This window comes from Carcharhinus amblyrhynchos, chromosome 15 (genome assembly GCF_965287045.1).
Source record: "Carcharhinus amblyrhynchos chromosome 15, sCarAmb.v2.hapA, whole genome shotgun sequence".
NCBI lineage: Eukaryota > Metazoa > Chordata > Chondrichthyes > Carcharhiniformes > Carcharhinidae > Carcharhinus > Carcharhinus amblyrhynchos.
Window position 1 is genome coordinate 67,360,924 of NC_137338.1, and position 237,523 is coordinate 67,598,446.

A 237,523-nucleotide genomic window follows, 5' to 3' on the forward strand; every position below is an offset into this window, starting at 1 on the left:
TATAAACAACAGCAATGCGTGGACTTCTAAAAGTCGTTGCACTGTTCTGAGTGAAGTCTAGCCACTGGAGTTTAGAAGAATGAGAGGTGATCTTATTGAAACATATACAATCCTGTGGGAGCTTAGTAGCGTGAATAGAGGGAGGATATTTCCACTTGTGGGAGAGACTAGAAATAAGTGGCACTAAGTGACACAGTTTAAAAATAAAGGTTTTTTAGACAGGGATGAGGAGATTTTTCTTTTCTTTCCGAGAGTCATTAGTCTGGAATTCCCATCGCAGCGAGCAATGGAGGCTGGGCCATTGAAGGTATTAAAGGCTGAGACAGATTTCTGATGGACAAGTGAGTCGAGGGTTTTGGGAGAAGATTGGAAAGTGGAGTTGAGACAAGAACCAGATAGCCTTGACCTTATTGGATGGCGGGGCTGACTTGAAGGGCGGAACGGCCTGCTCCTGCTATAAAGTGAGATGTTCCTAAAATGCTGGAAATACTCAGCAGGTCAGATAGCGTCAGTGGAGAAAGAAGAACAGAGTTAATGTTTCGGGTCGACTGCCTTGCATAGAAATTTGATTCATGTGTCATCCATCATTCAGAATTAGAATAATCAAATTCATCCTGAACTTGAGATTAAAGATAAAATGTGAAAAAGGCTTCATGAAAGGCCAGCAAACAAGGACAGGTTCACAACAAGAAGTGAAAATGATGTAAAAACAAATAGCCTCACCCATCGCATTTTACAATGGAATTTTCCACTCGATATGTCTGATGAGAAATGGGTTACCAAGGTAACAGCAAGCAAGTTTAAATCAAATTCTACACAGCCTTTAATGAAAGCCAATTCAGGCCTCGTAGCTCTTAAATAGGAAGGTATTCTGAACTGGGTTTGTTCACAATCTACTGCAGCTTGAAAGGGAATGCTTTGAACTGCTCCGACCTTTCAATTTTACAAAGCACTTTTATGAATAAATATGGTTCGTCATGCAATAGAATATGGATAAACCCAAGTTTAATTATACCAATTACTTCGATAGAAATCAAACCTATACCTTCAAACCAGAAAACCAAGGCAATCTAATTCAAGCTTTTTTTTAATTGATGATAAAATAAGATAAAATAATAAGCATTGTGGCTGGAACTCTCCAAGCTCACCCGTGGCTGGGATTCTCCGATTGCGAATGGAGATTTGGCTTAATGTTGATATTCTTGTCTGTTCTCAATGGCAGTGGTGGTGGGGCAAACATCGGATAATCCTGCCCAATGATTCTGCAGAGTTAGGACAAAAGCATTTCTTTGTAGGTGCAGTGACCCACAATAAATCTGCAGATATATTCCACTCTGTGTGCAGGTGTGTAGTAAAATCAAAATCCTGTTAGCATCCGCATTTTAATCCTCAGCTGGTCAACGGGTTTCCGTCACACACTTCCAGGAAACTCAGGACCCTTACAATGCAGAAGGGCTCATTGCATCTGCACCGATTCTCCAAAACAGCATCCAATCCAGACGCCCACCCTATCCCCAAAACTCGGTGTATTTACTGTGGCTAATCCACCCAACCTATACAGCTTTGCACACTAAGGGGTAATTTAGCCAATCCACCTAACTTGCACTTCTTTGAACTGGAGCACCCAGAGGAAACCCATGCAAACTCCACACAGACAGACAGTCACCCTAGGCCGGAATCAGGTCCCTGGTGTGCCTGTGAGGCCTGATGTGGAGATGCCAGCGTTGGACTGGGGTAAACACAGTAAGAAGTCTCACAACACCAGGGAGGCAGCAGTGCTAACTACTGTACCACCACATTGCCCAATTTGCAGCTTCCGTCCACTGGGAAAGATTCAGAAAGAACGAATGTTTGAATCTAATCGCTAGAACAGATGCAATTTATTCCAGAAAGGAGATCTTTAAGATATTGGTTAGAAACAAGAGGCAGTGTAGACATGGTCAGGAATGTGGCAGAGAATGGGAAGGTCTCAAAATAATCGATGTGATAATGACTAGGCAATCTACGTGATGACTGAGGAAAAAACATTGGCCCAATGCTGTAGTAAAAAGTCTGACAACACCAAGTTTAAGTCCAATCGATTTATTTGATAGTAAACTCACAAGCTTTCGGGTTTGTCCCTTCTTCACCTGACAAAGGGACAAACCCGAAAGCTAGTGAGTTTACTATCAAATAAATCAGTTGGACTTAAACCTGGTGTGGTCAGACTTTTTACTGTGTTTACCCCAGTCCAATGCCGGCATATCCACACCAATGCTATAGATCAGTGCAATCACTACATCAAAAACTGTGAACATGACAATATGAGCCTCTCTTACAAATATTATCTATAAGTGACTATCTATAAATGCTTTAACCTACTCAAGATGTCAAGAATGACAAGCCCAATGGCAGCAACATGCAAGATGGATGCTGCTGAGATTTTAGAGGACAGTTCAGATGTCCTCCTACAATACTCTCAAGAGGATGTGTGCAATGATGGCCCGAGTTGAGACTGCACCATCTCAGCATGGGTCACTCAGCTGATATGCGAGGGCAATGGGCTGGAGGGAACAGCAATGCTGGCATCAGGAGAGATCCTCACAGCCCTCGTCAACAGAGCGGGGCCAGCGGTGGCATTACTGAACACTGGAAGTGTTCGGCCTGCTTGCCTGCGTTCTCTTCGTTCTCTTTGGTTTCCAACTTGGGAACAGTGTGAACTGTGAGGAAGATAGTGTAGAACTTCAAAAGAACATTCACGGTTGTTGCAATGGGTGCCGACAGGGGCTGGGTAAAGTTCAGAACAAAGAAATGTCTGTAATTTTGGTAGGACAACCATGGGTGGGATTCTCCGATCTTGTGCACCCCGCACCGCTGTCAGTGAGAACAGAGAATTTGGCGCTCAGCCAAAACTCCATTCATGGCAGCGGGACTGGAGAATCCCAGGCAATATAAAATAAAGGATACAATTCTAAAGAAGGTGCAGGAGCAGAAAGCCCTGGATTTATATGTGCATAAATCACTGAAGGTGCCAAATCAGGTTAAGAAAATGATTAATAAAGCTTATGGTATTATTATTAACAATAATGGTTATATTAAAGTCACCATAGTCCCAGATGACTGTAGGTGGTGACTGGCAGAGAATTAACCTGAGCATCACCACACCTCAGGCAAGGGACAAGGGTGAGAAGGTTGGCATTCATGAAAAACCTTCATAGATAACTATATTATCTCAATAATAAAGCCGTTAACAACTTAACAAAGTAATGTATTCTGAACCTTTAGGAAACATTGGTTTGATCTCAGCTTGAGGTCTGAGCCCAGTACTGGGTGCTGCATTTTACGAAAGATGTGAAGGCATTAGAGAGAGTACAGAAAAGATTCACGGGAACAGTTCCAGGAATAAAGAACTCCAGTTATGTGGGCAGATTGGAAGTGCTGGAATTATTCTCCTTAGGGAAAAGAATATTATGGGGAGGTTTGATAAGAGATATTCAAAATCATAAGTAAAATTATTTTCACACTGTGAGTGCTTTAGGATTGTTCCGCTTGGGAGAGTGGTGGAGGCAGAATCAATTGAGGTTTTCGAAAGGGAATTAGGTAAGCAAGCGGGAAAGAAAACTCCTTTACAACTATGGTGAAAGGGTGGGGCAGGAATGGGACTAGCTGAGTTGTCTTGCTAAGAGCCATCACTGACAGAACAGGCCTTCGTCTATGCTGTAATTATATTTCTGGGACATTCCTTACACTGGAATTGAAACTGTCTCAGTCAGTTGATTAGCTGGCACTAATCAGTCAGGAATCCTGGAAATAATATATTAATTGTGTGGCTATAGTTTAAAAGGCTGTGCACATACTGGGAGGCAGTGGCGCAGGGTGACTTGGACAGGTTGCAGAGCTGGGCCGCGAGGTGGCGGATGGAGTTTAATGCGGAGAAGTGTGAGGTAATCCATTTCGGTAGGAATAACAGATGTGTTGAGTATAGGGCTAACGGGAGGACTTTGAATAGAGTGGAGGAGCAGAGGGATCTAGGTGTATGTGTACATAGATCCCTGAAAGTTGGGAATCAAGTAGATAAGGTTGTTAAGAAGGCATACGGTGTCTTGGCGTTTATTGGTAGGGGGATTGAATTTAGGAGTCGCAGCGTCATGTTGCAACTGTACACAACTCTGGTGCGGCCGCACTTGGAGTACTGTGTGCAGTTCTGGTCCCCACATTACAGGAAGGATGTGGAGGCTTTGGAGAGGGTGCAGAGGAGGTTTACCAGGATGTTGCCTGGTATGCAGGGGAGGTCCTATGAGGAGAGACTGAGGGATTTGGGGTTGTTTTCACTGGAAAGAAGGCGGCTAAGAGGGGATCTTATAGAAACATATAAGATGATTAGAGGTTTAGATAGGGTGGATGGTGATAGCCTGTTTCCTCGGATGGAGAAATCTAGCACGAGGGGGCATGGCTTTAAATTAAGGGGGGGTAGTTATAGGACGGATGTCAGGGGCAGGTTCTTTACCCAGAGGGTGGTGAGGGACTGGAATGCCCTGCCTGCTGCAGTTGTAAATGCGCCTAGTTTGGGGGCGTTTAAGAGATTGGTGGATAGGTTTATGGACGAAAAAGGAGTGGTTTAGATTAGTGGGTCAATGTTTTTTTTTAAAAATAAGACTGGTCGGCGCAACATTGTGGGCCGAAGGGCCTGTTCCGCGCTGTAATGTTCTATGTTCTATGTTCTAATGTCACTACACCAGTGTGACCAATCTCTTTGGCCAACCGAATAAACCAAATCAAATTAACAAAGGGACAAATTAAAAGCTCCCAAAAGAAGGGGAACCACCCGAAACAAAGGACAAAGTGGAAAGGAAATTAAAAACATCAAATCAAAATGTGATTAAAGGGGTCAATAACAGGATTAAAGGGGTCAGTAACAGGAGTACAGAATATAGGGCTAATGGAAGGACTCTTAGTAGTGTTGACGGGCAGAGAGATCTCGGGATACATGTGCATAGCTCCCTGAAAGTTGGCACCCAGGTTGATAAGGTTGTTAAGAAGGCTTACGGTGTGTTAGCTTTTATTGGTAGAGGGATTGAATTTCGGAGCCGTGAGGTCATGTTACAACTGTTCAAAACTCTGGTGCGGCCGCACTTGGAGTATTGTGTACAGTTCTGGTCGCCGCATTATAAGAAAGATGTGGAGGCATTGGAAAGGGTCCAGAGGAGGTTTACCAGGATGTTGCCTGGTATGGTGGGAAGGTCTTATGAGGAAAGGCTGAGGGACTTGAGGTTATTTTCATTGGAGAGAAGAAGGTCACAAGGTGACCTAATTGAGGCATACAGGATGATCAAAGGATTGGATAGGGTGGACAGTGAGAGCCTTTGACCTCGGATGGTGATGGCTAACATGAGGGGACATAGCTTTAAATTAAGGGGTGGTAATTATAGGACGGATGTCAGAGGTGGGTTCTTTACTCAGAGGGTAGTAAGGTCGTGGAATGCCCTGCCTGCAGCAGTTGTGGACTCGCCAACTTTAAGGGCGTTCAAATGGTCAGTGAATAGGCATATGGATAACATTGGAATAGTTTAGGTTAGAGGGTCATTAGATTGGTTCCACTGGTCGGCGCAACATCGAGGGCCGAAGGGCCTGTACTGCGCTGTAATGTTCTATGGTCTATAATGCACACCAGTCCCTGTTGTGTCCAGTGAGCATGGAAGGCATTAATGGTGCCCTTGGACACCGCATGCTCCCTCTCCAGGGTTACCCGGCTGCGAATATAGTTGCGGACGAGGGGCAGACAGTCAGGTCGGATGACCCCCTTGGTTGCCCGCTGCACCAGGCCATGAAGCAGGCTCACGAGGAGGTCCTCCTCCTTTCCCGCCCCCTTCTGCATCTGGTGGTACCAGTGTGACCTGGGATCCACGGTTCAAATTCCCCCATATTAATTAATCAATAAAATTCAGCAACGAATGAGATCGAATCCAGTAATGGTCAAACTTTTGCTGAATATCATTAAAAACCCCATCTGGTTCACTAATGTCCCTTCAGGGTGACTCCAGACCCCACACCACTGTGGCTGACTCTTAACTGCCTCTAAAATGGTCTAGAGTGCTAATTTGTGAAAATGAATCCCAACTCAAAAGTGAGCCATCAGTGACAACAGGATTGTATCCAACTACAACCTGTAACCTCGAAGTCATAGTCTTAAAGACACTCAATGACCTGGCCTTCACAGCCTTCTGCAGCGAAGAATTCCACAGATTCACCACTCTCTGGCTGAAGAAATTCCTCCTCATCTCTGTTTTAAAGGATTGTCTCTTTAGCCTGTTACTGTGCCCTGTGGTTCTAGTTTTTCCTACTAGTGAAAACATCCTCTCCATGTCCACTCTATCCAGGCCTCGCAATATCCTGTAAGTTTCAATAAGATTCCCCCTCATCCTTCTAAACTCTGAGTACAGACCTAGTCCTCAACCATTCCTCATAAGACAAACCCTTCATTCCAGTGATCATTCTTGCGAACCTCCTCTGGACCCTTTCCAAGGCCAGCACATCCTTCCACAGATATAGGGCCCAAAATTGCTCACAACACTCCAAATGGGGGCTGACCAGAGCCTCATACAGCCTCAGAAGTACATCCCTGCTCTTGTATTCTAGCCCTCTTGACAGGAATGCTAATATTGCATTTGCCTTCCCAACTGCCAACTGAACAGCACGGTAACCCTAAGAGAATCTTGAACAAGGGCTCCCAAGTCCTTTTGTGTTTCTGACTTCCTAAGCATTTAGAAAACAGTCATTGCCTCCATTCCTCCTTCTAAAGTGCATAACCTCACACTTTTCCACATTATATTCCATCTGCCACTTCTTTGCCCACTCTCCTAACCTGTCCAAACCCTTCTGCATCCCACCACCCCTCCCCCCACTTCCTCAATACTACCTCTCCCTCTACATATATTTGTATCATCTGCAAACTTAGCAACAGTACCTTCAGTTCCTTCCTCCAAATCATTAATGTATATTGTGAAAAGTTGTGATCCCAGCACTGACCCCTGAGACATGCCACTAGTCACCGGCTGCCATCCTGAAAAAGCCCCCTTTATCCCCACTCTCTGCCTTCTGCCAGTCAGCCAATCCTCTATCCATGCCGGGATCTTACCCTTAACGCCATGGGACTTAACTTATTTAACAGTCTCCTTTGTCAAAGGCCTTCTGTACATCTAAATAAATCACGTCCACTGGTTCTGCTTTATCTAACTAACTTCCTTGTTACCTCCTCAAAGAACTCTAAGAGGTTTGTCAGACATGACCTCCCCTTGACAAAGCTGTGCTGACTCAGTCCTACTTTATCATGCACTTCCAAGTACTCTGCAATCTCATCTTTAATAATGGACTCTAAAATCTTGCCAATAACTGAAATCAGGTTAACCAGCCTATAATTTCCTGCCTGCTGCCTCCCTGCCTTCTTAACCAGCAATGTTACATTAGCTACTTTCCAGTCCTCTGGTACCCTCCCTGCTCCAGTGATTCCTGAAAGATCACCACCAATGCCTCAGCTATCTCTTTTAGAACCCTGGGTAGTAGTCCAGCCAGTACAGGTGATTTACCCACCTTCAGACCTTACAGTCTCCCCAGAACCTTCTCCTTAGTGATGGTCACTACACTCACCTGCGCCCCTGACTCCCCTGCAGCTTTGACTCCCCACTGGTGTCTTCCACTCTGAAAACTGATACAAAGTAACTACTCAGTTCCTCTGCCATTGCTTTGTTTCCTATTGTTACTTCTACTTTACCGACAATATCCCAGACAAAACCATCATCATTCCTATGATGACACAGTCGTATACAGCCAGGACAGAGCTGCCCTGGGAGTCCCCAACATTGACTCTAGGCCCCATGAGGTCTCATGGCACCAGGTCAAACATGGGCAACGAAACCTCCTGCTGATTACCACATACCATCTTTAATGCCAACTTTAAGGGCATTCAAATGGTCATTGGATAGGCATGTCGATAATATTGGGATAGTTTAGGTTACAGGGTCATTAGATTGGTTCCACTGGTCGGTGCAACATCGAGGGCCGAAGGGCCTGTACTGCGCTGTAATGTTCTATGTTCTATCTCTCCTCAGCTGATGAATCCGTACTCCTCCATGTTGAACACCACTTGGATGAAGAACTGAGGGTGGCAAAGGCACAGAATGTACTCTGGGTTGAGACTTCAGTGTCCATAACCAAGAGTGGTTCAGTAGTACCTAAAGGATATAGTTGCTAGATGGTAGCAGATGACGAGGGAACCAACAACAGCAAAATACATACTTAACCACCTCCTCTAATTCTACCTTTTGCAATGCATTTATCTTTGACTGTATCAATGGCAGTGATCACCACACGAGCTTGTGAAGACAAAGTCCCATTTTAATACTGACCATACCTTCCATTGCTGTTGTGTTAAATGCTAAATGGAATAGATTCATAATATAATGGATGATCCATCTCACCCTTCTCCAGGAGGCTCCAGCGTCGCACATATCAGGCTTCAGCCAATTTGGTTCACTCCACAATATCAAGAAATGGCTGAAGGCATTGGATACTGCAAAGGCTATGGGCACAGATAATATCCTGGCAATAGTGCTGAAGACTTGTGCTGCAGAACTTGCTGCGCCCTGATACAGTTCCAGTACAGCTACAACACTGGCATCTACCCAGCAATATGGAAAATTGCCCAGTGTCCTCTGAAACTCACTTTCTTCCATTCGGACACTCCATAAAAGCTACCCCCTTGAAAAGCATTTGTTCATCTGCTCAACAACATTTGTATTTATACAGCACCTTTAATATAATTAAACATCCCAAGGTGTTTCAAAGGAAAGTTTTAGAACAAAGTGAGAAACACACTCACATAAGGAGTTATAAGTTGCAAGTAGAGACAGAGAAATGGGCGTCGGTGATGCATTTATTTTTGGTGGCACAGTGGTTCGCACTGTGCCTCACAGCACCAGGCTCAGGTTCAATTCCAGGATTGGTCATTGTCTATTTGCACTCTCTCCATGTCTGCAGGATACTCCAGTTTTCTCCCGCAGTCCAAAGATGTGCATGTTAGGTGGATTGGCTGTGCTAAACTGACCCTAGTGTCAGGGCTTTTAACAGGGTAAATGTGTGGGATTATGGGAGTAGGACCTGGGTGCCATTGTGGTCAGTACAGACTTGATGGGCTGAATGGCCTCTTTCTGTAATGTAGAGATTCTATGAGTTGGGAAAAGATGACATATGAAACACCACCATCTCCTCCACGTCACTCACCAACCCAATTTGGAAATATATCACCGTTCCTTCATTGTCGCTGGGTCAAAATCCTGGAACTCCCTAACAGCACTGTAGCTGTACCTACACCACATGGACAGCAGCGGTTCAAGAAGGCAGCTCACCACCACCTTCTTAGCACTGCTGCCTCACAGCTCCAGGGACCTATATTCAATTCTGCCCTCGGGTGACAGTCTATTTGGATTTTCCATGTTCTTCCGCATCTGCACGGGTTTCCACCATGTGCTCCGGTTTCCTCCCACAGTCCAAAGATGTGCAGGTTAGGTTGATTGGTCATGCTAAAATTGCCCCTTAGTGTCGGGGGATCAGCAGGGTAAATACAAGGGGTTTTGGAGACAGGGCATGAGTGGGATTGTGGTCGATGGAGGCTCGATGGGCCAACGGTCTCCTTCTATACTATAAAAATTCTACGATTCTCAAGGGCAATAAGGGATGGGCATTAATGCTGCCCTCGCCAATGATATCCGCATCCCATGAATAAATGTTTAAAAGGTGGAATTCAAAGCAAGAGTGTGAAATGATGGAAGGAAAGCATAACAAGACTCGCATCTACATTCACTGGTGTCTAATTCTGCTTCCAAAAGCTATATAAATATAAAGGTAAACTCAGCCTCAGGAGCTGCCAACCTCAGCCCTGAACTTGCAGTGTTGTCATACTCCTCCGGACCTGCAGGGGGCGTTTGGCGGGAGGACCGGCGGCCATGTTGAATCGGGAAGCGCAGACTGCGCATGCTTGTTAAACGCTATGTGCCGTGTTGTCCTCCCCTCGCTCGCCTCTGGTTCCATAGTGTAGTGGTTATCACGTCTGCTTTACACGCAGAAGGTCCTGGGTTCGAGCCCCAGTGGAACCAGGTTTTTTTTTCCTACTCTCATTTTAAACACTTCCTTGTCATTATCCCAAACTGGTTACACAGTTAACGTCAATCTGACACCTTTAAATGTTAGCAGTGAATTTTTTTTAATGCTGCAAGTCTCAGCTGCAGCAGATGGAAGGAAAATATGGAGAGAGAGAGTTTCATTATTCCTAGATGAGATTGTAATGGTTATCAGTCATTGAGGAGGGGCTGGTGACTGAGAGAAACTTATTTGTCAGCGTTACTTTAATCAACTTAATACGCTGCCCCCAACCTTCAGAAATTCCTCACGTGCAGAGGTTACATTTACTCAACTACAATCCAGTGATTACTGACAGAGGGAGCAGGTTTTGGGGGACAAACCCTGTTCTTGGTTATTTCTTGTCAGGTTCTCCCTCAAATCTCAACCCCCACACCCCCAAAACCCCGGTTAGCCAGTACCTGGTCACACTTCTGTCGACAAAAGGATGCGACACCTGGCCCCGAGGAATCCTTACTCCAAATAGTCCCCAAGAAGCTTTTAAGATGAGCACTTGAAACACCGTAGCATACATAGCTATGGCCCAAGTGGTGGAAAACGGGGTTGGATAGATAGGTAGCTGTTGACCAGAACAGATACAGTGGGCCATATGGCCTAAAATTCTATGCCTGCATACTGCTGGGGCCTCAGCTATTTACCATTTATATAGATGATCTGGAGGAGGGAACCGAGTGTAGGGTGTCGAAATTTGCTGATGACACCAAGATTGGTGGAAAGGCAAATTGTGCGGAGGGTGGGGAGAGCCTACAGAAGGATCTAGATAGGCTGGGCGAATGGGCCAGGAAATGGCAAATGGAATTTAATGTTGGCAAGTGCGAGGTGGTCCACTTTGGTAGGAAGAATGGTAGGAAGGATTATTACTTACGTGGAGAAAAACTGCAGCAGGCGACGGTGCAGAGGGACCTCGGGGTCCTTGTGCATGAGTCGCAAAAACCCAGCTTGCAGGTGCAGCAGGTGGTCAGGAAGGCGAATGGGATGCTGGCCTTCACAGCGAGGGGGATTGAATATAAAAGTAGGGAGGTCTTGCTGCAGCTGTATAGGGCATTGGTGAGGCCGCAGCTGGAGTACTGTGTGCAGTTTTGGGCGCCGTACTTACGCAAGGATATTTTGGTCTTGGAGGGAGTGCAGAGGAGGTTTACTAGGCTGATGCCGGAGTTGAGGGGGTTGAGCTATGAGGAGAGGCTGAATAAATTAGGCTTGTACTCGTTAGAGTTTAGAAGAATGAGGGGGGATCTCATTGAGACGTATAAGATGATGAATGGGCTGGATAGGATAGAGGTGGAGAGACTCTTCCCGCTCAGAAAGGACAGTAGGACTAGGGGGCACAGCCTCAAGATAAAGGGGGTGCGGTTTAGAACGGAGTTGAGGAGGAACTTCTTCACTCAAAGGGTGGTGAATCTCTGGAATTCTCTGCCCGTTGAAGTGGTGGAGGCTGCCTCGCTAAATATTTTTAAGACGCGGGTTGATGGGTTTTTGATAAGAGAGGGGATTAAGGGTTATGGGGGAGAGGGCGGGAATGTGGAACTGAGCCACGACAGATCAGCCATGATCTTATTGAATGGCGGGGCAGGCTCGAAGGGCTAGTTGGCCTACTCCTGCTCCTATTTCTTATGTTCTTATGTTCATACACCTGACTCTGTGGTTGGGAAGCTACTTGTCTAATCTGGACAAGGGATAATATTTCTACGATGGCATTGCTAAAGATGAAGTAGATTGAAAAGGTAGCAGAGGGTTAAACCACGTGCATCTTTAAAGTCATCCATACTGCCCTTATTTTTATGTTACGTGTATATTTCATTATTATTTATATTTTGCCACACTACTTGTGAAGCAGACGTGCAGGCCTCAATACACAGGAAAGGCTGCGGGCCAAGGAGCAAGGCCAGAGATGTGGATAGATTCTTGGTAATTGAGGGGGTGATAGGTTATCAGGGTTAGGTGGGATGCAGATTTGAGGTGACAATCAGATCAGCCATGATCTTATTAAATGGCAGAGCAGGCACGACGAGCTGAATAGGCTACCTCTGCACCTTGTTGGTCTGTAACTCAATGGCAAGAACTCATTCTACCCAGCAACCAGACTAATGGACAGTCTGGCCTGGGATTAGGTGAATACAGGAGGACACCAGCCCCTCAAGCCTGTCTTTCCATTATAAGAACATAAGAAATAGGAGCAGGAGTAGGCCATCTAGCCCTTCGAGCCTGCCCCGCCATTCAATAAGATCATGGCTGATCTGTTGTGGCTCAGTTCCACTTTCCCGCCCTCTCCCCATAACCCTTAATCCCCTCTCTTATCAAGAACCCATCAACCCGCTTCTTAAAAATATTTAGCGAGGCAGCTTCCACCACTTCAACGGGCAGAGAATTCCAGAGATTCACCACCCTTTGAGTGAAGAAGTTCCTCCTCAACTCCGTTCTAAACCGCTCCCCCCCCTTATCTTGAGGCTGTGCCCCCTAGTCCTACTGTCCTTTCTGAGTGGGAAGAACCTCTCCACCTCTACCCTATCCATCCCTTTCATCATCTTACACGTCTCAATGAGATCCCCCCTCATCCTTCTAAACTCTAACGAGTACAAGCCCAGTCTATTCAGCCTCCCCTCATAGCTTAACCCCCTCAACTCCGGTATCGTTCAATTAAAGCATTAATTATTTCTTAGCTCTATCGCACCCTCCTGAATTAGCTTGTGCTAAAACATCACAGGGCTATGGGGAAAAGTAGGACAGTGAGGTGAATTGGATAGACCTTTAAACAGTCAGTACATGCATAATGGGCTGAATAGACTCCTTCTGCGTTGGTTCATTCTATTAATCGTACGGTTATGGTACAAGTTAAATGTCTCATTCAGAACTTAAATTCTTTTAGATAAGAATTAAAGCTGTCTGGTGCAATTACAGGTGAAGATACAGGTACAGGTGAAGATACAGTTACAAGTGCAACACAGGTGAAGTTACAGGTACAGGTGAAGATACAGTTACAAGTGTTATACAGGTGAAGTTATAGGTACAAGTGCAGGTACAGGTGAAGACAGAAACATAGAAACTAGAAGCAGGAGTAGGCCATTTGGCCCTTTGAGCCTGCTCCACAGTTCTTCTTGGTCATGACTGATCATCAAATTCAATAGGTTGATCCCCTATCTCCCATATCCCTTAATCTCTTTAGCCCCAAGAGCTATATCTAATTTCTTTTTGAAATCACACAACATTTTGGCCCCAACTACTTTCTGTGGTAGTGAATTCCGCACATTCACCTTACCTCAGTCCTAAAAGGTTTACCCTTTATCCTCAAATCTATGACCCCTAGTTTTGGACTGCACTGGAAACGTTCTTTCTGAATCTACCCTGTCTAATCCTCTTAGAATGTTATAAGTTTCGATGAGACTCCTTTTCACTCTTCTAAACCCCAGTAAATATAATCCTAACTGATTTAGTCTCCCCTCATATGACAGGCCTGCCATCCCAGGAATCAGCCTGGTAAACCTTCGCTAACTCCCTATACAATTGCAGCAAAATATCCCTATCCCTATACTCAAATCCTCTCGCTATGAACACCAACATACCATTTGCCTTCTTTACTGCCTGCTGTACCTGCACGCTTACTTTTAGCAACTGATTCACGAGGACATCAAGGTCTCTCTAAGTATTCCCCGCTCTCAATTTACACTCAATTAAATAATAATCCGCTTTCCTATTATTGCTACAAAAATGGATAACTTCACATTTATCTACATTGTATCTGCCATGCATATGCCCACTCACTCAGCCTGACCAAATTCCGCTGCTTTCTCCTCATAGCTCACCTTCCCACCCAACTTCATATCATCTGAAAATTTGGAGATAATAGTTCCCTCTTCCAAATCAATATAACGTGAACAGTTGGGTCCTTGCACCGATCCCTGTGGTATCCCACTACTAACGACCTGCCAATCAGAAGACTCATTTATGCCAACTCTTCGCTTCCTGTCTGCTAACCAGCTTTCTATCCCTCTCAAGACACAACCCGCAATCCCATACGCTTTAACTTTACATAGTAGTCCCCGATGTGAGACTTTGTCAAAAGTCTTCTGAAAGTCTAAATAAACCACATCCACTTGTTCTCCTTGGTCAACTCTACTAGTTACTTTCTCAAAGAATTGCAGTAGATTCATCAAGCATGAATTCCTCTTTGTAAATCCATGCTGACTGTCTGATTATAGCAGTGCTTTCCAAATGCTATGAAATCCTTGATAATGGCCTCTAGCAATTTCCCCAGTTCTAACAGTAGGCTCACTGGTCTATAGCTCCCTGTTTCCTCTCTACCTGTCTTTTTGAATAGCGGGCTTATATTAGCTACCCTCCAATCTGTAGGAACTAGCCCAGAGTCCAAAGAATTTTGGAAAATAACCACTAAAGAATCTATTTCCAGGGCTATTTCTTTAAATACTCTAAGGTGGAGATTATCAGAGCCAAAGATTTATCCACCTTCAATCCCATTGACGATTTCTCTACTAATATTGATTTCCTTCAGCTCCTCACTAAAACTTGCTCTCAGAACTTCATGTCTTTCTTTGTGGAGACTGAGGCAACGTACAAATTTAATTCCTCAGCCATTTCTTTATTTCCCATTATGAATTCACCCGTTTCTGACTAAGGGCCGCATTTGTCTTTGTCAGTCTTTTTCTCTGTAGAAACTTTTACGGTCGTTTTTTTGGTGTGTTCCCTGCTCGCTTACTTTCCTGCTCTATTTTCCCCTTCTTAATTAACCCCTTGGTCCTCTGCTGAATTGAGTTCACAATCCTCAGGTCGATTGCTTTTTTAAAATGTGTATGCTTCTTCTTTGAATTAATTAGCAAGTTTGCGGATGATACTAAGTATTGTGGATAATGACGAAGATTGTCAGAGACCTCTACAGCAGGAAATTGCTAGGCTGCAAAATTGGGCAGGGAAATGGCAGATGGAATTTAATCCGGACAAGGTGATAATATTTTGGTAGATCCAATTCAGGTGGGAGCTATAAAATAAATGGCAGAACCATCGGGAGCATAGACACAACGAGATCTGAGAGTACAGGTCCACAGATCTGTAAAAGTGGCAGCACAGGAGGAAGGTGCTTGCCTTCATTGGAGGGGGCACTGAGTATAAAACTTGACAAATTATGTTACAGTTGTATAAAACGTTAGTTAGGCCAGTTCTGGTCACCGCACTACTGGAAGGACGTGGAGGCTTTGGAGAGAGTACAGAAAAGGTTTACCAGGATGTTGCGTGATATTAGCTTTGAGAGGAGATTGAATAAACTGAGATTGTTCTCTCTGGGAAGAAGGATGCTGAGGTGCAACCTGATAGAAGTTTATTAAATTATGAGTGGTATGGATAGGGTGAACAGTTGGAAGCTTTTTCCCAGGGCAGAAATGACAATTACAAGGGGGCGCAAGTTCAAGATAAGGGGGAAAAGGTTCAGTGGAGATGTGTGGGGGAAATCTTTTTACAAAGAGAGTGTTGGGGGTCTGGAATGCATTGCCAAGTGAGACAGTTACATTAGCCACAATTAAGATATTGATAGACATGTGAACAAATGGGGGGCGGCACGGTAGCACAGTGGTTAGCACTGCTGCTTCACAGCTTCCAGGGTCCTGGGTTCGATGCCCGGCTCGGGTCACTGTCTGTGTGGAGTTTGCACATTCTCCTCATGTCTGTGTGGGTTTCCACCGGGTACTGTGGTTTCCTCCCACAGTCCAAAGATGTGCAGGTTAGGTTGATTGGCTGTGCTAAGAAATTGCCCCTTAGTATCCAGGGATTAGTGGGTATAATATGTAGAGATATGGGAGTAGGGCCTGGGTGGGATTGTGTTTGGTGCAGACTCGATGGGCCGAAGGGTCTCTTTCTGCACTGTAGGGTTCTATGATCTACGAATAGAGGGATATAAGTAGTTGGTCTAGATAGGACAATGTGATCAGTGCAGGCTTGGAGGGTCGAAGGGCCTGTTCCTGTGCTGTCCTGTTCTTTGAATCTAGTACTAATTATCTTTGTAAGCCATGATTTGATCACAGTTCCCTTACTTCTCTTGCGCCAAACAGGAATAAACAACTTCTGGAGCTTAGCTGTTCATTCCTTAAATGTCTACCATTGCCTGTCCACTTCAAAGAACAAAGAACAGAAAATTACAGCACAGGAACAAACCCTTCAGTCCTCCAAGCTGCACTGACCATGCTGCCTGACTGTCCAGACACCTGTTAAATGTCACTATCATATCTGCTTCCACTACTTCCCCTGGCAGCTAGTTCCAGGCACCCACCACCCTGTGTGGGAAACTTGCCTCATATCTCCTTTAAACTTTGCTCCTCGCACTTTAAACCTACGTCTCCTAGTAATTAACTCTTCCACCCTAGAGAAAAAGCTTCTGACTATCCACTCTGTCCATGCCTCTCATAATCTTTGTAGGCTTCTATCAGGTCTCCCCTCAACCTCTGTCGCTCCAGTGAGAACAAACCAAGTTTCTCCAACCTCTCCTCATAGCTAACGCCCAGGCAACACCCTGGTAAATCTTTTCTGTACCCTCTCCAAAGCCTTCATATCTTTCTGACCGAAATCGGACACTATATTCCAAAAGTGGATAAGAAGGCATGTGGTATATTTGCCTTTATTAGCTGAGGCATAGAGTTTAAGGTCAGGGTGGATATACTGGAACCATATGAAATGTTGGTTAGACTACAGCTAGAGTATTGTGTACACTTCTGGAATCCATATTATTAGAGGAATGCACTGGAAAGGGTCCAGGGGAGATTACCAGCATGTTGCCAAGGCTGGAGATTTCAGTTCTGAAGAGAGATTGGACAGACTGGGATTGTTTTCCTTGGTACAGAGGAGAATGATGGGGGGAACGTGATTGAGATGTATAAAATTATGAAGGACATAGACAGAGTAGACAGAAAGAAACGTTTCCTCTTGATGGAGGAATCAATGATGGGGGAGCCAAGATTTAAGGTAAGGGCCAGGAGATTTAGAGGGGATGTGAGGAAATGTTGGCCAGTGCGAGGTGGTCCACTTTGGTAGGAATAATGGTACGAAGGATTATTACTTACGTGGCGAAAAACTGCAGCAGGCGACGGTGCAGAGGGACCTCGGGGTCCTTGTGCATGAGTCGCAAAAACCCAGCTTGCAGGTGCAGCAGGTGGTCAGGAAGGCGAATGGGATGCTGGCCTTCATAGCGAGGGGGATTGAATATAAAAGTAGGGAGGTCTTGCTGCGGCTGTATAGGGCATTGGTGAAGCCGCAGCTGGAGTACTGTGTGCAGTTTTGGTCGCCGCACTTACGCAAGGATATTTTGGCCTTGGAGGGAGTGCAGAGGAGGTTTACTAGGCTGATGCCGGAGTTGAGGGGGTTGAGCTATGAGGAGAGGCTGAATAAACTAGGCTTGTACTCATTAGAGTTTAGAAGAATGAGGGGAGATCTCATTGAGACATATAAGATGATGAATGGGATGGATAGGATAGAGGTGGAGAGGCTCTTCCCGCTCAGAAAGGACAGTAGGACTAGAGGGCACAGCCGCAAGATAAAGGGGGGGCGGTTTAGAACGGAGTTGAGGAGGAACTTCTTCACTCAAAGGGTGGTGAATCTCTGGAATTCTCTGCCCGTTGAAGTGGTGGAGGCTGCCTCACTAAATATTTTTAAGGCGCGGGTTGATGGGTTTTTGATAAGAGAGGGGATTAAGGGTTATGGGGAGAGGGCAGGAATGTGGAACTGAGCCACGACAGATCAGCCATGATCTTATTGAATGGCGTGGCAGGCTCGAAGGTCTAGATGGCCTACTCCTGCTCCTATTTCTTATGTTCTTATGTTCTTAAAAACTTTTACAGTTAAAGGGTGGTGGAAATCTGGAAGGGTGCCAGAAAGGATGGTGAAGACAGAGAACCTCGTAACATTTTAGAAGTATTTAGATGAGTAAAGTTAGTTTATTTATTAGTGTCACAAATAGGCTTACATAAACATGGCAATAAAGTTACTGTGTACTTGCTATGCAAGGCTGTGGGCCAAGTGCTGGAAAAGGGGATTGGATTAGTGGGTGGTTTGTCTTTGACCGGCGCAGACACAATGGGTCTACAGTGCTGTTTTTACTTTAATAACAATCTTAAATCTCAGAGCATTTCTCACATTACCAAGAAGTAATCCAAATGTTCACACTCTGTGGAATGGACAAATAACCACGTTAGATTAGGGTGATCTGATATTATGGCTGCACATTGATATGTGAACTCCATACACTCAATACATGTGGAGAGTCAGTAGCTAAGACACCTCAGTAGTTTGAAGCAGGAGGTGGGAAGATTAAAACACTGAGTGGTTTTGAAATTGCTACTCACAGGAATACATTTTGGGAGAGTTGCTGCAAGTTCATTCAGCCAGTATTGTAAGCTACATGATTTAGAAGAGCCACATCTCTCCCTCAGGAACTTTAAGAATACTTTTTCCTAGAATTGGAATGGGAGTCGGGATGATTTTCTCCTCCCCTCCCTTCCCCAACTCCATTTTCTGCCCCTGAAACAGTAAAATAATTCTCAAATTCCTGCTGTCACCTCAGCACAGAACAAGGTCTGAAACATTCTTTCTTTAAAGATGCTCACTCACGTTCAGAGAAAATCATTTGGAGCGTACACAATAAAGCAGCGAGTACAGGAAAGGGATCTTTAATGAAAATGTGTGCATAGTACCATAGGATCCTCAAGGTGCAAAAAAATTACCGTTTGATCCATCCAGTTTGCACCCACTCTCTGAAAGGATAACCCACATAGGTTTTGGGGACTGGACGGTGGGGAAGTCCTATTTACGATGGCTAATCCACCTAACCTGCATGTTGTTGGACACTAAGTGGCAATTTAACATGTCTAATCCACGTAACCTGGACATCTTTAGACAGTGGGAGGAAACAGTCACGGAGAGTCAGCATGGATTCATGAAAGGGAAATTATGCTTGACAGATCTACTGGAATTCTTTGAGGATGTAACTGGTAAAGTTCATGAGGGGGAGCCAGTGGTTTATTTAGACTTTCAACAAAAGTTCCATATAAGAGGTTACATGAAATTAAAGCACATGGGATTGGGGATAGTGTATTGAGATAGATAGAAAACTGGTTGACAGGCAGGAAACAGAGTAGGAAAAAACAGGTCTTTTTCTGAGTGGCAGATAGTGTTGAGTGGGAAACTGCAGGGATGTGTGCTGGGACCTCAACTATTCACAAAGTGTATTAATGATTTAGATGAGGGAACTAAATTTAAATCTCTAAATTGCAAATGACACAAAAGCTGATTGGGGGGAGGAGGTGAGCTGTGATTCAGTGTGATTTGGACAAGCTGAGTGAGTGGGCAAATGCATGGCAGATGCAGTACAATGTGGCTAAATGTGAGGTTATCTACTTTTGTAGCAAAAACAAAGGCAGATTATTACTTGAATGGCTATAGATTGGAAGAGGAGAATGTGCAACAAGACCTGGGTGTCCTCATACACCAGTTGTTGAAGGTAAGCATGCAGGTGTAGTAAGGAGCAAAAAAAGAAAGGCAAATGGTATGTTGACTTACCATTTATATAGATGATCTGGAGGAGGGAACCGAGTGCAGGGTGTCGAAATTTGCTGATGACACCAAGATTGGGGGAAAGGCAAATTGTGCGGAGGGTGTGGAGAGTCTGCAGAAGGATCTAGATAGGCTGGGCGAATGGGCCAGGAAATGGCAAATGGAATTTAATGTTGGCAAGTGTGAGGTGGTCCACTTTGGTAGGAAGAATGGTAGGAAGGACTATTACTTACGTGGCGAAAAACTGCAGCAGGCGACGGTGCAGAGGGACCTCGGGGTCCTTGTGCATGAGTCGCAAAAACCCAGCTTGCAGGTGCAGCAGGTGGTCAGGAAGGCGAATGGGATGCTGGCCTTCATAGCGAGGGGGATTGAATATAAAAGTAGGGAGGTCTTGCTGCAGCTGTATAGGGCATTGGTGAGGCCGCAGCTGGAGTACTGTGTGCAGTTTTGGGCGCCGCACCTGCGCAAGGATATTTTGGCCCTGGAGGGAGTGCAGAGGAGGTTTACTAGGCTGATACCGGAGTTGAGGGGATTGAGCTATGAGGAGAGGCTGAATAAACTAGGCTTGTACTCGTTAGAGTTTAGAAGAATGAGGGGAGATCTCATTGAGACGTATAAGATGATGAATGGGATGGATAGGATAGAGGTGGAGAGACTCTTCCCGCTCAAAAAAGACAGTAGGACTAGGGGGCACAGCCTCAAGATAAAGGGGAGGCGGTTTAGAACGGAGTTGAGGAGGAACTTCTTCACTCAAAGGGTGGTGAATCTCTGGAATTCTCTGCCCGTTGAAGTGGTGGAGGCTGCCTCGCTAAATATTTTTAAGAAGCGGGTTGATGGGTTCTTGATAAGAGAGGGGATTAAGGGTTATGGGGAGAGGGCGGGAAAGTGGAACTGAGCCACAACAGATCAGCCATGATCTTATTGAATGGCGGGGCAGGCTCAAAGGGCTAGATGGCCTACTCCTGCTCCTCTTTCTTATGTTCTTATGTTCTTATGTCTTTCATAGTGAGAAGGGTGAAAGGAGTCAGAAGATATGGAAGGTAGGATCAGCCATGATCATAACGGATGCAGCCTCAAAGGCCTACTCCTGCTTCTTTTTGCAATGTTTCTGTCATCTGCCACAATTTACACCTAAAAGCTCCCCACCTATTGTATCCTCAACAATCCCTTTCTCAGATTCATGGCCATTTTGTTTCCTTCTTGAACAGTTGCAGCCATATGGTGTAAGTTCACACAGTGCTGATAGGGAGGGAGTTCCAGGATTTTGACCCAGTGACAGCAAAGGAATGGTAATATACTTCCAAGTCAGGATGGTAAGTGACTTGGAGGGTGTTCCAGGCATCAGCTGCTCTTTCTTTCTAGATGGTAGTGGTCATGGGTTTGGAAAGTGCTGCCTAAGGAACCTTGGTGACATCCTGCAGTGCATCCTAGATAGTGTTGAGCTACACTTACCCAGACAAATGGAAAATACTCCATCAAACTTCTCACTTGTGCTGTGGACAGCCAACTCACCACAGAAAACCCAACTTCTAAGCTGAATCGTAGAACCATAGAATCCCTACAGTGCAGAAAGTGGCCATTCAGCCCATCAAGTGTGCACTGACTCTTCAAAACAGTGTCTTACCCAGGTCCCTGCAACCCTGCGCATTGGCTAATCCACTTAACCTATACATCTCTGGACACTAAGGGACAATTAAGCATGTCAAGCCACCTAATCTGCACATCTTTGGATTGTGGGATGAAACCGGAGCCCCTGGAGAAAACTCACGCAGACACGGGATGTACAAATTCCATATTCACCTAAGGCCGGAACTGAACCCAGGTCCCTGGTGTTGTGAAGCAGCAGTTCTAACCACTGTCACTATAACACCCTAGCAGACACAGTATTTCTGTGGCTGGTCCAATCAAATCTTTGGTAAACGGCATTTCCCAGAATGTTGATAGTGGAAGATTCAACAATGGGAATACCATTGAACATCAAGGGGAAATGGTTGGATTCTCTCTTGGACATGTTCGTTCTCTGGCAATGTATGGCGTAAATGTTACTTACCATTTCTCAACCCAAACTCAAATGTTGTCAAAACCTTGCTATATGCAGGTGCAGACTGCTTCAGTACGAGGAGTTTGAAGTGGGACTAAACTATGCCATCTCCAGTGAACATTTCCATTTCTGACCTGATGAAAGCCAGAAGCAGCAGATAAGCCAGATATAAAATGCGCAATACCCAGTTTCACGACCGCACCCGCTTTGCCACTCCTCTACTGTCTTCGTGCTGTCAGACCACTTATTCAACATTCAGTCTTGGAAGAGCATCGACCTTCAGGATGACTGAAACCAACAGTTTTGGCCTTCACTATAAACTTGCCTCCCTCACCACTTTTCCCTTGTTGCCACTGCCAAATGGCCACAATCCCATCAAGCTGTTCAACTTCCCAAATCCTTCACCATTACTTTCTCTTATATAGCACGACACAGGAGGCCATTCAGCTTCCAATGAGCCCACACTAGCTCCCTTGCACAGCAATAGTTAATCACCCTTTCCCCATATCCCTTTACTTTTTTTTTCTCTCCATTTATTTAGCCAGTTTATTTTTAGGCTCTTATTGAATCTGCAGCTACCACCATTTTGTGAACTAGATTGTCAATCTTAACCAGTCATTGCTTGAAAACATTTTTCAAGTTGCCTCTGGTTAATTTACCACCTCAAATCTGCACCATTTAATGGCTATTGAGTTTGTCACAGCACATTCTCAGCAATTTTCAATACCTGTTACCTTCAGACTACATGACTCCAATGATCTCCTGGCTGTCATCTCAGTGCATCCAAAACATTTTCACAACTTCATTCAAGTGATCAAGGTGCTACGCTTGTGTGTGGAGTGTTGCTGTACTGTATATCTACCTGATACCAGCCAGATCAGAACACTTACCTGTTGTGTATTCCTTTGATCTTTCCAGGTTGACTCGATGACATGAGGTATGGCTTGAAATGTTAGTGTTTTATTTTTAATAAATGAGCTTAGTATCATAGTTACAAGATTTGTTAAATTGATATCTATAATCACGGCATCTGCCATTCTGCTCGATCTCCTGACCAGTCAGAATCTCAGCAGTGCCTTTGTGTACATTGCATTTTCTGGGTGGCACGGTAGCACAGTGGTTAGCACTGCTGCCTCACAGCACCAGGGACCCAAGTTCAATTTCAGCATCGGGTCACTATCTGTGTGGAGTTTGCTAATTCTCCTCGCGTCGGCATGGGTTTCCTCCGGCAGTCCAAAGGTGTGCGGGTTAGGTTGATTGGCAATGCTAATGACATGGGTCACACTAGTGTCAGGGGATTAATAGGGTAAATATGCAAGGTTATGGAAATAGGACCTGGGCAGGATTGTGGTTAGTGGTCCACATGGTCTCCTTCTGCACTGTAGATATTCTAAAAGAAAGACAAGAAATGTGGCATGGTGGTAGTGTTCAGCACTGCTGCTTCACAGCACCAGGGACCCAGGTTCAAGTCTGGTCTCAGGTGATTGTCTACGTAGAGTTTTCACATTCTGTGTGAGTTTCCTCTGGTTAGGGTGACACAGTGGTTAGCACTGCTGCTTCAGCGCTTGGGACCCAGATTTGATTCCTTGCTTGAGTGAGTCTGCATGTTCTCCCCATGTCTGCATGTGTTTCTTCCAGGGGCTCCAATTTCCTCCCAGTCTGAAAGACATGCTGGTTAGGTACTTCAGCCATGCTTAATTCTCCCTTGGCGTACCCAAATGGGCACCAAATTGTGGCTACTAGGGGATTTCCACAGTAATTTCATTAGTGTTAATGTAAGGCTACTTGTGACACTAATAAATAAACTTTCCTCCTACATGCCAAAGATGTGTTAGGGGCAATTTAGCATTGCCAATCAACCTTAGCGTCAGGGGACCAGCAGGGCAAATGTATGGATGGGACTTGGGTGGGATTGTTATCAGTGCAGTTTCAATGGGCCAAATGACTTCCTTCTGCACTGTAGGGATTCTATGATTTAAAGATGATGGGTGTGTTGTGATGAACTGCTTCATAGACATTGCGACAATGTCAAGTGGAGCGAAGCATATTCAGTACTTATCACACCAGGCAGTCTTTTTCTTTTTGAATTGTAAGGGTACAATAGAGTTGTGGTTATATTGAACTAGCAGCAGGTCAATTCCTACCACAGCAGCTTGACAATTACAAAAAAAACAAAGAAAATTATAGCACAGGAACAGGCCCTTCAGCCCTCTAAGCCTGCACCCGACCATGCTGCCCGACTTAACTAAAACCCCGTACCCTTTCGGGGACCATATCCCTCTAATCCTATCCTATTCATGTACTTGTCAAGGCACCCCTTAAAAGTCACTATTGTATCCACTTCCACTACCTCCCCCAGCAACGAGTCCCAGGCACCCACTACGCTGTGTAAAAAAATCTGCCTCATACATTTCCTTTAAACCTTGCCCCTCGCACCTTAAACCAATGCCCCCTAGTAATTGACTGTTCCACCCTGGGAAAAGCTTCTGACTATCCACTCTGTCCATGCCTCTCAATCGTGTAGACTTCTATCAGGTCTCCCCTCAACCTCTGTTGCTCCAGTGAGAACAAACCAAGTTTTTCCACCTCTCCTCATAGCTGATGCCCTCTATACCAGGCAACATCCTGGTAAATCTTTTCTGTACTCTCTTTAAAGCCTGCACATCCTTCTGGTAGTGTGGCAACCAGAATTGAACTGTATATTCCAAGTGCGGCCTAAGTTTCTATGAAGCTGCAACGTGACTTGCCAATTTTTAAATACCCCGGCTGATGAAGGTGAGCATGCCGTATGCCTTCTTGACTACCTTCTCCACCTGCATTGCCACTTTCAGTGACCTGTGTATCTGTACACCCAGATCCCTTTGCCTATCAATACCCTTAAGGCTTCTGCCATTTATTGTATACTTCCTACCTGCATTAGACCTTCCAAAATGCATTACCTCACATTTGTTATGTTATCTTGCCACCCAAGTCTCCAATTGATCTACATCCTGCTGTACCTTCTGATGGTCCTCATCGCTATCCGCGAATCCACCAATCTTTGTGTCGTCTGCAAACTTACTAATCAATCCAGTAACATTTTCCTCCAAATTATTTTTATATGTTACGAACAGCAAAGGTCCCAGCACTGATCCCTGAGGAACACCACTTGTCACAGCCCTCCAATCAGAGATGCACCCTTCTTCTTTGACCGAGCCAGTTTTATGTCCACCCTGCTAGCTCACCTCTGATCCCATGCAACTCCATCTTCTGCAGCCGTGAGGGACCTTAGCAAAGGCCTGACTGAAGTCCATGTAGACAACATCCACTGCCTTACCTGTGAATTGTTCGGTCACATGGAACATTTTATTACTCTACCAACGTATAAAAATATAAAATGTGCCATTAGAATGCATGAATATGAGCACCTTAGAATCTAATAGCTGAAATCAGTCAAAGGAAATATTTAGGTCAGATAATCAAAACATTGGCTTTAAGGGCCACCTGCAAAGATGGGGAGACACAGTTAGAGAGACAGATAGGCAGACTTGAGGGAATTCCAAATTTTAAGTTCAGTCATCAATGGTGAAGCAAAGTAAGAAGGTAGGGTCATGGTGATTGAGTCGATATAGGGTCAGAATCGCAATTCAGGTTCAAATACAATACCAAGGTTGGAGGTATTAAGTTAATACGTAACACTTGGCAAGGATGAGGGATGCAGCTCCTGGCTTTAACTGAAAAGTGATTTGATGTGGAATGAGAGTTCTAATTACTTTCCACAGATTCAGCCAGTCCATCGATTATTTCTAGTTTTTTTTTATCTTAAAAGGCATGGTGGCTTGGAAATGATTCATGTGTCCAGAATCAAAGACAATGGTTTCAGTCTTCCCGGTATTTAAAGAGGTAATCTGTCTAATCCTGGATTGTATACATGCATCGACAAACCAGAGGTAGAAGGATGTATGGAGCAAGGTGGTCGTGAGGTAGAGCTGTGTGCCAACAGTATAAATGTGGAGTTTGAAATGTTTTCAGATGCTGCTGCTGAAGGGCAGCCAGGAATGGATGAACGGGAGACAGTCGAGGGAACAGGGCAGAAGCAGAAAAGGCGAATGCAAGAAGTTTACTGCTTTTAACTGAATATAGAGAAATGGATCCAGATTAGGATAGTGCCATCCAGCTGGACAGCAGAGGAAAGACACAATGGATACCAGAAAATTCATGGACATTAGAGGCAGCACAGGGATCATCAATCATCCATAAGGAAAAATAAATACAAAGGCTGCTGGTTACTTTGAAAGCAGGAAATTAATTTCTTTGTCAAGAGTTTGATTTTGTTCTTTTTAAACCTATGGGTGCTCCTCATCATTCACTGCATTCCTGTCTTTCCTGCTGGCTGCTTCTAATTGTTCAGATTTCTGCCCACTCCATAACCCCACTTGCTGCAGCTCCCCCATGGAGACTACCACCACCCTACTTTATTTATCTCTTTTTGTAATAACCTCACTGCATTCCCATTCACAACCTCCCCACGCCATCCTCTCCCCAAGGTTAACAATTCTGCACATCCCCACTGACCTGAATTCTCCTTTCTCAGCTTGGTCTCCCAGTCCCTTGCATTAAGGGTCTCCAGGTCAAACCCGTCTCTTCTCACTTTCCCACACTGGTTCAATTATCTTTAACCCCGTTTGACTCTAAAGAAATTCAGATCATTTCATGCTGATTTAAAGGAGTAAAGATCAGCTAATTTAACTAGAGGAACTGTAGCATTCCTCCTATAAAGTGTTTCATGGGACTTCAATTAGTAGCGGGAAGACCATTGGGTAGGATTAGAAAGAATGATACGTGGAAAGTCAAATATACAGTTGGACAGTCAGGTTCTTAGAGAAAACTTCATGGAAGTTTAGAGGTATTTAATAAAAGTGTAATAAAAAGAAGAAAATTCCAAACAGCTCAGGTGAAACAAGTATATGTTAAATTATATATTTTTAAAATTCACATTTGATATTAATCCTTAAATGTGTTTGTTATTTGTTGTGAACGTACAAGATGTCTCACTTATAGGTTGCAAGGTTCCACTAGAATGAAATTATTAGTCAAACTACACAACACAAATACACAAGGCTTAAAGCAACAGGAATTTTAATGCAATAAACAAGTGGTTTAAGTTACAGCAGTTTGAAGTATGCTTTTGTTAAAGATATCAGAACTAAAAAGAGAATAAATGTGTGTGGCTACAGCAGTAAAAGTACATGGTTTCATAAAATACTTAATGAATTTCAACCAGCTCCTGCCACCTACTGAATTTCATACCTTTGGATACTTAAACAGTTTAAAATGAAGCATGACTACATATGGTCAACTATTAGAAAGCTATTAACAAACTGTTGCATGTAGTCACATCACTGCACAGATACGCAACAGTAATGCTACCAAAACAATCCACAGAGAAAGGATTCACGGAATGATTCCCCATTTCAGTTTTGTGGAGTTGTTTACTGGGCAATTGGACAGCATATTGAGAAGGATCACATGCTTGATATCTCACTGGGATCAAATAAGTCATTGCAGATCAGTCACTAATATATTTATATAATTCACTTGAGATTTGAAGTAACTTAGGTAATTCAATTTGTTATCTACCTCTCTCAACATTCTAGTCCTTGGACAAACTCATTCAATAAATGTTTTAAAGCCATTTAATCTGTCCCATAAAAAGGTAGAAATGTTTGCTGGAACTTTAGAGCTCAAAGTTCTGAAATGACTCAGTGACACCCAATAAACAGTCCTGATGTTAGCACCACACCACCCATTCATGGTTTAAAGAGTGCAACTATGAGTGAAGTACTGAAAAAAAAACCACTGGAAACAGCACAGGTTGTTCCAGTAAACATACAACCGGTTACAATTGTCAACAACAACATTTGACATTTAAAGGTAATCACTAACCAACCCAAATAAAGATGTAAAAACAGGTGGACTAATCAGAGGTTAGTCTGCATTCAAAACACGAAATACATCAATATAATTGTGCTTCATCCAAGTGACAGATGCTAAATTCAGAAATTTCAAATAATGTAAAAATTAAACTTCAGCTAGATTCTGAATGGAATTCATTCAACACTTTTGGGAACAGTGTATAAAAAGATTGTTAATAATCAGTCATTTACAAATGTTGATGTTTTAGTTTGGAGAGGACTTAATTTTAACATGAAAAAGCACTTCCTTCTGACCCTGGTTCCCAAGTTTGCTTTCTGAGGAAAAATAAATCAGTGGGCACAACTTCAGCTGTACAGTACTCGTGACAAGATGTAACAGGTCTTTCCGAACCAACAGGAGAGTAGAGCAATTGATGAATGGAAACAGTTTCACATGTACTCTCAATATGGAAGTGTAATAACATGGGAGGCACTCGGTTAAATAACGTAAGTGAAATCAAAGGGACAGAAACTCAAGCACATTAAGAAAACAAGTAAATAACTTGGACATTCTTATCTCACATTTTTGCTGCTTGTTAGATTTTCAATGCTTTGCCCTTTAACGCTATTTGCTGGATCAGTTTGTTTTGCCTTATAGCTAGTTTTCTCCTTGTTTCTATCCCTGTCTTCCTGTTTTACCACACTTCTCAACTTAAATCATCTACACTGCTAACTCTACAGACAATGGTACCATTTGATAATACCCACCGCAATAAAACAGAAAAGAGCTACAAAATTCCAAACAACTAATCTCACACCAAAACATTAACATACCATTTATTTGCACACACACAATTGCATATTCCAATCAAAAGCACAACAGTAGTCTGGGATGCAATGCTTCCCCTCCCTTAAGGCAAATGAACTCAGCCATAATGTCCACAATACAAGTAACTTTACAAGTATTCCAAGTAGCACCACCTCCTTGGTCTCCTACAGCCATGGGCAAAAAAAAAATCAGAAAAATCCACAAGTTTAATTTTTAAACAATCCCTCTACTTTCAATCGCCAGTCAATACCTCTAGTTTTGAAAAACAGTGTACTACTTTTCAACTCAATGCATCATCGTTTTGGTTATGCTTAAATGGAACGGTGTTTAATCTCATATTTGTTTTTGCACTGTGCAGCTCTCAAAGAAATATTACTCAAAGACCTTGTATGAAGACTGGAGAGAAGGGATGAAGTGTAGGATACATTTGAAATTAATTGGGAGGACAGTGGAGAACTTTAAATCAATTCCCAGGTTGTCAAGAGTATTTTTTTTAAATCTGTAGTGTGTCACTAACTACAGACAGCAAGGTGAACAAACAATAGCATTCATAGCAGTCAGCAAAGGACAAACTGATTTATTTAAACTGAAATGTAATCCTCTGGAGATTTACATTGAAATATATGTCGGTCCAAACTCTTCCACATTTTGATAGATCGAGCATCTACTTGTCCGTAGTACTGCTGGGTACTTCCTGATCAAGAAAGAAAATTAATGTTACATAGTTACAATCTTTTAAAGTTCCACAATTTCATCATGATTCAAGTCAGGAATGAAGGAACAAGGGGTTTAATCCTGCACATTGCTACAGAATTCAAATCCAGGCAATGTTTGGACTTATACTGTTACTCCTGCGGCTTCTATGCGAAATGATGCCAGTGAAGAAATACTAAATTGAATTTGTAACTGATAGGAACAATATATTTTTCAAAAGCAGACACCAAAAGGGCACAAAACTGACCAGTCATCTGGAGTTATACAACCTTGGAAGTCACTTAGTTGACAACTTTAAATACAAAATTATAAATTAATTTCTGAACGTTCACGCAAATAAAGCAGGTCAAGGAACATGTTAACATTAGACTCAATATCCCTAAATTTGATGGGCATCAGTGCCCTTAAAAGGACAAACATATCTATTTCAAATGCACTTAATGTTGGGTGATACTCTGAACTGATCACTGCAAAATATTCTCAGTGTAATTAACGACAGACTTGTAACCAGAAACACATTATATTGTTCAACTTGTTGTCTTCTGACACAAATAACATTCAGAAATGCTGCACTGCTCGCTGTACTTTCTCCATTAAGCCATAGTGATACTTCAGAGATGATCACAAAAAGCACTTGGAAATGAAAGCAGCTGAGGACGGCAATAAACTAACAGCAGTGCAGTCAAGTCAGTGAGAACTCTTACATGACAAAGGACTAGATACAATTTTCTGTTGCTTTATAATGTAAGCTAAAGAAACTGAAGCTTTGAAGTACACGGGCAGACATTAGCATCACAAGTTTTGTTTCCAAATATTGGGATCATGTGTCACAATATTTGAGCAAAATATAATTAATTGTAACAGCTTTGTGGCTAGTGCCTTCCTCCTCCTCCCTCTGCGAGAAGTCAAAGAACATGGAGTTGAAATTCAAAAGAGAAATAAATCAATCTGGATGCTGCTTTGAGCAACCCTAATAACCTCGTTAAGAATGAAACCTAAATAACTGGGAACAGATGAGCCTTCAATACTTTGTCTAGGGAATCATATATAGTAAGACAGAGGGAAAGCAAGAGGAAATAAAAAATAATGAAAAGATGGAAGAATAAAAACGCAGCACACGTTAAATCAATAGCATGGAAATTCAGTTTCCAACTAAATGTCACCAAACCAGATCAAAAATGAATTTCTGAACGTACAAATCCTTACCCTTTCAGCTCTCCGCTTCCTTATTATCTCTTCCCTGAAGTGTTTGGTGAATATCTTGTGATTGGTACGTCCAAAACCAAGTCCATATATACGCCGGTACTTGGATTCAAATGTATAACCTCTCTTTCGCCCAGATGATGAATAGTCTTTCACAAAATGCTGCAAAAAAACAGAATCAATGTTGGCTTAGCTATAAAAATATTTCTATGCCAATGCAGGAAAAACAATCAGTAATTGTGGAAACTTGCATCAGACAGGGGAATTTAAAAACTGGAAAGTTTCAAGTTATTTTAGTTAGTTCTCAAATGCCAATTCCAAGTTGGTATTCCCAACACGCTGAATGTAATCATCTCAGAGTCACCTACACAGTAAAACAAAACAGCACTCAATTTGGTCTTAGAAGGCAAAAGAAGAAAAAAAGCCCGACTGAAAGGTTATTTAGTCTTTTAAGCCCAATGGTTTCAAAAAAAATCTTATGTTTTGTCCTCTCAATGAACAATTCGATTTATTTAATTGTCCCAGGAGAAAATTCTGTAAATTGTCCCAAAAATAGTCTTCTGAAGATTTTACTAGATTGATTTCAGAGTTTACTAGATTCACTAGATTGATTCTGGAGTTGAGAGGGTTGACTTATGAGGAGAGACTGAGTACACCAAGACTAAACTCATTGGAATTCAGAAGAATGAGAGAGATCTTATAGAAACATAAGATTATGAAAGGAATAGATAAGATAGAAGCAGGGAGGTTGTTTCCACTGGCAGGTGAAACTAGAACTCATGGGCATAGCTTCAAAATAAGGGACAGCAAATTTAGGACTCAGTTGAGGAGGATTTTCTTCATCCAAAGGATTGTGAACCTGTGGACTTCTGTGCCCAGTAAAGCAGTTGAGGCTACCTCATTGAGTGTTTTTAAAGCAAGGATAGATAAATTTTTAAGGATTATGGTGAGCAGGCAGGTAGGTGGAGCTGAGTCCACAAAAAGATCAACCATGATCTTATTGAATAGTAGAGCAGGCTCAAGGAGCCAGATGGCCTACTCCTGCACCTAGTTCTTATGTTCTTACTTTCAATCAATACTAGATAAAATATTGAAACAGATCAAAATTTAACCTCCACACTAAGTATCGAGGGAAGGATGAAATTTCAGAGAGTTGAAGGGACTTGCTAAGAAGACACTGAGGGAGGACAATGCTGGGCCTTCGGTCCAGGCCTGATTAGACAACAGCATCCTGTGGAGCAGTACCCTCAACGGTAGGTCAAGACTGTTCCGACAAATTGTTTCATAGGATTACCATTCAACAAGGTTAAAAAAACCTCAGATACAAGTATTTTCACCAAAAGTATTAAAATTAATTTAGCATCTTTTAAAACAAAACACTGGTTGGTTCTTTGAATATATTGCAATTAGCACGCAAGTGCTTTTCTTTATTGAAGACTTATTGACATTGTTACTGTTTGAGCTCAGATAAAAGGTTCATCTCCAGGAATCAGATTGAGAGAAAAAAATTAATATGGTAGCAAGTTTTGACGACATCTGTAAAAAAAAATGCCATGGGTTACAAGGGTTCAGTAACATTTAAGTAGACTTTGGAAATCTATGGCTGCAAAACAAATAATGGAGCTTCTAATTTAGATCACTAATTCCTCATCAGGTATCTGCTTGATTATAACATTTTGTGCAGGGGCATTCAAGATGCTAGGTGGTTGCAACAAAAGTGACTAAGTGTGGATAAAGTGAATATATGCAGTTGAATATGTGGCACTTGTTTGTAAAGTATCGTCTCCAAATCAGTTCCGACACATCTACCGTAGTATTGCGTTTACTTGAATAACCTCATGTATAATCTGCAGACCTAAATAAAGGTCACATTCAGATCTCCATCCATTGATCAATTAACTTCTAATGTATCACCTATAGTATTTATACTTCTGAACTATGGTCCTAATGCTCATCCAAAGTGAAAATCCTATATATTTAAAGAAACACAAATAAGTCCCAAAAATACATTCGAGCCACTTGCAGCACACTATGCACAAAATATCAGTTCATGTTTATTTTGCCAATCCCAGTTATGCGTAGATAGTAAATTTTACAGCATTGTTTCTTAGACATACACTTTCAATTGTGCCTCGGCACAATTAAATACCTTGATGGGTCTTTGAAAATGTCTAGGCTCCAAGGTCTCTCCTACTTTTCTCTTTGTTGATTCAAACGCCTTTCTAGCAGTCGCCTCCCTGTGCAGCTTTTCCTAGAGGAACATTTTGAAAAATTCTTTCACTTGTCAGAAACTAGATCCATGGAGAGCAGAATGTTACTTCAAATTCCACATACAAACTTTTTCTAATCTCAAACGGATCATTTCTACTATAAAGGAAAACATTTAAGCTTATAAAAGTGATACAACAGTTTTAAAATTGAAAGCACACAAGAGGGTATGTCAGATGCATCAGTTGAAGGTATGTAAACATGAGTGGAAAATGTGGTATTTAGATGCACTCAGACATGCCAGTCCAGCATTTCAGTGACAGAATTGGAATTTGGGAGAAGGGAGTGAGGGTCTTCAAACCCACCATTTTGGACACCAGAAATCAGTTAGTGAAATAATGGTGAATGAACAATTCTTTGTAAATATTTTTTCATGATTAAACCTGCTTAAAGTGTGCTGGTCGACCATTAAAAAGTTTTTTTCCTATCATAATCATTCACAGTGTGCCCTTGTAGACATTATCCACATGCCAAATTACACTGTCATGTGTGTTATAGGTAAAATTTCATACATATGCATTAGTGGATCTCACACCATTGCTTACAATGAACGGAGGTTTCTTTCCCTGGCTTCTGCCTTGATATGCCCTTTATACCTCCTCAGCCATCTAGTCAGCTAATCTCTCTAAATTCACCCAGCAGACAAGTTCTTCACTTGAGATTATGGAAATATTGGGGTGAAAAATAAATAAGTGGAGTTTCCCATATAGATCACTAATCCCTTATCAGGTACTTGCTTGATTATATGATTTTTGTGCCGATGCATACACAAGATGCTCGGTAGAGGCAATATTTTGATCGCTTCTTAAAGATTGCAGGCCCAGTGTGGCATGTTAAAATGAACAAATCTAGTTGAGGGTGTGACATCTGTTTACATTGTCTCCAAATTGGTTGTGATACATCTGCCACAGTAATTGCAAAAGTTAGGCAGTAACAGCAAATAATAATGCCCATATTGTGATGATTCACTTCACCAGCTTTTAATTTTTATAATTCAAAATAAGAGGGTGTGACTACAAGCTGGTTATTTATTTGAACTATTCAAATCTCAAACTTGAACAAATTCTGAACTGCTTAAATCTTTCATAACCCAAAGATCCGATTACTGCCTTGAACCAGCGCTCTAGATACGCTACTTCTCCAATGTCATAAAGTGGGCAAGACCAAAGAGTGAAACATGGCAACAAGAGAATGAATGAATCACACACCTTACTCCCAAACTGAATCAAAACCCCAAAAGATCAAGGGCATTTTATGGGATGAAAACATATCAAATGAATAAATGTTGTAGAAGTGTCCAAAATCTGAAGTTCAATTTTATGATGAGGTGATGCAGCACACATCACGGTGCACGATAATGGGTTCAGATATACTCAAATCTTCCCCTCATGTAAAGCATACAAACTGCTAACTGATAAATCCATTGTAAAGAATCAGCTAACTGTAATTGGCTTTCCTGCTATTCTTACCCGACGCTCCAGAGGTCCAATCGATGGTTCTTTAAGACGTGGATTTCTTGTTGCCTTCACTTGACTAAGTGAATGAGGCTTCATAGGCCTCTCTGACCTGTAACAAAATATCGAATTCTGGGGAGCCAAACCTCATATTAAAGCCTTAGATTCAAGGGCAAGGAATGTGTATAAAGCATGCAGAATATAGAATTACTCATTTAAACTAACAACAGCAGGCTCAGTTTTGAATTATTTACTGAATACTGCATTGGTGGAAAAAATAATATTCAACTCAGATTTTAAATAATTTTAAATGAAATAGTCTTCTTCCCCCATGAGGCTTTTGAGGACGGTCTCAACAGGGATCTTGGGTTCATGTCGCACTATCTGTAACCCCCGTGACTTGCCTGGGTTTGCAAAACCTCACTTACTGTACTGTCTGGAGACAATTCACATCTCTGTAAACTGTGATCAGTGCTCCTTCCACTCACATTGTCAGCCACTTCAGGTCTTTAACAGCAGGTTAGGTGTAAGGATTCGCATTCTAATCAGTAATCTCTAAACTGTCTGTGCTTTATATGCTCTGTCTGAGGCCAGAACTCTCCGTTCACCTGACGAAGAGGGAAGCCTCGAAAGCTTGTGAGTCTATTATCAAATAAATCGGTTGGACTAAAACCTGGTGTTGTCAGACTTTTTACTGTGTTTACGCCAGTCCAACGCCGGCGTACCCACATCATGCTTTTGTATTTGCCAGAGTTTCCTGGCTGAGTGAATACATACCACATACATGGTAAGTGTTAATTTGGAGTTGGGAAAAGAATTCCAACACAGAATCACCTATGTCACACAAGCAAAACATGCATGAATTGTCAAATCTACCTAGATAACAGCAATGCTTAATATTGCTCGCCTGGGGTGAGAAAGAAACAGCTCAAGTTTTTCAATAACAACAGCTCAGTTTAATGAAGATGCATAGTAAGGCAGTGACATGTAGACGCTCTAATTCTTTGTGCACAGTCCCAAATCTCAATTCTATCATCAGGGAGGCACAGAGACCCAAACCACCCAGACACGGCTTTTGTCTATCTCATAGATGTAATTCTAGGGAGCTTTTCCTACAGAAAATTTGTAAATGTTCCCCCTTATGCGAAGGCATGAAGAAAAAAATTCTTACACTGTTTCTCTTCCATACTTGTGTAAATTCTGTTTTTATAAGTGGACAAAGGTTAATTCATCATCCTCCTGGAACATAACACCCTTGAACATTCCAGCCAAGCCAACAGAGAACTAACACCAAACAGCTCTGGGCAAACTCAAAGCTATTGTGACTCATCTCCAATGGTTCTACAATTACCGGCTCACCATATATTTGGTTTTAATAAGGGTCCTTAAACCATCCTAGCACATGGCCGAGACTTGAGCTATTTTTAACTACACAATTTTTAAGATTCTGTCTTAAGTTGCGGTTGAACCTCAGAAAAGAAAACCGGACTCCACATAAGCAGCTTGCCTCTGACCTCCATCTCTTTTAAAGTCAGATATCCAGGAAGAACTCGTATTTTGTCTCCAGATTAAACTAATTCCTGGAAAACAATAATACTTTGCTGCATCTTCAACTGCCTCAATTGAGTTCCTAGGGCAAAGACCAGGAATTCTGCCAGACAAAGCCAGCCGACGCTACCGCATAAACTAATGTTAACACTTTTTCTTCGAAATAACTCAATTTGTGACTTATTTTCCTTTCTTTCTCTGCCTTGAATGCGGGAGTGTGAGTGTGTTATCATCCATCTCTCAGACTTTGAAATGCATCCATAAATCCTGGTTTTATTTCACCTTAAAATAACTTGCTGTTGGTTTATTTTTAATGTTGGACCTCATAAACCAGGGTTTGAGAGGCACACCATGGCGCATTTTAACATGGAAAAGAATACAAAGGGAAACAAACTGAATTAAAAATTAAAACTACCACTGTCATGGGCTGGAGAGGGGAATAGCAATAATAATTCAATTGACATCACCCTCATGTCTGCAACACCTGCTTAAAGTTTTACCACAGGAAACATATTTTAGTTAGTGAAGTGGACTTGCATGTCAGAACTAGCATGAAATCTTAAGCATGGAAGGAATCTAGTATGGATTTTTGATATTCTGAGTGTGGTTAATCTAAGTTACCTGTGAGAAAGAAACCTAGGCTCCACAGTTTGATGGGCATTCTCATACTTGTCCTGTAATCGCTCCTTCCTCCTCCTCTCTATGTCATGACGAAGATCATCTGGATTTACAGCAACCCACGTGCTTGTCTAAGTATTGAGAGAATATTTATAGGTAAAACAAAATCAGCTATTGCAGACTCAAGAAAAACGTAAGCCTTCATTTTACCAAAAGATATTCTGCAAGCTGACCCACACATCCCAATACATTGCTTTTCTTCAAAATCAAGTTAAACTGCACCACAACAGCTTACCTCAACGAATAATAGCTTTTTTGGTGAAACTGCTTCTAACATTTGCATAAATATATAAAAATGTCAAAAGGATACAAGAATATCAGTTCAAGCCTTCTTTACAGATTTGAGAACACAGTACAAGGTAGAGAGAGGGTGTTTTTTGTACCTACTTGCCAATGCTTTACTGTAAGGCTCTGTACCCAGTTGTACTTTGTATCCAATCAGGTACACTGATGACACAGACCTTGCACTTGCCCGAAATGATGGATGCATACACAGATTTCAATTTCTATTTTCACAGCCTAATCTTTCTAACGATAAGGAAGTATTTTATCCGAGTGCAATGGAATTGGAAATTAAATGCTAACACCATTAAGTGAGGTACGTACCTTTCTGCTAATGGGTTTTCTTTCTCGGCTGTGCAAGTCTGCCAATGACATGTCAATCCGTCTTTTTCAGAAGTAAAAAGGAACAAATAAATCATATTCTCAGGGGGTAAAAGGTTTGTTTTATAAATTTGTACTGTTAAAAATGTATATTGCGCAATTACAATACCTGTGTATCTCTGGACCCAATTTTTGCTCTTCTCTTTCTGGACTCTGTGCATTTTGCAACTTTGAAAAGCGATCATGCAATGTTAGATCTGAAGACTTAAAATGGTCTTCTGTAACAAAAATTATGACCACTTATTACCATAGGTCACCTCTCAGTAGGAAAGCAGAAATGTTAATTTTTAAACAAAATTAAGTCAATCAGGCATTTAGACAAATTACTGAGGGGAGATGGTGGCATATTGGTAATGTCACTGGACTAGTTATTGAGACCCCCAGGCTATTCTATGGTGTTCAAATCTACAGATTTTAAGTTAAATTAATAATATAACTAGTAATGACTATGAAGCTCGTCTCATGATCATAGAATCTCAGTGCAGAAAGAGGCCATTCGGTCCATCGAGCCTGCACCAACAACAATCCCACCCAGGCCTTATCCCCATAATCGCATGCATTTACATTTCTAATCTTCCTGATACCAAAGGGAAATTAAGCATGGCCAAATCAACATAACCCACACATCTTCAGACTACAGAAGGAAACTGCAGCATCTGGAGGAAATCCCCACACGGGGAGAAAGTGCAAACTCCACACCTTAGGCCGGAACTGAACCCGAGCCCTGGCGCTGAGAGATGGCAGTGCTAACCACTGTTCCACTATGCCACCGAATAATGGTGATCATGTAACTATCATTATTTGTTGTAAAAACCCATCTGGTCCAGGGAAAGAAACCTGCTGTCCTTACCCGGTCTGGCCTATGTGATTCCAGATCCACAACAATGTGGTTAAGTCATAACTACTCTCTGAAATGGTTAAGGGAAACACTCAGTTCAAGGGCAATTAGGGATGGGCAACAAATGCTGGCCTTGCCAACAGTGCCCACAAGGAAAGAATTTAAAAAAGTTCAAACTTAAATTTCATGATATTATACAATATACTAACATCTCACAATACAATACTTAATTTGCATTATTTTTAATTCTAAGTTTTGCTCTAATATCTAAACCAATACTCTGAATTCATCTATATCAATTAGTTAGGGTCTCAGGGGGAAGTTATTTCAGTGGTCAGACGGCTAGTGTGTGGATTAGCACAGGGCTCTTTCCCCATTCCGGTGGAGGCAGTCTTGGTGCCTTTCTTTTTGTCCCACCCTATTAAAAGCATGGCACTTGCCTTTTGTGTTCTAGCAAATAACTACATATGACTTACCTTTGGTTAGAGAACTCAAAGAGAAGGAGAGAAATATGAGGGCTGAGTGTAACATATCTTGGTTTTCTGGCAATGCAAAGTTATTTGGCAAAATAAGCTACAAGGAGGACACAAGATTCTGCAAGGAAGTTAGACAGGTTAAGTGAGTGGGCATGGTGATAGATGGAATATATTGTTGGGAAATGCCAAATTATCCACTTTGGCAGAAAAAATGGAAGAACAAAGCTTTGTTTTAAAAGGTGAGAAATGTTTAAATATTGCTATGCAATACGATATGAATACACTTGAACACAAATCAGAAAGTTAACATGCATTTGAAGTGAGCAATTAGGAAGGCAAATACTGTGTTTTAAGAAGAAGAAAGTCTTGCTGCTATACAAGGCTTTGGTAGAATAACAACTGGAGTATAGTATACAGTTTTTGTCCCTGCACCTAAGGAAGGTTATATCTGTTTTAAAGAAAGGTTCACAGGATTGATTCCTGGGATGACAGCTTTGTCCTATGAGGAAAGAGTAGGATGGGTCTGTTTTCCCTCAACTCTAAGAATGAGAGATGATTAAAACACAGAAAATTCTTAGTGCTTTACACAGCAAGGCATTATTTCCCCTACTGGGGGCCATCTAAAACTAGGAGGTTACAGCCTCAGATTAAAGGGTCTGCCATTTAAAACTATGATGAGGATGCTTTTCCCCACCCAATGCGTTGCAAAGCTTTGGCATTCTCTACCTTGAGAGCAAATGTTTAATTCTAAAAGAATCAAGGGATGTGGTGCAGCATCATGGCACAGTGGTTAGCACTGTTGTTCATAGTGCCTGGGTTCGATTCCAACCTTGGGTGCCTGCCTGTGGGGTAGAGCTTGCACATTCTCCCCGTGTCTGCATGGGTTTCCTCCTGGTGCTCCAGTTTCCTCCCAGAGTCTTCATGCCTGAAAGGGTGTGTAGGTTAGGGGGATCAACAGGGTAAATATGTTGGGTTATAGGGATAGGGTCTGGGTAAGATGCTCTGTCGGAATTCATGCAGACCCAGTGGCCCTGATGACCTCCTTCTGCAGGGATTCTATGATAGTTTAGAAAAGTGGAATTGAACTGTGACGTTACTGAATGAATAAAATGATTTGGAGCTGTATAACCTACTCTTGTTCAGACTACAGAAGTTTTTATTTAAGACAGCAAAGTGGTAATTGTAAAGTGAAGACACGTACTTCAGACTGTCTGAATTAAGCAACATAACTATCCACCTAATTGCTCATGATAGATAAGAAATATTGAATCATAGAAGTTACTTTTAGATTGCAAACAAACTGCACACATCTACTAGATTACTAAGTTTAGAATTGGGACAAGGGCTATGGGAGAAAAATGGTTAGAGTATTCAGATAGAAATAAACTTCACCAACTGGCTTAGGTGAGGTAGTAACAGCATCAGGTGCAAACATCAGAAATAATGTGGGTTAGATCCACTCACTAACCCAATAAAATAAAGGAAGTCTATCCTCAAAAGTATCACCACTGGCTAACCAGTGAAGACAGAATGGTATATATTACTGAGAATGTACGGCACAGAAACAGATTGTTTGGCCCACCTAGTCCATGCTATCGTTTATGTTCCGTAAGAGCCTCCTTTCTCTCTATTTTGACCTCCCCAAGCATAGTATGCAATTTTAAGGTCAAACAGACTGGGCTTTATTAGGAGCTGGATTAATGCTACAACCCAAACTAATTTCATTTAAGATATTCAACAACCAGAAAAGAAAGTGGTTAGATTTTAAGCCAGATTTCACAATGTATAAATACAAGAAATGCACGTGTTACAATTAACATGGTTTTAAGATAATACTTAAAAATCAGCTATGTCACTGGTAAACGAGCAATACTTTAAATGCAATCATCTCACTACCAGCAGTGCTTCTTGCAACTAAATAAAAAGGATGCCATAATGCATGTCCAACCTTTAATCTGGTGCATCAAAGTGATTATCTCCTGGGCAAATTCTCCTGATGAGATGTTCGGGTTAGCCTTGAATGATGAACCCATATGCTCAAACACATGATGGAACTCATCCCGTTTCTTGCCAACACTAACCAAATCCCGAGACATTAGTCTCTCTGAAGCATGGCTTGATGTAGGCCTGGAGAAATCCCCACATACATTCAAAGAATTCACAACTAGGAATCAGGCATTATGAGCTTTTATCAACAGAATCCATATTATATGTAAATATACATAAATACAAAGCTAACAAACCTTCTAGCTACTGGATATGGTAATTCTAAAGATAAAAAATATTTCACAGACACTTTCTTTTCGGGGATGGGGGCGGGGGGGGCTTTTCTGCTTAAAATACTCATCTCAGTATCTATTAAAGTTTATAATTTCATTTAATTTTAAATGTCATAGCCAAATTGATTTCTTAATTATGGATCCCAACATTAATATTACCCACCAAGAGAAGCTATCTGCATGCCAGAGAGGCTTGCTTCATTTTTGTATCAGTCACTAATTCAGAATTACCTGGACATGGCACAGCTGTAGGAAAACTAATCAGCTATAGTATTCCAGGATGGTTCTGGTCTGGATTAACTCCCAGGGTTGTCTAAAGTTGCCATCTAATTTAAATTGGGTTAGGTTAGAGGGATTAGCGGGTAAATGTGTAGTGATATGGGGTAGGGCCTGGATGGGATTGTGGTCGGTGCAGACTTGATGGGCCGAAGGGCCTTTTTCTGCACTATAGGGTTCTATGATTCTATGATAAATGATGCGAGAGCGGCACCCAGAGGCAGACAGAGTGCTGTCAGGGGAGCAGCCATGAGGTGTTGAAACAAATCTCCATTGGGGTTGAAAATTTGATTTTAAAATATGCTGAGCTATCACTCTGCACTCCTACAATGTAAAACTTCCAGAAAATTAGATCAAACAAAGCTGACATTAGGTTGTGCCAAATATAGAAAGTTATGTAGCTAAAACACATGCCATCCACCCTAAGTGATGCTATCCCTTTTGTCAGATGTATGATAACAAGAACTGCACAAAACACCTGGAAAATACTGAATACCACAATTTTCATTTCTCAACACATCCTCAGCCAAGTATTTTATAAAAAGAATTGTAATTATTGAATTTAAGTCTCTCATTATAGAGAATCAGTTTCAAACTAATTCCCATATCCATTTTTGCCAAAGACTAGTTGTCATTCACATTATATTCTATGGAAGTGGAATGTTCATACCTTAATGACCTGGCTTTGGTTTCCATAAATTCTTCTTGTAAAATAACTCCTGCACCTACTACAGAATTCAATATGACTACACATATATCAAAAGTAATTTGTTAAACATGGAGTTCATGCTTAAAAATAGATTTAGTTGTCAAGTGGTTATCAAAAGGGAAAATCAATTACATTAATTTTAATCAGCTAAGCCATGTGTCAGAAAATAGCACTAATGGTTGAATATTTGAGGCTGAGTAGAAAGAAATTTCACACGAAAAGCCACTTCATGGCTAGAAATCCAAACTCAGGGCCATGAATAAGTTGTGTTGTCCTTTGGGGCAATTTTCAGTAAGTGCAAGCTGGCAATTCTGAAAATGCCTTCATAGGCCTGTAACGTAGTTAACGGCTCAGGAAAATAGAGTTAACAAGTTTGGGGTTATCCATTAATTGCAGTCCATGTAGGTGCCAGCCAACTGGGTACATTGGCAAGATTATCAGACCTTGAACTAATTTTGATTCACGTTGCATCAACATCGTGACGAGCTTGAGATGCAATTTGTGCATGATAGCAGTAGAATTCTTCGAGATTGTCCACTTTATATTTAAGTAATGACTCAATTCGGCAAGCATTAGATAAAACTGAGGGCAGTGTTTTCACCTTGTCCAGAATAGCGCAGAAGACACATCTCATGCTTGCAAGGGTGGCCGATGGAGAGCTGTAAACTAAAACACCTTTTAATGAGCGAGTGACCAATGTCAAGAACTGGCTCGCTAGGGTGGCCACGGATGCAGTGGGCACTAAATTGTTCAAATATTCTGAGATACATCAGTATACAAAGTAATTTCAGAAACGAGGTGTGGCAAGTGTAGCAGATTTGGAAAGCAAAGTTCTCTACTGCTGGGAGTTTCCCCATTTCAAACCTAAGGCTGTTGTAGATCAATTCCGAGAGATTGATTGCCATAATTAGTCTTCAACTCTATTGTTGTTCATTGCGACTCACAGGAAAATAGGTGAACAAAGACAACGTTGAGCTGTTTTGCTTAGCTGTTGATGTATCAACTCATCTTTAATCTTCATCTGAAGAATGTTTTTCTCCATGGGACGTGGGCATTGTTGACAAGCCAGCATTTATTGCCCATCCCTAATTGCCTCTGAAGTGACAGTGAATCGCTTCTTGAATCGCTGCGGTACACCCACAGTGCCGTTAGGCAAGGATTTCCAGAATTTTGACCCAGTGATAGTGAAGGAACAGTGATATATTTCCAAGTCAGGATGCTGTGTATTTGGAGGGGAATTAGGAGGTGGTGGTGTTCCCATGCAGCTGTAGCCCTAATCCTTCTAAGTGACAGAGGTCACCTAGGTTTGGAAGGTGTTGTTGAAAGAGCCTTTGGTGAATTGCTCCAAGACATCTTGTAGATGGTACATACTGTTGCTATGGTGCACCAATATGAACAGAATGAACATTTAGGTTCGTAGATGAGGTCCAACAAGTGGGCAGCTTTATCCTGGATGGTGTTAGTTTGAGGATTGTTCGAGCTGCACTCATCAAGGCAAGTGAAGAGCATACATTCAGATTCCTGACTTGTACTATGTCGAAGTTGGACAGGTTTAGAGAGTTAGCTTAGTTACATGTTGTAGAATTCCCGGCCTCTGGCCTGCTCTTGTAGCCACAGTATTTATACATTGGGTCCAGTTAAGTTTCTGACCACAGAGAGCTCAAGGTGCTGGGAGTTCCATAGTAGCAATGCTGTTGAAAACGCATATGAAGATGTCAAGGAGCGATGCTTTAATTCCCTTGTTTCAATATTCCTTGAAAGATATTCAGTTATACAGGGAATTCTGAAACCTTATTAGACCCAGGGTATTAATCCAGCAGAGCCTAAATGAAACAACAGTCTAACTTCAATTGAAATTTAGCAAAAATAAGCAGTTCAATAATTTTCAAGTCAAAACCAACTTGCATTGTGAAGTACAGAAGTTCATTAATTTATGGCGGTATTACACCATTTTCCATTGACAAATTTCCCTTTCCTCTGGAAACTACATCACGATCAGATGCTCCTTTTTGAAATTTAGCACCTTAGCTTGAAATGGCAGAAGTCAACGTTCTCTGGGCTAACATGTCACTCATAACTTGAAACCTAAGCAAAGAAGGCAACCATCAAGGCAGCATACTGAATGTTGTGATCCGCCATGCGAGCTGTTTACTTCAAATCAGAAGCCTTCTGAACTCTTGAACAGTACTATTCCAGAATGAATCAATTTCATTTAACGAGCACAATGTATTATAAGGCTGCAGCATGAATTCTCAGCTTGATCTTAGATAAAAATTATACAGATTTGCTGAATCCAGGATCCACTGGATATGTTGATATGTTCCAGATGTGATGAAAGTGATAAAATTTATTTTCAAGTTCCATTCTGTGTCCTACTTTTGCTAAAACATTTTTTACGTAGCAAGATGATGCCATTTGTCAAACAGGTTTGCAGACAGATATTGCCCATGCACAGCAAACAAATTCCTGAATAAAACACATGGCAGTAATCCCTTTTAACGGAGGTGTAGTTCATTCATTTTTCTACATCATTTTCATCACGCACAAATCATGTGAAAGTAGGCTGATTGAAGAATAGACCCTTGTATAAAGATTTTCATTGCATGTTTTTTTTTGTAGTCTTCACCTGGACCAGGAATGAGATCCACAATTTATCCAGGACTAGTATATAGCTTTATGTATGTAGCTTGTCCAATTGTTACAGGACAACTGAAAAATTAATTCAGTCAAAATGGTATGGACACGAAGAAAATCAGACCGTAGAACACAATTCAGGCAGTATTCTCCCTCTTTCTTGATTGTAGTTGTACACAATTTCCACTTCTCATACATGATATTCAAATGTCAACAAATTAGTTTTCTGCTTTAAAGAGATTTGCAATAAGAACATTGACAGCGGGTCATCCAGACTCGAAACACTGGCTCTATTCTCGCATCCATAGATGCTGTCAGACCTGCTGACAGTATTTTATGTTTTTGTTGTGTTTAACACTGCCAGCTACAAGTTCGGCACAAGGTCGAAGCAGCTGCCACTTTTCTAAAATAATTTTCCACTTCAGCTTTTCACAATAAAGTTAGTCTTCAATCAACTTTGAAAACCACAAAAAACATCTTGATGCACAAGGCTCTTCATTTAGAATTCATAGTGATTTACGCTCCTTTCTCTAACAGCTTCTGGTATATGGGACTGATCCATCCTCTCTTTCTTCCTTGCCTTTTGATTGTATCATGTAATATACAGAATGGCTAGTATTTAAGAATGCAATTCCTTTGTCAAGTTTCAGAACACGCAGGCTAAGTAGTTAGTATATTTCAAAGTGAGGAATTCTCTCCTTGCTGCTCATTTCCTTCCATCAGGAATGAAAGCATTTTTAGAACTAGGATTAACAGAAGTAAAACATGTGGAGTAAAATCTGGAAATCAAAGTGCCCCTATTATAGAAAGTACTTAAAGTTTCTGGTGCGTCAGAGGAGAGGCTAAAGATCATTTAAGCTGTATGACAATTCAGAACAGGCTGCTTTCTGTAAGGGAAGGGTACTATAACTTAAATCTTTAGATGAATACTAAAAATATGCATGAAATTTCTTTACCCAGCCTCATAGCAAAGAATTAAGGACAATACCTGCACTTGTTCACAGATTTCTTCATATCTAGTTTGATTGTTAGAGACTCCGTTTTCCTTTCGGGTTTACTTTTAGCATCACGTCGCGAAGTTTCCACATGACAAGATCTGTGGCTTGATCGCTTATGAGCATCGTCACGTCGGTCTTTGGAAAACTCAGAGCGCTTTCTTACTTCCTTTCCTCTTTCTGTACGTCCTCTTGTTACTGAAGTTGCAGATCTTGGGCTTACTTCTTTCTTGCTTACATGCTGAAACCTGCTAGGGTAATGCTCAGGAACAGAATATTTTGCTGACCCAACGTGGCGCCCCTCTGTTCTGTCCACATCAGCACCTGACCTCCTACTGTTACCATGAAAACAACTCACCTCTTTATTACTTGAGCTGCTGGTGGTAAACTCTTTCTCTTTGCTTGAATAGCCTTGCTGTCTTCCACTGGAAAATATCTGGTGATGCTCAGAAGAGGCCTGCACCTCAGGATACTTTTGTGGATGTGCAAACCCACTCTTTACCTGCACATACTCTTCATAGCGGTCACTGTTACTATACCGTTCTCTTGGTATATCTTTAACACGCATGCTTTCAGAATCACCGTATGATGCCGTGGGGTAGCTTTTCCTATTATGAGGGAATTTCTCCCCTCTCCATTTTAAATCCCGATCATGTTCTATCACCTCATGCTTTCCGGGTACCCAGCCTCTTCCAGATGCTTCTCTGTACCCTCTGACTTCATCATCCTCAGGATACCTGTGTTGACATAAAGCAGTTTACACTTGCAGCAGAGAGAAGACAGTGAGAATTAAGTTTTGGTAATACTTGAAGTAAGTTTGGGAGCAATGCCTCGAAAGCAGTGTATTTCCCAGGTTACTAGTCTAACCCTTTATCCTTCTGAAAGCCATTCAGTAGGACGCTGAGGAAAAAAAAGTGGTCCTCAGCTTTCAAGCCATCCAATCTGCTCTGAAAATAACATAAGAGCTCATTATTTAAACAGAATGCTCACACTTTCAGATTAGGACAAAGGGCTTTCAACTTTTAAATCCTCAATTCACAAATATGACCATTTTATTTCAGTTGAGGTTTTACATCAAAACACAGCCATTATGGTTCTATTCCAATACCTCTTCTGGTAGGAGCTCCTATCCGGAAGCTCTTCAGCCCGTCTTCCAGGAGAACGCGAAGAACCTGAGCGCCTTTCCTCATGTAAACCGTGACTTCTAAAACCTTCTGAGTCATGCCACTTCTCTGTGGAGCCATAAGTAGTTACCACTGGTTCGTCATAGGAATCCATTTGTGGATCACTTGCGAAGCTCTTGGGCTTTTCACTGTACACTCTACTGTAGGTTGGAACGTCCACATTCTGATGGTAATGCCGATCATCAAGGTCATTGTGCCACTGATCATGCTCATGGTGCCGTTCGCTGTGAGAATGGTGCCGTTGTTCATGCCATTCACTGCTGTCAGATGGCCGTTCATCATGATCATTGTATGGATTATCTTCAAGAAATCTTGAAGGAAGTGGGTAGGTTTCATTTCCTTCTCTTTCTTGTAGGTACAAGTTTCTTCCAGTTGTAGTTGTATATTCTGATTCCACTCTTGCATTTGGGGAAGGATGCCCGTACTCAAAAACCTTATGATGAACGGCGCCATATTGGGCATCCCCCGATCTTGATTCTACATTTACTGTTTCAGTCCATTTCTCTCGTTGATTCCTCCACTGTACAGGTCTTCCTGAGCTTTGACCAAATTCTCTCAGCTCGCCACTATAGGACTGATGCAATGGCCTCTCAACATAGTACTCTTGGCTTCTTCCATAGGTTGGCGAGATTGACCTACAATGTATTTGAAGGAGAAGATGGGACATTTTGGTACAACTGAAATAAAACACAATGTAGCAGCTCATTCCAGTTATAACCTCACTGCTGAAAGATTCATTCTCATTTTTGGATTACACTTTTAATGTAATCAGCATTACAAAATGACAATGATGAGACTGAGGATCAACAATATTAAAGCAAGGCTGCAGTGTTTTATTGGAAACAGGACCATTTGTTCAACAAAATCGATATAATAATTTTAAATAACAGGATCCTGCCCATAGCTGTGCCTGGGCTTGAAGTTCTGGAATTCCCACCATCTCTACACTTCTCTCCTGTTTTAAAACGTACTTTAAAATCTCTCTCTGACCAAGCTTTAGGTCATCTGCCTTACTATTTCTGGTTGTGTCAAATATTGTTTGATAATGCCGTCATGAAATGGCTTGAAACATTTTACTAAATCAAAGACACTATACAAATACAATTTGCAACTTAAGCAAGCGTTTACTAGGAATTAAATTTAATTTAGATATATTAACATGCAATTTGAAATTCTAAATTCAGGTGGCTTTTAGCCATTGATGTTGCACTTGTATTATTTAACTGGAAGACATCACATAAAAATCACTGGAAAAATGTTTAAACACATTCCAATAAATACATTATACGTTGAAGTGCAAATTTACAAAGGAAAGCTGCCCAAACTGGTAATCCTTAGGAACTCTCAGTACGTACAAAGAGAAGTTGTCATGTACTCAAGACAATAGTGACTAGACATTTATAAAATTAATTTGACAAGAAATCGATAAGTCAAGAACAAAGTTGTAAGCAGATATCAAACTCCAAGACTGATGCTTTTGATTGACACCATTCTGACAGATTAAATCCAAGAACATCTCAGCACCACTTTAGGAACAATCAAGAATTTTCCATTGTATTTTAACAATTTCAACACTGAACGACCACGAATAGCATGCAGAGAAACAAGGATACACATAGCTCCTTCTGTAATCGCAATGATTTTCAAGTTTGAGGTTGAACTGAAGATTTTATTTCAGCATCACAATGAGGGGAAGAAACAGCTTCTTTATCATCTCCATAATACGTTTGCTTCACAATGATTTTTGCAGAGTTCCACAGATGCCGACCATGACATCCAAATATTCATTATATAAAGCTGACCTATATTAATGTGTTCAGAAAGTATTCAGGTACAGGAAAGCTTCAAAGCTGAAACACACTGTTCTTTTTCAATTCGTTTTCAGAACATGGACATCACTGGCAAAGCCAGCATTTATTGCCCATCCCTAGTTGATCTCGAGTTGGCCCTCTTGAATAGTTGAAGTACATTTACTGAAGGTGCTCCCACAGTGCTGCGAGATGGGATTATAAGGATATTAGTTCAGTGATGATGAAGGAATGGTAATACACGCATCCAAGTATGGCTAGTTTGTGATTTGAAGACAATACACCTGATGTGCTTGCCCTTCTAAGTAGCTGAGGACAGGGATTCAGGTCTGGTGAATAAACCTTGGCAAGTTACTCCAGTACATTCTGCATCATGCACACACAGTACGTGGTGGTAGGTGGGTTTGGGTGTTTTAGCTTATGAGGTACCGATTAAAGGGACTGCTTTGTCCTGGATGGTGGTGAGTATCTTGTATTATTTTGTTGCAGCTGCACACATCCGAGTGACTGCAGAGTATTCCATTCAGGCCGATAATTCCCTTGATGATGGTGAAGAGGCTTTGAAAAGATAGAGACAAGTCGCTTGGTGTAGAATATCCCAACTTCTTACCTGCTTTGGTAACATGCTATTTGTATGGCCAATTCACAGTTTCTGATGAGGGTGACTCTCAAAATGTTGATGGTGAGGGATTTAGCAACAGCAATATCACAAAGTCATATTTTTAGGCATCCACCAGAGATGGTCATTGCTCATACATCAACCCAAATCGAAATGCTGCATAGGTTTTGCTGTATGTCGATATCTATGGCTTCAACACCAGAGGAATCAATCACTTCATTACCTGAGGAATTTTCAGCTTACAGTCTCGCTGACCTTGTGATAGATGGAAGGTCATTAATGAAGGTGTTCAAGACTGTTGGTCTTAAGATGTGTCTTGAAGAATTCCTGCAGTGATTCTAAGAGGTGTGAAATTACTGATTTTCAACCACCATCATCCTCCTTTCTCGCCTGACATTCACACAAACAGTTCTGCCATGACTTCCTCATTCAATCAGAATGACACACCAATGGCATGCCAGCCAGGATTCTCTCTAACTTGGCATAAAATGGGGATTGAATCTAGGGCCATCCTCATCTGCCTGATTCAGCTCCCTCACTGAGCTAATTCCATTATAAGAAATGGAAACTCAGCTAAGCCATTCAGCACATCAAGCCTGCTCTACCATTCAAAAAGATTACGATTGATCTCATTGTGGACTATCTCCACTTTTCTGCCTGTCCCCCACAACCCCCCTCTGCAGATCAAAAAATCCGTCGAACTCAGCCTTGAATAAATTCAATGAGCTAGCCTCCACTGGTCACTGGGAAGAGAAGTCCAAAGAATAAGAATGTTACAGATGCAATTCTTCCTCATTTCTGACTTATTTTAAAACCATGATCCCCCATTGTGGATGCCCCATGAGGCAAAAACATTCTTATAGAAATCATAGAAACCCTACAGTGCAGAAGGAAGCCATTCGGCCCATCGAGTCTGCACCGACCACAATCCCACTCAGGCCCTACCCCCTTATCCCTACATATTTACCCGCTAGTACCTCTAACCTATGCATCTCAGGACTCTAAGGGGCAATTTTTTTAGCATGGCCAATCAACCTAACCTGCACATCTTTGGGTTGTGGGAGGAAACCAGAGCACCCAGAGAAAACCCACGCAGACACGAAGAGAATGTGCAAGCTCTACACAGAGAGTGATCCAAGCCAGGAATCGAACCCAGGTGCCTGGTACTGTGAAGCAACAGTGCTAACCACTGTGCTATCGTGCCATCCCTGTGGGGGGTGGGGAAAGGTGCAAGAGAAGAGGTTTCTGTTGAACCCTTGCAATTTTAATGCTGCACATTGTACACACGCTGGTACACACACTTCAGGAGGTCTGTGGTTCAGATAAGATAGGGTGTATCCAGGACTGCCACGCCAGCAGATACTCCTCCATCTGCAAACTCCATGCTCTTTGTGCGAAGCAGGTGGCCAGGACTTTCATTCATGACCAATTTCCGTCACTTCCTGATGTAGACTTCAAACACTCCCAACTCAACTACACATTCTGACAATTTCAGAGCTGATCTGGGTGCCGTAAGTAATTCTGCACTGCCAGTGGTTTGATCCTGTCCATCAGGACACACTCTCTCAACATCTAGTCTGTCAAGCTCTCTCATATTCGTATATGTTTCAATAAAACCACCTCAGTCTTCTAAACTCAATGAGCTTAATCTGCTCAATCTTTCCTCATTAGGCAAGTCCTTCATCCCAGGACATGTAGGGTGACATGGAGCACAGTGACTAGTACTGCTGCTTCACAGCTCCAGGGATCTGGGTTTGATTCCCAGCTTGGGTCACTGTCTGTGTGGAGTTTGCATATTCTCCCCGTGTCTGCGTGGGTTTCCTCCCACAGTGCAAAGATAAGCTGGTTAGGTTGATTGGCCATGCTAAAATTGCCCCTTAGTGTCTTGTGATGCGTAGATTAGAGGGATTAACAGGCAAATGTGTAAGGATATAGAGGTAGGGCTGGGTGGGATTGTGGTCGGTGCAGAATTGATGGGCCAAATGACCTCTGTGCACTGTAGGGTTTCTATGATTCTATGACAGTCAAGTGAACCTTCTCTCAAATGCTTCGTGTGCAAGTTTATCCTATCTTGAAAAAGAAGAACAACTGTACAGAGCACTCCAAATACAGTTGCAACAAAACATCCCTATTTTTGCAGTCCAACCCCAATGCAAATAAAGGCCATTTGCGGTCCTAATTAATTGCTATAACTGTACAGTAACTTTGTGACTCATACACGGATCTAGATCTCTCTGTACCAAATTCTACAGTCCACCTCTTTAAATATTCTGCTTTTCCATTCTTCTGGCCAAAGTGGACCATCTGATTTTTCCACATTAACTCTGTTTACACTTACCACTACTTCAGAAGAGCGGAGAGCATAATCAAGGATCCCACGCAATCCAGACATGCTTCCTTCCACCGTGAAAAAGATACAAAAGTCTGAGATCCAACCGACAAGAACAGCTTCTTCCCTGCTGCCACCAGAAATTTGAACAGACCTACCATATATTAAGCTGGGCTTTATCTACATGTGACTGCAACACTATATTCTGAACCCTCTGTTTTCCTTCTACCCTATCCTGTCTAAGAATGATATGTTTTGTCTTATAGTGCACAAGAAATAATATTTTTCGCTGTTTCCCAATACATGTGACAATAATAAATAAAATCATCAACTAACCTTTGGCATATTCATTATACCTTTCCATTGTATCCTCTGAACAACTTGTTTTCCTGCCTAGCTTTGGATGCTCTGGCTACAATACATACAGTCAGCCTCTTTATCCATGTCATTAACATGGATCGTAAACTTATGAGGACCCTGTGACTTTTCACTAGCTAGTTTGTCGACTTGAAAATGATGGCTCATTTATCTTGACTTCATTTCCTGTTAGTTGACTCCGTTTCCTGTTAGTTGCGACCAATCAGGCTCCAGCTACCTTAGATCCTGAACCTTCATAACATTGTAGATATTCGGGAATACATATTTTTCTTCTGCAAATAAACAAATTTATTTAGTGACTTTGATTCAAAAATCTAAGGGGTGCCATTTGTGATTCTGTGAAGTCCAATGGAAATTCATTGTGCACAGTTCCATTTTAATACATTTATTAAATGTCAATGTAATCTTAGTTGTGATTGCGTAAATTTGTCTTTTCTGTTCATTTTTATTTCATTCCCATCGTTCTTTGTAAGCCCACTTTTAAACTGTGCTGACTGTAAGTTGTCAGCTTCTATAGTCCATTTTATTTATCTCATCTAACCAAGTCTGATCCAGTTTGTTTCTTTCAATGTGGCATTGACTAATTAATTTCCCGAATTCCATACCACAGTTCATTATATTTCTTTCAATCCATAATTTGTTAAATCCAATTCACTCCGAGCTTACAGAATTATGTATAAAGTCCATGTGAAGGTCATTCTTACTGGTCTCTCATAATAATGGACAGTTTTATGATTTTAAACCTTAAACACACCACTACAAATTCTGTACCCTCGTCACAAACACAGAACTTCCAGTGCTTGGCAGCATGAATCAATGGCTGTAACAGTACATTGAACATTACGTATGAAACATTTGTATTGTTCTTGCATGAAGCACCTTCTGGCTCACCACAAGACAAACCAGAGATTTACTACATTGCATAAGAATTCTACAGTTAATGCACTAGCATGATGCAAACCAAATAGTACTGATGTATTACATATACTACCATATTCCTAAGCACGAGGTTAAGTTTGATCTCCAATGAGAGGATGACTATTTTCATCATGGGGTAGACAATTTTTTTCCCCATATTGTCAGGAGCATAGAAAACAATGAAAAGTTACCGTAACGATCAAACTGTTTGACTGAAACATAGATCATCAGGTGGAAGTGATTTGTGTGCAGCACATGCTTGGAGATGTGAAGATAAGCAATTAAAATATTGTCTCAGAACTTCATTATGGAAACCCTATAAACCAATGCATAAAATGGCTCCAGCTTACTTATTTCAGTCAAAGCATTTGGGAGTGGAAACCAATTAGAAACAAGTCACTGAATGTGAAATACATCTGGATGGACTTCCTCACATTTCTGCAAGTTGCCACCATTACCACTCTCTATTGCAGCTGTGATGTGGAGTTCCGGTGTTGGACTGAGGTAGGCACAGTAAGTAGCCTCAGAACACCAGGTTAAAGTCCAACAGGTTTATTTGGTAGCACAAGCTTTTGGAACATTGCCACTTCATCAGGTGAGTGAAGAGTTCAGTTCACAACAGGGCATATATAGACACAAACTCAATTACAAGATAATGGTTGGAGTGTGAGTCTTAACAGGTAATCAAGTCTTTACAGTTGCAGACAATATGAGGGGAGAGGGTTAAGCACAGGTAAAAGTTGTGAATTGTCTCCAGCTAGGACAGTTAGTGAGATTTTGCAAAACCAGGCAAGTCGTGGGGGTTACAGACAGCGTGTGTGACGTGAACTCAAGATCCCAGTTGAGGGTACCCTCACGTGTGCGGAACTTGGTTATCAGTTTCCGCTCAGCGATTCTGCGTTGTCGTGTGTCGTGAAGGCCGCCTTGGAGAATGCTTATCCAAAGATCAGAGCCTAAATGCCCTTGACTGCTGAAGTGTTCCCTGACAGGAAGAGAGCACTCCTGCTGGTGATTGTTAAACAGTGTCCATTCACCCACTATCGTAGCGTATGCATGGTCTCGCCAATGTACCAATGCTCAGGACATCCTTTTCTGCAGCGTATCAAGTAGACAATGTTGGCCCAGTCACAAGTGTATGTACCGTGCACCTGGTGGATGGTACGTGAGATGATGGCATCCGTGTCGATGATCCGACATGTCTTGCAGAAGCTGCTGTGGCAGCATGTGCGGGTCATGGTCACTGTTCTCCTGAAGGCTGGGTAGTTCGCTGCGTACAACGGTCTGTTTGAAGTTGCGCGGTTGTTTGAAGGCAAGTAATGGATATGTGGGGATGGCTTCAGCAAGATGTTCATCTTCATCGATGACATGACATCTTCTTCTCCGGAGCCTTCAACGTGTCATCAATGAAGACGAACATCTCGCCAAAGCCATCCCCACACATCCACTACTTGCCTTCAAACAACCACACAATCTCAGACCACTATATGCAGCAAACTACTCAGCCTTCAGGAGAACAGTGACTACGACACCACACAACCCTGCCAGAGCAACCTCTAAGACGTGCTGGATCATCAACATGGATGCCATCATCTCACATATCATCCACCAGGTACACAGCACATACCCTTGTGACTCGGCCAACACTGTCTACCTGATGCACTGTAGGAAAGAATGTCCTGAGGCATGGTACCTTGGCAAGACCATGTATACGACAACAGATGAATGGGCACCATTCAGCAATCACCAGGTAGGACTGTTCCTTTCCTGTCAGGGTACACTTCAGCAGTCAAGGGTGCGCGGTGTGCCTCAGGGATCTGTGCTGAGTCCACTGTTATTTGTCATTTATATTAATGATTTGGGTGAGAATATAGGAGGCATGGTTAGTAAGTTTGCAAATGACACTAGCTTTCTCCATCCGAGGAAAAAGGCTATCACTATCCACCCTATCTAAACCTCTAATCATCTTTTATGTTTCAATAAGATCCCCTCTTAGCCACCTTCTTTCTAGCGAAAACAACCCCAAATCCCTCAGTCTCTCCTCATAGGACCTCCCCTCCATACCAGGCAACATCCTGGTAAACCTCCTCTGCACCCTCTCCAAAGCCTCCACATCCTTCCTGTAATGTGGGGACCAGAACTGCACACAGTACTCCAAGTGTTCATTGCTCCTTGAAAGTGGAGTCACAGATGGACAGAGTGGTGAAGAAGGCATTCGGCATGCTTGGTTTCATCGGTCAGAACATTGAATACAGGAGTTGCAATGTCTTGTTGAAGTTGTACAAGACATTGGTAAGGCCACATTTGGAATACTGTGTGCATTTCTGGTCACCCTATTATAGAACAGACATTATTAAAGTAGAAAGCGTGCAGAAAAGATTTACTAGGATGTTACCGGGACTTGAAGGTTTGAGTTATAAGGAGAGGCTGGATAGACTGGGGGTTCTTTCTCTGGAGCGTGGAAGGCTGAGGGATGATCTTATAGAGGTCTATAAAATAATGAGGGGCATAGATCAGCTAGATAGTCAATATCTTTTCCCAAAGGTACGGAAGTCTAACGCTGGAGGGCCTAGGTTTAAAGTAAGAGGGGAGAGATATGAAAGTGTCCAGAAGGGGCCATTTTTTTCACACAGAGGATGGTGAGTGTCTGGAACAAGCTGCCAGGTAGTAGTAGTAGAGGCAGGTAGAATTTTGTCTTTTAAAAAGCATTTCAATAGTTACATGGATATGATAGGTATAGAGGGATATGGGCCAAATGTGGGCAATTGGGATTAGCTTAGGAGTTTTAAAAAGGGCAGCATGGTCAAGTTAGGCCAAAGGGCCTGTTTCCATGCAGTAAACCTCTATGACTCAATGGGCATTCAGCCTCTGATCTTCGGGTAAGCATTCTCCAAGGCAGCCTTCACGACACACAACAACGCAGAATCGCTGAGCAGAAACTGATAGCCAAGTTCCGCATACATGGGGACAGCTTCAACCGGAACCTTGGATTCATGTCATACTATCTGTGATCCCCACAACTTGCCTGGGTTTGCAAAATCTCACGAACTGTCCTGGCTGGAGACAATTCACACCTCTTTAACCTGTGCTTAACCCTCTCTCCACTCACACTGTCTGCATGTGTAAAGACTTGATTACCTGTTAAGACTTGCATTCCAACCATTATCTTGTAATTGAGTTTGTGTCTATTGTGTCTGGTCGCCTCATTACAGGAAGGATGTGGAAGCCATTGAAAGGGTGCACAGGAGATTTCCAAGGACGTTGCTAGGATTGGGTGGTATGCCTTACAAGGACAGGTTGAGAGAGCTTGGTCTTTTCTCCTTGGAGAGACGAAGGATGAGAGGTGACCTGACAAAGGTGTATAAGATGTTGAGAGGTATTGATCGGGTGGATTCTCAGAGGCTTTTTCCCAGGGCTGAAACGGCTGCCACAAGAGGACACACGTTTAGGGTGCTGGGGAGTAGGTACAGAGGAGATGTCAGGGGTAAGTTTTTCACTCAGAGGGTGGTGGGTGCGTGGAACTGGCTGCCGGCAGTCGTGGTGGAGGCAGTGGATTCAATAGGGTCTTTTAAGAGGCTTCTGGATGAGTACATGGGACCTAGTAGGATTGAGGGTTATAAGTAAGCCTAGTAGGTGGGGTATGTTCGGCATAACTTGTGAGCCGAAGGGCCTGTTTGTCTGTAGTTTTTCTATGTTCTATATACCCTGTTTGTGAACCGAACTCTTCACTCACCTGATGAAGGGGCAACGCTCCAAAAGCTCATGCTACCAAATAAACCTGTTGGACTTTAACCTGGTGATATGAGATGATTTACTGTACTTTCTATTGTACGGCAGTTGCATGCTCCAACAATCTGTGTGAAGACATTTTTTTCTTCAGTGTTAATTTTTAGCTGAAAAGTCAAAGTTATTGCTTTTATAACTCCTCAAGCAACCCATAACCTAATAAATCTCCTCTTGGGTTTCCCTGCTCGAATGGATGCAGCTCCATTATCTCAAGTCCCTCCTCCACAGTATTAACTTAGGACTTTACATTTTAACATTTTGCAATGAAGGACCACTGCTGTGCACACCACCTTGGCCCATACTTTGTACAAATGATCACTGCTTAACTTTTAATATCTATAAATTTATAAAACTCAAATCATTACAAAAGCAGGATCCTGGAAATCTAAGAACAGAAATGTGGAAAGTGGGTCAAATTCAATTAAGGGTACTGTGAACCATAATTAGGAAAATGGAAGATATATCGGAAGCACTCATTTGGAAAGTTGCATCATCTAAACAGAAGCAATAGCGAAGGAGAAAGTGGGATGGTGTTCTTATATAGGAATCACAGTGCAAGGAAGTCTAGTCTGAATAGCTGTATCAGACTATAAGACAGGAGCAGAATTAGGCCACTCGGCCCATCAAGTCTGCTCTGACATTCAATCATGGCTGATATTTTTCTCATCCTTATCCTGCCTTTTCCCCATAACCCCAGATCCCCTTAATAATCAAGAACTATCTATCTCTATCTTAAAGACACTCAATGACCTGGCCTCCACAGCCTTCTGTGGCAAAGAGTTCCACAGATTCAACACTCTCTGGCTGAAGAAATCCCTCCTCATCTGTTTTAAAGGGTTATCCCTTTAGCCTGAGGTTGTGCCCTCTGGTTCTAGTTTTTCCTAACAGTGGAAACCACCTCTCCACATCCACTCTACCCAGGCCTCGTAGTATCCTGTAAGTTTGAATAAGATCCCCCCCTCGTCCTTCTAAACCCCAATGAGTGCAGAGTCCTCAACCATTTCTCGTACAAACATACAGGTATCATTCTTGTGAACCTTCTCTGAACCCTTTCCAAGGCCTGCACATCTTTCCTTAGATGTGGGGCCCAAAACTGCTCACAATACTCCAAATGGGGTCTGAACAGAGCCTTATACAGCCTCAGAAGTACATCCCTGCTCTTGTAGTCTAGCCTCTCGACATGACTGTTAACATTGCATTTGCCTTCCTAACTGCCAACTGAACCGGCACGTTAACCTTCAGGGTATCTTGAACAAGAATTCCTAAGTCCCTTTGTGTTTCTGATTTCGTAGGCATTCTCCCATTTAGAAAATAGTCATTGCCTCCATTCCTTCTTCCAAAATGCAAAATCTCACACTTTTCCACATTGTATTCCATCTGCCACTTCTTTGCCCACTCTCCTAATTTGTCCAAGTCCTTCTGCAGCCCCCGCTACCTCAATACTACCTGTCCCTCTACAGATAGTCTTACAAAGATTATCATTTGATCGCCTAGCCCCATAGAGAAAGAGAAGTCAGTGATGGCAAGAGTTAGAGACAGACCATGAAAAGATGAGAAAGGGCAGAAATTAGAAGTGAAGTTGATAGAAGTTTTCCAATTCAAGGTGAGAGCAGGAAACAGCATTCAATAATAATCTACCCATAAAGAAAAACAGAGGAAAGAGCCAACTAGGACTGGAAAAAAAAATCATGTATCTCACAAAAAGAGGCAGGCATTGCCAGGATCCATAGAAACACCTTTCATTTGGAGGGAGTGAAGTGATTGAAAGAGGAAGTAGTTCAAAGAAAGAATAAATTCAGCCAGGTGGAGGGTGGTGGCAAATAGGACCAAGGAAGAAATTAGACAATTCTTGTTGGAGATGGAGCTGTAGAGAGATTGGAAAGCCATGCTGAAGAGATGATTAGGACCAGGAAACTGAAAACAGTGGGCATAAAACAACCATGGATGCAGCCTGAGAAAGAATGGACAAGGGAAAAACAATTGAGTAGAAATAGGAAGAAATCAGTTCAATGGGGTAAGGACAAGCTAAAACAACGGGTCAACCATGACAGTCCTGCGTGTGGATCTTGGGATGGAAGTAGAAGCGGTTAACTGGGGTTGGGGAACTAGGAGGTCAGAAGATCTCCAGATGAGGAAATCACTGATGATCCAGGAAACAACTTGATGGTAGAGTCGTAATTCAGGAGAGGTAGGAAGAAGCACTGGAGAGCTGGCATTCAGCGTCAGCTAGGTTGGAAGTCAATTTGCCAGAAAATAATGGTATCACCCTTGTCAGTTGCATTGATAACTAGGTTAGTGTTGAACCTGAGACAGCAAGTTCAGAGACTGAGGGAAGCAGTGAAATTGAATCACAGCTCAACCCAGACTTATCAAATATAGACTCATGGCATTACCCGCGCTTGAAGGCGGCTGCATGTAATTAAACTTACCACTTTTATTTCAATAATTCTTTTCTTCTGGCCAACGAAATGGGGTGGGTATGCCGGCGTTGGACTGGCGTAAACACAGTAAAAAGTCTGACAACACCAGGTTTTAGTCCAACCTATTTATTTGATAATATACTCACAAGCTTGTGAGTATATTATCAAATAAATAGGTTGGACTAAAACCTGGTGTTGTCAGACTTTTTACAACGAAATGGGTGCAGAGATCAAGGACGACCAATGTCATACCAAGGTTTAAATTAATTGAGGTGTTTGTATTAAGGGGATAAAGCTGAGTCCTTTGCTAAAGTCAGATCATTCAGGGTCAGAAAGAGGAAGGTTGGAGGGTATCAAGAATACAGAGGCACACTTGAGAAGGGATGGGGTCAGTGGGAACTGTAGGGGGAAGAAAGATCTGGAGGAGCACTACTAGAGCAGTTGCAGCATATGATCCTTAATGCCTGAAAGGAAAAGAAAATGATATTTTGTTAAGCTGTCAGACGAGAAAGGGAGAAGTGTAACTGTGGAGCAGGGCAAATGTGAAATAGAATGAATTGATGCCACTGAATAGAGATCAAGTACGTTCACACGGCAGTGCATGGCGTTCAGTGTGGATCTCAGGATGCAGCAGTTCAAGGAACTTTGAATGCTTGGGAGATATTTGTAATTGTGGGCAGGATTTTAATGGAAAATTACTTTATGGTTTTTTTATGCCTACACGCAGACTAAGAGGCAATTACCTCTAAAGCTTTCTAATCATCCACACTTTTCACCGTCTTTCCAATGGATGCACACTTCACTTTTTCCTTCCAAAATGATTTAGCGCACATTTTAGTCAGCCATCTGTTTCATTAGCCTATTCCTTTTACAAGCTTCAATGCTACTTGCCATGCCTCTTCTCTTTGCATCATCAGCAAAGTTTGAAGCTGGACACTGGAAACACAAGTCCAAACCATCCATACTCATCAAGAGAACTACATCTTGCCCTAAGCCTTGGATATCACACTTCTTCCATTACCTCAAGACCATCTTCCCTATGATTACCAACCTTATTTTTCACATTGTGAAATTTTCCTTTATACTTGAACGCTTGCAACAAGAATATCTTACAGAATGCCATCTAAAGATCCACATAGATCACATCAACCTCATTTCTATCTGGATTCTTCTAAAAGCTCCTCAATTTTTCGACCAGGAATTGCCTTTTAATAAATCTGGGCTGTCTATCCTTGAATAATCTACACATCCATTTGATTTTGAAGATGAATTCTAAGACTTTGCTGAGTCAATGACATCACTGCCCTGTTAACCAGTATTAAGATTCTTCAAAAAGTTAATACTGAATGCAAGCATATGAACATACAAATTAGGAATAGGTCATTTGGTTCCTCGAGCCTGCACTGCCAACCAATAAGGTAATGGTCCAACTGACAATCTATTATACACAGCTAGCTAGCGAAGACAAGACTGTAAATCCTAGATCAAACTAGGGTTCTACTGATGTGATGAAAAGCCATTTTCTTTCCAGGAGTTGTGACAAGAATTATGACAGTCTCAGTCCATGTTTGAGTGGGTCATAAACTACCCAGAATTGAGGAAATGTCGTATTCATACAGCCAGTGCCTGTAATGCACTGCTCTCTAACAAGCAATTTTCTATTGAAACACATTGTTGGGGTAGAGTTATTATCACTGAAACCAATTTGAGCTGGAGGCTGAGAAGAGCGGTGTGGGCTTGGAATGTTAATTCTATTTGCTCTCCACAGATGCCCCCAGGCCTGCTGAGTTTATCAGCATTTTCTGTTTTTATAAGAGCTATGGACGCTTAGCGTTGACACCAAGCCCAAAACCACTCCTGTTCCCAGCAATGATAACATTCACACCAGAGATGAGGATGAAAGGGCCAAGTGTAATGCAGCCAGAAAGGAAGTTGTGAGGGGGACATAAACACTCTGCAAAGGGATGTGCACAGGTTAACTAAGTGGACAAAACTACGTAGGAAATTGAGATATTACCCACTTTGGCAAGTAGGAAGCAGATTATTTAAAATAGAAGAGATTGCAGTATGTGGCAACATAGGAGTCCATTTGGTCCATTGAGTCTGCATCTGATAGAGCATCCTACCCAGGCCCTAACCCTGCGACACTGCTAATCCACCCAACCTACACGCTGGGCAGGCTTGGGTTGGTTTTCATTGCAGCAGCGACTGAGGGGCGACCTGATTGAGGTGTACAAGATTATGAGGGACATGGACAGAATGGATAAGGAACAACTGCTCTCCTTAGTTAAGGGGACAAGGTAAGGCCAGGAGGTTTAGGGGAAAGTGAGAAAAAAAACTTTATTTACCCAGAGGGTAGTGACAGCCTGGAATGCACTGCCTAGGAGGATGGTAGAGGTGCGTTACCTCACATCCTTTAAAAAGTACTTGATGAGCACTTGGCACATCACAACAATCAGGGCTTTGGGCCAAGTGCTGGCAGGTGGGAATCAAATGCGTCAGTGCAGGCTTGATAGGACGAAGGGCCTCTTCTGCACTGTATAATCCTATCTTTGGACACTAAGAGGCAATTTAGCATGGCTAATCCACTAAATCTACACATCTTTGGACTGTGGGATGAAACCAGAGCACAAGGAGGAAATCCATAGACACAGGAACATGCAAACTCCATACAGTCAAAGTCGAAATCAAACCCGGGTAGAGAATCTGGTGAATTGGTGCAATTAAACGTAATCTCTCCCTCAATGTCAACAAAACGAAAGAGATAGTCATTAACTTCAAGAAGCCTAGTGGATAACATTCCCCTGTCTATATCAATGGGGACAAAGTAGAAATGGCCGCAAGCTTCAAGTTTTTAGGCGTCCAGATCACCAACAACTTGTCCTGGTCTCCCACTATAGTTAAGAAAGCCCACGAACCTACTTTCTCAGAAGACTAAAGAAATTTGGTATGTCTGCTATGACTGTCAACAACTTTTACAGATGCACCATAGAAAGTATCCTTTCTGGTTGTATCACAGCTTGGTATGGCTCCTGCTCTGCCCAAGACCACAAGAAACTACAAAGGGTCTGAATGAAGCCAGTCCATCATGCAAACCAGCCATTGACTCTGTCTACACTTCCTGCTGCCTCAGAAAAGCAGCCAACATAATTAAGGACCCTCCGCACCCAGGACGTACACTCTTCCACTGCTTCCATCGGGAAAAAGATACAAAAGTCTGAGTCACGTATCAACCGACTCAAGAACAGCTTCTTCCCTGCTGCCAGACTTTTGAACAGACCTACTTCACATTAAGTTGATCTTTCTCTATACTCTAGCTATGACTGTAACACTACATTCTGCATTCTCCCTTTTCATTCTCTATGAACAGTATGCATTGTTTGTATAGCTTGCAAAAAACAATACTTTTCACTGCATACTTGTGACAATAATAAATCAAAAAACCTTTGGGTCTCTGGTGCTGTGAGGCAGCAATGCTAACCACGGTGTACATGAGAAGTTAGCACACAGCAAGTAATTACAAAGGCAAATGGAATGTTGCAAGGGGCAGGCGTGAAACACAAAAGTTGGGGAAGTCTTGTTACAACTGGACAAGTGAAACCAACCCTAGAGCACAGCGTACAGTTTTGCTCTTTGGAGAGGTATACTTGGATTGAAAGCAACTGGCAGGAGGTTCACTGAGCTGATTCCCAAGATGAAAGGTTGTCCTATGGGAAAGGTTTGAGCAGATTATGCCTATACTCATTGGAGTTAGGAAGGCAGAGAGGTGATCTGATTAAAATACAAAGGATTCTGAGGGAGCTTGATGTGGTAGATGCTGACAGCATTCTCTCAGATTTCCCCTTGTGGGGAAATCTAGAATTAGGGTGAACAGTTTAAAAATAAGCTGGTCCCCATTTAAGACAGAGGAGGAGGAGGAGGAATTTCTACTCAGAATTATTACATCCTTTGGAATTCTCTTCTCCAGAGAGCAGTGGAGGCGGGGTCACTGAATATGGCAAATGGAATTTAATGTTGGCAAGTGTGAGGTGGTCCACTTTGGTAGGAAGAATGGTAGGAAGGACTATTACTTACATGGCGAAAAACTGCAGCAGGCGACGGTGCAGAGGGACCTCGGGGTCCTTGTGCATGAGTCGCAAAAACCCAGCCTGCAGGTGCAGCAGGTGGTCAGGAAGGCGAATGGGATGCTGGCCTTCATAGCGAGGGGGATTGAATATAAAAGTAGGGAGGTCTTGCTGCAGCTGTATAGGGCATTGGTGAGGCCGCAGCTGGAGTACTGTGTGCAGTTTTGGGCGCCGCACCTGCGCAAGGATATTTTGGCCTTGGAGGGAGTGCAGAGGAGGTTTACTAGGCTGATACCGGAGTTGAGGGGGTTGAGCTATGAGGAGAGGCTGAATAAACTAGGCTTGTACTCGTTAGAGTTTAGAAGAATGAGGGGAGATCTCATTGAGACGTATAAGATGATGAATGGGATGGATAGGATAGAGGTGGAGAGACTCTTCCCGCTCAAAAAAGACAGTAGGACTAGGGGGCACAGCCTCAAGATAAAGGGGAAGCGGTTTAGAACGGAGTTGAGGAGGAACTTCTTCACTCAAAGGGTGGTGAATCTCTGGAATTCTCTGCCCGTTGAAGTGGTGGAAGCTGCCTCGCTAAATATTTTTAAGAAGCGGGTTGATGGGTTCTTGATAAGAGAGGGGATTAAGGGTTATGGGGAGAGGGCGGGAAAGTGGAACTGAGCCACGACAGATCAGCCATGATCTTATTGAATGGTGGGGCAGGCTCGAAGGGATAGATGGCCTACTCCTGCTCCTATTTCTTATGTTCTTACATTGAGTCAGGCAGATTTATGATCTACTAGGGAATCAAGGGTTATGGGGATGGGACAGGACATGCACACACATGCAGAAAAGTGGAGTTAAGACAACAATCAGACCAGTCCAATGATTGAACAGGCTTGATGTGTGGAAATTAAGTTATGACAAACAACTCTGTTAAGTAGTGGAAAATGATTATTAGCCTACTAGGCCTTCACTGAGGCAGCGCTTACGTACTCAGGATAAGAGACTAACCTAAACTTGTGTCAATTTCATAAACACTGCATTCCAGGTTAGGACATAGGATGAAAATAAAGACAAGTTACTACTACAATTACCAAATAACAAGATATGTTGACATAATTACATTATTGAAGGAGACGGTTTTCTATTGGCTAAGAGCAAAAGGCGATGCTATGATTGGTGGACTAAGTATGCAAATGATGAATTTAATAGTTGCTCGTTTCTCATTTGCTGTAATTAACTATAACTGCGAAGTATGTGTCTGTTCTTGTTAGCAATTTAATAAAAAGCTTAAAAGATTTAATACTCATTATTTGGGTTAATCATAAGAACATAAGAAATAAGAGCAGGAGTAGGCCATCTAGCCCTTCGAGCCTGCCCCGCCATTCAACAAGATCATGGCTGATCTGTCGCGGCTCAGTTCCACCTTCCCGCCCTCTCCCCATAACCCTTAATCCCCTCTCTTATCAAAAACCCATCAACCCGCGTCTTAAAAATATTTAGCGAGGCAGCCTCCACCACTTCAACGGGCAGAGAATTCCAGAGATTCACCACCCTTTGAGTGAAGAAGTTCCTCCTCAACTCCGTTCTAAACCGCCCCCTAGTTTATTTTTATTATTATTATTATTATTAGGAGGCTGTGCCCCCTAGTCCTACTGTCTTTTTTGAGCGGGAAGAGTCTCTCCACCTCTATCCTATCCATCCCATTCATCATCTTATACGTTTATAATTTATAATCCACAACGGATAGGCTAAATGGACTACTCCTGCTCCTATTCCTTGAGATCCTCACCCTGATACGTTGGGCAGCAAATATCTTAGTTGTACCAATTGAAATCTGTTGTTTGAATATAGCTTCACGTGGCTACATTGAGGGAGATTACTAGATCAGGGCTTCCCAAACTGTGGGTCATGACAATTAATGTGGTGCAAGATGTGCATCTGGGGTCTCAAGCGTGCTGCATGAAGCTCAGACTGAGTGCTAACAGCTGCAAGGTCCCTCCAAATCCTTAGTCTTGTTTTCCTATTGTGGGCATAAGACAGATCTACGAAGTCTAATTCCTGCAGCAAAAAGATGCTATACCCTGTTGTTTAAACATTTTCCACCACATAGCCCCACCAACACTGCAATGGAATCAGCCAAGCCTCTCAGAGAAACTAGACTTTACTGAAAGCATATCATTCCCACATCACTAGGGAAACAATCGCCCTCAGTAGGATTCCATGACGATAAATTTGCACAATGCTTAAATTATGAAGGTGGCCAGCAACCAGGGTAAAAACTTGCGTCCAAACAATGAAAGATGATTCACCAACACATAGCAAGCACAGTCAGATCAAATGCTCGTTAGATGGGTCACATAACTCGATTGAGAGTTCACTAGCTTCAAATAATGAACCTCATCCATATATTTGCAAGGTACAGTACCAAGTGCCAACCAGTTTGTTCTTCTCAAGAATAGTAACCTGGAGAAGTAGCTTTGTAGAAGTCGGATCAAAACAAAAATCAATTCCTCCTGATTAGCCAATAAAAATAACATGTTAAGACAAAAACATGTGATACACCATATCATCCCACAGCTTCACTCTAGACAGCAAACAGCTCCGTTTGCAGGTTCACCTATTTCCAGAGTTCAGAAGTATTCTACACAAATTATAATTCTTCAGAGATCCAAAATGACACATGGTGATGTTAAGGAACAGCCTCTGGATCTAGCAAAAATCCTACAGAAATTCAATCAAGTGGCAGAAGAAACACAAGGTGCTGTTTAAGATTTTTATTTATGATAAACAAGAAACATGAAATATAGCTAAAGGATCTACCCTTGGAATCTTCCTCTTTTAGAAACTGTCCCTTGGTAATATCATCCAGGCGTGAAATCAGCTTTCACATATGCTTACAATACCTAGTTATACCTATCCCAGTTTACATCTCATGACCTGCATCCCCAGTGTCTCCAGCTTGCAACACTGATGTTCATAAAAAGTGGGAAGTTGGACAAAATTTGTTCAATTCAAAAGTTAAATGACTGAAGTCATAACTTGGCAGGTGAAACTTAGAGGCATAAAGTATTTTATCTTGGTAGAAAGAATAAGAGATTATATACTGAAAGCATATATAATTGAAGGTGGCAGGACAGGTTGACAGATCGGTTGAAGCTACAGTATCCCGAGCTTTAATAATGGGGGTACAGAGTACAAAAACAAGGACGTTAAATGTGTACAGAACACTGATTTCGCCTCAATTGGAGTTCACATGCAGTTCTGGTCATCACACTTCAGGTAAGAGATGAAGACATTGGAGAGGGGTGCAAAAGCAATTCTCAAGAATGGTTCCAGGGATGAGAAGTCTGGGCAGGGGAGATAGAAAGTAACTGTTCGCACCATTGAAAGAATTGAGAATCAGAAAACAGATTTAAGAAAATTGGTAAAAGAAGCAATGTAGACATGAGAAGAAACTTTTTCACACAGCGATTGGTTAGGATCTGTACTACCTGACAATGCGGTACAGGAAAATTCAAGACAGGCATTCAAGAGAGAATTGGATTATTATCTGAAAAGGTTGAATGTGCAGGGTTATGGAGAAAAGGCAAGGGAGAGGCACAAGTTGAATTGCTCCTTCACAAAGCCAGCACTGACAAAACAGGCTGAATGACCTCTATCTATGCTATAACCACCTGTGATTGTTATCTTCGGCCCTTCACAGACTTCATTCCGTTCGCCACAGATTCCAAATACTGCCTCAAATTAAACTAGGCAGAGTGCCTATAACGTCACTGCCCGACTCAATCTGAAGCTAAGCTTCCAACTGCATCATCTGGACTTATTTATATCTTTGTAACTTTATCCACCTGTCCTTCCTATTGCTGAAGCTCATCAGGTTCTGTCATTCCAATACTCTGACAGCCTTCTACGATCTATCATCCCACATCAATTCCCTGTGATCCATCATCCCACACCCTGTTGACAACATTTGGTGCCTTAAATTTCAGTTTAAATCACAAGGTTTAAAACTTTTTCAAACAACTCCATCCTTAAACTCTTCCATGAACTATATTTCTCTTACTCTGGTTAATTTTGCACCATATTTCCCTCACCATGCTGTTGGCTGAACACTTCAATTCCAACCTTGCTCGTTTCCATTAAGACCAGCTTTAAGTCCTGCCTCTTCCCATCAGGCTTTGCCATATCATTCCTCAGACCAGCAATTGCTTTGATTCTGCCTCTGGGAACCATGCTGCTGTAGCGAAGAAACTAGGTTTACCTTTAACTATTCTGAAAAACAACTATTTGAATACACAATACAAAATAAAGTGATTGAGAATTACAAGATGAGTTTCTTCACAAGTTTTTCATCTGAATCTAACATGTGCAATATCACAAATTTCTACTCATGAATGTAGATGGGTGGCATGGTAGCACAGTGGTTAGCACTGCTGATTCTCAGCACCAGGGACCCGAGCTCAATTCCCAGTTTAGGTCACTGTCTGTGTGGAGTTTGCATGTTCTTCCTGTATCTGCTTGGGTTTCCTCCCACATTCTGAAAGACATGCTGGTTAAGTGCACTGACCTGAACAGGTGCTGGACTGTGGCGACTAGGGGAATTTCACAGTAATTTCACAGCAGTGTTAATGGAAGCCTTACTTATAACTAAAACTTTTACTTGAAAAGCAAAATACACGCAAATCTCATGGTATAAGCATTAAAATAAAACAGAGATCACCTGTATCAAAACCGTGTGTAACTGGTATATTTAGCAATCAGATTGGCTGTTGGTTAGCCAGATGACTAGACAGCTGGTTTGTGATGCAAAGCGACACCAGTGGGTTCAGTCCCTGTACTGGCTGAGATTACTCATGAAGGCCCCGCCTTCTCAACCTTGCTCCTCACCTGAAGTGTGGTGATCCTCAGGTTAAATCAACACCAGTCAGCTCTCCCCCTCAAAAGGGGAGAGCAGTCTATGGTCACCTGGCCTCTTTTAGGTCAAACCAAATAAACAAACTCAAGTTAAACCAGGTCTAAGTAAAAAGGGGCAGCTCCCCAAAAGGAGGGGGAACAGCCTGAACAAAATCAAAGTAGAAAGGAAACTTGAAACATCAAATTATAATGTGATTATTAGGGTCAATAATGCATCCCAGCCCCTGCCCGATGGGCATCAACTGCGCCCGTGGACATCGCATGCTCCCTCTCCAGGGACACCTGGCTGTGAACGAAACCGCGGCAGAGAGGCAGATAGCCAGCCCTCCCGATTGCCTGCTGCCTGGACATGTAAATGGTCACTATTGTGACTTTGGAACAGTTTCTACAGAACTGCAAGGTGAACAGTGTTACACAGATGTAAGTCAACTGTTCAATCTACATTCACAAACTGTTGCCTCAGACTGGCTTATTTACGAGTTATCTGAGCTACTGAATTAGAGGCAATTGCAATCAAACTGTGCTACAATAAAGTACAAATACTCAAGAGCTAATATTCTTCACAACCCTTCTCTCAATGAGTATCCTTTACACAACCTCAAAATATTTTATCCACAATTTCAGACATCTCACCAAACCATCCAATCATTACAGGCATGTAAAATTGTCACTTTTCATACAACAACACGATGCCTCAAAGCAGAACTGTAAACGTAATCTCTTTCAAAAAAGATCTACTCTCATTTGGAAGTAGCTTCACACCAGATACTAGCTCCAAAATAACCAAAATTCTTCATATATTCATCAAATTTTCAGACATTATTTCACAGAACTGTCTTTGACTTACAATGCAACTCACCAGTGGATTTTCCTGCATCTAACTCATTAGAACTGTTGTGCCAAAGATTTTCCAAAGCTAAACTCCATGCTTAGGTAACCAGCTTTGTAAGTCCTCTTAAGGGATTAGAGTTTAATGGACACCTTTGCAAAGCGTAGGATTTGCTTACCTATGCTTCCAGCGTGGGGATCTCGATCTTGATCGAACCATTTTGCCAGGTAATTAGTAACCCTCTGAGCTGTGGATATGAAAAATATATGTATACACATCACAACATTTTACATCACTGAGAACATTTCATATCCCTCACACAATTCTGTCAATAAAGAGAGTACAGGAATTCAGTGCAAGTTCAGAAAGTGAGCTGCAGTGGTGGTGGCAGCAATTGCTGGGGACTTTAAAGCCAAGAACAGGGAGAGGAACAGAACCTAGTGAAAAGGACGATTGCAGCAAGGGCAACGAGTCAGGGCAAAACAAACGGGCAGCTGAACATTCGGGGTGGGGGGGGGAGAAAAGGGGGAACAGTCTCGGGGGAAGGAAGGCTGAGATGGGACCTTATTGAAATGTACAAAATTATGAGGGACCTATAAAGGGTAGAAAGAAAGTTTGCCCTTAGTGGAGGGATCAATAATCAGAAGGCACAGATTTAAGGTAATGTGCTGGAAATTTAAAGGGGAGCTGAGGTAAAACCCTTTCACCCAGAGATTGTAAAGAATCTGTAACTCATCGCCTGCAAGGGTGGCAGAGGCGTAAACCCTCACAACATGCAAGTATATAGAAGAACACTTGAAACGCCACAGCATACAAGGCTACAAACCAAGTGCTGGAAAATGGAATTAGAACGTATAGATTCTTGATGTCCATCACACGCAGGATGGGCCCAAAGGGCCCCAGGTAGAAGCGGGGCCCGGAAGTGGGCGGTTCCCGGTTGGAGGGGGCAGTTCCAATCCCGCGCGTGCGCTCGGCTTGGTCGGGGGAGGGGGTCTCGAGCGGTGGCGCAAGCCCAGTGAGCAGACGAGCCTTGCTGAGAGCCAGGTTTAACGGTTGGGACTGAAGCGATTTGAAATGAGACTAGGACCTCCCCCTCGCGGCGGGAGCAAACCTCGCCACCCATTCAATTATAATCAACAAATCTGAAACTTACTGAGAGCTGTGAGACGCTATGATTCACAGCGTCTCCGGAAACTCTCCTCCTCTGGAGATACGCCTGTCCCGACAGTCCGTTACCCTCCGCCTCCTTGCCGGCCGCTCGACTCCACGGAACCTGCGCCCGAACAAAGCGCTAACCTCTGACCTTCGTGCGACGACAACTTCCGCCGAGCCGTCGTCACCCCGCCCCCAGCCGGGCGCAGTGTTCGGCGGCGCAAGCGCAGTATTGCCAAAGGCGCACAGCCAGTGTTGCAACCAGAATTGTTACAGTCTATTGTCTTCCACTTTCTCTCTGAACGAGCCTTGCACCTCTATTGCCATCGCACTCCTTTTCCCCAGAACACTGCAAATTGACTATTTACAAATAATCATAATTCCCTTTTGAATACTTTGATTGAACCTGCGTCCAACCCATTCTCAAGCAGAGAATTAACCATTCATTGTGTGAAAGAGTTCACTTCTTCTGCCAATTACTTTAGCTGATCGAGCTCTGATGAAGGGTCATCCTGGCTCGGAACGTTAACTCTATTTTCCCTCCACAGATGCTGTCAGACCTGCTGAGATTTTCCAGTATTTTCAGTTTTTGTAGCTCAGTGTCTTCTCATTCACAAGCGGCACCAGTGTCTCCCTATCTATTCTGTCTGATTTTCAATGCCTCACAAAGTTTTACAGCACTGACGGAGGCCCATCGCGTCAGAACTGGCCATCAAGCACGTACCCTAATCCCACTGTCTAGCACCTGGTCCATAGCTTTGCATGAAATGTACTCGTCTAAATGTTTCTTAAATGTGAGGGTTCCCACTTTTACCACCCTTTCTGGCAGCGAGTTTCCCATCACTCTCTGGGTGAAAAAAATTTTCGTCAAATCCCCTCTAAATCCCAAGCCCCTGACAAATTTATAGCCCCTGGTTATTGTCCCCTCTTTTATAGGGAAAAGTTCACTCCTATTCTCCTTACCTATGCTGTATACCTCAATCTTGATCCTCTCAGCTTTCTCTGTTCTAAGGAAAACAACCTCAGCTTAACCAGCCTCTCCTCATACCTGAAACACTCCATCCCAGGCAACATCCTGATGAATGTCCTTTGCACTTTTTCTAGTACAATCACATCCTTCCTACAGTTTGGCAGCAACACTACACACACTAGCAGTGGCATCATGAGCATTTTATATAGCTCTATCATAACTTCTCTGCTCTTGTATTCTGTGTCTTGGCTAACAAAGGCAAGTATTCCCTTTGCCTTCAGGATGGTTAAACTTATCTTCCTGTCCTGCTGCCTTCAGGTATCTTTGGACTTGCACCCGAGATGCTATTGGTTCTATGTACTTCCTAACATTCATTGTGTGTTTTCTTGCCTTGTTAGTCCACCCAAGGTGCATCACCTCACGTTTTTCAAGGTTAAATTCCATTTGCCACTGTTCTGGCCATTTGGCCAGCCTGTCAATATCATCCTGTAATCTAAGGACTTTCTCCTCACTATATACTGTTATGACGCAGGGGTGATTTTTCACTCTACGTGATTTTGAAAACATTCAAAGGGATAGCTTGCCTCATAATCGTATACAAATTGCGTGAGGTGGTAGAAAGCTACTGGTAAACTAAAGCAGGATCTGACACTTTCTATCATGAACAATTAACCGGTCTTTATTTAAAAACTGGTGACAGCCTTATTGAAGCAATTAACGGAATTAACTCCCCAGTAGAATTCTGTTTGAATATTACAAGTCTCATTCGGGAATAATGAAGTAAATTCTTATAGAATATTGTCACTCTCAGATAATACAATAGGCATGTGTTGGAAGTATGAACTTTCCTCGATGCTTCTGCCTGGAACACTTTCTGAGTTGGTATCTCTTTCTCTTTAAATAGTGATTTTCAGAAAATATATATATATATTAAACCAAAGGATACTATATGAGAGCCTTGCCTCTCCGTCCTTCTGACTAAAATGGTGGCAAACTTGCTGTAACAGTTATTTCCCCATGAACAGGTTTAAATACCTGGAATCATCTCACAGTATTTCTGCAATCTGAGGGGCTTAACACTGTCAATAAATCTCACATGTGAATTCCGTTTGTCCTGTGTCTCTGCATACTTGCTTTAAACTCATTGGTTCAATTCAAAAGCCTGTTTTGCTGTGTTGGAACCCTGACTGCTGTTTTGGATACAAATGTTGCAAGCCTGCAGCTGCAGTTTAAAATCTATAGAAAGACACATGATTTTTAAAGAGAGAATGCTATATGATTTCTTCTTTTGGTTTCAGCATTTCTTTTCAATATTTACATTTGTCAAACACCACATTTTTAACCTTATATATGCAACTTCATAACAATACCACACCACGAACTTTTGTGTAATCTGCAAATTTACTGATCATAGCCCCACATTCCTGTCAAGGTCGTTAATGTACACTGGACTACAGTGTACACAGTAAGGGATCCAGCACTGATCCCTGAGATACACCACTTCCATCACAAAAACAACTTTCGATTGTCACCCTCTGCCTTCTGCCACTAAGCAAATTTTGGATCTAATTTACCAATTGTCCTGGATCCCGTGGGATCTTACTTCTTGATAAGTCTCCCATGGGGGACATTGTCAAAAGCCTTACTGAAGTCCATATAGACTACATCAACTGCACTGCCCTCAACTACACATCTAGCCTCCTCCTCAAAATATTCAATCAAATTTGTTAGACATGAACTCCACCCCTGGCAAAACCACTCCCACTACTGTAAAATATCCACTCAGCTTTCTTTTCACTAAGGAAAACAATTTCTCCAATCTATCTTCATAACTGAGGATCCTCATTCCTGGAACCATTCTCATGAATCATTTCTGCACCCTCTGTAAAGCCACTATATCTTTCCTAAAATGTGCCCAGAGCTAGGCTCAGTACTCAAGCCAAGATCAAACTAGTATCTTGTACAACTTCAACATAAACTCTTGTACTCTAATCCCCTATTAATAAAGCCTAGGATACTGTGTGCTTTCCTAACTGCTCTCTCAACCTTTAGTGTCTTATGCACATTTACAACCAAGTCCCTCTGCTCCTTCACTCCTTTTAGAGTAAAACCCTTCATACAGTGTTTCTGTATTCTTCCTACCAAAATGTATCATTTCATGGTTAGCACTGCTGCCTCACAGTGCCAGGGAACCAGGTTCAATTCCTGGCTTGGGCCACTAATAAATCAACTTTAGACTTTCACTTTTCTTTGCATTGAACCTCACTGCCTCCTATCTACCCACTCCACTAACTTGTCTATGTCCTTTTAACATAAGAACATAAGAACATAAGAAATAGGAGCAGGAGTAGGCCATCTAGCCCTTTGAGCCTGCCCCGCCATTCAATAAGATCATGGCTGATCTGTCGTGGCTCAGTTCCACATTCCCACCCTCTCCCCATAACCCTTAATCCCCTCTCTTATCAAAAACCCATCAACCCGCATCTTAAAAATATTTAGCGAGGCAGCCTCCACCACTTCAACGGGCAGAGAATTCCAGAGATTCACCACCCTTTGAGTGAAGAAGTTCCTCCTCAACTCCGTTCTAAACCGCCTCCCCTTTATCTTGAGGCTGTGCCCCCTAGTCCTACTGACTTTTTTGAGCGGGAAGAGTCTCTCCACCTCTATCCTATCCATCCCTTTCATCATCTTATATGTCTCAATGAGATCTCCCCTCATTCTTCTAAACTCTAACGAGTACAAGCCTAGTTTATTCAGCCTCTCCTCATAGCTCAACCCCCTCAACTCCGGTATCAGCCTAGTAAACCTCCTCTGCACTCCCTCCAAGGCCAAAATATCCTTGTGTAAGTGCGGCGACCAAAACTGCACACAGTACTCCAGCTGCGGCCTCACCAATGCCCTATACAGCTGCAGCAAGACCTCCCTACTTTTATATTCAATCCCCCTCGCTATGAAGGCCAGCATCCCATTCGCCTTCCTGACCACCTGCTGCACCTGCAGGCTGGGTTTTTGCGACTCATGCACAAGGACCCCGAGGTCCCTCTGCACCGTCGCCTGCTGCAGTTTTTCGCCACGTAAGTAATAGTCCTTCCTACCATTCTTCCTACCAAAGTGGACCACCTCGCACTTGCCAACATTAAATTCCATTTGCCATTTCCTGGCCCATTCGCCCAGCCTATCTAGATCCTTCTGTAGACTCTCCACACCCTCCGCACAATTTGCCGTTCCCCCAATCTTGGTGTCATCAGCAAATTTCGACACCCTACACTCGGTTCCCTCCTCCAGATCATCTATATAAATGGTAAAAAGCTGAGGCGTTGTCCTCCTGAAAATTTTCAACGCTTCCAAGCTTTACATGGTCTGCAAATTTGGAATTACTCCCTGTACATCGAGGTCTGGATCAGTGTTTCCCAACCACAGTGCCGCAGCACACTGGTGTGCCAAGAGAAGCTTATAAGGGTCCTGCGCGCCACAGGTGCCTGAGAGATTAAGAAAAAAATCCAGGACTGAGACCTGGGACAGTGGCGCTGAGAAGGGCAGGGGGAGGGAGAACTAGGAGTGCAGCAGACCTGGAGCGGGAGTGTGGCAGTTCAAAGGGTCCAAATCCTGGTTCAGCTAAACAACCCTTGAGGTTGGTTTAGGCCCCGAGTGCCTGATGTTAGAACTTTAGGCAAGATTAGGGCCAGTTACAGACAGCAGGGGGAAGTTGTGTGTGGAACCGGAGGAGATTGGAGAAGTATTGAACCAATATTTCTCTTCGGTGTTCACGCAGGGGGACATGAATATAGCTGAGGAGGACATTGGGTTGCAGGGGTGTAAAATAGACAGTATTACGGTTGATAAAGGGGATGTGCTGGAAATTCTTGAGGGGCTGAAAATAGATAATTCCCCTGGTCCGGATGGGATCTACCCTAGGATTCTCTGGGAGGCTAGAGAGGTGATTGCAGAGCCTCTGGCTCAGATCTTCAGGTCGTCATTGGTCTCTGGTGTAGTCCCGGAGGATTGGAGGATAGCGAATGTTGTCCCATTGTTTAAGAAGGGGAACAGAGACTTTGCCGGGAATTATAGACCGGTGAGTCTTACTTCTGTTGTGGGCAAGGTTTTAGAAAAAATTATTAGGGATAGGATTTATAGTTATTTGGAGTGTAATGAATTGATTAGAAATAGTCAGCATGGTTTTGTAGCGGGTAGGTCGTGCCTTACTAACCTTATTGAGTTTTTTGAGAAGGTGACCAAAGAGGTGGATGGGGGCAAGGCAGTTGACGTGGTATACATGGATTTTAGTAAGGCGTTCGATAAGGTTCACCATGGTAGGCTTCTGCAGAAAATGCAGATGTATGGGATTGTGGGTAATCTAGGAAGTTGGATCAGGAAAACTGTACACTACTCTAGTGCGGCCGCACTTGGAGTACTGTGTGCAGTTCTGGTCCCCGCATTACAAGAAGGATGTGGAGGCGTTGGAGAGGGTGCAGAGGAGGTTTACTAGGATGTTGCCTGGTATGGTGGGGAGGTCCTATGAGGAGAGACTGAGGGATTTAGGGTTGTTTTCGTTGGAAAGAAGGCGGCTAAGAGGGGATCTTATTGAAACATATAAGATGATTAGAGGTTTAGATAGGGTGGATAGTGATAGCCTTTTTCCTCGGATGGAGAAAGCTAGCACGAGGGGGCATGGCTTTAAATTAAGGGGGGGTAGCTACAGGACGGATGTCAGGGGTAGGTTCTTTACCCAGCGGGTGGTGAGGGATTGGAATGCCCTGCCTGCTGCAGTTGTAAATGCGTCTAGTTTGGGGGCGTTTAAGAGATCTCTGGATAGGTTTATGGACGAAAAGGGATTGGTATAGGCTAGTGGGTCATTGTTTTTGTAACTGGTCGGCGCAACATCGTGGGCCGAAGGGCCTGTTCTGCGCTGTAATGTTCTATGTTCTATGTTCTATGTTCTAAATCAAGGGCTCAGTTCTCCCACCCCATCATGCTGCGGAAGAATCTCGTAACCAGGTGGGATTCATGCATGCATTCTCACCGTGAGGATATCTCCCAGCGCCCGATTTCTGACACAGTCAGACCTGCGCTGGAAACTGGTGGGAAGACAGGTAAGTGATTTTAATCCGTTTTAATATAATTTAAGTGTAATTAGCGGACCCAGGACTGAATTCTCCAGGCCCACTAGCATCTCCCATCCCGCCAGTGTTTCATTGTAGCGGGGATTACATTAGTTCCTCACTAACAGAACAAGCAGCCTTACCCTGCTAGAGTGAAGGACGGATGGTGGGGGTGGGTGGTTTGGGGAGGGGGGGGGTGTTGTGCCCCCTGGGCTTGGGCACCCTGGCAGTGCCGCCTATACCCGCAGCACTGCCCAAGGGGCAAAGTGCCCATGCCTATCAGGCATCTGGCAATGTCAAGGGGACAGAGCCTAGTGGGTCAGAACTGTGAGATGGGGGACTGGAGATCGGGACCGTCTGGGATGGGGACGGGGGGGGTCGAGGTTGGCCCAGGAATGATCGGGGGGGGGGGGACGCAATCGGGCCGTGGAGAGATTGGGGCAGCCGCACTGCTGGGATCTTGGGCTGGCCTGCAATTGAGCTGGCCAATGGGAATAGGACCCCCCCCGCCGAAATCTAATAATATTCACACTGTTGGCCTCTGCATTGCACAGTGTGGGAGATTCTAGTGTGAATGCCCACTGAGAAGTCTAGCATGAATGACTCCAGTTTTCCTGCAAAATAGACAGTCAGAATTTTTTTGGGAGAATTCCAGCCCAAATCCTGGAGCCATAGCATTGGCGACATGGAGATGAGAATCCCCAATATACTGGAACATGAAACGCTCGATGAAGCAATCCAACAGTCCACTGGCTGGTTACCTTTACAGGCCAGAGAATGCCAGGATGTTTTATTTGTTCTCTTATTGCACCTGGGTATTTAGAGAAGAAAAGAGCATTAAGTGCTATTGCCACCAATCTACTTTGCTAGACAGCTGGAAAGTTATGCCCCATTTAATATTAGATGAAAAGCAATAAAAAAGTTTCCTTGTAAATGTTTTGAGTTGAGTTCCATGTCCAATACTAAACGTAATAACTCTAATTACTGTCCCATTGAGATTAGCAAGCTCTGTGCAGAATGAGACTGACACCTTGCTGGCTTGTTTTGGTCCATTTCCACATTGGGCAATACCTTTCCAACTCACCAATGTGACACTGCACAAAAGCTCATAGGTAACTGCATTCATCAGATTTCTAATATTATAATTGTATTTTAGTGTCTAAATACATTTTACACGTACCTGAAAGCTCACTAATCCCAGTGACGTGAAGTACAGTGACAGTGTATTTATTGATTAGCTGTTTTATACACCCAAAGGTATGGACTGGATCACATAGCATTACCCTAAATATTTGACCTATTTTGTTTTGATTGAATATGATTTGTTCTGCCCAAGTCCACCTGGCTATTTGGACTCCATGAGCTTCATCCTAAAAGGAGGTTGCTGTAGAGATGCATTGGTGGTTATCTTTAAAAGATATGGATTTTAGAAAGGTTCCTGCAGTCTGGAAAGTGGCAAACTAGTACCACTTAAGAGGGCAAGGAGAGAGAAAACAGAGAACAATAAACCTGATAGTTTGATATCACCAGTGGGGAAAATGTTGGAATCTATCATAAAAGGTGTGATAATGGACGCTTAGAAAATAATGATATGATTGGTCAGAGTCAACATGGATTTATGAAAGGAAAATCATGTTTGACAAACCACTGGGAGTTTTTGACTATATTAGTTGTAGCATCAATTACAGAGAACCAATGGGTGCAGTGAGTATGGATTTTCAATAAGCTTTGGGCAAGGTCCCACACAGGAAGTTATTAAACAAATTAGAGTGCATGGGATTGGGATAATACATTAGGATGGATTGAGAATGGGTTAACGGACAGAAAACAGAGTAGGAATAAATGGGCCATTCTCATGATGCAGGCTAGATAGGATACTGCAAGGAGCTACAACTGTTTACAATCTATGCCCACTTGATTGGCACCACTTCCACAAACATCCATTCCTCCACACTGATGCTCAGTAGCAGCAGGGTGAACTATCTACAAGGTGCACTGCAGCAATGCCAAAGATCTTTAGACAGCACCTTCCAAGCTCAGAACCAATTCCATATAGAAGGACAAGGGCAGCAGATACATGGGATCGCCACCTCCTGCAACTTCCCCTCCAAGCCATTCACCATCGTGACTTGGAAACATATTGCCGTTCCTTCACAGTTGCTGGGTCAAAATTCTGGAATTTCCTCCCTAATGGCATTGTGGGTCAACCCACAGTACATGGACTACAGCAATTCAAAAAGGTAGCTCACCACCGCCTCCTTGAGGGCAGCTAGGGATGGGCAAGCCAGCAATGCCTATGTCCCACGAATGAAGAAGAAAAATGATTAGGACGTGCAGACCAAATGTAATATTTCCAAATTTGCCACTGAATATGAGTGACAATGTGAGGAGGATGCAAGGATGATTCAAGGGGCACGGGACAGGCTAAGTGTATGGGCAAGAACAGGGCAGGTGGAATATAACGTGAATAAAAGTTATCCACTTTAGCAGAAAAAGACAGAAAGGCAGGATATTTCTGAAATGGTGATGTCCAAGGTGACCTGGGTGTCCTTGTTCATGAGTCACTGAAAGCTAACATGCAAGTGCAGAAAGCAGATAGGAAGGCAAATGGTCTGTTGACCTTCATCACAAGGGGATTTGAGTATAGGAGTAAAGATATCTTACTGCATAGAGCGTACTGTATAGAGCCTTGGAGTCACACTTAAAGCATTGTATACTGATTTTGGTCTCCTTAACAAAGGAAGGATATACTTCCGATAGAGAGAGTGCAACAGAGGTTCACCAAACTAATCCTTGGGGCAGCAGGATTATCTTATGGGGAGACATTGAGGAAACTGGACCTGTATTCTCTAGAGTTTTGAAGAATGAGAGGTGATCTCATTAAAGCTTACAAAATTCTCACTGGGTATGATACAGTAGATGTGGATAGGATGTTTTCCCTTGCTAGTGAGTCTAGTACCAGGAAATAGAGTCTCAGAATAAGGGACAAGCCATTTAAGACTGAGATGAGGAGCAATTTCTTCATTCAGAGGGTGGTGAATCTCTGGAGTTTTCTGCCTCAGAAACTCAATCACCAAATATGTTGAAGATTGAAATTGTTAATATCTGGAGACTAATGACATCAAGGGAGATGGAGATAGTGGGGAAAATGGCTAGAGATAAATGATCAGTTTGAATGACTGGCTTGATGGGCATTGTAAAAAGTCTGACAACACCAGGTTTTAGTCCAACCGATTTATTATATATATATATGGTTGGACTAAACCCTGGTGTTGTCAGACTTTTTACTGTGTTTACGCCAGTCCAACGCCGGCACACCCACATCATGACTACTATTGATGGGCATTTACAGACTGAAAGCAGAAGTAAATTAGAACTTTGCCTAACCTAGTTTCACAATGTTCAGAAACAAGTGCATCACAGAGGAGTTACTGCATGGTTATCCAGAAATTCTGGTTTGCGCCCTACTGTCAGCGTAAAGGTTGATGGTCTTGTCAAATTCCACAAGGCTGCTAAATCACCTTTGCAGGCACCATCCAAACACATAAGAACATAAGAACATAAGAAATAGGAGCAGGAGTAGGCCATCTGGCCCTTCGAGCCTGCCCCGCCATTCAATAAGATCATGGCTGATCTGTCGTGGCTCAGTTCCACTTTCCCGCCCTCTCCCCATAACCCTTAATCCCCTCTCTTATCAAAAACCCATCAACCCGCTTCTTAAAAATATTTAGCGAGGCAGCCTCCACCACTTCAACGGGCAGAGAATTCCAGAGATTCACCACCCTTTGAGTGAAGAAGTTCCTCCTCAACTCCGTTCTGAACCGCCCCCCCTTTATCTTGAGGCTGTGCCCCCTAGTCCTACTGTCTTTTTTGAGCGGGAAGAGTCTTTCCACCTCTATCCTATCCATCCCATTCATCATCTTATACGTCTCAATGAGATCTCCCCTCATTCTTCTAAACTCTAACGAGTACAAGCCTAGTTTATTCAGCCTCTCCTCATAGCTCAACCCCCTCAACTCCGGTATCAGCCTAGTAAACCTCCTCTGCACTCCCTCCAAGGCCAAAATATCCTTGCGCAGGTGCGGCGCCCAAAACTGCACACAGTACTCCAGCTGCGGCCTCACCAATGCCCTATACAGCTGCAGCAAGACCTCCCTACTTTTATATTCAATCCCCCTCGCTATGAAGGCCAGCATCCCATTCGCCTTCCTGACCACCTGCTGCACCTGCAGGCTGGGTTTTTGCGACTCATGCACAAGGACCCCGAGGTCCCTCTGCACCACACATGTCTTCCATCATCTAGGACAAGGGCATCAGATGTATGGGAACACAAAGAAAGATTGTGGAGGTTATTGGAGGCCAGATTTCTCAGCCTCAGGGCATTAGTCTGAGACACTCCTGCATTGTCGTAGGCCCAACCATCTTCAGCTACTGCATCAATGACCTGCCTCCCGTCACAAGGTCAGAAGTGGGGGTGTTCACTGATGACTGCACAAAGTTGTCATTTATGATTCCTCAGACACTGAAGTAGTCCAAATGAATACAGGAGTTTGGACATCTTATTGAAGTTGTACAAGCCATTGGTAATGCCACACTTGGAATACTGTGTACAGTTCTGGTCCCCCTATTATAGAAAGGATATTATTAAACTAGAAAGAGTGCAGAAAAGATTTACTAGGATGCTACCGGGGACTTGATGGTTTGAGTTATAAGGAGAGGATGGATAGACTGGGACTTTTTTCTCTGGAGCGTAGGAGGCTGAGGGGTGATCTTATAGAGATCTACGAAATAATGAGGAGAACAGATCAGCTAGATAGTCAATATCTTTTCTCAAAGGTGGGGCAGTCTAAAACTAGAGGGGATAGGTTTAAAATGAGAGGGGAGAAATACAAAAGTGTCCAGAGAGGCAATTTTCTCACACAGTGGGTGGTGAGTGGTCTGGAACAAGCTGCCAGAGGTAGTAGTGGAGGTGGTACAATTTTATCTTTAAAAAGCATTTAGGCAGTTACATGGGTAAGATGGATATAGAGAGATATGGGGCAAATGCAGGCCATTGGAACTAATTTTGGGGTTTGAAAAAAAAGGGCGGCATGGACAAGTTGGGCCAAGAGGCCTGTTTCCAGGCTGTAAACCTCTATAACTCTCTAAGTCCACAGCCACCAAAAATGTGTGGTTAATTGGCCATGCTAAAATACTCCTTAGTGTCAGGGGGATTAGCAGGGTGAATATGTGGGTTTACAGGGATAGAACCTAGGTGGGATTATTATCGGTGCAGACTCAATGGGCTGAATGGCCTCCTTCTGCACTGTAGGTATTCTACGATTCACCAGACCATATCCAACAAGGAAAAAAATCTAACCATCACCCCCTTGGCACAGTATTACCATTACTGAATCATTCACAATATATTGGAAAGTTACTCTTGACCAGAAACTATACTGGACTAGCCATGTAAATACTGTGGCTACCAGAACAGCTCAGAGGCTGGGGGTCTATGGTTAGTAACTCAACTCCTGACTCCCTAAAGCCTGTCCACCATCTACGATACATGAGTCAGGAGTGTGATTGAATACTCTCCACTTGCCAGGATGGGTGCAGTTCCAACAACACTCAAGAAGCACAACTCCATCTAGGACAAAGCAGCCACTTGATTAACATCTCCTCTATTATCATCGACAAATAGTTGGAGACACAACTACCATCTACAAGATGTACTGCAGGAACTCACCAAGGTTCCTTCGACAGCACATTCCAAACCCACAACCCCTTACCGTCTAAAAGAATGAAGGGAGCAGATGCAAGTGACACCAGAAGTTCCTGTTCAAGCCACACAGCTGGCTTGGAACTATATCATAGTTGGTTCACTGTCACTAGGTCACAAATCTGGAACCCCCTCCCTAATAATACTCATGGACTGCAATGGATCAGAAAAGCAGATCACCACCACCTTCAAGGGCAATTAGGCTGGGTAAAAATACTGGCCTCGCCAACAACATTCACATCCCATAACTGAATATAGCATCTTCATCTCCAAGTCACACACCTTTCCAAACTTGGATGTATATTGCCATTGTGAGTTTAGTTCCAATGGCACTGGATTTACCTACACAACACGGAATGTTTCAAAAATCACTGTCTCTTTATTGGGCAACTAGGATTGGCCAGTAAATGCTGACATTTGAAAAGAACCTGTTAAAAGTGGCAATGTAGAAATTCTATGTTCTGCCTTAACCATTGTTCTAAAAATCACATTCAATGGAATATCAACCCAAGGGGTTGGAACTATGGAGGATTCTCTCTTCCTTTAGCCCCCATCTTTCTTTGATGCAATGAGTCCTCACTTTAAAGATTTAAAGATAAATAAATCCATTAGCCATGGCTTACCCTTTTTTTTAAAGAGCGACGATTTCAACAACGCAAGTGGCACAGTTGGGAAACGTTTGAAATAAAAATTTATTGATGCATTACACACATGCTGTGCATGATGACAGGAGTATTTAGCACATCAGCAACTACATAACAAGCTATTATACATTTGTGTCATTGTTCAGCAAAAGTGGTACATGTGGCATCTTGAAATGCGGTCATTTGTACAGACTCTATTGTGGCATGCAAACCTCACGGTGTTAACAATCCATGGACAGAATGGATCGATTTAGTGCATTGAAGCAAGAGACGTGTGTGTGTGTGTGTGTGTGTGTGTGTGTGTGTGTATGTGTGTGTGTGTAATTAGCAATAGTTCAGTAGTTAGGCATTGTCCTAATAATCACTGAAATGCTGGTTATTCTACCCTATAGAAGCCGATACGCAGCGGTTTCAAGAGAGGTTAAGCCAGCGGTGCAGATTTGGCCAAATTCACATTTACTATTTCCCTAAAGATATGTATTGCTTTTCTTGGCTTCCGAGAATTTTTCAGCAATAGGTAGCCAACACAATTTTCTGGAGAATTTTTTTTCCAATGAACCTTGGAAGTCAGTAGTTTGCACAGGTAGGCCTGCCCTAAGCAAACCTTTCCTCAAGGCCCCTACACCCAGTACTACCAAGCCAGACCTCCATTCTGCTCAAATATTCCTCCTTCTTTGTACTCTGTACCTCACCTGCCAGTGTTGGCTTTGTGTTTCATCATTTTGCTTTCATTCTCAAACTCCTGTGGACCATCTACTCTGGTTTCCTTGCCTAATGTTCACTATCTACAATTATCATTGGGTAGTTTTTTGTGGCAAAAAAGCAAACATTAGAAAAGAACTGAATGGAGCTTGCCATCACCAAAAGGAGGGGCCGTTAGTCTGTCTGAGTTCAACACACAGATACAACCTCCACAGGGGAAATAGGGCTGAGGAAGGTGAGGTATTTACTTTAACAAAAGGTTCGACCTAAGGTCACTAACTCTTCTTGCACAGGGATCCCTACTGGTGGCATCTGTTGACTTGTTCAGTCACAATCTTTTTTCCCTATCTCCCACATTTTTATACCTAAAAAATGAGGAGAGTTCAAAGAAAATGAAGAGTAACTGCAATATTTTTCATGTCCCTATGATTTTTCTCCTGGTCTAGTCTCACCACTGTTTCCAAGAGATCAATTTTCAATTCCTGGAATTGAATCTTTAATTCAATTTGGTAACCCAATCTAGATCTACAAATATGTTGCTTTTTTTTTGGGAATAAGTCACAGGATTAACATCAAACCTACAAAATCAATTATAGTGTATGGTGTATTTTAACTATACTATCATTATCTTTATGGTTACAAAGCACAGAGGGTGCCTGTTCCTCAAAAGTGCTCGATACAAACTAGACTCTTCCTCAGTGACCCTGCTAACTACTTCTGAGCATAATGCTTAAGGTAATGAAAGCACCTTCAAAGGTGTCCTTTTCACATTTCTTTTATATTTGATTGTACGATTTGAAGAAAGATTTGCCTTTGTTGGAATCTCAGTGCAGCTGTGAGATGCAAGTGAGAATTGCCAAAAGATCAAAGCAGTTGTGAAATTATTTCCAATCTGTGCTGTTATTATTTTCCAGCAATACATATATTACTTCAGTCTATAGATTGTATCTGGTCTTGCTTTCAAAACCTGAGCAAAACTTGGCACTAAAGAATAACATGTATTGAAGAGCTAAAAAGCAGTTTGCTTTTGAAAAGAAATCGCCGCTTACAATCTTGGATCCTGAATCGCTTTTCAATCATGATATACATCCATTCAGTACACGGACTCTGAGTGTGTAGCCAGCTACTCTTCCAGCCTTTTACTGCAGGCTTGTAAGTCTGATTTCTCACCAGTGGACAACTCAATTTTTCAAAAAGAAACTTTCTAGGTGATAAATTGAAGGCAAAATATGCTTTGTTTTTTCACGAATGTCGTGCTTTCATGAGAGGCGTAATATTGTGTTGCTTTAAGGACATTTAAAGTAGCAGTAAACCAAATATAACACTGCATCTGGATACTTAATACTAATGTAGCAACTGAAGATGAGAAGGTTTGCGCAAATCCATTTTACCATTAAAAAATCAAAAAAGGTTCTCGTACTTGGCTGCAGAAAAAGTTCATTATAAAAAGCTATAATTAAATATGGTGCAATAAAGCTTTGAGAATCATAATAAAACAGTTTTAACATCTACTCCAAAATTAACATTCAGTAACCACATAAGAATACCTGAGTTTTCTAAAACATGTTACAATGTCCCTTAATCCATACTGTGCCTTACTGCCAGATCCATTCAAACTGCAATTAAACAATCACGTCTTTGGGGAAATTCACTCACTGGTTTCAATATAAGGCTTTTTTTTGTGAAGAAAAAATAGGAGAAGCTGGCAAAAGCAAAGTCATTATCATTGAGACTCATGTCTATCTTAAAATGTGGGTAGCATTTCATCAGACTGATAGAGGGATCGTTAAAAATTGTTATCACAGTAAAGATGAGCTTTTACTGCAGTAATTTAATTGCAGGATGAATGACGCTCAAGGCTGTTGCTCTAACTGACCACTCTGACCAGCGACAACATTTACAGAATCATATTTGTAAAAAGAAATATCTGCATTTAATACGGATGATTTGAACTGTTGCATGAAGGATCACTGTTAGTTTTTCCAGCATGTCCATGAAGGCTACATGAATCTTTTCAAGGTAACACACAAGTCTTCAGAGTCAGAGTGATGTTGGACTGAAGCAAGTCTTTCGCACCCCTGTCCTACTTGTTCAAAGCTCTAGAAAAGGGACAAAAACAACTTGTCAGCTTTGAGGGTTCAGGGAACATTTCTGCACCAGTATGTTAAAAAAAAGTGGTCATCTTTTTCTGAAGAAGTGAATGAAACAATGTTCTTTGCTATGCCTTCTTCGAAATCCTCAGCCAACATTCAAATTCCAGGAAAAGGCAAGGGCAGGGTTTTCCAGTCCTGCCGGGAAATTCCCCCCCTCCCCAAAGTCAACAGACCTTTCATTGGTTTGTCAAATTATCCACCCCGCCCATGACGATTCCTGCAGTGGACAGGGCTGGAAAACTCCATTAACAGGAACAGAAATAGTCCATTCAACTCCTCGAGCCGGTTCCACTGTTCACTCAGTCTGGGCTGGTCTACTTCTCAACCCTGTGCACCCAGCTTCGTCCCACATCCCTCACAACATAAATCCACTTGCTCCTGGTCTTGAAACGCAACCCACGCCTCCCCCCCCTTCTTCTTCTACAGCTTCTATTTATTAGTGTCACATTAACACTGCAATGAAGTTAGGGTGAAAATTCCAGTGTCTGTTCAGGAACATTGAGGGAGAATTTAGCACAGTCAATGCACCCAACCAACATATCTTTTGGAGGAAAACCCGAAAGAGCTTCACTAATCAGTATGTGAGTAAGTGCACCCTGAATTCACTTCTAAACAGTTAATTAAAAGAATATGTCCCGCCGCCTCCCTCCTTTCTGGATTTCCCAAAGGAAACCATTTCTCTATGACTAGCTCATTGGTTCCGTTTTAACACAATTCCATGTGCAACCAGTGACAGTACCATAAGAACATAAAGAACGTGAGAAATAGGAGCAGGAGTAGGCCATCTAGCCCTTCGAGCCTGCCCCGCCATTCAATAAGATCATGGCTGATCTGAAGTGGCTCAGTTCCACTTTCCCGCTTTCACCCCATAACCCTTAATCTCCTTGCCTACCAAAAACCTATCTACCCGCGTCTTAAATATATTTAGCGAGGTAGCCTCCACCACTTCAACGGGCAGAGAATTCCAGAGATTCACCACCCTTTGAGTGAAGAAGTTCCTCCTCAACTCTGTTCTAAACTGCCCCCCGCTTATCTTGAGGCTGTGCCCTCTAATCCTGCTGTCCTTTCTGAGCAGGAAGAACCCCTCCACCTCTACCCTATCCATCCCTTTCATCATCTTATATGTCTCAATGAGATCTCCCCTCATCCTTCTAAACTCTAATGAGTACAAGCCTAGTTTATTCAGCCTCTCCTCATAGCTCAACCCCCTCAACTCCAGTATCAGCTTAGTGAACCTCCTCTGCACTCCCTCCGAGGCCAAAATATCCTTGCGCAGGTGCGGCGCCCAAAACTGCACACAGTACTCCAGCTGCGGCCTCACCAGTGCCTTGTACAGTTGCAAAAAGGACAAAGAATCTCACAATCAAAGAAACATCAAAAGGACACAGTTAATCCGAGGAATGGGTGGATGTACGGCAGGTGAGAAATAAAAATGGGAAGGTCTGAAACTCAACATCTTCACTTCAAACACAGAGTAGGCAGTGAGGTGGAAGGGGGGGGGGGCAATCCACTCTCAGAGGAACATAGGAAATAGGAGCAGGAGGAGGCCATTTGGCCCTACAAGCCCACTCTGCCATTCAGTAGGATCATGACTGATCATCTAACTCAAAAGCCTGACCTCGCCTTCCCCCCAGCCCTTCACCCAAAGAGTTATATCCAAATCCTCCTTGATGATGGTGCGGCCTCAGATACAGGATTTTAGCTCAGCTAGCTGGTCGGCTGGTTTGTGATGCGGAGTGAGGCCAACAGCGCAGGTTCAATTCCCGTACCGGCTGAGGTTACTCATGGCTTTCTCAACCTTGCCCCTTGCCTGAGGTGTGGTGATCCTCAGGTTAAATCACCACCAGTCAACTCTCCACTCAAAGGTCATCTGAAACTACAGCAACTTTACTTTTTACCTGATAACCAACGTCATCGTGTTTCCTTGGCTGTGGGTAATCTGACAGATGACAGGCAGACAGACAGAGGGCACCCCTTCGGTTAACCGTCTTTACAGCACAGCCTGTGGGTCAGAAGGAGAAGGAATCTTTCCACCCTCTCCTCCCCCACTCCCCAATAAATGGCTTCTTACAGACCCCACAATCAGCCGACCCAATGCCATCTCCCCCTCTCAACTTCTGCAATCTCTCTCTAGGTCCTGGCCTTCCTCCAGAAGAACAGATTGGTGCTCTGATCTTCAAGTATGGCAGCAGCAGGTAAAGCAAGCTTTTAACTGATTATATCCACATCTTAAAGTGCAGTGGACATACAGGCCAGAGTCAGAGAGATTGACACATTCTCCAGTCATAGAGTCATTGAGGTTTATAGCATGGAATCAGGCCCTTCAGCCCAATTTGTCCATGCCACCCCTTTTTTTAAAACCCCTAAACTAATCCCAATTGCCCACATTTGGCCCATATCCCTCTGAACCCATCATACCCATGTAACTATCTAAATGCTTTTTTAAAAGATAAAATTGTACCTGCCTCTACTACTACCTCTGGCAGCTTGTTCCAGACACTCACCCTCTGTGTGAAAAAATTGCCCCTCTGGACACTTTTGTATCTCTCCTTAAACCTACGCCCTCTAGTTTTAGACTCCCCTACCTTTGGGAAAAGATATTGACTACCTTGTCTATGCCCCTCATTAATTTATAGGCCTCTATAAGATCACCCATCAGCCTCCAACGCTCCAGAGAAAAAAGCCCCAGTCTACTCAGTTTCTCCTTATAACTCAATCCATCAAGTCCCAGTAGCTCCTAGTAAATCTTTTCTGCACTCTTTCTAGTTTAATAGTATACTTTCTATAATAGGGTGACCAGAACTGCACACTGTATTCCAAGTGTGGCCTGACCAATGTCTTGTACAACTTCAACAAGACGTCCCAGCTCCTGTATTCAATGTTCTGACCGATGAAACCAAGCATGCTGAATGCCTTCTTCACTACCCTGTCCACCTGTGACTCCACTTTCAAGGAGCTATGAACATGTATCCCTAGATCTCTTTGTTCTGTAACTCTCCCCAGTGCCCTACCATTAACTGAGTAAGTCCTGCCCTGGTTCAATCTACCAAAATGCATCACCTCACATTTGTCTAAATTAAACTCCATCTGCCATTCATCAGCCCACTGGCCTAATTGATCAAGATCCTGCTGCAATTGGAGATACCCTTCCTCACTATCCACTATGCCACCAATCTTGGTGTCATCTGCAAACTTACTAACGATGCCCCCTATATTCTCATCCAAATCATTAATATAAATGACAATATAATAGTATGAACAGTGGACCCAGCACTGATCCCTGGGGCACACCGCTAGTCACAGGTCTCCAATTTGAAAAATAACTCTCTACAACCAACTTCTGGCTTCTATCAAGAAGCCAATTTTGTATCCATTTAGATACCTCACCCTGGATCCCATGAGATTTAACTTTATGCAACAACCTACCATGCGGTACCTTGTCAAAGGCCTTGCTAAAGTCCATGTAGACAACATCAACTGCACTGCCCTCTTGGTTATCCCTTCAAAAAAACTCAATTAACTCATGAACAGTTATTGAAATGCAAAAAATTGTTTGTTACATAATTATATATTTTAAAAAGGTTATAGGTTGCTTTAAGAGCTGATCACATGATTTGATGGTGATATCATTAGGGTGTGTGCTCAGTTTTACATTCAGTTTTGATTCTGTGCGGAGCAGAGAACATCTCTTCAATAAAACTGGCTGTGTGGTAGTTTAATCTGTGTGTGAAAACTACATCTTTTTCTTACTGTTAAAACCCACAACCCCTAATATAGTTAAGACGTTACAAGTCCTTTGAACATTCTGGTCCCCAAACCAGCTTCGATAAGCAAGGGATGGAATGCCCAGTGCTGAAACTGTATCCCTTGGCATGGACTGAAGACAAACCTTTAGGTCCATCATCAGATTACAGAATTGCATCCATTTAAAGTAGACCTGTCACTTCCCCGACACTGCTCACCTTGCCCCCCAATGCTGCTCACCAACACCCTCCCTTCCCCCACCCCCACTGCTGCACACAGCTCACTCCCCCATGTGTGTGTACATAACAATGTTCTCTAATATCTCTAAGTGAAGTTATGTGACAAAATTCTATTAAACCCAAGTTAATCCTCTTCCATGGGCTGTAGAATGAACTAAGATAAATAGATTACAGAGCAACTTAACACACAGTGACCAGATTGAGTCATTTTATGACTTGCTGGTCTGATTTACCTGCTGATGTTTGTATATGGGTTTCCTCAACAGATTTAGTCAGCGATGTGATCAGAGGATTCTCCGTCGAGGTGCACCGTCCTTCAATCAAGTTCTTGTTACAGTCATCCAAGCTCATCTTGTCCTGGGATATCTTGCCGAAGGTTGAATGAACTGTCAGGTCAATGAGATCGTCAACAGCCTGAGCGTCACTCAACCCGTTTTGTTCCTTCTGCAGCTCAACCATATGGCTCACTTCATTGAGTGGTGAGAACTCCGGGATAGAGATACCATCATCCTTTGACATAGGGCTAGAAACGAAGCACCACAACACAGAATGAATCGGGAAGCCCACATTTACAAGTCAACATCATCGTCTCGATCTTCATTCGCGACAAGGGCGAGTAAGGGTGACAATGTTACAAATGCAGATCCCTTTAAAAGTAAACCCATTCCTGCTTCCGAGTGAATCAAAAGTAGTTTCCACTTCCTGAAGCTTGTACTTTTGAGGTGGGTCTACCCTGATTTGGCAACTGGCTTCTGGAAAGGAGAGGATCCAGCAGACAGAAGAGGGGAAACTGGTATTTGAACTGAAACATGGGGCGGGATTCTCTGGCCTCTCCACAGTGTGTTTCTATCAGCAGGAGGTGGCGTGCTGTGTTCACCCTATGTCGCTGGTAAACCTGGGGCAGGGTTGTGCCGCCAGTGGGACTGGAAGATCCCGCCGGCATGAACAGCCAGAGTACTCTAGCCGTAATATCACAATAAAACAATTGTGAACTGTCAGAATGTCGACTGCTACCTAATTCAATCAATGGGTATTGACCTATCAAATAACAGAACATAAAGTTATGGCACAGCGGCTATTGTTTGTATAAAATTCCTTCCATCTCCAAAATGCTACAATTTTAAATAAGATAATGTCACCATTTGCGTAAAGGAGGACCCTATTCATTCTGAATGTTTCTGTACACTCACAGGACCTAATTTCAAGCTTATTGGCTGAAAACCTACCACCTCCCAGAACGGAGATTCCCAGAACAGAAACCTCTGTTGGCCTCGGGCTGGATTTTAATGATCTCGCCCAAGTGAGGGCATCAAATCCTGCCCATTGTGTCTGCCAAACAGGTATTGCAGATTTTTCCACCAATTCGTACGCTAAACAATTTTCATCCATGGGTTTTTACTGATAGAGAAAGCTTTCGTTTGTGGAACAATTACGACTGCTGGGAGATCCAAAAGGTCACAGAGTGACACTTTGGAGCTGTGATCAGTGTGGCAATGTAGGGAAATACGGCAGCTCGCGTACACACAGCAAACTCCCACAAACGGCAAGCATACCCAGATCATCTGTTTCTGGTTGGATTCAGAGACAAGTGTTGGCTGGGCAACGGGAGAGAAGAGTGCTCAATGTAGCTATGTGATTGTCAATATATACTGCAGCTCCAGTCTCAAATATGTACAGCAGTCTCAGCAATACTTTATAGATACCTGAGCTTAATGTCTCAACTCTGCTGAGAAAAAGCACAAACATTTACAACGTGATCCACCGTCTTTTAGAACAGCCAGCAGGGACAAGTGGATTGGTGTCTGTCTCTGCGCTGCTCTTGTGTACTAATCAGTAACTTACTGTGAAATATTAACAAGCGGTTTCTGTGGACCATTTAAAGCAATTGCTCCAAATCTTATGGAGTGGAAGGTCATGGAGACATATTCGGAAGGCAGGGGGTAATGTGCAGTCTCCATTTTAACGCGCCCCTCACATTCCACCTCCCCCTGACAGTCAGACAAGGAAAGTTAAAATTTAGGGCCTGCTGTATAGACTAATAAAATAAGGAGAGCTGACTGGTGGTGCTTTTAACCCCAGGATTATTGTACTTCAGGCGAGAGGCAAAGTTGAGAATGAATAACTTTAGCCGGTTTGGGAACTGAACCAGTTTGGGAACTAACATCAGAAGTGATGTTAGGGGTAAGTTTTTCACTCAGAGGGTGGTGAGTGAATGGAATCGGCTGCCGTCAGTGGTGGTGGAGGCGAACTCGCTGGGGTCTTTTAAAAGACTTCTGGATGAGTATATGGGGTTTAATGAGATTGAGGGTTATAGATAGGTCTGTAGGTTGGTAGGTGATGTGATCGGCGCAACTTGTGGGCCGAAGGGCCTGTTTGTGCTGTAGTGTTCTATGTTCTATAACCCACGCTCTGTATCACTAACCTGCCGTCCAGCCGACAGAACTAAATTAGCTTGACTGATCTACATTCTTCCCTCACGTGCTTTCTGCTTCAACCTCCCTGTGTTATAAAATTCCCCTTTGCTCTGTATTCTAATAGCTTTCTCCTAATCGCTCCCTCTCAGCAACAGTTTAATTGACAATCTCTGGTCACCCTAGATGATTCACAGCCAGAGAAAACAGACTTCCTGTAGCCACTCCATTAAAACCCTTCCCTATAAATAGTCTCATCAAACTTCCTCAACACCTTGCCTGTTGCAGTTCCAATAGTCCCAATATCTCATCTACCTCCTCTTTCCTAGCATTCTCACCTCTATGTCTAAAGAGGCAATGCTCCTGCTTATACCTACATGCACATTCAGTAAATAATGTATTTGCTACCCTAGATCTTTCTGTTTCACTATCATGACTCTGTAGCAGCAGAGATAGGGCCATAAAAGGGTCTTTACTCAGAGGGTAGTAAGGGTGTGGAATGCCCTGCCTTCAGCAGTTGTGGACTCGCCAACTTTAAGGGTGTTCAAATGGTCAGTGGATAGGCATATGGATAACATTGGAATAGTTTAGGTTAGAGGGTCATTAGATTGGTTCCACTGGTCGGCGCAACATCGAGGGCCGAAGGGCCTGTACTGCGCTGTAATGTTCTACGTTCTAAAATGTGGCAAGATTTTCAGAAGCCTTCAGGGAGACCACAAAACCCACCAATGAGGAGGGGGGGGAGGCTGGAGGCAACATCTGAAGGGGGTGGGGGGGGGAGGCTGTAATGTTCCACCCAAGCAAGATGGCCACCGATACTCAGCTGTGCATCCATGTTGGTACATACACGGGCTGAGATCCAATCACGTCATTACACTGAGTCCAGCTTGTCTGAGGGGTTTTATATTCTTGTGGCAATATTTTTCAGTAACAACTTTTTTTAATGTATTAACTCATGACTAGGGTTGTCAACACTGATTGATCCTTGCATATTTGGGCATTACAGCATGCGTTGCAGTTTTCAAATGTTATTTTGTTCACTTTAACAGACTTGACAACTGCTCGCAGGGAGACAAGGTAACAAATTGCATTCGGAGGTGGCCAAAGCTCAGGGTGGTCTTGACGAACCAAGCAATATATAATTGTGACACAATATGCCACCCTGGGTGAGACAGTGAGGTAACGGCACTGCAATCTCGTAATCCAGAGATCTGTGGAACCGGGGTTAAAATTTCACCACAGCAGCTGGTGGAATTTAAATTCAATTAATACATCTTTGAGGTGGCCATGAAATTGTCATCAATTGTCAAAAATCCATCTGGTTCACTAATGTCCTTTAGGGAAGAAAATCTGCCATCTTTACCTGATCTGGCCTACATGTTACTCCAGATCCACAGAAATGTGGTTGAATCTTAAATGCCTGTTGAAATGGCCTAGCAAGACACTCAGTTCAAGGGCAATTAGGGATGGGCAATGATTGTTGGCCTTGTCCTTTAAATTGTTTGTTGATCTGTGATACGTCAACTTTAATAATTATATACGGAATGTAGTTGTTTTGCATTTGCTGAGATTGTGTTCAACTTACAGCTGTTCAAATGGGTTCAGGTTGGAAAATAGTTTGGGGAACACTGCCCCATCTAATCAGTGAACGTGAAACTTTTTTTCCCAGTCAGCCGTGATCAATCGATCCATCAGGGAATCGAGAATATTGAACTCCAACCTCAGAGTCAGGAGATTGCAGGTTTGGAGTCCCACCCCCGTGGCACAACCACAATAATCCTGACTAATACTCAGTTCAAAGAGCTGGGGATTTCTCCCCATGACAGGGCCAACAATTGGGAAGGCAGTGGCATAATGGTATTGTCACTGGACTCGTAATCCAGAGATTCAGCGGAACGCTCTGGAGACCTGGGTTCAAATCCCATCATGGCAAATGGTGAAATTTGAATTCAATAGAAATCTAAAATTAAAGGTCTAATGATGATTAAGAAATCATTGTCGGTAGTTGTAAAAACCCATCTGGTTCCTTCCTTTCGGGAAGGAAATCTGCCATCCTTACCTGGTCAGGCCTATATGTGATTCCAGATCCACAGCAACGCGGTTGACTCTTAAATTATCCTCTGAAATGGCCTAACCAGACATTCAAGGGCAATTAGAGATGGGCAATAAATGTTAGCCCAGAATTCTTCAACAAGCAAAACAGATGATTTAGCCATTGCCACATTGCTGTCTGTGGGATTATGCTGTGTCCAAGTGCCTGCCACGTTTCAGTGACTGCATTTCAAGAATACATCATTAGTTGTAAAGCAGTTTGGGATCATAAAGGCGCTAAATGAATACAATTTATTTCTTTATGAGGCTGAAAACATAATGTCAATTCCCACATGAATGGTGAGGGCACTCATAGTATCCCTACAGTGAAGGAGGAGGTCACTCGGCCCATCACCTGCACCAACAACAATCCCACCCTATCCCTGTGACCTCACATATTTACCATGATAATCTCCCCCCCAAACCTAGGGTCAATTTAGCATGGCCAATCAACCTAACCTGCACATCTTTGGGCTGTGGGAGGAAACTGGAGCACCCAGGGGAAACTCATACAGACACGGGGAGAATGTACAAACTCCACACAGACAGTGAAGGACGGCAAATTTAGTTCCTTAAAGGGCATTAGTGAACCAGATGGATTTTTACAATATTTCATGATAGTCACACTCACTATTACCAAAACTTTATATTCCACATTTTTATGAATTTCATTTAAATTTTTCCAGCTACCATGGGATTTGAACACTGTGTCCCCAGGATATTGGCCTGGCCACTGGGTTACTAGTTTAGTGGCATTATCGATATGACAGCATTTTGGTGAAGATTGAAGCCATTATCTTCAGTCAATCACAGCAGTTCCAAGCCCCTCCCCCTGCGTGACGCCCCATCCCTCCCCCTGGCAGACTCCCAATCCTTCCCCCTGCCTGATGCCCCATCCCTGTCCCGGCTGAAATCCCGTCCCTCCCCTTGGCCGATCCCCTGTCCCCCCTCCGCCTGATGCTCCATCCCTCCCCCTGCCCAACGCTCCGTCTCTAACCCTGCCTGATCCCCTGTCCCTCCCCCTCCTTGCCTGACCCCCTGTTCCTCACCCTCCCTGCCTGACGCCTTGTCCCTCCCTCCCGCTTGACGCTCCTTCCCCCCCCCCGCCTAATGCTTTGTCCCCCCCCCCCACCTATCTGACACTCCATTCCCCCTCCCTGCCGATGCTTCGTCTCACACCTTGCCCAATCCCCTGCCCCTCCCCTTCCTGCCTGATGCTCTGCCCCTCCCCTTCCTGCCCAATCCCCTGCCCCTCCCCTTCCTGCCTGATGCTCTGCCCCTCCCCTTCCTGCCTGACGCCTCATCCCCACTCCCCCCCACCGCCTGACTCTCCGTTCTTGCCCCCTGCCTGACGCTCCTTCCCCCTCCAAGCCTGAGACTGACCTACACCATTTGCAACTTTGACGTTCCAAGGTTGACTCTGAGTTGAGCTTTTGACCGTATTTCCACTATTACTAAGACCGCCTATTTCCCCTTCCATGACACTGTCAAACTCCTCCTCGGTCTTATCTCTTTTGCTGTTGAAACCTTCAACTTTCCTTTATTCCCTCTAGATTTGACTATTCAAACTCACTCTTGGCTGGACTCCTGTTCAACCCTCCATAATTTGGACGTCACCTGATTTGTGCTGAATATCCTAACTTGTATCACACGTCATCAGCCATCAACCATGTGTTCACTGGCGTACGCTGCGCTCCCCCCCTCTTAAACAGTATAAAAGTCCGTCACATTTTTCCTTGGCTTTAAAATCATAGAATCCCTCTAGAGTAGAAAGAGGCCATTTGGCCCATTAAGTCTACACCAACAACAATCCCATTCAGGCCCTCTCTCCGTAGCCTCACATATTTTACCCTGGTAATCTCCCTGACGCTAGGGCAATTTGGCATGACCAATCTACCTAACCTTTGGAGTGTGGGAGGAACCTGGGTCGCTGGTGCTGAGAAACAACAGGGCTGAACTCTGCGCCATCGTGTCACTTTGAAGACTCGCATAGACTCAAAATGTCTGAATAAATGTTCCAGTCCCGCTCGCCGTGAAAATCATTTGGGGCCAGATGGAAAATCTGGCAGGTCATTTAAAGTCTGTGGACCTTGGATGGAAATTTCCAGTCTTGAAATGGGAGAGACCAGAGAATCCCACCGCTTAACTCTGTTTTCTCTCTCTCCACAGATCCACTGGTCTTTTCCAGCGTTTTCTGATTTTAGCTCAACCTCACTATTAGCCAAACACTCTACAAGCTAAGCCTGCCACATTAAATTGCTTGCCCTATTTTGTACAGCACCCACCTGCAGTTTACAGCATATTCCCCAGCATAACATTGAGGAAAAGTCTCCAGGATTACACAGGTTAAAATTCAGGTACTGCTGGTTTGGTCACAATCTTTGCCAGTGATTTGGAGATGCCAGCATTGGACTGGGGCAAACACAGTAAGAACTCTCTCAATACCAGGTTAAAGTCCAACAGCTTTATTTAGTAACAAAAGCCACTCGCTTTCAGAGCACTTGCTGCCCCTTCGTCAGGTGAATGGGAGTTCTATTCACAAACAGGGCACATAAAGACACAAACTCAATTTACAAAGTAATGATTGGAATGCGAGTGCAGACGCTACGACAACAGATGAATGAACACCGCTCGATAATAACCAGGCAAGACTGTTCTCTTCCTGTTGGGGAACACTTCAGAGATCATGGGCATTCGACCTCTGATCTTCGGGTAAGCGTTCTCCAAGGCAGCCTTCACGATACACGACAGCGCAGAGCAGAGACTGACAGCCAAGTTCCACGCACGTGAGGACGGCCTCAACCGGGATCTTGGGTTCACGTCACACTATCTGTAACCCCCATAACTTGCCCGGACTTGCAAAATCTCACTAACTGTTCTGTCCGGAAACAATACACATCTCTTTAACCTGCGCTTAACGCTCTCTCCGCTCACATTGTCTGTACCTTTAAGACTTGATTAGCTGTAAAGAATCGCATTCCAATCATTATTTATTCGGAGAAAGGTAGTGGCTTTTGCTACCAAATAAACCTGTTGGACTTTAACCTGGAGTTGTGAGACTTCTTACACAATCCTTGCAACAGTTCCTTTCAGGATATAAGGACGGGCATTGACAATCCACCTTACCTCACATCCATTGACTGCGGCTCATCTGTTGACTCATCCACACTGTTGGGCTGCTCATCCGCATTATCCACTGGTTCAGCTCCAGTGACTACATCCAGCTCTGGCATAGTCTCAGCCACGGCCAATGGGCACTGGGCCTCCTCTGGCTGCTTTTCCTCCACACTGACCGATCCCTTGTCGATCTCCACTGGAACGTAACAGATCTGAGTTTATATATATGTCCCTGAACTCGTTTCCACTCATTATAAAATGATGCAACTGCTGATTCATAAGCACAAAAGGAATAGCAACAGGAGAAGGCCATTCAGTACTTTGAACCCACCCCACCACTCAATGAGATCATGGCTGATCTTCTACTTCAATACAATTTTCCTGCACTAACCCCATATCCCTACACATCAATGTTCTCATAGTAAACCAAGAAAGAAAGATCCAAGTGTTATCATTTTATAAATGATGGAGACGCATTAGCTACTCAGGTCATCTGCAAACCATAGAACTCTCAGCTAAATAATAAGGCAACTATTGGCGGGAGCAAAGTTAAATTTCACTGTCCTGGGGTGTAGAGATTCACGCAGTGGGAATGCACGTCAGGAACTGGGCGTGGTGATCAGTCTACCTCTTATTAGTCTCAGATTCGGAGTTGCACAAAGCTCGAGATTAGGAGCGCTCACCCTGTCCCCTTCAACAAGGAATGGTGGACGAGCCAATGTGTGGGAGCCAACGATTTGAGTACGCCTGACGAAGGGTCATTCAGACTGGAAACGTTGGCTCCATTCTCTGTCAGGCCTGCTGAGATTTTCCAGCACTTTCTGTTTTTATTTCCGATTCCAGCGTCCGCAGTATTTTGCCTTAGTTTGAGTTCCTCACTTCACACACCACCAGGATGGCCAGTTCCCATCTGTGCCCACAGTAAGCCAATGTTTCATTTACTTTCCTTTAATGTGTTAGTCCCTTTTTAACCATGAAAACTGTTCTTTATTTCGTTTATACTAATGAATGCAGACTGGTCTTTTCCCCAGGTTTGGGGTGTCCAAAACTAGAGGGTGGCACTATGACTAACATTGCTGCCCCACAGCGCCAGGGACCGGGGTTCCGCTCCAGCTGCGGGTGACTATCTGTGTGGAGATTGCACATTCTCCACGTGTCTGCATGGGTTTTCTCTGGATGCTCCTGTTTCCTCCCACGTCCAAAGACATACAGGTTAGGTTGACTGGCCATGGTAAATTGCTCCTTAATGCCAGAGGGACTAGCTAGGGTAAATAGGTAAGATTACAGGGATAGGGCCTGGGTGGGATTGTGCAGATTCGATGTCTGAATGGGCTCCTTCTGTACTGTAGGGGTTCTATGAATAGAGGGCATAGGTTGAAGGTGAGAGGGGAAAGATTTAAAAGGGACCTGAGGGGTAACTTCACAAGGATGATGGTGCGTATATGGAATGGGCAGCCGGAGAAAGTAGTTGAGGCAGACACAATAGCAACATTTAAAAAGTATTTGGATAGGTACATGGATGGGAAGGGGTGAGAGGTATATGGACCAAACGTGGGCAACTGGAACTTGCTGGGAGGGCACCATGATCAGCATGGACCAGCTGGGCTTGTTTCCTTACTCTGAGACTCTTTGACGGTATATGGTAGGATTGCACATTCTCTGGGCAAAAAAATGCTCCAGATATTAAGCCAGTGGCAAGCAACATGACTGAAACTGTAAACTGGCTTCAGAATCGGAATCCGAGCGCTGATGCGGACTGCGAGAATAAATCCCCACTCTATCACTGCAGGACTGGGAGACTGAAATACCTCACAGTTCACTGTGTGTGGTATAACTGCTATTGTAATCAGGCTGATCAACAGCAGAAAGAGACATGAAAATAAAGCTCCTGAAATACTAACCACAACTCTAAGAGCGCGACAAACTGAAGCACGCTGATTACTGCTTATTAGTTTTCTGATCTTGATATGGGGAAGTAATAAATATCAAATGTATTCTTATAATCCTGTTGTCCAACAGACTGGTTCCTACAATTTGTGCTGTTATGCCTCCACACAACATAAGAAATAGGAGCAGGAGTAGGCCATCTAGCCCTTCGAGCCTGCCCCGCCATTCAATAAAGATCACGGCTGATCTGAAGTGGATCAGTTCCACTTTCCCACCTGCTCCCCACAACCCTTAATTCCCCTGTCTATCAGAAACCTATCTACCCATGACTTAAATATGTCCAACGAGGTAGCCTCCATCACTTCAATGGGCAGAGAATTCCACAGATTCACCACCCTCTGAGTGAAAAAGTTCCCCCCCAACTCTGTTCTAAACTGCCCCCCCTCCCCTTATTTTGAGGCTGTGCCCCCTAGTTCTGGACAACGAGCAAGGCAACAAAATAAAAACAGAAAACATTGCAAATACTCAGCAAGGCCGACACGATGAGTTAATGGGCTGAATGTTCCCGCCACTGCCGCAACCCTGATTCTGGGGCATTGAGCGAGATCGGGACTTGTGTAGAGTTTGAGAATGGATCAGGGGGCCAATTCGATGCTGGAATTTGGAAATTTCTTTCTGGTTCCAGTTCCAAACGAAGATCAACAAGGCCAGGAAAATTCAGGCCAGCGTTTCAAGTCAATGAGCAAGAATTTTACGAGATTGATTCTAAGTGTCCAGCTTGTGTGAAAATGGGACAATTCCGTTTACTGGCTGAGTTTTCATAGAGAATCTTATGCGCTTAGTCACTGAAAAAAAAAGGTCTAGACTATTTCTAACTGCTGCAGGCAGGCTGGGTTTAATTTGCCAGCTAGCTTGTAGAAGGAGCTACTGTCCACGTGCAGGCCTCGGATTCTGCACATGCTCAATAGCAACTGCAGGGGTCTGGCAGACAGAGAGAGAGAGCTGTCGAGCCCCTGCTATTGCAGCCAGCTCCACTCCCACCCCCACTCCAGCAATCGTAGGGGCCCGCGGTCGATCGCAAGCCCCTTAACGCGTGGATGTCAATGGGTAGAATGAGCTGGTAAAATTTCACCCAAAGATCTTTTGTCCTGCGGAAAGGTCAGCTTCCCAAATTGTCAACTCGGCATCTCTTTCCACAGACACTTAGAACATAGAACATAGAACATAACAGCGCAGAACAGGCCCTTCGGCCCACGATGTTGCGCCGACCAATTAAAAAAGCAATGACCCTCTAACATAAACCAATCCCTTTCCATCCATAAACCTATCCACGGATCTCTTAAACGCCCCCAAACTAGGCGCATCTACAACTGCAGCAGGCAGGGCATTCCAATCCCTCACCACCCTCTGGGTAAAGAACCTACCCCTGACATCCGTCCTATAACTACCCCCCCTTAATTTAAAGCCATGCCCCCTCGTGCTAGCTTTCTCCATCCGAGGAAAAAGGCTATCACTGTCCACCCTATCTAAACCTCTAATCATCTTATATGTTTCAATAAGGTCCCCTCTTAGCCGCCTTCTTTCTGGCGAAAACAACCCCAAATCCCTCAGCCTCTCCTCATAGGACCTCCCCTCCATACCAGGCAACATCCTGGTAAACCTCCTCTGCACCCTCTCCAATGCCTCCACATCCTTCCTATAATGTGGGGACCAGAACTGCACACAATACTCCAAGTGCGGGCGCACCAGAGTTTTGTAAGTTGCAACATGACGTTGTGGCTCCTAAATTCAATCCCCCTACCAATAAACGCCAAGACACCGTATGCCTTCCTAACTACCTTATCTACTTGCTGAGTATTTATAGGGTTTCTTTTGTTCTCTTTTGATTTCAGCGTTCCAACATTTTACTTGCGAATAAGGTAATGTGCTGCATTTAGAGATAGATCTTCCCTACATAACTCAAATAGCCACAACTCAAAGTAACCCAAGTCGGGCTACACTACAGTGTCCTTAGCGAAGCAAACTGCACGCTCATTTTGGAAAATGTCACTTCTGACTGCAGCTGATGAGGCATTTGGTTGTTTCAACTTTTACTCCAGAGTTAGTTGTGCAAACATGTTCTTTATCATGCTTTCAATGAGAATGATCGCAATGGTAAGATGCGCAAACAACAAGGAGAACAGACCTTCTTTCACAGTTGCTGTGCTTTGGAGCTCCTTTTCCCCATTCGTGGTGGACTCAACTTCTGCTTTTACCTCTTCTTTCTGAAAAATGGATAGAAAGCAGACCAATCAGAACTTTGAAAGAAGAAGGAAAATAATCAACTCGCATTTTCGTAACGCCTTTCACAATTTCAGGAATTCTCAGAGCGCTTTGCAGGCAGTGAGGTACGTTTGAAACCTAGTCACTGTTGTACTGCGGGAATTCATGCAGGGAAAGCTCCCACAAATGGCACTGACGTCATGAGCAGAAACGCTGGCTGGAACTTTCCAGCTCTCCTGCGGAGATGAGCTCACCATTGGTCACTGGCGGGACCTTCCAGTCCCTCCAAAGTCAAAAGCAATTTGCGTGGCTCACCCAGTCTGCCACCGGAGGACCCAGTAGCAGGGTGGTCAACTTCACTGCGACTGGAAGCATGGCCAATCCATCTAACTTACACATCTTTTGACACTAAGGGGCAATTTACCATGGCCAGTCCACCTAACCTGCACATCTTTGGACATTAAGAAGCAATTTAGCACGGCCAATCTGCCTAACCTGCACATCTTTGGACACTAAGGGGCAATTTACCATGGCCAATCTACCTAACCCACACATCTTTGGACATGTTGTTCTTTGTTCTTTATTAAGAAGCAATTTAGCACGGCCAGTCCACCTAACCTGCATATCTCCAGCTATCCTGCATATCTTTTGACTGATTACTGAATTTGGGCTGTTGTCTGATTCTGGACATATATATATATATAACCTCAGCATGTGTGCAGGGAGAGTGGGGAAATCAAGGCAGTTCAATTTGACCCCCCCCCGTCCCATCTGTAACAGACAGTATGAGATTGCTATGCTTACCTTGGTTTCTCCAGCATCACTTCGTCTGGTTCTTTTCATAATCTCTTCTATTCTCTACAACAAAAAAATTGGCAAGAGGAGACGGTCATATTTTTCTTTGAACTAAACCTTGTCTCCCTGATGTGCGTCCACCCGCCCATCCATCCTAACCTTCTTCCTCTCCATCCGCTCCCGTTCAATCTGCTGAATGACCAGTTCCCGTTCCAGTCTCTGGCGTTCAGCGGCCTCACGAGCCTTGGTTTCAGCTTCTTCACGCTGCGCAGGGAGAAACACAGGACACAGCTGTAAGGAAACAACCTCGAAACTGAGCCAATTTCACCCTCGCCCAAATACAATTCTAATCACACAAATCACAGAAAGAAAATATTGTTCCTTAAGAGGCTGAGCTTGACGTTGGGAAGATCCTATGGTGCAGTGGGTAGTGTTCTGAGCCAGAAGCTCTGACCTCTTTTAGGTAATATAACCACAGGATTCGATGGCCAAGGAAGGTGTGTTCATAACTCGGTCTAACAGGTTGTAAATCAACAAAGAACATAAGAACATAAGAAATAGGAGCAGGAGTAGGCCATCTGGCCCTTCGAGCCTGCCCCGCCATTCAATAAGATCATGGCTGATCTGTCGTGGCTCAGTTCCACTTTCCCGCCCTCTCCCCATAACCCTTAATCCCCTCTCTTATCAAAAACCCATCAACCCGCGTCTTAAAAATATTTAGCGAGGCAGCCTCCACCACTTCAACGGGCAGAGAATTCCAGAGATTCACCACCCTTTGAGTGAAGAAGTTCCTCCTCAACTCCGTTCTAAACCGCCCCCCCTTTATCTTGAGGCTGTGCCCCCTAGTCCTACTGTCCTTTCTGAGCGGGAAGAACCTCTCCACCTCTATCCTATCCATCCCATTCATCATCTTGTACATCTCAATGAGATCTCCCCTCATCCTTCTAAACTCTAACAAGTACAAGCCTAGTTTATTCAGCCTCTCCTCATAGCTCAACCCCCTCAACTCCGGTATCAGCCTAGTAAACCTCCTCTGCACTCCCTCCAATGCCAAAATATCCTTGCGCAAGTACGGCGACCAAAACTGCACACAGTACTCCAGCTGCAGCCTCACCAGTGCCCTGTACAGTTGCAGCAAGACCTCCCTACTTTTATATTCAATCCCCCTCGCTATGAAGGCCAGCATCCCATTCACCTTCCTGACCACCTGCTGCACCTGCAGGCTGGGTTTTTGTGACTCATGCACAAGGACCCCCAGGTCCCTCTGCACCATAGCATGCTGCAGCTTTTCGCCATGTAAGTAGTAGTCCTTCCTACCATTATTCCTACCAAAGTGGACAACCTCACACTTGCCAAACATTTTGCCAAATAGAATCATGGACCAATCCAATGGATTTCCATGGTCACCCTCTTATGACTGAAGAGGGTTCATCTCTAATCAAACAATACATCAGTCTAAACACCTTCAACATACAGGACGATGCTATCCGACTCTCAAAGCACTGTCCACCTTTAGTAACTATGAAAAGGTAATCCTGCAGTCAATGAGGTTTACCTGGTTGGATCCAAGTTAGTATCCCATTCTCTGGAATTGATTCTGTAAACCTGGCTATAGTCAACAAGCAAGATTCGCCAGATCTGAAATGTGTCATTACGTGGACTGGGTAGATGCAGAGTAAAATTTCCCCAAGTTGGGGAATCTAGAACATGGGGATCACAGTCTCAGGATGTGGGGCCAATCACTTAGCACTGGGATGAAGAGAAATTTCTTCACTCAAAGGATTACGAATCTTTAGAAATCTCTACCCCAGAGGACTGGGGATGCTCCATTATTGACTCTATTTAAGACAAAGCGAACAGATCTTTGGATACTGAGGAAATTAAGGGACATGTGGATAGTGTGGCAATGTGGAGTTGAGGTAGAAAATCAGTATTGAATGTTGGAATAGGGGCAAATGCCCGAATGACCTACTTTTGATGTTCTTCTGTATAAATACTTTTACAGAAAGGAGACTGGCTGAAGCAGCGAGTTAGAATTTTACATGGGTTTAACAGATTAAATTATATGGATAGATTGCCTGAACTTGGCTTCTATTTTGTTGAGTTTAGAAGATGACTTAATTGAGGTGGTTTGAATTTCTAACAGAGATTAAGTTTCTAATTGGGGCGGCACGGTGGCACAGTGGTTAGCACTGCTGCCTCACAGCGCCAGGGACTCGGGTTCGATTCCTGGCTTGGGTCACTGTCTGTGTGGAGTTTGCACATTCTCCCCGTGTCTGCGTGGGTTTCCTCCGGGTGCTCCGGTTTCTTCCCACAGTCCAAAGGTGTGTGGGTTAGGTTGATTGGCCAGGCTAAATTGATCCTAGAGTCAGGAGGATTAGTGGGATAAATACGTGGGGATACGGGAATAGGGCTGGTTGGGATTGTGGTTGGTGCAGACTCGATGGGCCAAATGGCCTCCTTCTGCACTGTAGGGACTCTATGATTCTTCTGAACTCCAGCGAATATAATCCTATTCAATCTCTCCTCATATGTCAGACCCACCATCCCAGGAATCAGTCTGATAAACCTTACTCCACTCCCTCTACAGCAAGAACATCCCTCCTCCAATGAGGAGACCAAAACTGCTTACAATACTCCAGGTATGGTCTCATCAAAGTCCTATACAAATGCAGCAAGATGTCCCTGCTCCTGTACTCAAATCCTCTCACTGTGAAGGCCATTTGCCTTTTTTTGCTGCCTGCTGCACCTAATGTTTACCTTCAGTGACTGGCGTACAAGGATACCCAGGTCTCACTGCACATTCCTCTCTCCTAATAAATGGCAACTCAACTCGTAATCTTCGAGTACACCGTCAACGACTGTTGGACGAAGACACCCAGCTTTTGTTGCACACTGCCCTGTTATTTGTAGCCATCCATTTAATAACAAGATGAAATGCCTGAATGAGGATTACTGTGCATGTATGTGACTGTGCAGAGTGTGGACAATAAGGCCGATGAGTTGCAGACACAGATAGCCACATGGAAACACGATGTTGTTGTGAAAACGGAGAACTGGGTCAAGAACTGGGTATTATATATTCCTGGGTATCAAAGATGTTCAGGAAAGATAGGGAAGGAAAGAAAGGAGGAGGGGTTGGAGTATTGATTAAGGAGAACATTACAGTACTGAAGAGGGATTCCCGTCCCCAGAGGTCGAGAGCAGAATCTATTTAGCTGGAGCTAAGAAACAATGGCAAAACCATCCCATCGCCTGGTGTAATCAATGGGCCACGAATTCATGGGAAAGATTTTAGGGATAAATTTGCAAGTAAATTACAGAGCGACGCTGGAATTATGAAGTAGTTATAATCAGGAACTTTCATTTCCCAAATAAAGATTGGGATAGTATTTGCATAAAAGACAGAGCAGGGAAAGAGTTTCTCAAGTTTGTTCAGAATATTCTGCAGCAGGATGAAGAAGGAGACACTGCTAGACCTGGTTCCTGGGAATGAGGTGTTCCAAATGGATCAAGCGTCTGTTGAAGAAGATTTAGAGAACAGTGACCATTGTGTCATGAGGGTTAGATTGGATATGAAAAAAGACAAGGGACAATCCAGAATGCAAAGAATTAACTGGGGGAGGACCAAATTGACAAGCAAAACTCAAATGGAGTAATAGACTATCTTTAAAGGGGAGACAATTCAGGAAGGGACAGTTCAAGAACAGATAGTTCAGATAGAGTTCCACGAGGGGAACATTTTTCACACCTTTCCGCCTGCAAACCTCAGGGAAATGGTGAGGTCAGATGAAACCTAGAAACAAAGAACAGTACAGCAAAGTACAGGCCCTTCGGCCCTCAATGTTGTGCCAAGCTATGTCCGAACCCAAGCTGTCCCACGCTCTATCATTCTGGTAAATGAGATGAGATCATCTGCATTTCATTTGATGGCGGGACAAGTAATTCTAGAAAAACAAATTCTCTTGATGGTGGTGTGGGACGAACACTGCTGGCGTCTTGTTTGCGGGACTGCTTCATCAGAGACTTTGTCTATCCAGCTGATACCACGGATGCTTTATAAACACTGGAGGAGGAAGCTAATGAGTCTTTTCTCTTGGTAGGTGTGAGTTGTCCAGGCTTCACTGCCATAGAGCAACATGCCAAAGATACTGGCCTTGTAAGTTAAACCCATTGTTCTGTTGGTCAGTTTGGTGGCTTTTCCATACCTATTTTGTTAGTTGGCCAAAGTTGGTGGTTCCCTTCCCAATGGATGCACTCAGCTCTTTGTCAAGAGAAAATCTGTGTGTCACCCCAGATCCAAGGTCACAGAGTTTGGTGGCTGCTTCCGGGGATGTGTGAGCTCCAAAGGCTCACAGATCATCTATCCTAGATCTACTATCGCATTCCCCCCTCACCATCAGCATCAATAAAACTACAGTTATGTCAGAAGATGTTGTGCCTCCACCTCTGAGAAGGAAAGGGAGGACAAACAAATGCAGAGTTCCCTGGATGATGAAAGAGATAGAGAGAACAATAAGTGGGATGCAAAAGAATTTGGTCCTTGGGGCCCAGATATTTCCAGTCGATATTAACAACTTGGATACAGGGATAGAAGACTCTGTACCCAGATTTGCAGAAGACACAGAAATAGACGGACAGTAAGTTGCAATGAAGAAATAGGAATCTTATAAATGGATACAGAGAAGTTAGGAGAGTGGACCAAAAGATGGCAAAGCGGATTTAATGTGGATAAATGTGAAATCATGTATTTTGATCGGAAAAACGGGAAGGCCACTTATTATCTAACCGGGGAGAGACTTCACGGTGCAGAGGGATCTGGGTGTCCTTGTTCATGAGTCACAGAAAAGTAGTATGCAGGTACAGCAGATAATAAAGAATGTGAATGGAATGTTGGCATTTATGGCTAAAGGAATAGAATATAAAGGGAAGGAAGTATTGTTGCAACAATACAAGGCGTTACTGAGATCACACCTGAAGTATTGTGCACAGTTTTTGTCCCCTTATTTAAGGAAAGATATAGTGGCACTGGAGGAAGTTCAGAGGAGGTTCACTAGATTGATTCCAGAGATGGGGTGGCACGGTGGCACAGTGGTTAGCACTGCTGCCTCACAGCACCAGGGACCCAGGTTCGATTCCAGCCTCAGGGGTGACTGTCTGTGTGGAGTTTGCACATTCTCCCTGTGTCTGCGTGTGTTTCCTCCAGGTGATCGGTTTCCCCCCAAAGTCCAAAGGTATACGGGTTAGGTGCATTGGCCATGCTAAATTACCCCTAGTGTCAGGGGGACTGGCAGGGTAAATGTGTGGGGTTGCGGGAATAGGGCCTGGATGGGATTGTGGTCAGTGCAGAGTTGATGGGCCAAATGGACTCCTTCTGCACTGTAGGATTCTATGAAGATGAGGGATTTTCCGTATTGAGAGAGATTGAACAGTTTAGGCCTTCAGTCTCTGAAATTTAGAAGAATGAGGGGAGATCAAATTGAGGTAAGATGATAAAAGGTATGGATAAAGTAGATGTGGAGCGGATGCTTCCTCTGTGGGGCACTGTAGGACGAGAGGTCATAGTCTGAGAATAGGGATAGGAAATTTAACATAGAGCTGAGGAGAAACTACTTCTCCCAAAGGGTTGTGAATCTGTGGAATTCACCACCCCAGAGTGCGGTGGATGCTGGGACAGTGAGTAAATTTAAGGAGGAGTTAGACAGATTTTTAATTGGTGATGAGTTGAAGGCTTATGGGGAGAAGGCAGGAAAATGGGGATGAGGAGCATATCAGCTGTGATCGAATGGCAGAGCGGACTCGATGGGCCGAATGGCCTAATTCTGTTTCTATATTTTACGAGCTTATGAAGTAGAAAAAGCACACAGATGACATTTGTCAGGTGGATAATACAATTGAGAACCTAGCTGAATGTAAGACCATAAGAAATAGGAACAGCAGTAGGCCATTCAGCCCTTCAGCCTGCCCCACCATTTAATAAAATCATGGCTGATCTAACACTCATTTAGAACATAGAACACTACAGCACAAACAGGCCCTTCGGCCCACAAGTTGCGCCGATCACTTCCATACCTACCAAGCCATAGAACTATCTGTAACTCCCAATCCCATTAAATCCCATGTACTCATCCAGAAGTCTCTCAAAAGACCCCAGCGAGTTCGCCTCTACCACCACCGACAGCAGCCGATTCCACTCACTCACCACCCTCTGAGTGAAAAACTTTCCACTTTCGTGTCTTCACTCTGTAACCCTTAATTCACTTACCGATAAGAATTGATCTCAGCCTTGAGGAATGTTCAAAAACCCAACCTTCACAGCCTCCTGGAGTAAGAATTTTAAAGATTCACCACTCTTTGAGAGAAGAAATTCTTCCTCAAATCTGTCTTAAATGAGCACCTCCTTATTCTGCGACTATGTCCTCTGACCCTACACTCTGGCATGGTGGCACAGTGGTTAGCACTGCTGCCTCACAGCGCAAGGAAGCTGGGTTCAATTCCGGCCTTGGGTGACTGTCTGTGTGGAGTTTGCACATTCTCCCCATATCTATGTGGGTTTTCTCCCACAGGCCTAGGATGTGTAGGTTTGGTGGATTAACCATGCTAAATTGCCCCTTAGGGAGATGGTTTAAAGCCTGATTGGGATTGTTGTTAGTTCAGGTTTGAGGGGACCAAACACCTCTCCCTGCATTGTAGGGATTCAATGATTAGGAACATCCTCCCAACATTTACCCTAGCTCCAAGGATCTTATTTTTCAATGATATCGCTTCTCATTCTTCTGAACTCCAGGGAGTACAAACTCAACCTGTTTAATCTTTCCTCATGTAGCAGTCTCTCCATACCTGGGATCATCCTAGTAAACCTCCTCTGTATGGCCTCCAACAATAATATAGAGTATGGAAAGTTCACAGGGAAAGTGAAGTAAGAGAGGCAAAGAGAGATGAAAAGAGACTGGCGGGTAAAACAGAAGGGAATCCAAAAGTCTTCTGCAGGCGTAACTAGTCAAAGGCGAGTAAAATTCGGACTAAAAGGGATTTACACATGGAGGCCAGGGTCAGGGCTGAGGTACTAAATGAATACTTTGCATCTATCTTTACCAAATATTATCTTTACCAAAGCTCGCTGTCAGGGCAGGATATCTGATAGAGGTAAAAGTGGGAAAGGTCTTGGGAAGGGCGGTGCCAAACAGCACCGGAAAGTTCTCCGCGATAATATTCAGGGAATAACTAAACCTGCCATCTGTCGGCTCGCTCAGTGTGGGGGCGTTAAGCGCACTTCAGCCCTCATCTATGAAGAAAACCTCAGAGTCCTGAAGATTTTCTTGGCGAACGATCATTCGGAACTCGGTTACCTACAGCGAACACTCCAGACGCAAGGCCCGTTACTGCCATGGATGTTGTGTCTGCCCTGAAACGCCAAGGACGAACCCTCTACGGTTTTGGTGGTTGAAAACTTAAGGGAAAATATTTCACTGGAAATGCTCTTTTAAGAGCCATGAGGGAAAAAAAAAGGAAGAAAATGCTGCCCAGGTCGTGGTGGAAGAGGAAGTATTCGAGACACAATGAGTTAAAAATTGAGAAGGACGATGTATTAGAGAGACTGCCTGTACTTCAATCTCCAGGACTGGATGAAATGTGTACATCTGAAGGAAGTAAGAGTAGAAATTGTGGGGTGGTATTGACCATAATTTTTCAGTCTTCCATACAGAATTGCAAATATTCCAGCTTTGTTTAAGAAAAGGTGTTAGGATAAACTCAGCAATCGCAGTTTAATCTCAGCGATGGGGAAAGCTTTTAGAAATAATGATTTTGGGTAAAATATTTGAGCTGACGGAAACCAGGTTTAGTTATTCCCTGAATATTATCGCGGAGAACTTTCCGGTGCCGTTTGGCACTGCCCTTCCCAAGACCTTTCCCACCTTTACCTCTACCAGACATCCCGCCCTGACAGCGAGCTTAATACTTGGTAAAGATAGATGCAAAGTATTCATTTAGTACCTCAGCCCTGCCCCTTGTCTCCATGTGTAAATCCCTCTTAGCCCGAATTTTACTCACCTTTGACTAGTTACGCCTGCAGAAGACTTTTGGATTCCCTTCTGTTTTATCTGCCAGTCTCTTTTCATCTCTCTTTGCCTCTCTTATTTCACTTTCCCTGTGAACTTTCCATCTCTATATTATCGTTGAGTTAATTAAGGAAAAGCACCATGGATTTTTAAAGGACAGATTGTATTTAACTAACTTGCTGGGGTTGATGAGGTAACAGAACAAGTCGGGATTCTACGACAATGGAGCTTTTTGTGATATCAAACTCTGATAAGATTCTAGGTTCAACTCCCTGGGTTAATCTTCCTCAAAATTACATGTTCCAAACCTCAAAATTCACAGGTAACATCCCACTGATTATTAAGTTGTTGTACTGCAAGATGAAAGTGCTCACCTAACCGTTGCCAGGATTAATGCAGCAGAGGTGGCAAGGTGGTATTGTCAGTGGACTAACAATCCAGAGACCCACAGTTATGCTCTGGGTTCGAATCCCACCAAGGCAGACGGTGACATATGAATTCAGTAAAGATCAGGAATTAAAAGTCCTTGAAACCATTGGTGTAAAAACCCAATCCATTTCACTAATGCCCTTTAGGGGAGGAAATCTGCTGTCTTTGCCTGGTCTCTGGTTGACTCTCCACTGCTCTCTGAAATGGCCTGACAAGCCACTCAGTTCAAGGGCAACTAGGGATGGGTAGCACATATTGGCCCAGCCAGCGAAACCCTCATCTCATAAATGAATGAAAAAAAACAAATTTCCCATTATCATAACAGAACCTTAGGAAGGACGACATTCATAAATGTTGGAAAAAGCATCACTTCACACCACCAACCTGCTGTTCCAGTCTAGCCAAGAGTTCTTTCTCCTGCTGTTCTCTGAGGATTCTCTCCTCCTCCGCCTTCCTCTGGCGTTCCAGCTCCTGTTCCAGCTCCTGCTGTCTCCGCTCTTCTTCAAGCCGGCGGGCCTCTTCTTCGCGACGTGCTTTCTCCTCAGCCTCCTTTCTTTGTAACTCCTCCCTCAGTTTCCTTCAACAAGCCAAGCAGATAAACTCAAGAGCCATCATCAGCACCTTCCCTCGCAGCAACTGAGTACAAACAAATGCCTCAGATGATAAAGGTGAGGCCAGAGACCAGGCTACCTGACAAAAATGGTCAACGGCCTTGGGCAGACAAGGGAGGGGAAGCGATCCTCATTTGAGAAAACGCCTTCAGAAAGTGAACACAGTAACTCTGGAGTAATCCTACTGTATCTTATTGCTTAAGCTGCTAATGGAATGTGTGTGGACAATCGCAAATACAATCCCTCTGTGGCATGGAGTCTTTTAGCTTTGGTCTGCTTTTGTGAGGAAGGGTGTTCTTGCTCTCGAGGGAGTGTAACGAAGGTTTACCTGGCTGATTCCAGGGATGGTGGGACTGATACATGAGGAGGGATTGACTAGGTTAGGATTATTTTCACTGGAGTTCAGATGAATGAGGGGGGGGATCCCATAGACACTTACAAAATTCTAACAGGTCTAAACAGGATAGATGCAGGGAAGATATTCCTGATGGTGAGGAGCCCAGAATCAGAGTCACAGTCTGAGGATTCGGGGTAGACCATTTAGGATGGAGTTGAGGAGATATTTCTTCACCCAAAGCGTGGTGAGCCTTTGGAATTCATTACCACAGGGAGTAGTTGAAGCTCGAAGGGCCAAATGGCCTCCACCTGAGCCTATGTTTCTACGAGTCGCAGTCACATGAAGACAAATGACGTTGTGTAACAGGATTTTCACAGTAACTTCAATGCAGTGTTAATGTAAGCCTACTTGTGACACTAATAAATAAAGCTTAAGCTTTGGTCACTTACTGTTTCAAACTTGGTTTGAGGAAAATAATGCCCGTTGTGAAATATTTATCAGTTAATTGAATTGAGAAATTTTCGATTGTTCTGCTCTTTATTTTGTTTCAAGTCTGTGTTGTCGGACAGAAACCGAGAGCAGTATTCTGGGTCAAAGTCCCTGTATGGGGATCACATGGGATTCCTGACCCCACACTATCAGGAGCAGAGGGGGGATGAGACTGAGGGGGGACTGTGAGAGAGGGGGGGGCTGTGAGAGAGGGGGGGCTGTGAGAGAGGGGGGGCTGTGAGAGAGGGGGGGCTGTGAGAGAGGGGGGGCTGTGAGAGAGGGGGGGCTGTGAGAGAGGGGGGGCTGTGAGGGGGGGGGGCTGTGAGAGAGGGGGGGGGCTGTGAGAGAGGGGGGGGGCTGTGAGAGAGGGGGGGGCTGTGAGAGAGGGGGGGCTGTGAGAGACGGGGGGCTGTGAGAGAGGGGGGGCTGTGAGAGAGGGGGGGCTGTGAGAGAGGGGGGGCTGTGAGAGAGGGGGGGCTGTGAGAGAGGGGGGGCTGTGAGAGAGGGGGGGCTGTGAGAGGGGGGCTGTGAGAGGGGGGGCTGTGAGGGGGGGGGGACTGTGAGGGGGGGGGCTGTGAGAGGGGGGGGAGCTGTGAGCGGGGGGGCTGTGAGAGAGGGGGGGCTGTGAGAGAGGGGGGGGCTGTGAGGGGGTGGCTGTGAGGGGGGTGGCTGTGAGGGGGGGGGCTGTGAGAGAGGGGGGGCTGTGAGAGAGGGGGGGCTGTGAGAGAGGGGGGGCTGTGAGAGAGGGGGGGCTGTGAGAGAGGGGGGGCTGTGAGAGAGGGGGGGGCTGTGAGAGAGGGGGGGGCTGTGAGGGGGTGGCTGTGAGGGGGGGGGCTGTGAGGGGGGGGGCTGTGAGAGAGGGGGGGCTGTGAGAGAGGGGGGCTGTGAGAGAGGGGGGGCTGTGAGAGAGGGGGGGCTGTGAGAGAGGGGGGGCTGTGAGAGAGGGGGGGCTGTGAGAGAGGGGGGGCTGTGAGAGAGGGGGGGCTGTGAGAGAGGGGGGGGCTGTGAGAGAGGGGGGGGCTGTGAGAGAGGGGGGGGCTGTGAGAGAGGGGGGGGCTGTGAGAGAGGGGGGCTGTGAGGAGGGGGGCTGTGAGGGGGGGGGCTGTGAGGGGGGGGGCTGTGAGAGAGGGGGGGCTGTGAGAGAGGGGGGCTGTGAGGGGGGGGGCTGTGAGAGAGGGGGGGCTGTGAGAGAGGGGGGGCTGTGAGAGAGGGGGGGCTGTGAGAGGGGGGGGGCTGTGAGAGAGTGGGGGGCGCTGTGAGAGAGGGGGAGCTGTGAGGGGGGGGGCTGTGAGAGAGGGGGGGCTGTGAGAGAGTGGGGGGCGCTGTGAGAGAGGGGGGAGCTGTGAGGGGGGGGCTGTGAGAGAGAGGGGGGGCTGTGAGAGAGGGGGGGGGCTGTGAGAGAGGGGGGGGGCTGTGAGAGGGGGGGGGGGCTGTGTGAGAGGGGGGGGGCTGTGAGAGAGGGGGGGGCGCTGTGAGAGAGGGGGAGCTGTGAGGGGGGGGGCTGTGAGAGAGGGGGGGCTGTGAGAGAGTGGGGGGCGCTGTGAGAGAGGGGGGAGCTGTGAGGGGGGGGCTGTGAGAGAGAGGGGGGGCTGTGAGAGAGGGGGGGGGCTGTGAGAGAGGGGGGGGGCTGTGAGAGGGGGGGGGGCTGTGTGAGAGGGGGGGGGCTGTGAGAGAGGGGGGGGGCTGTGAGAGAGGGGGGGGGCTGTGAGAGAGGGGGGGGGCTGTGAGAGAGGGGGGGGGCTGTGAGAGAGGGGGGGGGCTGTGAGAGAGGGGGGGGCTGTGAGAGAGGGGGGGCTGTGAGAGAGGGGGGGGCTGTGAGAGAGGGGGGGGCTGTGAGAGAGGGGGGGGCTGTGAGAGAGGGGGGGGCTGTGAGAGAGGGGGGGCTGTGAGAGAGGGGGGGGCTGTGAGAGAGGGGGGGCTGTGAGAGAGGGGGGGGCTGTGAGAGAGGGGGGGGCTGTGAGAGAGGGGGGGGCTGTGAGAGAGGGGGGGGCTGTGAGAGAGGGGGGGGCTGTGAGAGAGGGGGGGGCTGTGAGAGAGGGGGGGGCTGTGAGAGAGGGGGGGGCTGTGAGAGAGGGGGGGGCTGTGAGAGAGGGGGGGCTGTGAGAGAGGGGGGGGCTGTGAGAGGGGGGGGGCTGTGAGAGAGGGGGGGCTGTGAGAGAGGGGGGGGCTGTGAGAGAGGGGGGGGCTGTGAGAGAGGGGGGGGACTGTGAGAGAGGGGGGGGCTGTGAGGGGGGGGCTGTGAGAGAGGGGGGGCTGTGAGAGAGGGGGGGGCTGTGAGAGAGGGGGGTCTGTGAGAGAGGGGGGGAGCTGTGAGAGAGAGGGGGGGGCTGTGAGAGAGGGGGGGGCTGTGAGAGAGGGGGGGGGGCTGTGAGAGAGGGGGGGGCTGTGAGACAGAGATGAGAAGAGAGAGAGCGGGAGAGGGAAAGCACCTGGGGCCATTTTACTGTATTACTCCCAGAAATATAAATATTGTTAAAAACAGAGAGCAAAGAATCAGGATAGAATGGATAAATCCACTTGCTGGACATTACAGATGGGAAGGAGCGAAGCCATGGAGGGATGTGAAAAGATGGATGAGAATTTTGAAATCTGACTTTTTAAATGCAGCACATTACCTTTCAGCTTCCTCCTGCTCCAGCCTCTCCTTCTCCTCAATCTCCTTCTGCAGGCGTGCAAGTCTTCGTCTTTCTGCTAGAAGTTTTGCTGCTTCCTCTGGGTTAGTTGTTCCTGCCATTGTCTTAGTGCTGGATGTGTCTGATAGAGAAATGTGGAGAGGTGTGTCAGCATGCACACACATGCGCACATCTGCACGTACATATACATCCACACAGACACATAGACACACACAAAATACACACACAGACATATGTGTGTGTGTGCATGCACACAAATACACACATGCTCAGACACACGTGCACGCATAGATGTGCACATATGCAGACATGCACACAAATCCACACATGCACGGACACATATATGCATACATGCAGATGTACGCATATGCGCACCTGTGCTTCTGTGTATGCATACATGCAGATGTATGCACACGCATACACAGAAGCACAGGTGCACATAAACACACATGTGCATGCACATACGCACATGCACATAGAAATACACACCCATACACACACACAGACATGCATGAATGCATGCAGGCACATACATGTAGATGCACTCACACATGCACACACAAACGCACAGACACACACAGATTCCCATTTCTAAATGCCCTCCATTCTAGAGGCCTTTAAGAATCAGTTTAACAGTGGGTTTCCTCCGGGTGCTCCAGTTTCCTCCCACAGTCTGAAAGACATGCGCCACAGTGAGGCCACAAAGGGAATTTCACAGTAACTTCATTGCAGCGTTAACGTAAGCCTTACTTGTGACGAAGAAGTAAACTTTATTTTAGCTATTATCTCTGTATGTGGGCTGTGCCAAGTTTGTGTTTGACAATGTTCCTGCCCTGGGATCTTTTACTGCATTAAGGGTGCTATATAAATGCAAGTTGTTGTAATCACCTTCACCCACAACTGCTTTCTTCCTTTCATGTTCTTTGACCGGGGTTGTGGCTGGAGTCTCCCGCTCTGCTACCTCTGGTGATTTAATGTCACCTCCTGCAGCCTCCTCCGATTTCTGCCGTGCCGGCTCCCCCTGCTCTCTGTTCTTTTTTTTACTCCCGGCACTTCCTGCGATGTTATTAGAAGATGGTCGTCTTCTCATGGGGGAGGACTTGCCGCTGGAAGTGGGAGATGTTGGGAATTCTTTGCCTGAGCTGGGAGAACGGGTTCGAATCTTTGAACTGGCCCTGAAGAATGATAAACAAAAAGTCCACACAGCTTTAAACATACGGAATATATTTTGACAAACGGTTCTGTCCTTACTATTTTATCCATTTATGAAATATTTTACAAAATGTAAAATTTAGCACGTAATTTTCAGTTCGATATGAGCCTACATCTCCAGAAATTATGTTGTTTTTGAAAAATTGGAAGGCCATTAAATTATTTTGAACATGCCCTGAGTTTTATTTTAAAGGCTCCACATTCACTACTTTCACTGTAAGCTGCTTTTTTTAAAGAAATCACATGACTTCTGCTCTATGACCAGCAAGACACCTAGTGGGATAAGACTTGTCTTGTTTACTTGAGTTAACATCAAAAAAACTGCTGTTGTCTGGCCTTAGACTCCTGCTGATTAGCTAAAAACACTTGGCCTGGGAGAAGTTCTGTCTGAACACCTTATTTTACCCTCAGTGTGTTTCTTGGGAGCAAGGAATGAAAGAAAGACGACTGCTTCCCATATTGCCTGTAGAGCAGAGTGGAGTGTTCCCCTCCAGCCAGAATATTCTCAGCATAAATTGTCTGTATAGCAAGCCAACAAAGATGCAACAAGTGAGAGTTAACAAGATACCAAAGATCAATCTGAAAGAACTTCCAGTGTAACCAGCACTCTGTCAGATCAACCGTGTCAAGACCTTTTCAAACTTTATCCTTTTTATAATGTCCCCTTACGCCAGTCTCTGCTGAGATCTTATTTGTATTCATGAAAGCTATATTAGATTTTATTTTCATCTTCATGTGATTACTGAGCTGTTCCCATGGTAGATTGTTATACAATTGAATTCCATTTCAAGCCTGAAAGTAACATACTCTAATCACAGATAATTCTTAAGCTTAAACTTAAAAAAAGTCATCTACATAGGTATGAGAGGATAACTGGCCATGGTCAATCAGAGAAATAGATTGAAGCTATAGATGTAAATAAATAGTGGGAGACATTTAAAGAAGAATTCAAAATGTTGAACAAAAATACATCCCACTGAAGAATAAGGACTCAGCAGGTTGACCCATATCTCACTCAGGAAGTTAAGGATAGTATTAGATTATAATGTTTTATAAAGGCTTATAATGTTACAAAGAATTGTAGCAAGTCTGAGGATTGGACATGTTCTAGAAAGCAAAGGGTCACCAAAACGTTGATAACAGAATGAAAGCAAACCAGCCAGGAATATAAAAACAGACTTAAAGAACTTTTGCTTGTACATAAAAAGGAAGAGAGTAGCTAAAGTAAATATTAGTCCCTTAGAAGCAGAGACAGAAGAAATTAGCATGGAGAATGAAGAAATGATGGAGATGTTGAACACATATTTTGTGTCTGTCTTCACAGTGGAAGACACAAATTACATGTCAGAAACAGAATGTCACACCGGGGATAATGAAAGCAGGGAAATTAAGATCAGCGGAGAAAAGGTATTAGAGAAACATAAGAGAACATATTAAAGAAACATAAAATCAGTCACAAACATTCTGAATGGTGAAACAAGCTCTATAAGCTGAATGGTCTGCTCCTGCTCCTCTCTCATGTTCAAATCCATAAACTACTGACTTGGAATGCTACTGCTGAACCATGTCACATTGTGATCACAGGCTGAGAAACATTGTGACTCACTTCACTGCAGGCGAAGATGACCTTTTGGACATGTTTGCTGGAGATTGAGATCTTCGGAGTGTCGACGTCACACTTGACACAGGCCCAGGAGATGCCTGCCTCTTTTCTTTTTTCACTTTCTCTGTCTGAGAGGAAAAGTTTTTGTTTATACATAGAATCCCAAATGTGTTAAACCATGAGCAAAACCCCAAATACAAGGTTGAACATGTACACACTGCAGTCATTTACTGAAACTTAGTCCAAAAGTTCAAACGTGGATTTAGATTTGGACCACGGCAGAGAATCTGCTGGGAATTTCAAACACTTTCACTCCAATTGTCTTACTCTTGGCATAAGTTTAAAAATATGTTTTGTTCTGGTGATGAATTGAGAATTAGAATCAAAGCAAGGGTCATGAGTGAAGAGGGATTTACAGTGTTGAAATGGCGATGTGGGCTTGTTGGGCCAAAGGGCCTGTTTCCCGTGCTGGGTTGTTCTTTGTTCAGACTAGAAATTTGATTAAGGAAAGGTATGTTATGTTTCACACCTTGGAGATACACAGAGATGACACACAAGGTTTCGACGGCTGCACAGAGGTCTATTTACAATTCTTCTAAAGCGTCTGCTCTCTCACACTCACCAGCTTCTGAGTTCAGTTTCTCTTTCACAGCAACCATGCCTAAATTTTCAAAATACTGCTGCTTCCATTACTTTTGGATTCTGGGGAAAACAATTAACTGCTTCTAAATGAAAAGAATTATGTACCTAAACGCAGTTATCAATAAACATGAGAATGGAGTCATCCCGTCTTCAAACTGGATTGACCACTGCACAGAAACAATATCAGGATACGGGCCAATCTTACCTGGTACTGGGACATGGGGCAATGAGAACATGTGTAGATCATGTGTGAGATACCGGTCAAAGAACAAGCAATTATTGATTTAATTCAGCCCCTTGATCAAAGTGTCAGCTTTTATATTTCCGTTTTAACTGACCATTTGCAACACAGGCTACTGAAAACCCATTGCGCAGCAACAATACAAAAGCAAAGTCCTGCAGAAATCTGATAAACGGGAAATGCTAGAAATATTCAGCAGCTCTGGCAGAATCTGTGGAGAGAGAAACAGAATTCAGGTTTCAGGTCCATGTGAGCGCTTCTGCATTATCTGCTTTTAATAATGTAGTAGCGATCTCCTTCCACTCGATGGTACAATTATAAAGTCAGGAATAGAATTTGTGGATGGTTTGGGGGTGCTGAAAATCCTGGTGTGCCAATCTCAGGACACCATTCCCAGCGCTGGCCATTTTGGGAGAGGAGGGTTTGCAGCCTGGAAAAGCCACTTACCCCCCCCATCGGGTAGACAAGAAATCGGCTCTGTTGACCTCCTGTTAAAGATAAACCACGGAGGTGGCATGCAAAGTTCCAATTGTTCTTCAGTTTGCCAATGTGACAGGGGGGCAAATCAAATGCCTGGAGGCAGGCGCCCAGTGGCAGGTTCAGATGCCAAAGCTGCCAACAGGCCTACAGGCCCATCCTACCTACCTGGGTGCCAAAGCCATCCCCCATATAGTGGCATATAGTTGTATTTTTTCCTGTATTAATTAGTAAGTGCCTGAGAGACACCTTCTTGTTGCAATGTCTTCCCAGTCATTTATCTTGCTCTACAGTTGATTTCTACTCTGAAGTTGGAAGGTAGAAATTTCTGGAATGCCACCGGTGCCATGTGCTAGAGAGAGTCGGATTAGGAAGATTAAGCAGATGAATGCGTGACTTGGGAGCTGGTGCAGGGGACAGGGATTTAGATTTGTGGATCATTGGGATCTCCTTTGGGAAGGAGTGTCCTGTTTGAGAGGGATGGTTTACAACTGAACTGGAGGTGGACCAATATCCTGGGGGGGGGGGTAGATTTGCTAGAGACACTCGGGAGGGTTTAAACTAGCTTGGCGGGGGGGGAGGTTGGGACCCAAAGCAGTCGGGAGACAGAAGAGAAGGTTGAGGACAGCACGGAAGTTAAAGAAAGCACATTAAATAGTAAAGGCAGTGGTACTAGACAGGTCAAACAAGAGGAGGGCAGACAGCAAGGTAAGTCTAAATTAAACTGCAGTTATTTCAATGCTTGAGGCCTGACAGGCAAGGCAGATGAACACAGGGACTGGGATTATATAGCGATTACTGAAACATGGCTAAGGGAGGGACAGGACTGGCAGCTCCATGTTCCAGGGTACAGATGTTATAGGAAGGTTCCGTTTTTGATTAGGGAGAATAACCCAGCAGTACCGAGAGGGGATATTTCTGAGGATTCACCCCCTGAATTTATATGGGTAGAAGTAAAACTAAAAAGGGGGAGGTCACTTTAATAAGACTGTGAAAGGCATTTCGAGGGCAATCTGCCTACTGAGGTAATCTGGGCTGAAGTTAGAAATAGGAAAGGATCAGTCACATTGTTAGGAGTTTTCTATAGGCCCCCAAATAGTAATAGTGATGTAGAAGAGGAAATGGCAAAGCAGATTATGGATCGGTGTGGAGGTCACAGGGTAGTTATCATGGGTGATTTTAACTTTCCAAATATTGATTGGAACCTTTATAGCTCGAATAGTTCAGATGGGACACTTTTTGTACAGTGTGCGCAGGAGAGTTTCCTGACACAATATGTGGATAAGCCAACAAGAGGTGGGGCCACATTGGACTTGGTACTGGGTAATGAACCGGACCAAGTGTTAGATTTGTTTGTGGGAGAGCACTTTGGAGATAGGGACCACAATTCGGTGTCCTTCATTATTGCAATGGAGAAGGATAGGGTCACACGACAGGGCAAGGTTTATAATTGGGGCAGGGGTAATTATGATGCAATTAGGCAAGAATTAGGGAGCGTAAGATGGGAGCAGAAACTGTCAGGTTTTGGGCACAAATGAAAAGTGAAGCTTTTTCAAGGAACAAATACTGCGTGTCCTTGAGAGATATGTCCCTGACAAGCAGGGAGGAAATGGCTGAGTGAGGGAACCATAGTTCACAAAGGTAGTTGAATGCCTTGTTAAAAAGAAAAAGTGTATGTAAGGATGAAAAAAACAAGGTTGAGTTGGGTCGCTTGAGTGTTACAAGGTAGCTAGGAATCAGTTAAAGAAAGTGCTTAGGAGAGCTCGGAGGGGGCATGAGAAGTCCTTGGCGGGTCGGATAAAAGAAAACCCCAAGGCTTTTTACTCTTACGTGAGAAATAAAGGAATGACCAGGGTGAGGTTAGGGCCAGTCAAGGATAGTAGTGGGAACTTGTGCATGGAGTCAGAAGAGATAGGTGAGGCGCTGAATGAATACTTCTCTTCGGTGTTCACGATGGAGAGAGGCCATGTTTTTGAGGATGAGTGTGTGATACAGGCTGATTGGATGGAGGAGGTAGATGTTCTGAGGGAAGGTGAATTAGCAATTTTGAAAAACCTGAAGGTGGATAAGTCCCCTGGGCCAGATGGGATACATCCTAGGATACTTTGGGAGGCAAGGGATGAGACTGCAGAGCCTTTAGCTTTGATCTTTGGGTCCTTACTGTTATTGGTGAGACCACATTTGGAATATTGTGTTCAGTTCTGGTCATCTCACTGTCCTCATGGGGATAGTGCCAGAGGACTGCTGAGTGGCAAATGTTGTTCCTCTCTTCAAGAAAGGAAATAGGAATGACCCTGGTAATTATAGGCCAGTTAGTCTTACTTCGGTGGTCGGTAAGTTAATGGAAAGGGTCCTGAGAGATAGGATTTATGATCATTTGGAAAGATGCAGTTTAATTCAGGATAATCAGCACGGTTTTGTGAGGGGTAAGTCCTGCCTCACAAATTTGATTGAATTCTTTGAGGAGGTAACTAAGTGTGCAGATGAAGGTAGAGCAGTTGATGTCGTATACATGGATTTTAGTAAGGCGTTTGATAAGGTTCCCCATGGTAGGCTGATGAAGAAGATAAGGAGGTGTGGGACAGAAGGAAATTTGGCCAATTGGATAAGTAACTGGCTGTATCATAGAAGACAGAGGGTGGTGCTGGAGGGAAAATTTTCAGACTGGAGGCCAGTTACCAGCGGTGTACCACAGGGGTCAGTGCTGGGTCCTCTGCTTTTTGTGATTTTTATCAATGACTTGGAAGAAGGGGCTGAAGGGTGCATTAGTAAATTTGCTGATGACACCAAGATTGGTGGAGTAGTGAATGAGGTGGAGGGCTCTTGCAGGCTGCAAAGAGACATTGATAGGATGCAGAGCTGGGCTGAAAAGTGGCAGATGGAGTTTAACCCTGATAAGTGTGAGATGATTCATTTTGCTAGGACAAACTTGAATGCAGATTACAGGGTCAATGGCAGGGTTCTGAGGAATGTGGAGGAACAGAGAGATCTTGGGGTTCATATCCACAGATCTCTGAAGGTTGCCACTCAAGTGGATAGAGCTGTGAAGAAGGCTTATAGTGTGTTAGTGTTTATTAGCAGGGGGTTTGAGTATGAGCCGTGGGGTTATGCTGCAACTATACTGGACGTTGGTGAGACCACATTTGGGATATTGTGTTCAGTTCAGGTCACCTCACTATAAGAAGGATGAGGAAGCATTGGAAAGAGTGCAGAGGAGATTTACCAGGATGCTGCCCCGTTTGGAAGGTAGGCCTTATGAGAAAAGGTTGAGGGAGCTGGGGCTTTTCTCTTTAGAAAGGAGGAGGATGAGAAGCGACTTAATAGAGGTTTATAAGTTGATGAGGGGGATTGATAGAGTGGACGTGCAGAGACTATTTCCTTGGGTGGATGTAGCTGTTACTAGGGGGCATAACTATAAGGTTCATGGTGGGAGATATAGGAGGGATGTCCGAGGTAGATTCTTTACTCAGCAAGTGGTTGGGGTGTGGAATAGACTGCCTGCTGTGGTAGTGGAGCCGGACACTTTAGGAACTTTCAAGTGGTTATTGGATAGGAACATGGAGCACCCAGAATGATAGGGAGTGGGATAGCTTGATCTTGGAATTGGATGTGGCTCGGCACAATATTGAGGGCTGAAGGGCCTGTACGGTGCAGTAATGTTTTATGTTTCTGTATACCAAATAGTCAATGGGAAATGTAAGGAGATTACAGGTAGCTCCAAGAAAAATGGGGTGGTAATAGTAGAGTACTTTAATTTTTCCAACACTGTCTGGGACAACCATACTATTAGGGACTTGGATGGAGAGAAATTTATTGAAGAGAAGGTAGCAGTGGAAGGGTGTGTTTCTGAATGGAGGGCTGTGACAAGTGGTGTTTCTCAGGGATCAGTGCTGGGACCTTTGCTGTCTGTAATATGTATAAATGATTTAGAGGAAAATGTAACTGGTTTGATCAGTAAGTTTGCGGATGACACAAAGGTTGGTGGATTTGCAGATAGCGATGAGGGCCATCAGGGGATACAGCAGGATATAGATCAATTGGAGACTTGGGCGGAGAGATGGCAGATGGAGTTTAATCCAAACAAATGTGATTTAATGCATTTTGGAAGGTCTAATACAGATAGGAAATATACAGTAAATGGCAGAATCCTTAAGAGTATTGATAGGCAAAGGAATCTGGGTGTACAGGTACACAGGTCACTGAAAGTGGCAATGCAGGTGGAGAAGGTAGTCAAGAAGGCATATGGCATGCTCGCCTTCATCGGCCGGGATATTGAGTTTTAAAATTGGCAGGTTATGTTGCAGCTTTATAGAACCTTAGTTAGGCCACACTTGGAATACAGTGTGCAATTCTGGTCGTCACACTACCAGAAGAATGTGGAGGCTTCGGAGAGGGTACAGAAAAGATTTACCAGGATGTTGCCTGGTATGGAGGGTATTAGCTATGAGGAGAGGTCCCATCCGAAACAGAGCAGGTGAGTTACCCCCAGTGTCCTAGTCCAGTCCCTAGTAATAGTGCTAAAAGTCTGATTAGCTGGTCACAGACAGTGACCCAAGGCCGGAATCGAATCTGAGTCTCTGGCACTGTAAGGCAGCAATGCCACCCCAGCAGTTGGCTGAGGGTTCAATATTGGTAAGAATGGTGGGAGAAGGCCACTGCTCTTTGTTAAATACTGCCACGGGGTTGTGTAGCGAGCGGATGGTGGCTCAACGTAACACTTACCCTTCCAAACGTGGTCAAATTGTGAGTCTTAATCCTTTACAAATGATCCCCCACCAGAATGTTAACTGTTGATGAGTGAGCTTTGTCAGTCGATGGCTCGACTTGAAACACTTACTTATATTACGGAACCCGTGCAATGGAGAATAAACCATAATCGGCTTGACAGAGCCACTGTTCTGGTACTTTGTGACCCACTACAGCAACATTCCTCATCATTCTTCTCAGTGGAGGGAGGCAGGTTGTGGAGGAATGGAGGGGAGAGAGGGAGGCAGGTTGTGGAGGGTGGGGGGAGAGGAAGGCAGGTGGTGGAGGGTGGGGGGAGAGGAAGGCAGGTTGTGGAGGGTGGGGGGAGAGGGAGGCAGGTTGTGGAGGGTGGGGGAAGAGGGAGGCAGGTTGTGGAGGGTGGGGGAAGAGGGAGGCAGGTTGTGGAGGGTGGGGGGAGAGGGAGGCAGGTGGTGGAGGGCGGGGGGAGAGGGAGGCAGGTTGTGGGGCAATGAGGGGGAGAGGGAGGCAGGTTGTGGAGGGTGGGGGGAGAGGGAGGCAGATTGTGGAGGGTGGGGGGAGAGGGAGGCAGGTTGTGGAGGGTGGGGGGAGAGGGAGGCAGGTTGTGGAGGGTGGGGGAGAGAGGGAGGCAGGTTGTGGAGGGTGGGGGAGAGGGAGGCAGGTTGTGGAGGGTGAGGGAGAGGAAGGCAGGTTGTGGGGGAATGGGGGGGAGAGGGAGGCAGGTTGTGGGGGGGAGAGAGGGAGGCAGATTGTGGGGGGGGGAGAGGGAGGCAGATTGTGGAGGGTGGGGGGAGAGGGAGGCAGGTGGTGGAGGGTGGGGGGAGAGGGAGGCAGGTGGTGGAGGGTGGGGGGAGAGGGAGGCAGGTGGTGGAGGGTGGGGGGAGAGGAAGGCAGGTTGTGGAGGGTGGGGGAGAGGGAGGCAGGTTGTGGAGGGTGGGGGGAGAGGGAGGCAGGTGGTGGAGGGTGGGGGGAGAGGGAGGCAGGTGGTGGAGGGTGGGGGGAGAGGGAGGCAGGTGGTGGAGGGTGGGGGAGAGGGAGGCAGGTGGTGGAGGGTGGGGGGAGAGGGAGGCAGGTGGTGGAGGGTGGGGGAGAGGGAGGCAGGTTGTGGAGGGTGGGGGAGAGGAGGGGGCACATTGTGGGTGTTGGGGGGAGAGGGAGGCAGGTGGCGGGGGTGGGGGGAGAAGGAGGCAGGTTGGGGGAGAGGGGGGCAGGTGGCAGGAGATGGGGAGAGAGGGAGGGAAACAGAATAAAAGCAGCACACGGTGGGGTTTCAGTGGTCACTACCTGTTGAAGTTCTGAGGCCAGGTTTCCCGCTGTCTCTCCAGGTGGGCTGGTGAGAGCCACTACGTTCAGTCTGTCTCCATTCGGACTGAGCGCAGACTTGGTCTTGTGGGGGCTGCTCGCGACTAGATAAGGGCAGAGAAGGGACACTGAAGAGTTAAAGTGGCAGGAAAAAGAGCGGAAGAGAATATTGAACAAAGAGGAAAGAAATGCAGATTCACGTTAGAACATGTTTATTGGATGAAACAAATAAATATGAGCTGCCGTCCACAAGTGTGTGTGTGTGTATCACAAGGTTGGACAGATTTCTTTAGCAATGTTTTGATGGAGTCAATTAATCTTGGTTAGACTTATAGCTTACTGAATAATTCCAATCTCCATATTATATCAGCATGAATATTGACTGACGATGACTGGTTTGGAGGTTTAGAATTACGAGGAGAAATTTCCTCACCCAGAGAGTGGTGAGCCTGTGGAACTCACCACCACAGAAAGAACTTGAGACCAAAGCATTGCAAGCTTTCAAGAAGTTAGACACAGCACTTGGGGACGGAGTGGATCAAAGCCTATGGGAACAGGTTACTGAATCTGATGATCAGCCATGATCATAATGAATGACAGAGCAGACTTGAAGGGCTGAATGGCCTACACCGGCTCCTATTTTCTATATTTCTATGCAAGAGTAGGGGAGATACAGACAAAGACTTGTGGGGACCATCAATGTGAGATAGTCACCAAGCAATCTAGTCAGAAATCCAGGAGACATTTCTTTACCAAAAGGGCATTAAGAAAGTGGAACGTCCCACCGAATGGAGTAGTCGTAGAGTCACAGAATGGTGATGGAATAATGATGGCGATTGGGCCTACCATGTCCATGATGGCCCTGAGGAAGAATGATGCCACTCCCCTGTCCAACTTTGTCTATTCCATTCTCCTGTACCCATCCGTCCCCACAAACCCTCTCCACTCCTCAAAGGTTAAATAGCATTGGTGGTTTTAAGGAAAGCTAAACGAACATAAGAGACTGAATAATAGAGGGGTTGGCCTGTATGGCCAAATATCAAAGGTGAGGAATCCCACAGCGAGTAACTCATCTCCTGATTTCCCAAAGCCTGTCCATCATCTTCAAGGCAGAAGTCAGGAATGTGATGGAATATTTCACACATGCCCAGATGAGTGCAGCTCTGACAACACTCAAGAAGCTCAACAACATCCAAGACAAAGCAGCCCACTTGATTGCCTTCACACTCACAAACATTAACTCCCTCCATGTTGCAACTGTACTAAACTCTGGTGCGGCCGCACTTGGAGTATTGGGTACAGTTCTGGTCGCCGCATTATAAGAAAGATGTGGAGGCATTGGAAAGGGTGCAGAGGAGGTTTACCAGGATGTTGCCTGGTATGGTGGGAAGGTCTTATGAGGAAAGGCTGAGGGACTTGAGGTTATTTTCATTGGAGAGAAGAAGGTTACGAGGTGACCTAATTGAGGCATACAAGATGATCAGAGGGTTAGATAGGGTGGACAGTGAGAGCCTTTTTCCTCGGATGGTGATGGCTAACACGAGGGGACATAGCTTTAAATTGAGGGGTGATAATTATAGGATGGATGTCAGAGGTAGGTTCTTTACTCAGAGGGTAGTAAGGGTGTGGAATGTCCTGCCTGCAGCAGTTGTGGACTCGCCAACTTTAAGGGCGTTCAAATGGTCATTGGATAGACATATGGATAATATTGGAACAGTTTAGGTTAGAGGGTCATTAGATTGGTTCCACTGGTCGGCACAACATCGAGGGCCGAAGGGCCTGTACTGTGTTGTAATGTTCTATGTTCTAATGACAAACAGTGGCAGCAGTGTGTACCATCTACAAGATGCACTGCAGGAACCCATCTAGGCTTCCTTACAGCACCTTCCAAACCTCAACCACTACCATTTCGTATAAGCTTGTCCAAGGTACAGCCTATAGGCTGGATATGGCCCTGTAAATCCTCTCTACGTGCCCCCCAAAAGGCAATTTCCAAGATTCCTGTCAACTTCTGTGTTTCAATGCAAGATTCCATTTGGAGTTGTTCTTCCAATCTCAGGCTGCTTCCCACTCTCAGATTTGAGAGAGTGGGTTAGCGAGAGAGTGGATTTGAGGGAGTGGAGTAGGGATAGAGTGGATTAAAGGGAGTGGGCTAGGGATAGAGTGGATTTAAGGGAGTGGGTTAGAGAGTGAGAGAGTGGATTTAAGGGAGTGGGTTAGAGAGTGAGAGAGTGGATTTAAGGGAGTGGGTTAGCGAGAGAGTGGATTTAAGGGAGTGGGTTAGAGAGAGAGAGAGTGGATTTAAGAGAGTGGGGTCAGGAGATAGAGTGGATTTAAGGGACAGGATTAGGGAGAGAATGGATTAAAGGGAATGGGTTAGAGAGAGAGAGAGTGGATTTGGGGGGGTGGGTTAGGGAGAGAGAGTGGATTAAAGGGATTGGGTTAGAGAGAGAGTGGATTTGAGGGTGTGAGTTAGAGAGTGGATTTAAGGGAATGGGTGCACTCGATCCACTCCGGAATAGTCTCGATCCGCTCCGGGAGAGAGTTTCCATATGCTCCGGGAGTCTTGGTCTAAGAGTACCAATTAAATATTTGAACAACCTTGGTTTTGTTCAATCATTTGCACTTAATTTTGAGAATAAGTCACTTGTGGTCTCGGAGGAGCAGGAGACCAAAGATCGTCCACTGTGGAAGACATCTTAAGGTGAAAGAAGCAACTCTGGAATCTTCTTCAAGTCTTCACACTGACCACATTTTTACCACCATTTTCCAAGCAGTGTTTTATTGGGATTCTGCAGCTGCTAACTTTTAATTATAAAGAGGGGAAATCTCCCAAACTGGTCCCCAAAAACATTTTGGAGCAGGAGTAGATCACTTGGCCCCTCGAGCCTGCTCCACCAGTCAAGATCATGGCTGACCTGATCGGAACCTCAACCCATCTCCAACATTTAGCTAACTTTTCATGAATAAATTGGGATCAGGAGATAAACACTTCAGGGATGCATTAACCTTTTGGGAATCCTCTTTGATCAAATATGAATTAACCGTACCATTCAGCAGTTTTTAAAAAATGAACAATTCATTAAAACAACAAATATCCAGTGACCAAAGGTCATAAAGCAACATTTGAAATGTTCCAGTTTAAAAGCGAGAGATTTCCGAGGAAGCAAAGCTGGATCAACGCTCGACGCTCTGAACCTTTTCATTTACCTGAATGAATAACCTGACAAAAGTGAAGAACATGGCACTTCTCAGCCTTTTGGTTAAGATCAAGTGTAGTTATGGACATGCTGTACTTGGTTGAGGTCATTAGGTTACCTTTTAGCTGTATTTGAAGCAACTTTTAAAAGTGGCCTTGTGGCTGAGATGCAAATGAGATCAAGCCTTGGAGAAGGAGCTATGCCTACTCCAATCAGCCTGGATCATGTAGATCAAAGCCAAGACAGGAGGGGAGAGCCCTGTCTTGTCAACTTGGATCGGGAATGTGTTGAGACTCTGAATTGGACTTGATTTGATCGAATTGGAATAAAACAAAAGGAACACGTCATAGTGAGCAAGCAGCAAATATTCCCCAAGAGGCAATGGTAAAAGCAGCAGTGAGCTGAGACATTCCAACAAAATGAAGTACATGATGTCCACTTGAATAAAAAGCCCGAATTATTAAATAATAAAACTGAAAATTGAAGTAACATGACAGCAAAGCAACAGTCACTCTTTCATTGTTTAAAAGCAATGAGACAATCATGAAATTGTTCTTCCTCCATGTAAAGTATAGATCTCCATATAAAGTAAGTCATGGACAAAACTCTTCAGGTCTGGGATGAGACAGGTGATACATGAATGAGCCCAGTCTTGTCCAACAGAAATCACTAACTTGCCTCAGATGAAGTCACGGTGAGAATCACATGCACTCACTTCAGTAGAAATCACTTCACACACAATTGATATTTTACAGATGTACATTTACCAAACAAACCTCTATCACCATTCAGTAATCGAGAGAGTGAACCGGACACAGTGATCCAATAACATTCTGTTTTCCCTCTCATCATCTTACCAAACCATCTGATTTGATTTATTATTGTCACATGTATTAATATACAATGAAAAGTATTATTTCTTACTCGCTATACAAAGCATACCGTTCATGGAGAAGTACAGAATGTAGTGTTCCAGTCATAGCTACGGTGTAGAGAAAGATCAACTTAATATAAGGTAGGTCTATTCAAAAGTCTGATGGCAGCAAGGAAGAAGCTGTTCTTGAGTCCGTTGGTAGGTTTGTACCTTCCTCCCAACGAAAAAAAGTGGAAGAGAGTATGTCCGAGATGCTTGGGGTCCTTGATTAAGCTGGCTGCTTTGCCGAGGCAGTAGGAAGTGTAGACAGAGTCAATGGATGGGAGGCAAAACATACCCCATGTGTTGCAAACACATACCCAGTGCTGTGTCTATCATTCATCGTTTACTAAGCAGAAATGCTACTAGTCACATCTGGATTTCCAACTGGCCAGCTGTGACTGGGGGCTAATGGATTGGGCAATACTTGTGCCTCGTCCACACATTAGCAGTGTCAACCCATCCAGCTTCTAACCATTCTCCATCTCCAATCCGAGGCAGAGCATCCACATGTAAACCAGTGCGTCTCCCGGTGTGACAAACAGGATTCCAGTCACACCCAGCTCTGGCCTGCCAGGCCAAATTTAAAAATAGGTAACCGTTTAAAATAAAACACTGGAAGATAAATTTGAACCAAGTTACCGCCAGGCTTCAGCATCCGTTATCACTGAAATAAAAATGATGCTTACTCAGTAAGCACTGGAAGTACCAGATTAGTAACGACCAGAGGAACAGAAATGTATTTGAGATTAAGGTGAGTATAATGTTATTTCAACCATACCACCATAGAATCCCTACAGTGTAGAAGGAGGCCATTCAGCCCATTAGGTCTGCATGTCCCTCCGAATGAGCACCCTACCTAGGCTCAGCCTCCCCCATCCTAACCCTGTACATTTATTATGGCCAATCCACCCAATGCACAAATCTTTGGACACTAAGGGGCAATTTTAGCATGGCCAATCCAACTAACCCTCACAACTTTGGACTGTGGGAGGAAATCGGAGCACCCGGTGGAAACCCACACATACAGTGGGAGAAACTCCACACACGGTCACCTAAGGCCAGGATCGAACCTGGGTCCCTGGCGCTGTGAGGCAGCAGTGCTTACCACTGTGTCACCATGCAGTTATAATTAATATTGAAACTTGCCATTTTGCTTTTAAAATTTTGTAAGGATATACAATGCTGAGATCACCAATTAAATGTTTAAATACCTTTGCACATAACTGGATATAATTGCTCTTTAATACCAATGAGATCACAGGGATGAGGCGATGATATGGGCAACAGCAGCATAGAAAGTGAATTTGATTAGGCCAGGACTGAGAGACAAATATTCATCTCCACAAACAGCGTTAAGGATCTTCTGGCAAAATCCCCAACTCCGGCTGTTAGCCATTGGTGTGGAAATTGCAAAGCGCTGCCTGACGTTTGACAATAACCCCAGGGGCGTTGTTGAAGCTGTAGATAACGGTGAGAGTATTTCAGAAGGACCACGGGCCTGGCCAACACTTGAGAAACTCGAGACCACGTCTGTTACAGCAGCTCCCTGATTAGACTATCGACACTTTATTATGGGACAAGCTAATTCAATTAAAGATTTAATCCAAAACGTTTAAAAAACCCTGTTGAATCTTCCACTGTAACATCAGATAAATAACGATTTAGGTTTTTAATTATGTCATTGAAGCAATTCGAGTTCTTTTTAAATGATTCATTGTCCAACTCTGCAGCACTCCAACTACAAATCTCCAGAGAACAATGGATTTACAAAGTCAATATCTGTGCTAGCGGTGACTGCCAAAGGATTTGGAAGTGATTATTCCGCATTTGAACGAGCCAATTATACAATGTTGATCTTTTGGGTGGCACGGTAGCACAGTGGTTTGCACTGCTGCTTCACAGCTCCAGGGACCTGGGTTCGATTCCCGGCTCGGGTCACTGTCTGTGTGGAGTTTGCACATTCTCCTCGTGTCTGCGTGGGTTTCCTCCTGGTACTCCGGTTTCCTCCCACAGTCCAAAGATGTGTGGGTTAGGTTGATTGACCATGCTAAGAAATTGCCCCTTAGTGTCCAGGGATGTGTAGGTTAGAGGGATTAGTGGGTAAATGTGTAGGGATATGGGGGTAGGGCCAGGGTGGGATTGTGGTCGGTGCAGACTCGATGGGCTGAAGCGACTGTTTCTGCACTGTAGGGCTCTATGTTCTATATTTATCTGGCTTCCTGTCCTTGTTAGTCCTCCACTTCACGTCCAATCTACCTACTGCCCACTTCCATTTCCCATATGGAGCCACCCTTGACTGAGAAAGAGTTGCCAGCTGACGCCCTCCACATCAAGGGGAGACACAGGAAGTCACTAGCAAGTTCCTTGTGACAAACACCATCTGCCAAATGGCTTTGATCTTCCCCGATGGACAATCCTTGCTAAACGCATGCAGGACAAACCAATGCAGACAACCTCCACTGCTGGGGCCTCTGTACAAACCCCTTGTGCGCTTGTGGAGAGACACAAATTTTGTCTTTCAAAAAGCAATTGGACAGTTACACGGATAAGATTGGTATAGAGGGATATGGGCCAAATACGGGGGCAACTGGGACTAGCTTAGTGGTAAAAACTGGATCGAAGGGCCTGTTCCCACGCTGTAAAAACCTCTGTGGCTCTATGACAAACAATGCTACCCATTACTGAGGAGTGTCCCCTTCCACAGACCACAAATCTTCCCCCAAAGATCTGCTGAATGTCAGTGGGCTTATGGTTGGCCTGCCGCATTCCCCTGCTGGGGGTCCCACCAGGATTGGTCTGGAAAATGCCAGCTAAAACGGTGGACTAATCCCCTTCAATTCAGCAAATATGGAGGCTGTCACTTGGCTTTGGGGAGTTGAACTCATATGAACACACACTTGAAAAAGGAGGAGTAGGCCAATTGTCCTCTCAAGTCTGTTCCGCCATTTGATAAGATCATTGTTAACAAACTCCACTTTCCTGAATACCTCTTTGAGCATTTGATTCCCTTCTCAATCAAGGAACCAACTCAGCCATAAAGATATTCAACGACCACTCCACTGCTCTCTAGGAAAGAGAACCACAGATTAGTGAGAAATCATTTCTCCTCAACTCCATTTTAAATTGTGGGTGGCACGGTGGCACTGCTACCTCACAGCACCAAGGACCCGGGTTCGATTCCTGGCTTGGGCCACTGTCTGTGCAGAGTCTGCATGTTCTCCCAGTGTCTGCGTGGGTTTCCTCCGGGTGCTCCAGTTTTCTCCCAAAAAGATGTGATGGTTAGATGCCATGCTAAGTTCTCCCTCAATATACCCAAATAATTTCTTTCTCAAAGGGAAACATCTTCTCAGCATCCATTCCCTCAAGTTCCCTCAGGATCTTATTTGTTTCAATAAGATCACCTCTTAATTTTTTAAACTCCAACGGATATAGGCCCAGCCTGTCCAAACTTTCCTTAAAAATAATCTCTGCATTCATGAATTCAGCCAACTGAACTCTCTATGATCTGCTTCTTTCTTAAATAAGGAGACCAAACTGCACTCAGTTCTCTCGATGCGATCTTACCAAAACCCTGTACAACTGTAGCAAAATTTCCCTACATTTATGTTCCATTTCCCTCGCAATAAACACCATTTGCCTTCCCAATCACGTGCTGTATCTGCATACTAACTTTTTAAGATGCATGTACCGGGACACTCAGATCCCTCTGTCCTCAGAGTTCTGCAATCCTCGTCATTTGAACTGCTTTTCCATTCTTCCCGCTGAAGTGGACCCATTCACAATTTCCCATCGATGAAATCGATGTCATGAATCAGGTGAGTTGACTACTTTACCACACTCCGTGAATAGATTCAGAGGGCCCAATCCAAATCTTTGCTTAGTCTCAGGAATACGCACAACCAACGGGATGTTTATCTAATTGTTCACTATGGTTAATTTAGGTTTGAAATATTGGTCCGGTTGCTCTATGCTAAGGCCTTGTTCCATAGTGGATGATGCCCCCACTTGCAACTTTTCACCTCTCAGTTTTTTCCAATCGTTAGGTTCATTTGATCACTACCTCCTTAGCTGCCCACCTGTTTTTTAGCAAGTGTTGTTAACCCCATGCTGTTGTTCCTTCTCCCTCTCGGATCTCCCTGCTGTTTCCTGAGATTTCCCTCATCATCTCAGTGATGTTTCCCTTCAGCCCGATACTTTCCTTCTCAATATCCATTCATTCTTCCAGTGATGGACGCTGGTTGGCTATATCTTGGTGCTTTGTGACGTAGGCCAGCAGTTGGCTCACTCTTTTTGGAAGAGAGGGTTATATTATTAGTTATCAGTCCCATCCCCTCTCACTCAGTGACTCTGCACCATCACGAGAATGTCCGCCGAGGGTGACTGCAGTAATCGGCTGGATTTAGATTGAAAACCATTTGCAATTCTCTTGTCAGTCTCCTAAGTTCCTTATTGAAACCTCCGTTCGAGCTCCCAAAGGAGGCTTCTTTCTTCTTTGATGCATTTATAATCTCTCCCGCCTGGTTTCTTTTTAGACAAGGGAGCTTCCAATCTCGCCTCTCCTCATAAGAACATAAGAAATAGGAGCAGGAGTAGGCCATCTAGCCCTTCGAGCCTGCCCCGCCATTCAATAAGATCATGGCTGATCTGTCGTGGCTCAGTTCCACTTTCCCGCCCTCTCCCCATAACCCTTAATCCCCTCTCTTATCAAAAACCCATCAACCCACTTCTTAAAAATATTTAGCGAGGCAGCCTCCACCACTTCAACGGGCAGAGAATTCCAGAGATTCACCACCCTTTGAGTGAAGAAGTTCCTCCTCAACTCCGTTCTAAACCGCCCCCCCTTTATCTTGAGGCTGTGCCCCCTAGTCCTACTGTCCTTTCTGAGCGGGAAGAGTCTCTCCACCTCTATCCTATCCATCCCATTCATCATCTTATATGTCTCAATGAGATCTCCCCTCATTCTTCTAAACTCTAATGAGTACAAGCCTAGTTTATTCAGCCTCTCCTCATAGCTCAACCCCCTCAACCCCCTCAACTCCGGTATCAGACTAGTAAATCTCCTCTGCAATCCCTCCAAGGCCAAAATATCCTTGCGTAAGTATGGCGCCCAAAACTGCACACAGTACTCCAGCTGCGGCCTCACCAATGCCCTATACAGCTGCAGCAAGACCTCCCTCCCTCAGGCAAGTGTGTTTGTGCCTCTTGTGCTGACTGACACCCACCTGCAAGCTGAGAGTTTCTGACCCCTCGAGAAACTGCCCTCTTGAGTAGGCAGCCCTCTGCCGTTGCATTTCGCATAGCAGCAAGCAATTGAGTCATATCCGCTGGTCTTATTGCATTCAGGATGGATGGAGTTGATTTGATGCCTTTTGACCAAGTGAATATCCAATAGGCCAAATATCGGGGGCACTGGGTGTTGTAAAGATTGCCAAACAGTAGGCCAATGAGATGATGAATCATCATCCCCCCAATGAGTTTAATGGTTACTATCAGTAGGTGGACCCTTCTGATGTTACACTGTCCACCATTTCACTGTCCCTAGTTGCTGTTTCTGCTCCCATGTTGTCATTGTGGTGCTTCTTGTCATAAGAGGTCTGCATTGGAGCAGAATCTGATTCTCCAGCTCGATAAACGCCTTCTTCAAACTCTCATTTATTTATCTTTGGACTCGCGATACCTGGGGCAGGATTTTCGTTTTGGGGTTCGTACGCCGATGTCAGGGTCAACCCCACACGATCAGGGCCAGGTGCCTAAGGTGCCCTCAAGACAAGCTCAAAGCAGCAGGGCCAATGCAGGGCCTACTGTAGCAGTGACAGGGGGAGGGGAGAACCTGTCTCTGTCTCAGCAACTTTATACTTAAGGTTCAACGGTAAATGGAAAATGACCAATAGCTGCTGGGACACCATCGCAGGAAACCCCCCTCCAGGACAGCTTTCTGTCGCAGCTGTAGCCAGGTAAGGGTGTACCGGGGAGGATGGATGTCTTAAAACGTGTCTGGTCTGTCACGAGGAGGATGCTTCCAGGGAGTTGGAGCTGTTCCCAAGACCCGGGCTGAGGGTCTACAAGCTAACTGCAGAAGTCAACGTAGGGGGATGGGGGACAATTGGAGAAGGGGCTGTGGGGAATAGGGAGACGGGGACAAAGAGCAAAGAACAAAGAAAATTACACCACAGGAACAGGCCCTTCGGCCCTCCAAGCCTGCACCGACGATGCTGCCCGACTGAACCAAAACCCCCTACCCTTCCAGGGACCATATCCCTCCATTCCTATCCTATTCATGTACTTATCAACATGCCCCCGGAAGTCACTACCATATCCACTTCCATTACTTCCCTCAGCAACGAGTTCCAGGCACCCACTAATCTCTGTGTAAAAAAATCCACCTTGTACATCTCCGTTAAACCTTGCCCCTCACACCTTAAACCTGTGCCCCCTAGTAATTGACTCTTCCAGCCTGGGAAAAAGCTTCTGACTATCCACTCCGTCCATGCCTCTCAACCTTGTAGATTTCTATCAGGTCTCCCCTCAACCTCCATCACTCCAATGAGAACAAACCAAGTTTCTCCAACCTCTCCTCATAGCTAATACCCTCTGTATCAGGCAACATCCTGGTAAATCTTTTCTGTACCCTCTCCAAAGCTTCCACATCCTTCTGGTAGTGTGGCGACCAGAATTGAATACTTTATTCCAAGTGCAGCCTAAGGTTCTATAAAGCTGCAACATGACTTGCCAATTTTTAAACTCAGTGCCCCGGCCGATGAAGGCAAGCATGCCGTATGCCTTCTTGACTACCTTCTCCACCTGCATTGCCACTTTCAGTGACCTGTGTACCTGTACACCCAGATCCCTTTGCCTATCAATACTCTTAAGGGTTCTGCCATTTACTGTATATTTCCTATCTGTATTAGACCTTCCAAAATGCATTACCTCACATTTGTCTGGATTAAACTCCATCTGCCATCTCTCCGTCCAAGTCTCCAACTGACCTATATCCTATTGTATCTTCTGATGGTCCTCATCGCTATCTGCAAATCCACCAACCTTTGCGTTGTCTGCAAACGTACTAATGAATCCAGTTACATTTTCCTCCAAATCATTATACATATTACAAACAACAAAGGTCCCAGCACTGATCCCTGAGGAATGTCACTTGTCTCAGCTCTCCATTCAGAAACGCACCCTTCCACTACTACCCTCTGTCTTCTTTGACCGAACCAGTTCTGGGTCCACCTTCCCAGCTCACCTCTCATCCCATGTGACTTCACTTCTGCACCAGTCTCCCATGAGAGACCTTGTCATAGCCCCTACTGAAGTCCACGTAGACAACATCCACTGCTCTACCCTCATCAAACATCTTCGTCACTTCCTCGAAAAACTCGACCAAGTTTGTGAGACATGACCTCCTCTTCACAAAACCATGTTGCCTCTCACTAATACATCCACTTATTTCCACGTGGGAATAAATCCTGTCTCAAAGAATCCTCTCCAATAATTTCCCTACCACTGATGTAAGGCTCAGCGGCCTATAGTTACCTGGATTATTCTTGCTACCCTTCTTAAGTCACGGGTAGATAGGTTTTTGGTAGGCAAGGGGATTAAGGGTTATGGCGAGAAAGCGGGAAAGTGGAACTGATCCACTTCAGATCAGCCATGATCTTATTGAATGGCGGGGCAGGCTTGAGGGGCTAGATGGCCTACTCCTGCTCCTATTTCTTATGTTCTAAACACTGGCTTTTCTTCAAACCTCTGGGACCTCCCCTGTAGCCAGTGAGGATACAAAGATTTCTCTCAAGGCCCCAGCAATTTCCTCCCTTGCCTCTCTCTGGGGTATATCCCATCAGGCCCTGGGGACTTGTCTACCCTAATGTTTCTCAAGAACCCCAATACCTCCTCCTTTTTGATCTCCTTTTGGATGTGGGGAATTGGGAGAGGGGAGAGGGGAGAGGGGAGAGGGGAGAGGGGAGAGGGGAGAGGGGAGAGGGGAGAGGGGAGAGGGGAGAGGGGAGAGGGGAGAGGGGAGAGGGGAGAGGAGAGGGAGAGGGGAGAGGGGAGAGGGAAGGTTGTACAAAGAGCTGCACCTAAGTTACTCAGCTATAGACAATTCAAAGCACTGGGTTCCCGAAATTCAGTTAGCCCTCGATACTAACTGCCTCGGAGCAACTCTATTAGCAGCAAGAGCCTCATTATTTATGAGCACAGAGGAGGGTTATGGGTGTCTCAGTTGTCCCTACTCAGTCAGATCTTCCTCCTGTCTGCCATTGGAGCCTCACCTAGCCTGCGTAGTGCCTGAAAAATATACGCTGCAAAGACCAGTTGACTTTATACAGAATTACAAATGACAGCAAAGAATCAGACCATTCGGCCCAACAGCTCTGTGCTGGGGTTTATGCTGAATCTCTTAATTCTCTTCATCTCAGCCTATTTGTGGAGCTCCTATTCCATCCTCCCATAGGAATATATCCAGATTCCCCTCAAAGCCTTCCAGGAATTCACCTCTATCACTCTGTGTTCCACACTTTCATCACTCTGGGGCGTACAGGAGGAGGCCAGCCTCAGGATTTCTAATTCACAAACTCCACCAATTTTGACGTTTTCCGGTGACGCCCAGCACAGCATTTTTTCTGGGAGACAGAATTCCAGTCATTCTCTTTCTGCTCCCTGACATTGGCCTAGCTCAAATGTTCAGGGAATGCTCGCTTTGTCTTCACCCACTCTATCAGGTCAGGCACGAGGAGCTGTTTACAGATCTCCGGATCCCAAAGTTCTTCACTGTGCGGGCTTTCCAATCCCTCCCCAGAGCTGGGGCTGGCCTCTCCCCCTCCCCCAGAGCTGGGGCTGGCCCCTCCCCTCCCCCAGAGCTGGGCTGGCCTCCCCCTCCCCCAGAGCTGGGGCTGGCCCCTCCCCTCCCTCCCCAGAGCTGGCCTGGCCCCTCCCCCTCCCCCTCCCCCTCCCCCAGAGCTGGGGCTGGCCCCTCCCCCTCCCCCTCCCCCTCCCCCAGAGCTGGGGCTGGCCCCTCCCCCTCCCCCAGAGCTGGGGCTGGCCCTCCCCCTCCCCCAGAGCTGGGGCTGGCCCCTCCCCCTCCCCCAGAGCTGGGGCTGGCCCCTCCCCTTCCCCCAGAGCTGGGGCTGGCCCCTCCCCCCTCCCCCAGAGGCTGGGGCTGGCCCCTCCCCCTCCCCCAGAGCTGGGGCTGGCCCCTCCCCCTCCCCCAGAGCTGGGGCTGGCCCCTCCCCCTCCCCCAGAGCTGGGGCTGGCCCCTCCCCCTCCCCCAGAGCTGGGGCTGGCCCCTCCCCTCCCCCAGAGCTGGGGCTGGCCCCTCCCCCTCCCCCAGAGCTGGGGCTGGCCCCTCCCCCTCCCCCAGAGCTGGGGCTGGCCCCTCCCCCTCCCCCAGAGCTGGGGCTGGCCCCTCCCCCTCCCCCAGAGCTGGGGCTGGCCCCTCCCCCTCCCCCAGAGCTGGGGCTGGCCCCTCCCCCTCCCCCAGAGCTGGGGCTGGCCCCTCCCCCTCCCCCAGAGCTGGGGCTGGCCCCTCCCCCTCCCCCAGAGCTGGGGCTGGCCCCTCCCCCTCCCCCAGAGCAGGGGCTGGCCCCTCCCCCTCCCCCAGAGCAGGGGCTGGCCCCTCCCCCTCCCCCAGAGCAGGGGCTGGCCCCTCCCCCTCCCCCAGAGCAGGGGCTGGCCCCTCCCCCTCCCCCAGAGCAGGGACAGGCCCCTCCCCCTCCCCCAGAGCTGGGACTGGCCCCTCCCCCTCCCCCAGAGCTAGGACAGGCCCCTCCCACCCAAAGCCCTTGGGACAGACTTTCTGAAAGAGTAATATATGGCAATGGAACCATATTCATTCCCAGAGAGAATTTGCACTGCTGCCTCACAGTGCCAGGAACCCAGATTCAATTCGGCCTTGGGCGACTGTGTGGAATTTGCACATTCTCCCCATGTCTGTGTGGTTTCCTCCCACAGTCCAAAGATGTGTAGGTTAGGTGCACTGGCCTTGTTAAGTGCGCGAGGTTAAGGGGATAGGGCAAAGGGAAGTGTCTGAATAAGATGCTCTTTCAGAGAGATGGTGCAGACCCAATAGGCCAAATGGCCTCTTTCTGCACTGTAGGGATTCTACGGATAAGTACTGGGCAGGAACATGAGAGATCGCTCCTAACCTCTTTAGAGTAAGCCATACATCCAGACACACCTTCACAGACAAGGCCCCTCTGGCAACACAGCACTTCCTCTGCACTGCACTGGGGTGTCAGCCTGACAAATACGCTCAGGTCTCTGGAGTGGAGACTCAAAACCAGGACCTTCTTATTAAAGCTAGTGAATAAATTAGAGAAAGGTTCATTTAGGTCTAGTTTGGAGCAGAGCAGAAATGGAAAAGCTGCGTTGTACAGATAAAAGTAAGAGAGAGACATGGTTGAACAGCAGCTTAGTATCAATGTAAGTATGCAGGGTTACGCAGGATATAGGGCACAAAAACAGGCCATTCGGTCCAACCAGTTGATGCTGGTGCTCATGTTCCATTCCAGCCTCTTCCAGCTTTTCTCATCTAAATCTATCATTTTAACCCACTGTTTCCTTCACTCTTATTCGCCTAGTTATCCCTAAACGGTTCCAAATTACTCTTCTCAGCCTTTCCCTGTGGTAGCAGTTTCCACATCCTCACCACTTCCGACTGTGGTTCAGCGACATTGCAAATAGCTATCCAATCACCCCACCCTACCTCTACCCTCCGCTGACTCCCTCATGTCCAAAAATAAGACCAGGTGAACTTTATCTCTTTCAATAAGGTCACCTCTCGTTCCTCTGTGACTTTAGCAGCTGGCTGCTGTGGTCTCAGGGAAACTCTGGATGACAACATTCCAGGAAAAACAACTCTGGATGGGCAATGCCAGCCTTTCCAACACTGTCCGCTTTCCGGGAGAAACAACACTGGGTGGGCAATGCCAAGCTTTTAAAGAACAAAAACTCAGTTACAGCTCGAGTCACTCATTATTCACGAGTCTCTGAGCTCAGACAGCCTTTAGCGAGTAGCAGTTCATTTTCATTAACCGCTGGGACCAATCTGGCAGAACTGACATTGATGTCTCAAGGTGCGAACTACTGGTCCCCAGCCTTAACTTTGCTCTGTCGGTAGGCAAGCGATGGAGATTCAGTAACCCCTCCCCAATTCCAGGGCTTTCCATTCACTCCTCCCCCACCCCCGCAACCTATAAGGCAAGTGACAGTCAGTGGGGGCAGAACCAGTAATGGGGCTCCCTCAGCTCGTGCTCCTGGTTCCTGCTTGATGCCCAGTGTTACTGAGGAACGCTCTTGCCAGGGTTAGGCAAAGAGCTTGTGAAAGGATTAATAATCACATGAGTTTAAAAATCTCATAAGTTGCTATGACAAAGACCACAGGCCTTGGCTGAAGCGGACCCAGGTAAGCATCAAGGCCTAGTTACGTGGGAGGCTTTAGTCACGCACAATTTGCACACAAGAATTGAATTAAACAATGTGCAGCTACAGCCTCTAAATGTTCATTAGAACAAGGAACAATGGACATGGGAGGTTGATATACCATTGGTCAGACATACAGCTATCATTGCTTGATGATATTATAATTAGGTAGACGTGCACAAGTTGCAATTGGACAACTATACCTTTATGGACATAGATAACGTCAATACAAATATACATCTCTGATTGGCATATGCTAATTAGGTGTAATTGAATCTGGAATGATACTTGTTTGTGTAAAATCTATATCCCAGGCTCTGGACTGCATCACCTTGACGCATTAGGACCCTTACTGTAGCTAGGAGTAAAACAGCTGATTGAGAATCATAGAATAGAATCCCTACAATGCAGAAGGAGGCCCTTTAGTCCATCGGCCCTGCGCCGACAACAATCCCACCCAGGTCCTATCCCCGTAACCCCACGTCTTTACCCTAGCTGTCCCTCTAACACTAACGGGCAATTTAGCATGGTCAGTCCACCTAATCCACACATCTTTGGACAATGGGAGGAATCCGGAGCACCCGGAGGAAACCCATGCAGACACAGGGAGAATGTGCAAGCTCCACAGTGACCCAAGCCAGGAACTGAACCCAGGTCCCTAGTACTGTGAGGCAGCAGTGCTAACCACTGTGCCATCATTTAAAACTCTGAAAATCTACTTGAAGGGAACAAAGTCTGTAACAAGCTAAAAGGCTGAACACCAGTAGCCCCACAACACCTTGGCAAAACATGTCCACCGTTGCTGTCACGGGCATGTAGTAGATGTATGCCAAACATCTGCCCATGCTAATGTGGTACAGGCTAATCCACCCTGTAAAGGGGAAGAAGGCACTACAGGGTGGGATCCTAACCTGACCTTCTGCACTGCGACTCCCCCTCAGGGCTTCGTCAGCTGATAATCGACAGGCTGGAAACAGAGTCTGTGGGCTCACACGTGAGCCCAGACATTATCCAGCCAATCAATAATCAGTCGTTTCTCCAACGCTCACATACGAGAATTTCCCACCAGCATCCTGCAAATGATTCAGAATTAACAAGAATAGCCAGTTTCTGGAAGAGGTACAGATTACCAACTCTTGCTCTTCGCCTGGTTTGCCGGTGGCATTAAAAATGGTGTTCCTAAAAGATTAACACTTGGAACATTTCTCTTGACAAAAAGATTTAACACGTAAATCACAATGTATTTTAAATAACAGTGTGTGTGTGTATGTGTGTGTGTGTGTGTGTGTGTGTATGCATATGCTTATGTGCGTGTGCATATGTGTGTGCATGTGTTCACGTCCATGTGCATGTGTGTGCATAAGTGCATGTGTGCACATGTGTGTATGCACATATGCGTGTGTGTGCATATGTGCACGTGTGTATGCACGTGCGTGTGTGCATATGTGCACGTGTGTATGCACATGTGCGTGCGTGTGCATATGTGCGCGTGTGCATATGTGCACGTGTGTGCACATGTGCGTGTGCATATGTGCACGTGTGTGCACATGTGTGTGCATATGTGCACGTGTGTGCACATGTGTGTGCATATGTGCACGTGTGTGTGTGCATATGTGCACGTGTGTGCACATGTGCGTGTGCATATGTGCACGTGTGTGCACATGTGCATGTGCATATGTGCACATGTGCACGTGTGTGTGCACGTGTGTGCATTTGTGTGTGCATATGTGCGCGTGTGCACATGTGTGTGTGCATATGTGCATGTGTGTGCATATGTGCACATGTGTGTATGCACATGTGTGTGTGTGCAAATGTGCGTGTGTGTATGCACGTGTGCGCGTGTAGTGTGCAGGTGTGCATGCAGTGTGCGGGATGGGGGGTGCAGGTGGAGGCAGGGGGATCATGTGAGGAGACCCCCCAGAAATAAGTCCCCCACAGAGATGATGATGCAAACATGGAACAAGAGCAGGGGGCTGAGGGACGTAGTAACAAAGAAAATAGGAGCAGGAAGAGGCCATTTGGCCCTTCGAGCCTGCTCCATCATTCATCATGATCATGGTTGACCATCCAGCTCAATAGCCTGATCCCGTCCTCCCTCCTTCAATCCCTTTTGCACCAAAAGCTATATCTAACTGCTTCTTGAAAACAGACAATGTTTTGGCCTCAACTGCTTTATGTGGTAGATATTTCCACAGGCTCACCACTCTCTGGATGAAGGAACTTCTCCTCATCTCCATCCAAAATGGTCTACCCTTCAACCTCAGACTGTGACCTCCTGCTTCTGGACACCCCCGCCATCGGGAATATCCTTCCGGCATCTACCCTGTCTAGCCATGTTAGAATTTTATCGGTTTCAAATCAGATCACCCATCTGAACTCCAGCGAACATAACCCTAACCGACTCAACCTCTCTTCATCTGTCAGTCCTGCCATTCCAGAATTCAGTCTAGTAAACCTTCTCTGCGTTCCCGCTCGAGCAAGAACATCCTTCCTCAGATAAGGAGACCAAAACGGTACGCAGCATTCCAGGCGTGGCCTCACTAAGGTCCTGTATAATTGCAGCAAAATATCCCTGTTGCTGTACTCAAATCCTCGCACTATGTAGACCAACATACCATTTGCCTTTTTTACTGCCTGCTGCACCTTCAGTGGCCGGTGTACAGATACCTGGGTCTCATTGCACATCCCCTTCTCTCTATTTATAACCATTCAGATGCAGCAGGAAACTGGTGGGGCAGCAGAGCTCTGCCCTCCCGTTTAACACCCTGCACCACCTCTTCCCCCCAACATCGACTCCACCTTTTTCACTCCACTCGCCTCATCTCATTTTGTCACCTCTTCCCAATTTATCGCCGCGGTGACCAGCACTGAAAGGGCTGAGGCAGAGTTGTCAACACACTGGTAGCTGCTTGAAGATTACAAAAAAATGTATTCTGCCCCGATGAGGAGAAAAGTCATCCCACGTCTCTCAAATTTCATGTTATCTTAAAAATCGAGCAAAAGCACTGTGGAACGAAAGATTGTCTTGAATCCCTCACATTAATAGGGAGACGGAACGGTCAGTCCAACCAAAGGAACAAAGGCATTGATTGGCTGAGCTTCTGTCAACAGCTCAGATCAACCCATTACAAGGTTAACCGAAAGCCATTGACTGCTTCCTGTTTTTTGACCGCGGATTGAATGCACGTTGAGTGAAAATTTAATAGTTAATTGGCCTTCAGTAATGGCACCCTGAATAAAGGGATAGGAGGAGGCCATTCAGTCCCTCTGGCTCCTTCCACTGCCCAATCAGATCTCACGGCTGATCGCTGTCTCTGGTGTTTTCCTGGTCTGCCCGCGACTGACAGTCCCTTGTGTGGGAAGCCTCGCGGTCTCTGCAGGAGTTCCTCAAGGTAGTGTCCTAGGCCCAGCCTTCCCTCCATTGGAAGGTCAGTAGTGAGGATGTTTGCTGACGACTGCACTGTGTTCTGCACCAATCGCGCCTCCTCAGACATTGAATTAAAAGCAAAAATACTGCGGATTCTGTCAGACCTGCTGAGATTTTCCAGCATCTCAGACACTGAAACAGTCCACATCCAAATGCGGTAAGACCTAGACAAGTGGCAAGTAACATCTGTGCAAGGCAATGAGAGAATCTAACCATGGCATTTGTATTGCTAAGTGTCCCACTTTCAAAATCTTGAGGGTTACCGTTGACCAGAAGCTGAACTAGACCTGACATGTACACACTGCGGCTACCAAAGCAGGTCAAAGGCTAGGAATCCTGCAGCAAGTGACCCCCTTCCTGACTCGCCAAAGCCTATCCACCACCTACAAGGCACAAGTCAGGATAGTGATGGAATAATCTCTGCTTGTCTGGATGAGTGCAGCTCCAATAACACTCAAGAAGCTCAACGCCACCCAGGACAAATCAGCCACTTGATTATTGTTCCAACCACTAATATTCACTCTCTCCACTACCGACAAACAGGGGCATCCATGTATCTGCAAGATGCACTGTAGGAACTCACCAAGGGTCCTTTGACAGCACTTTCCAAACCCACAACAACTATAAGAACATAAGAAATAGGAGCAGGAGTAGACCATCTAGCCCTTCGAGCCTGCCCCGCCATTCAATAACATCATGGCTGATCTGCCGTGGCTCAGTTCCACAATCCCGCCCTCTCCCCATAACCCTTAATCCCCTCGCTTATCAAAAACCCGTCAACCCGCGTCTTAAAAATATTTAGCGAGGCAGCCTCCACCACTTCAACGGGCAGAGAATTCCAGAGATTCACCACCCTTTGAGTGAAGAAGTTCCTCCTCAACTCCGTTCTAAACCGCCCCCCCTTTATCTTGAGGCTATGCCCCCTAGTCCTACTGTCCTTTCTGAGCGGGAAGAGTCTCTCCACCTCTATCCTATCCATCCCTTTCATCATCTTATACGTCTCAATGAGATCTCCCCTCATTCTTCTAAACTCTAAAGAGTACAAGCCTAGTTTATTCAGCCTCTCCTCATAGCTCGACCCCCTCAACTCTGGCATCAGCCTAGTAAACCTCCTCTGCACTCCCTCCAAGGCCAAAATATCCTTGCGTAAGTACGGCGCCCAAAACTGCACACAGTACTCCAGCTGCGGCCTCACCAGTGCCCTATACAGCCGCAGCAAGACCTCCCTACTTTTATATTCAATACCCCTCGCTATGAAGGCCAGCATCCCATTCGCCTTCCTGACCACCTGCTGCACCTGCAAGCTGGGTTTTTGCGACTCATGCACAAGGACCCCGAGGTCCCTCTGCACCGTCGCCTGCTGCAGTTTTTCGCCACGTAAGTAATAATCCTTCCTACCATTATTCCTACCAAAGTGGACCACCTCACACTTGCCAACATTAAATTCCATTTGCCAGTTCCTGGCCCATTCGCCCAGCCTATCTAGATCCTTCTGCAGACTCTCCACACCCTCCGCGCAATTTGCCGTTCCCCCAATCTTGGTGTCATCAGCAAATTTCGACACCATACACTCGGTTCCCTCCTCCAGATCATCTATATAAATGGTAAATAGCTGAGGCCCCAGCACCGACCCCTGGGGCACTCCACTAGTCACCAACCGCCAATCCAAATAGCACCCATTGACCCCCACTCTCTGCCTCCTATTTGACTAATATCTAGAAGGACAAGGGCAGCAAACACATGGGAACACCACCGCCCAGAGGTTCCCCTCCAAGTCACTCACATCCTGGCTCGGAAAGATATCGTCATTTCTCTGCAGTCGCTGGGTCGAAACACCCTCCCTAACAGCGCTGTGGGTGTACCTACGCCACAGGATCGGCAGCAGTTCGAGAAGGCGATTCACCACCACATTCTCAATTGGGGAGGGGCAACAAATGTTGGTCTGGCCAGCAACGCCCACATCTTGTAAATGAATGAATAATAAAAATGCTTCATACCCACAATGCCTGCTGCTCGAAGCTGACGTTACACAGTGACCATTAGCTGCTCAAAGCCGCAAGTAAAATTCACTGGGCTAAACACTGCGCTGGGTACCAGAAAGAGAAGGTACAGCCTTCTTCTACACCCAGTGCAGATACTGTAATATAACATGCTATTAATAGTGCGTCCCAAGTGGATAATATACACTTACCCACTCACTCATAACCAGTCTGGAATCTACTCTTTTTTTTGTTGGTGTTTGACCAGATTATTTGCAAGGCATACAAACAGACAAGACTGTGGTAAAGACAGGATGAGATTAAGTTAATATGGCCCTCAGAAGCATGATCCCACAGGGAGCACGCATGCCACCCAGCAGGGTAATCACTTGCCTCTTTCAGGGGGGTGTGGGTCGCTTGGTGTCGCGGTGGGCCCAGCCTGGTTGGTAGGTGACGCCATCTGTCTGAGCAGATTGGCAGCAGGAGCTGCTGCAAAAAGGAGAGAGCGGGCAAGGGCAATTACACTTCGACATAGCTCCTCACTTTGATACAAGAGTTCGGAGATTGAAAATAAAACACAGTCAAACAAGCACGCATGCAAAACAGTCTCAGTGCATACACATTCACAGTCTCGTGCTGGAAAACAGTCTCGGTGCAGACACACTCACAGTCTAGTGCTGGAAAACAGTCTCGGTGCAGACACACTCACAGTCTAGTGCTGGAAAACAGTCTCGGTGCAGACACATTCACAGTCTAGTGCTGGAAAACAGCCTCGGTGCAAACACACTCACAGTCTAGTGCTGGAAAACAGTCTCGGTGCAGACACACTCACAGTCTAGTGCTGGAAAACAGTCTCGGTGCAGACACACTCACAGTCTAGTGCTGGACAACAGTCTCGGCGCATACACACTCACGGTGTAGTGCTGGAAAACAGTCTCGGTGCAGACACGCTCTCAGTCTAGTGCTGGAAAACAGCATCGGTGCAGACACACTCACAGTCTAGTGCTGGAAAACAGCATCAGTGCAGACACACTCACAGTCTAGTGCTGGAAAACAGCATCAGTGCAGACACACTCACGGTGTAGTGCTGGAAAACAGTCTCAATGCAGACACACTCACGGTGTAGTGCTGGAAAACAGTCTCAATGCAGACACACTCACGGTGTAGTGCTGGAAAACAGTCTCAATGCAGACACACTCACGGTGTAGTGCTGGAAAACAGTCTCAATGCAGACACACTCACGGTGTAGTGCTGGAAAACAGTCTCAATGCAAACACACTCACAGTCTCGTGCTGGAAAACAGTCTCAATGCAGACACACTCACGGTGTAGTGCTGGAAAACAGTCTCAATGCAAACACACTCACAGTCTCGTGCTGGAAAACAGTCTCAATGCAGACACACTCACGGTGTAGTGCTGGAAAACAGTCTCAATGCAGACACACTCACGGTGTAGTGCTGGAAAACAGTCTCAATGCAGACACACTCACAGTCTCGTGCTGGAAAACAGTCTCAATGCAGACACACTCACGGTGTAGTGCTGGAAAACAGTCTCAATGCAGACACACTCACGGTGTAGTGCTGGAAAACAGTCTCAATGCAGACACACTCACGGTGTAGTGCTGGAAAACAGTCTCAATGCAGACACACTCATGGTGTAGTGCTGGAAAACAGTCTCAATGCAAACACACTCAGTCTCGTGCTGGAAAACAGTCTCAATGCAGACACACTCACGGTGTAGTGCTGGAAAACAGTCTCAATGCAGACACACTCATGGTGTAGTGCTGGAAAACAGTCTCAATGCAAACACACTCACAGTCTCGTGCTGGAAAACAGTCTCAATGCAGACACACTCATGGTGTAGTGCTGGAAAACACAGTCTCAATGCAAACACACTCACAGTCTAGTGCTGGAAAACAGCCTTAGTGCATATACACTCATAGTCTAATGCTGGAAAACAGGCTTGGTGCAGACACACTCACAGTCTAGTGCTGGAAAACAGTCTCAATGCAAACACATTCACAGTCTCGTGCTGGAAAAGGAGATGGTGCAGTCTTGTCAAAAATAGTATAATAACCATGCTTACCACTTACTGAAAGATCAGTGAGAACATACATACTGACACGCATACAGACACACAGACACACACACATGGATACACAGACACAGATAGACATTCACATAGGTGTGCACGCACAGACACACATAACACATACACACAAATACTCACACACAGACACACACATAAGACACACAACAGGCACACACAGACAGACACACATAGATACACACACAGATGCACGTACACACTCAGACGCACACACATAGATACAGAAGCAGACGCACACGTTGATACAGACACAAATACACACATATGCATGGGCACATACACACACACACACACACACACACACACACACACACACACACGTTATCCGAAATATGTCACGCATTAGTAATATAAACAGCAAAAAACCATTAGGACACTGGGTGGGTTAAACAGATCAGTTGGACAACTGGGTAAGACATCAGAAATGTCAAAAGACAACACCTAGGTATAGTAATTATCCAAAATACCAGAAACGCAGTCTGCAGCATCAAGGGCCACGGGCTCTGCAGGAGGGTGACTGTTGACTGATAAACCTACAGGAGAGGGTGGGGTATTTTCTGATTCACCTACATGACACAATCAGAATAAAGCATGGTCAGCTGCGGAACAGTTTTATCACTCTCAATCAAATAATTAAAAACAAGAAAACATCTCAGCAGACAGTGCAAGGGGAGGGAGAGGAGACTCTGGAGCCACACGCACCAGGGTGGTGTGCAACATGTTTTAACTGCACAGCAGCTCCGGAATACTGTAGCTAATTCACCCAAAATGTCTCAAAGCCACACCTTCCACAAGCATCAGCAATCGTGCTTTCAGACGCAGTTTCAGGGACATGGTGAAGGGATTGGGAAATCGATCTATTTTTGTAACAGAAACACTGCCTGCTGTACTGCGCCAGCATTCCCTTAACAACACTGCAATGCTCCTGTCTAGCTGTTCAAACTGGGTCTCAGTCTTACCACAAGCTGTACAGACCCTGGGACCTCCCTTTTACATGAGGGGAAGGTGGGTTGGGGGGGGGACCTTATAACGCAAAGAATTTCCACCTTCAGAAACGCAGGCTTTGTGAATGACGGTCGTAGAGACGTGTTTTAAAAAGAAAATCACCCTGCCAGAAACAGATTACTGAGGGACAGTCACCTTCAATAATTCACTCAGGTTCGCACTATCCATCTTAATGCGTGAGTCAGCAAAAATTGTAAATATTTGCAAATTTCCTGCATTTAATGTTTTCTCTTTCGTTTTCATTTATTTAAATAAGAGCAGCGTTAGGCCACGGGCTGCGAGATACACAGACTGCAGAGTTCCACATCAGGAATGAACAGAAAGGGGTGAGGCACACATTAACCAGTTTCTACTTTATAAAAACCCAGATAGCTGGCCGTGGTGTCTGAAATCAGCTATAGAATAACTCCTCAGAGTTGGACAGGAGCTCTAAGGCTCTCTGTCTCTCTCTCTCTCTATCTCTATCTCACACACACACTCGTCACGTAGTGTAGAAACTGCAGTCCGCTCTGGATCCTCTCACTCACCATCTCTGGACGAAGCTCCTGCAGATCCTACTCCACCCCACGACCACCGCTTCTGTCTCTGCTCCAGCTGCTGGTTACGTTCTAAAGTACGACGCATCATAGCCTGGTGACGCTCCTAAGCATTTCAGGGGACAGACAGACAGACAGACAGACAGAAACCTTCCAAAGTCAGAGCGCTTACCATGTACTTACACCAGATGCGCAAGCAGCCAGACCACACATATATATATAAAAAAAATCAGAAACCCTCTGCTCTTGTTCAAAGGCAATTGGTTAGAACAAAATCAGCCACCTTAACACAGATTTTCACACAACAGTGATGACATACCCTCAGCAATCTCAGCTGCAGGCCCCAGAGACAGGGAGGTAGTCTGCAGGATACTGGACACTATGCAAATAGCTCACTGCATCACCATCTGCACCTGCTCTCATAGGTCTGAGCAGCATTGGGGATTCTGACTTCATGCCCACGAATAATGCTCAATAAGCACTAATTGCCAAACGGAGAGAGAACTTAATGCAGGGGATCAATAACTACATTACTGTGGTGGAGCCTTAGTATAAACTGCTCACCAAACTGCCCAGAGAGTGGGCATCTATCAGAGAATGCAGCACCTTTGATTAACAGCAATTCCCCCACCCCTCCCTCCCCCCCCATTCATCAACTTTTTAAAGATGTGCAAACTCCACACTGTTTCCCCCAGTTGTGTCTCCCCGCTGACCTTGAGTCCTGGAAGGCAGGGAACAGCTCCAAAGTGTGCATTTTTATCACGCTCACAGCACTCAGGGTGTGTCCAAAGTGATGTGGCAATGCTCTGATGTGATGGCAGAATGTTTCTCTGGTTTGATTTGATTTATTATTGTCGCATGTATTAGTATACAGTGAAGAGTATTGTTTCTTGCGTGATATACAGACAAAGCATACTGTTCATAGAGAAGAAGGAAAGAGAGAATAGAGAATGTAGTGGTGCAGTCATAGCTCGGGTACAGAGAAAGATCAACTTAATAATAAGGTCGGTCCGTTGAAAAGTCTAATAACCGCAGGGAAGAGGCTATTCTTGAGTTAGTTGGTACGCAAACTCAGACTTTTGTATCTTTTTCCCAACAGAAGGAGGTGGATCCACACATTGACTGCAATCTCTTCTGTAAACCAAATGTGATCGTAGCTTATAAAACGATTGTCATGATCAGTGAGACAGGGTTTTCATATACGGAACAGCTTGTTCCAAAACCCCTCCACTGCAGTCTGCCTGGTAGGCCACAGGCCTCTGTGGAAAATGAAGGAGATTCTGTAGCATCAGTTTCTTCACTGCATTGCCTTTTTTTTAAAGGGAGTGCTGCACTACTAATAAGAAAACATGAATTCAAATTCCACCAGTGCAGTTTGAGGAAACAAAAGACTATTCTTGGTAATGGTAACCATTGACAACTATCATCGATTGTCAAGAAAGCTCATCCGTTTCACTAATGTCCTTTAGGGAAGGAAATCTGCCGTCCTTACGTGGTCTGGCCTACATGTGACTCCAGAGCCACAGTGGGTAATGCCCAGCTGAAATAGCAGAGGGGGCAACTCAATATAGGACAACTCGGGATGGGCAATTATCTTCACATCTGGTGAACGTACATGGAGACACTGACCAGTGGGAGCAAAAACATGGTTGACAGATTTGCAGATGGCACAAAGGTTGATAGAAAAGCATATTGTGGAGAGGACATAAGGAGCTTGCAGGCGGATATGAATAGGTTAAGTGAGTGGGCAAAAATCTGGCCAATGGAGAGTATAATGTTGCAAAATGTGAAGTTTCACTTTTGCAGTGAGAATAAATAAGTAAGAACATAAGAAATAGGAGCAGGATTAGGCCATCTAGCCCTTCGAGTCAGCCCTGCCATTCAATAAGATCATGGCTGATCTGAAGTGGATCAGTTCCACATTCCCGCCTGCTCCCCATAACCCTTAATTCCCTTATCAATCAGAAATCTATCCACCCGTGACTTAAACATATACAATGAGGTAGCCTCCGCCACTTCAACGGGCTGAGAATTCCAGAGATTCACCACCCTCTGAGAGAAGAAGTTCCTCCTCAACTCTGTTCTAAACTGCGCCCCCCTTATTTTGAGGCTGTGCCCTCTAGTTCTGGTTTCCTTTCTAAGCGGGAAGAATCTCTCTACCTCTACTCTATCCATCCCCTTCATTATCTTGTAAGTCTCTCTAAGATCCCCCCTCAGCCTTCTAAACTCCAACGAGTACAGACCCAGTCTATTCAATCTCTCCTCATAAGCTAACCCCCTCATTTCGGGTATCAGCCTGGTGAACCTCCTTCAGGTAATTGGAGTAATAGAGTATTACTCTAATGGGAGATGACTGCAAAATGCTGAGATGCCAAGGGATCGAGGTGTCCTTGTGCATGAGTCACAACAAGTTTGTGTGTAGGTGGAGCAAGTAATCAAGAACTCTACTGGAACGCTATCATTTTATTACAAGAGGAATTGAACATAAACCTAAGGATGTTATGATTCAGTTATACAGGGCATTGGTGAGACCACATCTCCAATACTCTGCAATTCCTCCTTATTTAAGGAAGGCTGTAAATGCATTGGAGGCAGTTCAGAGGAGGTTTACTAAATTAATACCTGGAATGCCTTATAAGAAAATGTTGGACAGACTGGGCCTGTTTCTGCTGGAGTTTGGAAGCGTGAGGGGTGACTTGATTGAAATATATAAGATCCTGAACAGCCTTGACAGGATGGATGTGGAAAGGATGTTTCTGCTGTGGGTGAACCAGCGGGACACTGTGTTAAAACCAGGGGTCGCCTTTCAAAGACAGAGGCGCGGAGAATTTTTTTCCCTCAGAGGGTTGTGCAACTTCAGAAGGCGGTGGAAGTGGGAGCATTGAATATTTCTGAGACAGAAGAATAGATTCTTGTTGGGCAAGGAGGCCAACAGTTGATGGGAATGTGGAACTCAACACAAACAGATCCGCCACGATTATTGAATAGCAGAGCAGGCTAGAGGAGCTGAATGGCATACTCCTGCTCCTATTTCATATCTCTGTGTTATACCTCAACTACATTTGAGTAGAAAGCAACATCTACTCCCATACGGATAGTAAATTGACAAAGCAAATTTCTTAACTGTCACGCCCAGTGCAATGAGAGGCTGACAAAATTGGGCCTACATTCTCTGGAGTTTAGAATGAGAGGTGATCTCATCGAAAGGTACAAGGCTGGCACGGTGGCACAGTGGTTAGCACTGCTGCCTCACGGCGCCAGGGACCCGGGTCCAATTCCAGCCTCGGGTCGCTGTCCGGGTGGAGTTTGCACATTCTTCCCGTGTCAGCGTGGGTTTCATAAGAACATAAGAAATAGGAGCAGGAGTAGGCCATCTAGCCCTTCGAGCCTGCCCCGCCATTCAATAAGATCATGGCTGATCTGTCGTGGCTCAGTTCCACATTCCTGCCCTCTTCCCATAACCCTTAATCCCCTCTCTTATCAAAAACCCATCAACCCGCGTCTTAAAAATATTTAGCGAGGCAGCCTCCACCACTTCAACGGGCAGAGAATTCCAGAGATTCACCACCCTTTGAGTGAAGAAGTTCCTCCTCAACTCCGTTCTAAACCGCACCCCCTTTATCTTGAGGCTGTGCCCCCTAGTCCTACTGTCCTTTCTGAGTGGGAAGAGTCTCTCCACCTCTATCCTATCCATCCCATTCATCATCTTATACGTCTCAATGAGATCGCCCCTCATTCTTCTAAACTCTAACGAGTACAAGCCTAGTTTATTCAGCCTCTCCTCATAGCTCAACCCTCTCAACTCCGGTATCAGCCTAGTAAACCTCCTCTGCACTCCCTCCAAGGCCAAAATATCCTTGCGTAAGTGCGGCGACCAAAACTGCACACAGTACTCCAGCTGCGGCCTCACCAGTGCCCTATACGTTCCTCCGGATGCTCCAGTTTCCTCCCACACTCCAAAGGTGTGCGTGTTAGGTTAACTGGCCAGGCTAACTTGACCCCAGTGTCAGGAGATTAGCAGGGCAAATAAGTGGGGTTACGGGAACAGGACCCGATTGTGGTCCATGCAGACTGGATGGGCCAAATGGCCTCCTTCTGCAAGGTAGGTATTCTACGATTCTGAAGGCGTTTGACAGGGTGGACACTGAGAGATTGTTTCCGCTGCTCAGAGAGTCTAAAGCGAGGGGCACAGTCCCGGTATGAAGCCGATCGTTGGGGAGTGAGATGAGGAAACATTTCTTCACTCAGTGATTTTCACAGCAACTTCATGTTAATGGAAGCCGACTTGTGACACTAATAAATAAACGTCAAAAACTTTTGTGAATCTTTGGAATTGTCTACCCCAGCGGGTTATGGACACTCCATCGTTGAATACAGTTAAGTCTGGGATAGACAGACGGTTGGTCTTTCGATGAATTAAGGGATACGGGGAGCAGGTGGGAAAATGAAGATCAGTTTAGTCGTATTGAATGGCGGAGGAGGTTCGACGGGCTGAGTGGCCTACTCCGGCTCCGAGTTCTTGATTTCACCATGAGCTTACATGAGATACACCGCACCGTGTGTGCGTACGGCATCGGTGTTGCGAAATACAATAAATGCAGGGCACACAGCGTTCCTGCGCTCACACTCTGTTCAATCATCACTCCAATCTCCCCAACAATACACCAACACTGAGAAATATCTACTCACCCAACTGGGGACACTGGGACAGCAGCCTGACAGGGCAGAGGAAGTGGGAGGGTGGGGGTGGCGTGGAGGGTGGGGGGCAGGGTGTGGGGGGGAACGTGTGGAGGGGAGGGAGGGTGTGGAGGGAATGTGTGGAGGGGAATGTGTGGAGGGGAGGGAGGGTGTGGGGGGGAATGTGTGGAGGGGAGGGAGGGTGTGGAGGGGAATGTGTGGAGGGGAGGGAGGGTGTGGAGGGGAATGTGTGGAGGGGAGGGAGGGTGTGGAGGGGAATGTGTGGAGGGGAGGGAGGGTGTGGAGGGGAATGTGTGGAGGGGAGGGAGGGTGTGGAGGGGAATGTGGAGAGGGGAGGGAGGGTGTGGAGGGAATGTGTGGAGGGGAGGGATGGTGTGAGGGGAATGTGTGGAGGGGAGGGAGGGTGTGAGGGGAATGTGTGGAGGGGAGGGAGGGTGTGGGGGGGAATGTGTGGAGGGGAGGGAGGTGGGGAGGGGAATGTGTGGAGGGGAGGGAGGGTGTGAGGGGAATGTGTGGAGGGGAGGGAGGGTGTGGGGGGAATGTGTGGAGGGGAGGGAGGTGGGGAGGGGAATGTGTGGAGGGGAGGGAGGGTGTGAGGGGAATGTGTGGAGGGGAGGGAGGGTGTGGGGGGAATGTGTGGAGGGGAGGGAGGGTGTGGAGGGGAGGGAGGGTGTGAGGGGAATGTGTGGAGGGGAGGGAGGGTGTGGGGGGAATGTGTGGAGGGGAGGGAGGGTGTGGGGGGAATGTGTGGAGGGGAGGGAGGGTGTGGAGGGGAGGGAGGGTGTGAGGGGAATGTGTGGAGGGGAGGGAGGGTGTGAGGGGAATGTGTGGAGGGGAGGGAGGGTGTGGGGGGGAATGTGTGGAGGGGAGGGAGGGTGTGGGGGGAATGTGTGGAGGGGAGGGAGGGTGTGGGGGGGAATGTGTGGAGGGGAGGGAGGGTGTGGAGGGGAATGTGTGGAGGGGAGGGAGGGTGTGGAGGGGAGGGAGGGTGTGGAGGGGAACACGGAGAGGGTGCGGGGTGGGGGAGGAGGTTCACAGTCATCAGCTGGAGTTCATGCCGCAGTCTCTAGCTGGCAATTGCCTGATAAATAAACACTCTCCCACCAGTGACCATGTATTCAGCTACCCAGGGTAAAGTTTGGAGATTCCTCCACCTCTCTCCTTCAAATCACTCTTTAAAACCCAAGCTTTGGGTCTCCCATCCTGCTATCGCTTTACGTAGTGTTAATTTTCAACGTGGTGTTAATTTGTTAATTATTAGGACTAATTTTTGCCTAATTACATTCCTGCAGAAATATCTGAGGATAGTTTATTCTGATTAACATTCTGCCTAAACAAAAGTCGTCGTAGACTATGGGAAATAAGGATGCTATATAAATTCGGACACAGCTTTCTAACCCTTATCAGCAGCAATTCAGAAGCTGTGCTGTGTGCTCCTGACTGGGGAAGGAGTGAGTGTGGGGAGGGTCAGTGCTGTCAATTATATTGTAATACTGAGTCCCAGCGCAGTGACTCAACATGTCAGCAGGACCCTCCACCCGCACAGAGACACCCGCACAGAGACACCCGCACCCTCCACCCGCACAGAGGCACCCGCACAGAGGCACCCGCACAGAGGCACCCGCACAGAGGCACCCGCACAGAGACACCCGCACAGAGACACCCGCACCCTCCACCCGCACAGAGACACCCGCACCCTCCACCTGCACAGAGGCACCCGCACAGAGGCACCCGCACAGAGGCACCCTCACCCTCCACCCGCACAGAGACACCCGCACAGAGACACCCTCACCCTCCACCCGCACAGAGACACCCGCTTCCCCCACCCGCACAGAGACACCCGCACAGAGACACCCGCTTCCCCCACCCGCACAGAGACACCCGCACAGAGGCACCCGCACAGAGGCACCCGCACCCTCCACCCGCACAGAGACACCCGCACAGAGACACCCGCACTCTCCACCCGCACAGAGACACCCGCACAGAGACACCCGCACAGAGACACCCGCACCCTCCACCCGCACAGAGACACCCGCACCCTCCACCCGCACAGAGACACCCGCACAGAGACACCCGCTTCCCCCACCCGCACAGAGACACCCGCACCCTCCACCCGCACAGAGACACCCGCACAGAGACACCCGCACCCTCCACCCGCACAGAGACACCCGCACAGAGAAACCCGCACCCTCCACCCGCACAGAGACACCCGCACAGAGACACCCGCACAGAGACACCCGCACCCTCCACCCGCACAGAGACACCCGCACCCTCCACCCGCACAGAGACACCCGCACCCTCCACCCGCACAGAGACACCGGCACCCTCCACCCGCACAGAGGCACCCGCACCCTCCACCCGCACAGAGGCACCCGCACCCTCCACCCGCACAGAGGCACCCGCACAGAGACACCCGCACAGAGACACCCTCACCCTCCACCCGCACAGAGACACCCGCACCCTCCACCCGCACAGAGACACCCGCACCCTCCACCCGCACAGAGACACCCGCACAGAGACACCCGCACAGAGACACCCGCACAGAGACACCCTCACCCTCCACCCGCACAGAGACACCCGCACCCTCCACCCGCACAGAGACACCCGCACAGAGACACCCGCACCCTCCACCCGCACAGAGACACCCGCACAGAGACACCCGCACCCTCCACCCGCACAGAGGCACCCGCACAGAGGCACCCGCACCCTCCACCCGCACAGAGACACCCGCACAGAGACACCCGCACAGAGACACCCGCACAGAGGCACCCGCACCCTCCACCCGCACAGAGGCACCCGCACAGAGGCACCCGCACAGAGGCACCCGCACAGAGACACCCGCACAGAGACACCCGCACCCTCCACCCGCACAGAGGCACCCGCACAGAGGCACCCGCACAGAGACACCCGCACAGAGACACCCGCACCCTCCACCCGCACAGAGACACCCGCACCCTCCACCCGCACAGAGGCACCCGCACAGAGACACCCGCACAGAGACACCCGCACCCTCCACCCGCACAGAGGCACCCGCACAGAGGCACCCGCACAGAGACACCCGCACAGAGACACCCGCACCCTCCACCCGCACCCTCCACCCGCACCCTCCACCCGCACAGAGACACCCGCACAGAGGCACCCGCACAGAGACACCCGCACAGAGACACCCGCACAGAGACACCCGCACAGAGACACCCGCACCCTCCACCCGCACAGAGGCACCCGCACAGAGGCACCCGCACAGAGACACCCGCACAGAGACACCCGCACCCTCCACCCGCACAGAGGCACCCGCACAGAGGCACCCGCACAGAGGCACCCGCACAGAGACACCCGCACAGAGACACCCGCACAGAGGCACCCGCACAGAGGCACCCGCACAGAGGCACCCGCACCCTCCACCCGCACAGAGACACCCTCACCCTCCACCCGCACAGAGACACCCGCACCCTCCACCCGCACAGAGACACCCGCACAGAGGCACCCGCACAGAGACACCCTCACCCTCCACCCGCACAGAGACACCCGCACCCTCCACCCGCACAGAGACACCCGCACAGAGACACCCGCACAGAGACACCCGCACAGAGACACCCGCACAGAGACACCCGCACCCTCCACCCGCACAGAGACACCCGCACAGAGACACCCGCACAGAGACACCCGCACAGAGACACCCGCACGGAGACACCCGCACCCTCCACCCGCACAGAGACACCCGCACCCTCCACCCGCACAGAGACACCCGCACCCTCCACCCGCACAGAGGCACCCGCACCCTCCACCCGCACAGAGGCACCCGCACCCTCCACCCGCACCCTCCACCCGCACAGAGGCACCCGCGCAGAGACACCCGCACAGAGACACCCGCACAGAGACACCCGCACCCTTCACCCGCACAGAGACACCCGCACCCTTCACCCGCACAGAGACACCCGCACCCTCCACCCGCACAGAGACACCCGCACCCTCCACCCGCACAGAGGCACCCGCACCCTCCACCCGCACAGAGGCACCCGCACAGAGGCACCCGCACAGAGAAACCCGCACCCTCCACCCGCACAGAGACACCCGCACCCTTCACCCGCACAGAGGCACCCGCACAGAGGCACCCGCACAGTGGCACCCGCACAGAGGCACCCGCACAGAGGCACCCGCACAGAGACACCCGCACAGAGACACCCGCACAGAGGCACCCGCACAGAGGCACCCGCACAGAGACACCCGCACAGAGACACCCGCACAGAGACACCCGCACCCTCCACCCGCACCCTCCACCCGCGCAGAGGCACCCGCACAGAGGCACCCGCACCCTCCACCCGCACCCTCCACCCGCACCCTCCACCCGCACAGAGACACCCTCACCCTCCACCCGCACAGAGGCACCCGCACAGAGACACCCGCACAGAGACACCCGCACAGAGACACCCGCACAGAGGCACCCGCACAGAGGCACCCGCACAGAGGCACCCGCACCCTCCACCCGCACAGAGACACCCGCACAGAGACACCCGCACTCTCCACCCGCACAGAGACACCCGCACAGAGACACCCGCACAGAGACACCCGCACCCTCCACCCGCACAGAGACACCCGCACCCTCCACCCGCACAGAGACACCCGCACAGAGACACCCGCACCCTCCACCCGCACAGAGACACCCGCACAGAGGCACCCGCACCCTCCACCCGCACAGAGACACCCGCACAGAGGCACCCGCACAGAGGCACCCGCACCCTCCACCCGCACAGAGACACCCGCACCCTCCACCCGCACAGAGACACCCGCACAGAGACACCCGCACAGAGACACCCGCACAGAGACACCCGCACAGAGACACCCGCACAGAGACACCCTCACCCTCCACCCGCACAGAGACACCCGCACAGAGACACCCGCACCCTCCACCCGCACAGAGGCACCCGCACCCTCCACCCGCACAGAGGCACCCGCACAGAGACACCCTCACCCTCCACCCGCACAGAGACACCCGCACAGAGACACCCGCACAGAGACACCCGCACCCTCCACCCGCACAGAGACACCCGCACAGAGACACCCGCACCCTCCACCCGCACAGAGGCACCCGCACAGAGGCACCCGCACCCTCCACCCGCACAGAGGCACCCGCACCCTCCACCCGCACAGAGACACCCGCACCCTCCACCCGCACAGAGGCACCCGCACCCTCCACCCGCACAGAGGCACCCGCACAGAGGCACCCGCACCCTCCACCCGCACAGAGGCACCCGCACCCTCCACCCGCACAGAGGCACCCGCACAGAGACACCCGCACCCTCCACCCGCACAGAGACACCCGCACCCTCCACCCGCACAGAGACACCCGCACCCTCCACCCGCACAGAGACACCCGCACCCTCCACCCGCACAGAGACACCCGCACCCTCCACCCGCACAGAGACACCCGCACCCTCCACCCGCACAGAGACACCCGCACCCTCCACCTGCACAGAGACACCCGCACCCTCCACCCGCACAGAGAAACCCGCACCCTCCACCCACAGAGACACCCGCACCCTCCACCCGCACCCTCCACCCGCACCCTCCACCCGCACAGAGACACCCGCACAGAGGCACCCGCACAGAGACACCTGCACCCTCCACCCGCACAGAGACACCCGCACAGAGACACCCGCACAGAGACACCCGCACCCTCCACCCGCACAGAGACACCCGCACCCTCCACCCGCACAGAGGCACCCGCACAGAGGCACCCGCACAGAGGCACCCGCACAGAGGCACCCGCACAGAGGCACCCTCACCCTCCACCCGCACAGAGACACCCACACAGAGACACCCTCACCCTCCACCCGCACAGAGACACCCGCTTCCCCCACCCGCACAGAGACACCCGCAGAGAGACACCCGCACAGAGACACCCGCTTCCCCCACCCGCACAGAGACACCCGCACAGAGACACCCGCACAGAGACACCCGCACAGAGACACCCGCACAGAGACACCCGCACCCTCCACCCGCACAGAGACACCCGCACAGAGACACCCGCTTCCCCCACCCGCACAGAGACACCCGCACCCTCCACCCGCACAGAGACACCCGCACAGAGACACCCGCACCCTCCACCCGCACAGAGACACCCGCACAGAGAAACCCGCACCCTCCACCCGCACAGAGACACCCGCACAGAGACACCCGCACAGAGACACCCGCACCCTCCACCCGCACAGAGACACCCGCACCCTCCACCCGCACAGAGACACCCGCACCCTCCACCCGCACAGAGACACCGGCACCCTCCACCCGCACAGAGGCACCCGCACCCTCCACCCGCACAGAGGCACCCGCACCCTCCACCCGCACAGAGGCACCCGCACAGAGACACCCGCACAGAGACACCCTCACCCTCCACCCGCACAGAGACACCCGCACCCTCCACCCGCACAGAGACACCCGCACCCTCCACCCGCACAGAGACACCCGCACAGAGACACCCGCACAGAGACACCCGCACAGAGACACCCGCACAGAGACACCCGCACCCTCCACCCGCACAGAGACACCCGCACAGAGACACCCGCACCCTCCACCCGCACAGAGACACCCGCACAGAGACACCCGCACCCTCCACCCGCACAGAGACACCCGCACAGAGACACCCGCACCCTCCACCCGCACAGAGGCACCCGCACAGAGGCACCCGCACAGAGGCACCCGCACAGAGGCACCCGCACAGAGACACCCGCACCCTCCACCCGCACCCTCCACCCGCACAGAGACACCCGCACAGAGGCACCCGCACAGAGGCACCCGCACAGAGGCACCCGCACAGAGGCACCCGCACAGAGGCACCCTCACCCTCCACCCGCACAGAGACACCCGCACCCTCCACCCGCACAGAGACACCCGCACAGAGGCACCCGCACAGAGACACCCGCACCCTCCACCCGCACAGAGACACCCTCACCCTCCACCCGCACAGAGACACCCGCACCCTCCACCCGCACAGAGACACCCGCACAGAGACACCCGCACAGAGACACCCGCACCCTCCACCCGCACAGAGACACCCGCACAGAGACACCCGCACCCTCCACCCGCACAGAGACACCCGCACCCTCCACCCGCACAGAGGCACCCGCACCCTCCACCCGCACAGAGGCACCCGCACCCTCCACCCGCACAGAGGCACCCGCACCCTCCACCCGCACAGAGACACCCGCACAGAGACACCCTCACCCTCCACCCGCACAGAGACACCCGCTTCCCCCACCCGCACAGAGACACCCGCACAGAGACACCCGCACAGAGACACCCGCTTCCCCCACCCGCACAGAGACACCCGCACAGAGGCACCCGCACAGAGGCACCCGCACAGAGGCACCCGCACCCTCCACCCGCACAGAGACACCCGCACAGAGACACCCGCACCCTCCACCCGCACAGAGACACCCGCACAGAGACACCCGCACCCTCCACCCGCACAGAGACACCCACACCCTCCACCCGCACAGAGACACCCGCACAGAGACACCCGCTTCCCCCACCCGCACAGAGACACCCGCACCCTCCACCCGCACAGAGACACCCGCACAGAGACACCCGCACCCTCCACCCGCACAGAGAAACCCGCACCCTCCACCCGCACAGAGACACCCGCACAGAGACACCCGCACAGAGACACCCGCACCCTCCACCCGCACAGAGACACCCGCACCCTCCACCCGCACAGAGGCACCCGCACCCTCCACCCGCACAGAGGCACCCGCACCCTCCACCCGCACAGAGGCACCCGCACCCTCCACCCGCACAGAGGCACCCGCACAGAGACACCCGCACAGAGACACCCTCACCCTCCACCCGCACAGAGACACCCGCACCCTCCACCCGCACAGAGACACCCGCACCCTCCACCCGCACAGAGACACCCGCACAGAGACACCCGCACCCTCCACCCGCACAGAGACACCCGCACCCTCCACCCGCACAGAGACACCCGCACCCTCCACCCACACAGAGACACCCGCACAGAGACACCCGCACCCTCCACCCGCACAGAGACACCCGCACCCTCCACCCGCACAGAGACACCCGCACCCTCCACCCGCACAGAGGCACCCGCACAGAGACACCCTCACCCTCCACCCGCACAGAGACACCCGCACCCTCCACCCGCACAGAGACACCCTCACCCTCCACCCGCACAGAGACACCCGCAGAGAGACACCCGCACCCTCCACCCGCACAGAGACACCCGCACCCTCCACCCGCACAGAGACACCCGCAGAGAGACACCCGCACCCTCCACCCGCACAGAGACACCCGCACCCTCCACCCGCACAGAGACACCCGCAGAGAGACACCCGCACCCTCCACCCGCACAGAGACACCCGCACAGAGACACCCGCACCCTCCACCCGCACAGAGGCACCCGCACAGAGGCACCCGCACCCTCCACCCGCACAGAGACACCCGCACAGAGACACCCGCACAGAGACACCCGCACCCTCCACCCGCACAGAGACACCCGCACAGAGACACCCGCACCCTCCACCCGCACAGAGACACCCGCACAGAGACACCCGCACAGAGACACCCGCACAGAGACACCCGCACCCTCCACCCGCACAGAGGCACCCGCACAGAGGCACCCGCACAGAGGCACCCGCACCCTCCACCCGCACAGAGGCACCCGCACAGAGGCACCCGCACAGAGGCACCCGCACAGAGACACCCGCACAGAGACACCCGCACAGAGACACCCGCACCCTCCACCCGCACAGAGGCACCCGCACAGAGACACCCGCACCCTCCACCCGCACAGAGGCACCCGCACAGAGACACCCGCACAGAGACACCCGCACCCTCCACCCGCACAGAGGCACCCGCACCCTCCACCCGCACAGAGACACCCTCACCCTCCACCCGCACAGAGACACCCGCACCCTCCACCCGCACAGAGACACCCGCACAGAGGCACCCGCACAGAGACACCCGCACCCTCCACCCGCACAGAGACACCCTCACCCTCCACCCGCACAGAGACACCCGCACCCTCCACCCGCACAGAGACACCCGCACCCTCCACCCGCACAGAGACACCCGCACAGAGACACCCGCACAGAGACACCCGCACCCTCCACCCGCACAGAGACACCCGCACCCTCCACCCGCACAGAGACACCCGCACCCTCCACCCGCACAGAGGCACCCGCACCCTCCACCCGCACAGAGACACCCGCACCCTCCACCCGCACAGAGGCACCCGCGCAGAGACACCCGCACCCTCCACCCGCACAGAGACACCCGCACAGAGACACCCGCACCCTTCACCCGCACAGAGACACCCGCACCCTTCACCCGCACAGAGACACCCGCACCCTCCACCCGCACAGAGACACCCGCACAGAGACACCCGCACAGAGACACCCGCACAGAGACACCCGCACCCTCCACCCGCACAGAGGCACCCGCACAGAGGCACCCGCACAGAGAAACCCGCACCCTCCACCCGCACAGAGACACCCGCACCCTTCACCCGCACAGAGGCACCCGCACAGAGGCACCCGCACAGAGGCACCCGCACAGAGGCACCCGCACAGAGGCACCCGCACAGAGACACCCGCACAGAGACACCCGCACAGAGACACCCGCACCCTCCACCCGCACAGAGACACCCGCACAGAGACACCCGCACAGAGACACCCGCACCCTCCACCCGCACAGAGGCACCCGCACAGAGGCACCCGCACAGAGGCACCCGCACAGAGGCACCCGCACAGAGACACCCGCACAGAGACACCCGCACAGAGACACCCGCACCCTCCACCCGCACAGAGACACCCGCACAGAGACACCCGCACAGAGGCACCCGCACCCTCCACCCGCACAGAGACACCCGCACAGAGGCACCCGCACAGAGGCACCCGCACAGAGGCACCCGCACAGAGGCACCCGCACAGAGGCACCCGCACAGAGACACCCGCACAGAGACACCCGCACAGAGACACCCGCACAGAGGCACCCGCACCCTCCACCCGCACAGAGACACCCGCACAGAGGCACCCGCACAGAGACACCCGCACCCTCCACCCGCACAGAGACACCCGCACCCTCCACCCGCACAGAGACACCCGCACAGAGACACCCGCACAGAGACACCCGCACCGAGACACCCGCACAGAGACACCCTCACCCTCCACCCGCACAGAGACACCCGCACAGAGACACCCGCACCCTCCACCCGCACAGAGGCACCCGCACCCTCCACCCGCACAGAGGCACCCGCACAGAGACACCCTCACCCTCCACCCGCACAGAGACACCCGCACAGAGACACCCGCACAGAGACACCCGCACCCTCCACCCGCACAGAGACACCCGCACAGAGACACCCGCACCCTCCACCCGCACAGAGGCACCCGCACAGAGGCACCCGCACCCTCCACCCGCACAGAGGCACCCGCACAGAGGCACCCGCACCCTCCACCCGCACAGAGGCACCCGCACCCTCCACCCGCACAGAGGCACCCGCACAGAGACACCCGCACCCTCCACCCGCACAGAGACACCCGCACCCTCCACCCGCACAGAGACACCCGCACCCTCCACCCGCACAGAGACACCCGCACCCTCCACCCGCACAGAGACACCCGCACCCTCCACCCGCACAGAGACACCCGCACCCTCCACCCGCACAGAGACACCCGCACCCTCCACCTGCACAGAGACACCCGCACCCTCCACCCGCACAGAGACACCCGCACCCTCCACCCACAGAGACACCCGCACCCTCCACCCGCACCCTCCACCCGCACCCTCCACCCGCACAGAGACACCCGCACAGAGGCACCCGCACAGAGACACCCGCACCCTCCACCCGCACAGAGGCACCCGCACCCTCCACCCGCACAGAGGCACCCGCACCCTCCACCCGCACAGAGGCACCCGCACCCTCCACCCGCACAGAGGCACCCGCACAGAGACACCCGCACAGAGACACCCGCACCCTCCACCCGCACAGAGACACCCGCACCCTCCACCCGCACAGAGACACCCGCACCCTCCACCCGCACAGAGGCACCCGCACCCTCCACCCGCACAGAGGCACCCGCACCCTCCACCCGCACAGAGGCACCCGCACCCTCCACCCGCACAGAGGCACCCGCACAGAGAAACCCGCACCCTCCACCCGCACAGAGGCACCCGCACCCTCCACCCGCACAGAGGCACCCGCACCCTCCACCCGCACAGAGACACCCGCACCCTTCACCCGCACAGAGACACCCGCACCCTCCACCCGCACAGAGACACCCTCACCCTCCACCCGCACAGAGACACCCGCACCCTCCACCCGCACAGAGGCACCCGCACAGAGGCACCCGCACAGAGAAACCCGCACAGAGACACCCGCACAGAGACACCCGCACCCTTCACCCGCACAGAGGCACCCGCACAGAGGCACCCGCACAGAGGCACCCGCACAGAGGCACCCGCACAGAGACACCCGCACAGAGACACCCGCACCCTCCACCCGCACAGAGGCACCCGCACAGAGACACCCGCACAGAGACACCCGCACAGAGACACCCGCACAGAGACACCCGCACAGAGGCACCCGCACAGAGACACCCGCACAGAGACACCCGCACCCTCCACGCGCACAGAGACACCCGCACCCTCCACCCGCACAGAGGCACCCGCACAGAGGCACCCGCACAGAGGCACCCGCACAGAGGCACCCGCACAGAGACACCCGCACAGAGACACCCGCACCCTCCACCCGCACAGAGGCACCCGCACAGAGACACCCGCACAGAGACACCCGCACCCTCCACCCGCACAGAGACACCCGCACCCTCCACCCGCACAGAGGCACCCGCACAGAGGCACCCGCACAGAGGCACCCGCACAGAGGCACCCGCACTGAGGCACCCGCACAGAGACACCCGCACAGAGGCACCCGCACAGAGGCACCCGCACAGAGGCACCCGCACAGAGACACCCGCACCCTCCACCCGCACAGAGACACCCGCACAGAGACACCCGCACCCTCCACCCGCACAGAGGCACCCGCACAGAGGCACCCGCACCCTCCACCCGCACCCTCCACCCGCACAGAGACACCCTCACCCTCCACCCGCACAGAGACACCCTCACCCTCCACCCGCACAGAGACACCCGCACAGAGACACCCGCACAGAGACACCCGCACAGAGACACCCGCACAGAGACACCCGCACCCTCCACCCGCACAGAGGCACCCGCACAGAGGCACCCGCACAGAGACACCCGCACAGAGACACCCGCACAGAGACACCCGCACAGAGACACCCGCACCCTCCACCCGCACAGAGGCACCCGCACAGAGGCACCCGCACAGAGAAACCCGCACCCTCCACCCGCACAGAGACACCCGCACAGAGACACCCGCACAGAGACACCCGCACAGAGGCACCCGCACAGAGGCACCCGCACAGAGGCACCCGCACAGAGGCACCCGCACAGAGGCACCCGCACAGAGACACCCGCACAGAGACACCCGCACAGAGACACCCGCACCCTCCACCCGCACAGAGACACCCGCACAGAGACACCCGCACAGAGAAACCCGCACCCTCCACCCGCACAGAGACACCCGCACAGAGACACCCGCACAGAGACACCCGCACAGAGGCACCCGCACAGAGGCACCCGCACCCTCCACCCGCACAGAGACACCCGCACCCTCCACCCGCACAGAGACACCCGCACCCTCCACCCGCACAGAGACACCCGCACCCTCCACCCGCACAGAGACACCCGCACAGAGACACCCGCACCCTCCACCCGCACAGAGGCACCCGCACCCTCCACCCGCACAGAGGCACCCGCACAGAGGCACCCGCACCCTCCACCCGCACAGAGGCACCCGCACAGAGGCACCCGCACCCTCCACCCGCACAGAGGCACCCGCACAGAGACACCCGCACCCTCCACCCGCACAGAGACACCCGCACCCTCCACCCGCACAGAGACACCCGCACCCTCCACCCGCACAGAGACACCCGCACAGAGACACCCGCACCCTCCACCCGCACAGAGACACCCGCACCCTCCACCCGCACAGAGACACCCGCACCCTCCACCTGCACAGAGACACCCGCACCCTCCACCCGCACAGAGACACCCGCACCCTCCACCCACAGAGACACCCGCTTCCCCCACCCACACAGAGACACCCTGTGCACTCACTAAGACGGTCTAAATCCTCCTGTTGTTGCTTTACATCTTTGTCACAACACACATTCCCAGCTCGCTTTGTGTAATCCACCAGCTTGGAAAGATCACATTAGGTCGCAACATCCAATCATTGATATATATTGTGAACCGCTGGTGCCCGGGTAATTATCCTTGTGATATCCCAGTAGTCACAGCCTACCAACACTGTTTGTTATACTCTCTGCCTGCTGACCAATCCCAAATCGATACCAATATATTGCCTCCCATCCCACATACTTTTATTCTGCTTATCAATCTCTGATGGGAGGCTGTATCAAAAGCCTCCTGAAAATCCAAACCTTCCATATTCATTGACTCTCCTTTGTCAATTTTGTTAGTAACGCCCTCAAAAACTCCAAGCTTGTGAGGGTTGATTTCCCATTTATTAATCCATGTTGACTAGGCCCAGTCAGATCATGACTCCATGTATCCATTTATAATAGATTCTAGCATTTTCCCTGTCACTGATGTAAGGGTAACAGGTCTCTAATTCCCAGTTTTCTCTCTCCTCCCTTCTTGAATAGTGGCGATGACACTTGTTACCTTCCAGTCTCAAGGAACCATTCCGGTATCTATCAAATTTTGGGAGATGGAACTCAATATATCCTGTATCTTTACACAACCTCTTTCAACAATCTGGGATACATAATATCAGGTCTTAATAACTTTCAACCCCATTCATTTTTCCAATACAACCTTCTTACTGACAATTTCCTTCAACTGTGCATTCTCCCTTGGATCTCAATAAGATCATGATGGGGCATACATACAAACTCCACCTTCCTGCCCTCTCGCAGTACTCCCAGATTTCCATAAAACATTGATCTCAGCCTTGAATACATTTAATGGATACACATCCGTAACTCTCCAGGATAGAGAACTTCGAAGATTAATAACAACCCTTGAGATTTCTCGCCATCTCAATCCAAATTGGCTAACCCCTTGTCCTGGATTGTGATCCCTTGTTCTTGGTCTCCCAGCTGGGGAAAAGCAGCCCCACTCGACATCTAGCCTCATAATGCCTGTAAATGTTTTATACATTTCAATGAGAGTCATTACAACACAGAAGGCAACACAGAAGAAGCCCTTCGAGTCCATGCCAGCACCCTGGAGAGCAATCCAGTCCCTCCCAGCAACATGTTCTACCCCTGGAGCTCTGCAAGTCCCTTTCCCTCACGTGTTTATCCTTTTGTCTTTCGAATTCCCAGGTAGATTTTATCTACAACGTTAGGATAGCAGAAGCTGGGGATGTCCTCCTTGGAATAAAGGAGATGGAGGCGAGGTTTAATTGAGATGTACAAGATTATGGCAGGTCTAGGTCAGAAAAGCTTGTTGTCTACAAGGGAGCTTGAAACAGTGACAATCAATAATTTCCAAATGAATAGAATCATAGAAACTCTACAATGTAGAAAGAGGCTTTTCGGCTCATCGAGTCTGCACCGACCACAATCCCACCCAGGCGCTATCCCCATATCCCTACATATTTACCCACTAATCCCTCTATCCTATGCATCTCAAGACTCTAAGGGGCAATTTAGCACGGCCAATCAACCTAACCCGCACATCTTTGGACTGTGGGAGGAAACCGGAGCACCCAGAGGAAACCCACGCAGACACGAGGAGAATGTGCAAACTCCACACAGACAGTGACCCGAGCCGGGACTCGAACCCAGGTCCCTGGAGCTGTGAAGCAGCAGTGCTAACAACTGTGCTACTGTGAAATTTGAAGAAAATAAGCTTGCAGAGATACAGAACAGAGTGAGGGGAATGTTACTGACTGGATGGTCCTACGGAGAGCAGACATGGACTTGATGGATCGAATGGCCTTCTTCTTTGTGACAATGACTCTACAACACCTGAGAACGAACAACAGGCCTCAATTTCACATCCCATCCCAACGACTGTGCGGAATCTGGCTATGGCACTGGGGGACTAGCCTACTGACTGGCTCTTTCCAGGAAGGTCCTCCAAACTACAAGCCAATCAGGTAACGGTGAGACCTTCCCCTGAAATGCATACCCAGAGGGTGGAAGGTTCACCTACCCAGAGGCTGTGACCTATTAAAGGTTGGTACTGATGAGGCTAGCAGGACAGGCACCACCTCACAGGATGATGTGATTTTGATTTGATTTATTATTGTCACGTGTATAGTATACAGTGAAGAGTATTGTTTCTTGTGTGCTATAGAACACTACAGCACAAACAGGCCCTTTGGCCCACAAGTTGCGCCGATCGTATCCCTACCTACTAGGCCTATCTATAACCCTCAATCCCATTAAACCCCATGTACTCATCCAGAAGTCTCTTAAAAGATCCCAACAAGTTCGCCTCCACCACCACCAACGGCAGCCGATTCCACTCACTCACCACCCTCTGAGTGAAAAACCTACCCCTGACATCTCCAGATATACAGACAAAGCATACCATTCATAAAGAAGGAGAGAGCGCAGAGTGTAGTGTTAAAGTCATGAGGGAGTGACCCAGGCCACAGGTAAGTAACGTGAGGGGTGGGGGCTTGTAGAATGATGGCTGCAAGGAGAATGGGGCTCACTAGCGTGAGCCGAGGTGGGTGGACGTCCTGTCACCTGACCAGGGACTCAGAGACTTTGACCACGGGCCCCCCTCTGCACCCTGGAGGTGACAAGTTGGCTGTACAGTTTGCACCTTCTGTAGGCCACATAGCAACACGACATTAATATCCAATAGTTAATCCCAGTGGTGGCAAGATGAGGCTCTTGAATGGTCATCAAGGGGTGGCACGGTGGCACAGTGGTTAGCGTTGCTGCTTCACAGCATCAGGGAACCAGGTTCGATTCCGGCCTCAGGTCACTCTCTGTGTGGAGTGTGCACTGTCTGCATGGGATTCCTCCAGGTGCCCCAGAATCCTCCCACCCTCCAAAGTTGGACAGGTTAGGTTGATTGGCTGTACTAAATTAGTATCAGGGGATTAGCAGAGTAAATATTTGGGGTTATAGGGATAGGGCCTGTATGGGATTGTGGCTGGTGCAGACTTGATGGGCCAAATAGCCTCCTTCTGATTCTATATCCGTACTAATATCTAACTAGCAGCTTAAGGACCTCAATTGGAGAAGGAAAGTTGGTTGACATTCTTGCCCTGAATATATTCTGATGAGGCCAGGGAGTGGGGGGGTGCGGTGGTAGCAGGTTCCAAACCCCTCCATGTTCGCCAGTAGCCAGAGCAGATTCTGGACAACATCTCTGAGGGAACTCCTCAGTATTGACCTAATGGATTATGCCCACAATAAACAGGGTGGCACAGTGGTTAGCACTGCTTCCTCGCAGCGCCAGGGACCCGGGTTCGATTCCCGGCTTGGGTTCTCCCCATGTCTGCACGGGTTTCCTCCGGGCGCTCCAGTTTCCTCCCACATTCTGAGAGATGTACTGGTTAGGTGCATTGACCGCACTAATTCTCCCTCAGTGTACCCGAACAGGCGCAGCGGTGTGGCGACTAGGGGATTTTCACAGTAACTTCATTGCAACGTTAACGTAAGCCCACTTGTGACGTGGCCAATCCACCTAACACGCACATCTTTGGACTGTGGGAGGAAACCGGAGCACCCGGAGGAAACCCACACAGACACGGGGAGAATGTGCAAACTCCACACAGACAGTGACCCAAGCCGGGAATCGAACCTGGGTCCCCGGCACTGTGAGACAGCAGTGCTAACCACTGTGCCACCGTGTCGAATACATTACCACAGGAAGTAGTTGATGCCAAAACATTGAATGAATTCTAGATATAGCACTTGGGGTGAATGGGATCAAAGGTTATGGAGGAGAAAGACGAGTAAGGCTATTGAGTTGGACGATCAGCCATGATTGTGATGAATGGCAGAGCAGGCACGATGGGCTAAATGGCCTCGTCCTGCTCCTATCGTCTATGTTTCTACATTCAAGTCCAGTTGAGTCTTCATCTGACAAAGTGTCATCCAAACTCGACACGTTGGCTCTATTCCCGCTCCACAGATGTTGTCAGAACTGCTGAGACTTTCCAGCATTTTCTATTTTTGTTTCAGATTCTGCAGTCATTCGCTTCTTTGTGAAATATATCCATCGCTGCAGAGTTTGCAACTCCCTGGGGAAGAGAATTCCAAAGATTCACAACTGCTCTGATTGAAATAACTTCTCGTCATCTCAGTCTCGAATGATTGTCCCCTTACCCTGAGACTGTTGACCTGTGTTTTAGATTCCCCAGGTGGGGAGGGGTGCGGGTGTGATTCTCTCAGTGTCCACCCTGTTCACCACTGTCAGCATAGATTGACATTGGGCTATAAGTGATGGGAACTCAGTGCACAGACAAGGCTTGTACTCCACTGAGTCTTGAAGATGGATCTAATGGAGGTATTTATGGTTAAAGGAATTCACGATCACTGCATTTGATTGTGAGCTTTCCAAACACAGTCAGCAATGTGCTGCTCAGGTTACTATTTGGCCTAGTTCAGGATTATAGCTGAGCGGAGCTCCAAAAGTTGGAAATATCCTGTAAAACATTCCCAATCCTTTCCCCACTGTGACTCACTCCCCCTGTTAATTCCAACAATTGTCCGTTGAGGAAGAATGGGTCTGACGTTCCCTGTACTTTATTTCGAAGACAACAAATAAAGTCATAGGATGGGATATTCCTCTCCGCACCATGAGGCGACTCACCGCTGGGATCCTGCCGGGGGGAGAGGTCATCTTTGACGGGGCTGGAAGATCCCGCTGGCAGGAAGAGCTGGAAAATCTCAGACTCTCCCATTTCCACCCGGACACGCAAGAGATTTTTTACTCAATCACGGGATTAGATGGAATTGCTCATTCATGGGATTAGATGGAATGTGTGCATTGCTCATAAGGCCAGTATTTATTACCCATTCTTAATTGCCCTTTGAACTGAGTTTCTCATTCAGACATTTCAGAAGACATTAAGAGTCAACCACATTGCTGTGGCTCTGGATGTAGGCCAAACCAGGTAAGGTTGGCAGATTTCCTTCCCTAGAGGAAAATAATGAACAAGCTGGGTTTTTACAACAACCCACAATGGTTTTATAGCCAGCATTAGACTTTTAATTCCAAGTCTTTATTTAATTCACATTTTACCATCTGCCATGGTGGGATTTGAACCTGGGTGCCCAGAACATTTACCCGGGCTCTCTGGATTACTAATCCAGTGACGATACTACTATACCACGGCCTCTCCTTAATTAATGCCTTCCCATTGATGATTTAAGAAGTGAAGCAGAGTTGATGCAAGAGTAAATGACCCAATGGTGGGTGGTATATCCTCAACCAGTTTAATTGAAGTTCTCCAGTCTGGATGTTCCTGAATTATTTTCAAAGTTCCAAAAGAAGGGATTAATTTTTCTGAATTCCAGCCCAAAAAAATACGAAATTTTTGATACTCTCAGGCACCTCAAAATCTCACCCAAGCTACATTCTTAAACGCAACAACAAAACACGGAGAGTCCTATCATATAACCTGAATATTCACATGCATTAAGATAAGGAAAGAGTAAAAAGGATCTGTGTTCATTCACACAAAGCAAGTGTGGAATACAAGGAAAGCAGAAAGAAACTTAAGCAAGGAGTAAGGAGGGCTAAAAGGGGTTATGAAAAAGTATTGGTCAGCAGGATTAAAGAAAATCCCAAGGTTTTTTTATACATATATAAAGAGCAAGAGGGTAGACAGAGAGAGGGTTGGCCTACTCAAGGACAAGGGAGGGAATCTACACATGGAGCCAGAGGTATTAAATGAGTACTTTGCGTCAGTATTCACCAAAGAGAAGGACTTGGTGGAGGATGAGTCTGGGAAAGGGTGTGTAGATGGTTTGAGGCATGTTGAGATCAAAAAGGTGGTGGTATTGGGGTTCTTGAGAAACATTAAGGTAGACAAGTCCCCAGGGCCTGATGGGATATACCCCAGAATACTAAGAGAGGCAAAGGAGGATATTATTGGGGCCTTGAGAGAAATCTTCATATCCTCACTGGCTACAGGAGAGGTCCCAGAGGATTGGAGAATAGCCAATGTTGTTCCTTTGTTTAAGAAGGGTAGCAAGAATAATCCAGGTAATTATAGGTCGGTAAACCTTACATCAGTGGTAGGGAAATTATTGGAGAGGACTCTTTGAGACAGAATTTATTCCATAAGTGGATGTATTAGTGAGAGGCAACGCGGTTTTGTGAAGGAGAGGTCATGTCTCACAAATTTGATCAAGTTTTTCGAGGAAGTGACGAAGATGATTGATGAGGGTAGGGCAGTGGATGTTGTCTACGTGGACTTCAGTAAGGCCTTTGACAAGGTCCCTAATGGGAGACTGGTGCAGAAGGTGAAGTCGCCTGGGATCAGAGGTGAGCTGGGAAGGTGGATACAGAACTGGCTCGGTCAAAGAAGACAGAGGGTAGCAGTGGAAGGGTATGTTTCTGAATGGAGGGCTGTGACAAGTGGTGTTCCTCAGGGATCAGTGCTGGGACATTTGCTGTTTGTAATATGTACATAGATGATTTGGAGGAAAATGTAACTGGATTGATTAGTAAGTTACAGACATACAAAACTTGGTGGATTTGTGGATCGCGATGAGGACCGTCAGAGGATACAGCAGGATGTAGATCAATTGGGAGACTTGGGCGGAGAGATAGCAGATGGAGTTTAATCCAGACAAATGTGAGGTAATGCATTTTGGAAGGTCTAATACAGATAGGAAATATACAGTAAATGGCAGAACCCTTAAGAGTATTGATAGGCAGAGGGATCTGGGTGTACAGGTACACAGGTCACTGAAAGTGGCATTTCAGGTGGAGAAGGTAGTCAAGAAGGCATATGGCATGCTTGCCTTCATCAGCTGGGATATTGAGTTTTAAAATTGGCAAGTCATGTTGCAGTTTTATAGAACCTTAGTTAGGCCGCACTTGGAATATAATGTTCAATTCTGGTCACCACACTAACAGAAGGATGTGGAGGCTTTGGAGAGGGTACAGAAAAGATTTACCAGGATGTTGCCTGGTATGGAGGGCATTAGCTATGAGGAGAGGTTGGAGAAACTTGGTTTGTTCTCACTGGAACGATGGAGGTGAGGAGCGACCCGATAGAAATCTATAAGATTATGAGAGGCATGGACAGAGCGGATAGGCAGAAGCTTTTTCCCCAAGTTAGAAGAGTCAATTACTAGGGGGCACAGGTTTAAGGTACGACGGGCAAGGTTTAAAGGAGATAGACGAGGCAGATTTTTTACACAGAGAGTAATGGGTGCCTGGAACTCGTTGCCAGGGGAGGTAGTGGAAGCGGATATAGTAGAGACTTTTAAGGGGCATTTTGACAAGTACATGAATAGGATGGGAATAGAGGGATATGGTCCCCGGGAAGGGTAGGGGGTTTTAGTTAAGTCACACAGCACGGTTGGTGCAGGCTTGGAGGGCCAAAGGGCCTGTTCCTGTGCTGTAATTTTCTTTGTTCTTTGTTCAGTTTGCACCACTACAGCACCTTCATTAGCGAATGGGATTACAGTTTTTTAAAAACATCTACCGGAGGATGTTTGGAGCTTCACTTTAACATTTCATCCTGAAATGGGCATCGTCTGATAGTGCAGCACCCCATAGAATCCCTACAGTGCAGAAAGAGGCCACTCAGCCCATCTAGTCTGCACCAAATCTCCGAAAGAGTATCCCACTCAGGACCACCTCCCGCCCACCCTATCCCTATAACCCAACACACTTAGCATGGCCAATCCACCTAACCTGCACATCTTTGGACAATAAGGAACAAATTACCCACTAATGCCCCTAACCTGCACATCTTTGGACTGTGGGAGGAAACTGGAGCTCCCGGAGGAAACCCACGCAGACATGGGGAGAATGTGCAAACTCCACACAGAACGGCACCCAAGAACATAAGAACATGAGAAACAGGAGCAGGAGTAGGCCATCTAGCCCTTCGAGCCTGCCCCGCCATTCAATAAGATCATGGCTGATCTGTCGTGGCTCAGTTCCACATTCCCGCCCTCTCCCCATAACCCTTAATCCCCTCTCTTATCAAAAACCCATCAACCCGCGTCTTAACAATATTTAGCGAGGCAGCCTCCACCACTTCAATGGGCAGAGAATTCCAGAGATTCACCACCCTTTGAGTGAAGAAGTTCCTCCTCATCTCCGTTCTAAACCGCCTCCCCTTTATCTTGAGGCTGTGCCCCCTAGTCCTACTGTCTTTTTTGAGCGGGAAGAGTCTCTCCACCTCTATCCTATCCATCCCATTCATCATCTTATACGTCTCAATGAGATCTCCCCTCATTCTTCTAAACTCCAACGAGTACAAGCCTAGTTTATTCAGCCTCTCCTCATAGCTCAACCCCCTCAACTCCGGTATCAGCCTAGTAAACCTCCTCTGCACTCCCTCCAAGGCCAAAATATCTTTGCGCAGGTGCGGCGCCCAAAACTGCACACAGTACTCCAGCTGCTGCCTCACCAATGCCCTATACAGCTGCAGCAAGACCTCCCTACTTTTATATTCAATCCCCCTCGCTATGAAGGCCAGCATCCCATTCGCCTTCCTGACCACCTGCTGCACCTGCAAGCTGGGTTTTTGCGACTCATGCACAAGGACCCCGAGGTCCCTCTGCACCGTCGCCTGCTGCAGTTTTTCGCCACGTAAGTAATAGTCCTTCCTACCATTATTCCTACCAAAGTGGACCACCTCACACTTGCCAACATTAAATTCCATTTGCCATTTCCTGGCCCATTCGCCCAGCCTATCTAGATCCTTCTGCAGACTCTCCACACCCTCCGCACAATTTGCCGTTCCCCCAATCTTGGTGTCATCCGCAAATTTCGACACCATACACTCGGTTCCCTCCTCCAGATCATCTATATAAATGGTAAATAGCTGAGGCCCCAGCACCGACCCCTGGGGCACTCCACTAGTCACCATCCGCCAATCTGAATAGCACCCGTTAACCCCCACTCTCTGCCTCCTATTTGACAACCAAGGCCAGAACTGAACCCAGGTCCCTGACGCTGCGAGGCAGCAGTGCTAACCACTGTGCCACCGTGCCTTCGCGTACTGCACGTCCTCTATTACCATTCCCACTGTACTGCCCAGCAGTGTGGGTCTGGGTTCTTTAATCTCTAGATAGGGACCTGAATGCACAACCTCAGGTCTCCCAAGACGGCGAGGGGGGAACCCAGTGTGACTAAAACTCACCCTCAGCAATAAAGGAACAATTTTACAATGTGTCAGAAGAAATTGTGTAAGAATTCACAGAAGTGAGAAAAGGTACAGCAGAGCTGCCTCAGTCAAACTGCAATGCTGGAGAGTTCTGCAAGGCAAGAGTTGGTAAACTGCCCAGTGTTGAATAAAGTCCCTCTGGCTGGAAACAATGGAATCAATCGGCTTTTCCCTGTGGGTCCTTTGCTTTTCCCTGAGTCATTTCTATGGTGTCAGTCAGCTAGTGCAGCACTATCACCTCATATCGATTTCTGCTAAATGCAAATTGCTCAGTGTTACAATGAGCAAGGCTTGCAGACAGTGGGGCATGTACTGACTCCTGCTGCTGTTAGGCATTAGGATTATTGCAGTAAATGACTGGGTCTGGTTTGGAAACACAGAACAGCAACCTAATGAAATGCACATCTCTTCAGCAGGCCACGCACTGCATCAGGCACTCCTTCAAACTGGCATTCCTCCTACCACTCTCAGTATTCCCCAATCTCAAGAAGGCAGCTCACCACCACCTTCTCAAGGGGAATTAATGCGACATTCTGCACTCTCTCCTTTCCTTTCCTGTGAACGGTGGGCTTTGTCTGTATAGCACGCCCAAAACAATACTTTTTACTGTATATTGATTCATGTGACAATAATCAATCAAATCAAATCAATTCGGGACAATGCTGGAATAGCCAACAACACCCACATCTCATGGACAAAGAAAAGATTTTTAAAAATGATGCAGTAAGGGCAATGTGTGACTATTCCGACAAGAGTTCATAAGAACAAAAGAACATAAGAACATAAGAAATAGGAGCAGGAGTAGGCCATCTGACCCTTCGAGCCTGCCCCGCCATTCAATAAGATCATGGCTGATCTGTCGTGGCTCAGTTCCACTTTCCCGCCCTCTCCCCATAACCCTTAATCCCCTCTCTTATCAAAAACCCATCAACCCGCGTCTTAAAAATATTTAGCGAGGCAGCCTCCACCACCTCAACGGGCAGAGAATTCCAGAGATTCACCACCCTTTGAGTGAAGAAGTTCCTCCTCAACTCCGTTCTAAACCGCACCCCCTTTATCTTGAGGCTGTGCCCCCTAGTCCTACTGTCCTTTCTGAGCGGGAAGAGTCTCTCCACCTCTATCCTTTCCATCCCATTCATCATATTATACGTCTCAATGAGATCTCCCCTCATTCTTCTAAACTCTAACGAGTACAAGCCTAGTTTATTCAGCCTCTCCTCATAGCTCAACCCCCTCAACTCCGGTATCAGCCTAGTAAACCTCCTCTGCACTCCCTCCAAGGCCCTAACAGTTGCCAGGATACGGGGTGAGGCAGAGGGAGTGGGTAGTGAACCCCAGGGCAGATTATCAGAGGTTATGTAGGCCCTTGAGGTATTTGGTTAGAAACCATCCTTGGTAAAGGCCTGTAGGTAGCACTCAGCTCCCCTCCTGTGTCAGCTATAGCTCCGTGGGTAACGCTCTCGCCTCTGGGCCAGCAGGTTGTGAGTTCAAATCCCTCTGCAGGGACTCGAGCACAAAATCCAGGCTACCAGTTCAGTGCAGTCCTGAGGCGGTGTGACACTGTCAGCCGTGAATCTTGGAGATGTTAAACCAAGGCCCTGTCAGCTGGATATAAGAGATTCCACGGCGCGATTTCAATGAATAACGGATGTCTCGGCCAATATTTAACCCCCAATCAAACAACAAAAACAGATGATCTGGTAATGATCGCACTGCTGTTAGTGGGAGTTTGCTATGCACACAGTGGTTGCCACTTTCCTTAGATAACAACAGTGAGTAGACTCCAATAGTTTCTCCAGAAGCACCTCGGCATGTACACAGGTTACAAAAGGCGCTACTGAAATGCAAGACTTTCCTGCTGTCTCTTTTGCCACCAAGTCCTTCAATTTGGCCCACTAACCCCGCTCCGTTCTCGAGAGATTCACGAACCGGGCTGCAGCCCCCTTGTTTGATACGATCAAACGTAAATATGAAGTGGTTTTTTGCTAATCAGGAAGTCGAGAGCAGAGCAGGGTGACCGCCATGCTCTCTGGGTCACACTCCTGACCACCGATGTCCATTCACTCAGCTGGAGTTTGTGGGGTCGGTGGGAGGAGATCTTAATCCTGGTGGGGCTCTTAGTTGGAATAGGGGGAATGGGGGAGGGGATCTCTGCGACTAATCTCCTGGTGTGATGCGACCAGTTGTCACTGTGGAGAGAGGATTGGGTTGGGGAGTGGTTTGTGTTTGACCCTGGCCTCCCCAAGCCTGATTCCTGCCTCGTTTAGAAGGAAGCATTAAAAAAAACTTTGAAGCCAACTTGAACGACTGCAAGAGTCGGTGGGCGGGCGATGGAATATGTGGGCATGGAGGGGTCCAGGAATCTTTCCTGACAAGACCCGCTTCTGCCCATACGAACACTCAGTACGTCAACACACTTGTACCAACCATCAAGGAAACTTATTCCCAACAACTGGGAACATATAGCACCAGTCCCTGGCTAATCCTCTGCCACTTTGCCAGGCAACACGGTGGCACAACGCTGCCTCACGGTGCCAGGGATCCGGGTTCAGTTTCGGCTTCGGGTGACTGTGTGGAGTTTGCATATTCACCTTGTGTCTGTTCCGGTTTCCTCCCACAGTCCAAAGATGCGCAGGTTAAGTGGGTTGGCCATGCTAAATTGCCCCTTAATGTGCCAAGATGTGTCGGTTAGGGGAATTAGCAGGGTGAATATGTAGGTTTATGGGAATAGAGCTTGGGTAAGATACTCTGTCACACTCGGTGGACCGAACGGCCTCCTTCTGCATTCTATGAATCTATCTCCATTTTCCTGTTCACTTCCCATATCCTTTAATTCTCCGAGAGACCAGAAATCTGCCTATCCCAGTCCTGACTGTATTCAATGATGAAGCATCCACATCCCTCTGTGGAAGAGAATTCCAAAGATTCACAACTCTCTGAGTGAAGACATTTCTTTTCATCTCAGTCCTCAGCCCCTTAGCTTGAGATTGTGCCCCTCTATTTTAGACTCCCCAGCCAGGGGGTAATAATCCCTCAGTGTCCAGCCAGGGGGTAATAATCCCAGTGTCCAGCCAGGGAGTAATAATCCCTCAGTGTCCAGCCAGGGAGTAATAATCCCTCAGTGTCCAGCCAGGGAGTAATAATCCCTCAGTGTCCAGCCAAGGGGGTAATATTCCCTCAGTGTCCAGCCAGGGAGTAATAATCCCTCAGTGTCCACCCTATCAGATCCCTTCAGCATCTTGTATGTTTCAATGAGATTGCCTCTCATTCTTCAAAACTCCAGAGAATATAGGCCCAATTTACTCTGCCTCTCATCACAGGACAACATCTTCGCCCCAGGGGCCAATCTAATGAACGGTCGCTGTACCACCTCCATTACAAGAATATCCTTCCTTAAATACAGAGACCTACCGGCACACAGTATTCCAGATGTGCGCCCACCAAAACCCTGTACAATTCTAGCAAGATTTCTGTATTCCTATGTTGTAATCCCCTCACAATACAGGTCAACGTCTTGTTTGCTCTCTTAATTCCTTGCTGTACCCACATGCTAACTTTCTGTGACCCATATATGAGCACACCCGAGAAGGGTCATAGAGATTTACAGCATGGAAGCAGGCCCTTCGGCCCAACTTGTCCGTGCCACCCAGTTTTTACCACTAAGCTAGTCCCAATTGCCCGCCATTTGGCCCATATCCCTCTAGTTTTAGGCTCGCCTACCTTTGGGAAAAGATGTTGACTATCTACGCTCCTCATTATTTTATTGACCTCTATAAGATCACTCCTCAAGCCTCCAGGGAAAAAAGTCCCAGTCTAGCCAGCTTCTCCTTATAACTCAAACCATTAATTCCCAGTAGCATCCTAATAAATCTTTTCTGCACTGTTTCTAGTTTAATAATATCCTTTCTATAATAGGGTGACCAGAACTGTACATAGTATTCTAAGTGTGGCCTTACCAATGTCTTGTACAACTTCAACAAGACAACCAAACTCCTGTATGCAATGTTCTGATCAATGAAACCATTGACATTTTCAAGTTTCAGCGCTTTTAAAAAATATTCTGCTTTTCTACTCTTTCAACCAAATTCAATAACCTCACACTTCCCCTCACTATGCTCTATCTTATTGTGCACTCACTGTGTGGTTCTTTTCAGTCTGTGTGTGTCCTCCCCACAGCTTACATTCCGACCTCTGGACCATCAGCAAACATAGTTACATTACCTCAGTCTCCTTTCAAAGCCATTACTATAGATTGTAAGTAGCTGAGGCTCCAATACTGATCCCTATGGTGTTCCACTGCTCATCAAACTGAAAACCCCTCTTTATTCTTCCTCTATGTTTCCTGCTTGTTAACCAGTCCCCTGCTCTTTCTAATATATAACTCCTAGCTCTATGAGGGCAACACTGCGGTTAGCACTCCTGTCTCACAGGGACCCAGGTTCAATTCCGGCTTCGGGTGATTATGTGGAGTTTGCACGTTCTCCCCGTGTTTGCGTGGGTTTCCTCCGGGTGCTCCGGTTTCCTCCCACAATCCCAAGGTGTGCAGGTCAAGTGAACTGACCGTGCTAAATTGTCCCTTTCGAGTCCCAAGGTATGCAGGTTAGGCAGATTGGCCATAGTGGGTGTGTGAGATTACAGGGAGAGGGTGGGGGAGAGGGCCTGTGTAAGATGCTCTGTCAGAGAGCGGATGCAGACTTGGTCGGCCTCCTTCTGTACTGTAGGGATTCTATGGTTCAAATTAAAATGTAAAACCTCAAAGGCAATCATCTTTGAATTCTCAATGGAACCTCATGCCAATTGGTATAGATTTTAGCCTCAGAGTGCTGCCAACCAATAATCTAACTGGCCTCTTAGTCCCTGCAGTGCTCTAGTGGTCGGGAATGGAACTGCAGGCAGTGTCCAGAACATGTTTGTGCAGTGGGTGGGCACCCAATGCTAAAAAGTGGGGGCTATAATATACTGGATAAACTCAGCAGGCCAGGCAGCCTCTGTGGAGAGAGGAACAGGATTAACGTTTCGAGTCCATGTGGCTCTTCTCCCGGCTTCCTCTCGCTTCGGAACTCCTCCCACCAACCTACAAATGGGCTGCTGCAATGCCTCAGCCTTGCCCGTCCAAATGAAAAAACGCAAAGAAGCCAGCGGGAAAGCCACTTAAAAAATTTTAGGCACGCCTCCACTTACAAACCCACTGGCCAGTTCGATCCGGAGTAGTTTTGTGCTCGGTGTATGTAACTTAGCAGATTTTGGCCTTTGTCTCCTGGTGGCAGCCAGTCAGATTGTGACGTTAGGAGAATGAATGGGGATTGGAGTGATGGAGTAACATGGTGGGGGTGTGGGGGCAGCTCAGAGGCCAGCATATGGTTGGGGGGGGTGGTGTCGGGGTGGGAGGCGATAGAACATAACAGCGCAGTACAGGCCCTCGATGTTGCGCCAACCAGTGGAACCAATCTAATGACCCTCTAACCTAAACTGTTCCAATGTTATCCATATGCCTATCCACTGACCATTTGAATGCCCTTAAAGTTGGCGAGTCCACAACTGCTGCAGGCAGGGCATTCCACGCCCTTACTACCCTCTGAGTAAAGAAAATGCGATGTGAGGGGAAGACAAGGAGAGTAGGGAGGGGGGTGGGTTCGATCCAGGGGGTGACCCTGAGTTCAGTGGAATGTTACGCTTATGCTCCACCCAGCCCACAAGCAGTGCTGGAAATTCCCGCTGGACGCTGCTCCCTTCAGCTGCCGGTTTTCCCTGAGGAAAACCTAGCCAGTGTTAAATTTAAAATGAAGGCAAAATATGGGGCATGCATTTTTAAAGTATATTTAAACATCTAAACCCACCTCCAGGGAGCAGAAGAATCTTTTAATTCATAAGAACATAAGAAACAGGAGCAGGAGTAGGCCATCTAGCCCTTTGAGCCTGCCCCGCCATTGAATAAGATCATGGCTGATCTGTCGTGGCTCAGTTCCACATTCCCGCCCTCTCCCCATAACCCTTAATCCCCTCTCTTATCAAAAACCCATCAACACGCGTCTTAAAAATATTTAGCGAGGCAGCCTCCACCACTTCAACGGGCAGAGAATTCCAGAGATTCACCACCCTTTGAGTAAAGAAGTTCCTCCTCAACTCCGTTCTAAACCGCACCCCCCCCCCTTTATCTTGAGGCTGTGCCCCCTAGTCCTACTGTCCTTTCTGAGCGGGAAGAGTCTCTCCACCTCTATCCTATCCATCCCATTCATCATCTTATATGTCTCAATGAGATCTCCCCTCATTCTTCTAAACTCTAACGAGTACAAGCCTAGTTTATTCAGCCTCTCCTCATAGCTCAACCCCCTCAACTCCGGTATCAGCCTAGTAAACCTCCTCTGCACTCCCTCCAAGGCCAAAATATCCTTGCATAAGTGCGGCGACCAAAACTGCACACAGTACTCCAGCTGCGGCCTCACCAGTGCCCTATACAGCTGCAGCAAGACCTCCCTACTTTTATATTCAATCCCCCTTGCTATGAAGGCCAGCATCCCATTCGCCTTCCTGACCACCTGCTGCACCTGCAGGCTGGGTTTTTGCGACTCATGCACAAGGACCCAGAGGTCCCTCTGCACCGTCGCCTGCTGCAGTTTTTCGCCACGTAAGTAATAGTCCTTCCTACCAAAGTGGACCACCTCACACTTGCCAACATTAAATTCCATTTGCCAGTTCCTGGCCCATTCGCCCAGCCTATCTAGATCCTTCTGCAGACTCTCCACACCCTCCGCACAATTTGCCGTTCCACCAATCTTGGTGTCATCAGCAAATTTCGACACCATACGCTCAGTTCCCTCCTCTAGATCATCTATATAAATGGTAAATAGCTGAGGCCCCAGCACCGACCCCTGGGGCACTCCACTAGTCACCAACCGCCAATCCGAATAGCACCCATTGACCCCAACTCTCTGCCTCCTATTTGACAACCAATCCTCTATCCATGCTAACACCCTACCCCCAACTCCATGCCCCCTTACCTTCTGCAATAACCTCTTGTGAGGTACCTTGTCAAACGCCTTCTGAAAATCAAGAAAGACCACATCCACCGGCTCTCCTCTATCCACCGCCCTAGACACATCCTCATAGAACTCCAATAAATAATAATTCATCCAAAGGTTGAGAGTGTCACTGGCAAAGTCAGCATTCATGCCCATCCCTAATTGCCCTAGAGAAAGTGGTGGTGAGCTTCCTTTTTGAATCCTGCAGTCAGTGTGGTGTAGGTACACCCACAGTGCTGTTAGGGAGGAAGTTCCAGGATTTTGACCCAGCAACAGTGAAGGGACGGCGCTATATTTCCAAGTCAGGTTGGTGAGTGATTTGGAGAGGAACCTCCGGGTGGTGGTGTACCCAGGTATCTGCTGCTCTTGTCCTTCTAGATATTAGTGGTCGCGGGTTTGGAAGGCAGTGTGTAAGGAGCCTCGGTGAGTTCCTGCAGTGCATCTTGTAGATGGTACACGCTGCTGCTAACTGAGCGTCCGTGGTGGAGGGAGTGAATGTTGGTGGATGGGGTGCCAATCAAGTGGGCTGCTTTGTCCTGGATGGTGTCGAGATGCTGGAGCGTTTTTGGAGCTGCACTCATCCAGGCAAATGGAGAGTATTCCATCACCCTCCTGAGACGTGTCTTGGGGATGGTGGACAGGCTTTGGGGGGGGTCAGGAGATGAGTTACTCACTGCAGAATTCCCTCTTCTGGTGGTCAGAGTATTTATGGCTAGTCCAATTCAGTTTCTGATCATGGATAACCCCCCAGTGTGTCAATAGTGGAGAATTCAGCCTTTGAATGTCACATGTTGAAATCATGTTGTCGGAGATGGCCATTGCCTGGCACTTCAGTGGCGTGAGTGTCACTTGCCACTTGTCAGCCCAAGGCTTGGCTACTTGGTCACCTTTATTCTGCCTTTAACTATTCCAGGAGTGAGCAGGTTACTTTCTTGTTTGAGATTTTCAGCACTGTAATTTTCCATTTGACCCAAATCCATTTGTTTTTGGGGAGTTTTAATTCCTCCTGTGTTCCCAGTAATGAAGCCAAACATCCCGTAAATCTTTTACTAGAGCATTGCCGACCTGTCTTGGCACATTCTGCCCATTTCTGAAAATTTGGAGATGATACATTTATTTCTGCTCATGCACCCAGTCTTTCTATTCCTACGCTCCTGTTAAACTGGCCTTTTTATCCCCAAGTACATCATTTCCCATCATTCCATCGCATGCTCATTTCCCTCGTCTCCCTGCCTTCTTCTAAGATTGCTGTTTGTATTGAGATGGATAGAAAGCTGGTTAGCACATTGGGAGCAAAGAGTTGGCATAAATGGGTCTTCTTCTGGTTGTCAGACAGTAACAAGTGGGGTAACGCAGGGATCTGTGCTAGGGCCCCAACTGTTCACATTATATATTAATGATTCAGCAGAGGGAACTAAATGTATTATGTACATTTGCAGATGATACAAAGCTGGATGGGAGGGTGAGCTGTGAGGAGGATGCAAAGATGCTTCAGTGAAATTTGGACAGGCTAACTGAATAAACGTATATATGGCAGATGTAGTAATAATGTGGCTAAATGTGAGGTTATCCACTTCGTTGCAAAAATAGGAAGACAGATTATTATTTGAATGGGTGTAAATTGAGAGTGGTGGATACTCAGTGAGACCTCGGAGTCCTCATGTATCAGTCACTGAAAGTAAATGCACAACAGACCTGTTACAGAAGGCAAACGGTATGTTGGCCTTCATAGCGAGAGGATTTGAGTATAGGAACAGAGATATTTTACTGTATAGGGGTTGGTGAGGCCATCCCTGGAGTATTGTGTGCAGTTTTGGTGTCCTTATCTGAGGAAAGATGTTCTTGTCATAGGGTGAGTACAGCAAAGGTTTATCAGGCTGATTCCTGGGATGGCAGGTCGGTCACATGAAGAGAGATTACGTCAGTTAGGATTATATCCATTGAAGTTTAGAAGAGCGAGAGGGGATCGCATAGAAACCAATAAAATTCTAACAGGATAGATTCAGAAAGAGTGTTCCCGATGGTGGGGAAGTCCAGAACTAGGGGCCGTAGTTTGTGGATAAGGGGTAAACCTTTTAGGACTGAGGTGAGGAGAAATTTCTTCACCCACAGGATGGCGAGTGTGTGGAATTCACTACCACAAAATGCAGTTGAGGCCAAAACGTTGTCTGATTTCAAGAAGAAATTAGATAGCTCTTGGGGCCAAAGGGGTCAAGGGATATGGGGGGAAGAGGGAATTGGGATATTAAATTCAATAAACAGCCACAATCAAAATTAATGGCTCGAAGGGCCAAAAGGCCTATTCCTGCTCCTATGTTTCTATGTAACATCCGCAAATCGTGAAAGATGCCCTGTAAATCCAAGTCTAGAACAATGCTGGACATGTCCCTTGAGTAGAAAACATACTTTCTATCTGTTAGCTGATATTATATCCATGTTTCTCGTGTCCCTTTAATTCTAAAGGCTGGCTAACAAGTCAACTATTTTCCTAAGTCTGACCAACATAAGTTGCATCACATCTCACTCATTAACTCCCGCCGTTGTTCCAATTAACAAACATTCTCTCTTTCACCTTCTTCCATCGGGAACAAGGTGCAGAAGTCTGAAGTCACCGACTCAAGAACAGCTTCTTCTCTGCTGTCATCAGACTTCTAAATGGATTTACCTTGCATTAAGTTGATCTTTCTCTACATCCTAGCTATGACTGTAACACTACATTCTGCACACTCTCTCTTGTTTCCTTCTCTATGAAAGGTATGCTTTGTCTGTATAGCGCGCAAGAAACAATACTTTTCACTGTATGTTAATACATATGACAATAAATCAAATCAAAAATGCAGGGTATTTCAAAAAATTGGGACACTTAAGGGAAACGGAAAATAAATAACCTTTCAGCACACTCACCTTCTCTTCTTCAAGCTTCTGCCTCCTTTTTTCCTCCACAGCCACTCGCCTCTGCTCTTCCCTCTGGCGCTGCTCTTCCAACTTTCTCCAGCGTTCTTCCATCTGCTTCTCGTAGAGCTGGCGAGCTCGTTCCTCCTTCTGAATGATCTGCTGCTCTCTCACAGCTGCCGGGAGAGGGTAACATCAGTGAACAAGGAGCCCGGACAGAGCTGCTGGCGACAAGAACAGAGCTGTGCACGCAAGTAAACTGCTTCAACCCCCATTAAAACATTCTAATGTGAAGGGAAAGGCGGCTGGCATCAGTAATAGGACTGCATCTGGCATCGCAAAGACAGGACATTACCAATTGTAACCCCCATGGGCAGGTTAGGAGCTATTCTGAGAACAGATCCATAAACATCTGAAAATGAGCTATGACTCGCTGTATAATTAAATCTTTGGTGGTCACATTCTATTTTAGACCAAGTTCAGCAATTGAAATAAAGAACGAAGAAAATTACAGCACAGGAACAGGCCCTTCGGCCCTCCAATCCTGCACCGACCAAGTTGCCTATCTGAACTAAAACCCCCTACTCATCCAGGGACCACATTGCTCTATTCCCATCCTATTCATGTATTTGTCAAGACGCCCCTTAAAAGTCACTATCGTATCTGTTTCCACTATCTCCCCCAGCAGCAAGTTCCCAGCGCCCTCTGTGTAAATAAGTTGCAGTAGGAAGTCTCACAACGTCAGATTAAAGTCCAACAAGTTTATTTGATAGTAAACCCACTAGTTTTCAGGGTTTGCCTCTTTGTCAGGTGAGTGCGCCCTAGTAATTGACTCTGGGAAAAAGCTTCTGATTATCCACTCTGTCCGTGCTCCTCATTATCTTGTAGACTTTTATCAGGTCGTCCCCTAATCTCTGTCATTCCAGTGAGAACAAACCAAGTTTCTCCAAACGTGCCTCATAGCTAGACCATCCTGGTAAACCCCTTCTATACCCTCTGCAAAGCATCCATATCCTGGTAGTGTGGCGACCAGAATACTATATCGGATACTATATTCCAAGTGCAGCCTAACTAAGGTTCTATAAAGCTGCAACGTGACTTGCCAATTTTTAAACTCAATACCCTGGCTGATGAAGGCAAGCATGCCGTATGCCTTCTCGACTACCTTCTCCACCTGCATTGCCACTTTTAGTGACCTGTGTACCCAGATCCCTCTGTCTATCAATACTCTAAGGGTTCTGTCATTTACTGTATATTTCCTATCTGTATTAGACCTTCCAAAATGCATTACCTCACATTTGTCCAGATTAAACTCCATCTGCCATCTCTCCGCCCAAGTCTCCAACCGATCTATATCCTGCTGTATCCTCTGATGGTCCTCATCGCTATCCACAAATCCACCAGCCTTTGTGTCATCCACAAACTTACTAATCAATCCAGTTACATTTTCCTCCAAATCATTTATATATATTACAAACAGCAAAGGTCCCAGCACTGGTCCCTGAGGAACACCACTTGTCACAGCCCTTCATTCAGAAACACACCCTTCCACTGCTACCCTCTGTCTTCTATGGCCAAGCCAGTTCTGTATTTTGCCAGCTCACCTCCAATTCCGTGCAACTTCACCTTCTGCATCAGTCTCCCATGAGGTACCTTGTCAAAGGCCTTATTTAAATCCATGTAGACAACATCCACTGCCCCACCCTTATCTTTGTCACTTCCTCAAAACCTCAATCATGTTAGTGGGACACAACCTCCCCTTCACAAAACCATGATCTGGATGAGGGTATAGTTGGGTGGATTAGTAAGTTTGCTGATGACACCAAAGTCGGAGGTGTGGTAGATAGTGATGAAGGGTGTCATAGTTTGCAGGAAGACTTAGACAGGTTGCAGAACTGGGCCGAGAGGTGGCGGATGGAGTTTAATGCGGAGAAGTGTGAGGTAATTCACTTTGGTAGGAATAACAGATGTGTCGAGTATAGGGCTAACGGGAGGACTTTGAATAGTGTGGATGAGCAGAGGGATCTAGGTGTATGTGTACATAGATCCCTGAAAGTTGGGAGTCAAGTAGACAAGGTTGTTAAGAAGGCATACGGTGTCTTGGCGTTTATTGGTAGGGGGATTGAATTTAGGAGTCGCAGCGTCATGTTGCAACTGTACACAACTCTGGTGCAGCCGCACTTGGAGTACTGTGTGCAGTTCTGGTCCCCACATTACAGGAAGGATGTGAAGGCTTTGGAGAGGGTGCAGAGGAGGTTTACCAGGATGTTGCCTGGTATGGAGGGGAGGTCCTATGAGGAGAGGCTGAGGGATTTGGGGTTGTTTTCGCTGGAAAGAAGGCGGCTAAGAGGGGATCTTATTGAAACATATAAGATGATTAGAGGTTTAGATAGGGTGGATAGTGATAGCCTTTTTCCTCTGATGGAGAAATCTAGCACGAGGGGGCATGGCTTTAAATTAAGGGGTGGTAGTTATAGGACGGATGTCAGGGGTAGGTTCTTTACCCAGAGGGTGGTGAGGGATTGGAATGCCCTGCCTGCTGCAGTTGTAAATGCGCCTAGTTTGGGGGCGTTTAAGAGATCCGTGGATAGGTTTATGGATGGGAAGGGATTGGTTTAGGTTTGTGGGTCATTGTTTTGTAACTGGTCGGCGCAACATCGTGGGCCGAAGGGCCTGTTCTGCGCTGTAATGTTCTATGTTCTATGTTGCCTCTCACTAATACGTCCACTTATTCCAAGTGGGAGTAAATCCTATCTTGAAGAATCCTCTTCAATAATTTCCCTACCACTGATGTCGGGCTCACTGGCCTGTAACTACCTGGATTACTCTTGCTACCCTTCTTAAACAAAGAAACAACGCTGGCTAATCTCCAATCCTCTGGGACCTCCCCTGTAGCCAGTGAGGATACAAAGATTTCTCTCAAGGCCCCAGCAATTTTCTCTCTTGTCTTTCTCAGTATTTTGGGATATATCCCATTTGGCCCTGGGGACTGTTTACCTTAACGTTTCTCAAGAACCCCAATACCTCTTCCTTTCGATCTCAACATGACTCAAACTTTCTACACACCCTTTCCCAGACTCATCATCCCCCAAGTCCTTCTCTTTGGTGAATATGAAGGGTTTGGGTAGAGCACCGAGTGGATGCACAGTAAGCTTCCTCCCCATTAACCCTATCCTTCAAGGTGGATCTGAACTGGTTCCTGACCAGGGAACAGATGGAATCTGATGGATCAGTGCCTTTATTGATAACACTTGAGCCGAGATATTCCGACCTCGCTCGTGGCTGGGATTCTCCGGCCTCAACAACAACTGATATTCTCCAACCTCGTAAGAAGTCTCACAACACCAGGTTAAAGTCCAACAGGTTTATTTGGTAGTATGCACCACTAGCTTTCGGAACGTTGTTCCTTCATCAGGTGTCCAGTGTTTTGGAGTCTGGGCAGATTCTCACTGAATTCTCCCACACTTCGGATTTGTTTTAGAGTGCGGACCTAGCGACGCCTCAGAGATCAGAGTGCGGTGCTCAAAGGATGCTCCGATCTCCAGACAACTCCCCACACCCCCACCTCCTTTGGTTAAGATGCCCCTCCACCCCCCAGTCGCTGGCACCAGCATCCCCCTCAATTGAGTGACACCCCACCAAGGGGTTGCCAAAGGCCCTCCCATTCAGGTCCTTACCCACCCCCATCAAGTGTCTCCTCCCAGGCCCCCACCCACTGCAGGAGCCCTGCCATGTCCCACCTGCAGGACCCACCCCCCTCTCCTCCTTTGACAGTGCCAACCTGGCATTACCCATCCATTTCTGTGACCTCCTGAGGGGGTTTCAATGGTCTCTTGGCCTTCCGCCATGGCCATCATGACTGGTCTCCATGTGTAGAGACCAATATTGTTTCGTGCCAGGTTCCCGTTGAGCCTAAGGGTTGGCGAATTGTAGCAGCTGGGAGAATTCAGCTCCAACCGGATCCTGGGTATGTAAATTCTTATTTAAATATGCTAATCTGATTCATGTCCTCACTAGGCCTGGGCCAGATTACATCAGGCTGTGGGGGCTGGGAGAATCTCGAAAGGATAAGGAAAGTGTCAGGGCCCACTACCAGGACTGCTCGTGAGGAAAGGACCCCAGTGCCTTGGATCCCCAGAGCAAGGGTCTTGTGCCCAGAAGGTAGGTTAAGGAGAGGGACGGGGTAGGGGGTGAGTTTAGGGAGGGAGCGGGTAGGAAAAAAGGATCAACCTAATGCAGGATGCCCCACAATCCACAACGGACAGTCCCTGAAGAGCAACATCGCCCAACCTTTAACAACTTGATGTGAAAAGTCAGACGGCCCATTCCTGCCTGACTGACCACATCAAAGGTATTAGCCGTGGGCAGCGTTTTACCAGGGGCCAACTGGCTTGACAATAAGCCGAATTAACTCTTCATTGTTCATTTACAGACGGTGGGCAGGTTGCTGACATCAGCAGCTCCCATATCAGAGAATGTTGCAGGAGGCCATTCAGCCCATCGAGTCTGCACCAACCACAATCCCACCCAGGCCCTATCCCTATGACCCCCATGTATTTACCCTAGCTAGTCCCCCTGACACTAAGGGGCAATTTAGCATGGTCAATCAACCCGACCCGCACATCTTTGGACTGTGGGAGGAAACCGGAGTGCCCGGAGGAAACTCACGCAGACACGAGGAGAATGTGCAAACTCCACACAGACAGTGACCCGAGCCGGGAATCGAACCCAGGATCCTGGATCTGTGAAGCAGCAGTGCTAACCACTGCGGCTCTGAAGTCACATGTAGATCAGATCGGGTAAGAACAGCAGATTTCCTCCTCTAAAGGACATTGGTGAACCAGGTAGGCTTTTTTCCAACGATCGGCAATGGTTTCATGGACAACATTAGACTTTTAAAAACATAGAAACATCTTACTAAGTTCCATTGTGTTGATGAACAGAGGGATCTAGGTGTATGTGTACATAGGTCCCTGAAAGTTGGGAATCAAGTTGATAAGGTTGTTAGGAAGGCATACGGTGTCTTGGCGTTTATTGGTAGGGGGATTGAATTTAGGAGCCGCAACGTCATGTTGCAACTGTACAAAACTCTGGTGCGTCCGCACTTGGTGTATTGTTTGCAGTTCTGGTCCCCACATTATAGGAAGGATGTGGAGGCATTGGAGAGGGTGCAGAGGAGGTTTACCAGGATGTTGCCTGGTATGGAGGGAAGGTCCTATGAGGAGAGACTGAGGGATTTGGGGTTATTTTCGTCAGAAAGAAGGCGGCTAACAGGGGACCTTATTGAAACATATAAGATGATTAGAGGTTTAGATAGGGTGGACAGTGATAGCCTTTTTCCTCGGATGGAGAAAGCTAGCACGAGGGGGCATGGCTTTAAATTAAGGGGTGGTAGATATAGGACGGATGTCAGGGGTAGGTTCTTTACCCAGAGGGTGGTGAGGGACTGGAATGCCCTGCCTGCTGCAGTTGTAAATGAGCCTAGTTTGGGGGTGTTTAAGAGATCCGTGGATAGGTTTACGGATGGAAAGGGATTGGTTTAGGTTAGAGGGTCATTGCTTTTTTAATTGGTCGGCGCAACATCGTGGGCCGAAGGGCCTGTTCTGCGCTGTAATGTTCTATGTTCTATGTACTTATCTAAACGCCTCTTAAAGTGGAAAGATAGAAAAACTATTAGACTTTTAATTCCAGATTTTTATTGAATTCCCATTTCACCCTCTGTCCTTGTGGGATTTGAACGCAGGTCCGCTGAGCATTGCTCGGGGTCTCTGGATTTCTGGTTCAGTGACAATACAACTACAACGCCACCACCTTCCCCCGCTCATGAGACTCAAATTCGAGCTTGTGAAATTAATGGTAACTTATTGACCATGTCATATTGGCTGAGTGCCAGGAGACAGAGGGTGGGAATAATGAATGGGCAGGAACTGTAATTGGCAGAATGTGATGTCCCACAACAATCTGCGTTGAGATTTTTAATAGCTGCTTATAATTATTAACACTCTGAATGATACAATAAAAACCAGCCCCTCTCGTGGCCAAATATAGATGGTGCTCTAAGCAGCATAGCAGGAAATTGCAGAGTCATTAACAGAGGAAGTAAATGGTTAAGAACATAAGAACATAAGAAACAGGAGCAGGAGTAGGCCATCTAGCCCTTCGAGCCTGCCCCGCCATTCAATAAGATCATGGCTGATCTGTCGTGGCTCAGTTCCACATTCCCGCCCTCTCCCCATAACCCTTAATCCCCTCTCTTATCAAAAACCCATCAACCCGCGTCTTTAAAATATTTAGCGAGGCAGCCTCCACCACTTCAACGGGCAGAGAATTCCAGAGATTCACCACCCTTTGAGTGAAGAAGTTCCTCCTCAACTCCGTTCTAAACTGCCCCCCCCTTTATCTTGAGGCTGTGCCCTCTAGTCCTACTGTCCTTTCTGAGCGGGAAGAGTCTCTCCACCTCTAGCCTATCCATCCCATTCATCATCTTATATGTCTCAATGAGATCTCCCCTCATTCTTCTAAACTCTAACGAGTACAAGCCTAGTTTATTCAGCCTCTCCTCATAGTTCAACCCCCTCAACTCCAGTATCAGCCTAGTAAACCTCCTCTGCACTCCCTCCAAGGCCAAAATATTCTTGCGTAAGTGCGGCGACCAAAACTGCACACAGTACTCCAGCTGCGGCCTCACCAATGCCCTATACAGCCGCAGCAAGACCTCCCTACTTTTATATTCAATCCCCCTCGCTATGAAGGCCAGCATCCCATTCGCCTTCCTGACCACCTGCTGCACCTGCAAGCTGGGTTTTTGCGACTCATGCACAAGGACCCCGAGGTCCCTCTGCACCGTCGCACGCTGCAGTTTTTATCAGGAAAGGTTGAGCAGATTGGGACTGAGCAGGTTGGGACTTTAGAAGAATGAGAGGTGTCCTTATGAAACACATAAGGGACTTGACAGGGTTTATAAACTGAGGTTTATGGGGGAACCTAGAACTAAGGGACACAATTTAAAAACAAGAGTCCCCACTTAAGACAGAGATGAGGAGGAATTCCTCCTCTTTGGAACTTTCTCAATTGAATATAATGTGTAGTTAGATGGATTTTTGATGGACGAGGGATGTAAGAGGACAAGCAAGAGTTAAAGGTCAGTCAGGTCAGCCAGGATCTTAGTGAACAGCAGAGCACAATGAACTCAATGGCCCAATCCTGCTCTTATTTTATTTGATCTTATGATTTGCAAACCGTGGGTGAGTGTGAGATTATCCACTTTGGACCTGAAAAGGATTGGACGGATGTTTCTGACATGTTTAAAAGCCAAGGTGCAAAGACGCTTGGAAGTCTTGCTAAATAGATCACTAAACTGTCCTGAATGGCTGCAAAGTATAATCATAAGGGCTAATGGAATATTTAGTGAGATTAGAAAGTGTACCTGTACAAAGGGCGGCACAATGACACAGTGGTGAGCGCCAGGGGCCCGGGTTCCATTCCAGCCTCGGGTCGCTGTCTGCGTGGAGTTTGTACATTCTCCCCGTGTCTGCGCGGGTTTCCTCTGGGTATTCTGATTTCCTCCCACAATCCAAAGATGTGTGGGTTAGGTTGATTGGTCATATTAAATTGATCCTAATGTCGAGAGTATTAGCAGGATAAATGAGGGCCTGGTGGGATTGTGGTCAGTACAGACTCAATGGGCTGAAGGGCCTCCTGCCATTCTATAGGGATTCTATGAAAGGGACCTGGTTATCTTTACCCACAAGTCACTGAAGGCTAACATGCATTTGCAGCAAGCAATTAAGAAGATGATGAGATGCTTGTCTTTATCACAATAGGACTTTTTTTTGTTCGTTCACGGGATGTGACTGTCACTGTCGGGCCAGCGTTTGTTGCCCATCACTAATTACCCTTGAACTGAGGCTGTTGCTTGGCCATTTCAGAGGACTGTTAAGAGACAAGCCACATTGCTGTGGGTCTGGAGTCACATGTAGGCCAGACCAGGTAAGGATGGCAGATTTCCTTCTCTAAAGGACATTAGCGAACCAGAACAAGCGACAATGGTTTCATGGTCATCATTAGCCTTTTAAATTTCACCATCTGCAGTGATGGAATTTGAACGCGGGTCCCAAAGCATTACCCTGGGTCTCTGGGTGAATAGTCTAGTGACTTTAGCACGGTGGCACAGTGACTAGCATTGCTGCCTCACAATGCTAGGGACCTGCGCTCGATTCCCGGCTTGGGTCACTGTCTATGTGGAGTTTGCACATCCTCCCCGTGTCTGTGTGGGTTTCCTCCGGGTGCTCCGGTTTCCTCCCACACTCCAAAGATGTGTGGATTAGGTGGTTTGGCCATGTTAAGTTGCCCTGTAGTGTCAGCGGGCTAGTTAGAGTAAATACATGGGGTTATGGGGATAGGGATTGGGTGGGATTGTAGTAGGTATAGACTTGATGGGCCTAATGGCCTCTTTTGCACTGAGGGACTGATTCACCCCCTGATCAAGACAACCAGTACTACAGTATTCTGCAGCCCCACTCAATTTAAATAACAATTTGGATAATTTCACATTTTCTCACATTACTCTGCATCTTCCAAATATTTACCCTCTCACTTAACCTGTTTGTATCTCTTTGCAGAATCTTTGTACCCTCCTCGCAACTCGCAATCTTACCTAGCTTTGTTTCAGCAGCGACTTTCTCTATGATACAGTCACCAGTGCTCCCTGTCATATTTCAGTAATCAGTTTGCTCATCTGAAAATGACCCATTTACTCTCACTTTCTGCTTCCCGCCAGTTAGCTTTTTTTTCATTCATGGAATATCGGCAGTTAGAGTCAGCCACATTGCTGTGGACCTGGAGGCCAGACGTAAGAACATAAGAAATAGGAGCAGGAGTAGGCCATCTAGCCCCTCGAGCCTGCCCCGCCATTCAATAAGATCATGGCTGATCTGTCGTGGCTCAGTTCCACATTCCCGCCCTCTCCCCATAACCCTTAATCCGCTTGCCTATCAAAAACCCATCAACCCGCGTCTTAAAAATATTGAGCGAGGCAGCCTCCACCACTTCAACGGGCAGAGACCAGGTAAGGATGGCAGATTTCTTTCCTGATAGGACATCAGTGAACTGGATGGGTTTTTACCACAATTGACAATGATTTCATGGTCATCATTAGGCTTTTAAATCCAGATTTTTATTGAATTCAAATCTCTCCCTTGGGGAGTGTCCATTTGGAATATGTCAAATGGTTTGCTACTTTTTTATCATGGATTAGCCCAGGAAGATTGGAATACTCTCTATCAACATGCTTCAAGGGAGATGCATCCCCCTATGATAGAGGCTCCAGGTAATTTGGGTTGTGAAGTTATTAATGGCAGGTTAGTAAAGGGCGGAAACTAGGTCACATCCAGAGCCATAGATGTTCCATCTGCCTGTCTCACTGACTGTCTCTCCTCGTAGCCTGATGTCCATTATAGATCAGGAAAGTCAACTCACCCAGAGACTTATCTCTCTCTTCCCTTCGTTCCTTGGCAAGTCTTTGTCTGTCATCCGTTTTGGAAGATTGGGGATCTAGAAATAAACAAAATCAACAAGAATGCATTAAGATAAAAATTAGGCAGCAGCCACAGTTACACTGAAGAGGGGAGGTGATCCCCACAACCAGATCACTGTCAAGCTCAGTATGTACTCAGTCTAGGGAGAGTGGACTGTGACCAACCTTTGGCAACCCAGAGAGTAGGAGATGCCGCGTAACAATATGAAATCCTGGCGGAAGAATGAGAATTTAGATAGCGCCTTTGGTTAAACTCAGAATATCCCAAAATGCTCTACATCCAGTAGTACTTGTCACTGTTGTCCAGTAGCCATTTTGGGTACAGCAAGCAGCCATATGACAATGAAAAGCAAACCTCTTTGAAGGATAAATATTTGTCAGATCACCAGGGAATTGCGATACTCTTTTTCAAAGAGTTGTGTAGGGAGACATGTTTTTGATTTGTTGTCTCATCTGAAAGTCAGTAGGAGCGGCACGGTAGCATAGCGGTTAGCACTGCTGCTTCACAGCTCCAGGGACCTGGGTTCGATTCCCGGCTCGGGTCACTGTCTGTGTGGAGTTTGCACATTCTCCTCATATCTGCGTGGGTTTCCTCCGGGTGCTCCGGTTTCCTCCCACAGTCCAAAGATGTGCAGGTTAGGTTGGTTGGCCGTGATAAATTGACATTAGATGCATAGGTTAGAGGATTAGTGGGTAAAATGTGTACGGATAGTGGGGGGTAGGGCCTGGATGGGATTGTGGTCGGTGCAGACTCGATAGGCCGAATGGCCTCTTTCTGCACTGTAGGGTTTCTACGACCTCAGACTGTGTCGCACATGCTCAGTACAGCAATTATTGGGCAGAATTCTCCCATTTCAGGGCATCCTTGGAGTGTGTGTTGCCCACCCTGTTCACTGGGATCTTCAGGTCCCACTGCTGTCAATGGGATTTCCCACTGACTGTACCCCTGCAGTGGGGGGCACACTATTTGGGGGACATGCCGGCATGAACAACCAGAGAATATATTATAATAAGTTGAAGGTGCAGGGGGAAAGGTTTAAAGAAGACGTATGAGGCAAGTTTTTTACCCAGAGGGTGGTGGGTTCCGAGGACTCACTGCCAGGAGAGGTAGTGGGAGCAGATATGATAGTGACGTTTAAGGGGTGTCTTGATCGATACATGAATAGGATGGGAATGGAGGGATATGGTGCCCGGATGGAGGGGATTTTAATTCAGTCAGGCAGCATGGTCGGTGCTGGCTCGGAGGGCCGAAGGGCCTGTTTCTGAGCTGTAATTTTCTTTGTTAAGAGAATTGCAATTTTACGTTGACCTCTGGCTGTCACCAGATTCTCCGTACTCACCCACCGCCAAACCCACTGCAGTGGGATGGGGGAATCCCACCCACTGAGTAATTGGTCAAAGAGGTTGGTTTGATGGAGCATCTCAGAGGAGGAGAGAGAGAGAGTTAGAGAAGTGGAGAAGGGGAGAGGGGGACATCCGGAACATGAGGCCCAGGTAGCTAGTAACACGGCACCCAATGGGCGGGCACTTACAACTGGGGCTATACCAGAGAGCAGAATAGGAGGAGTGCAGGTATCTTGGAGGAAGTGGAACACCCCAAAGATGTGCTCTTAGGCTGAATGGTGTCACAAATTGTCCCCAAATTAGTCTCCCCTCAATCTGGTTTCCAATGCCATAAGCGCAGACAAAGGTCATGAGTGGAAGAGGGAACTCGCAATGTTAAAATGGCGGCCCGGGCTCGTTGGGCCTGTTTCCCGTGCTGTGTTGTTCTTTGTTCTAGGAGGAGGTGGAAGGAAATGGAGGAATTTGAAAACAAAGATGAGAACTTTAAAGCCAAGACATTGCTGGAGTCAGGGCCAATATAGATTAGGGAGTACAGGGGGTGATAGAGGGACTTGGAGAGTAGACTGTGGGTGACCAGCCACAAACAAGCTGAAGACTCTTATTGTTGATGTGATGTTTTCATGTGGATAATACAACTTTCCACAAAGCCTCAAGTACATAAGAACATAAGAAATAGGAGCAGGAGTAGGCCATCTAGCCCTTCGAGCCTGCCCCGCCATTCAATAAGATCATGGCTGATCTGTCGTGGCTCAGTTCCACATTCCCGCCCTCTCCCCATAACCCTTAATCCCCTCGCTTATCAAAAACCCATCAACCCGCGTCTTAAAAATATTTAGCGAGGTAGCCTCCACCACCTTAACGGGCAGAGAATTCCAGAGATTCACCACCCTTTGAGTGAAGAAGTTCCTCCTCAACTCCGTTCTAAACCGCACCCCCCCTTTATCTTGAGGCTGTGCCCCCTAGTCCTACTATCCTTTCTGAGCGGGAAGAGTCTCTCCACCTCTATCCTATCCATCTCATTCATCATCTTATACGTCTCAATGAGATCTCCCCTCATTCTTCTAAACTCTAATGAGTACAAGCCTAGTTTATTCAGCCTCTCCTCATAGCTCAACCCCCTCAACTCCAGTATCAGCCTAGTAAACCTCCTCTGCACTCCCTCCAAGGCCAAAATATCCTTGCGTAAGTACGGCGCCCAAAACTGCACACAGTACTCCAGCTGCGGCCTCACCAATGCCCTATACAGCCGCAGCAAGACCTCCCTACTTTTATATTCAATCCCCCTCGCTATGAAGGCCAGCATCCCATTCGCCTTCCTGACCACCTGCTGCACCTGCAAGCTGGGTTTTTGCGACTCATGCACAAGGACCCCGAGGTCCCTCTGCACCGTCGCCTGCTGCAGTTTTTCGCCACGTAAGTAATAATCCTTCCTACCATTATTCCTACCGAAGTGGACCACCTCACACTTGCCAACATTAAATTCCATTTGCCATTTCCTGGCCCATTCACCCAGCCTATCTAGATCCTTCTGCAGACTCTCCACACCCTCCGCACAATTTGCCGTTCCCCCAATCTTGGTGTCATCAGCAAACTTTAAACTTTAGAGGTGGAGAGTCCTCCTAATGTATCTCCTGCACTACCATTGATTCACGAAAGTTTGAGGTAATTTATTCACCTGGTTTAGTTTTAGCGTTTGCTCCCCAAGGACAAATTACTCCAAAGAATGGTGATGCACCTGAAAAGTTCACTCTCTTTCAGGCTCCAGAGATGCTGCCAGACCTGTATTTCTGATAGCATTTCATATTCATTAGGCATTCTCATTTTAAATAGAAAAGAAACATTTGTTCCCTCACCAATCCTATTTATTCTTTCATGGGCATCGCTGGCTGGGCCATCATTTATTGCCCGTCCCTAATTGCCCTTGAAATGAGTGACTTGCCAGGCCATTTCAGATGGTAGTGAAGAGTCATTGCTGTGGGTCTGGTGTCACATGTAGGCCAGACCACTGTGCCTCATAGCGCCAGGGACCTGGGTTCAAATCCCAGCTGGGCTCACTGCCATAGAACCATAGAAACCCTACAGTGCAGAAAGAGGCCATTGAGTCTGCACCGACTACAATCCCACCCAAGCCCTATTCCCATATCTCTACATATTTATCAACTAATCCCGCTAACCTACGCATCTCAGGACACTGAGGGGCAATTTTATCATGGCCAATCAACCTAACCCGCACATCTTTAGACAGTGGGAAGAAACTGGCGCACCCAGAGGAAACCCACACAGACATGAGGAGAATGCGCAAACTCCACACAGACAGTGACCCGAGCTGGGAATTGAACCCAGGTCTCTGGAGCTGTGAAGCAACAGTGCTAACCACTGTGCTACCGTGCCGCTCTGTCTGTGTGGAGTTTGCACTTTTCCCCCTGTTTGCGTGGGTTTCGTCCAGGAGATCCAGTTTCCTCCCACAGTCCAAAGATGTGTGGGTTAGGTTGATTGGCCATGCTAAATTGCCCCTTAGTGCCAGGGGGACTAGCTAGGGTAAACACATGGGGTTATGAGGATAGAGTCGGTGCAGACTCGGTGGGGCGAATGGCCTCCTTTTTTCACTGTAGGATTCTATGATTTCCTTCCCTTAAGGAAATTAGCGAAATTGATGGGTTTTTACAACAATGGTTACAATTACTGAGACTAGCTTTCATTTCCAGATTTATTACCCAAATTTAAATTCCTTAACTACGATAGTGTCCCCAGACATTACTGCTCCAGTGACATTACCACAACAACACAATTTTCCCTCCAATATTCACAACTTCCCACTCCATTCACTCAATTAATTCTGGCACTTGGGAGATATTTTTTCCTTTCATGGTGTTAACAATACTAACCCAATTGTACTTTTGATCATTTTAATTTTTGCTGCTGTTGATTGCCTCCAACGCTCCAGTAATAAATAGAACATAGAAACCCTACAGTGTAAAAAGAGTCTGCATCGAGTCTGCACCGAACATAATCCCACCCAGGCCCTACCCCCATATCCCTACATCTTACACCTGCTAATCCCTCTAACCTCCACTACTCTGGGCAATTTCTTAGCATGGCCAATCAACCTAACCCGCACATCTTTGGACTGTGGGAGGAAACCAGAGTACCTGGAGAAAACCCACGCAGACACGAGGAGAATGTGCAAACTCCACACAGACAGTGACCCGAGCATGAGAATCGAACCCAGGACCCTGGAGCTGTGAAGCAGCAGTGCTAACCACTGTGCTACCGTGCTGCCCAATACACCTGAGGATCTCTAGCTGTCCGCTCCAGTGAACCACTGAAATCTCCAGGACTGGGAAACCCAGCCAGCCCTAAAGAGCTGGAAAATTCCAGCCACCACGCACCTTGTTTGGCTGTAATATTGAGACTGACCACAACGTGGACAGGAGATACATGGCAGCTCACTGCATTTCTTCTATCATCTGGTTTGGCTGATAAATTAACACCTGAAAGACAGTAAACATACACATCACATTGATTTTATACACGTTTAAGTGAGCAAAGTCCCCACATTGTCAGCATTCTGAAGAGGCCTTAAAAACTGGGTACTGATTTGATATGATTTATTATTGTCACATGTATTAGAAAAGTATTGTTTCTTGTGCCCTATACAGACAAAGCATACTGTTCATAGAGAAGGAGAGGGTGCAGAATGTAATGTTACAGTCATAGCTAGGGTGTAGAGAAAGATCAACTTAATGTAAGGTAGGTCCATTCAAAAGTCTGACAACAGCAGGGAAGAAGCTGTTCTTGAGTCCGCTGGTGCGTGACCTCAGACTTTTATATCTTTTTCCCGAGGGTGGAACAGAGAATGTCTGGGGTGCGTGGGTGCTGACTGCTTTGCTGAGGCAGCAGGAAGTGTAGATAGAGTCAGTGGATGGGAGGCTGGTTTGCGTGATGGATTGGGCTTCATTCACGACCCTTTGCAGTTTCTTGCCGTCTTGGGCAGAGCAACAGCCATACCAATTTGTGATGGTTACGTTGCATTCGAAAGTCGGAAGACATCAGAATTACCTTCGCAAACTTGTCATCTGGGCAAGACACAAGAACAGGAGGCCATCCAGCCCCTCAGGCCTGTTCCACTGTGCAGTCAGCTGATTGCTATATCATGTCATTGACCCACACGCCTTACCCCTACATGCATGGCCAAGAGGAGGAATTTCCATAACTGTCGATATAAAATGAATAAATTGTTTTTTGGGGGGATGTAAAGCACAGACTCAGCAGACCGATACTGGCCTCAAAAAGGTGACATTCCGAGATCCAGTCACAGAGATTCAGCTGGTATTTCTGTTTCTGAAAATTAAGGTGAACTAATCTAAAAATTCAATAGGACAACCAACAGAAAATATTCCCCTTGGTGTCATAGTCATAGAGTCTGTCACTTGTATTAATGATTTGGATGAGAGTTTAGGAGGCATGGTTAGTAAGTTTACTTATGACACCAAGATTGGCAATACAGCGGACAGTGAAGAAGGTTATCTAGGATTACTTTGGGATTTTGATCTTGATCAGTGGGTTGATGATTGGCAGATGAAATTTAATTTAGATAAATGCGAGGTGATGCATTTTGGTAGATCGAACCAGGGCAGGACTTACTCAGTTAATGGTCAGGCGTTGGGGAGAGTTACAGAACAAAGAGGTCTAGGGATACAGGTTCATATCTCCTTGAAAGTGGAGTCACAGGTGGACAGAGTGGTGAAGAAGGCATTCGGCATGCTTGGTTTCATCAGTCAGAATATTGAATACAGGAGTTGGGACGTCTTGTTGAAGTTGTACAAGACATTGGTAAGGCCACACTTGGAATACTGCGTGCCATTCTGGTCACCCTATTATAAAAAGGGTATTATTAAACTAGAAAGAGTGCAGAAAAGATTTACTAGGTTGCTACTGGGGTTTGAGGTTTGAGTTATAAAGAGAGGCTGGATAGGCTGGGACTTTTTTCTCTGGAGCATAGGGGACTTAAGGTTGATCTTATAGGGACATATAAAATAATGAGGAGCAGAGACAAGGTAGATAGTCAACATCTTTTCCGAAAGGTAGGGGAGTCTAAAACTAGAGAGCATAGGCCTAAGGTGAGGTGGGAGAGACACAAAAGGGTCTAGAGGGACAATCTTTTCACACAGAGGGTGGTGAGTGTCTGGAACTAGCTGCCAGAGGGAGTAGTAGAGGCAGGTACAATTTTGTATTTTAAAAAGCATTGAGACAGTTACATGGGTAAGATAGGTATAGAGGGATATGGGCCAAATATGGACAACTGGGGCTAGCTTAGTGGTTAAAAGAGAAGGATAAATTGGGCCGAAGAGTGTTTCCATGCTGTAAATCTCTATGACTATGACTCTATGACAATGACTATACGCTGGTGGGTGTGATGGTCTACAACAAATGGGTTGACCTTAAAAGCTTGGCTCCAGAACTAACAGCTACCCCAGTACAGCTACAACAGCCTGTCTCCATAAAAAGGGCAAAGTAGATCCAGACAATTATTACCCCATTACTCTCGATCATCAGTAAAGTGATAGAAGGGGTCATTATCAGTGTGGCATTTACTTGGCAATAACTAACTTACTGACACTTAGCTTAGTCTCTGCTAGAGGCACTCAGCTCCTGACTTCATTACAACCTTGGTTCAAACATGGACAAAAGAGCTGAGCTCCAAAAGTGAGGTGAGAGTGACTGCCCTTGATATCAAGGTAGTATTCAACCGAGTGTGCCATTAAGGATCCCAACTGGAGTCAATGGGAATCGGTGGGGGGGGAAACTGTCTGCTGTCTGGAGTGATACCTGGCACAAAGAAAGATGGTCGTGGTGGTTGGAAGTCAATCATCTCAGCTTCAGGTCATCACTGCAGGAGTCCCTCCAGATAGTGTCCTACATCCAACCATCTTCAGCTGGTTGGGTGTATGACCTCCTGTCCATCATAAGGTCAGAAAAGGGGATATTCACTGATGACGGCTCAATGTTCTGTACTATTTGCAACTCCTCAAATATCGGAGCAGTCCTGGGTGCCATTCACATCCAGGCTAACAAATGGCAAATAACATTTGTGCCACACAAGTGCCACACAATGACCATCTCTAACAAGGGAATCTAACCATCTCCCCTTGACATTCAATGGCATTAACAAAGAACAGAGAACAGTACAGCACAGGAACAGACCCTGCGGCCCACCAAGCCTGCCCCGATCACGTTGTCCTATCTACACCAATCACCTATATCCCTCTATTCCCCACTTGTTAATGTGTCTATCCAGATAATTCTTAAATGTCGCTAACATTTCTGCCTCAACCCCCTCACTTGGCAATGCATTCCAGGCCCCCATCACCCTCTGTGTAAAAGACTTCCCTATTGAACCTTTCCCCCCCTGTAATTGTCATTTCTGCCCTGGGAAAAAGTTTCCAACTATTTATCTTATCTACGCCCCTCATAATTTTATAAACTTCTACCAGGTCGCCCTTCAGCCTCAGCCTTTCCAGGGAGAACAATCCCAGTTTACTCAATCTCTCCTCATAGCTCATACCCTCCATTCCAAGCAACATCCTAGGAAATATTTTCTGACCTCCCAAAGCCTCCAGGTCCTTTTGGTTGTGCGGTGACCAGAATTGGGTGCAGTATTCCAAATGTGCCCAAACTGGTGTTTCATGTAACTGTAACAGAATTTGCTAACTCTTATATTCAATGCCCCAGCCAATGATGTGGAGTTGCTGGCGCTGGACTGGGGTAAACACAGTAAGAAGTCTCACAACACCAGGTTAAAGTTATTTGGTAGTAAACGCCACTAGCTTTCGGAACGCTGTTCCTTCGTCAGGTAAATGGAGAGTTCTGATCACCAAACAGGGCATATAAAGGCACACACAGTTTACAGAATACTGATTTGAATGCGAGTCTTTACAACTAATCTGCTATTCAAGTCTTAAAAGTGCAGACAATGTGAGTGGAGATAGCATTAAGCATAGGTTAAAGAGATGTGTATTGTCTCCAGACAGGACAGTAAGTGAGATGTTACAAGCCCAGGCAAGTCATGGGGGTTATAGATAGTGTGACATGAACCCAATTGAGGGCAATGAAGGCAGGATGTCAGATGCTTTCTTTACCACCTTTTCCCCCTGTGCTGCCACTTGTAAAGATTGGTAATCCCAGATCTCTCTGTGTGTCTATGCTCCTGATTGTTCTGCCATTTATTTTATAGCTTCCACCTGAACTGGATCTACCAAAATGCATCAGCTCACATTTGTCCAAATTAAATTCATCTGCCATTTCTCTGTTCAGTTTTCCAGCCTGTCTATGTCCTGCTGTATTCCTTGACAAGTTTAATCACTATCTGTAATTCCAGCAATCTTAGTACCGTCCACAGACTTGCTAATCGTACCAGCTATATTTTCTTCCAAATCATTTATATACATTACAAACAGCAGAGGTCCCAGCACTGATCCCTGTGGAACACCACTAGTTACAGACCTCCATTCAGAAACACACCCTTCCACCGCTACCCTCTCTCGCCTATGGCCAAGACAGTTCTGAATCCATCTAGTTAGTTCACGCTCGATCCTGTGTGATTTAACGTGTTGCACCAGCCTATCATGAGGGACCTTGTTGAATGCTTTGCTAAAGTCCATATAGACAACATCCATGGCCCTTCCCTCGTCAATCATTTTTGTCATCTCCTCAAAAAATACTCAATCAAATTATTGAAACGTGACTTCCCTCGTACAAAACTCACTCAGCCAATCCAAATCTCTCTGCAGACTTTCCACGTCCTCCACGCAATTCGCTTTACCACCTATCTTTGTGTCATCAGCAAACTTTGTTACCCTACACTCAGTCCCCTCCTCCAGGTCGTCTATATATATGGTAAACAGTTGAGGCCCCAGCACCGATCCCTGCAGCACACCACTAGTCACTAATTGCCAACTGGAAAAGCACCCATTTATTCCAATTGAGTGAGTGGGCGAGGATCTGGCAGATGGAGTATAACGTTGGCAAATGTGAGGTTATCCACTTTGGAAGAAATAATAGTAAAATGGACTATTATTTAAATGGTGAAAAATTACAACATGTTACTGTGCAGAGGGACCTGGGGGTCCTTGTGCATGAATCGCAAAAACCCAGTCTGCAGATGCAGCAGGTGATCAAGAAGGTGAATGGAATATTGGCCTTTATATAGATACATAGATCCCTGAAAGTTGGGAATCAAGTAGATAAGGTTGTTAAGAAGGCGTACGGTGTCTTGGCGTTTATTGGTAGGGGGATTGAATTTAGGAGTCGCAGCGTCATGTTGCAACTGTACACAACTCTGGTGCGGCCGCACTTGGAGTACTGTGTGCAGTTCTGGTCCCCACATTACAGGAAGGATGTGGAGGCTTTGGAGAGGGTGCAGAGGAGGTTTACCAGGATGTTGCCTGGTATGCAGGGGAGGTCCTATGAGGAGAGACTGAGGGATTTGGGGTTGTTTTCACTGGAAAGAAGGCGGCTAAGAGGGGATCTTATAGAAACATATAAGATGATTAGAGGTTTAGATAGGGTGGATGGTGATAGCCTGTTTCCTCGGATGGAGAAATCTAGCACGAGGGGGCATGGCTTTAAATTAAGGGGGGGTAGTTATAGGACGGATGTCAGGGGCAGGTTCTTTACCCAGAGGGTGGTGAGGGACTGGAATGCCCTGCCTGCTGCAGTTGTAAATGCGCCTAGTTTGGGGGCGTTTAAGAGATTGGTGGATAGGTTTATGGACGAAAAGGGATTGGTTTAGATTAGTGGGTCAATGTTTTTTTTAAAAAAAATAAGACTGGTCAGCGCAACATTGTGGGCCGAAGGGCCTGTTCCGCGCTGTAATGTTCTATGTTCTATGTTCTATTTATAGCGAGGGGGATAGAATATAAAAGTAGGGAGGTCTTGCTGTAAACGTACAGGGCACTGATGAGGCCGCAACTGGAGAACTGTGTGAAGTTTTGGTCCCCTTATTTGTAAATGAATATATTGGGCTTGGAGGGAGCACAGAGAAGGTTCACCAGATTGTACCAGAGATGAGGGGGTTAGATTATGAGGAGAGGTTGAGTAGATTGGGTCTGTACTCATTGGAGTTCAGAAGGCTGAGGGGGGATCTTATAGAGAGATATAAGATAATGAAGGGGCTAGATAGGATAGAGGTAGAGGGATTCTTTCCACTTAGAAAGGAAACCAGAACTAGAGGGCACAGCCTCAAAATAAGGGGGGGGGGGGGGGGGCGCAGTTTAGAACAGAGTTGAGGAGGAACTTCTTCTCTCAGAGGGTAGTGAATCTCTGGAATTCTCTGCCCATTGAAGTGGTGGAGCCTACCTCATTGAATATGTTTAAGTCACAGGTAGATAGATTTCTGATCGATAAGGGTATTAAGGGTTATGGGGAGCAGGTGGGTAAGTGGAACTGATCCACTTCAGGTCAGCCATGATCTTATTGAATGGCAGGGCAGGCTCAAGGGGCTAGATGGCCTACTCCTGCTCCTATTTCTTCTGTTCTTATGTTCTTATTTTCAGAAGGCATTTGACAAGATGCCCCACCAAAGACTGCTAACATAAGATAAAGGTGCACGGTGTTACAGATAATGTATTAGCACGGATAGAGGATCTGTTAACTAACAGAAAGCAAAGAGTGGGGGTAAATGGGTGTTTTTCTGGTTTGTGATCAGTGACTAGTGCCTCAGGGATCAGTGTTGGGACTATGATTGTTTACGATTTACACAGATGATTTGGAGTTGGGGACCAAGTGCAGTGTATCAAAATTTGCAGATGACACTAAGATGAGTGGCAGAGCAAAATGCGCAGAGGATGCTGAAAATCTGCAAAGGGATATAGATAGTCTAAGTGAGTGGGTGAGGGTCTGGCAGATGGAGTACAATGTTGGTAAATGTGAGGTCATCCATTTTGGTAGGAATAACAGCAAAATGGTATATTTTTTAAACGGTAAAAAATTGCAGCATACTGCTGTGCAAAGGGACCTGAGTGTCCTTGTGCAGGGATCTCAAGGAGTTGGTTTGCAAGTGCAGCAGATAATTAAGGCAGCAAATGGAATTTTATCCTTCATTGCTAGAGGGATGGAGTTTAAAAACAGCAAGGTTATGTTACAGCTGTATAAGGTGCTGGTGAGGCCACACCTGGAGTATTATGTACAGTTTTGGTCTCCTTACTTGAGAAAGGATATACTGACACTGGAGGGATGCAGAGCAGATTCACTAGGTTGATTCTGGAGTTGAGAGGGTTGGCTTATGAGGAGACACTGAATAGACTGGGGCTGTACACATTGGAATTCAGAAGAATGAGGGGAGATCTTATAGAAACATATAACATAGAACATAGAACATTACAGCGCAGAACAGGCCCTTCGGCCCACGATGTTGCGCCGACCAGTTAAAAAAAAAACAACAATGACCCACTAACCTAAACCAATCCCTTTTCGTCCATAAACCTGTCCACAGACCTCTTAAACGCCCCTAAACTAGGCGCATTTACAACTGCAGCAGGCAGGGCATTCCAATCCCTCACCACCCTCTGGGTAAAGAACCTACCCCTGACATCTGTCCTATAACTACCCCCCCTTAGTTTAAAGCCATGCCCCCTCGTGCTAGATTTTTCCATCAGAGGAAAAAGGCTATCGCTATCCACCCTATCTAAACCTCAAATCATCTTATATGTTTCAATAAGATCCCCTCTTAGCTGCCTTCTTTCCAGCGAAAACAACCCCAAATCCCTCAGCCTCTCCTCATATGACCTCCCCTCCATACCAGGCAACATCCTGGTAAACCTCCTCTGCACCCTCTCCAAAGCCTCCACATCCTTCCTGTAATGTGGGGACCAGAACTGCACACAATACTCCAAGTGCGGCCTCACCAGAGTTGTGTACAGTTGCAACATAACGCTACGACTCCTAAATTCAATCCCCCTACCAATAAACGCCAAGACACTGTATGCCTTCTTAACAACCTTATCTACTTGATTCCCAACTTTCAGGGATCTATGTACACATACACCTAGATCCCTCTGCTCCTCCACACTATTCAAAGTCTTCCCGTTAGCCCTATACTCAACACATCTGTTATTCCTACCAAAGTGAATTACCTCACATTTCTCTGCATTAAACTCCATCCGCCACCTCTCGGCCCAGCTCTGCAACCTGTCTAAGTCTTCCTGCAAACTATGACACCCTTCCTCACTATCTACCACACCTCCGACTTTGGTGTCATCAGCAAATTTACTGATCCACCCAACTATACCCTCATCCAGATCATTAATAAAAATCACAAACAGCAGTGGCCCCAACACAGATCCCTGAGGCACACCACTTGTAACCGAACTCCATGATGAATATTTACCGTCAACCACTACCCTCTGTCTCCTATCCGCTAGCCAATTCCTAATCCAGTTCCCTAGATCACCCCCAATCCCATACATCTGCATTTTGTGCAGAAGCCTACCATGGTGAACCTTATCAAACGCCTTACTAAAATCCATATACACCACGTCCACTGCCTTACCCCCATCCACCTCTTTGGTCACTTTCTCAAAAAACTCAATAAGGTTAGTAAGGCACGACCTACCCGCCACAAAACCATGCTGACTATCTCCAATCAACTCATTACTCTCCAAATAACTACAAATCCTATCCCTAATAATTTTTTCCAAAATATAAGATTATAGAAACACATAAGATTGGGCATGAGATCCAAGGGCCTTTGGCCTTGTGGATCCAGAACTGGCTTGCCTGCAGAAGGCAGAGAGTAGTTGTGGATGGGTCTTTTTCTGCATGGAGGTCAGTCACCAGTGGAGTGCCCCAGGGATCTGTTCTAGGACCCTTGCTGTTTGTCATTTTCATAAATGAGGAAGTGGAGGGATGGGTTGGTAAGTTTGCTGATGACACGAAGGTTGGTGGTGTTGTGGATAGTCTGGAGGGATGTCAGAAGTTGCAGTGAGACATAGATAGGATGCAAGACTGGGCGGAGAAGTGGCAGACGGACTTCAACACGGATAAATGTGTAGTGGTCCATTTTGGCAGGTCCAATGGGATGAAGGAGTATAATATCAAGGGTAGGAGTCTTAGCAGTGTGGAGGATCAGAAGGACCTTGGGGTCCAGGTCCATAGGACTCTTAAATCAGCCTAGCAGGTGGAGGATGTGGTCAAGAAGGCGTATGGTGTACTAGCCTTCATCAATCAGGGGATTGAGTTTAGGAGTTGGGAGGTAATGCTGCAACTTTATAGGACCCTTGTCAGACCCCACTTGGAGTACTGTGCAGCCTCACTACAGGAAGAATGTGGAAGCTATTGAAAGGGTGCAGAGGAGATTCATAAGGATGTTGCCTGGATTGGGAGGCATGCCTTATGAAGATAGGTTGAGGGAGCTGGGACTCTTCTCCCTGGAGAGACGAAGGATGAGAGGCGACCCTGATAGAGGTTTATAAAATGTTGAGAGGTATTGATAGGGTGGATTCTCAGAGGCTATTTCCCAGGGCTAAAATGGTCACTACGAGAGGACACAGGTTTAAGGTGCTGGGGAGTAGGTACAGAGGAGATGTCAGGGGTAAGTTTTTCACTCAGAGGGTGGTGAGTGAGTGGAATCGGCTACCGTCGGTGGTGGTGGAGGCAAACTCGCTGGGGTCTTTTAAGAGACTTCTGGATGAGTATATGGGATTTAATGGGATTGAGGGTTATAGATAGGTCTGGTAGGTAGGAAAATGATTGGCGCAACTTGTGGGCTGAAGGACGTGTTTGTGCTGTAGTGTTCTATGTTCTATAAAATAGATAAGATAGAAATAGGGAAATTGTTTCCACTGGTGGGTGAAACTAAAGCTACATAGCCTCAAAATAGGGGGAAGCAGATTTAGGACTCGGTTGAGAAGGAATTTCTTCACACAAAGGGTTGTGAATCTGTGGAATTCCCTGCCCAGTGAAGCAGTTGAGGCTACCTCATTGAATGTTTTTAAGGCAAGGATAGATACATTTTTGAACAGTAAAGGAATTAAGGGTTATGGTGAGCGGGCAGGAAAGTGGAGCTGAGTCCACAAAATGATCAGCCATGATCTTATTGACTGGTGGAGCAGGCTCGAGGGGCCAGATGGCCTAATCCTGCTCCTAGTTCTTATGTTCTTATGTATTCTTAAAATTATACATACCAGGAAAAATCCGGCCAAATTAATTGAATTCATTGACAAAGCACACTTTGATCACATTATGACCATGGGTGGCATGGCACCACAGTGGTTAGCACTGCTGCTTCAGAGCTCCAGGGACCTGGGTTCGATTCCCAGCTCGGGTCACCGTCCGTGTGGAATTTGCACATTCTCCTCGTGTCTGTGTGGGTTTCCTCCGCGTGCTCCGGTTTCCTCCCACAGTCCAAAGATGTGCAGGTTAGGTTGATTGGCCATGCTGAAAATTGCCCCTTAGTGTCCTGAGATGCGTAGGTTAGAGGGATTAGCGGGTAAAATATGTAGGGATATGGGGGTGGGGCCTGGGTGGGATTGTGGTCGGTGAAGACTCGATGGGCCAAATGGACTCTTTCTGCACTGTAGGGTTTCTATGTTTGCTGTTTCGTTTAGTTAATTTATTAGTGTCACGAGTAGCTTACATTAACACTGCGATGAAGTTATCAAGCAGGATTGGCAAGTTGTACACTTCACTGGACTGAGGGCAAGTTCCTTCACTGAGTTACATTCAAGTGGTCATCAAAACTCCTCGAAATCAAATCGAGTTTGGCACCGTACCTCTGACCCAGCTCAGAACTTCTATTCTTAATGTCAACACATTCAACTGTTTTTCAAACACTGTCTCGTCAGCCACATCTCGAAAACAGTGGGCAGGAAATACACACACTCGTAATCACACTCCAACACCCAGCAATTATGGTTGGCTGATCCATTTTCAAAGACTATGGAAGAATCTCCCAAAATAGATCCAGGGGATTAGGCAATGATCCATAGAATCCCTAACCAAAAGAGAAAGTGCTGGAAAATCTCAGCAGGTCTGGCAGCATCAGTAAGGAGAGAAGAGAGCTGACGTTTCGAGTCCAGATGACCCTTTGTCAGATTTTCCAGCATTTTCTCTTTCAGTTTCAGATTCCAGCATCCCCAGTAATTTGCTTTTATCCACAGAATCCCTACAGTGCAGAAAGAGGCCATTCAGCCCATCGAGTCTGCAGTGACTCTCTGAAAGAGTATCATACTCAGGTCTTGCTGCTAAGAACATAAGAAATAGGAGCAGGAGTAGGCCATCTCCTCTGTACCTACTCCCCAGCACCTGAAACCTGTGTCCCCTCGTAGCGACCATTTCAGCCCTGGGAAATAGCCTCCGAGAACTCACCCTATCTGTACCTCTCAACGTCTTATAAGCCTCTATCAGGTCGCCTCAATTGTTTTTGGTGAAGTCAAAACAGTGCGCAGAATTTGGGATCAGGGAATCCTGGCCAGACAATTTGAGTGTCACTGAACAATCAGGTTGAGGAATTGAATGTACACTGTTTTCACAATCGCTGCACTAACAGGTACATTACTGTGATTACTAAAGGAGGGGGCAGGCACTCGAATGCATAATACGTAGCTACTTAGTTAGAAATTATTAAAAAAAAGTGCATTTGTTGAGTATCCCTTGTTGAGAGGTTGTATTTAAAGCAGATTTTAAAAAAGGTCAATTTCATTCACCCTTTCTAAACTGTTAACAAAATGCTCTTGAGACGTTAAGGTATCCTATCACACAACAACACCGCAAACACAATGGCTATTAATCCATTTCGATAATTCAGAGCATCTCCACTTGCAACCATTAAGGTTCGATTAAGTAATAATTCACCAAACACCGATGAAGGACAAAGTGAGCAAAATGCAGTAAGCCTTTAACTTTCAGCACACACATTTTGTGCCATTGACGATATTATCACTGGAATGAGATGTATGAGCAAAATCAAGTTTCAAGCAATTCGAATCCCTATGGTGCAGAAGGAGACCATTTGGCCCATCGAGTCTGCATCATCTCTCCGAAAGAGCATCCCACTCAGGCCAGGTTTCAGAGAGGCTTTTGGTTAGGTTGGAAAAGCTGGGATTAGACTGACGGATCTGTAGTTTCCTGATTTATCCCTTCCTCCCTTCTTGAGTAATGGTACCACATCGGCTGACCTCCAGTCCTCTGGGAGGCACTGTAGCACAGTGGTTAGCACTGCTGCTTCACAGCTCCAGGGTCCTGGGTTCAATTCCCGGCTCGGGTCACTGTCCTGTGTGGAGTTTGCTCATTCTCCTCGTGTCTGTGTGGGTTTCCTCCGGGTGCTCTGGTTTCCTTCCACAGTCCAAAGATGTGTGGGTTAAGTTGATTGGCCTTGCTAAGAAATTGCTCCTTATATCCAGGGATGTGTAGGCTAGAGGGATTAGTGGGTATAATATGGGGGTCGGACCTGGGTGGGATTGTGTTTGGTGCAGACTTGATGGGCCAAATGGCCTCTTTCTGCTCTATGATCTGGCACCTCTGCTGTAGCCAGAAAGGAACTGAACATTATGCCAGCACCCCTGCTATTTCTTCCCTTGCCTCACTCAACATTTCATCTGGCCCCGGAGATTTATCTACTTTTAAACCTGCCAGACCACTCAGAATCTCCTCTCTGTCTGTGTTAATTTATTTAATTGCATCACAGTCCTTCTCTCTGATTTCTATTCTCACGTCATCTCTCTCACTAGTGAACACCGACACAAAGTATTTATTTAAAACCCTACCTACGTACGCCAGTTCCACGCCTCAGCTATTTACCATTTATATAGATGATCTGGAGGAGGGAACCGAGTGTATGGTGGAACGGCAAATTGTGCGGAGGGTGTGGAGAGTCTGCAGAAGGATCTAGATAGGCTGGGCGAATGGGCCAGGAACTGGCAAATGGAATTTAATGTTGGCAATTGCGAGGTGGTTCACTTTGGTAGGAATAATGGTAGGAAGGACTATTACTTACGTGGCGAAAAACTGCAGCAGGCGACGGTGCAGAGGGACCTGGGGGTCCTTGTGCATGAGTCGCAAAAACCCAGCCTGCAGGTGCAGCAGGTGGTCAGGAAGGCTAATGGGATGCTGGCCTTCATAGCGAGGGGGATTGAATATAAAAGTAGGGAGGTCTTGCTGCAGCTGTACAGGGTACTGGTGAGGCCGCAGCTGGAGTACTGTGTGCAGTTTTGGGCGCCGCACCTGCGCAAAGATATTTTGGCCTTGGAGGGAGTGCAGAGGAGGTTTACTAGGCTGATGCTGGAGTTGAGGGGGTTGAGCTATGAGGAGAGGCTGAATAAACTAGGCTTGTACTCGTTAGAGTTTAGAAGAATGAGGGGAGATCTCATTGAGACATATAAGATGATGAATGGGATGGATAGGATAGAGGTGGAGAGACTCTTCCCACTCAGAAAGGATAATAGGACTAGGGGGCATAGCCTCAAGATAAAGGGGGGTGGTTTAGAACGGAGTTGAGGAGGAACTTCTTCACTCAAAGGGTGGTGAATCTCTGGAATTCTCTGCCCGTTGAAGTGGTGGAGGCTGCCTCGCTAAATATTTTTAAGACGCGGGTTGATGGGTTTTTGATAAGCGAGGGGATTAAGGGTTATGGGGAGAGGGTGGGAATGTGGAACTGAGCCACGACAGATCAGCCATGATCTTGTTGAATGGCGGGGCAGGCTCAAAGGGCTAGGTGGCCTACTTCTGCTCCTATTTCTTATGTTCTTATGTAAATTGCCATTGTAGACCTTAATAGGCCGTACTCTTCCCCGAGTTATCCTTTTACCCTTAATGTACTTACAAGGCCATACAGCATGAAAGGAAGCCATTGCATCTGCGTTGATTCTCTGAAAGAGTATCTTATCCAGGCCTACCACTTGCCCTATCCACATAACCCCTCACATTTACCATGGCAAATCCGTCTAACCCACAGATCTTTGGACTGTGGGAGGAAACCAGAGCACCCGGAGGAAATCCACGCAGACACTGGGGGAACGTGCAAACTCCACACAGACTGGAAGGCTGGAATTGAACCCGGGTCCTTGGCATTGTGAGTAGTGGTAACCACTGAGCCCTCCCTGATCCTAATTTCCTTTTCAAGTTCTCTCTGGCGCGTTCTGTACTCCTCAAATCCTTCTGCTGTTTCAAGTCCTTGATGTCAGCCATAAGCCTCCTTTCTCCTTTTCATCCAATGCTGGATATTCTTCGATACCCAGAGTTCACTGGATTTGTTGATCTCAACCTTTTTGCAGTATTTTGGCCCTGTACTCTCCCTATTTCCTCTTGAATGCGTCCCACTGTTCCGTCACAGATTTACCCAAAGTGTTTGCTCCCAGTCCACTCTGGCCTAATTATACCTGATCCTGTTAAAATCAGCTTTCCCCCAGTTTAGAATTTAAATTTCAGGCCCATCCTTTTCCATAATAACCTTGAATCTAAAGAGTTCTGCTCGCTGTCTGCAAGACTCTGAGCAGTGCCATAGGAGATCATCCAATTCCGCAGGCCAACATTGCATCACTTTCTCAGGAGACTAAGGAAATTTGCTGTGTCTACTACAACTCTCACCGACTTTTACAGATGCACCATAGAAAGCATTCTTTCTGGTTGTATCACAGCCTGGTATGGCTCCTGTACTATTGAAGACCGCAAGAAACTACGAAAGGTCATGAATGAAGCCCAGTCCATCACTCAAAGCAGCCTCCCATCTATTGACTTTGTCTACAGTTCCTGCTGCCTCAGACTGCACGGTGACTGTGCTGCCAGACTGTGAGCAGTGCTTTTGGAGTTGAGCGAACACGGAGTTATAAGGAGGTAAGTAGTCATTAAACTTGCTTTTAGGGTGAACTAAATTAGTTAGAACATAAGAACATAAGAAATAGGAGCAGGAGTAGGCCATCTAGCCCTTCGAGCCTGCCCCGCCATTCAATAAGATCATGGCTGATCTGTCGTGGCTCAGTTCCACATTCCCGCCCTCTCCCCATAACCCTTAATCCCCTTTTCTGTCAAAAACCTATCTACCCGTGACTTAAAAATATTTAGCGAGGCAGCCTCCACCACTTCAACGGGCAGAGAATTCCAGAGATTCACCACCCTTTGAGTGAAGAAGTTCCTCCTCAACTCCGTTCTAAACCGCCCCCCCTTTAGCTTGAGGCTGTGCCCCCTAGTCCTACTGTCCTTTCTGAGCGGGAAGAGTCTCTCCACCTCTATCCTATCCATCCCTTTCATCATCTTATATGTCTCAATGAGATCTCCCCTCATTCTTCTAAACTCTAACGAGTACAGACCCAGAAATAGTTCTTATTTGGGAAGTTAAAAGCTTCACTTTAGTGCATTCCTGCAACAGGAATCAGCTGAGGCAGCTCCCAACTGAACTTGGCTGATTGTTTATATAACTAGTTAAAACCAGTTGTAAGTTGTGCCTATAAAAACAGAAGCCTCAGAGCGCTGCTCCCACTGCACCGTGAGTGCTTTTGGAGTTAGGTGAACACAGGGATTTAGGTGAAACAGGCAACAGAGGCTACAAGAGAGAGTGCTGATGAGTCAGTAAGTGTCACTTTTCTCTTTTTGCTCTTGGCATTGTAGTTGTTCACTACAATAGTGTTTGTGTGTGATTTCAATGGTTTATAGTTTGAAAAGCCAAACTTGGTAGTAACAAGGAGCAGGAAAGAAGTGCCTTAGAAAATTGGATATAATCTGTAACAAAACATCTTTCAAAAGTTTAATTTAAAAGGGTAAGGCGTGACAGGAGAGCTGTGGTTTGTCCCTCTTGCTCCAAGTGGCAGACTGGGGACAGTTCCAGTCCCCTGGGTCAGCATGTATGCAGGAAGTGTCTCCAGCTTGAGATTCAGACTGTAGCAGCGGCTGGAGACACTGTGGAGCATCCGCGAGTCAGAGAGTATCGAGGATAGCACGTGTAGAGAGTTGGTCACACGGCAGGCTCAGACTCCACAGGCAGGAAGGGAATGGGTGACCACCAGATGGAGGAACAGAGATAGGCAGGTAATGCAGGGATCTCCTGTGGCCATTCCCCTGTAAAACAGATATACGGCTTTGGATACTATGAAGGGGAATGATCTCTCCAGGGAAGGTGGCAGCAGCAGCCAAACTCGTGGCACCAGGGTTGGTCCTGCTGCAGAGGGGAGGGGTAAGAAGGGTGCCAGTGCAATAGTTATAGGGGGTTCACTTGTAAGGGGAATAGACAGGAGTTTCTGTGGCCGCAAACAAGACTCCAGGAATGGTATGTTGCCTCCCTGGTGCTGGGGTCAAGGGTGTCTCAGAGCGACTGCAGGATATTCTGAAGGGGAGAGGGTGAACAGCCAGTGGTTGTAGTAATGTTGGCACAAATGGCAGAGGTTAAAAAAAGGGGTGAGGTCCTAAAAGCAGAATACGGGGAGCCTGCCACATGAAGCAAGAGGAGGAAACCACAGCTCTCCTGTCATGTCTTACCCTTTTTAAATTAAACTTTTGAAAGATATTTTGTTTCAGATTATATCCAATTTTCTAGGGCCTTTCTTTCCTGCTCCTCGTTACGACTGAATATAATCTTTTCAAACCATAAACCACAGAAATTACTCACAAACACTGCTATAGTGTACAACAACCACAATGCCAAGAGCAAAAAGGAAATAATAACACTTCCTGACCAATCAGTACTCTCTCTTGTAACGTCTGCCGCCTGCTTCACCTAACTCCCAAAAGTCAAGAAATCGGACCTCAAAGGTAGTAATCTCAGGATTACCACAGATGCTAGTCAGAGTAGAAATGAGAGGATATATCGGATAAATATAAGACTGGAAGGATGGTGTCAGGGGGAGGGTTTCAGATTCCTGGGGCATTGGGACCGGTACAAATTGGAAAGGTTACACCTGGGCAGGACTGGCACTGATGTCATAGGGTCATAGACACAAGTCCTTTGGCCCAACTTGTTCATGCTGCCCTTTTTTGTTTAAAACCCTTAAGTTAATCCCAACTGTCCACATTTGGCCCATATCCCTCTATACCCATTGTACCCATGTAACTATTTAAATGCTTTTTCAAAGACAAAATTGTACCCACCTCTACTACTACCTCTGGCAGCTTGTTCCAGACACTCACCACCCTCTGTGCGAAAAAATTGCCCCTCTGGACATTTTTGTATCTCTCCCCTCTCACCTTAAACCTATGCCCTCTAGTTTTAGACTCCCCTACCTTTGGGAAAAGATATTGACTATCTACCTTGTCTATGTCCCTCATTATTTTGTAGACCTTTATAAAGTCACCCCTCAGCCTCCTACACTCGAGAAAAAAGTCCCAGTCTATCTAGCCTCTCCTTATAACTCAAACCATCAAATCCCAGTAGTATCCTCGTAAATCTTTTCTGCATTCTTTCTAGTTTAATAATATCCTTTCTATAATAGGGTGACCAGAATTGCACACAGTATTCCAAGTGTGGCCTTACCAATGTCTTATCAGCTTCAACAAGACGTCCCAACTCCTGTATTCAATGTTCTGACTGATGAAACCAAGCATGCTGAGTGCCTTCTTCACCACTCTGTCCACCTGTGACTCCCCTTTCAAGGAGCTAGAAACATGTACCCCTAGATCCCCTTGTTCTGTAACTCTCCCCAGTGCCCTTAACTGAGTAAGTCCTGTTCTGGTTCAATCTATCAAAATGCATCACCTCGCATTTATCTAAATTAAACTCCATCTGCCATTAGTCAGCCCACTGGCCCAATTGATCAAGATCCCATTGCAATTGGAGAAACTTTCTTCACTGTCCACTAAAGAACAGTACAGCACAGGAAACAGGCCCTTCAGCCCTCCACTATGCCACCAATCTTAATGTCATCTGCAAACTTACTAACCATGCCCTCCATATTCTCATCCAAATCATTAATATAAATGACAAATAACAGTGGGCCCAGCACTGACCCTTGAGGCACACCAGTGGTCACAGGTCTCCAGTTTGTAAAACAACTCTCTATAACCACCCTCTGGCTTCTGTCAAGAACCCAATATTGTATCCATTTAGATACCTCACCCTGGATCCCGTGAGATTTAACTTTATGCAACAACTTACCATGCAGTACCTTGTCAAAGGCTTTGCTAAAGTCCATGTAGACAACATCAACTGCACTGCCCTCATCTACCTTCTTAGTTACCCCTTCAAAAAAATCAATCAAATTTGTGAGAAATGATTTTCCACTCACAAAGCCACGCTGACTGTCCCTAATCAGTCCTTGCATCTCTAAATACCTACAGATCCTGTCTCTCAAAATACCTTCCAACAACTTACCCACCACAGACGTGAGGCTCACTGGCCTGTAGTTCCCAGGCTTTTCCTTTTTAAACAAAGGCACAACATTTGCCACTCTTCAATCTTCAGGCACCTCACCCGTGACTATTGATGATTCAAATATCTGGGCTAGGGGACCCGCAATTTCCTTCCTAGCTTCACACAACATCCTGGGATACACTTCATCAGGTCCCGGGGATTTATCTACCTCAATGCACTTTAAGACTTCCAGCACCTCCTTCTCTGTAATACGTACATTCCTCAAGACATCACTATTTATTTCCCCAAGTTCCCTAACATCCATGCTTTTCTCAGCAGTAAATACTGACGAGAAATATTCATTTATGAGCTTGGGGGAGTGTTCGCTAGAACGGTTGGGGTGGGTTTAAACTAATATGCTAGGGGGATGGGAACCTATGTAAGGAGTCTGAGAAGGAGAGAGCAAGGACAAAATGTGGGGAGAACGTTCCAACTACATCAAAAATCAGGAAAAAAGTTAAAAGGAAGGAGAACTCAGGAGATGTTGTTAATGGAAGTGTTAGAACTCAAAAAAGAAGGTACAAAAACTAGCATAAGGTCACTTTATCTGAATGCTCGTAGCATTGGAAACAAGGTGAATGAGTTGATGGCACAAATCATTGCGAAGAAGTATGATTTGATGGCCATTACAGAGACATGGTTACCTGGTCACTGGGAGTTAAATATCCAGGGGTATCAGAATGTTCGGAGGGGCCAACAGGAAGGTAAGGGAGTTGGTGTAGCTCTGATATTTAAGGACAACATCAGGGTGTTAGTGAGAAATGATACAGGTTCTATGGAAAAAAAGGTTGGATCCATTTGGGTGGAATTAGAAATAGTAAGGAGATAAAGTCACTGATAGGTGTAGTCTATAAGCCACCAAATAATAACATCATGATGGGGTGAGAAATAAACAAAGAAATAACTGATGCATGTAAAAATGGTACGGACATTATCATGGGGGATTTTAATCTACATGTTATTGGTCAAACCAGGTCGGTCAAGATAGCCTTGAGGAGGAGTTCATAGAATGTATCCGCGATAGCTTCCTTGAACAGTATGAGGGAGCAGGCTGTCCTAGATCTGGTCCTGTGTAATGAGATAGGAAAAATTAATGATCTTATAGTTAGGGATCCTCTTGAGAGGGAGTTGGCCATCCTAGATCTGGTCCTGTGTAATGAAATAGGATAAATTAATGATCTTACAGTTAGGGATCCTCTCGGAAGAAGCAATCACAGTATGGTTGAATTTAAAATACAGATGGAGCACGAGAAGGTAAAATCCAATACCAGTGTCTTGTGCTTAAACAAAGGAGACCACAAAGGGACGAGGGAGGCGTTGGCTAAGGTAGACTGGAAGCAAAATCTTTATGGTGGAACAATTGAGGAATAGTGGGGGGCTTTCAAAGCAATCTTTCACAGTGCTCAGCAAAAGTATATACCAGTGATAAGTAAGGACCATATAAAAAAGAGATAATCAGCCACAGATATCTAAGGAAATGAAGGAAGATATCAAATTGAAAGAAAAGGCACAAGAAGTGGCCAAGATTAATGGGAAACTAGAGGATTGGGAAATCTTTAAGGATCAACAGGAAACCATGAAAAAAGCTGTAAAAGAAAACTAAGATTGATTATGAGACTAAATTAGTTCAGAATATAACAAAAAATAGCAAAAGTTTCTACAAATATATAAAACAAAAAAGAGTGCCTAAAGTAAACATTCATCCTTTAGAGGATGAGAAGGGGGATGTAATAACTGGAAATAAGAAGAATTGAAGAGGTATTTTGTGTCGGTCTTCACAGTGGAAGACATAAAATGTCAAAAATTGATGACAGGAAGGCTATGGCAGGTGAGGACCTCGAAACTATTATCATGAAAGAGGTAGTGTTGGGCGAGCTAATGGGGCTAAAGGTAGTCAAGTCTCCTGGTCCTGATGGACTGCATCCCAGGGTACTAAAAGAGATGGCGGGAGAAATAGCAAATGCACTAGTGGTAATTTACCAAAATTCGCTGAACTCTGTAGTGGTTCCTGCAGATTGGAAATCAGCAAATGTGACGCAGCTGTTTAAAAAAGGAGGCAGACAAAAGGCCGGTTAGCTTAATTTCTGTAGTAAGGAAAATGCTTGAATCTATCATCAATGAAGAAATAGCGAGACATCTGAATATAAATTGTCCAATTTATAGACGCAGCTTGGGTTCATGAAGGGCAGGTCATGTTTGATTAATTTGGTGGAATTCTTTGAGAACATTACATACGCAGTGGATGTTGTGTATCTGGATTTTCAGAAGGCATTTGACAAGATGCCACATAAGATAAAGGTGCACGGTGTTACGGATAATGTATTAACATGGATAGAGGAGTGGTTAACTGACAGAAAGCAAAGAGTGGGGGTAAATGGGTGTTTTTCTGGTTAGCAATCAATGACTAGTGGTGTGCGTCAGGGATCAGTGTTGGGACTGCAATTCTTTATGATTTACATAGATGATTTGGAGTTGGGGGTCAAGTGTAGTGTGTCAAAATTCGCAGATGACACTAAGATGAGTGGCAAAGTGTGCAGAGGACGCTGAAAGTCTGCAAAGGGACATAGATTGTCTAAGTGAGTGGGTGAGGATCTGGTAGATGGAGTACAATGTTGGTAACTATGAGACCATCCATTTTGGTAGGAAAATGGTAAAAAAAATTGCAGGATGCTGCGGTGCAGAGGGACCTGGGTGTCCTTGTGCAAGAATCACAAGAAGTTGGTTTACAGCAGCAGGTAATGAAGAAGGCAAATAGAATTTTATCCTTCATTGCTAGAAGGATGGAGTTTAAAAACAGCAAGGTTATGTTGCAGCTATATAGGGGGTGCTTGTGAGGCTGCACCTGGAGTACTGTGTACAGTTTTGGTCTCCTTATTTGAGAAAGGATATACTGACACTGGAGGGGGTGCAAAGGAGAATCACTAGGTTGATTCTGGAGTTGAGTGGGTTGGCTTATGAGGAGAAATTAAATAAACTGGGGCTATACTATTTATATATATATAAAAAAAATTATATATATTTATATATATAAATTTATATATTTATATATACTATTTATATATACTATATATTATATATATTAAATATATACACTATTTATATATACTATCCTATTTCTTATGTTCTTATACTCATTAGAATTCAGAAGAATGAGGGGACATCTTATAGAATCAATAAGATTGTGAAGGGAATAGATAAGATAGAAGCAGGGAAGTTGTTTCCACTGGCAGGTGAACAAAGAAAGAACAAAGAACAAAGAAAGAACAAAAGGTGAAACTAGAACTAGGGGGCATGGCCTCAAAATAAGGGGAAGTAGATTTAGGACTGAGTTGAGGAGGAACTTCTTCACACAAAGGGTTTGAATCTATGGAATTCCCTGCCCAATGAAGCAGTTGAGGCTATCGCATTAAATGTTTTTAAGGCAAGGATAGCTAAATTTTTGAACAGTAAAGGAATTAAGGGTTATGGTGAGCAAGGAGGTAAGTGGAGCTGAGTCCATAAAAAGATCAGCCATGATCTTATTGAATCGCGGAGCAGGCTCGAGGGGCCAGATTTACTCCTGCATTTAGTTCTTACGTTAAAAGCAACCAGCATAATTAAGGATCCTACACACCCTGGACATTCTCTCTTCCACCTTCTTCTGTTGGGAAAAAGATACAAAAGTCTGAGGTCACATACCAGCTGACTCAAGAACAGCTTCTTCCCTGCTGCTGTCAGACTTTTGAATGGACCTACCTTGCATTGAGTTGATCTTTCTCTACACCCTAGCTATGACTGTAACACTACATTCTGCACTCTCTCCTTTCCTTCTCTACGAAGGGTATGCTTTGTCTGTATAGCGCGCAAGAAACAACACTTTTTGCTGTATGTTAATATATGTGGCAATAATAAATCAAAATGCTCCCCGCTGATCCATCAGACACTTCCCTGGTTTCATAACCTAAAGTGAAGTCCAGGTTCGCCTGCTTCCTTGTCGGATATGATGTGGCGTTGCCAGCGTTGGACTGGGGTAAGTACAGTAAGAAGTCTCACAACACCAGGTTAAAGTCTAACAGGTTTATCTGGTAGTAAACACCACTAGCTTTCGGAGCGCTAAGTGGAGAGTTCCCTGGAGTGGAGAGAACTCTCCACTCACCTGACAAAGGAACAGAGTTCCAAAAGCTAGTGGTGTTTACTACCAAATTAAACTGTTGGACTTTAACCTGGTGTTGTGAGACTTGTTGGACCATCAGAGCTTGTGGGAAATGCTGTGGTATGGGTGTAGAGATGTGCAGCCTAAAAGTTCTCCTGGAAGCATTTTAAGAGTTCTGTTCCCGCTAAGCCTTTCACAGTACCCCAGTTAATGTTAGGGAAGTTGAACCCCCCCATTTCTATCACTACCCTATTATTGCTAATGTACCATGGGACAATATGAATCCCAGACAGACTGGATGTGTCAAATCAAAGAGCATTGAGGGAGCATCAGCTCACATCTACACCCACCTCAAGCAGGCTGCACATTTCTGCACCAGTCCCACCGCATCTCCCACTCACAGCACAAGCCTCAACCTGCCGGCAGGTCAAGGACAGGTTACCCTTGGAGGCGACAAGTGACAAATAAACCTCTGGAGATGTTCCCCCATTTTAAACATCTGGACTCCACATCGCATTTAAGAAAAAGAGGAAAATAATGAAAAAGACAAAATAAAACCACAGCAGCTTCATTTGAGGGAGAGAGCCAGTTAAAAGGCACAAACTTATTTCTATTTGTGAAGGTTACAGAGGAAGGAAAAATGTACTCTGGGTTGAATTACCCCTTTTGCCAAATCTAAAAGAACATAAGAACATAACAGATTCAATCCCACCCCATTCAATTGTATCACTGAATCGCTGTAACACTGCTGTGCCTCTCCTGCTGTATTGTCCTCTGTTCACTCAGCCCCTCTCCCGGACAGTGGGGAGCTGCGGCTGCAGCAGCCGCTCCCCCGGGGGAAGCGGGGCTGGGCTGCCGACTGCTGCGCGTTGCGCTGCCCGCTTCTCCCTACCTGCTCGCCGGGGGGAAGCTGTAAGCAGCCCCGCCATCTTCTCCCCTCCTCGGCCGCTGGTCCTCCCGGCAGAAAGCGCACTGCGGCAGCCCCCAGCCCCGGGGGAGACAGACAGAGACTGAGACACACACAGCCCGGGCAGCAGTAGCAGCAAAACGCCACCCCCACCCCACCTCCCCTCTGTGCACCCCGACAGCAGCACTGAGATCTTCTTCAGTGTGTAGAGGATTTAACAATGCCTCCCCCACCAACTGCACATGAAGACACAGACCTGTGTTACATGTTGATGTGTGTTTAGGAATGTAAATACTGTGTTAACCCATGTGTCAGTGTGGAAACATGTTTCGGAATGTATAGAGCTGGATATATACATGTGGCAGTGTGTTTAGGAATGTATAGACCTGTGTATACACGCAGAGGTGTGTTTTGGCATGTACATGCGTGTGTATACATATGGGCGTGTGCTTAGGAATATATAGACCTGTGTATACAGGTAGCGATGTGTTTTGGCATGTCCACACCTGTGTAAATATGGAGCAATGTGTTTTGGCATGTCCACACCTGTGTAAATAATGTAGAGGTGTGTTTTGGCATTTACATGCCTGTGCAAATATGGAGTGGTGTTTTGGCATGTACTTGCCTGTATATACATGTAGAGGTATGTTTTGGCATGAACATACCAAATGGATTACAGCCTATTAAGCATTTTCTGAGGTTTAATCCCTGTTGTAATGCAGGAAATATATCAACCAGTTTACATACAGCAAGCTCCCACAAACAGCAGTGTGATAATGACCAGAGCAGATTTTTAATGCAAACACATGTGTATACATGTAGAGATGTGCTTTGGGAATGTATAGACCTGTGTATACATGTAAAGCGTGTTTGGGCATGTACATGCCTGTATACATATAGGGGTGTGTTTAGGAATGTATAGACCTATGTATACATGTATAATGTGTTTTGGCATGTGCATACCTGTGTAAATATGCAGTGATGTGTTTTGGCATTTATGTACCTGTGTAAATGCTGGAAATCGGTAATAAAAACCAGAAATGCTGGGCATACTCGGCAGGTTAACCGGTATCAGTGGAGAGAACCAGAGTTCACATTTCAGATCAGCAATTTTCATCAGAACTCTGTTCTTCAGCATGAGTGAAAATAATTTCCTATTTCACTGGCTGACCACAATATACTGAACTATTTAAAAAAGCCCTTTAAAAAAGGGCTTTGTAAAGACAAGTAAAGATACCAACTAAAGAAAGTTGGCACAAGCCACCCAATGCCTGGCATTGCAAGTTGACCAGTTTCTGGAAGGTTCCACTGTGAATTGCAATTCAGATATGACACAGCATCCTCTGGAATATCACACATGAGGATGTGAAGAAGCATGTCAAATTGATTTATTGAAATATATAAGCCATAACATGTGCTTATCTATAAGATTATGTCTCCAGTGGAGACAGAAAATCTACTAGAAAACCAATTACATGGAGAGATGTTTCTATCTCTCATCAACATGGATAATGACTGGATTATTTTAGCCCACTGAGGAAAATATATTAAAGAGGTAAAATATATTAAAATGGTAAACACAAGTTCTGACTGTCACAACAGATACATACACACAAGTACTTAGGTGCAAATACAAGTATAGGAGGTTAATTTTTAGCCAAATTGATCTTGAACAATAAAAGGATATCATGTGAGGAACGTCACTGCAACAATATATATTGGAGTTGGGCTGCCTGGTAAACTCTGAAAGCTTTGGCCCTTACCTCAGGTGCAGTACATCTCGAACATAGAACATTACAGCACAGTACAGGCCCTTCGGCCCTCGATGTTGCTCCGACAAGACAAGCCTTGGCATTCATGAAATGGGGAACTCAGTGTGCAATGGGTTAACTTATAAGTGCCAATCAGTGCTACAAGCACACATCACAAGTTAAGTAACTGAGCATGACTGACTCTTGCATCGAGGCTAAGGGATGTTAATCAGGAAGGGGGTCTAATAGGTCACTGAACTGGAAAACCACAAACCAGGAACAATGCTCTGGGATTCCAGGTTCAAATTCCATTGTGGTTGGTTAAATATGAATTTGAAAGTAAACTTCCTGTGGCAGCTCATTGTTGTCAAGACTCCATATTAAACTTAACAGGATCAGATACTGTCACTGGCAGTTTCCTGTCCTCCATATTTGTGGCTCCTACAAGCCTTATATTGTCAACCGCAACCTCCCTCCACCCAGGCCCGTCTGCCCAGGCTTCAGGCCCAGTTCTGTGACCCCTTGTGATTGCACAGGTCATTCAGCTAAGGATTCCAGCTTCAGGGTAGGTGAGATCTCCTAGTTGCTTCATTGTCCTCTCATCAAAAATTTCCTTGCCCTGTAATGGGGGCCAAACAATATCCTCTCTCAGAATCATGCCAACAGTGGCTACCAACACTGCCTCCCATCCCCACTCCTACCTGGGCATGTAACATTCGCCCTCTATGCAGCCCTGGTGCCTGCTCACTCCCTACACACCAGTTCCAGCAACCCAACAGGAATTGACATTCTCTCTCTGGCCTCCACACCTACCCTGCCAACAAAGGTACCCTGCTGTGGGACTGATCCCTCCGTCATCCACATAACCCATTACGGACCCTTGACCCTATCCACCTGGGTCCCTTAGTTCTCCGACTCCCTTTCACCCATGGTGGGTAGTGGTGAGCAACGCGTTTGCCTCTGAACTCCCTTCTCCCCACCTCGGAGGCGAGGTCATTGAGTTCACGTTTCTATAAACCTGTTGTAAACCGCACCAGGGGAACATCACACCAGCGAGGTTGGAATCTACAATGGGGAAAATCTTGTTAAAAATGGGTACACTTATAAATGGGAATAGCTGGGGCACTGGGGGGGTTGAAGTGGTATCGATTGAACTAAGTCAACCAAATCTCTCCAGCCAAGAAAGCAGCTGCGTCTTAGTTTGAACTTTGTGGCTTGGACAGAGTGAACATTCAGATGCTCTTTCCTAGGGTAGAAAAGTCAAGTACAAGGGAACATAGGTTTAAGGTGCGTGGGGAAAAGTTTACAGGAGATGTGCAAGGCAGGTTTTTTTTTTACACAGAAGGTGGTGCATGTCTGGAACCTGCTGCCCGGGGAGGTGGTCGGAGCAGATACAATAGTGGCATTTAAGGGGCATCTAGATGAATACACGATAGGATGGGATGGAAGGAAATGGACTCCGTAAGTGCATAAGGTTTTAGTTTTGGCAGGCATCATGATCAGTGCAGGCTTGGAGGGCCAAAGGGCCTGTTCCTGTGCTGTACTTTCTTTGTTCAATGTGAATTGAGTTAACATTGGTGGCAGGGGATGGTTAGCTTCAATGTGAATAATGGAAACCAAGATGGATAAAAACCCAGAAGATGTTAATGGAATTACTTTGGAGAAGAATAGATGAAACCAAATGTGAAACATCAGGGTGTGATTTTTCACTGTTGTTTCGTAGACCTGAACCTTATGACCAATGAAAGAATGAAATGCATTTATGGACTGGGGTTACATATTTACTAAAAAGAAGCAAGGTATGGTTGGATTTCCTGGCTGAGAGGAGTGTTCAATGGGAAATCCCGTTAACAATAGCGAGACCATAAGATCCCACAACCAACAAACAGAGCACCACGTTCCGCTGCCGCAAAACACACTGTAGAGAAAGAAAAATCCCATCCACCCTTACTGTCGAATAAGGCATCTCTGAAAAGGCTCAAATGGGATTAGGTTTGGAGCGTTGCTCTGCTCTGAGTGCCTGGGAGTTAAGGTAAGTGTGTGAGTTCAGGAAGGTGGGGAAGAGATATTGATGTATCTTGTTTTTCTTTACTGTGTGCACAGGTCAGTGGGGACTATTGCAGGCAAAAGCAGGAGGGAAGAGCATGTCTGTAAGATATCACAGGTAAGTGACCTGTAAGTGAGTATTTCTCTCTTCGCCTTTCTGACTTTGCAAGTGAAGGCTAGGTAGGAAAATAGAAATTGCAAAAAGATCAGTGGTATAAATAAAAACAAATTTAAGCCAAGGTAGGGAATTATTTGATTTTTTTTTCAATTCTTTAAAGTTTTTAAACATAAAGGGTTTAGCCATGGCAGGAGAGCTCAAAGCCGTGGTTTGCTTCTCTTGCTCCTTGTGGGAAGCCAGGTACATTTCCAGTGCCCGGGGCCAGCACGCGTGCACTTTTGGAAGCTCGAGTTTTGGAGCTGGAATGGTGCGGCTGGGAACACTGTGGAGCTTCCGCGAGTCCGAGAGCATTGTGGATAGCATGGTGAGAGAGATGGTCACAGCACAGCTGAAGAGATCTGAGGAAGGAAGGGAATGGGTGACCACCAGGCAGTCAGAGAAACAGGCAGGTAGCTCATGGGTTCTCTGGAAGTCTCACTCGCAACTCTATTCCATTTTGGGGTCTGATGAGGGTGCTGGTTCCTCCAGGGAGCGCAGACAGAGCCAAGCTTCTAACACCACAAACAGCCTGTATGTACAGGGGGCAGGGGAGGAAAGGCAATAGTAATAGAGGATTCTATAATTAGGGATACAGATAGGTGATACTGTGACCATCAACGTGACTCCAGGATGATGTTGCCTCCCTGATGCTAGCATCCAAGATGTTACTGAATGGCTGCAGGGCATCCTGAAGGGGAAGGGTGATAAGGCAGATGTCATGGTACATGTTGGCACCAAATCTCAGGATTACTATGAGGAGGAAAAGAAAGGATTTTAGCAGGTTCAACAGGAATAAATCAGTGGAGGCATTAGTGAAGGACAGGAAGTGCAAGGTGGAGCTTAAGAAAGCAATTAGGAAAGCCAAGGGGGTTTATGAGAGAGCTCTGGCTGGTAAAAGAAGGACAAATCTCAAGATAGTCTAAGTATATTAATGCGGAGAAGATAACCAGGGAAAGAGTAGGGCCCATTAGGGATCAAGGGGATAATCTGGAGCCAGAGGACATTGGTAATGTGTTGAATGAATACGTCACGTCCGTCTTCACCCAAGAGAACGAGGATGAATATATGGAATTCAGGGAGAGAAACAGAGGGTTTGGGCAAATTAACATAGGGAAGGATAGGGTTTGGGAGTGTTAGTAAACTTAAAAGTGGACAAATCTCCAGGTCGGGATGAATTCACTCAATCTTCGAACACCCAGATAACAAGAGCACTTATGTCAGATTCCTCTTTATGGACAACAGCTCAGCCTTCAATAGCAAAACTTCAACAAAACTCATCTCAAAACTCTGTGGCCTAGGGTTCTGTTCCTTCCTCTGCAACTGGATCCTCAATTTCCTAACCCAGAGACTGTAATCGGTAAGCATAGGTAACAACATCTAATCCACGATTATCTTCAATACTAGTGCCCTGGGTCTCAAACAATGATGAGATGGAGTACAGGAAATAGAGGATCTGGTGAAATGGTGCAACAACAATAATGTCTCTCTCAATGTCAGTAAAACAAAGGAGCTAGTCATCAATTTCAGGAAACATAGTGGAGGACATGTCCCTCTCTACGCTAAGGGTTGTGAATGTAGTCCATGTCCATCTCGCCAACAGCCACCCATCCTTTGGCTCCATTTATACTTCCCACTGCCTCAGAAAAGCAGCCAGCATCATCAAGGACCTACGCACCTGGATATATTCTCTTCAACTTTCATCCATTGGGAAAAAGATACAAATGTCTGAAAACACATATCAACTGACTCAATACAGCTTCTTTCCTGCTGCCATCAGACTTTTGAATGGATCTACCATATATTAAGATGGTCTTTCTCAATACCCTAGCTATGATTGCAACATTATATTCTGTACCCTCTCCTTCCCTTTTCCCTTATGTACTCTACGAACAGTATTCTTTGTATAGCACAAGAAACAATACGTTTTACTTTTTCCCAATTAGTGGAACAATAATAAATCAAGTCAAATGGTTAAGACAGGTAGAGAAATCAAAGAGTAAAGATAAAAAAAGTTGAAGTTCAGTTATCAGAAACCATTTTTATTAGATGGCTGAGGAAGAACAAGAACAGGTGGAGAACGAAGAGGATATGTTTAGTTCAGGGAATTTGGCAGAATTACAACAGAAAGACGTAGAAATAAAGTAGTTGATCAGAAAGCATACACAGAAGAATCTGAGTGTATACCAATAAGTTATTACCATAAAAGTTATGTCTTAATGAGGAAGTGGAGACCTATACATATTCAGGCAGATGAAAAATAGGCAGGAGCTCAAGTTCTATTACCTGGTTATAAAAGGCTGGTAGCATATGAAGTACCATCAGTCGGAGGTCATTTGGGAGTATGGAAAACTCAAGCTAAAATACAAAAACTAGACTGCATAAAGATGTGTTGAATTTTGCAGGACGTATCACACGTCTGGTATTAGGAAAACCTCAAGGAGTGATAAAACACTTAATACCCATTCTGGTATTTGAAGAGCCTTTTATAAGGGTCTTAATTGTTTGCATAGACCCCCTCCCTAGAACAAAAACTGGGAATCAATATCTATTGACCATAATTGATGTGTCTACGAGATTTCCAGAGACCATTCCCTTATGCAATATAACAGCTAAAAGGATTGTAGAGGAGATACTTAAATGTTAACTAGATACGGATTACCCACAGAAATACAATCAGATCAAGGGCCAAATTTTACATCAAAGTTATTCAAGGAAACTATGGATACTTCAGGATTAAAACAATTTAAATCAACTGAATAGCAGCTAGAATTGCAGGGAACATTAGAACAGTGGCATCAAACTTTAAAGACCATGTTGAGGGATTATAGTCAAGATTATCCAGAGGATTGGGATAAAGAAATTTCATTTGCACATTTTGCAGTTAGGGATGTACCTAATGAATCCACTAAATTCAGTGCAGTTGACTTGATTTTTAATCATGAGGTCAGAGGACCACTTAGATTAATCAAAGAGAAATTGGTGAGTCAGTATTCTGAGACTAAATTATTGGACTGTGTGTCAAATTTTAGGGAGGGATTAAATAGAGCTGGTGAGTTGGTTAGATAGCATTTAAAAGCGGCACAGCATGTGATGAAACAGGAAGGGAGTTAGAAATCAAAATTTTGTAGTTTTTCTCGTGGGGCTAAAGAATTAGTATTACTGCCTGTGGTAGGAGAACTTTTGAAAGCAAGGTTTAGTGGGTGTCATCAAATCAAAAGGAAATTAAGTGAGGTGAAAATTAAAATGACCTGAAAGAGATATTACAATGTTAAGTATCTATAATCATTTATTAAATCAGATTTAATATATGTTAATATATTAAGTTTAATTGAAGTATCCATCAACCTCAGTCCAAATGCGAGCACTACAGAGGCTATGAAAGTTCAGGAGTTCAGTTGCTAAAAACCATTTAGTCAGCAGAAGCACAATGAAATTTCAAGTTTGGGACAGATTCTGAAACATTTAATATCAGAATGTAAAAGGCCCTATTGTCCAGACATGGAAAGTGTCAATTTGAGGGCCCAGGACTGATGCTATCAATTGTTTTGGCAATGTGCCGGTGGGGGGGAAGGTAGTTGGAAGGTAGCATCCTAGAGTGGCACAGCAACAAGGAAGTGAACCATACCAGGGGGGAGAAAATCCAGTTTTAGGATTGGCAAATGAAAGAGCTTTAAGTCAAGTATTGCATCACAATTGGCTGAGGTATCTGTCATGTTTTGGACTGACATGCTAACATGAAATGAAGTCTAAGCTAATTAGGGGCACCTTAGATATCAAAAATGTATAATTGTATTGGATTTTGTCTCAGTGCCTCAGTTCTTTAGAGGGACCTTTAGCACTAATTCAGAGCTACTTGAACATCCAAAGCCTCCCACAGCCAAGGTTGTTTTGTCATCTTGTCTTGAAAATTATTTTTCATGTTTTTAGTAAACCTTAATTACTTTTTAAGACTTTGCCTTTGCGAATTTAATTATTTAGTTTTCTTAAGTTTTTAAGAGAATCAGGCCATTGATAAGAGAAACCCCTACCACAGTCCCTAATAGTATGGAAAGCTACACATAAGTAGAGAAGTGCCAAGGCACCTTGGGTGCCAGTGAGAACTATCATGAATACTGTGATGATGGGAAGAGGTAAAGAGGAGAATTAGAGGTTCAGAAAGTTATGTGTGGGGTGAAGGGGGGACAACATTGAGAAGTGGATTGGGAATAAGGGGAGAATAAACGTATTAAATAAACAAATTACTTGTGTCTATATTAGGCTAAGGTACTGTGGATATTTTACTTTGAAGGGAATTTATGGAGTATTTAAAATGAAATAGATGAATGCATGCCATGGGAGACAAATTAAACTTTAATTTTTGAAAACGAGTGATGAGGGAACGAGTGGGCAAAATGGCAGAACAGTGCTGAGGTGTATATGTTTCAGTCATGACCGATAGCTGCAGGAATGGGTGGTCAAACATCTTGTAAATTTTTCAATATTCAATAAATTCAATAAAACTCTTCATAATGGATAAGGCAGAGTGTTCTGGGAGGTTAGGATCTATCAACGGGGATATTTAAGACAGATTTTTGAAAATAAATAACTACGTAGATAGTTGGTCATTGTAGAATAATGCACACTCTAGACAAAGTGAGAGAGAGAAAAAGCTATAGATTGGCCTTGCCAGCTTAAAACAAACACAGAAAGATAACATTTGAAATTAAATCAAAGGATAGTCAACAGCTGTTCAATTATTTTACTAAAAAGTAAGCATACGAAGAAATCGTTAGGGGTCCTTTAGGAGGATATCCACAATGTAATGTTTCATACAAAAAAAAGATTTTAATTCTGTAAATGTCAATTGTGCAAAAGAAATTCTCATTTAATTTTCCATTAAAGAAGAATTTGTTAATTGTATGTCAGTTAGATAGTAGGCATTAATTTGGGACTCACCTTAGTTCATATCCATATATTCAGGCATAAAGTATGATTGTTGGTTGGAGGCAGACAAGATGCTGTTTGCAATTAAAGCTTATTACGTGAACCAGGATTAGGCTTCGGTCTTCTGTCCTTTAGTGCCTGGCTACCCGCGTTCTAATATGTCCAGGACTATATAGCTGTTCCTATTCAATTAAGAGCAGTGCCCTAAACAGCGATCGACTCTTGGCCAAAGATAATCAATCAGTTGCCAGATTGCAGTAATTATCACCCACACAAAATGCAATGCTTCCCAAATAAAGAACTGACTTCTCAGTGAAAAGTCATGGTTATTTAGTAAGTAATCAGCTGAAGTAGTAGTAAGTGAAAGCTGATCATCTTAATGAGTGGAGTACATCATTAAAGAGCTGCTTTCTAAATAAAATGTACTGACTTCTTAGTTTTAAAATTAACAATTCATAATTGGACTTTAAAGACATTTAGGTTCCCTGGCTTGGCTGCTTGGAAATTAAATCTAGAAATTACAGGACAGGCTTTCTGGGACTGGGATCTTTGGCAGGGCTGAATGTCGACTGGCTGAGTACAGCCCTCCAGGGAAAATTACATATTTGGATATCCATTCCATCTATGGTACTGACAGATACAGTTTGAGGGTGAACACCGTAAGTCTTCAACTTAAATAAGGGCAATTATAATGGTGAAGGGAGAAGTTGTCTAAGGTGAACTGGATAAACAAGCTAAGATACAGATCAGTAGATGTGCTGTGGCAGATATTCTAACAGCAGGTCCAATATGCTCAGCTGGAGTTTATCCCAATTAAAAACAGGGATTCCGCAAGAGAGGCAAAATCCATGGTTAGTTAACACAGATCAAAGACAATAAATTGAAAAGCAGGATATACAGAGTAGCAAGGAATAGCGGTAGACCAGAGGAGTGGGAAGTTTGTAGGATCCAGTAGCAAAAGACTAAAAAGCTCATAAGGGAGAAAATGATTTTTGAGAGAGAATTTAGTTTATTTTAACGCTGCTTGCAAGAGTTTCTATGGATATATAAATAGGAAGAGAGTGGCTAAAGGACTTCTACTGAATGAGACAAGTGAATTGATAACAGCAACCAAAGAAATGGCAGCAATGCTAAATAAATTTGTCGCATCAGTCTTCACAGTGGAAGATATTGCAAATACCCCTAAATTATCATAGAATCCCTACAGTGCAAAAGACCAGTCAGTCCATCAAGTCTGCACCAACAATCCCACCCAGGTCTTATCCCTAAAACTCCATATATTTACCTTGCTAATCTCCTGACACTAAGGGGCAATTTACCAAGGCCAATCCATCTAACCGTGAGAGTCAGCAGTGCTAATCAATGTGCCATCATGTCACCCTTATCAGATGGGCTCTTTTCAAATAAGATTGGACATGGTATAGCACGCTGGCACAGTGGTTAGCACTGCTGCCTCATAGGCCAGGGACCTGGGTTCAATTCTGGCTTTGGGTCACTCTGTGTGGAGTTTGTATGTTCTCCCCATGTCTGGATTTCCTCCAGGTGGTCCAGTTTCCTCCCACGTGCCAAAGATGTGTGGGTTAGGTGGATTGACCACGCTAAATTGACAGGGGATTAGTGGGGCAAATATATGGAGTTATGGGGATAGGGCCTGGGAGAGATTGTGCTCGGTGTAGACTCGATGGGATGAATGATCTCTTTCTGCACTGTAGGGATTCTTTGAATTCTATGATCTGAACTTACAAAAATCCCAATCACAAGGGAATTAGAGAAATCCAACAGGCTAAAAGCAGACAAGTTGCCAGGATGCAATGAACAGCATGCTAGAGTTTTAATGGAAGTGGCTAGAGATAGCGGACTATTTGGTTTAAATTTTTCGTAACTCACTAAATTCCGGAAGGGTACCAGAAGATTGGCAAACAGCCAATGTGAAGCCCTTGCTCAAAAAGGGACAAAGGCAAAAGGCAAGGACATATAGGCCAGTTAGTTTAACTTCTGTTATTGGCTAGATGCTAGAATCAATAATCAAAGTGAAATAGCTAATCATTTAGGAAAATTGAATATAATCAAACCTAGTCAACATAGTTTTATGCAAGGCGAATCACATTTGACAAATCTGCTCAAATTATTTGAAGATCTAACAGGGAGAGTAGATAGAGGGAAATCTGCAAGAGAGGCTGGTGCATAAAAGCCCGTGGAATTGGAGGATAGATGGATTGAAGGAATTGGAATGGATTGAAAACTGGCTGTCACATAGAAAGCAAAATGTTGGAATAAATGGTTCCTTTTCAAAGTGGAAAGATGTAACTAGTGGAATATCGCAGGGATCACTTCTTGACCCACAATTGTTCACTATTTATATTAATAACCTGGCGAAAGGAATAGAATCTAATGTTTCCAGACTTGCCAATGATACAAAGATAGCTGGAAGGACAGGTTGTGATGAGGATATGATGATTCTGCAATGGGATACAATAGATAGAAAACCTGGCAAATGGAGTTTAATGTGGGGAAATGTGAGGTCATACACTTTGGTAGGAGGAATCAAAGGCAGATTATTATCTAAATGGAGAGACTGTAGGTGAGTGAAGTGCAGAGGAATCGAGGTGCATGAATCACAAAAACCGAGCAGGCAGGTCCAACAATTTCTTAAGGCGGCAAATGACATTTTGGCCTTTATTGCAAAGGAGTTGGAGTTTAAAAATAGGGAGATTTTGTTGCAATTTTACAGGGTGTTGGTGAGGCCTCACCTCACATACTGTGTACAGTTTTGGTCCCTTTACCTTAAAAAGGATATATAAAATTGGAGGCAGTCCAAAGGAAATTCACCAGGCTAATTTCTAAAATGAGAGGGTCGTCCTATCAAGACAGACTAAGTAATCTGGGTCTGCATTCCTTGGAATTTAAAGAGTGAGGGGTGACCTTATTCAAACATAAAGATCCTCGGGGGCTTGACAGGGTAGATGGTGAAATGATTTCACTAGTGGGAGAGTCTTGAAAAAGGGGTCATAGCTACAGGATAAAGGGCTGGTCATTTAAAACTGAGACGTTTAGAAATTTCTTCTCGCAGAGGGTGGCGAATCTCTAGAATGTACTGTCCCAAAGGGTAATGCAGACTGGATCATTAGAAGTATTTAAAGTGAAGGCGGATAAATATTTGATAGATTGAAGAATAGAGAGCTCTGGGGAAATGGCACAGAAAGGAGTTTAGAATGGCATGGATCAATCATGGTTGTACTGAATGGCATGGCAGGCTTGAAGGGCCTGGTGGCCACTCCTATTTCTATTTCTTGTGACAGGTCTTACTTGAGGTAAACGGTAACACCCACCTCTGACAGACCATATTGTGGATAGGAAGAAAGGGCAAAGGTCCAACTTAGCCCAGCTATGGAACAAGCATCCCAGGAGAAAGCAAAGGATTTCAGCAATGTGGGGCAATAAGGGTCCCAGCTCAAGCAGGGGAGTGCAAAGGCAGTCCTAGTTCTACTTAAATAAATAGTTACTTCATGAATAAATACATCATTTGCAATTTTGATTGTTTATTTTTACTTTGTTTGACATAAAACAAAGTGGAAAACTTTCAGTTTATTCATGAACTTAAGTACAAATCGCAATGACAGCCAACATGTGGAGCAGAGGTAGTGCCTCAAGTGTAGCATGAAACTGAAGTTACAGGCTTCATCACATTTCCATATTCACAATGCTCTAAACTTATAGCGAGAGCAGGTTATATAATTTCATATCCCTTCACAAAGAAAATGTAAACCATCACAGCTTAGGACTTCCTCAAGGTTCTGCCAATTGGCTGCCACAACTTAGACAAACAACCCATTTATACAGTGCATCCAAGAGTTCCACCAAAGTTTTGGCAATTAAGAAAACCGAAGAAATTCCTGGTAAATAATCTGAATTCCAGTCAGTGTTAGGGACTGGTGGTGATTATTGGGAAATGGCACCGCTCAGACCTTACTAATTCTGTGCCAAAACTTATATTTAAAATCATTGAATTAGGGACTGGTTACAGGAGAGACAGTGACAATGTGACCCATTGAGTTTCTACCTGCTTTCTCCAAGAGCAATTGATCTAGTACCTTTTCTCTGTAACCCTGCAAATATTTCTTCAGACTGTGATCCAATTCTCTTCTGAAAGCCACAATTATATCTATCTCCACCACCCACTCAGGCAGCACATTCCAGTTAATGAATATCAATTTGTGATTAAGAAAGAAAGTGCGATAGGAATGCTGCAATTTGCTGGGATACTACTCCTGCAGGTTTCACAAACTAAAAGGATGGAGTTTAAACTTTAATACATTGGGAAATAAGCTGGTCCCAATTTCAACCTAGAGGCTCAAATGAATAACTCAAATGAGGAGAAAACTTATTCCACGATGCCTAAGGTACTGATTGACCAGTGGAGCAACAATATTTGGCTCCAGTGAACACGTCCCTCTCACATGCCTAAAAATAAGCCTAGAACACTGATACCATGCTGTCTTGAAAGATTGGAGAGGTAGATCCATTACCATAATGAGAAAGAACAAAACAAATAGAAGCTTTCAAACATAGTACACAGGACTCAAAGTGGAATTATTTGGCCTGAACAGAGTGACTGAAGCAGATGCAAAAATCAAGAGTTCTTTCAACATTATGGTTCTGGGCTACATTTTAAATGGTGAGAGGTATGACCCTCAAAGTCTGACAATGCTGTTAACAAGGTACAGCATTGTATTTTAGTACATATAAATTTGTGATTGAGCACTGTGCAGTGGCCCATTGAATAGGAGAATACTCTCGATCCTGCAGGCAACAGGTCCCAAAGGACAAATCTCACACACCTACACACACATATTCTCTCTCTAAAACACACAATGAAACCAGTGGATCAACAAATACTAGTCTACAAGGTTCAAGATTAAGAGTCCAAATGATTTCCGGCAGGATGCAGAAATCCCTCTACATTTCTTAATGAATCAGTAATTGCTTCCAGTCAGTAGTACTGCTCCCAATAAGGAGTGAATTTAGAAGAGAAAGGTAGGTGCTCAGGTATTGTGAAAAGGGATGACAAGATAGGAAATGGCACATCCACAAAGGTCAACCACAAACCCAGCCCCCGCATGACAACTGTATCACAAGAAATTAAAAGGCAAATACAATTTACAAGATGGATTCTTTCACGCACAGCCTGTCGTACATGAGCCTCGCAAAAAAGTCTCCACTGTCTGGGTTAAGAATAGGTTAAGAGATAGGAAGCAGGCCACAGATAAAGGATATATGCTTCAATTGGCAAAGTGTGATGAGTAGTGTCCCTCAGGAACTGTCCTCGTACCTCAGCTGTTCTGTCGTTATAGATGACTGAGGATGGAAGAGAACCATACATCCAAATTTTCTGTTGACACTAAGTTACAGACACAGACAGTAAATAGTGCGGATGGGGATAGAAAGTTGCAAAGGGACATTAATAGTTTGTCAGTTTTCCTGCAGCAATTACATATCAGTGGAATTAAGG

The 237,523-nt window shown here is 46.2% G+C and overlaps 2 protein-coding genes and 1 non-coding gene across 5 annotated transcripts; 1 reads left to right on the top strand and 2 right to left on the bottom strand.

The window, feature by feature from the left end:
• The first annotated feature begins 10,054 nt into the window (after positions 1 to 10,054).
• Positions 10,055 to 10,127, top strand: trnav-uac (transfer RNA valine (anticodon UAC)). The gene has a single exon. It is a non-coding gene; the product is annotated as a tRNA-Val (tRNA).
• A 16,725-nt stretch (positions 10,128 to 26,852) lies between these two features.
• LOC145353389 (BCLAF1 and THRAP3 family member 3-like) lies at positions 26,853 to 69,739 on the bottom strand. Of its 2 annotated transcripts, none has more exons than XM_080204116.1 (12): positions 69,606 to 69,739; positions 68,631 to 68,699; positions 46,318 to 47,028; positions 45,203 to 45,946; positions 40,265 to 40,443; positions 37,112 to 37,220; positions 36,946 to 37,006; positions 36,283 to 36,410; positions 34,129 to 34,225; positions 32,541 to 32,642; positions 30,395 to 30,553; positions 26,853 to 29,168 (listed from the first exon to the last, which is right to left on the bottom strand). In XM_080204116.1, the coding sequence occupies exons 2-12, from the start codon at positions 68,669 to 68,671 to the stop codon at positions 29,139 to 29,141; spliced, it is 2,361 nt and encodes a 786-aa protein (XP_080060242.1). In that variant the 5' UTR covers positions 68,672 to 68,699; positions 69,606 to 69,739; the 3' UTR covers positions 26,853 to 29,138. The 2 variants fall into 2 exon arrangements, with proteins under 2 accessions (XP_080060242.1, XP_080060243.1); XM_080204117.1 differs by lacking the exon at positions 69,606 to 69,739 and adding an exon at positions 69,279 to 69,375.
• Positions 69,740 to 82,107: 12,368 nt separating this feature from the next.
• LOC145353390 (MAP7 domain-containing protein 2-like) lies at positions 82,108 to 223,175 on the bottom strand. 2 transcript variants are annotated; one of them, XM_080204120.1, is made up of 18 exons: positions 223,123 to 223,175; positions 200,160 to 200,261; positions 195,369 to 195,443; positions 185,904 to 186,067; positions 148,821 to 148,935; positions 147,756 to 147,854; positions 145,574 to 145,669; positions 124,223 to 124,344; positions 116,857 to 116,981; positions 114,927 to 115,213; positions 114,021 to 114,159; positions 110,353 to 110,545; positions 101,639 to 101,743; positions 101,489 to 101,542; positions 100,608 to 100,686; positions 96,545 to 96,731; positions 89,150 to 89,439; positions 82,108 to 84,879 (listed from the first exon to the last, which is right to left on the bottom strand). In XM_080204120.1, the coding sequence occupies exons 1-18, from the start codon at positions 223,157 to 223,159 to the stop codon at positions 84,872 to 84,874; spliced, it is 2,277 nt and encodes a 758-aa protein (XP_080060246.1). In that variant the 5' UTR covers positions 223,160 to 223,175; the 3' UTR covers positions 82,108 to 84,871. The 2 variants fall into 2 exon arrangements, with proteins under 2 accessions (XP_080060246.1, XP_080060244.1); XM_080204118.1 differs by lacking the exons at positions 145,574 to 145,669; positions 147,756 to 147,854.
• Between the last annotated feature and the right edge of the window lie 14,348 nt (positions 223,176 to 237,523).

Coding starts and splice junctions, on each gene's coding strand:
- LOC145353389 (XM_080204116.1), bottom strand. CDS start 68,671: ATGGTTCGATCAAGATCGAGATCCCCACGCTGGAAGCATAG. Junction 37,007..37,111: donor TTGGGTCCAGAGATACACAG/GTATTGTAATTG, acceptor CTTCTGAAAAAG/ACGGATTGACATGTCATTGG. Junction 32,643..34,128: donor TTGGACCTCTGGAGCGTCGG/GTAAGAATAGCA, acceptor ATGTTCCTCTAG/GAAAAGCTGCACAGGGAGGC.
- LOC145353390 (XM_080204120.1), bottom strand. CDS start 223,159: ATGGCGGGGCTGCTTACAGCTTCCCCCCGGCGAGCAG. Junction 200,262..223,122: donor AGCTTCCCCCCGGCGAGCAG/GTAGGGAGAAGC, acceptor ACTGTCTTTCAG/GTGTTAATTTATCAGCCAAA. Junction 101,744..110,352: donor TGGCTAGACTGGAACAGCAG/GTTGGTGGTGTG, acceptor CTCCCTGCGCAG/CGTGAAGAAGCTGAAACCAA.